Raw genomic sequence first — 288,358 nt, 5'->3', positions numbered from 1 at the left:
AGTATACAGAGAAGTTGCAGCATTAGAAAATTGTAGCGAAATGCAGGAAGATCTGCAGCGGATAGGCACTTGGTGCAGGGAGTGGCAACTGACCCTTAACATAGACAAATGTAATGTATTGCGAATACATAAAAAGAAGGATCCTTTATTGTATGATTATATGATAGCGGAACAACCACTGGTAGCAGTTACTTCTGTAAAATATCTGGGAGTATGCGTGCGGAACGATTTGAAGTGGAATGATCATATAAAATTAATTGTTGGTCAGGCGGGTACCAGGTTGAGATTCATTGGGAGAGTCCTTAGAAAATGTAGTCCATCAACAAAGGAGGTGGCTTACAAAACACTAGTTCGACCTATACTTGAGTATTGCTCATCAGTGTGGGATCCGTACCAGATCGGGTTGACGGAGGAGATAGAGAAGATCCAAAGAAGAGCGGCGCGTTTCGTCACAGGGTTATTTGGTAACCGTGACAGCGTTACGCGATGGATGAGGTATCGAATATATTGCTTCCCCCTACTTGTACCTCCCGAGGAGATCACGAATGTAAAATTAGAGACATTAGAGCGCGCACGGAGGCTTTCAGACAGTCGTTCTTCCCGCGAACCATATGTGACTGGAAGAGGAAAGGGAGGTAATGACAGTGGCACGTAAAGTGCCCTCCGCCACACACCGGTGGGTGGCTTGCGGAGTATAAATGTAGATGTAGATGTAGATCGGACAGCACGATCATTGATACTCCAAGCACCGTGCGTGCGTCTGACCAGCAGACATTCCCCGCCAGGTGACGCTGCTGTCGCCTGGACGGGTTTATATCGATAGTAGGTCGGTGGTCATATTGTTCTGGCTGATCAGTGTATCACTGGAAACGCGTGATATGCAGTGATAAATCACGCTTTTACCCTGTGGCAGTCCGAAGGAAGGGTTTAGGTTTGGCGAATACGTGGAGAACGTTACCTGCCATCATGTGTACGGCGTACAGTGAAGTATGGAGGAGTCCGTGTTTGGGTATCGGCGTGTTTTTTGTGGTCAGTGTGTGGTCTTCCTGTTGCGCTTAAGAAAATGCCAAACGCGGAAGAATATGAAATTTTACAGCATTGTGTACTGCGTGCAGCGGAAGAACAGTTCGGAGATGATGATTGTTTCTATCTGCACCGTGTTATAAAGTAGCATATGTGAGGCAATGGTTTGTGGGAAATAACATTCCCGAGAGAGTGGCCTATCCAGAGTACCGACCTGAACATAGTGGAATACCTTTGCGATGAGTTAAAACGTGACTAGGCTCCAGATGGCAGCGTCCAACGTTGCTACCTTCTCGGGCTGCGGTTCTTGAGGGTGCCAAGATGAAGCTATGATTAACAGCTCATGAGTTTGAACGAGGTTGTGTAATACGGCTACGAGAAGCTGGACTTGGCAGCCACTGTACATGATGACTGGCAGCGGTGGTCTTGGGAAGGTACGGCCGCAAGAAGACCAGGGTCTGGATGGCCATATGGCACTACCGAGGGGGAAGAGTGTCATGTTCCGCTTATGGCTGTGGCGCATTCTACTCCTTCTGCAGCAGCAATTCGAGCAGACTTGGCATCACAGTGACACAACGAACTGTTACAAATCGGTTCAAGAACAGCTCTGAGCCAGAGGCATTCAACTGACCCCAAACAACCGCCGTTTGCGACTTCATTGATGTCAAGTGAGAGCTCGTTGGAGGGCGGAGTGAGGTCTGATGTGTGATAAAAGCCGGTTCTGCGTCGGTGCCAGTGATGGACGTCTGTTGGTTGAGGAGGAGGTTAGTGTTTAACGTCCTGTCGACAACGATGTCATTAGAGATGGAGCACAAGCTCGAGTTAGGGTAGGATGGGGAAGGAAATCGGCCGTACCTTTTCAAAGGAAACATCCCGGCATTGGCTGAAGCGATTTAGGAAAACCACGGAATACCTAAATCACGATGGCCAGACGCGGGTTTGAACAGTCGTCCGCCCGAATGCGAGTCCAGTGTGCTAACCACAGCGCCACCTCGCTCGGCTCTGTTGGTTGGAAGGACACCAAGCGAATGCCTGCAGCCACGGGACCTACACCCTGAGTTGTGGTCTGGGATGCTATTTCTTATGCCGGCAGGAATACTCTCGTCGTTATCCCACGCACCCTGACTGATGATCAGTACCACGCACCCTGACTGATGATCAGTACGTCAGTCTGCTGATTCGACCTGTGAACAGCAAGGCGTGTTTCCCAACAGGATAATGCTCGCTCACATACCGCTGTTGTAGCCCAAAATGCTCTACAGCAGTGTTTCCCAACAGGTGGTCCGCGAGCTATGCCAGAGAGGTCCGCAAGATGCTATTAGAATAAAAAATATATTAAATATATTTCGTATGATAACACTTTTTTGTTTTGTTTTGGCCGCTTTCTGCATGAGCAGAGCTTTAGCGAACGCTAACTTCTGCGTCTAGCTTCCTCCTAGAGCCTACTGACACTAGCACACTCTAGTGCTAAACTAGAATTAGATAGAGGCAAATAGTTAATAACAATGATGGCTAAATTGAAAAACGTTTAAGCTCAATATTTTTTCAATAATGAAAATGTCAATGTTTTTTATAAGTACCAAGAATAGAAAAGGTATAAAAAGACTATTCGTTTTTTTTTTTAGGTAGGCCTACTTGATACTGTGATATGACAAGGTACCAATCATGCTCGATGAGGGGGCCCTCGAGAAAATTTTGCTGGGAACCGCTGCTCTACAGAGTGTCAGCATGTTGCCTTGGCCTGCTCGATCAGCAGAACTGTCTCCAATCGAGCACCAAGGGACATCATCAGATGACAACTCAGCTACCTCCACAACCAGCAGCAACCGTCCCTATATTGACCGATCAAGTGCAACAGGCGTGGAACTCCATCCCACAAACTGACATCCAGCACCTGCACGGCACAATGCACCCACGTTTGCATGCTTGCATTCAACGTTCTGGCGGTTTCATCGGTTATTATTGTACCAGTATTCCACATTTCCAATGACTTTTCTCGCGCTTACCTTCACTTGTGATCTTTCAAAGTTAATCTATATCTACGTGATTACTCTGCTACTCACAATAAAGTGCCTGGCAGAGGGTTCAATGAACCACCTTCATGCTGTCTCTCTACCGTTCCACTCTCGAACGGCACGCGGGAAAAACGAGCACTTAAATTTTTCCGTGCGAGCCCTGATTTCTCTTATTTTATAGTCATGATCATTTCTCCCTATGTAGGTGGGTGCGAACAGAATATTTTCGCAATCGGAGAAGAAAACTCGTGATTGAAATTTCATGAGAAGATCCCGTCGCAACGAAAAACGCCTTTGTTTTAATGATTGCCGCTCCAAATCACGTATCATGTCTGTGACACTATCTCCCCTATTTCGCGATAATACAAAACGAGCTGCCCTTCTTTGTACTTTTTCGATGTCATCCGTCAGTCCCACCTGATGCGGATCCCACACCGCACAGCAGTACTCCAGAATAGGGCGGACAAGCGTAGTGTAAGCAGTCTCTTTGGTAGACCTGTTGCACCTTCTAAGTGTTCTGCCAATGAATCGCAGTCTTTGGTTTGCCCTACTCACAATATTATCTATGTGATCGTTCCAATTTAGGTTATTTGTAATTGTAATCCCTAAGTACTTAGTTGAATTTACAGCCCTCAGATTTGTGTGACATATCGCGTAATCGAAATTTAGCTGATTTCTGTTAGTACGCATGTGAATAACTTCGCACTTTTCTTTATTCAGGGTCAATTGCCACTTTTCGCACCATACAGATATCTTATCTAAATCATTTTGCAAGTCGTTTTGATCGTCTGATGACTTTACAAGACGGTGAACGACAGCATCATCTGCAAACAATCTAAGACGACTACTCAGATTGTCTCCTATGTCGTTAATATAGATCAGGATCACTTAAATATGTAACATACATAAATGTATTTACGAAATTTCATTGCTCTAACATTTATTTCTCCTCGGTGTTAGGAAATTTTTCCCCGTCAGTGTAGATACATTTTGATACAGCTGGTTCCACATGAGCATGGACCGCTTTATTTCAACCTTTTTTTCAGCTCTCCGCGCGTATACAGCTTCTGTTTTGTTCTCTGTTTTGTCTTATTTGCAATGTTTTGTCTGTTTATGTATCGCTTTACCTATTTTATTCTGCAGATGCTTCCAGGACAAATTCAAATCTTAGCTATTTCCGATGTTTCTCTGCTGTTAATCCAATTGATATACGTCCTTATGACTGAGCAGACCACGATCCATTAACGAATATGCTTTCGTAATGGTGCTGTAGCCCGTAAGAAAATCTCTCCTCGTAGTACACGAATGTAATAGTACGCAAATTGCAGTAACAGTGAAAAGTCGAGTCCATCCTGAAGAAATGTATGAAAGGGTACGGTAATTAAGGCAACTGTTCGTGATAATCAGGTCATTATGTCTGTCCTACGAGTGCTAACGTGAGTCAGGCTTCTGTTTTGGTGTGTGTGTGTGTGTGTGTGTGTGTGTGTGTGTGTGTGTGTCACGTGGGCTGCTTTCCAATCGCCGGTGCCGCCCATTATACTCTCTACTGTGGCGCCGGCTGAGCGTGCAGCCGGCCGGAAGTGGCCAGCAAGCGGAAGGGCAACGGTTGTGGGGCTGCGCGGCGAGGAAGTGTGTGTGTGATGGCGGAAGGGGGGGGGGGGGGGGAGGCGAGCTGCCGAAGTGGGTCGCGGCGCGACCTGTCGTGCTGGAGACTCCAAGTGTGGTATGCTGATGAAGGAGGGAGGCACCTCCGGGCATCTGGAAGGGAGGTCCAGGCGCGGGCGACGCAGCATATGCTGTGTGCAACAGTTTGGCGCTCAAGCAGCATTCATTCCCAACAACCAATTAGCCACTGTACGAAATGTGAGGGCGGATCCACAATGGGCGCCAACAGAATGCAAGGCGACGTCATCGTAGAGTAATGGTGTGTGAATTTGTAAACTTTTCCAGTGAAATGGATATTCAAGGAATTTCGGTTGCACTCCGCAATATTTCGCTTGGAGACTTGTAAATCATCTTCAGGTGAGCCATCGAAGATGGACGGACTTCCACCGTCCCGCAATTAATGAGCATGCTGTGTGTATTCACAGCTCATGTACGGAATACACGCATCGCGCTAACGGAGGAAATTTTTGTCAGTCTTCGACGGCTCACCTGAGGTTGAATAGCGGGTACCCATTTGAAATATCGTGCAGTGCTGTATACGACGACCGGCTGCAACCCAGAAACTTTCGTGAATAAATAATGGTGTGTTCGTGCTAGACGGAACGCTAACACAACGTCACATCACTTAGGTCAGCACCGAATACAGAAAGTGAGGTTGTAGGACAACATTGGTGTTCAAAAAGTCGAGGTATAGAACCATAATTATGGAATTAGCAGTTATAAAACTTTATTAATGCCCCAATCAAAATTCATGACGCATGTTCTTGACATAGTTTGTATATTGAGCTGCTGAGGAGTGAAACGGTAAGAAAAGTGTCGTTCTAACATTTCAAAGCATCGAAATTTGTATAATAGAGAGAATATGTGCATGCAATCACATCGATCAATGTTCATAAAGCAATACATAGAGCCCTTTCACCTTATCCATAAAGTTTGGTTCTTTATTTCTAAGTACTGAATTACTTCAAAAAATTCTGTTTTTCTCCTTCAATAAAGCTGGCATTCAGTGTTAAAAATGGTCATTTCAGTGATGGCATCCATACAGTGGAGTGTGTGTACAGTTGAATTAATAAATTTTAAAAAAATATTTCGTCAGTTCATGTTCTTATTGACGCACATTGTAGGCCAGGACCAGCCGCGGGGTGCCAAACCTCACGTCGGGTGTGTGGTCCACGGATGTCAGTCTCGAAACTTTTTATATGGTTGGTATATGTTAGCGGACGATGCCATCGCCGCCCCCCTAAAATCAGCGTCAAAACTTTCTTCCTGGGAAACCTGAAAATTGATGTCCTGTTCTGTTCAGCTGAGACATGAGTCAACTCCTCCACTTCAGATGCATGGTGAATTGTTACGACGGTTCGTTCCGTCGCGTGCCGACCTGTCAAGTGTGAATCACCTTTAAGAATCTTACTGCATTCTAACTACAACTGTTGCCCTACTATTAGTTCGCTACGCACCGTTGGCAGTGTCTGTCTCTGTAGTGCTGTGTTTTGTCACCAGACGGCACGAATATTTGTCTGTAAATTACTGTGAAGAGCGTGGCGGAGGTTACATTCCATTCCGTTCGCGTACGGAGCGGGAAACTTGCTTCAATGGCAAATTAGTCTCCTTTCGTCTTCGCATCCCCTATGGGAGCGATATTTGTGGTATATTCGTAGATTTCTCACTCGAAGCTGGTTCTTGAAATTTTGTGTGGCAGATTTCACGGGATAGTTTTCGTCTATATCTTGAAACCACCGCCAGTTCAGTTCTTTTAGCATGTTTGACAAGGGAACCGTACGTACTTGCCCTCACAGAGTTGATTCATATTGGTAGGATGGCTAGCATTTTATCGTATGTAAAAAGGTAGGCGCAACTCTCAATCGTTTTCGAGAAAATGGACTCTGAAAGTTTTACGCATGCGTATATACTAATGTGTGGTCGCTAGCAGTTAAGGGAGTCCGTAGACGACCGAGTAAGCCCTGGGTTTCATAAGACGGAGGATTATGGATCAAATATCCCTCCCGCTAATGTTCCTTTTTTTTCCTTCAAACGTAATTCTAATAACAGGTTTATTATGATTGTGTAAATTATCTTAGGAATCATTCATTGATCTTGATCTTGAAAATTCGGGGTTTTCATTAACACTTTGGAAGAGGTTTACCATTATAACCCTATTCCTGCATGTACGTTTCAACCCACCATGCGCCCATTTACCCGGTGTAGATAAAGAGATAAAGGTACTTTACGACTCGTATGAACCCATTTTTCCAGTAATCCTGACCCACCAGAAACAGCTGCATGTGCACAAACAACTGTTGGTTGGTGGAGGAAGAAATGGAACAGCGTTTAAACATGAAGAATTGATTCGTATGTTAGTCCCCGAAGAAGTTACATGTCAACACTCCAAGATGTCTGATTTTACGAGTAAATGTATTGGTGTGCCTGCTATTTCGCCAGCAAGAGAATATGAACCTGATTGTGAAGTCGGATCGCTTTATTGTGAAGTTTCAAAAGTACGATTGAAAACGGTACTTGTGTAGAACGAAAAGCTCCTTCTCTAAAACAGTTTCATCACTTCCAAACCTTCTGCAGCAATAACACAAGAACACATGGAAGTGAAATTGAAGAAGAAATATTTCGCAGAATTTTCGAAATGCTAGCGGAGGAACATCTCGTGGTGCAAGACGAACTATTTGCTCACGAAGACAACGATGAAGCTGGTGTGTTTGAAGAAACTGAAGAAGTCGCTTCATCTCGATCAGACGATTACGAGACCGAAGAGAAGCAGTCTAAAATGGACAGCGATTGCGTTCCGTTTTAAACAAGGTCGTCAATCTAGCGAGGGAGCATTCAGGATGGGGTTTGGCCACTCTTCGTAGGAGCTTCCCGCCTGAAAAGCATGGAAGGTTTGAAAAGATTGGGGGAATATATAAAACAAGGTGGAACAAAGAATGAACAACTTAAAAACAATTGATTCGTGGACCTATGATAGTTTCGTAGAGTAATCAGCAGGTGCGGACGAGATGGACTCTTGCTGGTGATTTAAATTTTCAAGCTCCTTACTGGTTGGTCGTGTTCTTCAAACGGAGACATCGAATTCGTCACAGTAAAAATACCAGATTTGTATCCTAGAGGGAAAGTGCTTCACTGCAGCTGGTCCTTGATTCAGCAGCAAATTCTCGTATTCAGGCTCGAGCCCTCGTACCAAGGTGCGACAAGGATTTTCTTATTAACGCCGTCAAACAGGTATTACACATAAGAGTACCTGATTCATTTAAATCACTTGCAATGCTGTTGTTATTGACCGTACGATGCTAATTTGTAAATGTTGTTCTAGGTTGCCAAAGTGTGTTTGGGGGTATCCGGATACTTTTGATCACATAGTGTATGTCCCTGTTAGGAACACCGTATCGCCGTCTCAGTTCCTTGGAATGTAGCAAAACAGATCCAAGATCAACAGTGGGTCAAGATCTAAACAAAATTAAAGCAAAAATAACTAAGAAATTATGAGTTGTTTTATGTTCTTATAATACAGAAAGGGTGTAAGCGGTATGAAAGATTTTTGTGACGTTTCCGATTATCAGTTCTTGGGACCTAATACAAATCACATATTTCGAAGAACTCTGCATCTTCAGTCCAAAGACTAGTTCAGTGTAGCTCTTCACCCTAGTTGATACTGTGCGAGCCTGTTCCTTTGATTACTGCTGCAACCTACATCCACTTGAATCTGTTTTCTGAAGCCAAGCTTTGGTCTCTTTCTACAATTATTGTTGCCCGCTCTTCTGTCCATTGCCAGACTGACGAATCGTCAAGGCGTGTCGTATCAACCAACAGTTGTGCCTTAATACTGTAATTCCCCCCCCCCCTCCCCCCAAGCCTGTTCAGTACTTACTCCTTAGGCATCCTACCTACCCGCTTAATCTTGAGCACTTGGAGAAATGCGTGATAACCACTGTGCTGTCTTGGAATGCAGTTTTTCATTATTGTAGGACAGTACAGCGTGTATCATGCATTTCTTCAGGTATATCGATGCAGTTGACAGTTGCCTGAAAAAAAAAATTAATCTTGAGCAGTCTCCTGTCGTGCCAGATTTCAAAAGCTTCTGTTGTCTTTCTGTCTGAACTGTTTGTCGATGATGGGCCAGTAACACAGCCTGCATTAATGAAACAGCAGGCTGATGGCGGACGGACACGAGCGCCATTGACCTTAGCGAACCGCGGGAGCCTAGCTGCAGGAGGCGGCGCCTCTGGACACTGTGCACAGTGCTGACGCCTGCTACACACTGGAGACCGCGCCGCTGCTAATTAGTCTGCGGCGAGGACCAGGCTGGGCAGAGGAACCCTCTGGGGGCGCGGGCCGTAACGAGCGACCAGCCGCCGCCACAACGCCCCTCTGTCCTTTCCACTCTGACCTGTCCGCTTTATCCTCTAACGTCCCCCTCACTTCTAGATAGTGTCTTCTCGGACTCACAAGAGGACCGCGTCTACTCATCGATTTCACTCAATTTTATGGGATGTGCAGAACTTCGCCACAAATGAAAGTAACATAAGTGGGTGCTCCAGGTGGCCAAGAGTTTAGAAGAAAAACGGACAAGTGTGGGTAGGATTCGATCTCTCAGGGTTCCGTACAAACTTAATTATACGGGGTGAGTCAGGTGGAAAGGTACAAGCTTTGATGGGTGATAGTATTTGTGTTTCTTAACAAAAAACGTCAGTTGGCCATATGCCCTATTCCGAAAGCTTTCTGAGATATAACACATTAATGTACATTGTGGTCTATTTTCTGTATTTTCAGACATAGCCATTGTTTACAACGTAGCGCAGTACTGTAGAGGAGCCGGCCGCTGTGGTCGAGCGGTTCTAGGCGCTTCAGTCTGGAACCGCACTGCTGCTTAAGATCGCAGGTTCGCATGCTGTCTCTGGCATGGATGTGTGTGATGTCCTTAGGTTAGTTAGGTTTACGTAGTGCTAACCCTAGGGGACTGATGACCTCAGATGTTAAGTCCTATAGTGCTTAGAGCCATTTGAACCATTTTACTGTAGAGGAAGTTGAGATGTACAATGTGATACAGGAGTTTTGTGGTCTACCAAATAGGAAAACTACCTCTAATTGGCGTACAAAAGCTACCTAAGTCACAGCGTACGTGCATTGCGCGAGATTTTGAACATTTGCGCGCTCTCTTCTCAAAAACTATTTTTGCCATAGAAAAAATGAAGAGGCCCTTTTTTGTAGGAAATCTGACATAGTTTAATTTTGTGCTGCGACAAATTTTCGCTCGAGAGAATGGTCTTCGAGTTACTCTAGAGGAAATGTACAAAAATGATATTAAATGTGTTTTCTCTCGGAAACCAATCAGAATAAGGCATATGTTCATATAAAGTTTTTTGTTCAGAATCACTAATACTGTCATCCCTCAAAGCATGTACCTTTCCTCCTGACTCACTCTGTATATGTTGGTAATTCATAGATAGGTTTTGATGAGTGAGTTTGCGAGTATCAAAATATGTGACACAAATGGCGGTACCTCTTAACAGCATTGACTAAGGAGCTTAAACAGTTTACACCACCAAGGGGCCGTAGACCTTAGTATTGACATAAATTTCAATAAGCCACCTGTACTCGTGCCTTAGAAGAACGGCGTCGTCGCAGACAGACAACAGAGAGATCCTGTAAGGGCTGCTTTTTCTACCGTTTGAGATACTTTAACTGTAATCGGTCCTGGTCATTGGGAAAACCTCTTCGATGTTTTAAGTAAACTTGTTTGCTTTCTAGAGGATGATATCATTTAGTTCCTTACCAGGAGTAACGTTATTTAACCACTTATTTACTGAATGGAGATGGTTGGGCCAAATGAAATCAGTTTACAAGACATGTTATTTTATTCCAGTTAGAGTTCGCATCTCCACTCCAAGTTGCCGCAACGGAAAAGACGCGAAGCAACCTGCGTCTGGGCCCTCGCCACCCATCCTGCCCCAGGTCGTCCTGAATCATTTTGTGGACGACACAGCCTTACTTATAACCCGCGGATTGCTGCAGCCGTGAGGAGACTACGTCAGCTCACGCAGACGGGCCGGCCGTGGTGGCCGAGCGGTTCTAGGCGCTACAGTCTGGAACCGCGCGACCGCTACAGTCGCAGGTTCGAATCCTGCCTCGGGCATGGATGTGTGTGATGTCCTTAGGTTAGTTAGGTTTAAGTAGTTCTAAGTTCTAGGGGACTGATGACCTCAGAAGTTAAGTCCCATACCGCTCAGAGCCATTTGAACCATCGTGCAGACGGAACAGTGGGCATCGGATAATCACTATCATCTTAACGACGACAGAACAAAGACTGTCCTCTTCACTCGCAAATGCCCCGACTTGAATGACAGGCCTACTCTTCACCATCGAGAACTTGCGTCGATGAATGGAGTAAAATACTTCGAGTCACCCTGGACAGCAAAGTCCTTTTCAAACGTCATATCCACAACAACACGATTCAACTATTATACCTCCTCCACCAATTATACCCATTGTTGAGCATTTGCCAGATGGATGTTCGAACGAAGCTTTAGCTATAGAGCGACAGTTTCACCTGCCCTTCGTTATAGCTGCTCCACGTGGGGAACTACCACCCCATCCAACGGTCACGACATGCCATTCAAAACAGATGCCTCAGCCACATCTTAGGAGCTCCAATATGGGCCCGGTTTGTCGACCTTCACGACGTGCTAGACATCCCACGTATCTCCGATCAAATGGCATGCAACGCAGAAATTCCCTAAGATCAATAAACTCCGGCTGACTACCCGACACATAGAATATACTGGCTCTATTTCTCCACATTGGTGGCACCGAGTGCGGGTGCCTTGTGGAATCATCGAGGCACCCCCCCCCCCATTCCCTCCCCCCCCCCCCCGCTCCCCCAAAAACAGGTAGTAGGGCTACGACCTACCCCCCCCCCCCCCCCTGCTTACGTCTGAGTAAAGCTTGAATAAATTCCTGTACCAGACATCCCAGAAGTCCAGCCTTACTGCAGGATAGTACATCGGCTCATCTCACCAAACCCCCCCCCCCCCAAACACACACACACACACACACACACAAAGGATCCTCGCCACTTGCGCTGCTTCCGCCACATTGCCGTCATACAGAGTAGTCTCTCCAAAATCACAACCATATCCACAACTTTCGCACATTCTGGCATTCTAAGATAATTGTTTGACGCGAAATTTCGCCGTTCTTGAGGAAATATCGTTTTTTTTCTATTTACATGGAAGACTTCTTCAAAACATGTGGCTCAAGAATATAGTATTTAAGAGTACAGATTTCTGGTGGAAACAATCGATATGTCGGAATAATATCTTTGAGTTACTTCCAAAGAGCCTCTAAAATGTCATCTGCGTGCATGTTATTGTAATGTTATTGTCCGAAACTCTGAAAATTGAATTTTTGGCGTGAGTCGTGCCAGGCATGACCCATTTATGTTAGCACGATTGGCGCAATGGAAAGACTACAGAACGGTAATCTGAGGGTTGTAAGGTCGAGTCCGTATTCTAAAACATTTTTATTTTCATTTTTTACGGCACTTAAACTGCAAATAAACCTAATAGTGCTCAATACAGTATGTTCGTTAACATTTTCATGAAAGGCATGACAGGGAAGCAAAGGAAACTTTTACACCGAGGACTGAAAAAAACTGTGGATTAGTATGCGGCAAAATATACGAATGTTGTCATGAGCTTATCAAAATGTGGGAGCTTACAGTCTGATACAAAAAAAAATTTTGAAACGTCCTGGCAGATTAAAACTGTGTGCGGGACCGAGACTCGAACTCGAGGTTTCATATCAGCGCTCACTCCGCTGCAGAGTGAAAATCTCATTCTGGAAAAAAAATTTTGGCTGATGTGATGATGCTCCACGTGCAGGAGAAAAAAATTGTTCTGCTAAATTACTCGTGTCGAGGAGAAAAAAGTCCACAATTATTGGACGAGATTTTTCAAGATGATGAAGGACTGCTATCGCGCACTATTTAAGTGACACCCCGCGCCTCCCCCCTCCAAGTGCTCTCCGCTAGTTTAACCCTGTGATGTCTATTTTATTGCCAGTTAAAGTATTCGATCAAAAAGCTTCAAAATTGCTCTTATCTCATATAGCGAAAAAAAAAAGCCACATCCCGAAAGGACTGCATCAATATACATTCCATTGTACATCACTAGCTATCTTCTCCGATATTTTGGCGAAATGATGCGTTACGCCGCGATTTGCTGCCAAACTGTTCGATGAGGAAGAACCTTTCCTGAATGTAAATGAAGTTTTTCTATAGACACTTTAAAATCCCCATGTGACTGAAAAAACGTGGCGCTTATAACGCGTGCAAGATGCCGAGAAAATTATTGGTTTCTCTGTTTTTTTTTATTTTTTTTAATAAAAAATGGGTATCACCCCAGCATGTGTAAATTATCAATTCTATAATAATAAAAGTATGATTAACTGTATAGTAATAAAAGTCTCCGATTTTATTACGTTCTCTTGTACGCATCACAACGCCTTCCTGGAAATTTATTTGCAGTCCCAGATTTTCATTTATCTTTCCTTTCCATGACTTTTATCAAAATATTAATAAATACGTTACACTGAGCATTTTTTCGATTTATTTGTAACGAAACGTAAAAACTGAAAATTAAAAAAATGTTTCCACATAGGGACTCGACCCAGCGACCTTCAGATTACCTTCCTGTACTTACTCCGATGCGCCAACTGGAAACTCCTGTAACGAACATGGCTCCTGCCTCGGCCCACCGCCGCCAAAAATGCCAGTTTTTCTTAACGCTCGGCCACATGGAGATTTCACTTCTGTCACTTTCATTTTCAAATGTTCAAATGTGTGTGAATTCTTAAGGGACCAAACGGTGGAGGTCATCGGTCCCTAGGCTTACACACTACGTAAACTACGTTAAACTAACTTATGCTAAGAACAACACACGCACCCATGCCCGAGGGAGGACTCAAACCTCCGGCAGAAGGGGCCGCGCAATCCGTGAAATGGCGCCTCAAACCATACGGCCACTCCGCGCGGTTTTCATTTTCGGCAAGCTATGCCTGTACTTAAATTCGGACGGGATCGGTGGTGACGAGTAGGTGCAGTCCCCGGGTCAGTCCAGCAGTCACTGACATCCACATAGTACGTAAGGAGGAACTATCACCTTGTCACTCAGTTTTTTTTGTTTCTTTGGAGGTTGTTAACGGGAGGCTGTCAGGACAATGCTTCGCGGCAAGCTGTCCACGGGGTTATCTTTGCTCCAAGTCTACATCAGCACTGGAAACAGTTACACGTGTTGTTTCTTTCAGCTCAATCCATCATGCTCGTAGCTTGACATTTTCGAAATGATAATTGAGACTTTGTGAGAACACCATGCATACATCGCGAAGATTTTCTTTCCTCAAGGCTGTTGCCCTCTTTGTTCTCAAAGAACGTTATCAGTGAGCGAGTCATTCGTTAGCTGTCCGACTCTTTGCTCGCCTCGCCGCGAGTAATCCTACTGCTTCAGGCCGTCTTTTGTCGCGCACTCACGGTTGTTCAGCTCCTGGTTAGCAGGATTAGAAAATGCGCCGTTGTTGCGTCAGAAGAGCACTTTAATTGCTATGGCTGCAGTGCTGCGTATGTTTTATTTTTGGCGACGACGACGTGTGTGATAGTGGTGGTGGTGCTAGAAAAGGGAGGAGGTAACACTCAAAACTCTATACCTGCGCACAGCCTACTCTCCTCAAATAGCGCTAACGGGACGAAATTGATACACCTTAGCCGATTCCTCTTCGGGAATCCGCGGACAGCCTTGAGACCTTACGGATGATATCGGCGCGCAGTCAAACATCATCAGTCTCTGTGTCAACAAAAAGCTAATCACCACTTTTCGCACAGAACCAGCTGCCTCTATGTGGGACGTTGGAGTACTAGCGACCACGGCTACCGAGACCAGTTGCCGGCCGGTGTGGCCGAGCGGTTCTAGGCACTTCAGTCTGGAACCGCGCGACCGATACGGTCGCAGGTTCGAATCCTGCCTCGGGCATGGATGTGTGTGACGTCCTTAGGTTAGTTAGGTTTAAGTAGTTCTAAGTTCTAGGCGACTGATGACCTCAAATGTTAAGTCCCATAGTTCTCAGAGCCATTTGAACCATTTGAGACCAGTCGTGAAGAACGTGGTTCTGGGTGATACACAGTGCTCGTAACAATCCACAGCAGATAGTACAAGAGTGCCATAGAAGACGGTGCAAAATCACCGGAACACGTTTGTCAAGAAAATCAAAAATACAGTGCCTACTGAGTAGGCAGACCTCGATTCATTTGTTGTGCAGAATAGATATTAACCACACTCCTCTCGTGTATTGGGCGAAGGAAAAATGACAGCCTCACACATTCTGCGATAGGCATCGTAATCCCTCGTATCTTATTCTCATGAACCCTAGATAGACGAGGAACCATTCTTCGAATATGACTTCTATAAACTTACCCAAAGGCTACTGGCAACAAGAAATACATATTTTTCTTGATGATGACGATTATGGGTTTAAATGGACTAAACATCTATGTAAGTCTGCAGGCTTTCGTGGCCGTTGTCACTAAAGTTAAAATCTTATGGGTTATTAGGCCGCGACACGTTTCTTCTAAAATGTTCGGCGTTTCGACCCCTCTGCTGGGATCTTCCTCAGGAACTTTTGGTGTCCAATATTGCTAGAACACTGTCAGAGACGAGTGTCGCGTCCACTTATAAAGGGGGAGTTTTCTGGCGTTCGTGCTGCAGAAGTGATAGTATTGGTTAAAATTCAAATGGCTGCCATTGGTGGGCCATAGTCATAGGCTAATATTCCCGCTCTGATGCAGAAGAAGGGGCGTTGGTAGCTCATCTCCTGTGGATACCATTGGTGGTCCATCGTCATTGGATAGAAAGGCACTATTCCACATTTATGCTGGAGAAGGGTTATTGGTTGAAATGCCTGCTACCGCTATTGGTTGGTCGTCATCAGTGGCTAGATTCGAAACGGACAGAGCAAGAGAGGGGGAATGTTTACCCAAAATATTATTGTCCGCCGAGGTGACATGCAGGGCGTTGTTTATGCCGCTTACACACCGCGGCCGCGTATTTGCTTCCTTGATGGGGGGAGGGGGGGGGGGGAGGCCACGATGCTGGAAGCCTATAGCCGTCCTCTCTATTGAAATTAGATGCATTCTTAGAAATTTCAACCGCTTCTCGGACCTTTCTTCTATAAATGTTTGTTTCTTACTCTAAACATCTGTCTGTGTTTAGAGTAAATCTTATGTGAAAGTGTGAGAGCGTTTTATAAATGTTTGCGCGTATCTGAGGCGGGTCGCGGTTACCAGCGCGGTATTTATTGAGTGCAGTGTGGAACACCGCCTAAAAGCCACACCCAGCCTGGCCGGCTCACCAGCCCTCGTTAATTCACGGGGCGGATTGTATTCGTGTCCGACTCGCCTCCCCGTGTCCCAGAAGCGGCGCGTTAGTGCGCTCCCCCAATCCGGGTGGATCTTTCTTCCTGAAATTTCCCTTTAGTTTCTTAGAGCGGCTGCATTACACTTTCATATGGGCCGCATCGACCTGTCACGATTCAGCAGCCCACACCTGACATTGGTCGATATAAGATGTAAAGCCAGCTTCACAAGAACTCCAAACACTGAAGCAGTACTCTAGATTTAGTCGCGCTGCGATCTTGTTAGCGGCCGTTTCTATGCGTGCACGCTGTTTCTCAGAATCTTCCCAACAAAATTTGGAAAAGTCTTCCTCTCAAGTTCCCTACTGCTGGATTTACGAACTCGTTGCCTTTCGTTTCGCGTTTTAGTGTTAGCTCTTATTACTATCTAAACAATAATTGTTCTCTGTCACTACTGAATTCCTTTACTGTGCAATAGACAAAGTCTTGCACTTATCGACATTTAAAAAGAGCACCAACTACTGCTTAAATTGTTTTTAATTTCCTTAGAACCATCCACTGATCATACTCTCCTCTCGACCTTGTCTGCTAAAGCCCATGTACGTATAAGGGGTAGTCAAATGAAAAAGAGACGGATGGGAAAAAATAGTAAACTGTTCATTACTTCAAAAGTAATCACCATAACCTAATACATTTATCCCACTGCAATAGAAAACGGTCAGTGCCTTCGTGGAAAATGGTTTGCGGTTGCCTATTGAAACATGATTGTACCGAGTCGCGCACCTCTCTGTCCCAAGCAAATAGACGCCCACGAATATCTTTTGTCAGGGCACCAGAAACATGGAAGTCGCATAGGGAGAGATCGCGACTGTGTGGAGGATGCGTAAGGACTTCCCAGAGAAGATTTTGCAGCATAGTCGAAACAAAAGGGTCCCAACATGTTGCGAACGTTGTTTTGAGTACGCTGCAGAATGTCCTTGCGAAATGCAACTTCCATATTTTTAGAGCAATGAATAAAGACATTCGTGGCCGCCGATTTTCTTCGAAGAGTTGCACGCATGGATACAACATGACTGCCTAGGCAATCACAAAAGTTTTCCCGTGTACGCACTGGCCTTCTTGTCTCACAGCGGGATAAATGTATTAACACTCATGCGATTGCTTTTGAAATAACGAACAGTTTACGTACTTTTTTCGATTTGTATCGTTGTCATTTGACTGCCGCTTGTACACACATCTTGTGAAAACGGTTCTGTTGGACTTATTGGGGTACAACCGATAGCAGTTCCTTTTCTGTTGCACATGTGCAATCTAGTATAATTTTATGACTTCTATTAGTAAGACATTCTACGAGGCAATCACATATTTGTAAAGCTACTCAGATTATTTTATGTTGGGTTTCAGTTGAGGGTGTGGTATACTGTCGAAAGAGTTTTGGAAATGCAGGAAGACTAAGTCTATCTGTTCACCTCCATCTATTGTTAGCATGATATTGTTTTTAAAGAATGAAAGAAATAAGCGTGGCTTTCCAGAAACCCGTGCTGATTCTCTGAGGGAAGCTTCTTTTCTTTCCCCTCCCGCCCCCCACCGTCCACGCCTCTCCCAATCCATTATACCCTCTTTTAGACAAATTTTTCCGTAACACTGTTACCTCTCCATATCCATTCAGTGCCTTTTCATTAATTGTGAGCTCTGCGCAGCTAATGTTCAGCATTCTTCTGTAGCTCCACGTTTCCAAAGCTACTGTTGCCTTTTTGTCTAGGCGCTTCAGTCTGGAACCGCGCCACCGCTACGGTCGCAGGTTCGAATCCTGCCTCGGGCATGGATGTGTTGATGTCCTTAGGTTAGTTAGGTTTAAGTAGTTGTAAGACTAGGGGACTGATAACCTCCGATGTTAAGTCCCATAGTGCTCAGAGGCATTTGAACCTTTTTGTCTGTACTACTTAGCTCCCATGTTTCACTTCTTTACAAGACTGCAATCCAGGGGAATACTTAAATTTATATTGGGTGTTAACTAATTTCTCTTTCTCAGAAACGGTTTCTTCTTATTGCCAGTCTGCATTTCGTATCCTCGCTGTTTCGGCCACCGTCACTTATCTTGCATCCCAAATGTCAAATATCTTGCGCAAATTTTGAATGCTTCATTTCCTTATCTAATTCCATCAGAATCATCTGACTTAATTTTACTATATTTCATTGCCCTTGTTTCGCTTTCGTTAATGTTCACTTTGTAACATATTTTCAATACGCTATCCGTTTCGTTCAATTGATCTTTTCTGACTCCTTTGCCGTCTCTGACAGAATTACAGTGTCATCAGCAAACCGGAAAGTTTTTGTTCTCTCTCCCTGAACTTTAAATTCCTTTCCAAATTTCTCCTTGTTTTCCCTTACTGCTTGCACAATGCACAGACTGAATAACATCGGATGTAGGCCACAATCTTTTCCACTCCTCAACCACTGCTTCCCTTTCATGCTGTTTGATTCTTATAATTGCAGTCTGGTTTCTGTATAAGTTCTTCATAAGCTTTAGCTCCGTATATTTGATCTCTGTTACTTTCAGAATTTCAAAGCCAACATTATGGAGGGCTTTCTCTAAATCTACAAATGCTATATTAACGTAGGTTAGTCTTTCTTCAAACTATCTTCTAAGATAAGTCGTAGTGCCAATACTGCCAAGCGTGTTCGTACATTTCTCCGGAACTCAAACTAATCTTACCAGAGGTCGGCTTCTACCAGTAATTCGTGTCAGACTGTTAGTACACAAATGCTAAAAGGAATGATCGATCGCATCTTGTGTAGTAATAGATGACGTGCGCGGCAGAGCTGTTGTGAGGCTGACGTGTTTCGTGTCTGGAAGCCTGGTTTGTTTGCGATGTGCCGGCCGCATGGATACGCCCCGTACCGTATCGACTGCACGCCTCGCCGCTCCGCTCGTATGTGGCGCCAGGCAGGCGGTGGGTGACGGTAGCAGAGGCGGCACCCCGCCTCCACAGCTGATCCCCGCCCACGGCCGCCTGTGAAATGCTACTGGGCTCACCTCACCACGCCTCGCCTCACCTCCCGCTAAAGAAGACCGTCCACTACACTCCAGTGTTACAAGCGGGCCACACCAACAACGTGCTACATAAATATTTCGACTGCGTCCCGTATCATCTTGAGTTTTCTGGGAAAAGTGTTTTTAACACTCAAATCTTCCTATATATTGTATTAGTACCAAAAGTTTCGAGGCTTGATTAAAAAAAAAAACAAATCAAATTTAAGATGGCGGTTTTAATGTGTCAACTGTTCTGTACAGTCTCCCACAAAGAAATGGAAGGCATAGAGAGGCTGTGGCATGTTATGCAGCACTGCCTACACTCAGTCGCAAAAGTATTCGGACAGTGGGGAGTATCACAATGAGTATTCGAGAAACATTGACAATGAAACCCAAACATATTTATTAGCAATATGTATGCGTAACAACATTAATTACAAAAGAATTATTGTATTATTTCGTTTCCAAAACATAAAAAACAGAAAAATTAACAAAAAAATGAAACATCCTGCACACCCTGCTGCTAGAAAAGTATTCAGACACTGTCCAATAAATGTTCATAAGTTGTACGACGAAAATGTCAATACCTTGTGGGTCCACCTTTAATTTTCAATACCTCCTCCACTCTACTAGGCATACTTTCCACGAGTTTTTTCGTGAAATCTGGGCCTATATTTGTCCATTCTTGGCGCAGTTTCTCTTTCAAGGTCTCCTTCGTATAGATGATGTCCGCGCGGAGGGTCCGTTTCAATTTATCCCACAAATGCCGATTGGGTTAAGGTCTGGTGATTGGGTAGGGGGTGCAATAATTTCGGGCAGTTGAAGAGCTACCACATTTGTACGATATGCGCGGTATGCTTGGGATCATTATCCTGATAAAAATGAAAGTTGTTCTCAATACCTAGATGTCGTGCACTCTGCTTCAAATGTCCTCGCAGTATATTCAAATACGCTTCCTTGTTCATCGTATCATCAATGAACACTAAATCACCCACAACCATGGCCGGACATGCATCCCTACACTATGATGCTCCCACCTCCAAACTTAACTGTTGGTTTGACGTTCCTGGGATTCAGCTCTTCATTGATCTTTCGACACACGTTTGCCTTTCCGTCGCTTTGCCGTAATGTAAATTTACATTCGTCGCAAAATATCACCCGATTCCACCAAGCCTGATCGTATTCGGCGTATTCCCCCGCAAACTGCATACGTTTCTTCTGGTTCACTGCACTTATGAATGGCTTTCGCCGTGCCACTCGACCAGGGTACTGCGATCGTCGTAGTACTCTCCGCACGGTTTTGGGATGAACTTTTATACCAAGGTCTCCCTCCACCTCACTTGCAATTCGTGTGACAGATATTTTCGGATTCTGTTGTACCTTTCACACAATCACACGTTCATCTCTCTCTGAAAATATCCGTGGCCGTCCTGTACTGCAACGGAATTCCAATCGGTCTTCTTACTCGAACCGTTTAATAATGTCGTGAACAGTACTTTTCTTCATGTTCACTATTGCAGCAATTTCCGTGCAGGTTTTCCCCTTGGCGTGATAATAAACGTCAAGTTCCCTTTGCTCGAACGTAGAACACTTCCCTCTTCGTCCCATCGTCGACCTGCACAGGCTCGCGATACGTGTTTGCTAATCATCGCTATCGTCTCGCGGAAATGTCGGACACAATGCAGTCGATTCACCCTCTGTGCGTCTCGGAATGAACTACTCTCTCACGTTGTCCGCCTTTGTCTGAATACTTTTGTTGCACCTTCCCATGCTGTTTTCAGGAAATATTACATAACACACACAAGTCCAACAACAATTCTTCGTATTTGACGCGTGTTTCACATTGCGACATCGTACCCAGAGTCCCAAATACATTACAAAGTGCAATTTCTGTATTTGTTCATGCGGCAAACTGCAAAATTATGCGCGTTACGTGCTGTCCGAATACTTTTGCGACTGAGTGGATGTGCTCCACTGTACTAATGGTCGCTATATTTTCGGAAGTCAATTGTATTTGTTCTGAAGATGGTACCGTAATGTTTGAACTTGTAAGGTACCAGTAACCAGTTACCGAATTTCTTTTCATAGTCAAGCCTAACGTTTACGCAGCGTCTAACAGCATGCAACACTGCAATGAAACTACGAATTTTCCTTATTTCAAGTGAATACTATTTTACTGACCGTCTGGGGCTACAGTATTTACACTGAGATGACTAAAAGTCATGGGATAGCGATATGCTCATACACAGACGGCGGTAGATCTCGTACACAAGGAATTAAGGGGCAGTGCATTGGCGGAGCTGCCATTTGTATTCAGGCGATTCATGTAAAAACGTTCCCTACGTGAGTATGACGGAGATTGACAGACCTTGATCAGGGAACAGTAGTTCGACCTAAACGAGTTGGATATTCCATTTTCCAAATCGTTAGGGAATTCAGTATTCGAAAATCCATAGACCCAAAAATGAGCCGAGCATTATCCCTCGCTACAGACAACGCAGTGGCCGACGGCCGACGGCCTTCACCTAACGACCAAGAGTAGCGGCGTCGGGGTAGAATTGTCAGTGATAACAGACAAACTAGAAGGTGTAACATATCCGTAAAAATCAACGTGAGACATACGATGAACCAATCCGTTACGACAGTGCGGCGAAATTTGGCATTAATGGGCTATGTCAGCAGACGACCGACGCGAGTGCCTTTGCTAACGCCTGAAGCGGCTTTCCTGTATTCGTGACCATATCAGTTTAGATGACAGGAAACCGTGGACTGATCGGATGAGACCCGATTCATTTGGTAAGAGCTGATGGTAGGATTTGAGTTTGGCGTAGACCCCACGAAGCCATGGATTCAAGTGGCCAACAAGATACTGAGTAAGCTGGTGGTGGCTCCATAGTTGTGTGGGGTGCGTTTACATGGAACGGGCTGGGTCCAACAACGATTAAATTGTTAGGATTATAGGGCGCCGTGTCACCGGGCCACAATTTTTCGCGACTGGTTTGAAGCATTCGAGCGAATGATTCGGCCACCCAGATCGCTCGACAAGACTCCTTTCGAACGTTTGTGGGACATAATCGAAAGGTCAGTTTGTGAATAAAATCCTGCACCGGCAACACTTTCGCAATTATGGACGGCTAAAGAGGCAATGTGACTGTATATTTATGGAGGGGATTTCCAACGACATGTTGAGTCCATGCCACGTATCCCTTGACTTTTTCCACATCAGTGTACAGTCGCCCCCAAGGAGATAGAATACATGGAGGCTGTCGCACGTTATTCAGCGCTCCCTGCGGTGCCACGCTGTACTAATATCCGCCATATTTTCGGAAGTCAATCTGCGGTTGTTCTGAAAGCTCTTGCTTATAACTGCACGCTCAGAAGCAATAAAACGAACATTTCTTATTTCAAGCGAGTACTGTTTTCCTGAGCGTCTGGAGTTACAGTATTAAATAGAAGCCACTTACTCTGTCAAAAGACATTGTGTATAATGTGTAAGTGTACTACACTCAAAGGTAATGTTGTTCCGGCTATGCATGCTAAGTGGTAACGGTTGTAATTTCGTAATTTCATTACGCATACCATGCACCGCGCTTCTTTCTGGACTTCCGAAAACGAGGCGGAGGATTGTTCAGTTTGCTTCATTCTGGTCGCGGTGTTGTGTCTTTATCTGTTTGGTCTCTGTCCTCCAGAACGTTCATACAACGATGTAAAACTGCCATAAAGATCAATTTTTTTCAGGCTGCTGTCAACAGCATTGATATACTTGGAGAAATGCATGATACACACTGTGCTGTCTTACGACATATTTATTCAGTACCGGTTTTGATCATGGACCATCTTCACGGTGGAAAAACGTCTACTGGAGCAATGGCGTATACTTTCATGGTTAAATAGCGTACATGCCATGCGAAGTTGTCACAATACATATTCACGCCATTGCTCGAATAGATGTTTTTCCACTGTGAATATAATCCATGATCGAAACCGGTAGTGAATAAATGTACTGTAAGACTTAACAGTGTCTATCATGCATTTCTCCAAGTGTCCGGAAGTTCCTTCTTTGTGGCGTTCAACTCGTGCATCACATTCGCACTCTCTTTGGTCTTGGCGAACCGTCAGAGACCCAGTCTGAGCTGTACAACGTAAGGTCCCGTCACCCGTGATGATTTTTTTTTTTTTTTTTTGTCATGAAAGAATTGTCTGCGTTTCGCGTTTCAATCAAGTAATGGCACGCTTCGTTTTTGTTCGGGAGTCAAGGTGTGCAGAACAGACTTTGTGCAAACTTCACTTTTCTTCGAGACTTTCTGGAGAATATCTTCAACATTCCATTTGGAGATAAGCTCGTTGCTCCTTTGTGATTTGTGACACAACAGTGTTGACACGCTACAGTCACGCTTCCACTACTTAACACTCCCTGCTCAGATGTGACTGGTCTAATGCATGTCTGTTGTTTACAGTTGTTAGTTCAAGCTGCCACCGTATTTACTGCGCTGACGTCCCGTATACGCCAGGAATAAAATCCGTCTCGGAACTTTCTGGACGGGGTATATATACAACTGTCGAACCCGGCAATGCTTCGCATGTGCTAGATGTGTATGGGAACTGATTGTGCGTCCTAATCTCTGCCTGCTCTGTCCGTCTCCTCCTCCCTTTGTCCATCTCCTCCCCCCCCCCCCCCCCCGTTTCTCTGACCATCAACGTCTCCTTCCTCTCTCTGTTGTTCTCTTCCTCCCCTTCTCTCTTTCAAATTCCTCATTCCCACTCTCTGTATTCATTCCCCGCCCCCTCTCTGTCCACATCCTCTTGCCCCCTCTCCTTGATTTTGAACATTGTTTATTGGTATTTCAAAGGAAACCATGGCTGGAAATGGAATGGTTAAATCGGTTGCCATCTTTGGTATGCAGGGCATGAGAGACCCCTCTCCATATGCTGGATCCGCAATGATATTAGCTTCAACGACAGTATTTCGCAAGGTTTTAATTTGCGAACCGGTAGGATTATTTAGTTTCGGACGATTGAGATTCCGTAGTGGTATTTTAATCATAAGAAGATTAGTGATAAGTACAACTTTCCTGTTTTCTGTTAAAACCGACTGTGAGTTATAATACGAAAGATCACATTGTTGTGTATATAATTTTTTATATATACACATCAAAAACGTTTTGCATAATCCCGGTTCCCAGAACTCCTGAAGATAGACGTTGACTGTGGATATTGCACCACAGACACAGTCCCTCTGACTGTTCAGAGATGTCACTAAAACCGCCCAAAGGTGTAAACAACCATGCATGAGCAGCTCCTATTAGACGGAGGGGCTCCGACAGCCGATCAGTTCCAGTCATTCCACCAGGAAGGAGGTACACGGCTCGTGTTGTCTGTAGTTCAACCATGCCTAGACGGTCAATATCGCGTCCGCATTGTTACTTTGTGCCACGAAGGGCTCTCAACAAGGGAAGCGACTAGGCGTCTCTAAATGAACCAAAGCGGTGTTCTTCGGACGTGGAGAATATACAGAGAAACAGGAACTGTCGATGACATGCCTCGCTCAGGCTGCCCAAGGGCTACTACTGCAGTGGATGACTGCTACCTACAGATTATGGCTCAGAGGAACCCTGACAGCAACGCCGCCATGTTGAATAATGCTTTTCGCCCAGCCACAGGACGTCGCGTTACGACTCAAACTGTGCGCAATAGACTGCATGATGAGCAACTGCACTCCCGACGTCCACGGGGAGGTCCATCTTTGCAACCACGACACCATGCAGCGCGGTACAGATGGGCCCAACAACATGGCGAATAGACCTCTCACGATTGCCATCACGTTCTCTTAACCGATGAGTGTCGCATATGCCTTCAACCAGACAATCGTCAGAGACGTGTTTGAAGGCAACCCGGTCAGGCTGAATGCCTTAACACAGTGGCCAGCGAGTGCAGTAAGGTGGAGGTTCCCTGCCGTTTTGGGGTGGCATTATGTGGGGACGACGTACGCCGCTTGTGGGTATGGAAGGCGCCGTAACGGCTGTACGATACGTGAATGCCATCCTCCGACCGATAGTGCAACCAAATCGCACCCCCATCGTCCACATCTTGTGAATGGATTCCTTCAGGATAACGACATCGCTCGACTAGATGGCCAGCATGTTCTCCAGACATGAACCGTATCGAACATGGCTGGGATAGATCGAAAAGGCCTGTTTATGGACGACGTGACCCACCAACCACTCTGAGGGATATACACCGAATCACCATTGAGGAGTGAGAGTGTCTGGGCCAACAGTGCCTTGATGAAATTCTGGATTGTACGCCACGACGAATGCACGCATGCATCAATGGAAGGAGAAACAGTTTGTCTCATGGTTTAAATATCTGCTATCTTTGTTGAAATTGACTGCGCCAAAAAAAAACTAAACTACACATTTTCACAGCACAGCACAGCATTTTTTCCTCGCAGTCGATTTTAACGGAAAACGTGTACAGTATTTTTTTTAAAAATGAACAGCCTCTGTCCGTCTTGGGCACATATATCTTAATATAAATTATTATTCCCAGGAAACATTATTTACATTACACCTGAAAAGTAATTTCGGTCATAATAAAATTTACTTGAACCACATTCTGTTTTAGAGGGATCTGGAAGCTTTGTTCATAATACTTATAGAAATTTTAAACGCCAAACGCGACATAATAGTTTCAGTTGATGTTGAGATTGGTCAGTGTAACTATCAATTTCTTTGTGTTGTGTTGTGGTGAAATGCTCCAAAATGCATTTACTTACCAAGTGTAACAAATCGTCTTGTAGAAAGTGTCAAGAATTTATGAATAAATACTGATGATGTCGAAGACGAAAAATATTCCAGCGACTTATACTGACAAACAAGAATCTTTGGACCTATTAATTGGGAAGCGTAAACTGCAACTGACACCTTAGACAACGAGACAGCTGTAGCAAGATACAGGGTGTTTCAAAAATGACCAGTATATTTGAAACGGCAATAAAAACTAAACGAGCAGCGATAGAAATACACCGTTTGTTGCAATATGCTTGGGACAACAGTACATTTTCAGGCAGACAAACTTTCGAAATTACAGTAGTTACAATTTTCAACAACAGATGGCGCTGCAAGTGATGTGAACGATATAGAAGACAACGCAGTCTGTGGGTGCGCCATTCTGTACGTCGTCTTTCTGCTGTAAGCGTGTGCTGTTCACAACGTGCAAGTGTGCTGTAGACAACATGGTTTATTCCTTAGAACAGAGGATTTTTCTGGTGTTGGAATTCCACCGCCTAGAACACAGTGTTGTTGCAACAAGACAAAGTTTTCAACGGAGGTTTAATGTAACCAAAGGATCGAAAAGCGATACAATAAAGGATCTGTTTGAAAAATTTCAACGGACTGGGAACGTGACGGATGAACGTGCTGGAAAGGTAGGGCGACCGCGTACGGCAACCACAGAGGGCAACGCGCAGCTAGTGCAGCAGGTGATCCAACAGCGGCCTCGGGTTTCCGTTCGCCGTGTTGCAGCTGCGGTCCAAATGACGCCAACGTCCACGTATCGTCTCATGCGCCAGAGTTTACACCTCTATCCATACAAAATTCAAACGCGGCAACCCCTCAGCGCCGCTACCATTGCTGCACGAGAGACATTCGCTAACGATATAGTGCACAGGATTGATGACGGCGATATGCATGTGGGCAGCATTTGGTTTACTGACGAAGCTTATTTTTACCTGGACGGCTTCGTCAATAAACAGAACTGGCGCATATGGGGAACCGAAAAGCCCCATGTTGCAGTCCCATCGTCCCTGCATCCTCAAAAAGTACTGGTCTGGGTCGCCATTTCTTCCAAAGGAATCATTGGCCCATTTTTCAGATCCGAAACGATTACTGCATCACGCTATCTGGACATTCTTCGTGAATTTGTGGCGGTACAAACTGCCTTAGACGACACTGCGAACACCTCGTGGTTTATGCAAGATGGTGCCCGGCCACATCGCACGGCCGACGTCTTTAATTTCCTGAATGAATATTTCGATGATCGTGTGATTGCTTTGGGCTATCCGAAACATACAGGAGGCGGCGTGGATTGGCCTCCCTATTCGCCAGACATGAACCCCTGTGACTTCTTTCTGTGGGGACACTTGAAAGACCAGGTGTACCGCCAGAATCCAGAAACAATTGAACAGCTGAAGCAGTACATCTCATCTGCATGTGAAACCATTCCGCCAGACACGTTGTCAAAGGTTTCGGGTAATTTCATTCAGAGACTACGCCATATTATTGCTACGCATGGTGGATATGTGGAAAATATCGTACTATAGAGTTTACCAGACCGCAGCGCCATCTGTTGTTGAAAATTGTAACTACTGTAATTTCGAAAGTTTGTCTGCCTGAAAATGTACTGTTGTCCCAAGCATATTACAACAAACGGTGTGTTTCTATCGCTGCTCGTTTAGTTTTTATTGCCGTTTCAAATATACCGGTCATTTTTGAAACACCCTGTAGTAACATTTATTTACTAATATAATGTTTCTGTCCTTACGATCTTTTATAAACGTTGACAACACTAGAACAGTAAGTTCAACATAGGGTATTTACTTACCGTACATCGACGCACATTTTGATAGTGAGGGATTTGTAGTAACATTATAATATCCATAGAGTTGAATACTTGTGTCCGACTCTGTCTGTCACAGTACAGATAGGTCGCGATCAGGCTGCAGAAATGACGTGTTTATACCGGGTGGTTACAATTAAACCTTCCCTATTTAACACGTTATATCACGGAAACTAATTACTGTACGAGCACGAAACTTGGTAGCGTTAATGTCCAGAGTATGGGGTGCATGATTTCCATGCTTCACAGCGCCAACTACCAGTTACAACTACGTGCCGTGATCAGTCATCGTGATTCACAGTCTCACACACTTGACCAGTCGCAGTTGACATGTCAACATGAGCTTGGACAAAAGGAGCAGGGCATTTTTGGTGAAGCTCTATTATCAAAACACCAGTAGTGTTGCGCTGCACTTCCGAGCATATCGCCGGCTGAAAGGATTATGGAAGGATCCTATTTCTCCACCTGCTGTACGGAGCATGATGAAGAAATTCGAATTAACTGGAGAACTGGGAAATTATAAACACTTTGTACGTCTACTTCCACATGGATTCTCTGCCAATCACACGTAAGTGCCTGGCAGAGGGTTCATCGAACCACGTTCACGATAAATCTCTGTTATTCCACTTTCGAACAGCGCGCGGAAAAAACGAACACCTATATCATTCTCCCTGTGTAGGTCGGCATCAACAAAACAGCAGGGAGTTGATGCTGTTTAGCTCGCCCCGTGGTGAATGTAACGGCTGTCCCCTACAGAGCCGAGGCGACAGTGTGCGAGAGCCACGAATGCCCGAAGCGTGGGCTCGCCCCCCTTCCCTGTTGTCTGGCCTGCTGGGCTGCGCCCCTCATCGCGTGAAGTCGTTGCGCCCCCAGGGGGCGGCCTAACTGCTTTTTAAACCGTCGCGCCAGCACGCGCACATGCTCCGCTTTGTGCAGCCACCTCGACACCGGCCCGGGCAGGTGCAGGTGTAGCTAGCTGCTGGTGTGAGGCAGGCAGCCGCCTTTGTGCTGGCGCCGCTCGCACGTCTGGCCTTGGAGCACGTTTCCGCTCTGGCGGCACGTACCCACACACCACTCCACAGCACACCGCACCAAGCTGATAGAGATACCTGTATCTGCCGCATTACCCAATACGGAGTGCTCGTTACGGCGGCCTTCCGAGTTCCGAGAATGCCGCCGGCACATTCCTTGTTCTGCAAAGTCATTAGCATTGGCCTGTGGCGGATGACCTTTCCCTCTGGCGCCACTTCTCTCGTATCCACTCGGATACAGTTTTCTGTAGGTCTAGATTGCGTAATGTTAAATGCTTTTTATGGTCTGGTATATTATCGCCAAGAAATGTTCCTTTCACTACAGCAAGGTTAAGGCTCCTACGAGACGTGAAAGGTAACCGTGGACGTGGAGCATGACGACTTAAGTGACGTCGAAACTTGGAATTTCACGTTGGGAAGCAATCGCGCTACTAAAATGCGCGTTCAATCCTGCTGGATACTTGTAACATATCAATTCCGGTCCGCACTCGTCGGCTAAGTTAGTCGTTACTGTGAACATCCCAGGCGGTTTCCTGGAGACGAGTCTTGTTATCCAGGCTGCAGTCTTCCATTAATCCAGCTAAACGGTGGTGCTCTGCCCAACGCTGCTGTTTCTAAAGACGAGTCATTTCGACAGGGTGGTCGGTGTACCGTAATACCCTCTGGAAAAGATACTACCCTCAGAGGTTTGGTAGAGTGCTACACCCTACACCAAGTAGTATGAGCTTTAGCAGGAAATGGCCAAATGGTTCAAATGGCTCTGAGCACTATGGGACTTAACATCTGAGGTCATCAGTCTCCTAGAACTTAGAACTACTTAAACCTAACTAACCTAAGGACATCGTAGCGGTCGCGCGGTTCCTGACTGTAGCGCCTAGAACCGCTCGGCCACACCGTCCGGCGGAGATGGCCAATTGAAGTACCTACTTCCTTCTGTGCAGGCTCATTGTCCGAAAGATTTGAAAGGTACAATAATTTCGTGAAGTCGTTCTGTAGCTCACGAAATCGAGAGTCGATGATCAACAAAGTTGTTTTCCGGGTTTTGTGAGAAATGGGGCGACTTAATGAGTGAGCATTTGTTAGGTGACAGAGGTCACGTCTAAACGTGATGAAGAGACGTCAGCTAGCTGGGGGCAGTGTTTGATAACAATGAGGCGAACTTCACGACTTCTTTTAGGGGGCAATAAGTTCCACTTAAGCCAGTGGAAAGTTATGGTGTTTTTTCTGGCGTACGTCTACTTATGTAACTTGAGACAGTTATCCTGTTTTTCATATGGAAGAGGTGCTAGAGATCGGTTGGAGACCGTATAGTGTCTGTTTGCGGTGGTCTTTTTGCAATCTAGTGCTCTTGTATTTGGACTGCTACAGGGCACGGCCACGAAGCGTCTTCGTTAGAGGCTACGGAAGCTCAGAGACTGTAGACTAGAAGAGACATTTCAGACTGAGCACAGGCCATATTGAAATACAGCGTATAGACCTGAAGGAACGTGTTTGTGCGTTTTGTATTAATACTCTCGATCTTTGGAACTGTGCTGTTCTGAGGTACTGGCACAGTAAAGATACGTACAGAATGTTTCATTTTTGATACCATTTGTTATGATAACATGTCGTGACGTGGTAAGCCGGTGGTTAGAAGTCCTACCAATAGCGTACCTTTCACAAGGAAAGTAGTCCACTTCGAGTAGATAAAACTGAACAAATATGGTTTTAATGTACAAATATATGTGTCTTCTTTCATCTATCAAGGTTCTTTGTTTGTGCAACTCTGCATTCGTGTACAATCTGTGTTTTATAGGTTGACGAATCTGATTACTGCAGGAGCACAAATCGCATGACTGTCAGATAACCAAGGGCGATAAATGAGGTATTATTTCGCAAGAAGCTTAACATTTGGTTTCCAAACAACATATTTTAACACACGCAGTACTTAGATACATATTCCCCAAAATAAAAGTTACAGTAGTCTTCCCTTATTCATCATCGAAGTGCAAATATGCAATCTCAGTGAAGTGATTTAGAACGGCGGTATGGAACAGTATGGTCACTTGACAAAGGATACATGTGAAGATGCAACATTTTGGCAATAACGTTCTGTCAAAGAAGGTGCAACCATATTTCGGTTCAGTTCACAGCTTGAAGCCACAATTATTATTATATATTTTTTTTGTTATTACTATTGTTTCCATTTTCAGGGCAGTTGCAGTGACATTGGGTATAATACGTAGTTATACAGCAAAGGAGATGAAATGTATAAACCGCTGTAACAAAAGATATGAAATACACAAATTATACGAAGGAAGATGCCCATACAGCCCAAACTTCTGCTGTCATAAGCTTTGAATATGTCGTCCTCTTCACAATGTTCACGCAGCTTCCTGCAGTCAAGGAATGGTTTTGTGCCTAGGATTGCCTAGATGCGCAGAGTAACGTTCTCTGCTCGGTGTCTTGTGTGTTGTAGTAACGCATGTCGCATCCACCACAGCGACTTTCTTCTTTATACCTCCAAACTGACCTACAAATATATACTGCGCTTCGCCTGCACAGGACTAGCATCATTTTGCTCCTCCGTCGCATCGACCGCTGCCACTGTACTTGCTGATCAGAGTCGGACGCCAGCAAGAAGTGCAAGGACATCAGCTACATCTACACCATACTCCGCAAGCCACCTAATGTGTGTGGTGGAGGGTCTTTTGTACCACTAACTGATCCCTTTTAAGAAACTAACTGATCCCTCCAACCCTGTTCCAATCGCGAACAGCACGTGGGAAGAATGATTGTCGACAAGCCTCCGAATTGGCTCGAATTTTCTCCTCGTGGTCATAACGCGAGATTTATGTGGGCGGAAGTAATATGTTGTCCGACTCTTCCCGGCAAGCGCTCTCTCGAAATTTCTATAGTAAATCTCTCCGCGATGCATGACGCCTCCCTTGTAACGTCTACCAATGGAGTTTGTAGAGCATCTCTGTAACGCTTTCGTGCCGGCTAAACGATCCCGTGACGAAACGCGCCTATCAGTCCCACCTGGTAGCGATCCCAGGCAGGTGAACAATACTCAAGAATCGGTCGAACAAGCGCCTTATAAGCTACTTCCTTCGTGGATGAGTTGCATTTCCGTAGATTCTGCCTATGAATCTGAGTCTGGCATTGGCTTTTCCCGCTATTTATTTTGTGTGATCATTCACTTAAGGTCGCTCTGGAATCTTACTTCTAAATATTTTTACGGCACACATTGTTCCCAGCGGTTTGTCGTCAATAGTATATCTGTAGAGTAGTGGATTTCGTTTCCTGTGAATGCGCAATTTGTTACATTAATTTACATCCAGGGTCAAATGCCGGAGCCTGAACCTGTAATCAACTCTCTGGAGGTCATTTTGCAAATCAATACTATCATCTGGCGTTGCTTCTTTGTTGTAGACAATCGCATCATCTGCGAAGAGCTTTAAAGAGCATCCGACGCTTTCTACTGGATCATTTACATATATTGTAAACAGTAACGTTCCTATCACACTTCCTTGGGGTAGTCCGGAAATTACCTTTACATCTGTTAGATTGGTGGACATTGAGGTGGGGAGGGACTAGACAGATTTGGTATGAACACATGAGCTGGCTGTGTTGAGGAGTACTTCCATAAAGATACGTTTACACGGACCATAAAAATTGCAGTGTTCCCGACAGTATTGCGCGATAGTGTTGTCCGGAAACATTTCGGCCACACGAACTGCCACCACATGTACGACAGAATTGCTGGAGACTTCTTCTTCTTCTTCTTCAGTAGCGCTACAGCCCTTGGTGAGTCTTGGCTTCTTCAACAATCTTCCTCCACACTTCTCGGTTATTTGCTGCTCTTTTCCACTCCTGGACTCCCATACTGGTGATATCCATTATTACCTCGTCGATCCATCTAACTGAATGGATCATACCTTTCATCATTTTCTTTGGAATTCTATCCTCTGCCATTCTCTCCAAGTGTCGTAGCCATCGTATTCGCTGTGATTTTACAAATTGTACTGTGTCCCTGCCTTGTATTAACTCTTGTAATTTGGCATTGTAGCGTATTCTCCAGCCTTCTTCCTCCCTTATTGGCCCATAGACTTTCCGCAGTATTTTCCGTTCAACGGTTCTTAGTGCATTTTTATCGTGTTCTGTCAACGTTCATACCTCTGAGCCGTATGTGATAACTGGGCGGACTAGGGAATTATATATTAGCAGTTTAGTTTTTCTTGTAACAAGGCTAATTTTGAAAAGTTGCGTATTTGCAAAGTAAGCTCTGTTTCCTGCTTGTATTCTTTCCCTTACAGGCTTTCCAATACTGATATCATTTGTTATTAAGGCTCCCAAGTAGTTAAAGAGGACACTCCATTGAAGCATTTCCGCCGGCCAGTGTGGCCGAGCGGTTCTAGGCGCTACAGTCTGGAACCGCACGACCGCTACGGTCGCAGGTTCGAATCCTGCCTCGGGCATGGATGTGTGTGATGTCCTTGGGTTAGTTAGGTTTAAGTAGTTCTAAGTTCCAGGGGACTGATGACCTCAGCAGTTAGCTCCCATAGTGCTCAGAGCCATTTGAACCATTTTGAAGCATTTCCCATTGATGTTTAGGTTTTTAGGGGGTCTACTGGCCTCAGATTGTGACATTACCATATATTTTGTTTTGTTTTCATTTACTGTGAGGCCAATTTTTAAGGCTTCTGTTTCCATTGCCCGGTATGTTTCTAGAAGTGTATTGCTATTTCTTCCTGCTATAGCAATGTCATCAGCGTATGCACATATCTGGCTAGTTTTCATAAATATGGTGCCTCTTTTGTTGATTTTAATTACTACACTATGCAGGGCTATATTGAATAGGACAGTGGAGAGACTATCCCCTTGCTTCACACCTTTATTAAAGTCAAAACTTTCACTTGTTCTGCTAAGGACTGCTGGGGACTGCTGCCTGGCAATCTTTGTAGCAATACCAATCCGGACCGGAAGTATTTACACGAGCCGCACCAATGTCACGAAATGGACGGAAGCGAGATAGTGCAAGTGAGTGCGTCTCTCCTGCTTTTGCATTCCACAAGGGAAAAAAGTTATAAAGAAAAAGAAAAATCGGGCTTTGTGGGTGTGTTCTTTTTCAAGTAAGTGAACTGCTTCCGAAACTCTAACTCGTAAACTTATATTGGATACATACCTTTCCCTTCAGTTTTCTTCTAGTGGTGATTTATATAGAAGTGTGCAGTACGTCTTTAAAATGCGCTTCTTGTCGATATGCCACTTGGTACAAGGTCTTTCCAACGCCTTTTTGAAAGGACTCAAGGAAATAATTGAAGTAGCTAGAGATAAAAATCGAACGTTTATGTTAACATTTTACTGATTTTCACCATAAATCCGGTACAGCTACGACTAGAGTTTCACGACGTGAAAAGTACTGTATACAAAACACCGAACTTAAAAAAAAGGGTGTCAATCTGCTACCCATGAAGCATACGTGGTAAAGCTTCAAAAAAAGGAAAAAATATGTAGAATAAAATTATGGTACACTCCTGCAGGTCTTCTACTAAGACGGTATCGGCGAGAATGTCCTTTTGCAGATTTCAGTCTTTGTAAATTTTGTTTTATGTTTTCCAGAGCTCTGGTCTTAGCTATACATATCACACTCATGGATTTCATGGTTGTCCGTTTTGCCCGCTCCTGCATCGCTGCAGAAAACAAACAAGTCTAGGAGTCTGTACTATTCGCGTAATCCAAGCGACACTCTGCGCAGAGGCTGATGGGAGCGACTTTACAGGTATTTCCCATTTACGATTGCTCCAGTAGCCACTGCGGCGCGTCAGTTTGGATTGCGTGAATGGTGGAGGGACTCGGCACTGCAGCACCGTCGGCATGACGTGAGAGCCGTGGCGACGCGTGGCATTTTTTGTAGGGTAGGCTGAGAATCACGAATTTCAAAAAAGAAAAAAAACTCGAAACAAAAACTTGTAAAATAGAGACACTGCAAAAGTAACTTAATTACATATTTTACTAGGATTGATCTACTGTAGAAATTGTCATAAACAAATGCACAGATATATTAAACAGCTACACATTATTAAAAATATAACACGTAGTAACTCACCGTTACATCTTTTTATAAATTAGTTCCGTCTTCCTGTCCTTTTTCTGGGTGTAAACACCGATAACAGGAGATACGATCTCCTGTCGTTTGGTTGAAGATTTCACAGTTCCTTTCTCCACAGCCAAAATCGCCAAGTTTGACAGTCTGTCATTTGTCATTGTGTTGCGAAGAGAGGTTTAATGCGTTTTAATGCAGTCATGCCTCTTTCGAAAGGCACGGTGGTTGCAAGAACCAATGATAGTAATTTCATACATTCAGGGAACACGTTTTTTAATACATCGTTTATAATGGATTTAAAGATGTCCTGGGGCTATAGACGTTTATCCTCACTGCTGTAAATAAACGTAAGTTCTCCTTTTAGTTTTTCACTGTTAAAGAAAAGATATATTTTAAGCAGTTTTCTGCTTCACGTATCGGGAAATTGTTTAGCTTACTATAGGAAATTGTTTAGCTTACTATAATCTGAAAACGTTTTCTCATTTCCAAGTTCTGTAAAACCTGTTTCACAAAAGTTCTGGAATCTAGTTTCCATGTTTACTACTACTGTGTCAATATTTGGAATGCTAGCCTTCTCAGTTACTGAATACTTCCTTCTGTTTCGTTAAAATTAATTTCAGATACTCCTGCTGAATGTATAAGGCTCTTAGCTTCCACTCTGCATTTCAGAATAATTTCCTCTCGTCTTAGCCTTTCAACAGCCTTAATGCAGTTTTCAGTTTAGAGCTTATAGCGTCTTATGCCCCCAGTTGTGCTTTGCAAGAGGTCAAACAAGATACTGGTATGCCGGAAAATCGAATTGTACAGCTGCAGTAGAAAAAGAAAAGTTTGATTATCCAGAATACTATTTAGCTCAGTTGCTTGCTGTAAAGAATTATCATCCCATGTATCACACCACTAAATGCTGCCCTCAGGTCTGTATAGTGAAGAATAATAGTTTGTACAGCGCGTGAATGAAAATTCCACCATGTTTCCCTCAGAAGTTCAGTTCTTTTACTAGTATGACTAAAAATGCGTGAAATCCTGACAGAGTTGCCACAAAAATTTTTACTTCCGTAATTTTCTTACAAGCACAGAGGATATGATTGTTTCACAATAGAATGGTCATCATAATTCTTCCCTGTCATTTCACTGCAGCCGTCGTGTGTTTGCGATATAAATTTGTTTTTATCGATATTCCAACTGCGTAGTACTTGCAACAAAACAGTAGCTATGCCTTGTGCACTCCGACCTTAGGATACGTCAAAAAAAACCACGAATCTCTCTTGTATTTCTCCTGATTCGTTATTTGCAAAACGAAGAATTACACTTGCATGACTTCTAATCGGCTTTTACTCATATAGATGGACTATTTTTAATTTCGTTTGAAATTTGTTCTTTAACAACATCCGTATACAAGCTATTAATTCGATCTGTGTTTCAGAGGAAGTGCCTTTAAATACTCCATGGAATGCTAAATGATCTTTCATTTATGGTTCTTCTTCTGTCAAGAAATCCAAAGTGCAGATAGTGCAGATACTCGAAATAAGTTTCTTCATAATACTTCTGTTTCGATCACCCTTCTTATTATGTTTCAAAGCATCCAGGTGGTTTGCTTCTGAAAGAGCATGGTAATTTTACTGTACCTAGCTGATTGTTTTCAACAGTTGCCGTGATATGTGAAATGCAGCATTCGTGATTTTTAGTTTTCGAAAGGAAATTTTGAAGACTCTCTTCGCCTGCTACCCACTTACGCCATTCAAAACCGTCATTAACCATTCCAAATAGTACACAGCAACAATAAAAAAGTTTATTTTCTTGTAACGCTGTCATTTAAAACCGCGGTTCTGAACTGTACCACTATGTTTGGAAACGTCTTACAAATTTTTCATAAGATTTTTTATTAGACAAACTTGGCGTCGGCTTTCGTACTTCAACCAGGAGTTTCTCTTCCAAAGAAAGGCTAGAGAAGAAAGCAGAGTTTTCTATTAAAAATTCAGTGGATCTTGTGACGGAATAACGCGTTAATGCAGCTTGCGGAAGTCAGCAGTACTGTGTGTTACAAGATAATAATTTCAATATTAGTCAAATTAAAGTTTTCCTCTCGACAATACATGACAGGACTAATTGATGATGGTACCTCACACGTGACAGGGCACATCGAAATACATTTCACCAAACAGTTAATCACTGCCACTATTTACTACATTTTAACTACGGATTTCATGTTCCAGGCTTCACCCTAAGCACGCCTAGTATTGTTGACACGGAAACCCACAGACACGCGACGAAACTATCACCGTCTGAAATGCGTTAGGCTAGTAGATTTTAATCTGAGGAACAATCAAAATACATAGGCTGTTTCATATCATCTTATAACAACACCCAATGACGCATCACATTTATTTTCTATGAATTATGGATGTCATATTCCTCTTTTTATTTTGAGTAAACATTTAAATTGAGAGTTTCTCATTCTGCCCGGCTTGCTGTTAGCATGCTAGACGATGCGAAGTAGCGCAGTCTGTTAGGAAACTGCTGAATGACTTGTTATTGCACTTAGGCGTGTATCCGCGTGTTGGCGAGAAGTAGAAACAAATCAAACGCCACCTATTAAAAACCACATCCACGCTGTAAAAACCCCATTCCGCCACGTGAATGAAACGGGCTTGCTGCGCATGTCGTAAGAAGAACGGACTTCCGAGCTGCTGTTGGTTACAAAGCGAGAAGAGTGATGCATTATACTGGCGGGTACTTAAACAAAGTTCAAACGTAAAATACACTGAAGCGCCAAAGAAACTGGTATATGCATGCGTATTCAAATACAGAGATATGTAAACAGGCAGAATACGGCGCTGAACGCCTATGTAAGTCAGCAAGTGTTTGGCCAGTCGTAGATCGCTTACTGTTGCTACAATGGCAGCTTTTCAAGATTTAAGTTGGTTTGAACGTCGTGTTATAGTCGGTGCACGAGCGATGGGACACAGCATCTCCGAAGTAGCCATGAAGTGGCGATTTTCCCTTACGACCATTTCACGAGGGTACCGAGAATATCAGGAACCGGTAAAACATCAAACCTCCGACATTGCTGCGGCCGGGAAAAGGTCCTGCAAGAACAGGACCAACGACTGAAGAGAATCGTTCAACATGACGACACAAGTGCAACCCTTCCGCAAATTGCTGCAGATTTCAGTGCTGAACCATCAACAAGTGTCAGTTTGCGAAACATTCAACGAAACATCATCGATATGGGCTTTCGAAGCCGAAGGCCCACTCATGTGTTCTTGATGACTTCATTACATAAAACTTTACGCCCCGCCTCGACCCGTCAACACCGACATTGGACTGTTGATGAACATGTACGGGTATGGAAACAACGTCATGAATTCATGGACCCTGCATGTCAGCAGTGGACTGTTCAAGCTGGTGGAGGCTCTGTAATAGTGTAGGGCGTGTGCAGTTGGAGTGATATAGCTCCCCTGATACGTCTAGATATGACTCTGACAGGTGACTCGTACGTAAGCATCCTGTCTGATCACCTGCATCTATTCATGTCCATTGTGCACTCCGACGGACTTGGGCAATTACAGCAGGTCACTGCGGCACCCCATACCTCCAGAATTGCTACAGTGTGGCTCCAGGAACCCTCTACTGAGTTTAAACACTTTCGCTGGCCACCAAACACCCCAGACATGAACATTATTGAGCATATCTGGGATGCCTTGCAACATACTGTTCAGAAGAGTTCTCCACCGTCTCGGACACTTATGGACAGCCCTGCAGGATTCATGGTGTCAGTTCCCTCCAGCACAACTTCAGACATTGGCCGAGTCCATGCCACGTCGTGTTGCGGCACTTCGGCGTGCTCGCGAGGGCCGTACATGATATTGGGCACGTGTACCACTCTTTTGGACTCTTCGGTGTATAGTTGTGCGGTTTCTTCTATCATGCTAATAAAAAGCGAATGGCATCCAGTTTAAAAAGAAAAACAATTTAATTTTTATGCAGTAACAGCTCCTCGCTAATAGTTTATTACAGCCTCAAGATAAAGGATTCACGACCTGCGTGATTTTTTTCTGCGTTTGGGACAACTACAGAAGACTGCCGGTTGGTGGACATTAGTCGGAATTTATGGATTCCAATCAGGACGGTGGAAGCAACCAGGCACCTCGCGTGTACTGCGGTCTTACAAGGGTAGGCCACGATGTTGAGACCACAGACTTACTTCAGATTTGTTACACATTTAGAAGACCATTAAAAGACCATAGTGTGAAAGTAGTAAGGTGCACTACTCTGGCAACTCCGAGAAAGTCGCAAGAGAAGTTTTACGCGTCCATTATGTACATCATGTATCTGTTCAAAGGTTCCTGTCGAAAGAATTCATTTGGGTCATGCGGCTAGCGCCCACGCATGGTAAGTGGGTCGCGGACGAGGCGGCGGTTCGAGTTCCGCCAACACTTGCTTTTTCGTCTATAGTTTTTTCGTCCCTGGTCTCGTTATTTAATTTATAACTTTTAGAGGTGATATAGTGAAAAAAACCACACGCATTTTCTTGAAGTAGTAGTGAATTTCATATGTTATTTGTCTATTTACTATTTTTAAGGAAAGCCCAAGTCAAACCTCTATAAATAATGATGCGAATAACGTTATTCACAGTCAGTAATATAATAAGTCACAGTGTGCCAGACCAAAAGAGTAATGTAGAATTACTTGTCGGATGCGCTCTCGATTTCACACGTTGCAGGACGCTATTTGTCATACAGACATGGAAAATATAAATTGAAACTTCATGCAAGTACATGTGTATTTTTTCATTATATTACCTCTCAAATGTCATATAAATTAAATAATGAGACCAGTGATGAAAAACAGTATAGATTAAAAAAAGTAAATATTTGCGAGATACGAACCGTCGCCTCGTACGCAACACTCTTGTCTGCGCGTACTCTAACCACATGACCATGATGAATTCTTGTGGCTGCTATCTTTGCACAGTTACATGATTTACGTAATAGACGCGTAAAACTTTTCTTACGATTTTCTCGGAATTGTGAGGGTAGCGCACCTTACACAAATTCCACACTATGTTGTTTTATTGACCTACTAAAGTTATTCCGTGGTCCCAAAGTCATGGCCTGTCCTTGTAAGTACAAATGAGACCAGCGACACAACATCTGTGGTAAAGGAATTTTTTCGAAGGTAGGGATTTATCATACACACATCAATCCCCCCCCCCCCCTCTCTCTCTCTCTCTCTCTCTCACACACACACACACACACACACACACACAGTTTTTCGCCCGTCGCCTTTTCCTCTTGCCTTTCTTTTTGCAGCATGTAGCGACTGCAGTTATAATATATGCGAGTTCCACAACATCGATTGCCGACAAGTTCTCTACGAAGTTAGAATTCTAAGTCACGCGCCTAGCTCTTAAGTGCTGCGCAATAATATTGTGCCGTTCTTGGCCTCGCGCTTCTGCGCAATGTATTGACACAATATTCCTGAGCAATAAGTATCGAGCGCATGAGGACCCCCTTACGGTTTTGCATAATTGGAAATGAAACAGTGAAAAAGGAAACCCATTATTATTCCAAACAATGCGACATTGAACCGAGTATTACCTCACGGTGAGAATGTATAACACAAAAAAAGATTTTTTGAAATGCTTAGGTTTAATTTTATTGTAAAGTTGTGTGAATCCCAAACGAGTAAACAGACTACACAACATAGTATGAAAGCTTTCACGACCGGATGACATATCTTCTTGTAAACGTTCCGGGATGTAAGGTCGTGGTCCATGACACTCTTCAGCTCCTAACGTTCCGTCCAGAGCTGCGCTGGACATCTTCAGAGGGGTGTTTCTCCTCCGGTGAGTCTTACATCCCGGAACGTTTACAAGAAGACTACACAACGATGAGGATTAAACAAAAGATCTGGATATCGTATAGCTTCCCGTGGCTTGCGGCGTCGCACGCCTGCGTTAGGTCAGCCAGTGCCACTCCTGCGACCCAGCTAGACTCTTCAAAGCTACTCGGATGTTGAGTGCAGTTGCGGAGGTGAGGCGGCGAGGTGCGGACTAGGCGGTTCAGCCAACACCGACTCCAAGGAAGGCCTCAGCGCTTGTTGGTGACGTCACGTCAGCTAGGCACGGCGAACGCCAGGTCTGTTGCAGGCATACTCATAATGGTGGTGTCTCCCTCTCTGACACAGGAAAATGTGAAACTATTGGCGGTAGTTGACCAACACACACTGTTCTGAGAGATTTCTGCAATCAATTAATTGTGCAATTCATTACACTTCTTAACAAATAGTGTACTCCTGAACTTAAATTACCACCTGTTTTAAGGACTGACATACAAAAACAACTTCATGGTCCAGCAGCAACAGACTTCGTGCTTCTTTACCTTATTTGTAAACCTGAGGAAGTTACGTTTGTACTGGGTTGCTTTTACAAGAAACTGTGAACATATTGGTGCTCTTCTTTAGGTATCTTGGTTGACTATGGGGTGAGGAGCACTGAATGCTAATGAAATATGTTGTACACGTTGGGGGAGCGGCTGGGGGCAGAAGAAGAGGAAAAAGAGATATACTTGTTTTATCAAATAAAATTTTTTTATCTTGTAAAGTTCCTCCTTTCAGTTGCAAGAGGGGAATAGTTATCTTTTTTAATGTGCATGTTTAAAACAATTTAAGCTCAGCAGTATTTTCGATGTATGAAGATATTTTGTTTCCTGTTTAGTATTCCTTTCGTTGAAAACGACTGTAATCTAATGACTGGCAACAGTTGGACATTTACACGTGTAAATTAGTTCACATTTCCAGTGACAATGTCAAACGAAAATAAATAAATAAATAAATAAATAAATAGCGGACCTTAATTGTAAGGGGGGTTGGGGTAAGTTTCGATAGCAAAATGGATCAAGTAAAGATAGTTACTTGAATGTAAAATTTCCGAAGCTTGCAATGGGGCAAAGCATCTTCTCATATTGATCTACGTTTGTTTCGACAGGATTCAGTAATACAGAACTATGATCTTCATTTGTAGCTTTACGATAGTAAGGAAATCTTTCATCTAAATAAAACTGTAGAATCCAAAACAATACCAAACATTTTGTCCAAAAATAAGAGATTTATAGTGATAAGCACGCGCAGACGTTTCTGCCTGCAACAGACCTGGCGTTCGCCGTGCCTAGCTGACGTGACGTCACCAACAAGCGCCGAGGCCTTCCTTTGAGTCGATGTTGTACGGGGCCGATGCGCCGACCCGAGTCCAGGAAGCAGCGCGTTAGCGCTCTCGGCTATCCTGGCGGGTTGTATCTCAGGTCAACCTGCAATGAAAAACTTATGGAGCTCCCTTCGTGTTGTTTTCTGCGGACGCGGTGGCTCAGCTCGGGACGCGGGGACCTTGGCGCAGCTGCCGACGCCGGAAGCCGCCCTGCGCGGTACACACGCGGCCGTTCCCGCACCCAGCAGGCTAGCTGGCAGCTGCGGCAGGTAACGAGCGCAGGCGAACTCTCCTACTCGTCCCCTATTCGCTGCTGATTACATCGCTTCAGTTGTACGACCTGTACCGCGACCTTTCTATTGTTTGCTGGCCGCCAGACGAAAGTACTAAGAAACGGAGAAAATTAGAGTAAAGATAAACTCGGGATCAAATCTGAGACCTTTGTAACACACAGAGTGAAGCAAGTCATATTGATGTACCGCCAGGACCTGCTGGTAAGATGGTGAGTGTTCATCGGAAGTGAGGGTATCATCTGGAGTGCCCCAGGGAAGTGTGGTAGGTCCGCTGTTGGTTTCTGTCTACATAAATGATCTTTTGGATAGGGTGGATAGCAATGTGCAGCTATTTGCTGATGATGCTGTGGTGTACGGGAAGGTGTCGTCGTTGAGTGACTGTAGGAGGATACAAGATGACTTGGACAGGATTTGTGACTGGTGTAAAGAATGGGAGCTAACTCTAAATATAGATAAATGTAAATTAATGCAGATGAATACGAAAAAGAATCCCGTAATGTTTGAATACTCCATTAATAGTGCAGCGCTTGACACAGTCACGTCGATTAAATATTTGGGCGTAACATTGCAGAGCAATATGAAGTGGGACAAGCATGTAATGACAGTTGTCGGGAAGGCGGATAGTCGTCTTCGATTCATTGGTAGAATTTTTGGAAGATGTGGTTCATCTATAAAGGAGACCGCTTATAAAACACTAATACGACCTGTTCTTCAGTACTGCTCGAGCGTTTGGGATCCCTATCAGGTCGGATTGAGGGAGGACATAGAAGCAATTCAGAGGCGGGCTGCTAGATTTGTTACTGATAGGTTTGATCATCGCGCGAGTGTTACGGAAATGCTTCAGGAACTCGGGTGGGAGTCTCTAGAGGAAAGGAGGCGTTCTTTTCGTGAATCGCTACTGAGGAAATTTAGAGAATCAGCGTTTGAGGCTGACTGCTGTACAATTTTACTGCCGCCAACTTATATTTCGCGGAAAGACTACAAAGATAAGATAGACAGATTAGGGCTCGTACAGAGGCATATAGGCAGTCATTTTCCCCCGTTCTGTTTGGGAGTGGAACAGGGAGAGAAGATGCTAGTTGAGGTACGAGGTACCCTCCGCCACGCACAGTATGGTGGATTGCGGAGTATGTATGAAGATGTAGATAAGAGAGATCCTTGTTTCCTACCACTCCGACCATCAGGCAACTTTAATAATTTTAAGTGCAGACTATGTCGTTAGTGGTTACCAGTTCAAAATGGCTCTGAGCACTATGGGACTCAACTGCTGAGGTCATTAGTCCCCTAGAACTTAGAACTAGTTAAACCTAACTAACCTAAGGACATCACAAACATCCATGCCCGAGGCAGGATTCGAACCTGCGACCGTAGCGGTCTTGCGGTTCCAGACTGCAGCGCCTGTAACCACACGGCCACTTCGGCCGGCGGTTACTAGTAGGTGTCGTTAATGGCACCACTACTGGCTGGCAAAACTGTTTACTTTGGCACTGTCAAACTGCCAGTGTCAGTTTTGGCATTGATTATGTAAGACTATGCGATCAAAACTATCCGTACACCCCCAAAAACATACGTTTTTCATATTCGATGCACTGTACTGCCAGGTACTCCATATCAGCGACCTCAGTAGTCATTAGACATCGTGAGGGAGCAGAATGGGGCACTCCGCGGCACTCTCCGAACATGGTCAGGTGATTGGGTGTCACTTGTGTCATACGTCTGTGAGATTTCCACACTCCTAAACATCACTAGGTCCATTGTTTCCGAAGTGATAGTGAAGTGGAAACGTGAAGGGACACGTACAGCGCAAAAGCGTAGAGGCCGACCTCGTCTGTTGAGTGACAGAGACCGCCGACACTTGAAGAGAGTCTAATGTGTAATAGGCAGACATTTATTCAGACCATCGCACAGGAATTCCAAACTGTGTCAGGATCCACTGCAAGTACTATGATAGTTAGGCGGGAGGTGAGAAAACTTGGATTTCATGGTCGAACGGCTGCTCATAAGCCACACATCACGCCGGTAAATGTCAAACGACGCCTCGATTGGTGTAAGGAGCGTAAACATTGGACGATTGAACAGCGGAAAAACGTTGTGTCGAATGACGAATCACGGTACACAATGTGGCAACCAGATGGCAGGATGTGGGTTCGGCGAATGCCCGGTGAACGTCATCTGCCAGCAGGTGTAGTGCCAGCAGTGAAATTCGGAGGAGGTGGTGTTATGGTATGGTCCTGTTTTTCGTGGAGGGGGGCTTGCACCCCTTGTTGTTTTGCGTGGCACTATCACAGCAGAGGCCTACGTTGATGTTTTAAGCACCTTCTTGCTTCCCACTGTTTAAGAGCCATTCGGGAACGGCGATTGCATCTTTCAACACGATCGAGCACCTGTTCATAATGCACGGCCCTTGGCGGATTGGTTACACGACAATAACATCCCTGTAATGGACTGGCCTGCACAGAGTCGTGACTTGAATCCTACAGAACACCTTTGGGATGTTTTGGAACGCCGACTTTGTGCCAGGCCTCATCGACCGACATTGATACCTCTCCTCAGAGCAGCACTCCATGAAGAATGGGGTGCCATTCCCCAAGGAACCTTCGAGCACCTGATTGAACGTATGCCTGTGAGAGTGAAAGCTCTCATCAGGGCTAAGGGTGGGCCAACACCATATTGAATTCCAGCATTACCGATGGAGGGCGCCACGAACTCGTAAGTAATTTTCAACCAGGTGTCCGGATGCTTTTGATCACATAGTGTAGGTCCTAAGCACCGCTTTACTTCCAATTTCATAACAGAAAAGAAAATTTGAATGGAGTTTAAACACAGAAAATGTACAATAAAAATTCCACAGTGCTTCGCAGAAATCTGGTTGGAAACCTGTCATCCATTTGTGGCTTTAGTATGATGGAATTCAGTGATTGGTCACGCAGTGATATGTGCTATAATGGAAAGTCCATCCGACACTGAACGACTTCCACATGTTCAACTTGTGTCTCATACCAAGTGGTGGATCGCCCATCTCAGCTTCACATTCATATAGAACATCCTTGGAAACAGCTCTTCGTGGCTTGTTTTTACTTTCCTCCTAACTTTTATATGTCCTTGGTGATTCCGCTTCGGATTGTTTTCACATTATACGCTATTCTAAGTATCATCTTATCTCTCCTCAGCAAAACTAGACTTGGCCCCTTGATTGCTGTTAATGTTTGCTGCCCAATCCACTTGTTTGAACTGATTTCACTAGAGACAAACCACCACTTTGGTATGAATAACAATTCGCGGTTGGTTCTGTACATTCATAAGTGTATTTTCGGCATAATTATTGAGATTTAAATACTTAGGCAACAGTTGTAGTCCACAACCTGTTTTGTGCAGTTTTTCGTACCCGTAAATGCAGTATTAGCTAGCAGCTCCTCCACGTCCGCTTTCTCGCTCCCATCCATTTTACGTGTAAACGCTGCCTGTAAATAGCACAGCACATTTCTAAGTTGGCACTAATGCCGTTGTAAGATGTTGTGTGGGCGGATGATCTAGAACCTGCGTGGCTGCGTGTGCTCCGGCTTAGAAACAGCAGCGTTAGCGAGCTATTACGTCAAGCAGCAGAACTGTAAAGGTCAGCCAAGACCGCTGTGCCGTTTCCTCTGGAAAACTACGCTACTAGATAACGGGAAAGGGCATAACCTGTTGACAGGCTGAGCTGACACACGGGCGGAAACCGCTGTGAGCAGTGTGCACCGTCAAGACCTGTTTTGAAAGTGATGTCAATGGTCCTCCTCTGACAAATGCAGTAACTTGCACGAAAAGTACACTCCTGGAAATGGAAAAAAGAACACATTGACACCGGTGTGTCAGACCCACCATACTTGCTCCGGACACTGCGAGAGGGCTGTACAAGCAATGATCACACACACGGCACAGCGGACACACCAGGAACCGCGGTGTTGGCCGTCGAATGGCGCTAGCTGCGCAGCATTTGTGCACCGCCGCCGTCAGTGTCAGCCAGTTTGCCGTGGCATACGGAGCTCCATCGCAGTCTTTAACACTGGTAGCATGCCGCGACAGCGTGGACGTGAACCGTATGTGCAGTTGACGGACTTTGAGCGAGGGCGTATAGTGGGCATGCGGGAGGCCGGGTGGACGTACCGCCGAATTGCTCAACACGTGGGGCGTGAGGTCTCCACAGTACATCGATGTTGTCGCCAGTGGTCGGCGGAAGGTGCACGTGCCCGTCGACCTGGGACCGGAACGCAGCGACGCACGGATGCACGCCAAGACCGTAGGATCCTACGCAGTGCCGTAGGGGACCGCACCGCCACTTCCCAGCAAATTAGGGACACTGTTGCTCCTGGGGTATCGGCGAAGACCATTCGCAACCGTCTCCATGAAGCTGGGCTACGGTCCCGCACACCGTTAGGCCGTCTTCCGCTCACGCCCCAACATCGTGCAGCCCGCCTCCAGTGGTGTCGCGACAGGCGTGAATGGAGGGACGAATGGAGACGTGTCGTCTTCAGCGATGAGAGTCGCTTCTGCCTTGGTGCCAATGATGGTCGTATGCGTGTTTGGCGCCGTGCAGGTGAGCGCCACAATCAGGACTGCATACGACCGAGGCACACAGGGCCAACACCCGGCATCATGGTGTGGGGAGCGATCTCCTACACTGGCCGTACACCACTGGTGATCGTCGAGGGGACACTGAATAGTGCACGGTACATCCAAACCGTCATCGAACCCATCGTTCTACCATTCCTAGACCGGCAAGGGAACTTGCTGTTCCAACAGGACAATGCACGTCCGCATGTATCCCGTGCCACCCAACGTGCTCTAGAAGGTGTAAGTCAACTACCCTGGCCAGCAAGATCTCCGGATCTGTCCCTCATTGAGCATGTTTGGGACTGGATGAAGCGTCGTCTCACGCGGTCTGCACGTCCAGCACGAACGCTGGTCCAACTGAGGCGCCAGGTGGAAATGGCATGGCAAGCCGTTCCACAGGACTACACCCAGCATCTCTACGATCGTCTCCATGGGAGAATAGCAGCCTGCATTGCTGCGAAAGGTGGATATACATTGTACTAGTGCCGACATTGTGCATGCTCTGTTGCCTGTGTCTATGTGCCTGTGGTTCTGTCAGTGTGATCATGTGATGTATCTGACCCCAGGAATGTGTCAATAAAGTTTCCCCTTCCTGGGACAATGAATTCACGGTGTTCTTATTTCAATTTCCAGGAGTGTATTTTGAGTTTATGGCAGAGTCAAAATTTCCCAGTAGTGGGACACCAACGACTGAGATAATGCGCTATATCAAACGCAAACGCAGTGGTACGTTGAAAATGGGGAAGTAAAGGTATTGGGTGCATTTGACAACAATGGTAAGAAGCTGGTTTCCTGAGCGATAAGACAAAGTGGGGAAGACATTGGACTCACAAATTGGAGAACCAGGGTAAATGACCACGTCCAGTCTTTGCTATTTGCTTCCATGATTTCTCTCTATCGCTTCAAGTGAATACTGGAGCGCTTCAAGTGAATACTGGAGGAGTTCCTTCAAGAAAGGCCACTGCGTATATCATTCCCGAATCTAGTCCAATCAAGCTAGAATTCTGCACTGATATCTTCGATGGCAATGAGGCGTTAGCTTTCCTTTCTGCAAAGTGACCAACGATGGTCTAATGCAAGCAACTAAAAACTAAGTAGTGCACTGCAGTACATATATTTGTTTTAATTTATGAGCAAAACACAAGTCGGACTTCTGAGTTCTGTCAGAATATATTCACCGTGTCTGATCGGGTGTATTTATGTATTATTTTAGTAACATCAGTTTACATTAACTAAAACAGTGCGAAGAAGATTATGAACACAAAAACACATGATCTAAGGCGCTGCAGTCATGGACTGTGCGGCTGGTCCCGACGGAGGTTCGAGTCCTCCCTCAGGCATGGGTGTGTGTGTTTGTCCTTGGGATAAATTAGGTGAAGCAGTGTGTAAGCTTAGGGACTGATGACCTTAGCAGTTAAGTCCCATAAGATTTCACACACATTTGAACATTTGAACTAAAACACAATAATGTCCTTTCACGACAGTAGGGCCGTTAAATTCTATGGCTGAATGAACAACACAGCGGTAAGACAGCTTGTCGTTTTTTTCCTGTCCCCATGTGGTCCAAAAAAATGGCTCTTAGCACTATGGGACTTAACATCTGTGGTCAGCAGTCCCCTAGAACTTAGAACTACTTAAACCTAACTAACCTAAGGACATCACACACATCCATGCCCGAGGCAGGATTCGAACCTGCAACCGTATCAGTCGCGCGGTTCCGGACTGAGCGCCTAGAACCACGAGACCACCGCGGCCGGCTGTCCCCTGTGGACAGAGCTGTGAGGACAAGATATAAAGAACATCTGTTAGGAAAGAAAGGAGCAAACATACATAACTCTACGTTTGCTGAACACCTGATGATTGCCAACCACACTCCGAAAATTTTGGGGGACAGCTATTCTTCACAGAGAAGGGCGAACAACTAGAGATCTATAAACATCTAGAGCGCAGAGATGGGAATTTACTAAAGGACCAGCTGCAGCTTGCATGTAGACAATTTTTCGATGGCTTCAAGCCCTTGCTGTTCACTAAAAAATCTTCATACGAGTGCGCGTAGACTTCGCACATGGTTCATTTCCTCAAAATTCTGTTACATAATTTTTTGGTCATACAGCTTCGTTTCTTAGTTTATGTTGCACTAAGATATTGATGCCACCCGCTTTTGTTACAATTATCACTATAAAAGGACCTATGAATTTTTGCTCTTTACTTTCATTATGTTTAATAGCGTGCTTATGCACTGGCACTATTACTTTTCGTATGTTGATGTACTGGAGGCAATATTAATCTGTTTACTGTCATCATGCTTATAATAACGTACCTGTACACAGACGTAATTATTTTCGTACGATAATTTTCTAATGTCCTATAAGGATCTTAATATATACTAGTATATTTTATTTTGTATTTGTCTTTTTCAACATTTTCTATATTTCCATAATTCGTAAGTAATTTCAATGTGCTAACGCTTAATGGCTGTTTATGCCGACAAGCGTACATGTTTCTCGATGCATGCACCTCAGAATCTGTTTCCTAGTATCCACGCTCTCCACTTTCCCCTCAATCGGCATTTACAGTCTTAGACATAAAAATTGAGCGCAGGCCGGGCGCCACAGAGACTAAGTCCGAGTCGTTCACTTACGGTGGCCAATATAACCGCAGGAGGAATTGTCGTAGCCGGCACGGTAGCTCAGCGTGTTTGGTTAGACTGTTAGTTGCCCTCTGTAATAATAATAATAATAATAATAATAATAATAATAATAAAAACTGAGTTAATGGATCAAAGATTAACTTGAACAAGCATCATCTGACGTCCGCCCCGATCAAATTCAACGACTAACAACGAACAAAATGGGTAAAAAAGTGGTAATTGTCGTGCATTCTAAGTTTTTGGTCACGCTTTCGCGTCCACCCATATTTTCTTTTTTTCCCCCATGTCTCGTCCCTCGTCTAAAGTTATGAGTCTGACTGAACATCGAAGATTATTCACTTCACATTCTACCCACCAGTAATGACAAATACGCCTAGAAACAATTCCGAAGGACAGCTCGTGGCTGCGTCGCGATCAGAACAGCTTTCGCTCGAGCGTTTCCTTGCGCTGCAGCGGCTACCGGCCACCGGCCAGGAAGCCACCCGCCGCTTGAAATCGGGCGCCACCCAGATGAATACGGCGCGGTGCTGTCATTGTATGTATCAACTGTCATTTTCGAATTTGAAGTTCTAGTTATCATGTTGCAGTTTAGCATTGGATTATGCATACTTGAAAATCAGGAACTACTGTTAAACATTGCAAACTTAAGTCGCAGTTGGTAAAAGGTGTAACATCTACTACTACTACTACTACTACTACTACTACTGCGTGATCAGGCCCAGTGTACCGCACGCATCTTCAAGTTTCCTCCTCCACTGTATTCTGTCCATTGCTGCTATCCGCCATTTTTCCACATCTATTGACACTTGGTTTAAATCTTCATGGAGTCCATCCCTCCAACGCTGCTTGGGTCTCCCTGGCGGTCTCTTTCCTGTAGGTGTGAAATCCAGGAGCTTCCGAGGCCATCTGTGATCCTCCATCCGGGCCACATGGCCGGCCCACTGCATTCGTTTGGCTTTGACAGTTCCTGCTATGTTGGGCTCAAGCTCTTGGTTGTATCTGATCCTCCATTCCCCTGTATCTGCATCCAGAACCGGACCGAATATCTTCCGAAGCACTTTTCTCTCAAAAACAAGGAGCTTATGGAAGTCCTGTTTCCGGATACTCCATGTCTCACAGCCATATAGAACAACAGGCTGGATCAGGGTTTTGTACAGTCGAATCTTGAACTGTCTGGAGACATATTTGGACCGAAGCAGTTGTGCTAGGCTGTGGTAAGATCGGTTTCCTGCTTGTATTCTGGCATTGATCTCTGCTTCACATGAAGAGTTCTCAGTGAAAAGTGCCCCTAGGTATTTGAATTCTTGCACTCTCTTGTAGGAATGGTCTCCAACCTGCAGTGATTGTAGATGATCAGCAGTCTGAAAATGACCACGCGTCATAACGAAGTACTCTGTCTTGGCTTCGTTTATGTTTAGCCCAAATTTGCTGGCAGCCTCCTTTAGTGCTTTGGTCATTTGTTCCAACTCCTCTTCCGACCTAGAGAGTAAACAGATGTCGTCTGCATAGGCTAAGTATGCCAGCCTCTTTCCTTCGATTTCAATCCCTTCGTTCTCTTGGAAGGCCTCACGTACGATCTTCTCGAAGGCAAAGTTGAACAGGATAGGGGACAACCCATCTCCTTGCCTGAGTCCTGTCACAATTTCAAACTCCTCAGTTACGCGATTTCCCATCTTCACCTTTGCACATGTTTCGTTCAGACAAATCTTTATTAGATTGATGAGTTTCTCTGCTATGCCAGACTCCCTTAAACAGTTGAGCAGGCTCTTGCGATGTATGCAATCGTAGGCCTTCTTAAAATCAACGAATAAAATATGCAAATCTTTACCATATTCACCCAGTTTCTCAGTGAACTGCCGGAGACTGAAGATGTGATCTACTGTTGACCGTCCTGGTCGGAAACCTCCCTGGTACTCCCCAATCACCGATTCTGCCACTGGCTGAATTTATTGTATGAGGCAATTGGACAGGATCTTATAGCCGAAGTTAAGCAGGGCGGTTCCTCGATAGTTGTCACATTTCAGTTTGTCGCCCTTCTTATGTATTGGACAAATCAGAGCTGTTTTCCATTCTCCTGGTAGTTCTTCTTTGGTCCATATTGCCTGCATCAGTCGGTGTATTTTTTCTGCAAGTTTCTCTCGTCCTGCCAGGATCATTTCAGCCTGTATTCCATCTTCACCTGGCCCCTTATTCTGTTTAAGGTGTCTGATTCTGGTTTTTATCTCATCCAGGGTAGGTGGGGGATAGTCTGCATCGGCTGTAATTGGGTACTGGAAGTCAAACTGCAGTTCGGGTTCATCACAATTTAGCAGCTGTCGAAAGTACTCTTTCCACCTCTCAGCTATGTAACATCTGCAACACAATATCTTCTTTTTTTTTGTATAATACCGGGGTGAATGCAGAGGAGGCAGCTCGAAAGATTTGAACTGTGTGTGGAGCGAGTGCTTTTGGGAAAAATACGCCTGTAAAAGATATTCTTGTTTCAACAAAGATCGTTCTGGCATGAATGATTTTCCACATTAAGGAAGTCTCGATTACCGATATAAGTGATGGATTACCATTTAACCATCATGCGACATTTGCATTCAAGAGACAGACAAGGTTCAGAATCTGATAGCTCCAAAAGTGTGTTTTGCACTATGAATTCTTCCCCAAGGGCGTGTCTATCGCGGCTGGAATTTGTTGCCGACAACTGAGGCACCTTTCGGTCGCAGTGTAAGAAAATCGATCGACAAAACTACATCACGTGTGCTACTGCATGATAACACACTCTGTTGATTTGAGAAACAAAACAATCCAGGAGATTGATAGGGAAGTCGTCTCTCAGGCACTTGTATTGATAGGGAAGTCATCCCTCTGATCGTATACTCTTAAACTTTTACCTTTCCCACTCTTGATCGGTCAACCGTCAAGGCAATTCATTTATAGACGAAAATTCTCTTCAAACTATCTGGTTTAATGACATCCTTAGAACCACTAGGTTTCTACAGGCATAGAATTTGTAAGCTACTTTAGCATTGTCAGATTGTTTTAAATATTGTGAAAGAATATACTGTTGCTGATTAACTTTTCTTTGATGATTATACTCGTGCTCAATTAACTAATGAAACAACAATTAAAACATTCACTGTACTAATACAAATAATTAAATTCAGCTTACTACAGAAACATCACTACGGCAGTCTATCTTAATAAAGCATTAAGTGTCTGTAAGACAACTGTTCCTATTTTAACACGGATTAATAGGATATTACCAACTTTTGACTTCGAAAAGGTCTGTATTTACTTCATGTCCTGTATCACCCTCAAGTATTATGAAAATGTGGCAGTTCATACATAAACTTATGTATTCACAAAAACAAAAAAAATATCTCGGCAAAAAACAAAAGTGGCATTAGGAATTTTGCAGTACCATAAGGTTTTCGCTCTGACACTAAGGGATACTGAAAGAAGGAAGGCGAATTTTGCTCGAGCGTTGCCTAACGATTCCCTTATTGAGCTTATATCTGCCTGCTTATAGCTCTGCTACAAAAGAATTAAAAATATGGCGCTCAGCGAGTCTCGAAAGGCGAACGATAACAGGATGCCAAAGCCTTGCAGACAAACAAAAGTTACACGAAGCGGAATGTAGTGTGAGGAGAGTTATGCGAGAAGCGTTCAACGAATTCGAAAGTAAAGTGCTATGTCCTGACTTGGCAGAAAATCCTAAGAAATTTTGGTCTTATGTCAAGCGATAGGTGGATCAAAACAAAATGTCCAGACACTCTGTGATCAAAATGCTAGTGAAACAGAGGATGACAGTCCAAAGGCCGAAATACTAAATGTCTTTTTCCAAAGCTGTTTCACAGAGGAAGACTGCACTGAATTTCCTTCTCTAGATTGTCACACAGATGACAGGGATAGAAAAACAATTAAAATCGCTCAAAAGAGGGAAGGCCGCTGGACCTGATGGGATACGAGTTCGATTTTACACAGAGTACACGAAGGAACTTGCTCCCTTCTTGCAGCGGTGTACCGTAGGTCTGTAGAAGAGCGTAGCGTTCCGAAAGATTGGAAAAGGGCACAGGTCATCCCAGTTTTCAAGAAAGGGACGTCGAACAGATGTGCAGAACTATAGACCTATATCTCTAACGTCGATCAGTTGTAGAATTTTGGAACACGTATTATGTTCGAGTATAATGACTTTTCTGGAGACGAGAAATCTAATCTGTAGGAATCAGAATGGGTTTCGAAAAAGACGATCGTGTGAAACTCAGCTCGCGCTATTCGTTCACGAGACTCAGAGGGCCATAGACACGGGTCCCCAGGTAGATGCCGTGTTTCTTGACTTCTGCAAGGCGTTTGGTACAGTTCCTCACTGTCGTTTAATGAACAAAGTAAGAGCATATGGACTATCAGACTAATTGTGCGACTGGATTGAAGAGTTCCTAGATAACAGAACGCAGCATGTCATTCTCAATGGAGAGAAGTCTTCCGAAGTAAGAGTGATTTCAGGTGTGCCGCAGAGGAGTGTCGTAGGACCGTTGCTATTCACAATATATATAAATGACCTGGTGGATAACATCGGAAGTTCACTGAGGCTTTTTGCGGATGATGCTGTAGTATATCGAGAGGTTGTAACAATGGAAAATTGTACTGAAATGCAGCAGGACCTGCAACGAATTGACGCACGGTGCAGGGAATGGCAATTGAATCTCAATGTAGACAAGTGTAATGCGCTGCGAATACATAGAAAGAAAGGTCCTTCATCATTTAGCTACAATATAGCAGGTCAGCAACTGGAAGCACTTAATTTCGTAAATTATCTGGGGGTAGGCATTAGGAGTGATTTAAAATGGAATGACCATATAAAATTAATCGTCGGTAAAGCAGATGCCAGACTGAGATTCATTGGAAAAATCCTAAGGAAATGCAGTCCTAAAACAAAGGAAGTAGGTTACAGTACACTTTTTAGCCCACTGCTTGCATACTGCTCACCGGTGTGGGATCCGTACCAGATAGGGTTGATAGAAGAGACAGAGAAGATCGAAGAGAGAGCAGTGCGCTTCGTTACAGGATCATTTAGTAATCGCGAAGGCGTTACGGAGATGATAGATAAACTCCAGTGGAAGACTCTGCAAAAGAGACGCTCAGTAGATCGGTACGGGGTCTTGCTGAAGTTTCGAGAACATACCTTCACCGAGGAGTCAAGCAGTATATTGCTCTCTCCTACGTATATCTCGCGAAGAGACCATGAGGATAAAATCACAGAGATTAGAGCCCACACAGAGGCATACCGATAATCTTCCTTTCCACGAAAATCTGACGTTTCTGTTCTTCCAGCTCTTACACTCAAAAAATAGTTAAATAAGCGACAGAAAAGCGCCTGCGAACCAACAATTAATAATTCAGTCATAATTAGTTAAATCTGATAAACTCCATCTGTCATCTGATAATTATGAAAAACTACTTTTTTCATCTGCACAGCACCGCAGGAGGAACTCAAGGGTTTCGTAGGATTCCTGTTCTTTTCGTTGTGATCGTTTTCAGTGACAGTAGAGGAGGAGAAAAACCATCTGACTTGAAATATAATTTTCCAGTGGGATTTGAATCTTTGGCAACAGTTGCAGTTGCACATTCAGTGAGGTATCAAGAATGTGAACATTCTCTCATTGCTGTAGTATAGGCTAGGGTAGAAAGAAGCAGGTTCCCCATGAAGTAAACGATGAGAGACACTATAATTAACGTATAAAGTAGCCATCTCGCAACGTAAATTTTTCAAATCGCTTTCACTTATTAAACATGAATTGTTCAGAAAATTGCAACTATTATCCAGTGCAATGAGTAGGTGAATGCAGCTTCAGTCCGCCTCTATCACTGAGCTGCCAAACATTTTCCGAATAGCACTTAAGATAGAAGTGAGTGTGTGTGTGTGTGTGTGTGTGTGTGTGTGTGTGGTGTCTGTTCTTTCAAGCATGTCCGAAAGAAGAACAGACACCACGAATGGAAACACCCAGCCTTGTTAATCAATTAAATTTCGAAGGACAGATGTCTAGGCTGTCACAGAGCGTTAAAATACAGCTGCGGCGGCAGATGAAAATTTGTGCCTGACCGGGTTCGAACCCAGGTTCGTGGTGCCTTTTCTATTTGTCATGCCCGAAAGAACAGACACCACATATATATGCATATACAGGGTGTTTCAGGAGGAACAATAGACATTTTAGCAGGTGGTAGTATGACGAATTGCATAAAAAATTACATATAAATATGTTCACTTTTTACTGAGTACAAAGATACAGCTGTTAGTACGCAATCCCGACAAACTGAAGCAAAGGCAAATGACTTCCAAAGTTAATTTTAAATTTTCCCTCACGAACTTCCATGCACTTTTGACTTCTCTTGATAACAACACGTATAGCTTTTCTAAGGTCATCTTTAATGAGGGCTGTACTATTCATAATCCGAAACATCAAATCGGCTCGTGGGTTTACTTTTTCTTTGTACGCTTCGCCTTTCAACCATCCCCACAGGCAAAAATCGAAAGGGATAAGGTCCGAGGACCTTGGTGGCCAAGAAAAGTGCCCCCATCTACTGTTGCACCTTCCGGGAAATGAAATGATCGTATGGCATTCATTGGCCGAGATATCCCCTTCGGGGTTCGGCCGCCGTATTGCAAAGTCTTTTTAGTTGACGCCACTTCGGCGACTTGCGTGTCAGTGATGATGATGAAGGACACACAACACCCAGTCCCCTGCCGGGAATCGAACACGGGCCCCCTTGCTTGGTAAGCGGTAACGCTACCGCTGCGCTACGGAGACGGACTCCAGGAAATGTTAGGTTTGGATGATGAGTCACCTGACGACTACAATGTGCAGGAGCCTCGTCATGCTGGAGGAACATACGCATTCTTGTAGCCGAAGGAACCTCTTCAAATAAAGCTCGAAGCTCCTTTTCAAAGAAGTGTAGACAACAGGGTCCTGTAAGGACCAACAAACGAAACGAAAATGCATTGGACCCATCTGTACGTACTCAATAAAAATTGGACGCATGTTATATGGCATTTTTTCTGTATTTGTCTATACTACCACCTTTACTATTCCTCCTGAAACATCCTGTATAATTATTCGGGTCTCGACTGGCCATCGAAAGTTTTCAGTGCAAGACTCAGCGTATCGTCCGAACCCTCGCCGGAATACAGTGTTGCTGCGAACGAGTGGAACAACGGACCGGGAGGGGGGGGGAGGGGGGAGTACCGCGTATGTGGTATGCGGCAAAGATGGGAATTTGCGTCTGACGAGGAGCGTGTGTAGGTAGGTCCTGTTGGCAGTTTGGCCGTTGTGTCCCAATAGTGCAATGGTCAGCGCGTCTGCCTAGTAAGCAGGAGGTCCAAGTTCGAAGCACGGTCCGGCACAAATTTTCATCTGCCGCTGTCGCTGTATTTGAACGCCCTGTGACAGTGTCGACGTCTGTCCTTCGATATTTAAGATGCAACTGTTTTTGAGGCAATGCAGCTGATTTGCGAACATTTGTCTTGCCATCAATGTAACAGGACTTCAACGAGATCCATTCCGTAGTCATTGCTTTGTGAGGCGCTAACCCATGTCATATACATGCAAATCAGATTGTAGTGCGTATTTAGTCAAATAACGAATGGTCAGTATACAAGTAATTACGAACAGTAGAAGCACGATTGCAGTGAGTTGATCACTTAACCAAATGCAACATAGAGTACCAGTGTAGTGACAGTAATATTTGTCGAGCAATTCACTGTAGAATTAATGTAATACCTACACAATGATCTCCGTAGTCATACTGTATCATTAGCAGCTCGTGAATGTAGTACTACGTTCGTTAAATCAGATTACTCAAGCTGATGCCAAATAAAGAGAAGCGACGGCGCCACCACACTATCTTTACTCAGGTAGTCGGTGCTAGATTATGTGCGCCACCATTAACGTTACTGTAAGCAGTTTGACAGCATTACACCACCTTACACGCTGAAAACCTGTACCATTATCATCACAAAGTTGTTACTCGCAGTGATTACAAGTTGCTGATATTTGTCAAGAACAGTGGAAAGCACCTCGTGAATGCGAAATTCTATTTGCATTACACCTAGGACAGAGAAAATCCTAAATAGCAGTAAGAAAATGGTTCAAATGGCTCTGAGCACTATAGGTTGGCTGTATTGGTTGCTGTGATATCACTTCCTGTTTATGATACAATGCATGGTATCATCCACGTTTTTTAAGGCGCATCATACCTTTCATTGTGTGTATTTGGACTTGTTGCTCATTAATATGACTCCACCAAAAGGAATATTTAAGAAGAGAAGTAGTAAGGGAAATAAATTCTACGGAACATGTCCTGTTGGAAGTTTACGTCCAGTGAATGAGATTTGGTCAAGAACACTGAACAAAGTCCTTCACCACCAAGTGCTTCCAAGAAGAAGCTTGTGAACATTATGAAGTATAGTGAAACCAGTGCCGGTGGTATCAGTTTAATAGTAGGTTTAAATGTACTAAAAACGATCTTTAATCAAACTGTACGCAGTAATTTGTGTTGTGGAGATACAACAATTTCTGAAAATGTCTTCAAAAGGAGCGGTTTAGTTCTGTTTGGAAGTATCTTGTTTGCGTTGTGAGAATAAGAAAGGAAAAAGTAAAAACAATAAACTTTCTGAGACGAACGTCAGATATTTCTGTGGACTGAGATGAATCGGTAAGGGCCCTAGGGCTGGAAAAAGTTTTTGTGCGCTTATGAATCTTTGATGCCCCCACCCCCCTGCTAACGTTTCAAGCAACACAGATGCTTTAGGGGGAACAGTAAGAGTAACTGCAAAAGAATCAATGAAATCTGTAACAGTGGAACCAGTTGCAGAAAATGATGGTAAAAACGACGTTTGCAAAGCATTTGACGGATAATGACAGAAAAGGGACCATAAATTCAAAACTTCTTGTGCAGCTGCTATAAGAACTCATACAAGGAAGGTGCTCGATGTTGAAGTATTGTCATAACATTGCCAGGGATGCACAAAAGTGGGTACCAATAACGAAAAGAAATAATTGCATGGACGCAACTGTCAGGAAACATATGAAGAATGCAGTGGAGTAACGGAAAGTGCCTCAGCTGCGAAGATCTTTCAACTCTCTCCAGAACAACGTGGGTACACTATTTATTTTATTTTATTTTTTATTTATTTCATTTCATGTTCCATAGATCGTGGTAGCGAGTAAATCGCAAGGATACGGAACGTGTCAGATTCTACATAGTTCAAATATAACTTGTATAAATACAATAAAAAGATGCAATGTATATATAAATCAACTAAACAACAGCACAATCAATTAACAGAAAATTGTGTTTCGCATGTTAAGGATGAGTAATATATTTATGATATGGAATGTGTCAGCTTGTACACAGTTGAAATATATCTTACATAAATAAAAGATACAATGTAAATAAGATATCAGCTAAACAACAGCATATTCAGTTAACAGAACATTTTTGTTTCACATGTTAAGGATGTGTAATATATACAGGAGTCAAGATAAACTAAATATTCCAGGAATATCAATACATAATTGCCATATGCCTATGAAATTATACTAAATGTACAAAACTTACAAATTTAGTGATTATATACATTTTCTTTCACATATTCATCAACTGTGTAAAAAGATTTCCCTATCAGGTTCTATGCTAAATTCATTTGTGATGGTGATTCTAGTGCATTCAAATCACTAGTTGACTGCAGGCCCTATGAGGACTAACACCGAAAAAAATTAGAATGTGTCTGTCATGTGCAGAAACGAACGGATACCTGATTGCGTAAAATCAGGCACAACTTTTCTAGCAAAAACTTGAAGATGGCAAGACTACTAGCGGAAATTTGACTGACAAATCAGTCAATGAGCTAAGTGGATAGTGTGTCAAAGCCATTAAAAAGAATACATACAGTCTGTAGTGCTGTTCAATTTACTGGTGGAAGTAACGCAAAGCTGAGACAGCAGGAACTGAATACACCCATGGAAACAGCATCCCGGAAGCTGTTAGAGCAGTAATAAAGCCAGTATATAAAGATCTAGCACATCCAGATCTTCTGAAGAAATGCCTCGCAGGAAAAACTCAAATCGTAAATGAATCTTTCAATTATTTCGTATGGACCAGGGTGCTCAAAACGTATTTGTTGGATTAAAAACACTGAAGATTGGGGTCAGCTACACTGTGATCGCCTTCGATGATTGAAATTCATGCAGAATAAAGGTTCTCAAGCAATTTGGAATTAAGTCTGAGCAATCCTACAAGAACTGGATGGACAGCGAATCTCCAAGGCAGAAATTATGGTCAAAAATACAACAGAATCAGCAATATCCCTCAGATGGAGAAAGAAACAGTGTCTGGTTGATCCTCAAGAAGAAAAAAATTTACGAAGCTGGAGAGTTTTAGCCTGTCTCTTCATTCAATAGTGAGTTTTTCTTTACTTCAGCTTTCAAGTGCAATTTCTGGGAAACTGACTTTTATCATCTCAGAAACTACTTAAGTTAAATCTCTGAAATGTTTTCCCTTATTTATAGGGGTATTAAGTTTATGTGGATCTACAGTGTGGAGGTAGCACTCATTGTTTGATCATAAAAAATATATTTTTAAGGCCTTCATTAAAAAATCATACCTTGTTCCTAACAAAGTCAGATAATTGATAGAATAAGAGTGAATTTGTAAGATATGGCTCTATATCCTGGCAAAGTTTAGTTTATTACCTTAAACAGTTCCTGAAAAAACGGGATGTAAATATATTCAACTTAACATTATCAGAACGAGGTATTGTTACTCCCCTTAATGCACTTGTAAAGGACAATGTTGTCTTCTCAGAGTGGTCGCTAGTATAGAGCGAGAGCGAGTATATTGCTGGTGTCCGACATTCTTGAAGCACGGCACGGCTTGTTGAAATGACAGGCTTATAACTGTCTCAAAGTCAAAGCTAGTTAAGTCGTGAAATATATTTGTAATTAAAGGTCTTTCACATTAATAGGGTACTTAGTGACTTAAAGTGTCAAGCTTTGTGAAAAAGAACTTTATTCAAAATCGACAGACAATAAGCTGGTACTTAAGTGCAAGTTTTTCTGTACCATTTACGTATTTACCTAATAGCAAATCGTCATCCAATTCCTTCAGTAATTGTTAATATTGAGAATAACAGCAAGGACGTTGAAGAAATACAAGAACCAGCTACTTTTTATATACATTTACGCGAAGACGCATTCCAAGCTTACACTCATCTTCGATTAGCTTAATACTTCCTTATCTTCATTAGGAAAACGTTTTTGTTGACTGCATTTTGAAGGCCGCAACTGCCGTCTGCAAAATTATTAGCATAGCTGCCACCTTCCCGAGTTGTATATCTACATTTCATTATTTTCTGCGGCTAGATTGAAATCAGTTATTTGGATAGAGGGATTACGACTATATTACAAACAGCTCAGTTCAACTCTTGTCTTTATGTTCTTTTCAGTCATAAAAGAGCAGCTATCTTTTCTTTTGCTTGAATTAATTTTCAGCGTAACGTTACAAAGTAATTGCGACTATAAAGAGCTATTTCACACGACGCCGTAAAATTCTAAGGCATGAAAGATTTTTCCAGATGTGAGAATCCGAGTTGCGGTCGTGATTTCAAATCCATTCCGCTGCTAAACTGCCTTTTGATCTCTTAACATAAAAGAACAAACGCGGCCAGTAAGCATTTATGGGAATTATCGAATACCTTTATTTGCCTATAAGTGTCGGTTCATGAACGTAGCAGTTGAACGCGCATTGTTAAATAGATCGGCTACCGTGGAATTTTATGAGCTCGTTAAAAACAAAAGTGCAACGCTCCTTTATTGACTATTGAGAGCAGATATTACGAGCTTTGAGCTTGATAAGAACTATTTACAATAAATACAGTTCATGTGAGATCTCAGCGAAATAAAAAATACAATACAACGAATACCACATCAGCGTGTCAAGAAATACATATTAATAAATCCGTCCAAGTAATCGGCCTAATCTATAAATAAGTGCAGTAGCTGGTACTTCTGCAGCTACATCAGTGTCTTTTGAAAGAATACGTACCGATATTAAAAGCAGTGTGTTGCACAGTTAAAAGCATTCTGTGAGGTGGTTGCATCTAGATTTGTTGTGGTGACCAGGAGTGTAGCTTGCCACCAGTCCTGCACTGCCCGATAAAAACGGTGTAGTCGCTGATAAACTGCATCTGGTTTCCGGTTCGTTCCTGTAGAACAGAACCAGTAACCCTACTCACGGTTCTTTAAATATTCGAACTGCCACGTATAAAACAGCTTTTAGACACTTGATTACTTTACAAATGATTTGATGTGTTACATGTTTGAAGTTAAGCGGTAAATCCATCATGGTTGAAGACTCAAAACACTAATTATGTTAGATTTATTAATACGTATTAGATTATCCCCTACAGATAAAAGAAAAACTCAAAACCAAAACTTAGACAATTTTTAACGTTTGTAAATGTTTATGACTTTGTGCCGTACCATGAAGTAATTTTTCAGGTACATGCAGTGATACGTATGGATATTCTCCACAAACTGTGTTGCAGATAAATTGGTAGTAAAGAAGTACTAAAATTAAAACACCGTGTCTGATGCTGAAAATTTTACTACATGAACAGGGAAAATGTAGCAAAACATAAACTTCTTTCTTTTCGTGATTTTGTGGGGGTTGTCAGCAAGAAGTAGTTTCGAAAAGGTTTGAAATTGTGCGTAAAGTGTGTTGGAAGCCTCACCGTCAAACACTCGATGAATGTAGTCGGGATGAGTTTCACGGCCTCAAGACACCCACAGTTTCTGACTTTAATACTTATCTGACCGAGCGAGGTGGGGCTGTGGTTGACGCACTGAACTCGCATTCGGGAGGACGACGGTTCAAAACCACGTCCGGCCACCCTGATTTAGGTTTTCCGTGATTTCCCTAAATCGCTTCAGGTAAATGCCGGGATGGTTCCTTTGACAGGAAACGGCCGACTTCCTTCCCTATCCCTCCCAAATCCAATGGGACCGATGACTTCGCTGTTTGGTCCCTTCTCGCAAATCAGCCAACCAATAATACTTGTCGTATTGTGTTAAACCTGTAACTTAATATTATACCTCTTAATGAGCAATTTATGACAGCATTTTAAATTTTTAAATTCGCTCAGTAATTATACGAAAGAATGAAAATCAAATTTTTGTTGACCCTGGAGGCCGTTAATAGCCAAACTGCACCTGGCGTGTGATGATTTTAGCTGTTCATTAGGTAAGTAGGTAGGCATATTGACTATAGTTTAATGTTCCGTCGTCAACGAGGTCATGATGTAGCAAAGCTCGCACTGTGGAAGGAGAAGAAAGCAAACCGGCCTTTCTTTTTGAAAGAAACCATCCCGACATATGCGATTTAGGGGAATCATGGGAGACCTGAATCTGGATGTTCGGCCGGGAACCGTCGTCCCCCCGAATGCGAGTCCAGAGTGATAACCACTGCGCCACCTCGATCGGTTTAGTCGTTTACTAATAGAAATATCTGTGCTTCGCGACCACACTGTCAGTGGGGTACTTGCGATGTTGGTTACTGCGCGGCTGTTGCCTAAGCTGCAGCATGTAACCTCGCATAGAACCAAAGGCGCCTAGGAACTGGAGTAACTTTGGTTTGTTATCCACAGTGGTCCCTTTCCCCCTACTTGAGATGCACGAAGACACTGCCTGTTAGTTCAGTTTGCTATACATATAATTTTTGTTCCCTTTTTTTTTCAACACTTTCACGTGGCTGCAGTTCCAAAGTCCCAAATAGCTACGGGAGTGCAGGTGTCAACACAAACCGTACGAAATAGGTTCCATGAGCAGGGATTGCATGCCGGAACACCTCTCAAAACTTCTCCTCTAAATCGGTTTAGGAGAGGGGCACGTGTCGTGTGGACACGAAAGCACTCTTTGTGTACTAGACAGTAGCGAGACACGACGCTCTTTTCCCATGAGACGCGTATCAGAGTTCACTCTGACAACACTGAAATTCGTTCGGGGACTCAACGAGAAAAACTTTTACTTTACTCCCTCATGTATTAACTGCGGTTCAGACACGTTTTGGTGCGGAATTTTGTTTGTCGACATCCTTGCACGCATTGTTGCTCCATTTGGTGAACATATTGGAACGGGATTTACGCTGATGGACGACAATGCACGCCCCCATCGTCACAGTGTTGTGGACACCTTCCTAGTAGAGCATAGAACCAGTCGGACGGAAGGGCCTCCGCATTGTTCAGATATTAACTGCACTGAGAATGCATGGGCCATTCTAAAACAAGTGGCTTGCAATCGTCCTTTACAAGGCACCGTAGACGCCGCTGTGGAGGAATAGGACAATATATATAAGGAGTATGCTAACCGCATTCAAAAGTGTTGCCAATTAAGAGGAGGGCCAGTTGGTTCCTAAACAATGTATCATGCAACTTGACAGGAAACTGTAGTGTTTTCAGTGGAATCTTTTGTAAGATTTGCTTTTTTTTTCTTATTTCTGTTTATCAAGTGGAAAAGTGTTTACCGTCTGCATTTTCGTATTGTTATGACTGTACCAGACAAAACAAAATCAGTTTTGTTTACTATTATGTCCAGCATTGACCATACAGTAATCTGCAATATTTATTTTTGCTACTGTATAAAATTTAGTTCTCATTGAATTTCATGTCTCGAAACTGACAAACTTTATAACAAATGGCAGTTTCAGAATTTGTCTGCCTGCCCCCCCCCCCCCTCCCCCGCCCCGCCCCTTCACCATGGAAAAAAATTACTGCAGGCACCCTTGCTTGGTATCCCTCTATAATTTTTACGCTTTCTTCCATTACCAAATTGGCAGGCATGAATATTAGAGTTGCAGGTGGCAGTCAGCACTCTGACAGCAGCTCCGGCAGTTTGAGGAACGCTACGTTTTCTTTTGGATACATTGTTTTTCATAATTTCCGGATACTGTCTGTCTAATATTGTTGTTAATAAATATCGCGCTCCTGCAGTTTTCATTCGTGTCCTGTATTCTGTGATTTGAAACTTATGTTCAGTGAATATCTGTGGAATGTTTTACGTTCTGGTGTTAATGTCTGCCCGCTCTCTAGTCGTTACATGTTGTTTGGATACATCACAATTTTCTCATTATTTCTTGACAGTTTCTGTTTAAGATTGTTGTTCAAAATATTGTGCTATTTATTTTTCATTCATTTCGTATTTTGCTTCCTAAAAATTACGTCAAGCGAACATCTGTGTGTTGTTTACATTCTCGTGTTTTTATGTTCACCTGGCAGCTATTCAACACATCAAAAGTTTAAGTTATCACTAATTCTTACTATATTACAGTTGAAGTATATGTTAGTGCTTTATAGTTTTCAGGAAAAATAGTGTCATATGTAACAAATATGGGTGTTGCTGTTGGTTAATTAGTATGAGAGTAGTGATGGCTGGGTGTTGTGTGCTGTCCTTAGGTTAGTTAGGTTTAAGTAGTTCTAAGTTCTAGGGGACTGATGACCATAGATGTTAAGTCCCATAGTGCTCAGAGCCATAGTATGAGAGTAACTTGTCAAGACTGCGAGTTGAAGTTTCATCGGGGTGACTGATAGGGGAAAACCTCAGATGATGCTCTTCTGTGGAGACAGAAAAGAGAATTAGGGAGCAGTTCCGTCAGACGGAACTAGAAATGGCGTATTTTAAATTGACTGGTTGAATGAGGAAAGTGGAATGAAAAAGGTGACAGATAGTAAGTAATAAGTAAATGGAGGAAACCCCAGAAACCTCATATTAAATTACGGTTAGTAATCAGTTTGATTTGTAACGTGAAATAGTAGATGAACCACTATCAGTACTTGAGCAAAGAAGGGTGCAGCAGGATCGTAGAAACAACATTAAGGGAACGTCTGTAGAAAATCCAAGTAAGAAAAAGAAAGTCTTGATGCTAGGTATCAGTCACAGGAGCAGTGTAGGCCAAATACTACTGAAAAAGCTTGCTGTAGAATACCAGGTCACAAGAAGCGTCGTGAAACCCAGTGCTAAGCTTAGCCAGGTGACAGTGAGCAGAGAGGCTTTGTGCAAAGGTTTCGATGAAGAGGATCAGGTACTTACAGCAGGAGTAGCAGGAAATAGCCTGGCAAGCAGCTTAAAAGTATGGCGTTGGAGATGACCTGAAGGAAATAGGTACAGCAACAGCATATATTCGTGTGGGGTTTGTGGAGGTCTTTCACTGCCATGACCAGCCTTGGACTAACACAGCTGTCAGCCGTCTAAATAAAGGGCTGAGAGGATTGCTTTTGACTCGAACAAAGTCTCGTATTTGTGCTGTGTCTATTGCCACAATTTGGAATAGCAGGGGAGAGGTCGGAAAAGCTGAGCATCTTACAGCAAATGTAAGGGGGGCACAAGCTCACAAAGCAAGATCCCTGTGGTTACTGGCGTCACACAGGCTCATTTTTAGATTACAGTTTGCTTATAGACAGACGGTCTTTAAAGAAGTTAGAACAGAATAAGACCATAATTTATTTAACAGTTCCTAGAAAAGTGAAATTATCTTCACCAGGACATTTGGGGGCTTAAAAGCAAAGTAAATGAGTTTCTTTAACGTCTAAAAGGTGTGAAAAATTTTGAAGTGATAGATGTGTTATGTGTCTGTCTCACCACACAACCACAGGGATAGGAAAAAATAATCCATCATAAACACTAGATTTTCTTTTCTACAGATGGGGTAATGATGTCCGATGAAAATTTTGAATTTTGAGAAACTGTGCAGGCTATGTTGTTTTATTTACGTTACTTATTACTTTGATGGTAGTTCCAATAGTATTGAACAACATTCACTATTTTTGTAGAATATTTGAAATCCTAAGATTAAATGTACAACTTCTAAGTTCTGCCATTCCTCTTATGGAACTTTTGTGACACACTGTGCCTTTGCGCCCTTTTCGTGTAGAGTGAACATAGAAATAGCAGGAGTTGCACCATATGTAAAAGTTGGACCCAAAGTCAAAGATATTGATATAAGCAATTTTGTTTAGATCAGAGCATAAAAGCGTGTACCTGTGAGTTATTACTGCAGGATACTTCTCTGGTAACTGTAACAGTCTTCAGATCCCCTCCAGGAAAGTTTCACCTATTTATGATAAATCTAGATTCATTATTGAGCTCCCTGTCAGACAAAAAGAAACAGTTAGTAGTTTGTTGAGATTTCAGTGTAGATTTTCGAAAGATATGGACAGGAAAAATGAACTGGAACCATTATTTGCGCGTTTCAATCGAATTTCAGGGTTGATTTTCAAACTCGTGTGCAGCAAGGTAGTAGGACCATGACTGATAACATTTTTATAGACAGTGCTCACGTTGAAATAATTAATGTGTACCCACTAGTTAATGGACTATCTGACCATGATGCACAAATAATGGAAATAAACAATACACATTACATATCTGTGGTGGGTTCATACAATGCAGTAACACTTATTAATGAGAACAGCATACAATGTTTTAAGACTAACAAGGGGAGGCCGCCAATTGTGAAATTCAGATTCGATTCATACTGCGCATAATAACAGCTCATGGCCAGAGGTGTAATGTCGCAAAGCACCAAGATGCACTTCTCAGCCGTTGTCGAGAAAATAGACAGTTAAAAGAAACCGTTGCGGTGAAATACTCTCTACGATTAATAATATCCTACAACGTCGTGGCGCAGCGGTAAGCGCTCGGGTTCGTAATCCGAAGGTCGCCGGATCGAATCTCGCCCCATCCACCTTTTTTATTATTATTATTTTTGTAATACAAATGTACACACACACACACACACACACACACACACACACACACAAAAAAAGGCTGTCCTGGTAACCCGACACGACATGAACAAGGTGACGCATTCGTATACGGCACAATATTCAATCACGATGTCTGGACGAGTCTTGTCACTTGTTTTCGTATGCCTCCAAGAGTCCACAGGTACGTTTGGACCCAGAGTACAGAAGACAGTCGACGAGTACGCCAAGAAGTATACCATTACATCCTCCAAATCCGGTAAACTAACAACGGGTCTGTTCATGGACTTCTTGCGTAATGCTTTGCAACCATATGTACAAAAGAAAGAATTTCTCCTTCTGATCGACTCTTGGGGTGGGCAAACGAACCCGGCATTATACGATGAGATGTTCCAGGACGATAAGAAGTTACCAACGTGCACTATAAAAGTCATTCCTCCAAAGTGCACTCCTCTCGTCCAACCGTGTGGCGTGTATTTTTACCGGCAGGTAAAAAATTTGATCAAGCGCCTTCAAAATTGTGCTTTTTTAATCGAGCGAAACCGTGACATCAACTCCAGAGACGATTGTATAAAAATCCAATCCATCGTCCACCACCAATTGTCTTCTCCGATTTTTGCCGATATGATATGATACGATACGCGTGGTATGCATCAAACCTGACGAACGATGGAACAATTTTTCAGAATGTCAATCAGGTGTGTTTTCCAACAGATAATTTAAAAAACAATTGTTCTTGTAAAAACGCATCGTTTATCAGATGTGCTCGATGTCGTGCTGTATTCTGCTTTCCATGTTTCTATGAAAACTATCACTTCTGGTCACTAATTGTTAATTATGTGCGAGTGTATACCGAACTTTTCAATAAATTGTATCCACTTGAATATTATTTGTGATATTGTGTTTTATTTCAAGTATTATTTTTCCACGACAAACGACTTTCAACAACTTATTATATGCATAATTGTTGCAACTGATTAACGGGAATTATATATATATATATATATATATATATATATATATATATATGTGTGTGTGTGTGTGTGTGTGTGTGTGTGTGTACACATTTGAATTGCAAAAAAAATAATAAAAAATTTGCATGCCGCGAGATTCGATCCGGCGACCTTCGGATTACGAACCCGACCACTTACCGCTGCGCCACGATGCTGTAGGAAATCATTAATCGTAGAGAGTATTTCACCGCAACGGTTTCTTTTAAATTATAACTGTCTATTTTCTCGACAACGGCTGAGAAGTGCATCTTGGTGCTTTGCCACATTACACCTCTGGCCATGAGCTGTTATTATGCGCAGTATGAATCGAATCTGAATTTCACAATTGGCGGCCTCCCCTTGTAAGTTAAAAGAAGTGACATGGGATGAGGTGTGTACAGAAAGAGATGCTAATATCAGATTCAATTTATTGTGTAGTGAATTTGAGCCAACATTTGAAAGTAGCTTTCCTAAAAAGTTGTCCAGAAAATCTATTAAAAGAGCAGACCGTGGATAACTAAGGGAATTAAATCTCGTGTAACAGCAATTGAGAAATTATATAAAGGCCATAGTAAGTCAATATCCGACATTACTTGCGTACTACGTACTACATGTCCGAAAGGACACCACGCATTCGTATAGCAAAGAATACCGTTATAAGGAAAACCTATTAAAATACCCAGAAGTATGCACGTCCTGACAGAAATTAATAAAGCGGATAATAAGATTAAAACTATATGGGATATTGTCAAACGCGGGACAGGACAGCCGATCAGCGAACATAATAGCTAAACTAAATGACAATGTTGTGATTAGTAATTCATAATTTACAAGCACTTTTAACAGTCACTTTCTAAATCTAGCAGCAACAGTAGAATTAAGTGGCTCAGTTGCAGTAGCGAGGCACTAAATATTCCACAAAACTTTAAGGAGCTAAAAGTAGTACCAACACCCTTCACTGAAAGTAATAGAATTATATGAATTCTTAAAAAACAAAGGCTCATATAGTGTTGATGTGATTCCACACAGAATTCTGAAAAGTTTTTCTAACTTAATATGGAGTGTCTGTCCTTAGTAACACATGTAATGCATCACTGGCACAGGGAATTTTTCCAGGCAGGTTAAAATACGTAATTTTTAAGCCTCTATATAAGAAAGGTGACAAGGAAGACTTAAATAATTACCATCCAATTTCCTTACTGATGTCTTTCTCCAAAATATTCAAAAAACGTAATTTACCCAAGAGGAGTCTCACATTTAAGTATAAACAATTTACTTAGCATGTCACAGTTTGGATTTCGAAGGGTTACTCTACTGAGAATGTTATTTACAGATTCCGCCACCAAATATTAAAAGCCTTAAATAAAATATTGCCAGTTGGTATCTTTTGCGGTCTTTGTGTAGATCATATTACACTCTTAGAAAAACTTAAATTTTGTGGAATTAACAGCTTTATACGCAGCTGATTTGCATCTTATTTAACAAGCAGAATGCAAGAACTTGTGCTGAATAATCCAGACAATGTTGAAAAGGTAGAAAATTTTAGTGACTGGGGAGAAATCGCAAAGCGATTCCCGCAGGGTTCAATTTTGGGCCCAATCCTATTCCTTGTAGATGTGAATGACCTTTCATTTAACATTCAACAAGCAGAACTGGTACTCTTGCAGACATAATTAGTGGTATAATAAATCCCATGAGAGAGAAAGCAACAGAAGAGAATGATAACGATGTTTTTACAGAGAATATTATTAAATGGTTCTCTAAAAATGGACTGTCCCTAAATTTTGAGAAAACACGGTATATTCAGTTCTGTTCAATAAATAGTGATGCCAACAATTGCTGTAGAACATGAACAGAAGTCAGCAAATACGGTAGAACCACTGATAAAAACTTGAAGCAGCATAATGCTGGCCTTCTCAAACAATTAAGCTCATCAAAGTGTGCTCTTCGCATAATCGATAGTCTTTGAAGCAGACGAATCAATCTACTGACATTCTGCATATTTCAACTCAGTAGTGTATCATGGAATAACTTCTGGGGTAACTCACCACTTAGAAATGAAGAATTGATTGCACAGAAGCGAATATCACGACTAATATGTGGTGTTCACATGCGATCATCGTGTAAGTACTTCTTCAAGGAGTAGCGTATTTTAACTACACGTTCACAATATATATACTCACTAATGAATTTCGTCATAAATAATCGACCACAATTTCAGAAGAATATTGATATCCATACCTACAACACTAGAGGGAAAATGTCCTTTCTTACCCACTATTAAGCTTTCAGTGGCTCAGAAAGGATTTCAGTATGCAGCAACATTTTTTTTATCATTTGCCCAATACCATAATATGACTGACAGGTAGCAAAGCAAGTTTTAAATCTAGCCTAAAATCATTTCTCCTGTACAACTCCATCTATTCCAAGAGCGAATTTTTATTTAAAAATTGGTGCCCCGTATAAAGAAATTTATTTTACAGTGTAGCAGCATAAGTAGGACTAAAAAAATTCTTCACCAATTCATATATCATGTATACCTGTAAACTTACTTCTTCCACATCATTTTGATAAACGAATCGTTCAAAAGATCTATGCAACATGTAAGTAACTAACAGAACCCGTAGTTTAATAAGTCGTGGATGGAAAGTATTGGCACGAATTATTTACACAAGAATGGAAAGAATAGTAGAAAGTGATCTCGGAGAAGATCAGTTTGGATTCCAGAGATATAATGAAGACATGCAAAGGAATAATGGCACAATTAAGTGTAGTAGAGGACGAACTTAAGAAAAAACAAACATGCGTTCATGGCAATTATAAATTTAGAGAAAACTCTTGACAGTGTTGATTGGAACACACTTCTCGAAATTCTGATTGAAGCAGGGATAAAATACAGGAGCAAATGTTTATAGACAACTAGTACAGAAACTCGACTGTAATTGTAAGAAACGAGGGCAGTACTTGAAGCGAGCGAGACAACGTTAACAGCTGTACATCGATCAAGCAGTAAAAGGGAGTGAGGAGAAATTTGGAGGAAGACTTGAAGTTTAGAGAAAAGGAAAACTTCGAGGTTTGCAGATGACCTTGTAATTCTGTGAGAGAGGGTAAAGGGCTTGAGAGAGCAGCTGAGCGTAGTAGATAGTCTTGAAAACAGATCATAAGTTGATCACCAACAGAACGAAAACAAAAATAATGAAATAGACCTGTTGTTGAATTAAATCAAACGATGCTAAGGGAATTAGATTCGGAAATGTGATGCTTTAAGCAAAGGACGAGTTTTGTGATTTGAACAGTAAAACAAGTGACAATGGCCGAAGTAGAGAGGATATACACTGAACTGACCAAAGTCTTGGGATAGCGGTATCCACATATACAGATGGCGGTAGTATCGCGTTCACTAGGTATAAAATAGCAGTGGATTGGCGGAGCTGTGATTTGTACTCAGGTGAATCATGTGAAAAGGTTTCCTACGTGATTATGGCCGCGCCGGCCGGAGTAGCCGTGCGGTTCTAGGCGCTACAGTCTGGAGCCGGGCGACCGCTACGGTCGCAGGTTCGAATCCTGCCTCGGGCATGGATGTGTGTGATGTCCTTAGGTTGGTTAGGTTTAAGTAGTTCTGAGTTCTAGGGGACTGATGACCTCAGAAGTTAAGTCCCATAGTGCTCAGAGCCATAGACATGTCTATGTGCAACGTAACAACAACCTCCAGACGGTGGACAGCGATACCAACAGTGACAGCGAAAACAGTGACAATGAGGAGAAACAGAAGGAGGAAGCTGAGATATGACAGTAAATAAGCATAAGGTGCTGGTGATCTAGCCAAGAAATCACCAAATGCTGTACATGGATGAGCACCTAAAGTAGTTAACACATACGATTAGTAATAAATAGGATAAGCAATATTAAATCTCCACTAATAACCGTTTGTGTGTGTGTGTGTGTGTGTGTGTGTGTGTGTGTGTGCGACTGGCGGTCAACGGCTCGAAGAAAGCATTCTGAGGTATTCACCGTCAGTCACATTCGGTGATGATACTAACAAATTTCTCCTCTATCCTATCAACTTTTTATATTTCTTCTTAAAAAACAACAAAATTTTATTTATATTTCAACCTTAAATTATTGTTATTTTGAAAAGTATCATTCTTTGTAAATGTTGTAGATAAAACAAAAGAAAAGAAAACTGTAAAAAAATGAAAAACGAAAATTGTAATATGTACGACCTGTTTTCAGGTAACAGGCCTATAATTTGGCAATAAATAAATAAATAAATATGGTAGCAGACGACTGACGCGACTGCCTTTGTTAACAGCTGGACATGGCCTGCAGGGCCCCTCCTGGGTTCGTAACCATGTCGGTTGGACCCTAGACGTCTGGGAAACCGTGGCCTGGTCAGATGTGTTCCAATTTCGGTTGGTAGGAACTGATGGTAGGGTTCGACTATGTCGCAGACCCCACGAAGCCATGGACCCAAGTTGTCAACAAAGCACTGTGCAAGCTAGGGTGGCTCCATAATTGTGTGGGCTTTGTTTACATGGGAAGGACTGGGTCCTCTGTATATTCTGCTACTTGGAGACCGTTTCCAGCCCTTCATGGAAGTCATGTTACAATTTTTATGGATGACAATTCGCCATGTCACTGGTCCACAATTGTTCGCGATATGTTTGAAGGACGTTCTGGACAATTAGAGCGAATGATTTGGCCATCCAAATCGCCCAACATGAATCCCATCGACACTTTATGGGACGGAACCGAGAGGTCAGTTCGTGCACAAAATTTCGCACGGGCAAGACTTTTGCAATTATGGACCGATTTAGAGGTAGCATGACTCAGTATTTCTGCAGTATTACAACGTCGAGTTGTAGCAATACATCGGTCAGAAGGAAGTGCGACACGGTGTTAGGATGTATCTCATGACTTCTGCCTCCTGAGTGTAAAACGCAGTCCGGCCCTAACAAGAAGAGCATTTCTGAAAGGGAGACGTTTGGTAACATCGAGTATAAATTTAAGTGTTAGTCTTTTTTGGTGCTGTTTTGAAAGGACAATGAGACAGTTAACAGCTGACGTCCCCAGTTCCTCACGCTTCATGAAAGCAATAAAGATCTTAACACAATCAAGTCGGCGCTGAGAATTGTGTTTCGCTCTGGGGGACGGCGCGCATATTCCTGGTTCCCTGCATGTGTCGGCGCTGCTTTTCCTGTTTCTTGCCGTGGGGCGGCGGTGGTATTCAGACTCCCTAGGGTAATATACAGGGTGTCCCATAAAGAATGACCCGATTTTAACTTGTAATAATATTGAGACAAATGGCATTAGGTAACTGAAACAGCGCTAGATGTAATCGGCATGGTGTAGAGTTTCAGATAAAATTCGCTAGATGTCGCTACGAGCACTGACCTGGAGCGTGGACATCGAAGATGACACTTTTGTCACGGTTGATGTTCGGCGATGAGGCAACTTTCCATATTTGCGGTAAGGTTCACTGTCATAATGTGCGTTTATGGGGGCTCGAAAATCCTCATGAAACAATTGAACACGAACGTGATTCACCAAGAGTGGATGTTTTTTGTGCTGTTTCGCAAAGCGATGTTTATGGACCCTACATTTTTCAGGAAGAAACCGTAACAGGACAATCAGATCTTACAATGCTATGGAACTGGTTATTCCCATAACTTGACTCTGGCAATTTCATCTATCAGCAAGATGGAGTACCACCGCACTGGCACAACAACGTGCGCATTTCCTCAATGCCAAGGTGCCTCAATGTTGGATAGGGCGTACAGGACCGCGAGACCAGGCTTTACACTCTTGGCCTCCTAGGTCCCCTGACTTAACTCCTTGTGATTTCTTCCTGTGGGGATATGTTAAACGGTGTGTTTGCGTTCCTCCCTTACCTTGTGACATTGATGAACTAAAAACCAGAATATCAGCTGCTCTAGCTACAGTGACAGAGGACACCTTACGCTCAATTTGGGATGAATTCGGCTATCGACTAGATGTCGTCCGTGCACCCAATGTAGGACATATTGAACATTTATGATCGATTTTTATAAACTTCTGTCTTTTCTGAGTAATTTAGTATGCAATTTGTTGGTGTTAAGCCCTACCTCCCAATAAATAATTCTATTTAAAATCGGCTCATTCTTTTTGGGACACCCTGCATTGTCTTTTGTTGAGAAAGTCCATTATTTTAAAGCAAAGAGAGATCGCATAAAATAATGTTATAATAAATGAATCGCAAATTGTGTATTACCTCATTTGTACAGAAAGCTCTCGTTGAAGGGTCACACACAATTTTATTCACAGTTACTGGTGGGCCTGGCTGATACGTCATACATCATACGTTAATGTATAGCTGGGTGAGTAATGTGGTGTTTGCTGTGTTATTCAGTGGTTTGCTATTTAACTAATTCGTAAATGAAAATAATAGTCTTATTTTATTACATTGAGTAATTACTAAATAATTTTTCTCCCGCCTAAAGATTTGGTCAAGTTGATAAAAAACTCCAAGTTAACGTTGTGTTAAAGTGTTGTCTGTAAGTCGTGCAAGTGTCACTAAATCACAGTTCAAACAACAGATTCTATACAACTATTGATTATGATGGAAACAGTTATCCTCAGCAAAATGATCATTAAAACCACCGAATATCAGCCGCGCACAACACTGACGTATGTTTCCTGAAACAATATTCTTCGCAACTCGTGCGTAATTAATTTCGGCTCCATACATCAGCTAGAAAAGTTTGTTATAAGGATCGTGATCGTGCTATGAACACTGTTTTTAAAGAACCAGCCTGATTCGAATTATTTTCATTAAAATGAGTTCAGGACCACCGGTGCAAATTTATTTTTACACATTTTTATTACCTTCGGCACTTCTGTCTGCAGAGTTGCGTAATTTGAATTTGCCGTTGAGATAATTGTTAAGATGGCGGCAGACAATTGATAGAGACTTTGTATTGTTAGACCAAGTAGGATAAGTATTTGAAATGATTATTAAACTTTACTTTCGTATTGTGCACTATTTAGACTTCATCAAGCGAACATTTGATTTTTTGTAACGAAAACATAGATAAAAACGCGATACAAATCGCTATCATCAATGGCTACGCTCCTTGCAACGGAAAGAAATAATTAACACAGATAAGGCTTACTGAGAAAGGAATTAGGGTTACAAATAATTATTCACTCATATTTATAATAATAATGAACTATATTCTCAAATGGTTCAAATGGCTCTGAGCACTATGGGACTCAACATCTGAGGTCATCAGTCCCCTAGAACTTAGAACTACTTAAACCTATCTAACCCAAGGACACCACACACATCCATGCCCGAGGCAGGATTCGAACCTGCGACCGTAGCAGTCAAGCGGTTACGGACTGAAATGCCTAGAACCGCACGGCCACCGCGGCCGGCGAACTCTATTCTCAAGTAATAATTAACAAATAATTACAATTTCTTAACAGACCTCAATTTGATATGCGTCTTGCGTCCGCAACCTACAAAAGCCAACCAACAAAAGGTAAAAACAAAGGAAGACAAACGCAGATCATAAAAGGAATTTACAATTATCATTGTCTTTGTATGACACACATCGGTATGTCCAATCACATCATAAAATATTATACAGGGTACTACAAAAAGGTACGGCCAAACCTTCAGGAAACATTCCTCACACACAAATAAAGAAAATATGTTATGTGGACATGTGTCCGGAAATGCTTAATTTCCATGTTAGAGCTCATTTTAGTTTCGTCAGTATGTACTGTACTTCCTCGATACACCGCCAGTTGGCCCAATTGAAGGAAGGTAATGTTGACTTCGGTGCTTGTGTTGACATGCGACTCATTGCTCTACAGTACTAGCATCAAGCACATCAGTACGTAGCATGAACACGTCAGTGTTCATCACGAACGTGGTTTTGCAGTCAGTGCAATGTTTACAAATGCGGAGTTGGCAGATGCCCATTTGATGTATGGATTAGCACGGGGCAATAGCCGTGGCGTGGTACGTTTGTATCGAGACAGATTTCCAGAATGAAGGTGTCCCGACAGGAAGACGTTCGAAGCAATTGATCGGCGTCTTAGGGAGCACGGAACATTCCAGCCTATGACTCGCGACTGGGGAAGACCTAGAACGACGAGGACACCTGCAATGGACGAGGCAATTCTTCGTGCAGCTGCCGATAACCCTAATGTCAGCGTCAGGGAAGTTGCTGCTGTACAAGGTAACATTGACCACGTCACTGTATGGAGAGTGCTACGGGAGAACCAGTTGTTTCCGTACCATGTACAGCGTGTGCAGGCACTATCAGCAGCTGATTGGCCTCCACGGGTACACTTCTGCGAATGGTTCATCCAACAATGTGTCAGTCCTCATTTCAGTGCAAATGTTCTCTTTATGGATGAGGCTTCATTCCAACGTGATCGAATTGTAAATTTTCATAATCAACATGTGTGGGCTGACGAGAATCCGCACGCAATTGTGCAATCACGTCATCAACACAGATTTTCTGTGAACGTTTGGGCAGGAATTGTTGGTGATGTCTTGATTGGGCCCCATGTTCTTCCACCTACGCCCAATGGAGCACGTTATCATGATTTCATACGGGATACTCTACCTGTGCTGCTAGAACATGTGCCTTTATAAGTACGACACAACATGTGGTTCATGCACGATGGAGCTCCTGCACTTTTCAGTCGAAGTGTTCGTACGCTTCTCAACAACAGATTCGGTGACCGATGGATTGGTAGAGGCGGACCATTTCCATGGCCTCCACGCTCTCCTGACCTCAACCCTCTTGACTTTCATTTATGGGGGCATTTGAAAGCTCTTGTCTACGCAACCCCGGCACCAAATGTAGATACTCTTCATGCTCGTATTGTGGACAGCTGTGATACAATACGCCATTCTCCAGGGCTGCATCAGCGCATCAAGAATTCCATGCGACGTAGGGTGGATGCATGTATCCTCGCTGACGGAGGACATTTTGAACATTTTTTGTAGCAAAGTGTTTGAAATCACGCTGCTACGTTCTGTTGCTGTGTGTTTCCATTCCATGATTAATGTGATTTGAAGAGAAGTAATAAAATGAGCTCTAACATGGAAAGTAAGCGTTTCCGGACACATGTCCACATAACATATTTTCTTTCTTTGTGTGTGGGGAATGTTTCCTGAAAGTTTGGCCGTACCTTTTTGTAACACCCTGTATAAATAATTAACATTTATTTCACTGTTTTTTCGTATGTCGGATAGATAATGTTTGTAACTGTTAGAGGCATAATTTCCTCTCGTCGCACTGTAGCACTATTTAAAATCAGGTCATTCTTTTTCGGACACCCTGTATTGTCCTTTTGTTGAGAACATTATTTTAAGGCAAAGAGAGCTCGCCTAAAATAATGTTATAATAAATGAATCGCAGATTGTGTATTGCCTCATTTGTACAGAAAGCTCTTGTTGAAGTGTCACACAAAATTTTATTCACAGCTATTGGGTGGGCCTGGCTGATAGGTCATACATCATACGTTAATGTATAGCTGGGAGCGTAACTGGTAGAGCCGGGGGTGAGCCGTCAGTGGTCCACGCCGACGTGAACGTGTTACGCAGGTTTATTCATTTGTCTGTTCCGGATGTATGATAAAGGACAGTCCGGCGGATTTTGGCAGCGCTGCCCCGCTGGGCATGAATGGCGCCGGCGTCACTGGAGGCGACCCGAGCGATACGGCGCCGTGTGGGCGTTGCGGCGAGGCGCGCCCACGCGCGGCCGGCGTCGCGACGCCTCCCCTCCCCCACGGCTCCCGTCCCCCTCCACCGGCCGCTCCCCCCTCCACGCCGGCAGCCGCGCAAAGTGTGCCAGCGGGCAGGGGCCGGCTCGCCAGTCCGCGAGCGACCGCCGCCTGCGCAGCCCGTGCGTGGAAGCCTCGGTACGTGCCCTCCTGCTACCGCTACTGCCTCTGCTGCCCTGCTCTGCTCATTGACTTGCTGGCCGCGCTGCTGCCGTGGACGAGGACGGCTGCTTCCAAATTAGCACAGCGCGGCGCTGCACCGCCTGCCGATACGTGTCGCCTTCGGTGGAGTTTGCGTCACCACCGGTCGTGTGTGTGCTACATGTCGACTTGTCAAGGGCAAATTGGCTCGTCCGTCAGTGTCTGTGATGTGCTGCTAGAACTTCTCTACCGTACTATCTCGCTTAGGAGTCCACACATGCGCACAGTTTCTCTCCTCTGAGTTGTCAAGGTATACCAATTTGAAAGATAAAAGAAGTGAGAAATTGCACCTTGATTCAGGAAACTGTAGACTGTTTCTTTTGGATTCGCTATCACCGTTGGTCAAACGGGAAAAACGTCGCATCGAGAGAGTTGGCACATTTTCCGAGACTCGTGTTCGTTCCGTATGGGATTAAATCCCAGTCCAGCAATCCCTAAATCATCACAGGCCCTCGCATTAATGGTTAAAAGCCTTGTCTTTTTTTGTCTGCCACCAACTGAAGCGGCTCTCCGACTGTAGTGACCTGGACGTCGACGGAACTGGAGGTGCTGTCCAGCCATGCTGGCACCAGTGTTTTCTACGTCCTCCAAACTAATACGAACTGAATGACAAATGAAATTTTGCATTCTACAACGTGTTGGGGTTACTCCTCGTTCTAGTTGCTTATGAAGCGCGGTAAAAATTACTTATTAAGTGCATCTGAGCTGTAATTAGTGTAATGTTGTGCTCACGCTCCCTAACGGAGCGATACGTAGGAAGATGAAGGTTCTTGAAACTTTGTATGTAGGCTTTCTCGTACTGGTTGAAGTCTATCTTCAAGCGCCTGACGGTTCACGTTTTAACATTTCGATGACGCTCTCCCGCGGGTCAAAGTTGCGACCATTCGTGCCGTCATTCTTTGTATACTTTACATACTTCGTTAGTTTTATTTGGTATGGGTCCCACACACTTGAGAAACAGAAAAATGGGACACTCATTATTTGAAGACGACTGCGTATTTACAAAAAATTGTTCAAATGGCTCCGAGCTCTATGCGACTCAACTTCTGAGGTCATTAGTCCCCTAGAACGTAGAACTAGTTAAACCTAACAAACCTAAGGACATCACACACATCCATGTCCGAGGCAGGATTCTAACCTGCGACCGTAGCGGTCACGCGGCTCCAGACTGCAGCGCCTAGAACCGCGCGGTCACTTCGGCCGGCGCATATTTACAGCGTCCTACCAGTGAACCTAAGTCTTATGTATGACTAAGCTGATGTGGTCATTCCAGTTCATATAATTAAACTTTCGCTACTTGACAGGACTCCCGTGAAAAACGAGTGATCATAGGTTAATGAAACTTCGTGGAAACATTTGTAAGGACATCTGGAGGGGAAATAACGACTAAACCATTGAAAGAAATATATTTTAATTTCCACATGAGAGAGTAACATTCGTTAACTGCATACGATTTTACGTTCCAGGTTATAAACGTTGCTTAGTGTGACGAACATCTGCATCTGCTACAGCCTGAAAATGCACTAAAGATTGCCATTTCACAATTGTTCGCAGCACTTTTCGAACGGTGGACCACGGAATGTTGAGTTGTGACAGCTCGTGCACTGTTTGAAGATCGCACACTGCGCTCAGCATTCTCAGCCACGGCAACAATAACTTCCACAGTTTGTGGTGCAACTACCCGTCGGCTTCTCCCAGGAGCAATTCCCAAATTACTGGGTAACTCCAACTTCCGAATCATGTTCTTCAACCCTGGTGCGGAAGTAGGCGCTCTCTGTATTCGTTTAATGCGCCGATACTCTCGAAGAACAGCAGCACTGTTGCTTTTGTTTTGATAAAACAGCTTTGCGAGTAATGCCCTGCTCACCGTGTCCAGACCCATCTTGACTGACTACAACTTTAATGCACACTGATGCTTGTGTTTCAACACTACGTCGCCATACCAGCACCGGCACCTAACGGGAATTCATGACACTAACATTAATAACAAATCAAATCCTGCAGCTGGATACCCAAACGGTAAATGCTTTTCCGTCTACACAGGCTCAAGTAGCGAAAGTTTGATTATAGCTACCCTGTATTTCAGTGGTTCTTCGTGAATCACTGCAAGCGAATGTCGGCTACGTTCCAGGAAAGGGTCGTTCCTGCATTCTGTTCCAACGACCGTTACATTCTACTTCTAACTTCTTTCTCAACATTTGTTATTTCGTGCAACGAAAACTGTTAGACACAAGAAAAGATATGTTAAAGGTAGCTACGGCAGCATTATGCACGTAATGCTAATGTTAATTCGTCATCCCTACAAACAGAAACTTTTCAGCGTGAGGTGGTTGGGAGCTTACTGCCTCTGACCATTGAATACTGTGTGCTACTGCAGGCGTCGCACGGAAAAATGGTTCAAGTGGCTCTGAGCATTATGGGACTTAACATCGGAGGTCATCAGTCTCCTAGAACTTAGAACTACTTAAACCTAACTAGGGACATCACATACATCCATGCCCGAGGCAGGATTCGAACCTACGACCGTAGTGGTCGCGCAGTTACAGACTGAAGCGCCTAGAACCGCTCGGCTACACCGGCCGGCCGTCGCACGAAAGTGCAGTCTGTTTATCACACCCACTTCTCGTCTCCTGCGTAGAAGCCGGCCTCAGTGTGTAGTGCTGAAAGGAACTTCCGCAGTTGTATATTTGTTACTTGCGTTTTAGCGGTGCAACCGGAATTACTTGCGGCTCTGAAGATGGGTTTGTCCAACGCATGCGTCGTAATGACCCAAAGACACCGCCAGGACTGACCTCGAATGCCTGTTCTGTTTTGGTACCAGGCGTAGCTTGAAGAAGATAAAGTGCTCATGCACGGAGAGGGTTTGCTTCATTGTGGGCGAGCTGCCAACTGTGTTGCATTCAGTTGCTACCTCTGTGTCAACTACCATGCTGTAACAGTTGTAATTCCTTGCCAACAACGAACTGAAAATGCACTGGTAGCCTCTGGCAAGCATATATTTCAGTGTCGGTACAGGACAGAGGTTTAAAATAGAAATAACCACGCGTCGGCAATTGGTAAGTAAAACAAATGGCAAAATCCGATTCATTGGCAGTTTTGTGAAAAGCTGCACTTCGTCTACTAAATAATTTCCGTACAAAACACTTAATTGAAGGGTCTAAAGCAGAACGTTACTCCCATTAAAGTTGGACTAATGAATGACTGATTTTGTGCAAAAATGAGCAATGTGTATGTCCAAAGACTCGCGTGACTGACAAAAGAGTGTAGCAAAAAGTCTGTTTAATCTAAACTGGAAAGCCCTTGAACAAATGTGTCTTAAATCATGTTGACTTACCTATCCCTAGTTGCTAGTTATATTATCTTAATGATTTTGAGATTAAATCTTTGTGCAGCTAGACAAATATGCTCGGTCTCAATTTGTTTGTAGCGTCTTCAATGACCCAAAAGATAGAAGCATATTCACTTACGTACAACATTATAAAATTATTAAATCTGACCGTTTACAGCCCAAAAGTATGTCAGAATACGTTGGTTAAAACTACAGCTGCTGATTAACAGCGGGGTTTACTACCATTTGAGATCTTACATTTTCATTTTTAACGGACAGTTCTTATAGAAGATTTTCATGTTACTGAAAATATGTACACGATTCAGGCCCCTGAAGAAGTTTCATATAAATTGAGGCCAAAAGCATGTGGACAAACGTCAATTGCTTTTATTCAATTGCACATAGGTGGAACCTCAATATCCTTAATATAAAATCAGAGAATTACCCAAAATTCCACAGAACGTACATGGAAAATTCTAAGAGCCGGTTATCTGGGCTGACTGCCAACTATTTTTCGTCTCGTTTAGCAGAAACAATTTAGACAAAATTGCAACTAATGAAAACTGAAATGAAGAAATGTAAGTAGTCATTCTTCCACATGCTCCATCCGCTAGTGGAACAGTACGACACCTTAGTACATGGTACAACAAGATATCGCATTCTGGAGGACGACGGTTCAAACCCGCGTCCGGCCATCCTGATTTAGATTTTGCGTGATTTCCCTAAATCGCTCCAGGCAAATGCCAGTATGGTTCCTTTGGAAGGGCACGGCCAACTGTCCACATCCTTACCTAATCTGATGGGACCAATGACCTCGGTGTTTGGTCCCCTCCCCCAAATCAATCAATCAATCAACCAGCCAACAACCAACAAGAAATACTGTCCACCACACACTTTGTCAAGGCTTCCATCTCTGTGTGTACACATTTGCTTAGTGTTGTAATTGAAACATTCGTTCTGTTCGCAGCTCTTCGAATTTTACTGATGAGAACTCTGTGGTTTCCGAAATGTGACGACATGTTTATTCTCCCTGTCATTGCGGAAGAAATGACATTTTCCCACCGTAAGCTCAAGTCGTAAAGAAGCGGCGTGATGAGGTGGAACACACTGTAGAACACTTCGTTAACCTAAGACGTGGCTACTCGGAAGTTTGCTGTCTCCGTCTGCCGTGTTCTCCTCCTAGCCTCCCCGCTACTCTTCCGTGTGACGACGCACTTGTTCCCCGTCCTGGGAATCCTCGCTGTTGCTGACGACATTGGAACAGCCTCACTTTCAGTCCGTAACCTTGTGGTCTTACACCGCAGTTCTAACAGCAGTGCACCTAGTAGTGCTGCATGCTGCTACTGCGTTTATTGGCTTACGACGTCCCACTTTAACTCCGATGTTCACACGTCGAGTCGTGCGTATTTAAGGTAAGAGCGGTACTATAGGTTTTGAGGAAAATAATTAATACAGACCTTTGGCTAATTTTCAGTTTATGGAGTTGTTGACTTTCATTTCTGGCGTAGATGGTTCAAATGGCTCTAAGCACTATGGGAGTTAACATCTGAGATCATCAGTCCCCTAGAACTACTTAAACCTAACTAACCTAAGGACATCCCACACATCCATGCCCGAGGCAGGATTCGAACTTGCGACCGTAGGAGTCGCGAGATTCCAGACTGTAGCGCCTAGAACCGCTCGGCTACTCCGGCCGGCTGGCGGGTGTGTGAGAGCTTGTAACTGTAGATAAAACACATTTCATAATAGATAATCTGCCTGCCACTTTTGTAATCGTTTACTGCCAAAGAAGTTTCGAAGAATCATGACTGCGTCATCGGTGGCGGTAATGAAGTATTTTATAACTGCTGGAATGCGAATTTGCTATGCACTAGGTTTGGTATTTTGCGAATTCCAGTTACATTGAGTAGGTGTAATGGGGTATGTCTGGTTCCGAGAACTTGAAATGTGCAAACTTATTAAATGTAAGCAGCATTCTAAAGTCTTTCATGATCTTTTTTCATAACCTGGGGCTTTCATTGTTTATAATACATATTTTTTGTAAAAGTTGCAGAAGTAAGCCCTGTGATCCAACAGATGTACAACGCCAGATAATCGTCACTGAAGATGTAATAGTTCTTCGAACTCGTCGGGAAGTTAATGCTAGGAAAGTGACTCGAAGCGTTTTCATTCTCAAATAGCAAGTAAGTGCTTGAATGTTAGCCACGAAAGATGTTAAAATAATGTACGCTAGGCAATTGATTTATCCCTAGAACACGAACGAGGGAAAATTGTTACTTTGTTACTAAACCATAGTAAGTTTTACTACTCTATATTTTATTCAAAGGAAGTCGTAATTTATAGTTTATGGACTAGTTAATTACAATTGTAAGTTCTCCAGCGGTATTTCACATACAAACAAATAGAAAATTTCCGGTTTTACACCCTTTGCTGACAATACCAAATTGACCGGAACCGCGAACTGGTGTAAACTGCAATTGAAAATTTTGCGACGGTTCAGTAACCTACGGTTATTCATCTATTTGCTGAATGGGACACAATCTCATAATTTACAGCCAGTTGAAATAGATTTTCGACGATCACTCTTATGGCATTCATTGTTTGTGTCACAGTAGATCACCTCAGGCTGAACGACCAATTTGTTTTCTGCTGTTTACGTTGTGTTTGCTTTTTTCTTTGCGCTGCGAATGTCATCCACTTACATAACTGTATGTTAACTTCTTAGGTCTGTCTGTATTTATGCTGCTTAATCGTCAAATACTTTATTATATCATGTAAAGGAGAGATTATTCGGAAACATTTGACTGGAAAGGAGAGATTATTCGGAAACATTTGACTGCCAGAATTACTTTTTATTGTTGTGTGTGAAAATGAAATATGTTATTGCGGTCTGCGAATAACTGACTAGTAATTGTGGCGCTAGCACTTTTACTTGAAAAGGCGGGTTATTTGGCTCCTAACTAATCAATCACTTTGTGCGTGAAGTCTCGTCACGGAGCTTCTCAGGCTTCATTCAAGTTACCACACGTATTTGATTCACCTGAAGGTTCTCTAATGTGATGTTGGTCATCGCCAACCACAGAGCCCTCCGCAGCTTTTTGAGATCCCTGTGTACCGCCATTTAGCACACTTCTGATCTTTATACCAATGTAAGCTAGATCAGCCGTCACATCATGACAGTGGTACCACTGCGCTTAACCTACCCATTGAGCGCCACTGAGCTGCGGAAGCGCCGTCACAACACGTTGTTTACAGTAGTGCTGCCTGTAGCACGCGGCGGGCATGGCACGGCTGGATGTTTGTTTGCCTGCCGTGACTTGGCGACGTTTCACGATGTGAGGTATTCAGGCTTCGACCTCGCCCAACCAGAGCGGAAGCGCTTTGCCGAACACATTGGCCAGCAGAAGTTTGCCGACATCGAGATTACTTACATAACCTGCACTTGGAGTTTCTTGTACCGGAAGAATTACTGTAATAACTCTGTACTCCAAGGACCACTGCCATATTACGTAGTACAATTTAGTGAGACAGACTCTCAAATCTTGTCAGCTGTTATCGAGCGTCGTTCTTCAAAATTTCTGAATCTCTAGGTTTTGCCCCCTCTGATTAGATATTTTTCTGAAGCACCTTCTTGAGTGCCTCATATACAGGGTGTTACAAAAAGGTACGGCCAAACTTTCAGGAAACATTCCTCACACACAAAGAAAGAAAATATGTTATGTGGACATGTGTCCGGAAACGCTTACTTTCCATGTTAGAGCTCATTTTATTACTTCTCTTCAAATCACATTAATTATGGAATGGAAACACACAGCAACAGAACGTACCAGCGTGACTTCAAACACTTTGTTACAGGAAAAGTTCAAAACGTCCTCCGTTAGCGAGGATACATGCATCCACCCTACGTCGCATGGAATTCCTGATGCGCCAATACAGCCCTGGAGAGTGGCGAATATATCACAGCCGTCCACAATACGAGCACGAAGAATCTCTACATTTGGTACCGGGGTTGCGTAGACAAGAGCTTTCAAATGCCCCCATAAATGAAAGTCAAGAAGGTTGAGGTCAGGAGAGCGTGGAGGCCATGGAATTGGTCCACCTCTACCAATCCATCGGTCACCGAATCTGTTGTTGAGAAGCGTACGAACACTTCGACTGAAATGTGCAGGAGCTCCATCGTGCATGAACCACATGTTGTGTCGTACTTGTAAAGGCACATGTAGCAGCACAGGTAGAGTATCCCGTATGAAATCATGATAACGTGCTCCATTGAGCGTAGGTGGAAGGACATGGGGCCCGATCAAGACATCACCAACAATGCCTGCCCAAACGTTCACAGAAAATCTGAGTTGATGACGTGATTGCACAATTGCGTGCGGATTCTCGTCAGCCCACACATGTTGATTGTGAAAATTTACAATTTGATCACGTTGGAATGAAGCCTCATCCGTAAAGAGAACATTTGCACTGAAATGAGGACTGACACATTGTTGGATGAACCATTCGCAGAAGTGTACCCGTGGAGGCTAATCAGCTGCTGGTAGTGCCTGCACACGCTGTACATGGTACGGAAACAACTGGTTCTCCCGTAGCACTCTCCATGCAGTGACGTGGTCAACGTTACCTTGTACAGCAGCAACTCCTCTGACGCTGACATTAGGGTTATCGTCAGCTGCACGAAGAATTGCCTCGTCCATTGCAGGTGTCCTCGTCGTTCTAGGTCTTCCCCAGTCGCGAGTCATAGGCTGGAATGTTCCGTGCTCCCTAAGACGCCGATCAATTGCTTCGAACGTCTTCCTGTCGGGACACCTTCATTCTGGAAATCTGTCTCGATACAAACGTACCACGCCACGGCTATTGCCCCGTGCTAATCCATACATCAAATGGGCATCTGCCAACTCCGCATTTGTAAACATTCCACTGACTGCAAAAACACGTTCGTGATGAACACTAACCTGTTGATGTTACGTACTGATGTGCTTGATGCTAGTACTGTAGAGCAATGAGTCGCATGTCAACACAAGCACCGAAGTCAACATTACCTTCCTTCAACTGGGCCAACTGGCGGTGATTCGAGGAAGTACAGTACATACTGACGAAACTAAAATGAGCTCTAACATGGAAATTAAGCGTTTCCGGACACATGTCCACATAACATCTTTTCTTTATTTGTGTGAGGAATGTTTCTTGAAAGTTTGGCCGTACCTTTTTGTAGCACCCATTATTGCTCCTGAGTACTAACCCACCAGCGGAACGGAAGCTTTGACGTGGAGCCGATTTGTTACGCGACAACACATCAGAAAAGTTTACTTTTAGATATCGCAGGCTTAGGAAAACGCTGTTAAATATTTTTTCAACCAAACTATTTTAAGTATAAAAGCTACTTAAGCAGTATAACTATAAAGCAGATCGAAAAACGCTATACTTTTTGTAACTGAAAAATTTCCTTCTTTCACTTTGGTTGTCCGCCAGATCGTGACCCCTCGAGTAGAGTGTTATTTCTGCGGCACCCTGTATCCTGCCAGGTCGATACCGGCTACGGGACAGCTTGTATTTGCTGGAGGAGGGCTGCGAGACGCTGTCAGCCCCAAGCGACGACCGGTCGCTTTCTGTCTAGTTTCCCCGTCCTGCTCCAACTGAACTGAAGACTACTTCAGCATTCTCACAGAGGTATACAGTTCAGTTTTTAACTCTTCCCGAAATGTGTTTCGCTCATTAGAAGTGTACGCTGATCCGTGTGAATACCTTAACGCTTCAGGAATTTGTCGCAGCTCTTGCCAGGACCTACAATGACGGGAAAAATCGAACTCACAGATGGAGTTGTGCGAGATAAGCGAAAGTCTCTCTGTCTGAAAGATGACGTCAATCCAGATTTCGCACCAATCGCATAAGAGTGCCGCTAATAGCGTCAGTATGAGGACTCCCATAAGGTTTGCTTTAAATACATTCTGTAACGACCGTAAATGTAAATGTCGTGTGACTGGGGCCTCCCGTCGGGTAGACCGTTGGCCGGATACAAGGCTTTCGATTTGACGCCACTTCCGCGTCGATGGGGATGAAATGGTGATGATTAGGACAACACAACATCCCGTCCCTGAGCGGAGAAAATCTCCGATCCAGCCGGAAATCGAAGTCGGGCCCTAAGGACTGACATTCTTTCGCGCTGACCATTCAGCTATCGGGGGCGGACTTTTAACGACCGTGAGAATTACTTACCTGTGAGATTTTAAGTCGTGAGTTGATATTAGTCAAGAATGCCTTTAAGACGACAAAGACTCCATTATCAACATGACGCATTATCAGCATGATGTTACAAAGAACTCCGCTAACAGGTGGGCCGGTCAGTGTGGCCGAGCGGTTCTAGGCGCTTCAGTCTGGAACCGCGCGACCGCTACGGTCGCAGGTTCGAATCCTGCCTCGGGCATGGATGTGTGTGATGTCCTTAGGTTAGTTAGGTTTAAGTAGTTCTAAGTTCTAGGGGACTGATGACCTCAGATGTTAAGTCCCGTAGTGCTCAGAGCTATAACAGGTGGTAAAATTGTTGTTTACTAAAACACGGCCGGTTTGAATAGTAAATTGCAACTTGGAGCAATGGGTATGTCTATAATCTTTTAACGTTGTTGCACCTGATGATGCGGCTTTAGGCCGCGAAACCGATTGTGTTTTAATAAACAAAAATTTTATCAGCTGAGCAGCGTTCTTCCTAACACCATGCCTTTCAACAGCTGCGGTTGCCCGGAATGTAAAATAGTTTGCCATTATCAGCACCTCACTGTGTTTGAACGAGGTCGTGTAATGAGGCCACGAGAAGCTGGATGTTCCTTCCGTGATATCGCAGGAAGACTTGGCAGGAATGTGGCGACTCTGCACGATTGCTGGCGGCGGTGGTCACGACAATGTAAGGCCGCAAGATACAGGACCCTGGTCGACTACGTGGTACTAGGGATGGACAAACTCGTTCATCCTTGGGAACAAGTTCACTGGTGATCGCTCTTTTTTGGGAACCGCTCATTGTACTTCGTATTTGGTTCTTATTAAAAATTGAAAATTTGTAGCATAGGTGACTGAAGATGGAAGGCGCAAAGAGGGGACACTTGTCTTCCCCATGGAGTAGAGTTTTTATTCGTAACAGAATTCTCACACACTTGTAATTTTCGTGAATCTGTAAAACATCTCGTTTAGCCAACTGTAGCGTTATGTGACCGATCGCAGTGAAGTAATATAACGTGGCGGACGAAAAATCAGCCCCGAGTACAGACTGCTCGCCAATTTAGCACGATTTGTTGACCGCTAAGAGCAGAATAGATAAACATGTAACAATTAGGCAGCGAAGAAATAACATAGAAGCAAATGCAAACAACCTCGAAACAAGAGATGACGATTGGTAAGCGACAATGAGCAGTCTAGTACTCGGGGCCGATTTTTCGTGCGCTGCCCTGTACCACTGAAATAATATTGTAGGAGTTATCAAATTCTCTTTACAAAATGTGACACCATACACTCGATTACGAAGCGTGGGCTTCATTCGGTTGTAAGTCGATCTGCCTTCGATAACAATGAACATGCTCTTTTACCTTGGATCAAAAAAAGACGGAAAATGGCCACTCGTGTGTGCCCTGCCGACGTCCTTTGCATGTGTAATTACAAAAACATCTTGCCTTTTTACAAGTATTTCTTCTGCTGTTTATCGAAATAGTGAAGTAAGCTGATACGTCGTTTTGTTACCTGAAAAGATGTATGTATTACATACCACGTAATTTTTATGTAATTTACGTAATTATAAAATACATTTTAATTACATGTCATGGACGCTGAATAGAATACGAAAAGAACCAGAGGTTCATAGTTCAAAAATGGTTTGAAACAGATCTAGAATGGGCGTGCGAAGCGAACGAAACGAACAACAACTCGATACTGAACTAACTACGAGCAGTCGGCAGTGGAACTGCGACGAGTGGCCACGCGAAGAAGGACGAGTCCGGCCGAGCCAGACCGAGCCCGAGACAGACGGGAACCGGACCGAGGCTGGAACGAGACCGGCCGACATGCCGTTCGGGAACGAGACCGACCCTTTCCCGTTCCCGGGAACTATAAGTAGAAAGCCGCGACCGAAATGAACTATGAAAGACCGTTCCTTAGAATTCGTTGCTCGCTCGTTCAGTCCATCTTGGTGAACCGTTCCTTTGGACCCATTAGTTCCCGAACGACTCATCTCTACATAGTACTACCGAGAGCGTCGTGTTCGGCTTATGGGTCTGGGGCATCGTACTGCATCTGCAGCAGCAATTTGAGCAGCAATTGGACAGCATAGACACAAACGAACTGTTACAAATCCATTACTTCAAGGACAGCTCCGAGGCAGACCCCCTACAGAGTGCATTCCGCTGACCACAAACCACCGCCCTTTGTGACACCAGTGGTGGCAAGCGAAAGCTCATCGGAGGGCAGGGTGAAGATCCGTTGTGTTTTGTGATGATGGAAGCTAGTTCTGCCTCGGTGTCAGTGGTGGTCGTGTGTTGGTTAGGAGGAGGCCAGTTAAAGGCCTGCAACCAACCTGTCTGTGTGCTGACACACTGGAACTGCAGCTGGAGTTACGGACTGGGGTGCAACTTCGTATGCCAGCGGGAGCGCTCTCGTGGTTATCCGACGCAGCCTGGTTGCAAATTTGTACGTCAGTCTCGTGATTCGACCTGTTATGCTGTCGTTCATGAACAACATTTCAGGAGATGTTTTCCAACAGAATAACGCTCGCCACATTCAGCTGTTGTAAGCCGACATGCTCTATAGAGTGTCGACGTGTTTCTTTGGCCTGCTCGATGGCCAGATCTGTCTCCAGTCGAGCACATATGGGACAACATCGGAGGACAACTCAAGCGTCATCCACAAACAGTATTAACCGTCCTTGTATTGACAGACCAAGTGCAACTGACATGTAACTTCATCCCACAAACTGACATCAGACACCTCTACAACATAATGCATGCACGTTTGCATGCTTGCATTCAACATTTTGGCGGTTACATCTATTACTACGGTAGCAGCATTCCACATTTGCAATTGCTTATCTCGCGCTTACGTTATCCTGTGATCTTTCAATGTTAGACACTTAAATATGTAACCTAGACAAACATATGCCCGAAATTTCATTGCTCTACGTTAGTTATTTTTGGTGTTGTGAGTTTTTTCTGTCATTGTACAAGGAATAGTGTCAGATTTTACCTTGGTCCTCTCTCTCGTTATCCCACTTGAAGCATCTGCTAGATTTGCCCTTATCTCCAAAGACGATTTTGTAGGGCAAGGGCTGGGCGCTGTGGCTGAGCGGTTCTAGGCGCTTTAGTCCGGAACAACGTTGCTGCTTACGGTCGCAGATTCGAATCCTGCCTCGGGCATGGATGTGTGTGATTTCCTTAGGTTCGTTAGGTTTATTAAGTAGTTCTAAGTTCTAGGGGACTGATGACCTCAGATGTTAAGTCCCATGGTGCTCAGAGCCATTTGAACCATTTTGTAGGGCAAGGACCGAGCGAGGTGACTAAGGCAGTGTTCATCACACTGGACTCGAATTCAAATCCCCGGCCGACCATCCTCATGTAGGGTTTCTGTGATCTCCCTAAATCACTTAAGAAGAATGATGGGGTGTTTCATTTTAAGGACTCAGTCTGTATAATTTTCCAATGTCAGCTCGTGCTCCGTCTCCAATGACTTCGACGCCGACGGTACTTTAAATCGTCTTTCTTTCCTTCCATTATAGAGCAAGGGAGAGCATAACAGTAGAAAATAAACCAACATTTTTGTTTAAAATCAACACAGAACATTTCGAATTGTATTTCTCGATCAGCTTATGATTCCGTATTTGTTGCGCACCTAGACAATAGCGAATTTTACACGTAATTAAGATCTCATCATTTAACATCTCTTTTTACATGTAGGTAATTTTTAATCGTTGGAAATTGAATACCTGAGGTAGCAAGTCAATCAAAACTTTTTCACAGCATTTTGCAATTCACTGTCCTTCGAAGGAACACGCGATTTGTGTGGCTGTAGTCTCCAGACGAGTAACAGAAGCTGCATCGTAGTTCATTGTTTCTCTCTGTATCACTGTGGTTTCTCTAGCCCCTTTGTTATTCGACAATCTTTCTTTCTCTCCTGTGTAGTTTATACCGTCTAGTACGGTATCCACTTATAAAAATTGTTCAAACGGCTCTGAGCACTATGGGACTTAACATCTGAGGTAATCAGTCCCCTAGAACTTAGTACTACTTAAACATAACTAACCTAAGAACATCACACACATCCATGCCCGAGGCAAGATTCGAACCTGCGACCGTAGCGGTCGCGCGGTTCCACACTGAAGCGCCAAGAAGCGCTCGGCCACACCGGCCGGCTTATCCACTTTTATCGGGATTTGGCAAATTTTTATTTTTATTATTTAGCCTCGTGGCCGTATGCCCTCCCTGACAGCCCAGTCGCTAAGGTAACCTAAGGGAGGGGAGTCGTGTGCGCCACCTGCCTGTGAATCGCATTGCAACTGTCTGTGTATCGTATTCTCTGAAGCAGAATTTGGGGACCAGCCAAGCAGTTGCCTAAACGAGCGTGGAAACCGCCTAAAAACCACGCTCCGGCCAGCCAAGGTACCAGCTAACGGTCGTTAATCCGCCATTTGGATTCGATCGCCTGTCTCGCAAGTTAGAGCGCTGGTTCATTAAAATCTTTACTCAAAATAAGTGCGAAATACGAACAGTCGATTTACAGTCCCCAGGTACATGAACTCACCTTCCTCCATACAGCTAGAAGGAAAGAATTGCTGTCACGTCAAGAGACCGACTGGAGATGAATGTAATGATCTTCACTTGGTACGACGTGGTCTACATGCTGGATGAAAGACAGGTGCATACGTGTATGATGTGATGACGCCCAAACTACAGAACCAGATGGTGCAGCAACGAAGCATAGAATGATCTTGTAATTATGAGGAATCTGGTCTGAATCCTACTCACGACACGGTATTTAGATTTGCCGGAGTTAAGTAAGTTTGCAAAATCCTGTGTGTTACATTCCTGCACATGTCATTGCCCGCCTGAGCTTATACCTCGTGTCTAACGACGTCGTAATGGATTAGTCGTTAATTATGAACGATCAAACAAAGAACACCCAAGCTCTAGATTTCTGCAAAAAGAAGTTATGTGTCTTAGCTGCCTCGAGTGGTTGAGCACACCCTCGAAAAGGACTTCAGAGTAAGGTGGTAGCATTTAAGCTTATTCATTGGCCATTTTGCCTGAAATTGTTTACAGTCTATCTGAAACTGTGCTCAGTATTTCACGTAATGACAGTGCTACTTGATTATGAAATAGATTTGTTAGCAATAATATTTCTTATGACTACTATACGCTACACATTTCTGTTTTCCACAAGATAAAAAGTAAGATGCATAGATGATTGTAGAACTCACTTTCACTAGTGTTTCTTCGGCTTTAAGCTAAAACTGTCCGATGTTTCTGCTAAGGTACACACTAAAATAAATATATATTTCCGTACAGGGTAATTTTTCGATAGATGCACGTGATGATGGCAGCGTGCTGCCGAAATACGTGGCGCTAGTTAAATAGTAGTAACAAGTGACTGAAGCGGTAGAAATTATTCCGTAACTTTACAATACAGTCACAGACTTCAAACATTTTTAAGAAAAAAATTATAAACCGTAGGTTAAACTACGGATATTTTGTTCGGCCCCTGCGAGTGTATGTGATTCGATATAACTTCCCTTTCGCCCCGATATTTTCTCCGTAAACAAATATTAAAACAGCTAGTTCATACAGATTGCACTCCATATAAGTGACACTACTGTGACGTAATTATGTATTCTGATAGATACCTTCTAATCGTGTAAACACATGATGTGTTAAAACACAGTCTTATTTCGAGCTCAGTAGCTGAGTACTTAAACGGTAGAAAGCACCGATCAGTAGACTTGGTTCTACTCAACCTACGTCGCGTGTGGCTGGAGTTCCAGAGAACTGTTTTCTCTCCTAATATTTAACCGAAAAACAGGAAGATTAGAATTAACATCGCGTCGTCGACGAGATCGTTGGAGACTTTGTACGAGCTCGGTTTATACAAATATGGCTGAGGAAACGTCTTGAATGTGAGTCCTACTGGGTCACATCCCCTGCTGTCGGTTGCTATAGGCTGTTACAGTTACTACTTGTCGACGGTAACTGCACACATCAAGAAAAGTGTTGCATATCTCAGATATGTCATGCAGGTGTGCTTCTATTACGACTGTTTGTGTAAGCGATCCGAAGGTCACCCCTGGTATTGTTCGTAAACATATGCACGGTTACCGTTAGCGGCAACTACGGGTAGAAAGCTGCACTTAAATGGATTGGAGCACTTCGGTTGAAAGTAAAGCAACAGTAGAGACGCATTAGATACGTCTGTGGAACAGTAGAGTGAGCATCCATCGTGCCACGATAGGCAATCGCGACCGATGATTGGGTCCACATCATCACGTTACGCGCAGAAGGCTTGTAACCAAGGGTGTTGCTCGAATTGGCTCCAATTGACTGGTGGTGTTGAGGAGTTACACCGCACAGGCTGTGCGTTCGACATGTGCACAGGATGGTCAATAAGTAGGACTTTTGAGTCCTAGGAACGTGGGCCGAGTATTCCAAAATTGACTTTGGCTCGCGAAGAGACTGCAGGACGTCATGTATCGCATAAAACTGTTAGGAGACGATTGCAAGGTGCGAATCTGGTTTCCCGACGACCGTGACGACCACCACGGCGTACACCACACCACCATAGACTCCGTTATAGATGGGCAGGAAATCATGCAGAATGAAGGCCCCCGGAATGACGTCGGGTGTTGTTTACGCACGAAACTCAGATGTGTTTGTGCCGTGATAAGCGCAGACAACGTGTATGGAGACAACGTGTTTGGAGACAACCCGGTAATATCTAATGCCTGTGTCGGACATGGGCAAGAAGCTGGCGGTGGAATGATGTTTTGGGTGACGTTACATTGGACCACCGTAAACTTCCCGTGGTTGTTGAGGGCGATTCCGCTGCTCTACGATGCCAGAACGAGATCTGCAACCAATAGTGGGGACATCATCTCTAGCATTGTGGTGACAATATTATCTTGAACAAAGGTAACTCGGGCGCTCATTGTGCTGTTCTCGTGAACACGCTCCTTCAGTAAACTAAGATCTCGAGAATGCAATGGCCTGCCTGTTCCCCAGACGTGAATCTAATCAAACAGATGTGGCATCTATTGAAAATAGCTGCTTTTGGACGTCGACAGCGGCCACGCACTTTGCGCGACTTCGCCATGGAAGAGTGGGATGATCTGGACTAGGGCTGGCTTGATGGTCTCATCAGTGACTTGATACGACGGATTCACGCCTGCATCCCAGCAAGACGTCGTCCCCAGCACGTATAGGCGTTGTGAAAAACCTCTACGGGTTACAGACTGTTTTGTCGTTACACAAATGTTTGTTTGTTTTGTTTGGTGATGTGTACACTTTGAAAATGAATAGATACGCGTGTCTCAGAGCCAGTTTTTGTTTTCTGTGCCATCAGTTTCGGAAAAAAGGGGTGATGCATAACTCTTGGTGATCTATGTATATGAGTAACCGTTAATCAGGGGAAGGCACAGTATGTGACTTCATCCGTCGTCTGCTGAGGCCTGTCCGCTGCATTTGGCTCCGTACAGTTCTGGTATGAATGGATTCCTTACGCTCCGCTTGAAAATCAGCGGCTGTCTGACAGACAGTAGATCGACGATCACCCCATATAGCTCTGCTCAGGCCGATCGCCAAATGCTTGTGATCGCTGTGTGCTGTGGTTTACGCGGGTGGAAACATTGCCTCTGCGTGACTGAAGATGTACTCTAGTCACTGTTGACCTCAAAACCATAGTTCTTGTATAATCTCCGATGTGCTATGACCCCACGTGTCTTGCTGTGATTCATTGTCGGTTAACTCGTGACGTACTACGCTATTCATTACACGCCTGCCTGTTCAAAATGGCTCTGAACACTATGGGACTTAACTGCTCACGTCATCAGTCCCCTAGAACTTAGAACTACTTAAACCGAACTAATCTAAGGACATCACAAACATCCATGCCCGACGCAGGATTCGAACATGCGACCGTAGCAGTCGCGCGGGTCCAGACTGTAGCGCCTAGAACAGCACGGTCACTTTGGCCGGCGCGCCTGCCTGTAACTGAATGCTAATGTATCGTGTACACACTGGCGCTTTATGCCCGTAACATTCGAGAACATGTTCAAAGAGGAGAACCCTTCCAGTGACTTTTGGTCGCCCAGTTTATTATGGCTTATGAATTTTGACAGATGTGTTTCCGGAACGAGGTCTGAAACTTTTGCACTTATTTAAATTATTTTTTTTAGAATTTATGGAAACATCTAGGATATCCTGGCCAACTATCACAGCTGAAGAGATAACGATTGGTTTTCTTGTACTGCAGTGACGATGTTATTGAAGTCAGTAAACACCTGAAACTATAAGTTAAGCTGTCGCAGTGTTTTTTAACATTTTTTATCATTTGGGTTTCTTAGAAAAACTTCTTCATATCATTGTATAGAAGAAATGATTCTGTGAACTGTACACCAGACACTTCGTTGTTGATTGATTCTAGTTTAGAATATTCAAGGCTATGAAGAAATGGATATACGATAAAGTTATAGTCTTTAAAATTGTAATGTACTTTGTAACAGTGTTATACTGACAAAAATATGTATATGACAGGCTATACAGGATGAACTAGAACTCCACCGACGCACTTTCAGAGGTGGCAGTATGGACCAAAACAAGAAAAAACTGTCTAGTAAACATGGGCTCTAGAATGCGTACCACAAAACCTATGAGCCCTTGTTCAGCAGAAGATATGTGTTTCACAGTAGCGAAAATGAACAAGTGCTCCTAGCTCATAAGGTATGCATGTTCACTAGGCATTTTTTTTTCTTTTGAGCCATACTACCACCTCTAAACGATTTTCGATGGATTTGTGATTCATCTTGTATATGCAGCTACGTAGATCTAAAATTAGTAGACTGATCATAAAAATTTTGCAGCTAATTCGGTGGCAAACAGGTTAATTTAAAAACAAAAATCTCGTACTAACACTCGCTGTTGGACATTGCTGTTTTCCTCTTCTGGTTGCAGTAAACAAATGTAAACATTTTTTTCCTTGACAGTGCGGGCTGAGCTCCGCGGCTGTGGATTAAATTACTTGAAAAAAAAAAGTTACAGCAATCGGCAACTTTTCTTAAATTTATTTATGCCAAGACGCGTTTCAGGGTTTCATCATCTGCTACGGCTACCCTGTTCAAAATAACAATTTCTTTGGCTACCACGCCTTTCTGACTCGTATATATCGTCTAATTTACAATAAGGTGCTCAGGTTGTGTAATATGTAGACAATACTGAAACATGGAGCTGCACGATACAGAAAGAAGGTCAAATGGTTCAAATGGCTCTGAGCACTATGCGGCTTAACTTCTGAGGTCATCAGTCCCCTAGAACTTAGAACTACTTAAATCTAACTAACCTAAGGACATCACACACATCCATGCCCGAGGCAGGATTCGAACCTGCGACCGTAGCGGTCGCGCGGTTCCACACTGTAGCGCCTAGAACCGCTCGGCCACTCCGGCCGGCAATGAAGGTAAGTGCACCTTATTGTAAAATAGATATTAATATACGACTCGGAAAAAAGTGAGAACAAATGAAATTGTTATTTTGCATAGAGCAGCTGCAGCATTCAAAATGCAGCGGTGTAAGCATAATATAAACGTATAACTATATTACGCCAATTGAAGACAGACGAAACACGTCGTGGCGTAATAAATTAAGTATAAATGACTCACTTATTTTTTCAAGTAAAGTATGTGAATATGTGCGCATTGTACAAGATCAAGCTGTTCTCGTTAGCTAGAAATTTTTGCATTCATATTGTGCAGACAATATCTCAGTGTAGTAAAATTTCCTTGTAGTATTTTCCCTTAGGAAAATCTGAACCGTATGCATTTGTACATTTAGTGAGAATGGCTAACTGGGATGGCCAAGTAACCGTTACTGCGCAGGTAAAAATAGATCGCCGCGTTATCCAAATCTCCAACTTCTGGCTCACAGCCTTTACTCACAGCTTTAACCGGCATTTGTAAAGGAACTCCTTTAGTTACTAACATTTTCCATAGATCCTAATTATGATAAATGATGTCCGTGTGCGTTATCCGACTATAACCCGCATTTGTTGTAACATCTGCACGTTACTCATTTATACTCGTATATGGTATAATTGCCCACCGACTTTTTTTAAAGATAATTCATACTCAGCACGCATGTAGCTAGGAAGGAGAAACGAGCTTAATGTTCGGTTAAATATATTCATGTCGTCTGCGAGATATTTTGTTCATCTATATGCCTATCAAGACTTTTCTAACTGGATACTTGTTTCTGAGCCGAACTTAGACACGGCAGGCTGTATATAACGTTATATTTGGAGAGGTACTGTTGTTCTAAAACTAGAAATGAATGTTGGTTACGTTGCTGTAAAGGAACAAATATACCCACGGTAAAAAAAGGTTTAGAGGGAGCTTAGATCAGTAGTAGTATACGGTAAAACTGATGTGAAGCCAGCGTACATCTGTTATACAAACAATATTTGGGATATTCAGCCCAGGCGTCAATCATGTGATTGTTGCCACAACATGTTTCAAGCGCTAAAAACAAGGAAACCAAATAAAACAATCCTCCTTATATCGACAGATCTGTAAGGATTGCAGACGTCCTGAGTTATAAGCCACCTTAAATTTTTTTGTGCCATTAGGCGTCGTCACAACTAAAAAACAAGCTACACACGTGCATTGTCAGCTCAAGCCATAAAACGCAAACATCACAAGCCGGCGTATCCACCGTTCACGAGGTACAGTTGAAGACTGAAAACCGCTGCCATCGCCTATCAAGGATGACATTTACTGAAAGCCTAATGCCCTGCACCAGCGATGCTACTGTCTTTCGGAAATGCCTGTCTGGTCCCAGCTCATTCTAACTTAATACTACCTCTGCGCAGCAATCTGAACAGAAATAACATGCGTAAATCCTATGTCACTGGGTAAAATATGTTGGTAGCTGCTTCTTAAGGAGGACATCGCTGAAATGTACCCAGAAATGCCCTTTAGACACTCCCGTCCTCTCATTTAAAACGCCGACGCACTCCTCTTTCAAGGCCTAATAAATCTGTACCTCCTCTAAAATAGATAGCAACCAACCTCTTTCTTGACCATGAAAGACCCTCATGTTTCCGTTATGTACGCCAACGAATGCTATTCATTCTTGAGATGCTTTGCTACAGCTGACGAGCCGTTCTCTCTATTATGCTCTTTAAATCTAACTTTAAAATTCCAACCCGTCTGCCTCACATTTTGTCTGGTTTCCTGATTTTTAGCACTTGAAAATGGGGTAATGTTGTCCCGAAACTTGTGGCAATATTCGCGGTATGTTCGTCGTTTAGTGTTCAGCTGATCATGTGAACTAGCGGATACTCGAAGAAAGGTCTCTAATATCTCACGTCTACCTAGTTTGTTTGCGTGCTCATCCTCCGCAGCAAGCACAGAAATACTTGTTTTGTAAATAAAACCCCCTTTTCCTGCTGCAATTTCATTTATTTTACCCAGACGCGTTTCGCCATTTTGTTGCTCTAAGGCGTCTTCAGTGGGATCTGTAACGATACAGTTCTGTTGTTTTAAGATTATCAAACAGTTCACGTCGGTTTTTTTTACGTGATTTAGTAATTACTTACAGTTTGCTATGATCTGCGTTTCCTCTCATCTGGTCTGGAGGTCGTACTACCACTTTATTTTTGAAACATAAGTTCAGTTTCGTATTCCGAACTTTTTCACACTGTTCACCATGTTTCGCCATCTTTTTTGTAGTGTCCTATTATTCTTTTGCCACTAGATATAGCTATTTGTTCGGGCATTGTGCTTTTAGCAATATATTGTAACTTCATTATGTGTTTTCTCCTATTTGGTTTGTGTACCTATAAGTTGCCAACCTAACAATGTATTTGTTCAAAACCAACTTCTATTCATGATGTGTATATCTGTATGTGTGTGTGTGTGTGTGTGTGAGAGAGAGAGAGAGAGAGAGAGAGAGAGAGAGAGAGAGAGAGAGAACTGAAGAGTATGTATGTAGTTTTTTTCTTTTTTTCTAGAGAAGAAGGCATTAAAATAATTAGAATCAACAATAAAAAACGCCTTCTAACCCTACAAGAAAATTACCAGGCACAAAAACCAAAGCAGAAACCAAAACGTTGCTGAGCGATCATGTATACAAGCCAAACAATTCATTGTTTACACTAATAGATAAAATAATGGAATAACGCTCCCAAAGAGGATTACTATAATAATAATAATAATAATAATAATAATAATAATAATAATAATTCCTCCACCCAATATAAGAATAATGCCACCAAATATGTTTTCACTCACTTATCCGTGAGCCCCTCGACAGAACATGGAAACCAAAAGTCAAATCAGCTGTCACAAAAGCTTTCAACCACAGGGGGCCGAACCGCACAATATCCCTGGGTTCGATGGGGTGGGTGGACTGCAGTAGCCTGTTGTGGGGTTGTGAACCACTGAGGGCTACGGCGGGGACGAACCCTCTCCGTTGTTTCTAGGTCCCCAGTTCAATACAATACAGTACATTATACACGATAACATACCTGCTTACACTATATTCCAACAAAAGGCACATTGCGCATCGTTACCTGCACACATTTCGCAGGAACATCTTGTAAATAGCTTTGTTTACATTCGTAAAGTAACAATTTCTATAGTGCCATACAATGATAACAAGGGACGCGTAATAATAAATTTGTTGCCAGTTGAAACCCTAAGCAGACAACTGTGACACACTTGCTAAAATATTACGGCGTTTTATGCGGTGGTCGAATGAATTTCTAGGACAAACCCATCGTTTCGTACCCATCTGCGGAAGACGTCTTCACGGTGTGTTGCAGCTTCTATGAAGGTCCGATTCACACCTTTGGACCTTCATAGACGACACAGCTCCCACTGAAGATGTCAGTTTCACGAAGGACTACTGCGTGCATGTCATGATGTACCCGGTATGACGAAACACGACCTGAAGACGACCTATGATCACTAGATGGAGAACCACAGGTTACCCCAAGTTGTATATGCAATACATACATGTCGTAGCAATTCACCTAAATGTAGCTGACGATGAAGGTTTAAACCTCTGAAATGTGAAGTGGAAATTAAGCAAAATAAAATTGTAGCTGGCAGCAGTAAATTTGTTGTTTAGATAGGCATCGTAAATAAAATGATGAAAATCTTGTTTTCTATTCGTAAACCGGTGGCGGTTACTGCACACGTGGACAGTTCTTTTGATGGTATTGTAGAATTATGTTCGGTCCTTGCGCAAAACTGTCGACAACCTACGTGATATTCTTACTTCGTACGCTGACATTATAAGTGACACCAACGTGACGATCTCATATGGTCAAACAGTGAATAGAAATGTAGTTGGCACTACTTTCGATGGTGGAAGTTATATTAATGTAGGAAAGCTAACTGTGTGTGTTAATTGCAGAATTATTTGAACGTCACTACAAAGGCCAAACGGCAATAGTATATCCTTAAGGAAATAAGTCAAATGGCAAAAGCATAATCATATAGAGCACAGAAAGGGCAGAGGAATAGGTTCATCCGAACGACTGGTTTCTTCGTATGATTCAGAGACACGGTTCCAGTGATCATCGGCTGCTTCGGCGTCGCTGCCGGACAGGCGGTAGGCAAGCTGTTGCAACGTGGAGTGTGGCGCGGCACTGTGGAGTGTTTTCACGGAGGCGCGCGTGATTTCCGGAACGTTGGCTGCTGTGTCTGCAGCTGCGACCCTGAGAGCGGCCTCCGGGCTGTGCGGGAAAGCCTCGAGGCCATCCGCCAGTGCACAGCAGGACCGGCGCACATCGGCTCCGGCTGCGGTCTCACTGCTCTCCTCAGCTATAGGCTTCTGCCGACCTGCGCCATCTGGTTGCCAGATTGTACCCTCCTCAACCATTCGTGCTCTGGACAAGTGTGTGTCTAGTAAGCGGATTAAAAATTTGTTGTTGTTGTTGTTGTTGTTGTGGTCTTCAGTCCTGAGGCTGGTTTGATGCAGCTCTCCATGCTACTCTATTCTGTGCAAGCTTCTTCGTCTACCAGTAGCTACTGCAACCTACATCCTTCTGAATCTGCTTAGTGTATTCATCTCTTGGTCTCCCTCTACGATTTTTATCCTCCATGCTGCCCTCCAGTAAATTGGTGATCCCTTGATGCCTCAGAACATGTCCTACCAACCGATCCCTTCTTCTAGTCAAGTTGTCCCACAAACTCCTCTTCTCCCCAATTCTATTCAGTACTTCCTCATTAGTTATGTGATCTACCCATCTAATCAGCATTCTTCTGTAGCACCACATTTCGAAAGCTTCTATTCTCTTCTTGTTTAAACTATTTATCGTCCATGTTTCACTTCCATACATGGCTACACTCCATACAAATACTTTCAGAAACGACTTCCTGACACTTAAATCAATACTCGATGTTAACAAATTTCTCTTCTTCAGAAACGCTTTCCTTGCCATTGCCAGTCTACATTTTATATCCTCTCTACTTCGACCATCATCAGTTATTTTGCTCCCCAAATAGCAAAACTCCTTTACTACTTTAAGTGTCCCATTTCCTAATCTAATTCCCTCAGCATCATCCGACTTAATTCGACTACATTCCATTATCCTCGTTTTGCTTTTGTTGATGTTCATCTTATATCCTCGTTTCCAGACACTGTCCATTTCGTTCAACTGCTCTTCCAAGTCCTTTGCTGTCTTTGACAGAATTACAATGTTATCGGCGAACCTCAAAGTTTTTATTTCTTTTCCATGGATTTTAATACCTACTCCGAACTTTTCTTTCGTTTCCTTTACTGCTTGCTCAATATACAGATTGAATAGCATCGGGGAGAGGCTACAACCCTGTCTCACTCTCTTCCCCACCACTGCTTCCCTTTCATGTCCCTCGACTCTTATAACTGCCATCTGGTTTCTGTACAAATTGTAAATAGCCTTTCGCTCCCTGTATTTTACCCCTGCCACCTTCAGAATTTGAAAGAGAGTATTCCAGTCAACATTGACAAAAACGTTCTCTAAGTCTACAATGCTAGAAACGTAGGTTTCCCTTTCCTTAATCTATTTTCTAAGATAAGTCGTAGGGTCAGTATTGCCTCACGTGTTTCAACATTTCTACGGAATCCAAACGGATCTTCCCCGAGGTCGGCTTCTACCAGTTTTTCCATTCGTCTGTAAAGAATTCGCGTTAGTATTTTGCAGCTGTGACTTATTAAACTGATAGTTCGGTAATTTTCACATCTGTCAACACCTGCTTTCCTTGGGATTGGAATAATTATATTCTTCTTGAAGTCTGAGGGAACTTCGCCTGTTTCATACATCTTGCTCACCAGATGGTAGAGTTTTGTCAAAAATTTAACAAACGAAATTCAGCAAATGCTGAGGAAGCAAAGGCTGTTGCACTCTCTGTTCAAAAGAGAACATGCAAATGCCGATTTGCGAAAGGTTAGTAGAGATTCTTGCGTCTGTAAAAAGATCTGTGCGCAAAGCATACAGCTACCACCACCGTCATACCTTAGTAAAAGATCTGGCCGAAAACCCGAGAAAATTCTGGTCCCGTGTAAGATTGCTAAGCTGGTCTACGACTTCCATCCAATCACTCGTTCACCGTCTGGTGTGGCAGTTGAAGATAGCAGAACGAAAGACGAAGTTTTAAGTTGCAGGATTAAGAAATCGTTCACGCAGGAGAATCGTTCAAACATATCGCCATTTGACACACATCCGTGCCCGAGGCAGGATTCGAACCTGCGACCGTAGCGGTCGCGCGGTTCCAGCCAGAAGCGCCTAGAACCGCTCGGCCACAACGGCCGGCGCTCTGTTTGGTACTCGTCGGCATTGGCCCCTTATTGAGGCGATGCTTTCTAAAACCGTACTGATTCGTAGACACTGGCTTTTCGGTCTCAAGAAAATTTATTATATTCGAAATCAGAATATGTTATAGACGATACTGATCTGTAATTTTGCGGGTTCGTTCTTTTACCCTTCTTGTATACAAGAGTCACGTGCGCTTTTTTCGAGTCGCTTGGGACTTTGGGCTGGGCGAGAGATACGCGATAAATGCGTATCGTGTACATCTCTCAGCAGATCGGCAGATGCGCTCCGTTGGGTCCGCCAGATCCCGTACGACAGCTATCGGCGTCAGACGAAACTTGCGATACCGGTGCCAACACTGATATGCTCGTACAGTGACATCGATATGTGATAACACAAAATCGCTCCGTAAGCGTACTCGTAGATATTGTATGTTAATAACTACTTTCAGTGATTGTTCTGCAATCGTGTGAGCATGCAATAATGAGTGTTTGTGTCTGTCTATTCACCATACGTTACATTTGTTTATGTTGCTTTGGAACTCCTTGTACCAAGCGTCGATCTTCTCCAGGCCCTCCTGCATTTCGCTACAGTTTTACAGCGTTGCATCTTCTCTGTATACAACAGCGGCATCCGCGAAAAACCTCATCGAACTTCCAACGTTATCTACTCGCTTATTTATGGATACTGTGAAAAGTAATGGACCTGTAACACTCCCTTTGGGGACGCCCAAAGCTGCTTATCATACAATTGGTCTGATATTCGATCGCTCTTATTTTCTTTGTCAGGCGGCAGCGCATGTGTCGAAAGCCTTCCCAAATTTAAGGAACACGGAATCTACGTGGATACTTTCGCGGACGAACAGAGCGAGCTGGAGTTCACACGATCTTTGTTTCGGTTCCCGTGTTGATCCCTACAGAGGACAGTTTTCAGTCTCTAAGTGTCGTAATACACGACCATAAAGTGTGTTCCAAAATTCTACAACAGATCGACACCAGGAAAACAGGCCTATAGTTTTGTGCGTCTGTTCGACGACCCCTTTTGCAAACCAGAATGGCGTGTCTTCTACTTTTTCCAATCGTTACGAACGCTTCGCTCCTCTCGACACTTACGATACACAGCTGTTAGAAAAAGGATAGAATCGAATTGGTATCCCGTCAAATCCCGTAGTCATTCCTCTCTTGAGCGATTTTAGTTGATTTTCTATTCTTTGGTCACTTCTCGATCGCTTCATCTGTACTCCACAAGCAACTGGTGCGATGTCTGGGTACTGTGGTACTCTCTCTTTCCTATTCTGTTCACATATCATTCGCGGGGAGAAACACCATAGAAACGTGTCCGTACGAACCAGAAATTTTAGCTTCGTTGTCGTTGCCTAATGCATGTGTCTGAAGAAGTACTTCCTATTTAACAATTTAGATACTGGGGCCACGAAATTTTGTACCTAAAGCTTTCCGCGACGCATTTTAAAATCCCCCACTGAAATTTACTGAGCGTCACTTTGGTGCCTCACTTTGAGTAAACAAACTCGTGGCGGCTTGTTGAACTCTTGAACCTTTCGTCTCCTCAGTTGCTGGGTTAAGGTCCCAGACGGACGATAGGTACTCAGGAACTGGTCAGACGAGGGTTTTTAAAGAGACTTCTTTCGTGTGTCAATTACGGTTTCTTAGGATTATTCCAGTAAATCAGACTGCCCTTTGCTTTCCCCATGGCTTGATCGTTTGTTTATTCCACCTTAAGTCACTCCGGACAGATCTCCTAGCTACTTGATGGTTGTCACTTAGTCCAGTCACTGATGGCCGATAGCGTATTCAAACGATCTTTTCGACTGTTTGCTCGCATGACGTTGTACATTTTCGAAAATCCATAATAGTCTCCCATTGCCACACAGAAGGTTGAAATTCAGCTCAAAGGTGCCTACAACGTCCCTCTGTAATGGCGCAAAAGCGTGGTGCCCTGAGACATCAACTTCTGGCTTGATGGTGCTTCATACAGAAAGGTATCGACGCATGCGAAAAATGGCCGTTGTTCAGAAGTTAATGTGAAGCGGTTTGATGACGTCGCATTGGCGCCAAATGTCACGATAATTTCGCCCCAACTCCACTGTCGGTGTGTCTCTTGTTGAGAAGGTCGCCGCACCCCTCTATTACCCACATCTCACCCCCTTCTCTTGACGCCTCTTCTCGCGCCTTCTCTTGACGGAGGACAGAACCGCGACACCCAGCGTTGGAATCGTGCGGTTTTCTTACGCGTGGCCGAGTAAAACATTTCAGACACTCCACCGCTGAGAATCAATACAAAAAGGCCTCAGGTGACGGCGTAAAGGGCATCAGTGAAATCATCTCTTCCATTGCGGTACCGGCATGACAGGCATACCTTTTGACATCCGCTTAGAATCCGCACGCGGACAGTAGTCGCGATTTAGCGACGTAGTACCACTCGGCTGGTTGCCTGCCATACCGGCGTGTAGGGGGCAGTGAACAGGTGTGTCTGAGCAGGAACGTTTTTAAAGTGCCCAATAAAGGTGAGCGGGTGGCATCGAGGGCGTTGCCGACCTGGAGATCTTAGAGTGACCCTTTGCCGTTTTATCCATGCATGTGCGAATGTCGCAGCCCCCATGATCACGCCACAGGAGGACGCGAAAAAGGAGTAATGAAGAAGCATACACTCTTTGCTACTTCGGGTCATATTCAGAGTTCATCGAGTGATTTTGAACAACCCCTAGGTGTCCATCCAGTACACCAGAGCAAACTTATTGTCGCGCTAAACTCCAATCGGTTGCGATCACATTCAGTGTGGATGCTGGCCCACGAAGGGTTGAATCGTTCAGGGGGAGACGTCGTCCTGTTGCTCATCGCACTACGAACTATCGTTTTCGACCGCGAAATGTGTGGGAATCAACACCCCCTAAAGGAGGGACTGATTTCATTGACACCCTTTATGCCACCCTTGGGGCCTTGTCGTGTCGATTCTGAGTGTCAGTGTGTGTGAAATGTTTTCTTCAATCACCTATAAGAAAACGGTGGACGTCGCGGTCCTGACGTCCATCGCAGAGGCGTCAAGAGAAGGGATGGGACGTGGGTAAGAAGGTTGTATGACGACCTACCAAACGTGTGACACGACCATGGCGGCGTTAGGCAGAATTATGGTGAAAGTTGGAACCAATGGGACGTCATTAACCCACCTTACACCTCATATAAGCTTCTGAACTCTCGCTTTTTTTCCCCCATATGTTGACACCTTGCTGTTTGAAGCGCCGCTGAGTCGAGGGTGATGTCGCAAGGCACCATGCTTTTGTTCGACCACAGAGAAAGGTTATAGGCACCTTTGAGCCAAACTTCAAACTTCGGCGTCGCAATAGGAGAAATTACGAAGTTTCGAAAAAGTAACTGTTCAGTTTGAGGCGTAACGCTGTATAACGATCCTGCCTTGGAGGCGGTTAAGTGGGAGATGTGTCTCAGAGCTGGATAGTGACAGATGGTGACGGGAGACTGGACGCGCACGTAGTTTATGTATCAGCCGATAGAGAACAATATTGGATAGGGGGACTGTGATTTTAGTTTCGATTGTGAAAACAAGAGGGCACTAAAGTAATAGAATGTTTTTTATAAACTATTCTAATATTTTCATAAAGTGTTATTATGTCTTTTTGTGTATGTAAAATGTTATAAATGTGTTTTAGCAGTATGAATAATGGGTGAGTGTGGTTTAAGGTTAATATGAGATAATTGTTTAAAGAGTTATGTAGTTGGATTTAGTGTGGGAACATTTCGAAGAATTATGGGTATGGACAAAGGGGATTTTTGTAGAATAGTTTTGTAAAGTAAGTTTATGGTAAAGGGAAAGTTAATTCAGGTATAAATAACAATAGTAAATAACGTTATGCATAAGCAAAACTTCGCATATTAGATAATTACGTCGGTAAAAAGTGCAGTCGTGAGGTTTACTATTTTGCGATTGGTTATGGATGAAAAGCGCGGACTGACGCGGGAGAATGTTGTTTTGCTATTGGATGTTAAGTAAAATGGCCAATGGTAAAGCAATATTCTTCGCGCGCCTTTCTCTGCTGGTAGAGAAGACTTAAGGGTATTCTAGAGAGGAGTCGAAGGCTAGCCATGAAAGAGATCGGACGTGTGCAGTAGTAGTTCCGATGGAAATGATAAGTTGCCGAATCTAGCAGTGTTTCATACATCAAAAGTGTTGGAAAGTGACGGCATAATTATTCCGATGTCTGTGTAGAAATTTCGGAATTTTTGGGTGAATTTTGTGACGCCAAAAGACATATATTCCGCGTGGCGTATTGAGCAGGTCGGTGGATAAAAACTGTGACTGCATTTGGTACCGACAGACATAATATTTGGCGAGCATTATCAATCAAAAACAGTCAGTATTTTTGTAGTTATTACGTTTTCGGGAAATGCAACACCATAAACTTACTAACGTGAGTGAAAGGGGTTATGAGTGACTGTGTTAAGACTAGCATGGGCTTGCCAGTGATACTTGTTCACCTAAGTTTCAGAATATATCAATTGAGGACAAAATTTCCAACCTGTCATTTCGTGTTTCTCCCGAAACGTAGATTAGTGACTTTAATTGCAGCCTGGTTCACGTCGAAGTACAGTAGGTTTCACTCGGCTTTCCTACTGATGAGCTGCTGGGACAATGTTCACAGGTAGGTGCAGGTCCGTCGTAAAGGGACGGAAAGAAACGCGTCGCCGCGAGTTGTGTTGCTTATTTTATTTATTGTTCAGAATCAGCTGCTAATCATTACACCGGGAACTGAATACGTCCAAATACAGGGTGAACCGTGATGACGTTACAAACTTTCAGGGACGATTGAGAAGGGTAAGTTGTATGAATCTGACATACGGAATTGCGGTCCGGAAACGAGCGAGTCGAAAGTTATAAGCGAAAATCGTTCTGATACGTTTGACAGACGATCTCTTCTGCTGCAAGATCTTTGCTTTGCAAATTCTTGGAGGAGGCAGACTGAACCAAAACATGAAAAAAATTTTACTATAACCACAATCTCTAGAATGCGTACCTAAAGAGCTATGAGGACTTTTTCAGCTTTGCCACATCTCGTCCACTGAACAAGTGCTCATAGCTCTTAAGGTATGCATTTTAGAGCCCATTTTTTCTTGTTTCGGTTCGCACTGTATCTTCCAAAAAATGAAATGCAAAGATCTTGCAGTAGAAGAGTCCCCTGTCGTACGCATCATAACTGTTTTCGCTTATAACTTTCGACTCGCTCGTTCCCGGACCAGGGTCCCTTACCTCAAATTGATATAGTTACCCAACATCCCTGAAAGTTTGTAACATTGTCACGGAATCACCCTGTATATCTGCGTTTCGAAACAAATTTTGGACGATGGCGCCTTTGTGTTCACAACGGCCTTGTCTGCGATGTGTCTCACTGGCATTTGTAAACAGCGGCGTCCTTGTCACATTAACCGAGGTAAAGAACGAGGTGCTTCTCTTTACTAGCAAATCATCGCATATCTGTTCCGTACGCGTGTATTTTGTCTTCTTCGCTCAGTACGCAGTGGATCAGCTGGCAAAGTTTGTATGGTGTACACTTGTACATTTTGTAGCTCGTAGGAAGCCCTTTGTAGGTCTACTGTTTATGATAACATAAGCCATAAGTACAGTAATAAAATGATGGAAAGGCGCATGTGGAATTTGTGCACCGTGCTGAAAAGATTTCTTAGTAGTCTGAGCAAAAGAATAGCATGTTCCGAAGAAAAGGAAGGTCACTTGTGTGACAACCAACGCATACTATCACTGAAGATGCCTCAATAAATTGAGGCGAAACGCGTCTGTAACAACGAAAATCGTATTTATTCAGATACGCATAGATACACAAACCAAAAATTGTCAATAATAATAATAATAAACAGACACGGCGATCGATAGTCCAACTAGATTAAAACACATTTCTGCCTTTTGTTTTGCGTATCTGGTTTTGCAGCCGCATTAAATCTAATCCTGAAATAATGCTGGATTTCTCCTACTGTTTTTCATGATTCTGGTATCACCTAAAAAAATCACATAGGGTACAACTAGGTAGAGAGTTAATGAGACTTTTAGAACAGGCTCTACACATTCATATTGTCGCATGGATGGCATGTTGTCACATAGAGCGCGATCAGTGCGGTGTTTACAGGCAGCCGTCTCTCTCTCTCTCTCTCTCTCTCTCTCTCTCTCTTTCAGACCTCGCATATCGTTCTATTTACGAAAGAAAAACGATAAAAGATGATATTGGGTGCGATGACCTATTCGTCGTAGAGGTAATTTGTGACACTACTCGCAACAACAAAGATAAGAGAACTATTTGTAAACCGCTTTCCAGTAATCACGCCAAATGTGTATTCATCACACATTTACACCGTACAGTCGTAACAATACACAATGAGCAGATCAGAATGTGTTCGAATGCTTGTGTAGTGAACATCTTAAAGGACGGAAGACCATAAGGTACACTTCGGAATACACGTAGCAGGTTGACGACAAACTACTGGTGCCAAGAAATGGATCAAGTCTGAACTCAATGCTGGCAGCAGTGAAATTCGGCACAATCACTTACAGCTGGCTGGAAGTCTTGCAGAGAAAGAAGAGAGAAATGGAATTCAAAGACTGTCGGATGATTTAGTTGCAGCGTTGTATAGAGATGATAATTATTGTAAAGCAGAGGCCGTTTTCGTCGCCTAAAACTTCTGAATACACTTGCAGAATCAGTATTCTACTAGCGCTATCTACTTACATGCAGTCAGTTATGTAACATAGTCCGTTTGCCAGTGTCACAGGACAGTGAGTGGCTAATAATTTTATCGGACTACAGCCTCTGTACATGGCACAATGACATACCGAGTGAGAACCGAAATGACACCCATACGAAACCACCCCAAGAATTGAACCCGAAGATTTTAGGCCTCCGCCAGCTCTGGCCAAATGAATCCCAGCACGGTCATTCCCGCAACAGCCGAATGCTCACGTAAACATAGGCCTAAAAGATGGCTCCGATTTAAGCACTAGCAGTCTTTGCTAGCAAGCAGACAGCAAGCCGCATTTAAAATCGCATCCTGATGTGCCGGCGCGCAGCGGGAAGGCGGAAGGAGTCAAGGCCGTGACTGGGGAGGCAATCCCACAGCTCTGCTGGCTCACGACAAAAGACCTGTGTGCGTGCGCGCGCACAGCCGCGGGCCGCGCTGCACCTCCACGCGGACATCATTTAGAATCTTGCTTCACGTCTCTATCTTCTCCATAACTGCTTACCATTACGACTAAAACTTAGCGCTGGGGAGGGTTTTTGCTGTTCCGTACCAGAAAGGGCTGTCCAGTGACACCTGCTGCCATTATACACTGAAGCGCCAAAGAAACTGGCAATGGCTTGCTTATTTAAATGCAGAGATACGTAAACAGGCGGAATACGACGTTGCGGTCGGCAACGCCTATATACGACAAGCGCCTTATATAAGATGACGCTGTCCCGTGACACCTGCTGCCATTATACACTGAAGCGCCAGAGAAACTGGTAAAGGCTTGCTTATTTAAATGCAGACATATGTAAACAGGCAGAATACGACGCTGCGGTCGGCAACGCCTATATAAGACAAGCGACTGGCACAGTTGTTAGATCGGTTACTGCTACTACAATGGCAGGTTATCAAGATTTAAGTGAGTTTCAACGTGGTGTTACAGTTGGCGCACGAGCGATGGGACACAGCGTCTCCGAGGTAGCGATGAAGTGGGGATTTTCCCGTACGTCCAGTTGACGAATGTACCGTGAATATCATAAATCCGGCAAAACATCAAATCTCCGACATCGCTGCGGCCAGAAAGAGAACCCGCAAGGCCGAGACCAACGACGACTGAAGAGAATCGTTCAGCGTGACAGAAGTGCAACCCTTCCGCAAATTGCTGCAGATTTCAGTGCTGGGCCATCAACAACTGTCAGAGTGCGAACCATTCAACGAAACACCATCGATATGGGCTTTCGGAGCCGAAGACTCACTGTACCCTTGATGACTGCACAACACAAAGCTTTACGCCTAACCTGGGCCCGTCAACACCGATATTGGACTGTTGATGACTGGAAACATGTTGCCTGGTCGGACGAGTCTCGTTTTCAAATTTTATCGAGCGGATGGACGTGTATGGGTATGGAGACAACTCCAAGAATCCGTGGACCCTGCAGGTCAGCAGGGAACTGTTCATGCTGGTGAAGGCTGTAATGGTGTGGGGCGTGTGCAGTTAGAGTGATATGGGACCCATGATACGTCTAGATACGACTCTGACAGGTGACACGTACGTAAGCATCCTGTCTGATCAGCTGCATCCATTCATGTCGATTGTGCATTCCGACGGACTAGGGCAATTCCAGCAGGACAGTACGACACCCCACACGTCCACAGTTGCTAGAGAGTGGCTCCGGGAACTCACTTCTGAGTTTGAATACCTCCGCTGGCCACCAAACTCCCCAGACATGAACATAATTGAGCATATCTGGGATGCCTTGTAACGTGCCGTTCAGAAGAGATCTCCACCCCGTCGTACTCTTACGGATTTATGGACAACCCTGCAGGATTCATGGGGTCAATTCAGACATTAGTCGAGTCCCTGCCACGTCGCGTTGCGGCACTTCTGCGTGCTCGCGGGGACCCTACACGATATTAGGCAGGTGTACCAGTTTCTTTGGCTCTTCAGTGTACAAAACGAAGTACATTCTGTGTCAGATATGTATCAAGCAGATGGAGCGGAAAGAATATGAATGTTAACATTAAATTAAACGTCTCCAACTTACCTGCACTTCAAAATTTGTAGCTAGGCTGGTACAGTGACACCACAATGTATCACCTCATGAGAATACAAATTATTCGTTATCATCATCAGCAGCAGCAGAAGCAGCAGTTTGATATCCATTGCTGGATAAAGGCTCCAGATTCTTCAACCGAATACAGCCTTCACTTAAGCGCATCCATATCGCTCCTGCATGTTTTCTGACGTCACCTATCCTCCATATCCTATGTAAGCGTCTCCTTCTTTTCTGATCTCTTAGAATCCCATAAGAGCTTTCTTGCTCCATCAATAGTCCATCTATCTGGGTAGAAATTACGCGTGCCTCTTAGTCTATTTTATTTCCACTATAGTCAAAGCGACGTCTTCCATCCCATTCTTTTCCCTGACCGTTCGTATCTTTCCCAGTAATTCCCAACATGTATCACCCCATTGCGTGCTAAGAAAATATCGCTCAGTTTTTGATGATTTGCGCATGAAGAGCCCATGTCTCGCGGGCATAGGATCGAATGGTAATACACGCTAATCATAAACTTTCCGTTTCAACGGGCTGGTATCCTGGTTCTGAAAACCCTATTTACTTCGCCAAAAATGCTACAGGCTATTTCTATTTTTCTGTTGATTTCTTTTTCTGGCCTAGTCGTCTTCTTGAAGTGCCCTAAACATAAAAACAATCAACTAGTTCTATGACATCGTTGTTAATTTTTGGTGTTTTCATTTCGGTGTTTTCTTTACACTCTTAATCTTATAATAACTAATTTTCAGGCGCACTTGCAGGATGCCTTTATTAAGTCTACAGCCGTTGTTGAAGTTCATCTGCAGCTGAGCCGAACGATACAATTTCATATGTAGAAAGAATGTTGTTCAGAAACGTTTCATAAACACTTATTCCTTCATTTTAATGGTCTGAAAACTTCCTCTAGGCCAGACGAGAATAGTTTTCGTTTTATGATTCCCCTTTCGGTTTAGATTTTCTCATTATCCTCGTGAAGCCTAATAGAAGATGTAGCATCAATGTATATGGCTCTACATCTGTACTCCACAAGCCAACTTACGGTGCTTGGCAGGGTGTATCTCAAGTAACACTTCACCTCTCTCCATCCGTGTTACGTTCGCAAATGATGCATGGTAAGAACAACTGTCTGTTGACCTCCGTATGAGCTCAAATTTGTCTTATTTCCTCCTAGTGGTTATATCAGGAGTCATATGTGGGAAGGACCGATGACTTGCCCGACTCTTTGAACGTACGCTCTCAAAAAGTGAATAGTAGACTCCTGTCAGGCGTAAAAAATATTTTTCAGTATCCTACTGTATTCTTGTGTACTGAGATAAGATGAAGTAATGCCTGGTTCCCAGATGGCAGTTACTACAGATTCTGTTGAAGCTGAATCAAAAGCCTTCTCTAAATTTAAGAGCATCCGTAGACAGTGATAATTCTAATTCAATGTTCCGTTCCGTGGTTTAGTTAACCACTTGCAAATGGTCGACTGTTGTATCTTCAATGTTTTTTATATGCAGTTGGTGATAGTTTCAGTGTATGTTTTGTACGTTACAGGGAGAAGGCTGAGAGCTGTTTTTCCTTATGTCTTCCCTATCTATTTTTTGTGAAGTAGACAGCATACTCTCAGTATCGGGAATGTTCTTTCTGTGCAACCATTATATGAATAAATTTTCAAGTTCATTTTTTGTTACTTTGCCCTCCCCCCTCTTGCTGTAACAATTTGTACTCTAACGTCTCCAGCCTCATTTGTGTTCTTCTTACCTCAAACGGCTTTACACATCTCGTCTGGCATTACACACCTCCTCTGTCATTACCTTCGAAATGTCATTATTTGAAAAACCAAGTAGAAATAAAATCAAGGAATACGAAATATTAGTCCAATACAGAATTTAGTAATTTGATCGTACCTTTATTGTTTAAATTCTGGTTCAGGTATATAGGTGATGTAGAGTACATGTGGACAGACAATACACGAGAACTCAACACATTCTTTCATAACTTTAACAGTCAACATAAAAACCATCAGTTCACGATGGAGATTGGCATTAAGTCTATAAACTTTCTGGATCGAAAAACTGATGTTAGTATAGAAACATATTCTTTGAAAATGTGTAGAAAAACTACATCTATATACATAATAGTGCAAAAATGTGTAGCTTCCCATTCAATTTTGTGCGCTGTCTGTTACCTGTTCCAGTGTCTAAAGAAGATATTCAAGCAGAGTCAGTCACCATAAAATTTCTTGTCTGAACCGATGACTATAAGCCAGTCCTGACTGGCTGGATTCCACATAAGGAACGAACATTGAAAATTATAAGCCTCTAACCTCCCTCTCCTTTTCCTCTGATCGCTTGCAGAAAGTGGTTTAGTGTCTCAGTCTTAGTACAGGTATCACAAAAAGTAGCCAAAAACCGAAATTCTGCAAATGAAATGTGAAATTTACTCAAACCATAAGTAAACACGAAATTATGTGCTCTAAAAGACGTATTCCGTTCTCTAGGTAGGAGGTGGGCGTTTTAGGATGAGGAGGGGAGAAGGGAGGAGGGGAGAAGGTAGTGGCGGCGTTAAACTGAAAATCTCGTCAAGATTGATATTTTTGTGCAGGGACTTCTGTACCGTCTCATTCTTTGCAGATTTTCAAGACGTCTAAATATATTTTTACGATGTCAGATTTGTGAAATAAAGCTTGTTACTCATCAGTTTTACAGCTCGTGCTACTTTGGTGGGCAACCTTCTGGCTTGAATGAGCCAGTTTCTCCACAGTGGCTATAAATTTGTTCCAGTTAGAACGTTGCCTGTTGCGAAAGTTTTCTTTGTTCATTCGTTAGGTTTTCCAGACACTAAATTCTGCTGCGCCAAGCATCAGATGCACGTTTGCAAGCTGCTGTACCGAGTAACCTTCGCTTTTCTGACAAACAGTCGTGAACTGTGAGCAGCGTTTAAGCATCGTTGACAAACCACGATTGTTTAAACAATTTTAAGATAGTAACAAGAACGCCTATACAGAATTTTTATTATGGAAGAAGAGCAGTTTAGAAATACATGTCTCGCACATATTGCTGATGCGAGACTTTGTAACGCCTGAAGTGTTCATTTCCGGCTATTGATTGCTCCTCCCAAAATACTCAGTTTAGTGTGCTCTACTGCCTGTATGCTTCTGACACACTGCATAAATTTTCTTATATGCATTGCATGTATAAATGACAGATTTGTCCAAATGTGTGACTGTTGATAACACTCTTACTCAGGTGACTGGCATACTTTCATAGTTAACTGTAAGTATAGTTGGAGTAACTAGCATTTTGTACGCCTATGACGCCTGAATATCTACATGTACATGCCTACGGCGCAATTCACACTTATGTGCCTGGCAAAAGATTCATCGGTCCATTTCAGACTACTTTTCTTCTTTGAGCTTTATCGATGTCCTCCGGCAATCCTGTCTGGTACGGGTCACATACCGCGCAGCAAATTTCCAAGAGAGAATGGACAAGTGTAGTGTAGGCTGTCTCTTTGCATCTTGTAAGTGTCCTGTCAACAAAACGCAGTCTTTGGTTTACGTTCTCCTAATTTCTGTGTGATAGTCCCAGTTTAAGTTGTTCGTAACTGTAATGCCTAGATATTTACAGGGTAACAATTGTTGAATTGTGTGAAATAAAATCATCATGACTTCTGAACGGTTTGCTTTAGATCCTTCAGTCCGCCTGCTTAGCTGGGTCGTAACGTGCTCGTCTCCCATGCAAGAGGGCCCGGGGTCGATTCCCGGCCGGGATGGAGATTTTCTCCGCTCGGGGACTGGGTGTTGTGTTGTCCTCATCATCATGTCATTCTTCTCCCCGGCGCGCAAGTCACCCAATGTGGCGTCGAATGAAATAAGACTTGCACTTGGCGGCCGAACTTCCCCGACTAGGGGCCTCCCGACCAACGATGCCATACGCTCATTTCCATCTTTTTTTTTTAGGTCGTTCAAACTGCACGGTTGGCCTGGGGACACGATGGGAATTAGTATGCGCTGTATGGTTTGGTTTAGCGACGAAGCGTACTTTCATTTGGATGGTTCATCAATAAGCAAAATTAGCGCATTTGGGGGACTGAGAATCCACACTCCGCGATCTCTTCACCTTTAACGGGTGACTGCGTGGTGTGAAATGTCCAGTCATGGAATAATCAGTGGTATATTCCTTGATGGCACGGTGACTACGAAGCCGTACGTGAAGGTTTTGGTAGATGATTTCATCCCTGAAGGTTCTGGTAGATGGTTTCATACCCATTATCCGAAGCGATCCTGCTTTCTACAAGATGTGGCTCATGGAAGACGGAGCTCGACCCCATATAAGCAGGAGAATGTTTAATGTCCTGGAGGAGCAATTTGGGGACCGCATTCTGGCTTTGGGATACCCAGAGGCCACTGGCATTGGCCTCGATTGGCCGCCATGTTCTCCTGATCTGTACACATGCGACACGTTTTTGGGGGGCTTTATTAAAGACAAGGTGTGCAGCAACAACGCCAAAACCATTGCTGAGCTGAAAACAGCCATTCAGGAGGTCATCGACAGCATCGATGTTCTGACACTTCAGCGGGTCATGCAGAATTTCGCTATTCGTCTACGCCACATCATCGCCAATGATGGCAGGCATATCGAACATGTCATAACCTAAATCCGAATATCTGCAGTGGCGTTTAGATGTTTAATAAAGTGTGTGCACGCCGTAGTTTGTAAGTAATTTACCATTTTTCCATGTAATTCAATAACTGTCAGCCTGTAGTTAAATTCGCAGCCTTTAAATTTGTGTGGTATATCGTTTAATTGAAATTTAACCGAGTACTTTTAATACGTAAGCGAATGACTTCACACTTTTCATTATTTAGAATCAATTGCCATTATCGTACGATACAGATATTTTGTGTAAATCATTTTACAATCGCTTTTGAGCATCTGATGACTGTACTAGACGGTAAGTGAGAGCATCATCTGCAAATAGTTTAAGAGTACTGCTCAGGTTGTCTTCTAAATCGTTTATGAAGATAAAGAACACCACATGGCCTATGACACTTCGTTAGGGAACACCACAGATCACTTGTATCTTACTCGAACACTTTCCGTCGATTACTACGAACTGTGACCTTTCGGATAGGAAATCACCAATGTAGTCGCACAATTGAGACAATATTGCATAGGCATGCACTTTGATTAGAACTCGCTTGTGAGAAACGGCTTCAAAAGCCTTTTGGAGATCTAGAAATTTAGAGTCAATTTGAGATCCCCTATCGATAGCACTCATTACTTCGTATGAATAAAGAGCTAGGTGTGTTTCACAAGAGCGGTATTTTCTGAATCCATGCTGTGTGTCCATAAATCGTTTTCTTCGAGGTAATTCATAATGTTCGAACATGGTTTAAATTCTAAAATCCTACGTCAGTTATATGAGGTTGTAATTCAGCGGATTTCTTGTATTTCCTTTGTTAATTATTGGTGTGATCTGTGTAACTTTCGAGTCTTTAGGTACGGATTTTTGTCAAGCGTGCGGTCGTATATGGCTGCTAAGTATGGCGCTATTATATCAGCACACTCTGAAAGGAACCTAAATAGTAGACAGTCTGGACTTGAAGATTAACTGATTTAAGCTGCTTCGCTGCTCCTAGAATATCTACTTCTAAGTTACTCAGGAAAACAAACTACCGGGATCATTTCAAGTGCCCTGCACAGTGCGCTTGCGCAACTGTTACGGTGGCGTGGTCAAGTTGAAAGTCATGTCAATTGTGAGCGAGCTTCAGGCGTGACACTCATACAAGCGTTTGCTGCTTTCCGTGACTGTGTCGTGAGTAATTAAGTTTTAAAATGGAAGCTGAAACCTGTTCAGGTCGGATTACACGTAGTGACCAGCGATCCTTCATCAAAATCGAATCCCTTTGTGGGAAGAACCCAACGGAAATTGACAACGCTTTGAGAGAGGGGTGAAGGAATAGTGTAGTGGATCTTTACACAGTATCACGGTGGTCTGCTCGTTTCCGTGAAGGCTGGAAACACAGGAGAACGCAAGAAGTGGAAGGCCATAAACTGCAGCAGACTGCACCACTCAGGTTACCGTTAACGACGTTTTGAAAGAGGGTAGACAAAAACATGCGAGTAATTGCATATGCGGTCAGAATGTCTGTCTCTTCAGTTTACAGACTCTTAATTTAAAAGTTAAAGATGAGAAAAGTTGTTGCCAGTTGGGATCCCCCATGATCTGTGTGAAGGGCAAAAAGCAGGTCGCAAAGGAATCGCAGAAGAATTCCTTCGGCGTTATCAAACAGGAGGAGGATAGTTTCTGAAAATGATTGTTGCCCTTGATGAATTCTGGACACGAGGTTTTGAACCCGAACTGAAGTCTCAGTTATAACAATGGATAAGTTCTAATTCTTCACGCCCGAAAATTTCCACCGCCAACAATCAAACGTGAAACTGTTTACGATCCCTGCGTAGGACATGAATGGAGTCATAGCCGCAAATAGAGTGCCCCGGGCGACATCTGTAAAGGTGCGTACTGCAAGTTGTTTCTGCAAAATTTTTTACGCCCGGAAATTCGTCAAAATAGGCTTGACACGCTTGCACCTGGGGTCCTCATTTTGCACGATAATGAAAGACCGCATATTGCACTGCGCATTGAGAGGAACTGTCGACACGGATGGGAAATATTACTCCGCCTACCACACAGTCGTGATACGAGCCCACCAGATTTTGATTTGTTTCCCAGATTGAAGGAACAACTCCTTGGAAAACGTTTTTGATACAACTGGTGAAGCTTCAAGTGAGGTTACTCGGACAGCTCCACTATGAAGGTGTGCTATCCGGAATACAAGGGTTGCCAAAACGGTGGGTAGCTGTCATAAGCAAGAATGCATATTATGTTGAAAGCCCGTGAAGGTATTTCGTCAAATAAATTATTTCCTGCAATTCTGTCACACAGTGTGCAGAACTTTTGAAATGTAAATTTATCGTATAATTGGGACTAGTTGCAGGATAATACTGACAAATGTCTTATCCAGTAATTTTACTTATACTTTGCCAGCAAGCCACAATTAATTTCTAACGAGTTTTACCGCGCCAGATCTTGTTTGTGACTAAAGGCGTCCTGCTGTAAATTGCGTGGGCACCGGAAGCACTGTTTCCAATTGTTTGCAGAGCAAGTTGCGTGAGAGCGTTGGGGATGGGCCGCGATGAAAACGAAAGCCCTGGCCGGTGCGTGGATGTGGGAACGGGCAGAGCAGGCGAGTGCTTTGTTCCGGTCCAAGTCCAGCCGGCAGCAACAGCCGTCGGCTCCTCTCTGCTTCCTCCTCAGACAGTTCCCACGTCGCCTCGCTGGCCGCGTCGCGTGTGTGAAGCTGAGGGGCCAGGGGCCTGTGTCTGGCACATTGTTACTCTCCAGGGGGGTTCACGGCCGCAGGTGGCTCCTCTCTGCAACGGTTTTGTCTCCGGCAGCCGCATTCGGAAACGTGCGCGTCTGGGAACGTTCGCCCTTTTGCACATTCGGAGAACGTGTGAGCGGCAGAGGCAGGTTCGAGCCGTTCAGATTCACGTTCTCCAGGACTTCCTCACGTCTCTTATGTTGAATATCGGGGTGACCCCTTTCGGAAAGGGTTCGCCCGATCCCCTCCTTTTCGAGGTCGAATTCAAGCCCTGAGATGAATCTGTAATGAAACAGTTTCCGACGGGACACGATCTCCTGGCTCATGGAAAAGCCCAGGTACCCTCAAAAGCTCCAATCACCAACGGACGTACTGTCTAAATTCCGGCATTTGTCTTACATGCAAAGGAAATCTCACTGTCGGCAAAGTGTGTTTCAAGTTCTTAAACCTCTGATTGTACTATAATTATGTTGAGACGAGTTTAATCTCCTACCTTCTTAGCGCTGGCTGGTACAAATTATGATTTTGGTATGTTATGTATCAGTGAAAGGATAACATGCCTAGATCATTATGTTTTTCAGTATGTCGTTAAATGGTTAATTCTGTTTTTAGTTTTGTGAATAATAAATCTCGAATGTCTTGTTAAATATTACCTTTGTTCTTAATTTTGCAAACAATACGTCTTCGATGTATCGTTAAGTCGATAACTTTGTTTTTAATTTTGTACAGAGTAAGTTCAAGAGTCGAACTAAATCAGGAGATGCTGACTGAATTGTATTAGGAAATGAGACACCAAAAATAGTAAATGAGTTTTGCTATTTGGCAGCAAAATTTGAAATTCATTAACGTGTAATACAAATGTAAGTGCTAGGAAGTCTTTTCTAAGATATCTGTCTGGAGTATAGCTTGATGCGGAAGAGAAACGTGGACGATATATAATACGGACAAGAAGAGAATAGAAACGCTTGAACTGTGTTCCTACAGAGAACTTCCGAACATAAGATGGATAGATCGAATAACTAATGAGCAGCTACTCAGTCGAATTGGGGAAAAAATAAATTTATAGCACAATCTGACATACATTTCTGTGGTCGATCAGCATTTCCAGGACTCTGACGGCTTTCTTATGTGCCTCGATCGATTCCTGTGCTGTGCGAGGTTGTTCCAGTAGAGGGCATATGGGCAAGAGGCCCGGAGCTGTGTTGTTCCCCATTCGCAGCATGTGTCTCCGCCAGCTGGAAGGATGCCCCAGTTACGCATGTTAGTCTTTCAACGGTGGACGGGCGCGCTACGACGATTGAGTGGTCTCCAAACAGGGTAGGGCAGATCTTTTCCTGGGGCTAGCTCTTCCTTTGCAGGGATGTTCGACGATAACTTAATCTTCCGTCTGGCAATACTGTTAACGTCGGTATTCCCTCCAGTAGCGATGAAATTCTGTCTAGATTACAGCCTGACTAAAAGAAGGGATCGGTTGCTAGGACACAACCTGAGGGATGAAGGAATCGTCAGTTTAATAAGTGTAGAGCTTGCAACCCCATAACGTCCCTAGAGAAGACCTGACTCGTCCGGGTGATGTCAGCAGTGTAAAAATTTGTTAAGAACTTAGTCCTGTTCCTCATCGAACTCTAAACTGACGTCTTCGACCGCAAAATGTGTGAAAATGAACGCGCCAAGAGAAGGTTGGTTTTATTCACGTCCTTTGACATCTTCTGAGGCCTTTTCGTGTCTATTCTCGACAGCGCTGTGGCCAAAACGTTTTACTCGGTTACCCTTAAGAAAACCGCGTTATTTCAAAGCTGGGCGCCACGGTTCTAATCTTCGTCACAGAGCCGTCAAGAGAACGGGTGAGATGTGAGTAAAGGGAGGTATGACAATTCGCCATGGTGGCACGTCCACAGTAGATTTGGGGAGAATTGTGGTGAAATCTGATGTCATTTTGACATAATAAACCCAACTTACAGCTCACATGAACTTCCGAGTCCTGGGGCCCCTTTGTTTTCGTGTGTCAATACCTTACCTTCCTGTTGAAGCGTCGCAGAGCCAGAGGGCGACGTGGCAAGTGCGTTATCCCTCTCTGTACCGAAATGCGTGTGGATGCCTCTGTCTGTTTATTAGTTAGTTTGTTATTTGCCAGTTCACCTGTATACCTCTGTAACACGGTAGGTGCACTATGTGATCAAAAATATCCGGACTCATTCAAAAAATACGTTTTTCTTATTAGGTGCATTGTGCTGCCATCTACTGCCAGAAACTCCATATTAGCGACCTCAGTAGTCATTAGACATCATGAGAGAGCAGAATGTGGCGCTCCGCAGAACTCACGGACTTTGAAAGTGGTCAAGTGATTGGCTGTCACTTGTGTCATACGCCTGTACGCGAGATTTCCACACTCCTAAACATCCCTAGGCCCACTGTTTCCGATGTGATAGTGAAGTGGAAACGTCAAGGGACACGTACAGCACAAAAGCGTACAGGCCGACTTCGTATGTTGACTGACAGAGACCGCCGACAGTTGAAGAGGGTAGTGATGTGTAATAGGCAGACCTCTATCCAGAACATGACACAGGAATTCCAAACTGCATCAGGATCCACTGCAAGTACTATGACAGTTAGGCGGGATGTGAGAAAACTTGGATTTCATTTCGAGCCGATACCCACAAGCCACACATCACGCCGGTAAATGCAAAACGACGCCTCGCTTGCTGTAAGGAGCGTAAACATTGGACGATTGAACAGTGGAAAAACGTTGTGTGGAGCGCCGAATCACAGTCCACAATGTGGCGATTCGATGGCAGGGTGTGGGTATGGCGAATGACCGGTGAACGTCGTCTGCCAACGTGTGTTGAGTCGACATTAAAATTCGGAGGCGGTGGTGTTATGGTGTGGCCGTGTTTTACATGGAGGGGGCTTGCACCCCTTGTTGTTTTGCGTGGCACTGTCACAGCACAGGCCTACATTGATGTTTTAAGCATCTTCTTGCTTCCCACAATTGAAGAGCAATTCGGGGAAGGCGATTGCATCTTTCAACCCGATCGAGCACCTGTTCATAATGCACGGCCTGCGGCGGAATGGTTATACGACAATAACATCCCTATAATGGACTGGCCTGCACAGAGTCCTGACCTGAATCCTATAGAACACCTTTGGGGTGTTTTGGAACGCCGACTTCGTGCCAGGCCTCACCGACCGACGTCGATACCTCTCCTCAGTGAAGCACTCCGTGAGGAATGGACTGTCATTCCCCAAGAAACCTTCCAGCACCTGATTGTACGTATGCCTGCGAGAGCGGAAGCTGTCATCAAGGCTAAGAGTGGGCCAACACCATATTGAATTCCAGCATTACCGATGGAGGTCGCCACGAACTTGTAAGTAATTTTCAGCCAGGTGTCCGTATACTTTTGATCGCGTAGTGTATAATAGTGGTTTGGATAGCAAGTGGTGTAATCTACACAGCGCACACTCGCGCAGACCTTAACACTTAATGCTGAGAAAATTATTAAGTTCGAAATAGCTCGGTATTTCAACTCTTAAATCAATAGTTCACTAAATGGTACTGCCAGTTGTGAAGGATTTCGCCTTTAAAGTAATTCTTGAGTGTGAAATTGATTTTTTAAGATTTAGCAGTTATTGCCATGAATCACGAATAGTTACATGTAAATATGCAGTATCGAAAAAATTATTCAACTGCATAGTCTGTTGATACAGCTTTAACTCTTGATGAAGTTCAGTCACCTTTTACGTTGATCTCAGGATGCTGCTGCGCCCACTGAAATTCTTTAGTACGACACGCACAGAAATATATTCTACGCCGTGCAGATGGATCACAAGTATACCTGGGTGTAATAGTGAATTGTCATTTATAAATTGGGAGTTCGTGAAGCGGAGTGAATGCAGTTTGCAAGTTAAATTGCCGAAAAGTGACAAGAGGAATATTACGACCAAGTAGAAATTGCAGATTCGTCCACGCAACCGAATTAAATGCAACTCTAGTCTACAGCATAGGAGTCAAGTTAAAAGTTAATTTTGAAGACGCACCTTAATTTCATACATGTATTGAGTAATCTTGCTACAGCATTCTCCATACGTTTGACATAGTATTTTCATTTCCATTTAACTTCAGACATGAAATTTCTCTAATGTGCGTAAAATGGCGAACGACAACTAACAAGAAATACTCCAGCATAGAACACGTCTACTTCATCTACGATTAAAGTCAGAGTCTCTTTGCTCTTAGTAGTTACGTAGAAACTAAGAATAATGAAGTCAGCGACAGTATTGCACCGAGCGGCGTCTGTTTTAAGTATGTCGTCTGTGGCGCTTGCGGTTACACCTTTGACGTTCGTTGCTCAGGCGCGAGTTAGACAAGAACACGAAATTCACTACTTGGCACCGACAGATCGCACCTCAGTACAGCGTTTGTTCACTTCTCATGAGATTACATGCGAAATAAAGGGAGATTTCACAAAGGGTGCCACGCTTTTGCGCTATTAGGGAGGAATGTTGTAGGCACCTTAGGATCATATTTCGGAATTCTGCGTCGCAATGGGACAAAATGACGGGTTTGCAACTCTTTATTAAGAGTTAAGCGTTTCAGTATTTCATCGTGAGACTGAAGAGAATTGTGCAATCAAGATCTTTCTATATTTCAAAGTTGTGCCAAATCCGAATGGCCGCCTGCCTCCACTATGGAAGTATTTCTACGTCAAGTAGCATGTTTATTACGACGGTGGGAAGATGTATAACGAGGTCTCCTCAGCTACTTGAAGCTTGCATAAAGACGTAGCAACAGTCACGCTCAATCTACAGACGTTGGATTGAATCGAAACAGTGGCATGCAGTTTCTAATTTTTGCCGCAGTAATGCCTAAGTTGGTGGTGTTGCAGGTTGAAGCGCCGTGCATATTAGGAAAAATAGGTGCGGTTGATTCGCCGTTGTAGTGGTGTTATTTATTCGATCCGTAGAGACCCCAAATCGCTTCGAACGAGTGCCTGCATAGTTCTTTAAACGAGGCATGTCCGCTTGCGTCTCCTCATTCTTGTCTTCCTAAGAGGTCTTACCATCTGCGAGGCGGTAAACCCTTTTCTTCCTGTTCCGCCATTAACGAGTCGCAGCGAGCCCTTCCCTTTTATGCCTCTCGCTCGTCGTCACGGCACCTGCCTCTCCCCTTGTGGCAGAATTTTTGACCGTTCCAGCGGCGTTATCGTGATGGGTCGAACCTGTGTCTCCAGGCACCTGTTGAGTTTGGCCACCATGCCAACTAGTGCAGAGTAGAACACAACTCGTGAGCTTGTATTAGTAATTAGTCTCTAAGTTCATGATCTCCGCGCCAAAGCACATCCACTTATCCCGTATTCGTGAAGAGAGGTATTGAAATCCAGGTCCGTCAATTCTAGTTTAGGTAATCCACAATGACCACAAGGCTGTTTGGTTTGACGTAGCCATCCCTCTTGTTCTGGCGCAGGTTTTCTATTATGTCCCTTAATCGCTTCGTGCAATGCACGAATATTTCTTTCCAGCGAACTGCTGTCGGTTCTGTCTCTCAACCGTCTCCAGTAAAAGTAAGACACCTATTCTGAAGGCTGTTAGACAACAGTCTCATTTGTTTCCAGTCTTCATTCGAAATTACCGAGCGACATGGCTCCGTGGTTAAGAGACTGCATTAGTTTCGTAGAAAGGGCTCTTAAATTGTTGACGATGACCCCTATTGTTCCACCCTTCCATTTCTCTTTCCTTCGAAACTGGGCTGTCGAATGGCGCCGCTGACTGTACCGCGTTAAAGGCGAAGAAATAAAGAAAGACACTCGGCTTTTAGAAATATGTCAAAAATAAAAAGCGATTCAGACAGTACGATTTCTGTTTACGTTTTAAGTTACCGTAAAAAAAGGTAACTTAGCTGTCAGGGCCAGATAACTATACAGTTCTGACCGCCATCGTCTCCCATATTATGGCGCCATTTAGATGAGGTTGGAGGGGTGTGGGGTCAGCGGACGGTCGTAAGATTCTCAGAACGAGATGCTACTTCTCATTCAAGAAGCTTGTTTCCCGACGCCATCTTCTCACCAACAACTAGGCCACGTCTAGGTCGTTTCTTCCCGTAAGGCACGCAGGTATAACTCACTGGCGATCACGGTCGCCGAGTTGGATGAAGTGAGGACACATTTAATGAGGCACTGTGTTCACAGCAACCTTCTGCTTGAGGACAGCTTTACTTATTAATATAGCAAAGAGTTTCCTCATCGCGTATTCAGTATGCTCGTCAGGCTAATATGCCCATCCAATCTGCATTTCAAAATCACACTGCTCATTGTTCCATTCTCGTTTCCTATCCTTTCTCTTATCAAAATGTCTTTCTTTCAATTTTAGTTTTAAACGAAACTTTTTCAATTCGTTGAGGGTTTAGAAATCTAACATCCACATTGTACTGCTGTGGTATACTCGTACACCAGTCTGCATAAGTCAGTTAAATGGTCAGAGAAAATAAAAGGAAAATATATAATAGAACAATGTCTAATAATGCACTGCTGTGTTCATATAAACCCACAGGTTCAGCATAGTTTCGACTTTATCATACTGGCTCAGTCGTGAGCACGGGGTTCGGTCTTCCCAGATGAGCTTTTAAAGTCATATTTATCGTCCCTTCTTTATATTATCATGCCCATGTATTTCTCAATTTCCTCGAGTTTACGTAATCGTCATCTGGCTCACTAAAATGTTAAATTTCCCAATAGTTTATCATACTAATTAAGATCAAAATAACATGTTGTTATTAATTTTCAGCGTCATTTTCGCACTGGCACTTTTGCGTTACTCCATTGTATGAATTTCTACTACAGTTGAAATCAACAACACTGTGTCATCCATGAATCAACTGAGTCAGATAAGATTCATTGGTGCATATATCAGCACAGTACTAGTGTAATGATTAAAGGAAAAGTCTTCCAAGGCTATGAAGTAGTTTTGATGAAATAGTCACATTGCCTGTGATGGGAATTCAGTGTTTTCTATTCTTGAAGTAATATTATTGACTCTGATGTAGTTGACGACGATTATTACGTTGATAAGATTAGCTCACCATAGTTGATCGTTTATATGTACATTGGATTTTTTGTTTCTCAGGTGCTGACGCCACAGAATTAGACAAACCATAGAGCTTTCTAAAAACCCATAGATCTGGAACAAATGCACTGCGGATTATGGAAAAAACAGTGTTGCTGTCTTCTGCAATTGTGTAAAATCACTTTCCTGACCAAATTTCGCTGAAAATAATAAACTTTTAGCGATATATAACTTTCTTTTGCGAGAATGAAAGCGAAATATGAGTATCTCCCAAAGATGTTGGATAAACGTATCAACGAAGTACTGAGTTTATTGGAAGCAATTTCGCTCTTGGCGTTGTCTGAAGACGTTAAAATGTTCTGCTGTACTCCCTCTTGCGTTCCACTATGTTATATGAAAATTCCGCCTGCTTAGCATATAACTGCGTCACGCGATACGGGGTGATGAAGATGAGTTTAGGCTTTGTCTGCTCCCAGTAGCGTAACATGGAAGGGGGCTTCGCGCTGTGAAGGGAACGTAAAACCTGCCGCGTAGGGAATGAATGTTTCAGCGTTGCTGTAAACAAGCTAAGATCTGCACAGCGTGTCATAAACTTTTATTTAATCACAGATAACATACGATGATCGCACAAGAACGATGTTACGTGTATCTTAGCCTGTAGCTTCCACCCACAAATTATTTAAAAAATTATCGAACGTGTAAACTATAGTAGCTACCTTTTGCCTGTGTGGTAGTGCCTAACCAGTGGTGTGCATGAGGTCCAAGTCGGGCTTTCACCAGTGCGGCCTGGCTGCTTCGTCGATCCCACCAGGTGCTAAGATTTTCCTGACACTTTTCATCACGCGCGTTTCTGACAGGTCTCTACATATTTGCAGAAATGATACCGCAGGATTCCGCACTAAACTGCATGAACCCAGAGATCTTAATTTGTCCCGGTGTATGCAACGCTCAAATAACTTACGGAAATGGAGCCGGGAGACAATCGCCGATATTTCGACTCGAGCGCACCCTGCCGTTTTCCACACACACACACACACACACACACACACACACAAACAGCAAACACTAGACACCATCGCGAACCAAAGACGCCCGACGTCAGAAATTATCAATAGTGAAATTAGTAATCTACGGCTGAGGTAGCATAAACTCTGCCCCTCTGTTTTTGACAAATGTTAGAGCAGGATTCCATGCAGACTTCAGACAAAGAGATGATGATTTGTGTTGGAATTCTGCGTGCAATCCTGCTCTCTCACATTTCAAAAAGAGAGCAACAGAGTTAATGGTACCTCACCCGTAGATTACTAATTTCACTATCGATAATTTCTTACGTTTTTGATTTGTGATGGCGCCAGTGTTTACGATGTGTGTGTGTGTGTGTGTGTGTGTGTGTGTGTGTGTGTGTGTGTGTGTGTGTGTGTGTGTGATCTTTACGGAGTTTCTGTGAAAACTGAGGCTTTAAATTTGCTTGCACAGCGCTTACTTGCTGCAGTTTTGCCTTGATATGGAGTATCCCCTCAGTTGTGCGACTTGGTTCGTCATTTCCTGTCAGAAAGATCACTGACGGGAAGTCAAGTGTTATAGGCCCTCTACTGTTTTTAATCAATATAAATGACTTAGGAGAATGATCAGTCCACTTAGATTGTTTGCAGACGATGGTGTCATTTACCGTCTACTAGAGTCATCAGAAGAACGAAACCAGTTGCAAAATCATTTAGACAAGATGTCTGAATGGTGCGAAAAGTAGCAAATGACGCAAAATAATGAAAAATATGAGGTCATCCACATGAATAGTAAAACGAATCCTTTAAATTTCTGTTGCATGATAAATCAGATAAATCCAAAGACGGTCTGTTCAACTAAATACCTAGGAATTACTATTACGAACGGCTTAAATTGGAACGATCGCATAGATAATGTTGTCGGGAGGGAAAACTAGAGACTGCGTTTTATTGATCTTAGAAGGTGCAACTGGTCTATTAAAGAGATTACCTACACTATGCTTGTCCGCCCTCTGCTAGAATGCTGCTGTGCAGTACGACATCCTTACCAGAAAGGATTTACGGAGGACATCGAAAAGTTCAAAGAAGGACAGTCCGTTTTGTATTATCGCGAAGTAGGGGAGCGAGCGTCGCGGATATGATGGCGAGCTGTGGTGGCAATAATTAAAACAGAGGCGTTTTTCGTCATGGCGAGATATTGTCACGAAATTTGAATCACCAACTTCCTCCTCAGAGCGTGAAAAAATTCTGTTGGCGCCCACCTACATAGGGAGAAATCATCATCATAATAAAATAAGAGAACTCGCTGCTCGTATGGGTAGATTTGTGTTCGCTTTCCCTGAGAGTGGAATGGTTGAGAAATAGCTTGAAGATGGTTCGCCTCTGCCAGGCACTTAAGTATGAATTGCAGAATAGTCATGTAGATGTCTACGTTATCCTCGTGTATTTCGGCCTGCTGAACACGAATCGGGCGGTTTTACATAGCACCCACAGTTTTTGTGTAAATTGTACTAGTCACTGTTTAGTTGTATTCGGGGTCTGTGTTGCTCAAACAATATTATTTGGTTTGTAAATGCTAATTTATAAACACACAAAATATGAAATAATGAAATACGCTTTCATACTCACCTAAATTATTTCTGCGCCTCTTATGTGTGGCACTGCTATCCTGCGGTAGTGTCCAACAGCAGCCAGCCAGCATTGTTCCAGTGTACATGTGGTCCGATGAAATCTTTACCCCACGTTCATCGTAGACTTGTCCAAGAGCACCAGCAGGAAAATAATTCAAGTCTGAGTGAAAAACGTGCAGTATTAACGACATGTTACAACCAAGATTATGGTAAGACTGTACTAGTTTGTTGACTAACACATAACTGTTGTCTGATCTCTTGTTTCCAAACATTAACAGAACACCGTTTTTTTAAAGAATTACAGCAGTCCAGTTCAAGAAAGCTCAAAGCTGTGACAAAATAGGGATCGAGAATAAGCGGGGTAATTTGTGGGCAAACGCACACACCTACTTTCACTTTGGCTTCACTCAGCACGGGGAATATCTGACGCAAGTACATAAAGTCAGGCTTACCTTTGTCCATTGCATCAACGAACGACTTCGTAAGTCCAAGTTTTGTGTGAAGTGGTGGTAACAAAAGTCTTTCAAATTCACCGATGGAACTTTTGCTACGTTCCTCCAACCAGGGAATTTGGAAATTTGTGGTAAGTTCCTATGGGATCAAATTGCTGAGGTCATCGGTCCCTCGGCTTACACGCTACTTAATCTAACTTAACGCTAAGAACGACACGCACACCCATACCTGAGGGAGGACTCGAACCTCCGACGGGGGGAGACGCGCGAACCGTGGCAAGACGCGCGGATATCCCCCGCGCGGCCCTCCAGCTAGGTTTCATTTGAGTAAGGCACGCCAAATCCGACTGACGTAATGACTCTTCCGATCACGGCTATCCCTTCTCAAGGAAAACAGCAATGCTTTGTATATCCAGGTTGTAATGCTGTAAGTATCACAATTTTTTGCCACTTGTGGCTGTTATATTGAATTTTATTCAACAAAAGTTCCATACTGCTGTATGTTTCCTTCAAAATAATGGCATAAGCCACGGGAACAGAAGGATATACATTGCTATTGTGAAGGAATTCCGCTTTGAGGTTAATTTTGGAGCCCTCAACGAATAGTCGCCATTCCGTTGATATTTGTTTCATTCCCATAACATTAAACAGACCACTCACGTCACTGCAGTAACAGAATGAGCCTTTCATGTGAAATAATGGTGCGAAGGCAGCCTGATGATGTAGAAAGAAACAAGCCCTAGCATCTTTGCCTACTAAATTCCATTGCTTCAGACACGAATTCGTTAAGTTCGATTTGCGCCTTAGAAAGATTTCTGTCCCCAACAAGGTCATTGAAATCTTTTGTGTCAGGAAATGTGACGTCTTTTCTTCATAATCGGAAGCAGAGCTTGCATCGTCAGAGTCTGTGCTAGATTCGACCTGGGTTGCGACTTCCTATGTCCACGTGTCTGGAGGAACGGGGACGGGATAGGAAGAGCTGTACAGTACGGGTAGAATAGCTGACTTGATGGAGAGATACTTGATCCTCTTTCCTCTTGTCCTTCATCCCTGCTATTTTAACCATGCAGAAATAGCAATCATCTGCCTGATTGGTCGGTTCCCTCCGTATCATCGGAACAGCAAAAGGCCTAGCAACTTTACCTTTTTTCTTCACTCAACCATTAATACGAGACGAACAGTTCACACAGACGATATGTGGTGCCCATTTTAGACGCTCTTTCTCCAAGCAATAAATTACTTTTCACCCTCACTGTAATAGAACCCAGGGGAAGTGCATCTGGCGACAGGTAAAGAAGTGGTAACGCATGTTTTTGGAAGGGATAGTATCTTAGAGCGTAGTGTGGTGATATAGTAATTAAGTGACAGACCGTAAATCTAAAGGGCTGAATCCTCAATAGACGCAATGATTTGTTAATGTGTAAAATGCTGGTTCGGAGTCCACGTTAAACTGTTGCTCGCCCTTGGGTAGATTAGTTAAAATGGTGTAGGAAGGCATGGCATACCACTTTTAATAGGCTCAAACTTAATCAAACACAGAAATGTTTAAACCAGCCTCAGAGCTGACGACAATTTTCCTTGGTACGTTAGGAGGAGAAACGCAGGTTTCTCTTGCCGACCCAGATAGGTACCTTCGATCCCGTCTTTAACACCATCGACGATGGTTGTATATTATATCTTCCAAATTAAACAAGTTATGCGCATTTTGAATCATGTGTTTCCTCTGCCCCAGTTGCACTGCGTTTGTTGCACGCGTTTGTTGCAAGCACACTTTGTTGCCCAGTTAGCTTGCTAAATCTCCTGCATTATAAAGTGCCGTGCTATCGTCAGGAATTCTACTTGCCTGTGCCCATTTGATGCCTGAGTAAATCTGTTGATTCGTACAAAGAGCACTTACAGATATCAAGAGAAATAATTCTGTCGATCATGTCACGTTTGCTCCAATGTCTCCACGATTGCAAATAGCTCTCCGTCACGGATTGTAACTATGTTAGGGATGAGAATCCTAAAAACAGTGTCAAGGAATACAGTGGCAGTATCTCATGCTTAGTCATAAAAAGGTTAATTTTTTCGATTAATTCAGTGGAGATTGAATTTAACCATTAATTATAGGTGCAAATGGATTTCGCTACTAATAAAGAGTGATTTACATTAAATCGCCTCTATTTGTTACACTGTCACTGTTTGGCAAGGAATTTTGAGAGAAAGACCGTAGAGTGTGACAGAAAAGTTTGACATAAAAGTAGATATCTTAGGTGTTGCGATACAACTCAAATCACTTATGAAAGGCAAGTCTTCCGGTCCAGATGGTATACCAATCAGGTTCCCTTCAGAGTATGCAGACACAATAGCGCCTTTCTTTGCAATCATATACAACCGCTCACTTGACGAAAGGTCTGTTCCTAAAGAATGGAAAGTAGTACAGGTCACACCAATATTCAAGAAAGGAAGTAGGAGTAATCCATTGAATTACAGACCCATATCACTGACCTCAATTTGCAATAGGATTTTGGAGCATATACTGTCCTCGAACATTATGAATCACCTTGAAGAAAATGACTTATTGATACATAGCCAACACAGATTCAGAAAATATCGTTCTTGTGCAACGCAGTTAGCTCTTTATTCCCATGACGTAATGAGTGCTGTTGACAATGGATCTCAGATCGAATCCATATTCCTAGATTTCCAGAACGCTTTTGATACCGTTCCTCACAGGCGACTATTAATCAAATTGCGTGCATATGGAGTATCGTCTCACTTGTGCGACTGGATTCGTGATTTCCTCTCAGAGAGGTCACAGTTCGTAGTGATAGACGGTAAATCATCAAGTAGAACAGAAGTGATAACTGGCGCTCCGCAAGGGAGTGTCATAGGCCCTCTGCTGTTCCTGATTTACATAAATGATCTAGGTGATAATCTGAGCAGCCCCCTTAGATTCTTTGCAGATGACGCTGTAATTTACCGTCTAATAAAATCATTAGACGATCAATTCCAATTACAAAATGATCTAGAAAGAATTTCTATATGGTGCGAAAAGTGGCAATTGGCACTAAACAAAGAAAAAGAGCGAGGTCATCCACACGGGTACTAAAAGAAGTCCGATAAATTGTGGGTATACGATAAATCGCACAAAGCTAAGGGCTGTCAATTCGACTAAATACCTAGGAATTACAATTACAAGCAACTTAAATTGGAAAGGCCACATAGATAATATTGTGGGGAAGGCGAAACAAAGACCGCGCTTTGTTGGCAGAACACTTAGAAGATGCGACAAACCCACTAAAGAGACAGCCTACATTACACTTGTCCGTCCTCTGCTGGAATATTGCTGCGCGGTGTGGGATCCTTACCAGGTAGGATTGACGGAGGACACCGAAAAAGTGCAAAGAAGGGCAGTTCGTTTCGTGTTATCGCGCAATAGGGGTGAGAGTATCGCTGACATGATACGCGAGTCCGGGTGGTAGGCGGTTTTCTTTGCGGCGAGATCTATTTACGAAATTTCAATCATCAACTTTCTGTTCCGAATGCGAAAATATTTTGTTGACACCCACCTACGTAGGGAGAAATGATCATCAAAATAAGAGAAATCAGAGATCGAACGAAAAGATTTTGGTGTTCCTTTTCCCCAAGCGCCATTCGAGAGTGGAATGGTAGAGAAGTAATACGAAAATTGTTCGATGAACCCTCTGCCAGGGACTTAATTGTGCAATTGCAGAGTAACCATGTAGATGAGTTTACAACTTTTTTTTTTTACGAGTGCAGTAAAAGCGGGAACTGCGACGCAACAGGACGTGCAGGCCGCGTCTGTATGTGCTATCTCTGGCACCGCCCACGCAAGCTGATAGCCACGTGCTACCCGCAGGACGACAACTGCACGAGTTGTTGCGCGTGCGTGCTGACACACTTCAGGAGAGCAAGAACAACATTTTCTGTGGCAGAGAAATCTTCCCAAGAGACGTGAGTCGCGCCTGCGTTACCGTCATCGATACCTCGCCGTCATCGTACTCGGCTGGCGTTCTGGAATGGAGCGAGTGAAAGTTACCGGCAAGATGACCGCAGAAGCGACTTGAAAACGATGCGCGGTTTCTCAAATAGAGAACACTGGGGTGACCAGCGTTTCATGCGAGTTACTGATTCTCACAGAAACAGCTCGCTCCGTTTTGGCACTGCAGTCCACCAAGAAGACTGAATTGTGTATTTATGAGTTACTGTACAATTTACATGGCAAAGCTGCATGAGCCATTTACATTTCACGAGATCAACCCATCCTCCATCGAAGGACGAAGTACCTGCGCTAGTACTACATAGCCCGTAGTATTGATTGATCGTTGTTGAAAGACTCTATAAGAGAACAGTACTTGGTGATGCTACAGTCTTTATTACTAGTCGTTTAGTGTCTGTACTTTTCTAGAACGTTCTTGCGAGGGATACGCTTTGTTTGTCAATAGGGAACTGTCGAGGATTTTTTAACGTTAATTCGTATACATACCATGAAGCCAGCTCCACACTACGTTAAAGGAACATTTGATAATTGAAATAAATCAGTGTATGTACCTAGAGAATACGTAGTAACACTTCACTGTATAACAGACAACGAAAACAATGATTTTTATTAGCGACGTAAAAAGCGCAAAGAACAGAAAATGCACTAATTTACTCTAAAGTCATATTTTGGCATCTTCTGGTTACACTGGTCAACACGGGAAAAATTTTGAGGAATGGAAATGGGTGTAACTTATGTATTTTGACTCCTTAGGCACGAATATGTTATTTTTTATAGCACCCTCGGTTTTAAAAATACTTCATTACATAAGAATGGTAGATTTGTTAAGAAAGGCAACCTATTAAGGCCGCCCTCATGACGCGACTACCGGAAAGGTTTCTTATAATTAGTATTTTACAACATGGCAACAGTCCGTGTGGTCCATTATCTGTTGCTGCGAGGAAATGCTTCCTTTGCTTGGCTATGCATTCACGAGTGTGAACAGTGCGTTCTAAATATACCTAGTGTTGAGTGTTTGGTTTTGTTTTAGCGGTGCATTTGTGTTAGTGTTTGTACAATGTCACGGGTATGTTTAAATCACCCACTATTACATACTGTTAAATCATGCAGACCACTATGTGTGACACCCGTAGAAAAGAAACTGTACATCTTTATTTCGGGTGCAAGTTAACTGAACAGGACTGAAAATGGGCACCACATATCGTTAAGGCAACAGGCATTCCTTGATGAAAACTCAACTACTTAAATGAGAAGAACTACCTTTAACATGATTTTTAAAAAAAGGGTTGTTGCCCAATGCCACATGGCCACGTCCTCTCGTGGGAGGAAGTATCCGTTTATGGTATTTGTAGAATTCCTCATTTGACTGGAGACATGAGTTTTATTTTATGCAGCGAAAGGTGTCTCGACATATTTTAATTTTGTGTGCGTCTTGAGGACAGGTTGTATCAGATTATCAGAGGCTGAGAAACGCATTATGTTCATGACACTAATGCATTCAAAAGTTATCCACCTGTAAATGGTGCCATGGCTGAAGTGGATAAATGAGTGGCTGACGTAGAATATGTTTTATTTATTTAGTCTTACCAGATTAGACTCTACTGGCCCTCTCTCGCACCGGATGTTTTATACACAAAAATCTTTTCAAATTACAGTTTATTTGGAAATGAACATTCCATTAGAGATAGAATAATAATAATAATAATAATAATGAAAGTGGGAAAAGCAATGGATAAGGGTAATAACAGAGATGATATGATATCGCGAGTTCTAAGAGAATAATTCAGATAGATTTCCTCAGCTAGGGACTTCCGGAAGTGGGAGAGGTTTGGTGGGAAAGGAGTGATCTTGACTGTAATAGGGTAAAGGGCGCGGAGGTAAATTAGACACAATTCTGAGTGTTAAGGAGTTCATCGCTTGAGCTGCATAATTATTAGAGACTAGAGATTACCGGTAAAATTATAGATACCCAATTAATGAGTAGTGACTATAGACCGTCTCTTCTTCTGGTACCAGCAGATCGAAGTTCACCTGTCAAGTCAATATTATTATACTGCTCTATGAAGTCACGTCTTGAAGTTTACAGAGTCATGCGTGATTCTTGAAAATCTCTTGCAGTGTGACCATGGGTTTTCAGCTGTCGAGTAAAGTTCATGACACTTGTGGGTAGACGAATCCCCACTTCGAGCTGGATCAAACTTGTAGAAACTGAAAGAGTCAAAGCGTGATTTGTATCGTATGGCGAAGTCTTGAACAAACAAATTTATTTATCGCTTGATATATTGCCAAACATGTGGGCTTGCAATGTCATATAGAGTACGGATGTATCTCAGATTTTCGTTTGAGTGGCTCTTTACAACAGCTTCTCAAAGATATTTGTGTGTGTCACCGCACCGCACGTCGGTCGTCGGTACAGTCAAGTTCAGAATGACGCCCTGTTTGCCGCACGAAGCAGTGCCCAAGCGTTCCTACGCTTTCCACTTGCGCTCGCTCTTGAACTCAGTGGGCCTTGAGGATAACGAGCAAACTGGTTTTTTTATCTCTGAAACATTACGAGGCACACACGATTCGCCTGCGGCCGCGGAACTGTGAACGTCACATGTTCTGACGCTTCTATTCTCTTCTTGCCAGCGATCGATGATCGAAAGAAATCAAATGGCTCTGAGCACTATGGGACTTAACATCTGTGGTCTTCAGTCCCCTAAAACTTAGTACTACTTAAACCTAACTAACCTAAGGACATCACACACATCCATGCCCGAGGCAGGATTCGAATCTGCGACCGTAGCCGGCTTCATGTTAGTGAAAATATGTATACGATTCAGGCCCCTGAAGAAGTTTCAAATAAATCGAGGCCAAAAGATGTGGACAAACGTCAATTACTTTTATTCAATTGCACATAGGTGGAACCTCAATATCGTTAATATAAAATCAGAGAATTACGCTCGGCCACCACGGCTGGCTCTAGGCGCTTCAGTCTGGAACCGCGTGACCGCTACGGTCGCAGGTTCGAATCGTGCCTCGGGCATGGATGTGTGTGATGTCCTTAGGTTAGTTAGGTTTAAGTAGTTCTCTGAGTTCTAGGGGACTGATGACCTCAGAAGTTAAGTCCCATAGTGCTCAGAGCCATTCGAACTATTTTGAAACGCCTAGAACCGCACGGCCATACCGGTCGGCGATGATCGACATTTTGGCTTTCCGGTAACCAAAGTTATTCAGCACCGCCTTTGATGTAGCTGTCGCGTGGCATTCCAGTCGTGCACGTTGGCCACGAATTGTAGTAGTCTGTAAAATCCGGTTAATCCTCTGGTTGAAGCAGAAATCCCATAAGGCAGAAAAAAGTTTTGAGATTGGTTTCGATTTTGATCGTATGAAAAAAAAACGCAAGTGTGATTCGATACATCTACATCTATACCTACGTCTACGAGTTGGAAAAAAACAAGTTGATAAAGCCGGAGCTGGGGTAGGGGAAGTCGAATCGAGCAGAATATTTAGGACAACCATGGTTAAACAAGTACCGTTGTGGACATGTAGCAATAAAACGGCAGTCAACTGGTGACGGAAGTCAACGCCTGTGGAGAGCTGGTCGCAAAAAATTTTGAGGCTGCGATAAAACTGGCTAAAAAATGACCTCACCCTAAAATTATTTAGACCCGTACATCAAACAACAAAACCATCATCTTATTACATGATAAGTCGCATATACCATTAAAACAATGTTCATAATGAAAAATGTTAATGTATTACAAAGTTTAATGTCAGTTTATTTGGAGCATTAGGATGAGCATGCTTTTCTTTTGTAGGATGTCTCACTGAGCAAAAATCAACCAGTAATTATTGACCATCACTGAAGGGTTCCTTGTTATCAGTATCCCATGCAAAGAGTATCTTGATGTATATAAGCAGACTAAAGCGACGAATGAAAATTCCTACCAAGCCCGGGATTCGAACACTGGTGTCCTGCTCACATGGCAAAAACGCAGACCATTGCCTCCCTCCTCAATCGAAATTCCTATTCATGCTTCAGCCCGCTTGGTATTCCCCCTAGACTCGAAGAGCATTGCGAAGGCTCTCAAACTGTAATGGAACAGCACCTCAGCACCTAACGAAACGGGGTATCCTGCCTGAATTCCAGCCGTAGTAGCATTGAAATTCCAGGGACCTTTTCAAGTCTCAAACAGCTCTGAGGTATATAAGCAGACTGAAATGTCTAATAAAAATTTGTGCCCAAGCCAGGAATCGAACCCATGTCTCCTACTCACTAAGCAATGCGCTAACCACTACGCCACCCTGGCAAGCGGTTTGCACAACTGCATGGGCTTCCATAGCACGCCTCACTTCTCAATCCAAATTCCCAATACGGGGAGAATCATCTAAAACTTGCACCGCAGATATTTCGATAATGGAAGGCGCCATTGATATGCGGATTTCACGTATTGGAATGGTAGGTACGGACCCCATCCGTGCACCCCAAACACAAATTATTATGAGTTTCAGATGTGTATTTATTTCGAAAAGGTACAACTATTTCAGTGGAACAATGCCTGTTGACAGCATCACAATCAAAGTGATGTTTGTTGCAGGAGTCTAGTGCAAGTGCTTTACGAGATATCGTAGTTTGAACATTGTAAACACTGATAGTCGTTTGTTCCATGTTGTAGCACAAACGAACGTGACTTTTGCGTGAGTGCATAGGTGTAGCCTACGTAGATGTTAATAAGTCTCCGGAAGTTTCGTATTGTTAAATGAGACATTACCTAGGACAAACTAAAGACAAACAAAGGTGAATGAAAGTACCTCTGGGGATCTAGCATGAAAACAACCAATGGGCACTCAAATCCTGTGCTCAAACCAACCACCATCCGCGTCAATACAAGCTTGCAATCCTCCATACAACGGTTGCTGCACACGTTCGAGCATTTCAGCGGAAAGTTCAGCGCGGGTAGCAGTAATTAGCCGTTTCATATCATCCGTAATTGTTTGAAATAGTTAATGTCTATTGGGATATCCTTCAGCGTACACGCTACACGAACGAACGGCATATTTCGTACGTTCACTATAAACCATAAGCATGCCGCGTTTTTCGCATTATGACATACCATCTCCCCAAGCACTTCTTACTACGTCTTCTATCACATAATAAGTGACAGGACCGTCGCAGTGTAATCGCAGTGTACATGCAACAGAATGTAAACAAACGTAACAGCTTCGCCTAGCGTCTACGCAGTAGGATGGAACAAACAGCTGTAGGTGTTTACAATGTTCACAATACGATAACTCGTAAGCTACTTGCACTAGCTTCGTGCAAAAAACGCCATTGACATTTTCATTTACACTACATTTAGAATTTTACTCTCAATGGGCATTGTCGCATTTAAAAATTTGTAACTTTTGTAAAAAACTGCACTTTCGCCAACCTCTCAAAATCTGCGTATCGGCCGCAAATGCGTCCCCTTGCTCACAATTCAGTTCTCTGAAAACCGCGTATCGATAGTGCCTTAGATGTCCGAAATATTTGCGTTGCAAGTGTTTGAGGCTTGAAAAGGTCCTAGAAACATATAGTTTCATTTGATTAAAGAATATCTAGGTGGAAGTAGTCATGTTCATTGCTAACAGCACCCAAATTTTGCGGGGAAAAATGTGGGCGCGATACTAAAAAGCGTACTTTTAGTAACATTCTGCACCTCAGTTTTTATTGTTGTCCTGTAGTTTAGCCACTAATAATTCTCTTCTGTTGCCCAAAAAGTCACGTATAATTACTCGGAACGAAGCCCAAGCACATAATTCTACATTTGTGACTTTAGAAAGAAAGGTTTCATCGATCAATAATTTTCTGAATTGTTATCCGATAAAAACTGCTTCGTTTTACTTGGATTCACTGATATTGGGCAAGACAATTGTTTGAAAGCTTCACCCTCTCTGTCAAGAGCCTTTGCAAAATTTCATCGTCAGGCCTCACTTAATAGAAAGAAAGGGCAACATGACTTTAATTGCCACAACTAATGGTTTGCACTTAACAGTGTTCTTTCCTGCAATATGCATTTGTCACATATTCCATTCCGTCACATTCTTGTGGTTTTTGTTGTCTTGGCTGTTCTACAAACACACATAACAACATTATAACACCCAAAAATATATCTAACTGCTTGCGTCTGACATGACACTGCAAACAGCATAGCGAAGGTAAATAAAATATGTCAAGAAAAACTCAAATGCCACAACAACTGAAACGCACAAAAGATGAAAATTAACTTGTAATCGCTGCAATGAGGGACATGCAGAAACGTACGACCACCTTAATACAAAGAGATAACACCAACTCAAAACATTCTGGCAAATGAAAGTCATCTGCCTCCTACTAACTCTTTTTAAAATAGACTCTTTGTAACACATTATTTAACTTTCATATTATGAATAAATAAAGAAATAAACTAACGAAAATGACTGAAAATGTAAAACAGTACGTCATTTTAAATACCCCGAAAATCTCGAAAACCTTACGTGATACCACATTTCTAAGCGTGCATTGTGAGTCTACGCCCACACCTATGTCGAAATTGATATATCACGCACCAGATGCAAACTGGTTGTGGCCAGTATAATCGTTCGCGACGTGCCCTACATTTTCGAGAAGGTGCGCCAGTCATTTCTTAGGTGCAACTTCGCACCAACGTTGGAGGTAGCAATTTCGAGCATTTGCTATAAAAATGTGTTTTCAGCAAAAAGCGTGTTTCAGATTTAATTTCTGTTTCATTTTTCAGTAATGTGCTAGTTCGCACTTACAGATCTACTGTACTTGTCAGAATAAAAGTTTGTTTATGCTCTCTATACATTAGCAAAAATTAAAACGTATGAGTCTTACTTGTTAGATTTAATTTTTAATAACACTGCACCGTACGGTAGTGCTTTTCGAATAACTTAACTTCAATACAACTTATTATCTTAAATTAATGGCCTGACTGTACTTTTAGCGTAGCTGATTTAAAAGTCTTGCTTTACCCGGTGAAATGAAATGAAATGTCGTGTGACGAGGGCCTCCCGTCGGGTAGACCGTTCGCCTGATGCAAGTCTTTCGATTTGACGCCACTTCGGCGACTTGCGCGTCGATGGGAATGAAATGATGATGATTTGGAGAACACAACACCCTGTCCCTGAGCGGAAAGAAAATCTCCCACCCAGCCGGGAATGGAACCCGGGCCCTTTGGATTGACAGTCTGTCACGCTGACCACTCAGCTACCGGGGGCGGACGTTTTACCCGGCAAACTTCATAGAAAATTCACGTCTAGCGCAACCAATCATGTATAGGAATTTAAAGTTTTCCTACCCTACTCGAACCTTTTATCACGCTGTTTTTCTCTCATCCTGTATACTCCGCAAGCCACTTACAGCATGTAGCGAAGGGTACATCATATCAGTACTATCGATTTTCTTTCCTATTCCATTCGCGTATTGAGCGAGGTGGATGTAGGGCCTTGGGGGCTACAAAGCGGCTGTGACATTTTTGAACCGATCACGTCGAGATTTAACAGATTAGAACGAGAACTACAAAAATCATTGTGATCGTGCTTCTGTAGCAACTTTTGAAATATTTTGTGTCTACCTCTGTGTCCTGCGAACCATTGCAAACTGTATGGTGGGTAATACATTTCAGTGTACCGTACAGTAAGGTTTCTTCCAAACTTATAGATGTACGGTTGTTTACTTGACATTTTCTAATGAACTTATCCAGAACATTGCGGTTTATTACGGAGCAAATTCTCAAAGTCTCTATAACTGTGAAAAGAAAACCAGCCAGTTGTAATGTTCTTGACCAGCTCGGACACATTTTTAGCGTGTGGAAATATATCTCACAGAACCTGCAAGTGCAAGAGTGTTCTTTAGCACAATAATTGAAAATACATTATCTTGAGCTCCACTGCGTAGTCCCGTGTAGAAAGCCCACAAGGGCACTGATTACTAATTACGGGCTTGTTTACTATCAACTCATTGATTTAAAGAAATTGTCAAATTGATGTGTGTTTATTTCGTAAACAAAACGAACTGATTCGTAAGAGCTTAACAAAAAGTCCTCTTGTGTCTGAAGCGGCTGTGTTTAAAAATATCTTCATTTATGGGTGAAGAAGTATTTGTTTAATATTATTTCTGGCCAAACACAAGATCGAAAGAAACAGATTTCAGTTTTAAATGATGTTCCTCGAATAATGTTAGTTTATTGGCTTTGAATCACTATTTCTAATCTATTGACTGAACTGAGTTTTCAGTACAGTGAGAATACGGGTAGCATTTAAAAATAATAATAACTACCGTTCTCCTACAAAAATTGTAAAAAAAATCCTGATTGTTATTCGCTTGTATTTTTTGAATAATACTTGTTTATAATATTGAAATCTTCCTGTGACGCATGTTTATAAAGTAATTCCTGTTTTAACGTGATACTCTTTATGAAATCACTATTAATTATAATGTAGTCGTTTACTTGTATCCGATTGCCTGTGGCGAGATATTTTGACACCAGCCCCGTGCAATAGCACTATCATTCCCATATACAACGCAATCAAAATAACACCCTACAATCCTTGTTAATCACCACTTACCAGGTATGAGTGATCAGAAGGTGTCTGCAACTAAACCTATAATTTCACTACGAACTGTGAGCTTCCTATTTTCAATAACTGTATATACAATTTGGTGTGTGCACAAAACTGAGATTGGGACTGTTCATTGAATTCATTCAGAGATATCCATACGAATAAATCGAATAAATGTAGTATATCTGGTGTCACGAAAGTCAGAAAATAATAAGAAAAGTTTGTGTATTGTTAGAACAAAGTTGTGTGTAAACAAAAATTAGCAGAAATTTTACGTAAATTTAAGTTATTAGCGAAAGACATGATCTACTCAGTCAGTAATCGACCTTGTACATGCAACTGATGTGTTATGCGGAACAGTCAGCAGACGACGAATTATATCACACCGTGAGTCCTCTGAACCTCTTATCAAACTGTATCTTTTTCTGCACTCCAAAATAACTCCATACTGATGAGTTGTCACATAGCGAACAGACCGTTCACGACACCAGAAAGTGCCAGGTAGCTGGAAGGAACATACTTCATTCGAATATATTCACTTTCGCCACAGCCATGTAGGTGGAACTACTTCACTGGAATACATTCACTTTCACCACAGCCGTTACACCTCTGCCTGGCAGACCAACTGACACACTGGACTATTATTTGTATTATTTGGCAAGAGCTGGTGACAAATCTATGTGCTTTTTACTTTATTTTCCCAAATCACTTCAGGCGAATGCCTATTGCCTATGCGCTTTTTCCAACAAGCGCGAGACGAAACTTGTTTACTTGCACGATCTTGTCCGTCCTTATTTGAGGCGACTTGTTTTGTGAATGAGTCACATTTCCGCGATGAGATGGTGGTGACGGCACCAGCCATCGTTAGCAAGCGTAGTGTGTACTTACGGAAGAAAATACTGCAGTGGGGGTTTTCACTTCGCTTACTTCTTGCCAAGGAAGATGAAGGCAATCTTCCATTTGTTGAATGTCAGTTCACAATTTACTCTGTATGTAGCTAAGGGACTTTTATACATTTTTGGTAAAAGTTTGACGATAAAACAGGTGTCGAAAACAGCAGTGAGAGGGTTGGGTTGGGTTGTTTAGGGGAAGGAGACCAGACAGCGAGGTCATCGGTCTCATCAGATTAGGGAAGGACGGGGAAGGAAGTCGGCCGTGCCCTTTGAAAGGAACCATCCCGGCATTTGCCTGGAGCGATTTAGGGAAATCACGGAAAACCTAAATTAGGATGGCCGGACGCGGGATTGAACCGTCGTCCTTCCGAATGCGAGTCCAGTGTCTAACCACTGCGCTACCTCGCTCGGTCGCAGTGAGAGGGAGCTCTTCAGTTCACAATTTAGAGCTACTACAGAAGTTACGTTAAAAGTATAGTGTCTCGATGAGAGATGCGTAAGCATGTAAGGTATGTAATCGGTTGATTATAAGCTACTTGAAGCTACCTATCCCAGGTAGCTACTAAACAAAATTCGGATTTCTGGAATTCTATCGGTTATCTATAAATTTGGGCACGTGCAACATTGGCCCCAACGGGAGAGGCAAAATTCTAGGCGGCAGATACCAATGGGCGCCTGCAGCAAATATACTGAAACAAAAAACTGTAGCTCCCAGAAGACATGGTCGGATGTCAAAGGAACATCGTGCAAGTACACACCATCGGCGGGTACAAAAATGATTAGAGCTGCAATTCTTTGTGACATGTAGAACGGCCACCAGAATGAATTAGTGTTGTTCGTGTTTGGTTTTGTTAACAGATCTTGTAGGGTATACACCGAGGTGACAAAGTTGTGCGATTTGTCCTAACATCGTGTCGAACCTCCTTTTGTACGGCATAGTGCAGCGACTCAACAAGTCGTTGGAAATCCCTTGCAGAAATATTGAACCATGCTGCCTCTATAAACGTCTATAATAACAAAACTGTTGCCAGAACAGGAATTATTGTGCACGAACTGACCTCTCGATTACGTCCCAAAAATATTCGGTGGGATTCATGTCGGGCGATCTGGTTGCCCAAATCATTTGCTCAAATTGTCCAGAATGTTCTTCAACCCAGTGGCGAATAATTGTGGCTCAGTGACATGGCGCAATGTCATCTGTAAAAAACCCATTGTTGAATGGTTTTCAGTGGTCTCCAAGTAGCGGAACATAACCATTTCCAGTCAATTATCGGTTCCGTTGTAGAGGGGACCTAGTACATTCCATGTAAGCACAGCCCAAATCATTATGTAGCCACCCAGCTTGCACAGTACCTTGTTGAAAAGTTGGTTCCTTGGCTTGGTGGGGTCTGCGCCACACTCTAACGCTACCATTAGCTCTTTACCAACCGATATCGGAACTCATCTGAACCGATATGGTCACAAGCCCAGGAGAGGCGCTGCAGGCGATGTCGTGCTGTGAGCAAAGGCACTCGCGTCGGCCGCTGCTGTCATAGCCATTAACGCCAAATTTCACCACACGGACCTAACGGATACTTTTCGTCGTATGTCCCACACTGATTTCTGTGGTTATTTCACTCAGTGTTGCTTGTCTGTCAGCACTGACAACTCTACCCAAACGCCGCTGCTCTCGGTCGTTAAACGAAGGCCGTCGTCCACTGCATTGTCCATCGTGAGAGGTAATGCCCGAATTTCGGTATTCTCGGCATACTTTTGACTCTATGGGTCTCAGATTACTGAATTTCCTAACGATTTCCGAAATGGAATGTCCCATGCGTCTGCTCAAAATACCATTCCGCGTTCAAAGTCTGTTAATTCCCGTCGTGCGACCATAGTCAGGCCGGAAACCTTTTCACATGAATCACCTGAGTGCAAACGACTGCTCCGCCAGTGTACTCCCCTTTTATACTTTGTATACTTGATACTATCACCACTTATACAGGTTGGTCCATTGATAGTGACCGGGCCAAATATCTCACGAAATAAGCATCAAACGAAAAAACTACAAAGAACGAAACTCGTCTAGCTTGAAGGGGGAAACCAGATGGCGCTATGGTCGGTCCGCTAGATGGCGCTGTCATAGGTCAAACGGATATCAACTGCGTCTTTTTAAGTAGGAACCCCCATTTTTATTATATATTCGAGTAGTACGTAAAGAAATATGAATGTTTTTGTTGGACCACTTTTTTCGCTTTGTGATAGATGGCGCTGTAATAGTCACAAACGTGTAAGTACGTGGTATCACGTAACATTCCGCCAGTGCGGACGGTATTTGCTTCGTGATACATTACCCGTGTTAAAATGGACCATTTACCAATTGCGGAAAAGGTCGATATCGTGTTGATGTATGGCTATTGTGATCAAAATGCCCAACGGGCGTGTGCTATGTATGCTGCTCGGTATCCTGGACGACATCATCCAAGTGTCCGGATCGTTCGCCGGATAGTTACGTTATTTAAGGAAACAGGAAGTGTTCAGCCACATGTGAAACGTCAACCACGACCTGCAGCAAATAATGATGCCCAAGTAGATGTTTCAGCTGCTGTCGCGGCTAATCCGCACATCACTAGCAGACAAATTGCGCGAATCGGGAATCTCAACAACATCAACATCGATTACGCCCGTGCCATATTTCTATGCGCCAGGAATTGCATGGCGACGACTTTGAACGCCATGTGCAGTTCTACCACTGGGCAGAAGAGAAATTACGGGAGGATGACAGATTTTTTGCACGCATTCTATTTAGCAACGAAGCTTCATTCAACAACAGCGGCAACGTAAACCGGCATAATATGCACTATTGGGCAACGGAAAATCCACGATGGCTGCGACAAGCGGAACATCAGCGACCTTGGCGGGTTAATTTATGGTGTGGCATTATGGGAGGAAGGATAATTGACCCCCATTTTATCGATGGCAATCTAAATGGTGCAATGTATGCTGATTTCCTACGTAATGTTCTACCGATATTACTTCAAGATGTTTTACTGCATGACAGAATGGCGACGTACTTCCAACATGATAGATGTCCGGCACATAGCTCGCGTGCGGTTGAAGCGGTAATGAATAGCATATTTCATGACAGGTGGTTTGGTCGTCGAAGCACCATACCATGGCCCGCACCTTCACCGGATCTGACATCCCCGGATTTCTTTCTGTGGGGAAAGTTGAAGGATATTTGCTATCGTGATCCACCGACAACGCCTGACAACATGCGTCAGCGCATTGTCAATGCATGTGCGAACATTACGGAAGGCGAACTACTCGCTGTTGAGAGGAATGTTGTTACACGTATTACCAAATGCATTGAGGTTGACGAACATCATTTTGAGCATATATTGCATTAATGGGGTGTTTACATGTAATCACGCTATAACAGCATGTGTTCTCAGAAATGATAATTTCGCAAAGATACATGTATCACATTGGAACAACCTAAATAAAATGTTCAAACGTACCTACGTTCTGTATTTTAATTTAAAAAACCTAGCTGTAACCAACTGTTCGTCTAAAATTGTGAGCCATATGTTTGTGACTATTACAGCGCCATCTATCACAAAGCGAAAAAAAGTGGTCACACTTAAACAATCATATTTCTTAACATACTACACGAATATGTAATAAAAATGGGGGATTCCTATTTAAAAAAACGCAGTTGATATCCGTTTAACCTATGGCAGCGCTATCTAGCGGGCCAACCATAGCGCCATCTGGTTTCCCCCTTCAAGCTAGACAAGTTTCGTTCTTTGTAGTTTTTTCGTTTGACGCTTATTTCGTGAGATATTTGGCCCGGTCACGATCAATGGACCACCCTGTATATGTGCATATACTATGACTTTCTCACCTCAGTGTATAAGGAGCGTGAACAGCGTCAGATGATGTGTGATCGCCGTGAAGGACACGGAGATGCCACGAACTCGTGTGCGACAGCGTTATTAGCACTTGACAGATTTTAATAGCTCCCTCATTGTGGGTCTCCATTTAGCTGGTTAGTGGAATCGTGCGATATCTAGATTTATGAGGCTTTTCATGTGACAGTGGCCGGATGTTGGGCCGGCCGGTGTGGCCGTGCGGTTAAAGGCGCTTCAGTCTGGAACCGCGTGACCGTTACGGTCGCAGGTTCGAATCCTGCCTCGGGCATGGATGTGTGTGATGTCCTTAGGTTAGTTAGGTTTAATTAGTTCTAAGTTCTAGGCGACTGAGCCGGCCGAAGTGGCCGTGCGGTTAAAGGCGCTGCAGTCTGGAACCGCAAGACCGCTACGGTCGCAGGTTCGAATCCTGCCTCGGGCATGGATGTTTGTGATGTCCTTAGGTTAGTTAGGTTTAACTAGTTCTAAGTTATAGGGGACTAATGACCTCAGCAGTTGAGTCCCATAGTGCTCAGAGCCATCTAGGCGACTGATTACCTCAGAAGTTAAGTCGCATAGTGCTCAGAGCCATTGAACCGGATGTTGGACTGCACGGGAACATAAGGCAGACGTACTCGCAGTCAAGATTCCGGTCGCCCACGTGTAAGCACCACAATGAAGAATCGTCGTGCTGTTCACCGAGCCCATAGTAACGAGTTCACATCTGCACCTGCCATTCGAGACCAAGAAATGGACTCGCTGCAACTCTGTGTCATCCCGCACCACTGATCGGAGACTAGCAGCAGCTTAACAAGTGAATTATCGTTCGATGCGTAGGCTGCCCTTATCACCTTGTATTGGAGTGGTGCAGTGAGCGGGAAGCCCGGACGCTGACGAGCGGAGCTGCACTGTGTTCAGTGGTGAATCGCGGTTCTGCGCTACCGCGGATGACCATCTTTGCGATATAAGGTAGTGACTTGTGGAGACATTCCATTCTTCTAGTGTTTTGGAGAGGTACGGCGTGTTACTCTATGCGTCGTGGTGTGGGGAGCCATCGGTTATGACTTCAGGTCGCCGCTGGTAGTGACTGAGGGAACTTTGATGCCACAACAGAGCGTCACGGACTTCTTGCGTCTTCATGTGTTGCCATCTCACGCGTCTGAATCGTGATGCCGTTTTTCAACTAGACAGTGCTCGTCCACACATGGCAAGGGGCTGTATGAGCAGTCTGCGTGATGCTGAGGTACTCCTGTAGCCGGTAAGATCCACAGATCTGTCACCGACAGAACAGTTTGAGACCAGCTCGGACGTTAACTCCAAGGATATCAAGGACCATTTACGACAGTTGTTGGCCGGTTTGTCTCACGAGAGGATGCAACGGCTTCATGATACATTTCCCAAGCAGGTTAGTGCATGGATCCAGGTCAGAGGGAGTACAGCTTCATATTGATAAGTGGATTCATGCGGTCAAGTTGTTCGTAAATATGACTCAATTTTCTAATCCCTGAAATATCATCACATACCACCTTAACCCCCTGAAGTTTCATTTAGTTTCCTCCTCCCCTTCTGAGAGCTTCATTTATTTTGTCACGCACTGTATATAAATACTGGGCGAGTTGTTGCATTGGTTATAACACTGGAATCGCATTCATAAGAGCTGCGGCGCAAATACGAGGTGCGACAATAAAGTAATGAGACTGATGTGAAAAAAAAATGTTGCTTACCGTTTTAGTCAAGTTTAGTGTTGTCTCCTTCAAAGTAGTTCCCTTCTGATTGCACGCACTTTTTACAGCGCTTCTGCCATTGATGGTAACATTTCTGGAACTCATCTTCTGTAATATCCTCCAAGACCCTCGTCACAGCTTTTTGGACATCTTGTGTTGTTTGAAAATGGTCTCCCCTGACCGTCGTTTTGACTCTTGGAAATAGAAAAAAGTCGCACGGAGCGATATCTGGTGAATAAGGTGGCTGTGGTAGTACTGAAATTTGTTTTGAGGTTAAAAATTGCTGTACTGATGGAGCAGTATGGCATGATCGTGATGCAGAATCTTCAGTTATTATTAGACAAACCGTTTCTCGATTTATGTTCAGTTCTTCTGCAATCATTTTCACGGATAATCTTCGATCAGATCGTATGAGTTCACGCACCCTGGCCAAGTTGACATCCGTCCGTGAGGATGATGGTCGTCCACTGCGGTCTTCATCTTCAACATTCGTTCTGTCTTCACTAAACATTTTATGCCAACGAAAAACTTGCGCTCTTGGCATAACCTCCTCTTCAAAAGCCCTGTGAAGCTTACCACAAGTTGTCATCGGTTTCACTCAATTTAACGCAAAAAGAAATGGCCTATCGTTGCGCAATATTATGCGGATCCATTTCCGTGACGAGAGACACAAACATGTGTTAACTTATTACAGCACAACTCACGACTGAGCAGTTGCATCGATGAGCCGCTTGAACTAGAAGCAGATTATAGACCAAGGTCAAAGATATTGTTCCTACACAAACCTGCAGGGTTGCCACATCTTGCAAAGAAAATCAGTCTCATTACTTTATTGTCGCACCTCGTATACCTCAAGCCATCCAGATTTAAATGTTTCGTGGGTGTTCCAATCGCTAAAGGCGAACATTGGGATGGTTCCCTCTGATTCCCATTCTGCTCCTCCACAATCCGAGTTTGTTGTCCACGTCTAGTGGTCGACAGAATGGTCACCGTAATCTTCCTTTCTTTAAATAATTAAAGTTAGTTTTACTTTTGTTATTTTTCTTTTCCATTCTTTTCAGTTGAAATGGGCCAAGTGGGAATGAAGTTAACCTTCGTAGTGAATCAGCGTATTAATGAAATACCTGTCAAAATCCCTACTTTAGTTGTCGTGATAACGAAAGTTTGTGCCAAGCACGACCTAATTCAGTATTTCCTACTTTTGGCGTACAGTCGCCTTAAACACATGCCTCCAGGTTTGAAACTCGCTCGAAGACGTGCTCAAATAGTCTAACGTTAAAGGTGATTGCTCACGAAAAACAAAAATACGAGCTCAATCCCGACTGACACAAATTTCCAGTATTGTTTCGTTAGCCTTTCTTATCAAGCGTCAAAATCCTATCATAAATAGCTGGAAGCGAAAAAAAAAATGTGGCCCAGCACAGTAAATTGGGAGACAAAACCGGCTGTGCTCGATTCTAACGCCACACCACGTCGGATATTGTAAGCAGGTCATTGGACGGTGTCGTGTAGTTTGTGGTGACCTCGCTGGCTGCAGGGTGGTGTCGCGAGTATTTCTCTAGGAGAGCCGGCTATCGGCGGATGTGGCCGCAGTAGCAGCAGGCGCCGCCTATGCAGTACAACGTGAAAGCTGGGAGGGCAGTGTCCCGCTGACAGTGTTCCCCAGTGACCCACAAAGTCTCCGAAAGCGAAAGCGCCGAACCGGAACGGCGCGACCACGGAGGCGCCTACTTCTGCTTCATCTGCGCCCGATTAATGTGGATTATCTTCACAGCGCTGCTTGCCGAGGTCTCGCGACCTCCTGCTAACATAAAAATGACGGTTGCTAAATGCAGGGGGCAAGTCAGAAGTGCGGCGTCGTATTTCATAGCGCCGTGTCCACGACTGCGTTACGGTGTAGGTACTTCCGCGTTCTCGGAATACGAGTGCGCGACAACAGCAAGAAACACTGTATAACACACGCATAGTTAGAGACGCTCCCAGAGATTTACGAGTAATGTATCTAAACGCAGATACCATATTTCTAGATTTACGGAAAGCATTTGACACGTTGCCCCACTGCGGGCTGTTAACGAATTTACAAGTGTGTGGGATAAATTCACAGATATGTGAGTGGCACGAAGACTTCTTGAATAATGGAACCTGGTATGTTCTTCTTGACGGCGAGTGTACATCAGAGACAGGGGTATCGTCAGGTACATCAGAGACAGGGGTATCGTCAGGAGTGCCCCAGCGAAGTGTGATAGGGCCGCTTTTGTTCTCTATATACATAAATCATTTTGCTGACAGGGTTTGCAGCAATCTGCGGTTCTTTGCTGATGATGTCACGGTGTACGGTAAGGTGTCGAAGTTGAGTGACTGTAGAAAGATACAAGACGACTTATACAAAATTTCCAGTTGGTGTGATGAATGGCAAGTCAATGTGGGTAAGTAGGAAGATCAAACCTGTCATTTTCGGATATTACTGATGGTCCTGCATGACACAGTCAAGTCGTTTAAGTATCTGGGCATAACGTTGCAAAGCGATATGAGGTGGAACGGCCGTGTGTGAACTGTGGTAGGGAAGGCGAATGGCCGACTTCGGTTTATTGGGAGAATTTTAGGAAGGGGTGGTTCACATGTGAAGGAGACCACGTATAGGACGCTGGTGTGGCCTGTTCCTGAGTATTGCTCGAGTGTTTGGGATCCGTACCAGGTCGGATTGAAGGGAAAATGGTTCAAATGGCTCTGAGCACTATGGGACTACTGAGGTCATCAGTCCCCTAGAACTCAGAACTACTTGAACCTAACTAACCTAAGGGCATCACACACATCCATCCCCGAGGCAGGATTCGAACCTGCGACCGTAGCGGCCGCGTGGTTCCAGACTGTAGCGCCTAGAACCGCTCGGCCATCCCGGCCGGCGATTGAAGGAAGACATCGAAGCAATTCAGAGGTGGGCTGCTAGATTTTGTACCGATAGGTTCGAACAACACGTAAATTTTACGTAGATGGTTCGGAGGCGCAAATGGGAATACTTGGAGGGAAGGCGACATTCTTTTCGAGAAACACTGTTGGGAAAATTTAGACGACCGGCATTTGAAGCTGACTGCCGAACGATTCTACTGCCTCCAACATACATCGTTCTTAAGGACCACGAAGATAAGATACGAGAAATTAGGGCTCATACGGAGGAATGCAGACAGTCGTTTTTCCCTCGCTCTATTTGCGAGTGGAAGAGGAAAGGAAATGATAAGTAGTGGAAAAGGGTACCCTCTGCCACATACCGCCCGGTGGCTTGCGGAGTATCGATGGAGATATAGATGTAGGCGATTTATGTACCCTCTGTGTGTGAAATTACGAACATCTGCCTTATATTCTGATTCTTCTGTTATGGTCGAAATCAGACTACATTCACCAGCCAACTCCGAAACTGCTCCGAGTCATGTGCCACTGGAATATACACACATGGTCTTTGATGCGTGTTGTAAAGGAAAAAAATAATCACATCGACATAGTGCACGTGACCACAGAGGATATTGAACAGTAGTATTGATTGGTGGAAATCATGCCCAGTCCAATGCAGCAACATTTTTATTATGTGAATTCCTAAGGGACCAAACTGCTGAGGTCATCGGTCCCTAGACTGGCACACTACTTAAACTAACTTAACGCTAAGGACAACACTCACACCCATGCCCGAGGAAGGACTCGAACCTGCGGCGGGAGGGGCCGCACGATTAATGACATGGATCCTCTAATCGCGCAGCCACTCCGCCGGGCGCAGCAAAATTCCTACACTAACATGATCATACATAAAACTGGATGTGTCTATGAATTCTGCCTTCACTCACAAAAATAATTTTATTTTAAATTCTTCACTATGAGTTTCTGGGCACTACGGATCCATTTGCAAGTGCTCTGGCTCTTACAATGTCTAAGCTGTCTTTGTATGTGGCTAACAAAAACAGAGTGCCGATATAAATAAAGAATAGCTGCACAGAAACAGAATAATGTTACCAATGAGACAGCGTAAAAGTTAGAGAAACCAAGGAAATATGACAATAAAGTGACTTCTAAGAAGGACACTACACAAAGTAAGCATTACATGTCAACAAACTAGAGAAAAGACTATGTGCAAAGATGATATAAAGCTACTTGCTACAGTTATAGAACTAGACTGGTTATTTGATATGTTCACACACCTTGTCTTTGAAATTAATTGCAATGTATATACCCTAATATGTGACAGTTTATACCTTTAAATGAAGAAAGCAGTTTTATGATAACATCTTTGTCCACACACTTGTAACTTTGGTTTGTGGCTATGTTTATAACGTGTTTTCATTTGGTGTTGACAGTTTACTGTCTTTCATTGTGCCCTTTTATTTGTTTCTGACAATATTTAACATGGCCTCATTGGTTGCCACATTGGTAATAAATCCTTCCATCTTTAAGATTAATATATTTGTATAGTAAAATAAACCATATAGCAAGAAGAACCAAAGCTCGGTAAGATGGATCCATGGGGTCCAAAAAGTCGTAGTGCAGAATTAGAATTTTTATAACTGAAAGCGAAATCTATACATATATTCATTTGAATTACGTTGTGATCGTTTAAATCGTAATCGTAAACGTTAGTATTATCGCATACAATCGGATATATAAAGCCCGCGAAATTAAAAAATTCCCGTTACTTTTTGATCACACCTCGTATGCTTGAATAAAAATGTCCAACAACATCATGTATAGCTCATACTCGTAAATTGCGCATTTTGTCGCTTTTTCATGAGTCCTGGTTGATATTTTTCTCACACGCTACGTAGTCTGTTGAAGGCTCCAGTCGGCTTTGTTTTTTCGCAGCTGGCTGTATAACCTATCAACTGCTGTGTGTGTTCGAGCTTCTGTCTGGTGTGTGAAACATAATCTCCGTCAGACCACCACAACTAACTCAGATTCAGCTGCTCCACAAATGCAAAACACACAAACACACACTTGGCTCCAGTGTAGCTCTGGTCCTGATAATATTCCTTCCTGCTGGTGCGCTTAAAAACTATGGAACGGCGCTGTTATGTACCAAAGTCTGGCATCACCTTCGTTGTCAATATCATCATACATCATCATCATCGTCTCCTCCTCCTCCTCCTCTCTTCCACCTCACTTTCTCTTGTTCCATAGCTACCTCTAAAACTACCATGACAGTTCCCAAACCCAGGCCTGCCGAAGTGGCCGTGCGGTTGTAGGCGCTGCAGTCTGGAACCGCGAGACCGCTACGGTCGCAGGTTAGAATCCTACCTCGTGCATGGATGTGTGTGATGTCCTTAGGTTAGTTAGGTTTAAGTAGTTCTAAGTTCTAGGGGACTAATGACCTCAGAAGTTCAGTCCCATAGTGCTCAGTGCCATTTGAACCCAAACCCAGCACAAACAGGTGCCTCACAAGACATCGCCACATTCTCTTAAGATTATTCGGACAATAAGAATACTGAATGCAAATCCCACGGCAGGATACCTCTCATCGGCGCAACCGTTATAATATTCCGGGAGAGCTATGTTGGTGTGGAGGTTACACGTCCTCACATCTTCCATCACTTTGTCTTACAAGCCTAGATTACACTCCGTTGTTATTCTGTGTACAGTGTTCATATTCATTTCATTTAAGACTATGCAAACAGTTTGGTCAATAGCATTTGGAGAGAGAATCTATGGGGGAACTTATTATGAAAGGTGTAAAGTCGCCATCACTTCAAATATATTAGCAGATACTGCCTGAGATTAAAGTCTACTTGTAATTTACTGCTTCCAACACTTTTTTTTTGCATTTAATGTTCTTGGCATCAAGGGATCACAAATTTAGCATTGGAGGGCAGCGTGGAGGGTAAAAATCGTAGAGGGAGAACAAGAGATGAATACACTAAGCAGATTCAGAAGGATGTAGGTTGCAGTAGGTACTGGGAGATGAAGAAGCTTGCGCAGGATAGAGTAGCATGGAGAGCTGCATCAAACCAGTCTCAGGACTGAAGACCACAACAACAACAATGTTCTTGGATATTAATTCTTTTTGTAACACTATCATAACACGCCTCTCCATTATGGAACCTTATGTTACACTAAATAGACCATGACTGAATACAATGAATAATAATTATGATAACGTGCCTTCATCAGATTTTAATTCCAAATTACTAATAACTAAGAGAGAATGAGGAAAGTGACGGTCATTTTCTATTAATGAGGTATCATTTGAATGGAACGGTTTGGAAATACCATACGAACCTTAATCGCAATGGCCGGAACAGTTAAAAAAAGGGAAATAATTAGAAAAGTAAAATCTTATGTTTCTTACTACCTTCAAAATGATCTTGCAAGCCGCGCGGGATTCGCCGAGCGGTCTAAGGCGCTGCAGTCATGGACCGTGCGGCTGGTCCCGGTGGAGGTTCGAGTCCTCGCATGGGTATGTGTTTGTCCTTAGGATAATTTAGGTTAAGTAGTGTGTAAGCTTAGGGACTGATGACCTTAGCAGTTAAGTCCCATAAGATTTCACACACATTTTGAACATTTGATCTTGCAAAGTCTGAGATTATAATGTGGAACTTAAAATAAGAACTTAAAATAACACGGTAATGTTTGGTAGATTTTAGATTTAAGTTTAACGTTTCTTTAACCGGCAGTCCTTTGTACGTATGCATCCACCCGTTAATGCTTGAGTGACGCACAGACGATTTAAAAGGCGCTCATAAATTTACTGCGTCAGTTGCGCGCGCGCCCACTGTCGAAGACTGGTCCCCTGTGTAACTAAAGTATGTGCTTTCTGTTCCAGGCGATGAAGAGTCTGTGGCCCGGGGTCGATTCCAGACCCAGGTGTTCCAGCAGTCGGTTACTCTGACAGCGAAGATGTGGCCTGATGTGAGTACGGCTTTTAGAATTCTCGCATAGCAAGATCAAGTAGACTGTAAGCTGCATTCCTTTCATTCTGTTACTTTTCCAGTTCTTGACAAGCTGATTTTTTTGCTATAGTGGTTTCTCTGCCTGTAGGCCGCGCGGTAGAGAGAAAGTGTTCAGTGCAGTGGCAAATACAGCATATTCTCTGTTTTAAGAATACTTAATGCACTCTGCAGTCACTTTACTGTGAATACCTGTTAGTGCCCTGCGTGACACATCTGTTTCTGGCACACAGCCAAAAGCTGACACGTCTTCTCTGTGATCTGCAGCAGTCCTATCTGCAGTGCTCACCACAGCTGTAGAAAAGTGTGCTAAGAAGGAATTCATACAGCCAACACGCCGATCGACATTCCCTCCAAAATTTTAAGCTGGGTCACAGTCCGGGGAATTTGGAGGCCAGGAGAGTACTTTACGTCTTGATCGTGCTGTTTCCGTCACTGGGGTACACTTTAACAGTGTAGGATGGCGTGATATACTGCTTCCTTCGGAGAGAAGACAATCATAACTCATACTCACATCAATCAAGTGGTTAATGGTCCCAGTTAATTCTATAATAACTCTCTCAGGAACAAATCACAGCCTCCTGTCCGTCTACAGTTCCCTCGGCGATGGTTCCAGGGTATTCTCTCTCCGTCTAAAAGTAATTTTGTTTTTCAGAAAGGAAACATTCCGTTTTGACTGATGAAGTCTTCCATTTTAAGGTATGCGACCATCCAAACTTGGCGTGTAGTAATTCCATGGCAACGTCTTGATCGCTAAAAGTTTATTTCGGACGAGTCATCATCGCCAGATAATTGAGGAAAAATTTACACAAAAGACAAACTAGAAGGCCAATGTAACATCAGGAACGGAAGTATATAATAAGTAAAAGTACTTACAAAATGCTTAGGAAATCTCTTACAAGTGAGAAATACAAGAAAAACGTTCAATCTGATGTGCAATTGCTGTCAGGCGTTTTTGCAAAAGATGTTATTTGGAGTCTTCGCATGCCACACTGAAGACAGCAGACACGAGCACCGTATTATATCGACTAGGTATCAGATGACGTACGTGTGAAAGATTGAGGCAAACCAAGGCATAGCTTTTGTAATACACAAAACAACGCAAATTTTCCTACCACATTACATCTGGTTTTTTTTTTTTTACAATAAGCGTTATATCGCCAATGAACAAATAAAACATAGAATATGTTATGAGTCAAGACCTGTCATGGGACGTATACAAAGATCATTCAGCACATTAGGCAAGTAGGCACAATGTCGAAATATTCCATCCAGAGAGAAAGTAATACAATTGCAGTTTTCCAAACAAAGCAAGCAAGCAAGCTTCAACCTATTCAGACCACAGATTGGTCATGTCAGAACAAAACCTGTCACAAAATAACAATTTTCCTAACTGTGTCAGGGAAGACTGGGGATGAGTAGGAGCAAGGGCGAGTGGCTGGGGGGGGGGGGGGGGGCAGCACCAAGGGCAGGTGGGGGTCAGATGAAGACAGATACTGAATTACTTGGAGGGGGGAGGGACAGGGGGAGGTGTATAGGAAAATAGGCAGAGGTTGCGGAAGGGCATCATGAAGGGATGGAGAGAAACAAGGATGGAAGGGGGAGGGGAGGAAATGTTGCTCCAATGGTATATTTTCACTAATTTCATACAACAAATATAATGAAATTACAATTGCATTACAGCAGAAATGACCACGGTTTTTTTCCAGTGTGAATCAGTATATGCAAAAAAGGAAACAGATGGTATTTCAGTATGGGTTCAGACTAGTTGAAGATTATAAGAGGGCTTGCACTAGAATCCCCAGTGCAGAAAAAAAAAACAGGGAGGATTGGCAGAATAAACAGAAGACACGTTGAATCACCACTAATGACCCATATCATAATACTATTGAAGCTAAAACTGAACACTGACAGAAGTACAGGCGATTCTCAAAATATTGCAGTGTCCTGGACGGGCAGCGTAACACGTATTTACCCTCTAGTGCAAATCGAGATTCACCGCGGAACAATGCGTATAACTTGTGGGTTGTTCCTCGAAATTTCCCGGACGATTCATGAGCACTTTATGACTTGCTTCCGAACTAAGAGTATTAGAGCCTATATAGAGGCATAGAAACAGTTCATCCTCCTGCATTTATCCAACCTGTCACTTTTTTTAATTGTGTTCACTTACAAATACATCGATAGTAATTTCATCGGCGAATCACAGCGTGAGAAGACTGTCATATCTGACGGCCACTAATTAAAGTACCTGAGGTAATGCGGGGGATCCTATTAGTTTTACAAAGAACTTTTATTACGTTTGATAGTGTAATTGTTAATGATAATACAAAACATGGTGTCCATCTCTAAAGACAGACGAATTTCACATGACATCAGGTCCTCCAACGAATATTTTAAAGGTATCAGCCGCTTGAGTCATCTTGATGTTTTCTTTATCAGTGATAACAGGGAGTGCATGAATTTGTTTCGTAAGGTATGCGTCCGTATCGTAAGACTGCCGAATGTTTTTATCCGTTATGGAATCTTGTGCACTGGACTGATGCACTCAAGCGCAAGCGCATAGAAATTGAGACATTGGAGGACAACGGTTGAACATACTCTGTACTATTTTAATTGGGTGTTGCGACGCAAATGGATTTTTACTGTGATCGAAATCGGTTATGCTGTAAGTACATAATAATGACCGAGGAATATTTAGCGCCCTTCGGTAACCACTGCATAAATTATGTAGGCATTGATAGTGCCATTTATCACGCTACTTATTTAGACCATTCTAAAGACAAAAAATTGTATAATGTGTAAAAATTTTTTTAAGTACAGCTTGCTTGAGCATAGGCAAAAAAAAAAGATTTGATCTTCATCCAGACTGGCGCTGTTGTCGTTGTTGCTGTTCTAGACTTCGGCTCAAAGAGTGGCTTGATGAAGGTCACCATTCTCTTGACAGCTACTTCAGCCTACATCCATCTGCATCTGCTTACTGTATTCAAACGGCTTCCCTCTGCAGACTCCCTCCAAACTTCTTTCCATTATCATAATGACGGTTCCTTGATACCTCAAGATGTGTCCAGTCAACAGATCTCTTCTTATTATGAAGATGTGCCATAAATTCCTTTCTTCGTGAGTTTTATTCAGATCTCCACATTACTTACGCGATCTACCCATCTAATCTTTAGTATTCTTCTGTAGTATCACATTTAAAAAGCTCATATTCTCATCTTGTCTGAAATGCTTATCGTACACATTTCACATCCTTACAAGGCTAAACATTCGTACAGTTGCATCCAGGAGAAACTTCCTAGCACTTAAGTTTAAGTTAATTACATGTTAGCAAATTTCCCTTTGTGAAAAACTGTTTTGTTGCTATCGCTACATTTCATATCCTCTCTACTTCTGCCGTTGTCACTTATTTTGCTGCCAAAATTGCAAAACTGAACTACTACTTCGTGTCTCATTTCCTAGGCTAAATCTACCAACGTCGCCTGATTTAATTTGTTTACACTCTGTTGTCCATATTTTACTGTTGTCGATGTTTATTTTATAAGCTGTATTCAAGACACTATCCATTCCATACAGCTTTTCAAGTTTCTGCTGCACAACTACTTCATTAACTCGTTATTTGAACACTACGAGTCTCGTTTCGGCTGTTATGCCGTTTTCAAGTAATCATGCAACATTAACCATAGTAAAAATTGTTGCATAAATTTGTAACGGTATATGTTGAATGGCTTTACTTTATGCTGGTAGTTATTAGCTTTATGTTTCAGATGTTAGAATGAAGCGGCCTGGAGTGCTTTCCTAAGATTATTTTTTAGTTTTTGTGCTGTTGGAATTCGTCAGAAATTAACCTATGGTGCTCACTTTGGCATTCGCACCTATATTCGTTTGACAGGAAATCTTACTCCACTGACGAGTACATCTCTACAATCAATTCACATTCGCGGAAAACCAGTGTTAATAGCTGCATTACGAAGACCGTATTATCATATCTTTTCATGTATCGTGCAAAGATGAGCGTGTGTTAAGAATTTCGCTGTTTTTAATTTATTTCCTGGTGTCGTGAGGCGCTGAAATTTATTCTTTTCCTTTTAAGCAATCAACAATTTTTTTCAAATATTTTTTGTGTTTATGTTCCGTATATTCTTACGCTTTTGTGTGGATATAGCGTTCTTCCAAGACATCCGTTGTAGTTCATTTGGGTACACGATGTAGAATTTTGATTGCATTTTCTATTCGTTCTGCTTTTTGTTTTTGGTTGCGTATGTGCATGTAAAATGTAGTTTGAGTAATAAGAATTCCGAATGTGTTCTTTGAACCTGACGGCGAAGTTCCTACCTGTTTGGTGGCTGACGTACAATTGGTTACAATCATCCACACAAAAGCGTATGTACAGACGGAATTAAAACACAAACAGTATTTGGGAAACTTGATTGACTTCGTAAAACAAAAAGAATAAATTTCGACCTTTCGCGACACCAGGAAATAAAAGAAGCGAAATTTTCGACACACACACACACACACACACACACACACACACACACACACACACACACACTTCTGCAGGATACATTTAGTAATACGATATTTGTAATGTAGCTCTTAACATTGATGTAAACTCATTATAAACTTGTACTCGTCAGTGGAGTGAGATTTTCTGTCAAACGAATATAGGTGCAATCCAAAAGCGAGCACAATAGATGAATTTCTGACGAATTCCAACAGCACAAAAACTGAAAAATAATCTCAGCCAAACACTCCAAAACGCTTTATTCCTACGTCTGTAACGTGGCGCTAGTAATTACCAACATAAACGTAAGCCACTCAGTACATACCGATATAAATTTATGCAAAACATTTTGTCATCATTAATACTTCAGGATTACTTGAAAACGACATAACAGCCGCCACGAAACTCGTAGTGTTTAAATAAGAGTTAATGAAGTAGTGGTGCAGCAGAAACTTAGGCTGTGTACAAAGTCTTTCACCGAATTAATGAATGCTGTGGGTACATCAGAAACAAACTATCCATTCCGTTCCACCGCTCTTCCTAGTAGTTTGTTTTACTTCTAGAAAAATTTAATGGTCAAATCTTATCCAATCGCCGTCGGGAAAACATCTCGTTCCCTCAAAACTGAGGAACTGCAGTCACTGGCAACCGGAAGTGGTTACAAACTAATTACTGAAAGGTTTCTGACTGGTAACGTTATGTGCGTTTGGTTGTTTGGGGGAAGGGGAATAAACAGCAAGGTCATCGGTTCCATTATCAAACGCATCAAAAATCAAGGGACGAACAACACAAACAGCACAGTCCAATCAAGGGGAAGAGCAAATGGGCGAGCAAAGAGGTAAACGAAAAGTCAGAGCAGCAGGAAGAAGGACGGTGGGCGGGGGGGGGGGGGGGGGGGGGGGGACAGAGAGAGCAGGGATGCCCCACAAACGCTAACTGCAATGGGGCACCTGCTCTGCCACCAAGCCGTCTCGCTTCTCACACGCTACCGTATTCACAACACAACGGGGACAATGCCAGGGGAAAAAGACACAAGAAAAATGGAAACAAAACTGCACAGAAGACTAGACAAAATCTGTACAAAAGGCGTGGTGAATGTGGCCGGCGTAAAGGCAAGACAAGGGCCTCCATAATCAATGCCAACGCTAACTAAGGGAAGGGCAAAAGTCAAGGACTCAAACCTGAGAGGACAAACCACTTTTGCGAAGAAAACCGAGAACAGACGTAACTATGCAAGGGTTGTCTGCTAACAACTGGGGCAATGCAGGTGGGAGGGCATATTTAGTGCAAAGGGCCAAAAGTTGGGGACAGTCCAGAAAAATTTGGATCACCATGAAGGGAGGGCTCACAACTACAAAGGGGGGTGATTACCTGTGTAAAAGAACGTCATGTGACAGAAGTCTCCTTTATTGCCCAAAGTTTATTAGACAGTGTGGTAGCCACCCAAGTGTCGGCCCATGACAGAGCAAAACGGAATTTGATGTAAACCACAAATACACCCCTGGAGGTGTCCTGGAGATTGAGAGGTAGATGGCTGCCCCGCCAACCAGACGATCAGCAAGTTCATCATGCAAGATACCTACATGGCCAGGAACTCAAAGGAGATCAACCAAATAAGCAGCATCACCAAGATCGACAAGAAGGTCATGGACGGCAGAGACCAAGGGGTGGCAGGAAAAACCATGAGCAATAGCGTGAATGCCACTCATTGAGTCTGTACAAAACAAAACTCAGTTGAGGGAGGACCGTTTAATAAACCAGAGGGTCCGATAGATGGCTATCAGTTCTGCAGTAAACATGCCACATGTCAGCCAAGAGATGGTGTTCCACGCTAGCAGAAGATGTGAAGGCATATCCCACATGATCAGCAGATTTAGGGCCATCAGTATAAAAAACAGTGGCATCCTGAAACTCCCATAAGAACATTTGGAACAAACAATGGGACACCACTTTTGGACCCCAGAAGAGCCATCCGAATGCAGGGCCAAGGAAGTAACCACGTGGTAGTGGTTGGGAGAGAAAATGGGAAAGAGGACAAGAGGGGAGATGGAAATCACGGCAGAGAGAAGTAAGGTGGAGGCCAACTCGTAACTCCACCTCTGAGGGCGGGCAAAAGGCGGGTGACGGCCCAAAGCCATGAAAAGAATAGAATACGAGGGGTGAGCAGGGGAAGAGCAGATAGTGTTGGGACAGGAAACTAGAAACTGCGGCCTCCGAACGAAAAGGGGAGGAATCCCAGCATCAACCAGAAGACTATTATCAGGGCTCTTGTGAAAGGCACCAGTGGCTTAAACGGATACCACAATTGTGAAGAGGAGCAGTGCGGATGCGGAAGTTCATCCATAAACTTGACAACTGTATTTCAGATGAGACAGAACTAATGCTCAGTAAAGGTGGAGAAGGGTTGAATATTCCGTGCCCCAAAATGTGTGGCCCAGGACATGAAGGCCATTGAGTTTACGAAAACAGCCAACCTCCAGATGACGGATTTGGGGCAACCAAGTAAGCTTGTTGTCAAAAAGAAGATCCAAGAAATGGAACCTGGGGACCACAGTCACGTGTTGGGCGTCAAGGTAGAGCTCTAGGTCAGGACAGACAAAAATATACGCCACCCTCGACTTAAGGGAAGAGAATTGGAAACCATGCAAGAGTGTGCTGATGGCACCCTGGAGCTGTCGTTCCGCGGAGGCCACCGAATGGGAGCTAGCCCAAATACAGAAATCATCCACATACATAGCACAGATGACCAACAGTTCGGCATAGGCCACAAGTCCATTAATAGCGATGAGAAAGAGAAAGACACGTTATATGGACCCTGTGGGATCCATTCTCCTGTGTCTGTAGAAAGCCGAGAATGGTACCAAATCAAACTATAAACTACTGGTGGGACAGGAACTGGTCAGTAGAGGTCGGGAGGGGGGCCCAACGACCCCACTCATGGAGTGTAAGGAGAGTGTGACGGCGCCAAGCTGTGTCGTAGATATTATGAAGATTGAAGTAAACTGCAACAAGATGGTGGCGCTGAGAAAAGCGTGCTAAACTGTCCGGAGTGAGCCCACACCTATGATGATGGGACAGAAAAACATAGAGAGAAGACAAAATGTTCTGAACACACCCACTTGCTCTGTTTGATGAAGTAATGGGCTTCGGCACATAGACATTTAAAGGTAATAAGACCAGCGAAAGAAGGGTGCTGCTTAAGATGTTGCAAGGCGTGGCAACGGTCGTGCTCCACCATGGAACTGGCCAATAGCGAACGCAAACGGCAATCCCAGCAGTGTGGATTATCTTATTGGACAGATCATCAATACAACCTGACAGAGAAGGTGTGAACACGACCTGGGAGGTAAATGGAGGCCAATCAGCCCGCTGGAAAGCCTAGTCGGGGGGGGGGGGGGTAACTTGGTCACCTGGAGGTGGAAAGGAAACGAGAGAATCAACGGGAAGTGGTCACTGAGGTCACCAGGTGGCTACCATTGTAATAAGGAAGGAAGAAGAGGAAGGGAAGAAAGATCAATGGGAGAGAAAGTGCCGTGTGTGGCACTAAAATGAATAGGAGAACCATCATTAAGAAGGCACAGATGAGGGTCCACAAGAAATTGATAAATCAGGAGCCCATGACTAGATGAAAAAGTACTATCCCACAAAGGGTGATAGGAATTAAATTCCCCAAGAAGGAGAAAGGGAGGGGAGAGGGGGATTTCTGAATGAGGGCAGTTAGGGCAGCAGGTGTAGATGATGTGTCAGGAGGGTGATAGAGATTGCAAATTGTGAGTGTATATTCCAAGTGTACTCAGAAGGCAACTGCTTCCAATGTGGTACAAAATGGGATCCATGTTCTAAAATTGTATATATGGACCCATGTGCAAACACCTCCAGAAGCTCTCAATGGGCCAGCGCAGTTCCGACAGAAACCATGGAACCCACAAGGGGTCGGTGAGCAAGTATCTGTAAAATGTGATTCCTGGAGAAGAGCATAAGCTGCCGTGTAAAAGGCAATAAGGGATTGCAACTCTGGGAGGTGATGTTAGTATCCATTACATTCCCACTGAATGGCCGAGCGCTTCTAGGCTCTCAGTCTGGAACCGCGCGACTGCTACAGTCGCAAGTTCGAATCCTGCCTCGGGCATGGATGTGTGTGATGTCCTTAGGTTAGTTAGGTTTAAGTAGTTCTAAGTTCTAGGGGACTGATGACCACAGATGTTAAGTCTCATAGTGCTCAGAGCCATTTGAGCCATTTTGAACCCACTGAATAAGTATGGAGTGGGTGTCCAAATGGGAGGTGAATGGGCTGGAGCCAATCATTCGGCCAAGTCACGATTTACCACATACAAGGATGGGGTGACATCCATTAATAAAGAGGTCAGACACAGTTTATGAGGGAGGTAGATGACATCTGTAGGGGCACCAGGTGGGAAAGGGGGGGGGGGGGGCTTGTCCTGTGACTTACGTTTCCTTCCTTCTCTTTTGTAGGTCGAGGAGGGCAGGGCACAGAGGGAGAACAGGCTTCTGCAAGATCTGGAATTGAAAGAGAGCAGGCGAACTTGGGGCACACAGACTGTGAGTCCAATGACCGAGTTGTGGTAGCAGACCTCTGGCCTGAGAGACGCCAGGGGGGGTGGGGTGTCCTGGGATGGAGCTCCATCACTGTTGGACGCTGAAGAAGGGGAACGGAACCTGGAGGGGAGGGCGTGGAAACCTCAGAGAGAGGGAGGAGGAGAGTATAGGGAGATGGGACTGGGGAAAGGAAGAGGGAGGAGGATGAAAGGCTGTGACATAGGCAAAGGTAGAAGCCATCGACACTGGGGTAGTCAGTTATATTTCTGATGAGCCTCAGTGTAAGATAAACGATTAAGGGACGTATACTCATATCTCTTCTTTTCCTTCTTACAAGCTGGGAAGTCTGGTGAGCATGTTGAGTGATGGTCTTGCCAATTAACACGCTTAGGCGACAAAACACAGGGGCTCCCCTCATGGCGTGGGTGTCCACATTCACCTCAAAGGTTCTGCCGTACAGTGGGAAGACATCTACTTGAACCACAAGCTCCAAAAACACCTCATGGTAATGGGTGGTAGGACACATGCTTCACATCGCATTGATAGCATGTAACCTTGACCTTCTCCAGGAGAGTATCGCCCTAAAATGCCAGAATAAAGACGACATTGCCATTATCCTTATGACCTTTCCGAACATGCTGAGCAAAAGGAATGACCGGTTGTTCCAAATTGGCCTGGAGATCATCAGTTTGAAGGATGAGGTCCTTGTGAAAAAGGATGCACTGATCCATATCCATAGACTGGTGAGGATTGATGGACACTGGAACATCGCGAAAATGATCTCATGCATGAAGGGCTACACATTGGCCAGCAGAAGTAGTTTTGATAAACAGTAGGACTGACTGTATCGTACTGAGAGACTAAACTTCGTCAAACTTGTCTCTGATATTTTCCACAAAAAAATAACGCTTCATGGCGGCGAACGTGTTCCTGTCCGTCCCAGTACAGACCAGGCAGTGGGGAAAGTATTTCACCCCAAGCTGGCGAGCCTGGCCTTTCTTCCAGAGTGTAGACATGGAAGGGGAGTCCACAGAGTCCTAAGGAGCAGCAGTGAGTGATCCATTACCGACTGAAGAGACAGTTGTAGGAGAACGGCCAGTTTTTTTTGGACCTTGATACATTTCATACGCAAAGCATCCGCCCTGGTACCACCCATTTCGATCAGGGGCCCTCTCCATGGGTGCCACCCAGCCACAGCATGGACTGTCTGGCACGGCAGCCATTGCCGAGAGTCCCGATGCTCCAGAATGAGAAGCTCCCTCTCCTAGGCATACATGGGGAGGCAACAGCTCAGGTGATCTTTGTGTTGGTAGGGGCTCAGCCACATGGGTACATAACAGCCCCGCCACACAGACTGGCTACATGTACTGGTGACCTAGTGGGCTGGAGGGGGCACATGGGGAGGGGAAAGAATGGCAGAGAGGGACCCACGCTGTAGATACTAGGGAGAGTTCTTCCTAAAATGGCTCAAACTACGAGAGAAAATGTAGAAGTAGAGGCCAGAGTCCAAAGGGGGGGGGGGACAAAAACGCCAAAAAGAAGGATAAAAGAAAAGGCAAGGGGAACAGAACCGCAAGGAATACAAGAAACCCAGGTGGATAACCAGGTCGCCATAAATAAGAACACCGAGGGAGGGGAGGAGGGGGAAGGGAGGGGCACGGGGGAGGAAATACGGCTCAGGAAGGAAAATGGGCTGCAATAGCCCGGGGGGCTGTGGGCGCCATGCACGAACTCACGAAAAGATCGTGGGCTCCTGGTGGCAGGGAAGGGGGAGGGGAGTGTGTATCATTCCATTGAGTCACACAGGACGTGACACAAGCGACCCGATGACAACTCGCGTCATAAGTGATTTCGTTTTAAGTAGCTCTGTGTGTGGACGACCTTACTCATCACACAGAAAGTGTTTTAAGTTTTTGCATGCAGGGTGTTTTTGTATTAATACAGGCAAACAGATTTCTCTGCCTTTCCATGTTTAACTGCGACCTCGCAGATCTAGACAGGTGACACCCTCTATGCTTATGTTCGTTTGTATGGCGGGTGCAGTGGGTTACGCACGCTACGAGACTGCACACTGAGAGAATCTTTCAGGTACCGGTAGAGTGACACTCACCCACCTTGCGTACTGCACTGCTGCTCGGGGTGAGCAACCAGTGTCCAGCCAAAGAATTTAGAGACCGCCTTGCGCGACCAAATGGTTCAAATGGCTCTAAGCACTATGGGACTTAACATCTGAGGTCATCAGCCCCCTAGACTTGGAACTACTTAAACCCATCTAACCTAAGGACATCACATACATACATGACCGAGGCAGGATTCGAACCTGCGACCGTAGCAGCAGCGTAGTTCCGGACTGAAGCGCCTAGAACCGTTCGGCCACAACGGCCGGCCGTTGTGGGACCTCTGGAGTGCTTTGTGTATCCATGTTGGGTATCCAAGTTAAATTGTTAAGTGACTGGGTAGGTTCAAATGGCTCTGAGCACTATGGGACTTAACATCTGAGGTCATCAGTCCACTAGAACTTAGAACTACTTAAACCTAACTAACCTAAGGACATCACACACATCCATGCCCGAGGCAGGATTCGAACCTGCGACCGTAGCGATCGCGCGGTTCCAGACTGAAGCGCCTAGAACCGGTGGGCCACTGCGGCCGGCCTGTTTTTATTTGAATGGCGACCGGTTTTGGACCTTTGTCCAATATCAAGCCACTCTGTAGAACAGAGTGCACCGTGTTACAAATAACATATACAGTGCAGTCGAAGTACAAGTACGTTTGAGAAAATGATTACTAGTACCTTGTACTTACACAAGAAATGCGGCCAACACACATATTATGGTAGCACTTATGTGTATGCAAACCTCCTGTCAAGCGTACTTCTACATCGATTGACCTTATGTATTGTACATAATGGGCTAAGGTCCGACACCGGTCGCCATTTAAATAAAAACAAACTTCTGCGCAACTTTGACTGTTTCGTAATTTCATTGCAGATTAAAATTTTCGAATTTAACTTAAATTATAGATCAAATGATTAGTATTGTCATTTAGTATTAAGAACGTTACACAACGTAGTTATTAGCGCCCACTACAAAGAAGTAAAAGACGAAAGTGGTTCACATTTTCAAAGAAGTTGCAATATTGCAGCAAATATTTCATGAAAAATCTCAGTCTCCCACCTTTCGTCACACACCGGAACTAAACTTTTACTTTTAAAACAGTTGATGGTTCTTCAGTTAGTGACTGTGAGTTACAGTGCAGCAGACGACATTTTGATACCATCCGCACACTGGGCTGGCCGGGCTGTGGCGGATAGATTACGTCCTCCGGCGCCGGGCAGGCAGATTGGACGTCGCATCACTCACTCTGCACGTCTGACGTTCAAAGCCTTGCACGCTGCCTTGTCATCAGCTCTCTCTCCCTCCCTCCCTCCCTCCGTGTGTGTGCATGTCATCTTCTCGCCGAACTCTCGCATCCCTAGCATAGGAACTAGCCAATTTAAAGTGTGCTTTGTGGGCAAAACGACACAGAAACTGGCCATAGCTGACTGGACGCGTGAGTGTAGTTCGTCGAGCTGTGATTTTTGCCTCTTTTTTTTGCGACATGTCGAGTGCACCTGAGGCGTTTAACGCGCAGTACGTGGAAGGTGTTGTTCAGGTCGTATATCGTTACAGCGCGGAAGTGCTGTTGACAGATGTGTTCGAGAAAGGCGCGTGCAGATTCACTGTTTGGGGGGGGGGGGGGTCTTGGTCCTCGGTTTCTATTTGAACTAGGAACATGGGGTAAAAAGTTTTTGGTTTAGCCCGGACCAGCGGTCATTTGTATAGTCATTCAAACATCTGATTTTCTGTAATCATGTTACTGTACATTGAGCAATGTTCGAACGACGAACTGGAGCTGGCGTCCGGCAAATTGTGAGAATCGATTAATTCCTCCTGCAAAAGATGTTAATTGGGCTGAAATTAATGCTCAGCTAATGGCACCATTTGAATGTACACTGATCGGATTTTATGTGCAGATACATCCAAAAAAAAAAGCACTTTCGTTCTCGGAGGTTTTTGAAGCGCGCCACGTCTATACTTTAAACTTGGACTAATCGGTTCAAACTTTGCGCTAGGGTAAATACACGGATTAAGTCAAAACGAAAGCTTTTATCCAGCAAACTTTATCCAATGTCTAGATATGATGGTTTAAAGTCGAGCTAAATGTATCACGTATAATTTATTCTTACGTGAATTGAATGCGCGGAAACTGTTTAAAGTGATTGAGATAAAAAAAAAATATTCTTACGATAAAATTGGAGACTTGCTTTCAAACATCTAGCTTCATTCAGATTTTACATGCAAAAAAAAGCACGTTTTTGTGATTTCTTTATGCGCGCCCCTTTATATGTTTCAGACTTGTGCAAATGGTTTCAAATTTCGTAACAAGGTAGACAATTACATATAATTAATTGCCGTCCTGTTGTTTCGTGAAAGCTTTATTCGTTGCCACTATATAAGCAACATGATTAGACCTATACACGCTCAGTCGTCGCCCGAGTCAACAAAACTCTGCATCGGTTGTCAAGCTATGGCAGTCTAATGTCAAAGTTACGGTACAGTAAAATTTGGGAACCAGAATGAAAAATGCTCCTATCATAGCACAAAAAGGCTAATATATCCTGGGCTGAGTTAGGGTTGTAAAAGAAGGGAAATAGCCTTTCGACTTATCTGGCAGCTGCGCAGACATTTACATCAAAACGTCTTGATGTATTCGCGCTTTTTTTACGAGTTTACCCTGCTTCCCCAACACAGTGAGCTCTTTTACATCAGTCCCCCGTTACATAAATGGTGAGGTGTGTAACAGCAAATAGACACAAATTTTTGTGCTTCTAGAGCGTGGGATGTATCTACAATTGGAAGTATCCGAGAGTGGGGGCGCATCTACATTAGGAAGTATGCCAGCATGGGGATGCATGCATCCTAAACTTCAATTACACGTTGTGTCATATCGCACATGACAAATTCCATTTTGTTTGACATTACGTAATGTGTCATACAGCATGACATCACGTATCTTGTTACTTTACTTGACACGATGCATTATATTACAGCACATGGCTACTAACAAGTAAAAAAGCGCGACTATGTCAGTATGTTTTGGATTTAAATGCCTTTGAAGCTGCCAGATAAATCAAAAGCTAGTTCCCTTCTGTTACATCCATAACTATGGCCAGGACATATTCACCTATTTTTGAACCATGATAGGAGCATTTTTCATTCTGGTTGTTCTATGAAGATTTGGGGGACGTGCCTGCTCAGTGACATTACCGTTGTCATGAACCAGGACTTTTATTTCAACATGTTTGGTAACCAAATTTTACCCTTTCTTTAACGTCTTCATGATGATAGTGCTTTGGAAACTCCTGCCTTCCATGATGACAATAGCCATCTGTCACAGGGCTGCACGCGTTCGTACCTGGTTTGACGGACATCGAGGCATCATATCGCACCACGAACAGCCCGCTAAATCACCCAACCTTATCCTTGTAGAATTTTGCAGAGACTGCGTGGAACGATGAATGAGATGTAGCAATCAAAATCCTCGCATTAATGGTGTGCTTCCGAATGTTGTGCCGACTTGCTGTTTCCATTTCATGCATAAACAACAAGTCAGCAGAGCACTCGGAAACACGCCATTAATCAGTCGTGCGGAGATAACCTGAGAGATCACATCATCCTCGTAATTTGGTGCCTCTACGAGGCCTTATCATTAACGAGTGGCTTCATCTGGATATAGCTTATGTGAAGGAACTTTTGAACAGCCTTCCTCGTCGAATTTCTGCCATTATAACGGACAGACGAGGCGTTACGCACGATGTCCCCAGGGACTGACTAAATCTTCTCTTCGTGTGCTTATGCGTTCTTTGGCGACGGGTCTCCCGCGTGTCACCAGTCGAAGTGGCGCAGTGGTGAGACACTGGAGAGGGTCTCTTCGCAGGTCACCGGGGTTCAGTTCAATTCCAGGCCGAAGATGTCTCTGGAGACGCCCCAAACAGAGGTGGGATACCAACCTGACTAACGCTCGGCATACGGACCGACAACCAGGAGTGATGGTCTGGGGCGCCATTTCATCTCATAACACTTCCCTGGGGCACTCTTGACGATGCCCTTGCATCTGATAAACGCTCGCCGTCGAGAACAACCTGCAATGATCTGTTATTTAAGAAGTCTTCGAGCCACTCACATATCTGTGAACCAGTCACGTATGCTCGTACCTTCGCTAACAGTCTGCAGTGGGGTCTGTTGTAGCGTCTGTCACATTAGTTTGTTGAGCTTCTCCGTAACGCACTCGCGTAGACTAAACGATACCATGGCGAATCGCGCCGCTCTTCGTTGAATCTTCCCAAGTCTCGTAATAACCCAGACTTGTAAGGATCTCAGAGTGATGAGCAACACTCAAAAATCGGTTTTACAAGTGTTCTCCAAGCCACCTCTTTCGTGGATCATAGATTCTCCCAGTGTTTAACCTGGTCATCTCATTTTAGGTTGCTCCGGAGGGCTTTTCTTAGTTACTTTCCTGTAGTTACTATTTAGAGGGATTTGCCGCCAATTGTAAAATCAAACAGTAGATGTTTTCTTTGTCTTTTTATGCACAATGTGTCGTATTTATTGCCGGCCGGAGTGGCCGAGCGGTTCTAGGCGCTACAGTCTGGAACCGCGCGACCGCTACGGTCGCAGGTTCGAATCCTGCCTCGGACATGGATGTGTGTGATGTCCTTAGGTTAGTTAGGTTTAAGTAGTACTAAGTTCTAGGGGACTGGTGACCACAGCAGTTAGGTCCCATAGTGCTCAGAGCCATTTGAACCATTTCTTATTTATTGACATTCAGGTTCAACTGTTAGCCTCTGTTCTACTGTCGATTCACTGCAGGTCTTCCTGCATTTAGGTATAGGCTGGCGTTGCAACCGTCCTGTAATAATAATAATAATAATAATAATGATGATGATGATGATGATGATGATGATGTCGGGCGCTCAACTGCGCGTCATCAACGCCCGTACAAAGTCCCAATTTTAACACAGTCCAAATTTTTCGCGTTCCAGTCTAACCACTGCACGAATGGTGATAATGAAATGATGAGGACAACACAAACACCCAGTCCCGGGGCAGAGAAAGTCCCCAACCCCGCCGGGAATCTAAGCCGGGACCCCGTGATCCAGAGGCAGCAACGCTAGCCACTGGACCACGAGCTGCGACAGTCAACCGTACTTTAGGCAACACCATCGTACGCGATTTCGCTCGCGGAGATTACGAAGTTATCCAGCATTATATAAATCTCACGAAATAAGCCTCAAACGAGAAAACTACAAAGAACGACACTTGTCTAGATTGAAGGAGGAAACCAGATGGTGCTATGGTTGGCCCGCTAGATGGCGCTGCCGTAGGTCAAACGGATATCAACTGCGCTTTTTAAGTAGGAATCCCCATTTTTATTACATATTCGTGCAGTACGTAAAGAAATATGAATGTTTCAGTTGGACCACCTTTTTCGCTTTGTGATAGATGGCGCTGTAATAGTCGCAAACATATGGCTCACAATTTTAGACGAACAGTTGGTAACAGTTAGGTTCTTTAAATTAAAATAAAGACCGTAGGTACGTTTGAACATTTTATTTCGGTGTTCCAATGTGATACATGTACCTTTGTGAACTTATCATTTCTGAGAACGCATGCTGTTACAGCGTCATTACGTGTAAACACCACATTAATGCAATAAATGCTCAAAATGATGTCCGTCGACCTCAATGCGTTTGGCAATACGTGTAACGACATTCCTCTCAACAGCTAGTAGTTCGCCTTCCGTAATGTTCGCACATGCATTGACAATGCGCTGACGCATGTTGTCAGGCGTTGTCGGTGGATCACGATATCAAATATCCTTCAACTTTCCCCACAGAAAGCAATCCGGGGACGTCAGATTCGGTGAACGTGCGGGCCATGATATGGTGCATCGACGACCAATCCACCTGTCGTGAAATGTGCTATTCAATACCGCTTCAACCGCACGCGAGTTATGTGCCGGACATCCATCATGTTGGAAGTACATCGCCATTCTGTCATGCAGTGAAACATCTTGTAGTAACATCGGTAGAACATTACGTAGGAAATCAGCATACATTGCACCATTTAGATTGCCATCGATAAAATGGTGGCAATTATCCTTCCTCCCATAATGCCGCACCATACATTAACCCGCCAAGGTCACTGATGTTCCACTTGTCGCAGCGATCGTGGATTTTCCGTTGCCCACCAATGTATATTATGTCGGTTTACGTTACCGCTGTTGGTGAATGACGCTTCGTCGCTAAATAGAATGCGTGCAAAAAATCTGTCATCGTCCCGTAATTTCTTTTGTGCCCAATGGCAGAACTGTACACGACGTTCAAAGTCGTCGGCATGCAATTCCTGGTGCATAGAAATATGGTACGGGTGCAATTGATGTTGATGTAGCATTCTCAACACCGACGTTTTTGAGATTCCCGATTTTCGCGCAGTTTCTCTGCTACTGATGTGCGAATTACCCGCGACAACAGCTAAACCTACTTGGCCATCATCATTTGTTGCAGGTCGTGGTTGACGTTTCACATGTGGCTGAACACTTTCTGTTTCCTTAAATAACGTAACAATCCGGCGAATGGTGCGGACACTAGGGTGATGTCTCACAGGATACCGAGCAGCATACATAGCACACGCCCGTGGGCATTTTGATCACAATAGCCATACACAACACGATATCGACCTTTTCCGCAATTGGTAAATGGTCCATTTTAACACGGGTAATGTATCAAGAAGCAAATACCGTCCGCACTGGCGGAATGTTACGTGATACCACGTACTTATACGTTTGTGACTATTACAGCGCCATCTGTCACAAAGCGAAAAAAGTGGTCCAACTAAAACATTCACATTTCTTAACGTACTACACGTATAAGTGATAAAAATCGGTGTTCCTCTTTAAAAAACGCAGTTGATATATGTTTGCCCTATGGCAGCGCCAACTAGCGGGCCAACCATGGCGCCATCTGGTTTCCCCCTTCAAGCTAGACGAGTTTCGTTCTTTGTAGTTTTTTCGTTTGATGCTTACTTCGTGAGATATCTGGCCCGGTCACTATCAATGGACCACCCTGTATATACAATAACGGTCCTGTGACGTTCCTTTGTATACTCCAGAAACTGCCATCACATCTGTCGATTTCGTTTTATTAACAACGACATGTTGCGCTCTATGTGTAAGGAAGTCTTGAATCCAGTTACAATCACAGTTCTGAACAGTATCGAATGCATTGCTGAAGTCAATGCCCCCCCCAATTCTATCAGTCCCTCCAGATCCTTGAGCGTCATGCACTCCGCCTCGCCTTCCGTATCCGCCTCCCGTCCCCCACGCGGCTCCTCTATGATCTCATTCCTTTCCCCCATCTGCTCCTCTTCCTCGAACATATCCGCATCCTCTACACCTCCCGCCGTCTTGAACCCCCTCACCCCCTGGTTGCTCCTCTCCTCTCCTCTCCCATCCTCGCCCCCTGCCCCGTCTTCACCGTTGTGTCCCCCCTACCCTCCATCTCTACACCCTCCATCTCCTTTCCCAAGGTGGCTTCCGTCAACTCCCCCTCCCGGATGATGCCCTCTCTCCCTCCATTTATCCTTCCTATCAACTCTGATCCTCCCTCCCCCTCCTTTCCTCTGTCCTTTCCCTGGGCTCCCTCTTCCCCCCCCCCTTCCGTCCTGTTTCCTCCCCACTACACCTCTCCCTACCACCCTTCTCCCCCCCAGTCCTTTTGTATTCCCCTCCTCTGCCTACCCCCCCTCCCTGTCGCGTCTGCCCCCCACCCCTCTTATGGGTCCTCATCCTCCATCAGCTCCTTTCCCGGTTCCCCCCCCCCCCCCTTCGCTTTTACTCTCCTTTCCCCCCCTTTTTGTTTTCCCATCTCCTGTTCAGTTTCCCCCCACCTGCTCTCGACTGTGGTGTCACCTTTGCCGCCCTTTTCGTGCTGTGTTCTAGTGACTATTCAGTGTTGTGTTGCGTACAGAAACCATGCTGTCGCTGGGTGTGCGTTTTATATACTTTGCGAACAGAATCCAGACTGTCGCCGTGTTTTTTTAATTGTCTATTGTTTCCCCTGTCTGCTCCGTATGTATTTTTATTCGCTTCATCATCCCTCTGTTGTTTGTTTTCATTTCCCCATTTTCTTTTCACCTTGTTACTCAATGAGTCCCCGATTTTATCGCCTGTTTTTTATTATTATTTATTCTCCTGCTCTTTGTCAGAAAACCTGTAGGCTGCAGAGCGGCGTCCTAAGCTGCTGCCAGCCCGCCCCCTTCGGGGGGAATTGAAATTCAATAAAGAAAAAAAAAAAAAAAAAAACTGAAGTCAAGGAATACTGCGTCAACCAGTTGTGTACAGCGCTCCGTGTCTCATTGATGAACAGAGCGGCTTGAATCTCGCAAGATCTCTGTCTGCGGAATCTATTTTGCCTTTTATCGGAGATTTTCTTTCCCCCAAGACTTCATAATACGTGAGCATAAAACACATTTGATAATCCTAAAACAAACCGAAGTCAGTTATGAGGCTGTCTTTTTGTGAAAGTACGATCGGTCGCTAAATTAAAACCACAGTGACAATACCAGTGAATCTTTGTGCAGACGTGTAGCAGCAAGGTGCGGCAGTGGTGCAGGAACGTTGAAACAGGACGTACAGATGTTGACGATGCAGGCGGTCAGGAAAGGAAGCGAGTGACAATCGATGATTTTGTAAGTGAGTGAATCGGGCGATTCGAAACAATCGTCTACAAAGAGCGAAAATGAATGTTGCCTTCAGATACTGTCCTCCTTCGTGACAATGCTCGACCGCATACTGCAGCCGCAACGAAGACGCTCCTACAGCGTTTTCGGTGCGAATACAATGCGAATTTGGCTTCATCTGATTTTTATCTGTTTGCTCATATAAACTGCTGGCTATGAGGACAGCATTTTGGCAAAGACAACTAGCTGCAGACCAGCGTAGAGAACAGGCGGAGAGCACGGGCGTCTGCTTTCTATGACGAGGGTGTTGGAAAGTTAGTACCACGCTAAGACAAATGTCTTAGTTCGGAGCGGCGACTATGTAGAGAAGTGGTTGGACAACGGTTCGCGCGACTCCCTCTGTCAGAGGTTCTCCCTCGGGCATGGGTGTGTGTTGTCCTTAGCGTAAGTTAGTTTAACTTTGATTAAGTAGAATGTAAACCTAGGGACCGATGACCTCAGCAGCTTGATCCCATAGGAACTTACCACCACCACCACCAGTGCCACATAGCCGGTATGTCCACCTTTGGCACGGATAACAGCGGCGACGCGTCGAGGCATGGAAGCAATGAGGCCTTGGTAGGTCGCTGGAGGAAGTTGGCACCACATCTGCATACCCAAGTCATCTAATTCTCGTAAATCCCTTGGAGGGGGCGATGATCTCTGGTGTCACGTTCAATACATCCCAGATGTGTTCGATCAGGTTCAGATCTGGCGAGTTGGGGGGCCAGCACATAAACTGAAAGTTACTCGAACCATTCCATCACACTCGTGACCTTGTGACACGGCGCATTATCTTACTGAAAAATGCCACCGCCGTCGGGAAACATGAACGGCTATACGTGGTCTGCAACCAGTGTACGATACTCCTTGACCGTCTTGGTACCTTGCAGGAGCTCCACTGTACCCAAGGATTTCCACATGAATGTTCCCCAGAGCATAATGGAGCCGACGCCAGCGTGTCTCTGTCTCGCAGTAAAGGTGTCAAGGAGCTGTTTCCCTGGAAGACGACGCATTCACGCCCTCCTATCGTCATGATGAAGAGGGTAGGGATTCATCAAACCACGCAACGCTCTGCCACTGCGTCGAAGTCCAGAGCCGATGGTCACATGTCCATTTCAGTCATAGTTGCCCATGTTGTGATTTTAACATTGCCACATGCATGAGTCGCCGGCTGCCGAGGCCCATCATCAGGAGTGTCCGGTGCAATGTATGTTCAGACACACTTGTACTCTGCCCGGAATTAAGGTCTGATATTAGTTCCGCCACGATTCGCCGCCTGTCCTCCTTTACCAGTCTGCCCAGCCTACGACGTCTGACATCTGTAATGAGGTTCAAAAATGGTTCAAATGGCTCTGAGCACTATGGGACTTAACTTCTGAGATCATCAGTCCCCTAGAACTTAGAACTACTTAAACCTAACTAACCTAAGGACATCACACACATCCATGCCCGAGGCAGGATTCGAACCTGCGACCGTAGCGGTCGCGCAGTTCCAGACTGTAGCGCCTAGAACCGCTCGGTCACTGTAATGAGTGGTCGCCGCCCAACACCACGACGTCTGGACGTGGTTTCACCTTGGTTTCGCCAAATGTTGAAGACACTCATCACAGCACTCCTGGACACACCCGACTGGTCATGCAGTTTCCGAAATGCTCGTGCCGAGTCTCCGGGCCATCACAATCTGTCGTCAGTCAAACTCAGATAGATCGCGCGACTCCCCCATTCTACACAAGGACAGCACGCTCACTGATTACTACATGCATTGTGCGTGTCATTCCTCCCCAGGTGACGCTGCTATCGCCTGGATGGGTTTATATCGATAGCAAATTGGTGGTCATACTGTTCTGGCTGATCAGTGTATGTTATAAACAAACATTTTTGATATTCACTGTGGTTTCCATTTCGTGACCGATTGCAGCTTCAAAAGTGTGAGAGAGAAAGAAAGAAAACTCTCGTATATAGACCTATAATTATGTGCAAGTCTCCGACGACGCATTCTGAAAATGGGTATGACTTACGTGTTTTTTTTTTTGTTTTTTTTTTCCCAGTCACTAGTTACTCTTCAACGATCTAATGACCAACAATAAAGTGTAGATAAAAGGGGAGTAACTCATCTGGTCCAAAAGTCTTTCCACAGCTGAGCTACTTTAGCCAATTTCCTATTCCACGATCACTTGTGTCAACATCTGCCATTTCAGCTTTCGTCCGATATTGAGGAGGAGGAACCGTATTTCTATCTTCCACGGCGAATATTTCGGAATACCGAATTCAGTGTTCCGGCGCATGATACGGTAGAACGTTAATACCACTTGTAGTTATTCAGAAATTAGAGCCTCATTATGACCACCGACAAAGCGAGCGCGGTAATAACGTCGACTTATGGCTTAGGGACGGAAACCGAGCCACATCGCCGCGGTGGAGCTTCGTAAGCTCCCGCCCTGATATCGGCGAAGCAATATTCCGTGACCCACATCACCGCAGCCGCCGTCTGCCTAGTGGGCACATTTCTAAGAATAGCAGAGTCAATTGCCACGCTTTATCGAGCGCTTCTCGAAAGCTCGTAAGCGCCTGCCGTGGGGTAGGCACAGCACGTGTGCCGTAATGGACAGGTGGAACGATTATGACCGTTATTGGGGCTGTGCGCTACAGTCTACGTGTTAAGCGCATAAAATGTAATGCGTTTGCCGGGTGTGCACTACTAGGCAACACTTCTTTGCCATGTGCACACAGTGCTTCGATAAAAGTCCAGAGTTATAGTTATCGATTCGAATGATGCCAAAAGGCTAAATTTGGAGCAGCATCCAAGAGAAATTCGTGATCTTACAACTATTATACGGGGGGAAATTTGAACTTGTTTCGCTAATTTTTGATGTAACACATTCTAACAACCCTACCATAACAAAGATCAAAAATTAATTATGATTGTAGTGTTGCTCACGTTGCTAAATATTACATTTTCGGGCAACAACAAAGTTATATTATGTGGCAGGTGTCATTAGAGCACAGTTAATAAAGTCATTTCTTGAAATAATGGATAAACTCATCTTTTCGTGTTTCCCACGCTGGTCTCGTTGTGAACTCATGGCTCAATCGTCGAAAATCTAGGTAGTGATGATTCCAAGCTCGGATGCAAAGAGGCCTAGGTGTTATTCTGCGATATTCAAAAGTTTTATAGACGTGTTTCATAAACCATTCTTGAAGATTAAACTTTTGCAAGTTAGGACAATGGTGATGTAAAAAATGTAATCAGCACTCCGAATTTAAGTCACACTTCTTTTTTATCACTTTTGTTGCAATAACACGTAACTCGTTCCAAAACATCACTTCACAATATAAAACATACTTGAAAATATCTTCCTCACTGTTAAAGTTCGCATTTCATAAACTGACTACAATTTGCGTCTTTTTAACATGACGACCAAAGCTTGACTCACTAATAACCGCTTACGCGCCCAAAAATCAGAGTTACAAGTACGTCAAAGATCATAGTGACAAAAGAAAGAATACACATAAGAATAATATCATTGCAATATGTACATATTGAAGTACCTCTACATTAATGAAATCAAATCTGAATGTTGTCACAGAAATATGTTAACTATTTTGCAGAAACACAGTAGAATATTGCTGGCATCGAGAGGTTGAGGTGAGGTGCCGTAATGGTTACGTAAATCAAGTACCATTACAACGTGTTATGTTTAACATTATGGATATCCATTTGTGATAATGTGCTTTATTTTGGTCAACGTCGGTTAGATGATTTTAGAGTGAAGATTTTTCCCACCGACAGAAGTTCCAGTGTTGTATTTTTCAACTTCTGCTTACGGAACTCGTTTGACTTCGTAGCATGTCATCATCACATGATCTGCGATGGGGGATTGTACAATACTACGAAACTAAATTATAAGTCAGATCTACTTCCACACTCGACTTTACGCACTTGAACACATTAGATAGTAACACTTCGACTGAACAGCCCAGTAGAGGCCTACACGTGTCTACTGTCTAATTGCTGGAACGTTTCCGAGTGTGCTAGTAATAAACTGAGCCATATTTAAAATCTACACCGCCTGTCCAAAAAATTCCGAGACTGATTTTATTTCTGGCGTTATGAGTGATGTCAGTGCAGTAGCTACAACGGCAGCTTGAAAGAACAACTGTAAACAACAGGTGTGCATTCAACTAGTGTTGTGAGCAGGCAGTCCTAAGTAGTGAACGTGCGTCCGTAGTGTGCCACGCGCGTTGTGTCACAAATCGCAGTGGAGCAACATCTCTAAATCGAGTGTTCAACACATTCTCCTGAATATTTTGAAGCAGAGAGACGTGTGCACAAAAAGTTTTTCCCGCACACCTTAAATCCCGAACAAGAATAATGACGTTTCAGTGCCTGCAGCGACGGACAGTTTTGTTGTTGAATAAATCATCACGGGCGACGACAATTGGTGTTATCAATACGAATCTACCGCAAAACGACAAAGCGCAAAAATCCATACAAAGGGTCAACGTTTTGAGTACATAACCGACATTGAAGCCAGTCTGACGCGTGAGTTGAACAACTTCCCAAACAAGGAATTTTATGACGGTTTCGCGTGGTTTTATGAACGCCCTTTGCGTTACCCTCAAGTGGACGGAGCTACGTAGAACATCTGAAGCATTAAAACCCCCATCGTAACTTTTCTTCATTTTTTTTTATTGGTCCAGCCTCGTAATTTTTTGGACTTACTATTGTAAACCGTCGGTGCGGACCCTGCTAGAGGTAATTTTTTGATTTAACCAATCAGCCTACAGTACAGCACAGCACGTAAATGGGGAATATTGAACTGAATTATACAGTTTTATGACTTAATGAACTGATGGGGTTAAAAGAACATATAGAATTGGTGATTACGATATTCAGTACGATTTATTAACATGGCTGCGAATAACTCTATTTTTAAAGGAGAACAAATAGTTGAGGTTCATATCCACGTAAAAAAAAACAAAATTACAGTTTTAATAATTGAAACTGCACGATTTTCAGTTTTTCATAATTGGAGTCAAACTTTAGAAAACTGATCCTTACGTGTTAATGATGAAAAAAGATCAGATTGACTTATGGCCTGAAATGCGCTTGAAAGTGGAGAACGCTGTGTTGAACGCTGTAGAAGATGACCCTGGTACGCGAGAGTACCCGGCAGGTGGGTCGCCACCATGAAGTTGTTGTTGTGGTCTTCAGTCCTGAGACTGGTTTGATGCAGCTCTCCATGCTACTCTATCCTGTGCAAGCTGCTTCATCTCCCAGTACGTACTGCAGCCTACATCCTTCTGAATCTGCTTAGTGTATTCATCTCTTGGTCTCCCTCTACGATTTTTACCCTCCACGCTGCCCTCCAATACTAAATTGGTGATCCCTTGATGCCTCAGAACATGCCCTACCAACCGATCCCTTCTTCTAGTCACGTTGTGCCAAAACTCCTCTTCTCCCCAATTCTATTCAATACCTCCTCATTAGTTATGTGATCTACCCATCGAATCTTCAGAATTCTTCTGTAGCACCACGTTTCGAAAGCTTGTATTCTCTTCTTGTCCGAACTAGTTATCGTCCATGTTTCACTTCCATACATGGCTACACTCCATACAAATACTCTCAGAAACGACTTCCTGACACTTAAATTTATACTCGATGTTAACAAATTTCTCTTCTTCAGAAACGCTTTCCTTGCCATTACCAGTCGACACTTTATATCCTCTCTACTTCGACCATCATCAGTTATTTTGCTCCCCAAATAGCAAAACTCCTTTACTACTTTAAGTGTCTCATTCCCTAATCGAATTCCCTCAGCATCACCCGACTTAATTCGACGACATTCCATTATCCTCGTTTTGCTTTTGTTGATGTACCATGCAGTAAGCCAGACGATAGTGCGGAACATTCTCCGAAAGGTGCGTTTACACCTGTGCGCCTTGATCCTAGTCGCCACGCTACTGTGTTTGCCCCACACGCAAGTAGAGGCATGCGTCTAGTTTCATGCCTCTTTCTCAACAATGCGCGTGCGAGTGACTCCATTCACGCCTCTGTTCACATTGGGCGCCTCTGCTTCTGTGTGAGGCAGACTGGAGCCGCAATGCGTACAGGTGTAAAAGCACCTTAAGCAATACGGATAGGGACACCGACAACGTAGGCCAGAAGTTGTGCCAGAGGTCGCCCGGTAACATCGGCCGGCAGCTATGGTCACAGTGCGTCCGATTTCCTTCGTGAGCTTTTACCAGGATCAAGGAGGAATCTTACTATACATTACTGGCCGTTAAAATTGCTACACCAAGAAGAAATCCAGATGATAAACCGGTATTCATTGGACAAACATATTATACTAGAACTGACATGTGATTACATTTTCACGCAATTTGGGTGCATAGATCCTCAGAAATCAGTACTCAGAACAACCACTTCTGGCCGTAATAACGGCCTTGATACGCCTGGGCATTGAGTCAAACAGAGCTTGGATGGCGTCTACAGGTACAGCTGCCCATGCAGCTTCAACACGATACCACAGTTCATCAAGAGTAGTGACTGGCGTATTATGACGAGCCAGTTGCTCGGCCACCATTGACCAGACGTTTTCAACTGGTGAGAGATCTGGAGAAGTGCTGGCCATGGCAGCAGTCGAACATTTTCTGTATCCAGAAAGGCCCGTACAGGACCTGCAACATGCGGTCGTGCATTATCCTGCTGAAATATAGGGTTTCGCAGGGATCGAATGAAGGGTAGAGCCACGGGTCTTAACACATCTGAAATATAACGTCCACTGTTCAAAGTACCGTCAATGCGAACAAGAAGTGACCGAGACGTGTAACCAATGGCACCCCATACCATCACTCCGGGTGATACGTCAGTATGGCGATGACGAATGCACGCTTCTAATGTGCGTTCATCGCGATGTCGCCAAACACGGATGCGACCATCATGATGCTGTAAACAGAACCTGGATTCATCCGAAAAAATGACGTTTTGTCATTCGTGCACCAAGGTTCGTCGTTGAGTACACCATCGTAGGGGCTCCTGTCTGTGATGCTGCGTCAAGGGTAACTGCAGCCATGGTATCAGAGCTGATAGTCCATGCTGCTGCAAACGTCGTCGAACTGTTCGTGCAGATGGTTGTTCTCTTGCAAACTTCCCCGTCTGTTGACTCAGGGATCGAGACGTGGCAGCACGATCCGTTACAGCCGTGCGGATACGATGCCTGTCATCTCGACTGCTAGTGAAACGAGGCCGTTGGGCTCCAGCACAGCGTTCCGTATTACCCTCCTGAACCCACGGATTCCATATTCTGCTGACAGTCATTGGATCTCGACCAACGCGAGCAGCAATGTCGCGATACGATAATCCGCAATAGTGATAGACTACAATCCGACCTTTATCAAAGTCAGAAACGTGATGGTACGCATTTCTTCTCCTTACACGAGGCATCACAACAACGTTTCACCAGGCAACACCGGTCAACTGCTGTTCGTGTATGAGAAATCGGTTGGAAACTTGCTTCATGTCAGCACGTTGTAGGTGTCGCTACCGGCGCCAACCTTGTGTGAATGCTCTGAAAAGCTAATCATTTGCATATCATAGGATCTTCTTCCTGTTGGTTAAATTTCGCGTCTGTTGCACGTCATCTTCGTGGTGTAGCAATGTTAATGGCCAGTAGTGTGCATATACGAGGTGATTCGTGGTGCCACTAAAGGCAAAATTACAAACGTTCTGCACAGCTTCAAATAAATTCAGCAAAACAGATATACAGGGTGTATCAAAAAGGATCATCCGATTTTTAAAAAATCATAACTGTTATGTTATCTGAGAGATGTGCGTGAACAGTGTACTGTTGGAAAGAGCACACCCTCGAATTTTACATTGTTCCCGCTAGGTAGCAGCAGTGTGCGTCCACTTTAGTTCTAGTAAAAATGGTGTTGGGACTATATAAAGCGTTTTGTGTTCTGCGTTTTGCGCAGTGCGGGCCAGTGATAACTGTTCAGCGTGACTTTCGCACTAGGTATGATGTGGATACTAGGCACTTGTACCAGTTTCTTTGGCTCTCCAGGGTAAATGTAAGTACAGTCTCTCTTAATCATCGGCTCACGGAGACAACACAACAGCACTGCGATGTGTAGTTACAGTGACACAGCTTTGGGGTCGCTGAGAGTTACCGTAGTCTGAAACAGAACAACCGGCACGAAGTGTTCCGAATGGTGGCGACTATTAATGACCAGTACTCAGAGGGCCACACCCTTACTATAGCCAGTCTGCTGGAGGCTTACAACATTCTAATTATGTATGTTACCAATCAATAATATGATCGGTACATATGCGGCCCGAAGTGGCGCCCCACATTGTCAGTATTGACTCCGGAGCAAAAAGTTTACTACCACTACACTAGTACAAAGACAACAGGACTACTTGTTTGGTGTGTTCTCGTATGCTCGTATGTGCTTTCAATCACTGAAATCTACGCAATCAAAGATCTTTTATCTCCGCCTGTAAGTGGCTGTACCTCCCCTGTAACTCATTTCCGGCCACGTATGTCCATGTAACCTCCTTTGCTCCATATACTCTCAGGGACCGTTCTGCAATTTGTCCTCGTTTAGCAAAATCCCCCTGTATACAATTAGTAGTTGAGTAGTTATTACGACAGAAAATTATGTTTGCGTATTTTAATAAAGAATACGCGTTTATTTATTTATGTTCTAAACTTCCGTCTGAAACGCTCGCGGGGTTCGCGGTGTGACTTCACGAGTCAACCATCTGTCTTTAGAAATATTGTACGTTTCCCACAATACCTCGTTAACGAATACCATTACCTGAAAATGATTTCCCTAACTTCAGGAGCTTATGAATCTGCGTGTGGTGACCGAAAGAAAAAAAAAATTAGGTCCTGATTTGGCTGAAATATATGCAGCCATTAGGGATTTGTCGGGAGGGAGCGCGAGGTTTGAGTACTTACTACTGAACTACTGTGGTTCATGTCACCTGTCACCTGAAAAATTCAGCCGAATAAGCCCAACCACAATAGTTATGTCGACGATTTTGCGATTATAAGAAGGCTCACAACGTAGTATTGAAACAGAGTTGTCTTTTTTCTGTTATTTTAAACTTTTCTAGTGCAGCCCCTAGACTGCAGCAAATATAGTCATGTACAGAAGTTTGATTTGTAAGTCGATTTCGTGGTGTTGTAAAATCCCCCTTTTTCTTTCTTTTCAAACAGACCGTCTGGCGATGGCTTACTAAGAAGTCGAAACAGGTAACGACTCCGCATATGTGACCCGCGGCTGAAAAATATAATAAAAGAATTTCGTTAGAAAACAGTGACAGTGTTCCACTTACACAGTACCAGTAAGTCCCCGATTCTTAAAATAACGGAATTTCCAGGTATAAAACAGCTTCAAACGTGTGATTACTTTACAAATGAGTTAATGTGTTAAATACTTCACTTTAAGCATGTAAACAAGAAAAAGTTCAGGAACGGTTTGAAATTAGGCTTAAAGTTTATTGGAAGTGTTAAGTGCTCTCATTATGAACCACTACCTGAACGTAGTGTGGGTAATCGGCACTCCATTTTAAGAGAAATCTAGTACTTGACGCATCTCAATGTTTGCAAGTTCATACCTCCCGAACTATGTGTCGTACAATTATGTAATCTTGCGCATACATTCAGTGGTAAATGTTGATACTGTCTGCGAACTGTATTGCGAATAGGGTTACTAGTAAAGAAGAACTAAATTAAAACTTCACGCCTGATGGTGCCGTTTTACGAAATGAACTGCGAAAATGTAGTAAGCGATAAACTTTTTTCATTATGCCATTTTGTGGGCTGTGTCAGCGAGAAAACGTTTCGTAAGGATTACAGATTATGTGTAAAATTTGTTGGAAGTCGTTAAGTGCGCTTATCCTCAAATACTGGGTGAATATAGTCAGAGTATTTGCGCGTCGTCAGTTACTCTGTCTCAGGATAAACACACAGCTTCTAACAATAAGTGTAATACTTGTCTTATTGTGTTAAACTTCTAGGAGAAGGTTATACCTCTTAGTGAGGAGATTACGAAAACATTTTAATTTTTTAAAAATGCGATCAATCATTACGCGAAAAATCAAATTTTTGTTGCCCCTGGAAGCTGTTAGATAGGCAATGCGCAATGATATTCGGTTCCGAGATAGCGGTTTAGCAGCACAGATGCCCTGTCTGTGTGAGGGAATCGTAGTGATTAACTAATGTCCCATCTCCTCCACTTTGAGTTCTGACGCGATTCCATGATCGCAGAATTCTCACAAGAAGTGAGCTTTACGCTGTGGTTTTGACGAACCCACTGTAATTACTTCTGTAAAAAAAATTCTCTTGCAATTGGCCCTAGTAACTGTAACTCTTGCTTGTCACTGCGCACTGATTTCAAAGGGCTCGTAAGGAAACCTGCACGCACTTCGTCAGCTGTATCTCACTTATGGGTGACAGGCCTTAGCGTCACACTTAAGTTCCTGTAATAAGTGAAATTCAAAGAGAGATTCCGTTACGTGAAGCCTCGGAAGTATCGTACTCAGTCCTACTTACAGGCGAGAGACAATCAGGCACTCATTTGGTGAAGTAATCTGTCATAAGGATGTAGGTGAACAGAAACCGAAGGGCACAAATTATTTTATTTGTGATGTCTCAGATCCAGTCTCAGTACTATCTACATAGCTTTAGATATTTTAGCATAATATTCGTGGAACAACACGATCCTTCAAGAACCTTAGCATCTTGAAGCATCATTGTTTTGGTTCATATATTTCAAGCGAACCGCTTCTTACTTTTTGTTATTCCTTCGTATTTTCAGTTGCTACTGATAATTATTATTTTTGGATCTACAGCGTTTGTTCGCAGCAGGTTCTATATCCTTCCGTTTTCTCTGTTAATTTTTAATACGCCACTTGTATCGTCTCGCGATCGCGATTTGTTTGCATTTAACTTGTCACAGATGAGGACCAGTAAACTCGCGGTGCACCCTTTATAACTTCGCTACGCCGTCCCGTTGCTTATCGACAGTGCGTACGTACTGTGATTTATCAGAACAGTTCAGCCCTATAAATGCGCACCGGTTTGCCTCTACAGTAAAGACCTCCGCAAGTATATAGAAAGACTCCATGTATCTGCTGTGATTACCTGCGCATATGTACACACCTGAGCAGATTTATTATCCACGCGTTGGCACTTGACTGCACAGTCGCGCCTGTGTAGAGAAACCGTCAAGACTACCTAAACGTTTGTCCGCCGCTTGTGTACAGCATCTCAATAGCTCTTCTATGTACAGTACTATTTGAAACTGTGTGCGCTCTTCAGCTGTGTGATGCTTTCCCGGCTGACTGTTACGTAAGCCGCGCTAGTCAGGTGAGGCAGTACTCGCCGCGAAAAAGCAGATCACAGTTCCGTAGCGAGTCTGCGGTGACACGGGGTCAGTGACCGCGGACGTGGACGCGTCTGCCCAGTGCCCAGAGCCGTCGCTGGCGTTAGCCTCGTTATAACTGAAGAGCACTTTCCTCAATTTGTCTCGTTAATACAGGCCTCGTGCCTCAACCTAATTAAAGTAATTTTTGTTCCCGGTGATCAGCCACCATATTTTCGAGTACATACGCAGGGTGTATCAAAAAGAATCATCCGATTTTAAAGAATCGTAACTATTATGTTATTTGAGATACGTGCGTGAACAACGTACAATCGGAAAGCGCAAACCCTCGAGTTTCACGTGTTCCCGCTAGGTAGCAGCAGCGCGCGTCTTTCTCTAGTAAAAATGGTGTCGGGGACAACAGAAAGCGTTTTGTGTTCTGTGTTTTGCGCAGTGCGGGTCAGTAATAACTGTTCAGCGTGACTTTGGAACTAGATATGGTGTGGATTATCCGACGGCACAGAACATTAAACGATGGCATGAACAATTCCGAGAAACAGGTTGTTTGTGTAAAGGCAAATCGCCGGGCCGTCCCAGGGTGTCTGACACAGACGTCAAACGCGTCCGCCATAGTTTCACAAGCACTCCGAAGAAATCCGTTCGCCGTGCAGCTCGACAGCGCATCATGCCCCCGATGTCCGTCTGGAGTGTGTTGCGTCGACGTTGACACATGAAAACATAAAAAATCCAGCTGCTGCAAGCAGGTGACTAACAGCAGCGTGTAGAGTTATGTAATTTCGTTCTTGGCAAGATGGAGGATGACCCTTTTCTTCCAAGCTTAGTGTTTAGTAGCGAGGCAACATTCTGTTTAAATGGAAAGGTGAACCGTTATAATGTAAGAATATGGGGTACGGAACAGCCACATGAAGTTGTACAACTTGAAAGGGACTCTCCAAAATTTTAATGTGTTTTGTGCAGTTTCACGGAAAAAGGTGTAAGGTCCATTTTTCTTTGCCGAGAACACTGTTACGGGAATCATATATCTCGATATGCTCGAGGACTTCCTTTTCCCACAGTTGGAGACTGGCATCTCGAAGTGCGGGAATTTTTAAATCAAAAGATTACTGAACGATGGATCGGTCGCACTGGACCAAATGATTCAGCCTTACATTACTGGACTCTAAGGTCACCGTGCCTGACTGTATGTGATTATTTCTTGTGGGGGTTTATAGAAGACTCTGTTTATGTGCCTCTGTCCCAACAACAATGAATGAACTGAGACATCGCATAACAGCAGCTGTGGAAGCTGTAACTCAAGACATGCTCGCTGCAGTGTGGGAACAATCTGAATACCGTATTGTCGTAAGCCATGCATTTCAAGGGGGGCATATTGAACAATGAAAAAGTATGAAAAAAAAAACTGTTTGGGTTTTCCGGTTCATCAGAAAACAAAATTCATTGTATATGTTTATTAGTATCAGAAAAATAGACGTGCCAAACCGGATGATTCTTTTTGATACACCCTGTATTTCCCTGTCATCCTGGGAAGTACAGTAATTTTCGTCCATCTGCGACACTACTATATTCTGAAACCTGTTGAGAGAATCAAGGTAAGGAAATAAGTTCGTGTGTGTTTCAGGGAAGTGCGATAAGACCGTTACTGCCACTGTTACATACAACAACAGTTTTTTTTGCGTCACCCTTTTGATTTCGAAATTCACGGGACACAAAACCATAAACGGCTCTATGGTATGCATATATATTGATTTGCAATTTGCCCAGATCAGCGAATGGAAAAAAAATGTGTAACGACAGAATCGTCTATTACTCGTGGCGGGTTTTTCACAGCACTCCTGAGCAAAATCGGTACATGGTGGAACGTCTTCTTGGTTGGATGCAGCTTGAATACATCGTGGCATACCATCGATGAGCTCATCAAGCCAGCGCTGCTCCAAAGTGTCGCACTTTTCAATGGCGATTTTGCTAAGTTGCGTAGAGTATGTGGTCTTTCGCGACGTCCAAAAACAGCTCATTTTAATCAATCACAAACATGTTCAGTTGGGTTTATGTCCCGGGAACGGTCAGACAGCTCCATTTTCGCTGCTGAAGGAACATACACTCCTGGAAATTGAAATAAGAACACCGTGAATTCATTGTCCCAGGAAGGGGAAACTTTATTGACACATTCCTGGGGTCAGATACATCACATGATCACACTGACAGAACCACAGGCACATAGACACAGGCAACAGAGCATGCACAATGTCGGCACTAGTACAGTGTATATCCACCTTTCGCAGCAATGCAGGCTGCTATTCTCCCATGGAAACGATCGTAGAGATGCTGGATGTAGTCCTGTGGAACGGCTTGCCATGCCATTTCCACCTGGCGCCTCAGTTGGACCAGCGTTCGTGCTGGACATGCAGACCGCGTGAGACGACGCTTCATCCAGACCCAAACATGCTCAATGGGGGACAGATCCGGAGATCTTGCTGGCCAGGGTAGTTGACTTACACCTTCTAGAGCACGTTGGGTGGCACGGGATACATGCGGACGTGCATTGTCCTGTTGGAACAGCAAGTTCCCTTGCCGGTCTAGGAATGGTAGAACGATGGGTTCGATGACGGTTTGGATGTACCGTGCACTATTCAGTGTCCCCTCGACGATCACCAGTGGTGTACGGCCAGTGTAGGAGATCGCTCCCCACACCATGATGCCGGGTGTTGGCCCTGTGTGCCTCGGTCGTATGCAGTCCTGATTGTGGCGCTCACCTGCACGGCGCCAAACACGCATACGACCATCATTGGCACCAAGGCAGAAGCGACTCTCATCGCTGAAGTCGACACGTCTCCATTCGTCCCTCCATTCACGCCTGTCGCGACACCACTGGAGGCGGGCTGCACGATGTTGGGGCGTGAGCGGAAGACGGCCTAACGGTGTGCGGGACCGTAGCCCAGCTTCATGGAGACGGTTGCGAATGGTCCTCGCCGATACCCCAGGAGCAACAGTGTCCCTAATTTGCTGGGAAGTGGCGGTGCGGTCCCCTACGGCACTGCGTAGGATCCTACGGTCTTGGCGAGCATCCGTGCGTCGCTGCGGTCCGGTCCCAGGTCGACGGGCACGTGCACCTTCCGCCGACTACTGGCGACAACATCGATGTACTGTGGAGACCTCACACCCCACGTGTTGAGCAATTCGGCGGTACGTCCACCCGGCCTCCCGCATGCCCACTATACGCCCTCGCTCAAAGTCCGTCAACTGCACATACGGTTCACGTAAACGCTGTCGCGGCATGCTACCAGTGTTAAAGACTGCGATGGAGCTCCGTATTCCACGGCAAACTGGCTGACACTGACGGCGGCGGTGCACAAATGCTGCGCAGATAGCGCCATTCGACGGCCAACACCGCGGTTCCTGGTGTGTCCGCTGTGCCGTGCGTGTGATCATTGCTTGTACAGCCCTCTCGCAGTGTCCGGAGCAAGTATGGTGGGTCTGACACACCGGTGTCAATGTGTTCTTTTTTCCATTTCCAGGAGTGTATTTACGAGAACAAGACAATGAGAAGCGCGTTATTATCCATCAAGATGAAATTATTACCAAAATGTTGGTGACATGGTCACACTGTTGGCTGAAGAATATTGTCACTGTACCATAGAATAGTGAGATTGTTCTAAACAGCCACAAGAGAAGTCCCCCATATAATGCCGCCCCAAAACACCCCTCCACCACCACCTTGTTGCATATGTGACACACAGTGTTGGAGGCGTTCGATATTACCAGGTTGTCTCCTAACACGTTGTCTGCAATTATCAGAATTCAAACAGTTCCGAGATTCATCCATAAACAACACCCGACACCAAACCTGGGGCATCCATTCCGCGTGATTTCTTGCCCATCTGTAACAGAGTTCTTGTGTTGTGCTGTAAGGCGTGGTTCTCGCCATTCTGGGTGGGAATGGACGTTTGCATCAAGCAATCGTCTCCTAACAGAGTGATGCAATATGTGACGTCTTGTAGCTTCTACTAACATCAAATTCAGTTCAGGAGCACTCAACCCAGGGTTTCTTTAACTCAAAAGTCGTAGATATCGATTTTCTTTGCACCTGTGGACAGGCAACAAGATATAATTAGGTGTGGTCGCTTCCTGGACTGGCGTTCCTATCCTTTGTAAAGCTTTTTTTGGAGTCAACCAATGTTTTGGAAACCTTTCATTATGTCGGAAATATCTTATTTTGGAATTTCCGGTACTTCATCTGTAAAATTCGGCGCTTCCTAAGGGAAAGCATATCTTCCCGCATCGTTAGCGTAAGCGTGTTCGTTCCTTCAGGAGTCCTGGAACTGTAATTTGGCCAACCGTGTAATATAGCGTCCATAATTGCCTGTTTGTCCTCCGCACTTTTTATCATTAATCATTTATGAAAAACTGTTTCTTAAGCAAATTAGGTCGTAGCGATAGCTGTATTCGAGTACACCACTTTGTTATAAGACAAAAGCTAATAATGCTTGGAGTTGGTGGTAGTTTATCATCGGGAGAAGGTCCCTATGAGTATGATTCCTGTTGCTGCTCTGGTGTAGCTGCTACAACTTCTGGATCGTTTTGACATGCGCATTGAAGGGTTTGAGAAGGAAAGAATCTTAGATTTAATGTCCCGTCGACGACATTGTCATTAAAGATTGGAAGGATGGGAATCGGCCGCGTCACCTTCCAAGGCAACGACCCCCGGCATTCACTTAAAGCGCATTAGAGAAACAACATAAAACCTAAATCTAGATGCCCTCACTGTGTTTTGAACGCCGCCCCATCCGCATGGAAGCCCAGCGTGCTGACCACTGTGCTGCCTCGCTAGATCAGTGGTGAACACAATGGAGTGGGGTTAAAATACCGTCCAGCAATCCCCGCTTGTGTGTTCCGTAACTTCCCTAAATCGAATGATGTGAATGCCCGGATGGTTCCTTTGAGCACAACATGGGCTATTTCTTTCCTTCCTAGCTTGTGTACCATCCCAAATTATCATGATATCGACGATGTGTTAAACTCTAATCTCTCTTTCAAGTTAATATCGACCCCCTCCCCCCCCCCCCCCCATTTATGAATGTGTTATGTGCTCCACATTGAACCCTATACTCATTCCTGCCGTGTGTGGTTTTTGCCTACTGTTTCTTTCTCGTACTTTGCAGGATGATGTTTATTGAATAGCAAACAGTTAGACCATAGACGATGTAGACCGCACATGACGTTGTTATATTGAACCCATCTCGATCAGCAGACTAGTGTCGGCGTCCAGTTGCAGGCGACTTCAGAAATACTTCAAATTGCTCTGAGCACTACGGGACTTAACTTCTGAGGTCATCAGTCCCCAGACTTAGAACTACTTAAACCTAACTAACCTAAGGACATCATACACATGCATACCCGAGGCAGGATTCGAACCTTCGACCGTAGCGGTCTCGCTGTTCCAGACTGTAGCGCCTAGAACCGCTCGGCCACCCCGGCCGGCTCAGAAATACTGTTCAGTTAATCTTATTTGTAGTATTTTCGGTAAAATTTTCTTGATTATGGTGGTTAAATAATGTGCAGTGCTTGGATGCACCGAAACATATGTGAAAGGGAGTAATATGTCATTGTTTTAAAAAACACAGAAATTTTGCGATCATTTATATACGAGATTAACTCAGTCAATTTAAATACCGAAGCAGAGGAGCGATATGGTTACCAAAAGGATGCGAACAATCTTCTGTTTGAGGGTATTTATTTGTATCTAAATATTACGAACTGAATCATAGAAGTCGTAGTACGAGATGTACCACCCAAGAGTCGTCGGGCGCATTTTCTCTAATGTTTCAGCAGATATTTGCAATTTCGTTTTTGCAATGTGTAGCAGGAGCCAGCCCAACCAAATACTGTTCATCACGTCTTTGATGCGACTCCTATTGCCGACGAGAAGCGTCTTGTTTTTTGCCACTACAAACATAGTGATTTTAAAGTGGAATTTCACCTGCCCATTCGATAGAGCGATCCCATATTAGTGTAGTTTTGGTACGATATTCGTTTTATCAGTATGTATTATCAGGGACAGTAAAAGGCGAAGAACAACAAGTGCTCCAGTAGTGAAACGCCCTGGCGTTGTTGCAATAATGGTTATTCCTCCTGTTTTACTGTCCCTTTTAATATATAACGATAAAACAGATACCCCACTAGACTAATTTGGGACCGCTCTATCAAGTGGACAGGTAAAATTCCAATTTAAAATCTTTTTTAGTTTTATTTATTTATTTATTTATTTATTTTTTGTAACGAGAAAAAACCGCTTTCCGTCGTGGCGCCTCGTGGAAGAAGACGTGAAGACGTGATGAACAGCATTTGTTTGAAATGACTCCAGCTACAAGCGCCTGGCGGCTCCTAAGAGAGACACCCTATATATGTATATCGTAAAAATTCGTTGGCCCGCTCACATAAAACTCAATGAATGACGATTTTGAGACGACAGAATGTAAATATGTAACTCACAACAAGAACCAATCTATATAGAGTGTCGATTCGTTTGTAATTCGTACAAATCTACAGAATCTACAGTTGTATTCCGATCTTGGTGAAATTTTGCACACTTTACCTTCAAGACAAGATTTCGTAATCTGACTTGAAACATATATGTATGTAATATATAAAGAGGAAAGTTTGTTACCAAAAATCTCTAAAAGTTCCTGGCCGATTTACTTATATGTTTTCGTGAAAGGAAAGTTCCACAAGTTGCAAAGTAGAAACTGCTAAAACAGTATTTCTTTTTAAGTAATTAGTGTGTTTCCATCCCTGATAACTGTAAATACGTATTTAAATTGTACAAGATATTAATAAATATTTGAAATATTTGTTCGTTCAGTATATGGCGCGTATTTTTTGAGTCAAAATATTGCTTGCAGAAAATAAAGTGTACTGACATGACGAAAGTATGTATTTTACAGTTAGATTTCAGGAACATTATGCATTAGACATATAATACTTTAATTTGTAATTTAAGAAGGAATCAAGCATAGTTTATTATGTAAGTGTTATTACTGAATTTTGATTTGAAATTATATGTTTACAAAAGTCAGAACGGGAAGCCCAGAACCTAATTTTTATGAAAACCGCCGGCGAAGACGTATTCATTCGTCGTATTCCGTTGACACCAAGTGGTTCAAATATGCCCTTCGATTTAAAGCGATTGCAGTTTCTTATCTGGCTTGAATTCGGCACGAGTATCAACAAGGTCCAGTCACTTTTTGTGGCAGATATTAAACGCCCTGGGAAACGCCGGGCACTGCAGCCAGTTTTCTCTACAGGCAGCGTTTTCTAATACATGATTGTTTTTATCTGGATATTGTTTCGGTATCTGTGCTGGAATAAGCAAGACATAACATTTTAGGTTTTATTTTAGATAAAAACTGGACATTATGGATGAAAGAGGATGTCATTTCTTGTAAAAGCACAATACATATGTATGGTTGAGGAATCGCCAGAAAATTAAATCCTTCCTGCCAAAATGATATCTTCCATTCTGGTGAACTAAATCACTCACCGTGCAACAAATGCAGGGGATTCAATGAAGAACTGCAATTGTATCGCTTGTAAAAAGAAAGAACTTTCAGTAAAGTATTCTTACCCTTTCATCTGGCCGAATGTAAAGACGTTGACCACCGCATGAACATTGGGAAATTCGGAGAAATCCGGTTAAATGTGTCATACTAACGCAACAAGTCGTTCAATTGTTAAAATCGATGCTTGATTTAGCTATTAATTAGAAAGACTGTAACTGTGGGCTCCACTTCCCACAGTACGCAAAGACAGAAACTCGGGTTTTGACTCGATGTTGGTTTCAAACCTTACACGGCAGATGTAGGGCCGTGCGCTGTCTGTATATCTATACATGAAATGTATTCGTAGTTGCGAATATGAACAACCATCAGCGTATAATGGAATGACAACTAAAATTTGTACTGGGCCCAAGGCCGGAGGAAGAGAGGGGGCTCTGGAGACCCCCCCCCCCCCCCAAATCACTTAAATGAAATTACATATTACCCAGGTGCCGTGTAGTGAAACTGAAAGATTTTTGATTTTCAATCGCACGTCGAAAAAGGAAGACGTACTATCAGTAGTCAGCAAGTTCGCCGACAGTTTTAAGCTATCTATACATTCTAGTACTATTGGCTATCGCCCATCCCTATTTTGGCCAATAGTAATTGTTTGTCTTGTTCGAGCTAAGTTGAATTTATTTTTTTTGTGCTATTGTGATAGTTTCGTTTGTAACAAGAAAGAAGAGGAAAATCGATTTTGATTCATTCGCTAGCGTTATGGTAAGTTAAAAATGTATGTGTGCACTACAATAATAGTGTGGCATGTACCGTGTCGTGGCGTGCAGAATGTCGATCTATATGAATCGTGTTAGTAAATTAATGTATTGGAAAGACATGCACACGCTGTGAAATGTATCTTACGAATCTGATAAAGCTTGTTTGTACACAGCAAATCTGTATGTGGACCTAGTTTAATATTGCTTGCATAACAAGTTACGTTAAACTTTCAAAATATACACTGAAAATAATCTGCGAGGATCTTGAATGTATTAAAATGCAGGTAGCTAGCCTTATCTCTGACGCTTCCTTAACATTGAAGCAGCATGCACATACGTAATAGCAATTCTCTTCAGTAGTGAGATTCTATTAACTGTTCATCTACTTTATCATAAAACACATCTCGCGTACACGCACAAACTATAACCTCACGGTATTAAACTGTCTTTGGTGGATAGAGCTATACGTTCCGGCTGGTAAGCTCTCAGGGCTATCTTTTTTTTAAATACCAAATATACACTCCTGGAAATTGAAATAAGAACACCGTGAATTCATTGTCCCAGAAAGGGGAAACTTTATTGACACATTCCTGGGGTCAGATACATCACATGATCACACTGACAGAACCACAGGCACATAGACACAGGCAACAGAGCATGCACAATGTCGGCACTAGTACAGTGTATATCCACCTTTCGCAGCAATGCAGGCTGCTATTCTCCCATGGAGACGATCGTAGAGATGCTGGATGTAGTCCTGTGGAACGGCTTGCCATGCCATTTCCTCCTGGCGCCTCAGTTGGATCAGCGTTCGTACTGGACGTGCAGACCGCGTGAGACGACGCTTCATCCAGTCCCAAACATGCTCAATGGGGGACAGATCCGGAGATCTTGCTGGCCAGGGTAGTTGACTTACACCTTCTAGAGCACGTTGGGTGGCACGGGATACATGCGGACGAGCATTGTCCTGTTGGAACAGCAAGTTCCCTTGCCGGTCTAGGAATGGTAGAACGATGGGTTCGATGACGGTTTGGATGTACCGTGCACTATTCAGTGTCCCCTCGACGATCACCAGTGGTGTACGGCCAGTGTAGGAGATCGCTCCCCACACCATGATGCCGGGTGTTGGCCCTGTGTGCCTCGGTCGTATGCAGTCCTGATTGTGGCGCTCACCTGCACGGCGCCAAACACGCATACGACCATCATTGGCACCAAGGCAGAAGCGACTCTCATCGCTGAAGACGACACGTCTCCATTCGTCCCTCCATTCACGCCTGTCGCGACACCACTGGAGGCGGGCTGCACGATGTTGGGGCGTGAGCGGAAGACGGCCTAACGGTGTGCGGGACCGTAGCCCAGCTTCATGGAGACGGTTGCGAATGGTCCTCGCCGATACCCCAGGAGCAACAGTGTCCCTAATTTGCTGGGAAGTGGCGGTGCGGTCCCCTACGGCACTGCGTAGGATCCTACGGTCTTGGCGTGCATCCGTGCGTCGCTGCGGTCCGGTCCCAGGTCGACGGGCACGTGCACCTTCCGCCGACCACTGGCGACAACATCGATGTACTGTGGAGACCTCACGCCCCACGTGTTGAGCAATTCGGCGGTACGTCCACCCGGCCTCCCGCATGCCCACTATACGCCCTCGCTCAAAGTGCGTCAACTGCACATACGGTTCACGTCCACGCTGTCGCGGCATGCTACCAGTGTTAAAGACTGCGATGGAGCTCCGTATGCCACGGCAAACTGGCTGACACTGACGGCGGCGGTGCACAAATGCTGCGCAGCTAGCGCCATTCGACAGCCAACACCGGGGTTCCTGGTGTGTCCGCTGTGCCGTGCGTGTGATCATTGCTTGTACAGCCCTCTCGCAGTGTCCGGAGCAAGTATGGTGGGTCTGACACACCGGTGTCAATGTGTTCTTTTTTCCATTTCCAGGAGTGTAGTTCTTACCATGGGTTACGTCCTAGCATGTACCAACTAGTAATATTTGAAACTTCTCTCGATAAATACTTGCTTTCTCTAAGTATTGATAAAACTTCGTCTTTGCTACAGATTCTAACAGCACACACAAGCATGATGTTTTTAAGTAAAATTCCTTGAAATTAAGCAAAATACCTATCCACTTGAAGGAGTATTATTGGTATTATTTTTTAAACAAGCCTGAGTTGACACTTCTTAAAGTGTAGGCTAGTGGTATTAGCAAATACTACAATAAGAGAGTACAAAATTAGGTAAAATTTCATCTGTTGCTTGAAATTACCAACTTACACTTCAGCAATCACGTCTGGCCTCCAGCACGCTCAAGATACATCAGAAATCGAAGAAGAAGAAGAAGAAGTGAGAACAATAAGATCATCAGAGCATTTGTTCTAAGAATGGCAATGAGCGTAGATATTAGTTTCCCGTATAACAATTTTTTGTAGGTCATGACACATTTAATTAATATTTTTCGTAATTTCCTTACAAAAAATTTTCGTCATTATCACTTTTTGACACTATATATAATTCGTAACAAAGTTTTTAGTGGTAAATAAAGTTCACTTTCACAAAAGTTCATCGCACATGAGCCTGCTCCAGGAGGCAAGCAGTACAATAGCCTAATTCCGTCTGTACTGCAGTTTAACGTTAGCCCTGTATTCGTTATTTGGGAGGCTGGTAGAAGTTTGGGGCTGCAATATTTAATTATTTCACAAGGCAGCGGAGCGGTAAATATCATTACAAATTACATTAAAGTAAAATCACTGCACGAAAATACTCTTGGATTTGTCCGTGTCGCCCCAAAAAACGTGTTGATCAACGAAACTATTAATAATACGGCGATGGTTGCATTTCTTTAAAACGTTTGCTCAGTATTCTGCCATTCGAAGTCCAAATAACAAAATATCGCCCAATCTGGTCACATGGGAGGTACCCAGTTGTGAAAATTAGTTCCGATACGGAACGATGGGGGAGGGTTTGTAGAGAGCGGAAGGGGTATGTAATGACAGCACATTCTGTAGTTCGTTTCTAAAAGAATTTTTTCAGGGGCTGCTTGAATTCGTCCGAGCCGATTGCGCTCTGAACCAGTCCTCCCCTTTCCGCCAAAATCTATTTACACTCTTGTAATTCTGTAATACCTGAAGCCAGGAATTCCATGCAAAATAAAACCTTAAAATATGCATACATTCGTGCACTATCAAATAACTGAACATGCACGATAAATGGAAAAACATGTAGAATTCCATCTTTTGTTGTGATGCATTTTATTCTATTTAAAACAATGTAGAACAACCAGTTCTTCCAAATTCTCCACCGACTTCGGTAGCTCTGTGTTGGGCCGCTGAGCTACCAATCCCTGGATTCGGTATGCGAGGTCGTCTGAAAAAGGTTTCCCACTTTCAATTTAGGCAAGTACCAGGGTTGGTCCCGTACTATAGGCGACAGCCTATTCCTTCCGAATAGCTTTCTTTCCTGACAGATTCCAATTTCCTTAAAGATGCAGCTTAAACGAAAAGAACTACATTGAAGGCAAGCGGAGCATCTCTTTGGAGACTCCCGGGACTAAAAGTCATATGATAAATAAATAATAATCCGAAGTCTGGTCATTTAGATTCAGTACATTTGCCTACCTGGACATTCTTTAATGCAGAAAATGATCTTCCTTACTTTGCAAGAAGTCAGAGATTCATAGTTAAACGAGGGAATGTGAGAAAGTGCAAGGTTGAATAATTACAGATACTTTGAATTTTCACCACCACAAAATTGTTCTAACTTCTCTGTCGAACAGAGATCTCTTTATTCCGAAAGCCCTGCCGGTGATAGCCACTGTGTCCTAAGAAATTAGCGCACGTCCGTTCCTGATCACTCCTTCAGCTCATTTCGAGACTGAAAGAATAAGAGTGTAAAATTACCTTGGAGAGTGAAGGAGGATTGGAGTGTGACTGCTTGTTAGTGTTATGTCAAGATACAGCACTCATAAGAAACGAGATTATATCTCCATTTGGTGAAAACTCCGACATCATTGTCGAATAAAACGGTGTATCGTTATATATGTAAATAAATGAAAAACAGGAGTCTTTTTAGGGTGTCTCTAAGAAATCGGACCCTCCCCCCTCCCCCTGCCAAATCCTGGCTACGTCCTTCCCGGATCGGACTCGAATCTTTGATTTCCCGCTTATCGCGAGCGGTCACATTGCCATTAGACTATCCTAGCAAGCTCTACGGCCAGATCCAAACTCGCACATGTCGTCAACCGTGTGTCTACGACCTGCACTCGTACATCCATTATATATTTTCTCGTACAGGGGACACATGCATGAATGTCCGAAGGAACAGTGCATCGTATTTCTGAACAACACAGGCACTGCAATATCGTGAATATCGTTTCATATTATTTCTATCTAAGGTGTTAAGACTCTTAAGCGCAGCGCCCTTGTGACATAGCAGTCCCCAGTGTTTGAACGCGGTGATGTTTAGATCAACAACTGTGAACGTGCCGTGCCGCGAGCCTTTGCCAAGTGGGCTATGCCTTAGCCGTCAGCGCTGCGAGTCCGCATTAGGCTGCTTTGTTAAGCTGACCGCTGCTAATGAGCTCCCCGGAGACACGTAAGCCGATGGCCTCTGACAGAAGGCAGCGCCAGTGCACGGAAGAGTGTGGAGGTTGTGTTTTGTGGCAGTGCTTGGCGCGCATCGCTCGCCACTGCTGTCAACCGCAGTGACATACGCACGTATTAGGAAGGAATGGAGCTCTATATCCGCGTCATGCCAATCTGACTCTTATTTATTCGTTTCTTTTCTGTTTTTAGCCAGCCAGGTCAGCACCTTCACGCTCTCTGTTACCTAGGATCCTGTACCAGTGACGTAATCCGTAGCAGAGATGTGATGTGTACACTGAGGTGACAAAAGTCAGGGGATACCTCCAAATATCTTGTCAGACCTCCTTTTGCCCAGCGTAGTGACATGGATTCAACAAGTCGTTGAAAGTCACCAGCAGAAATATTGAGCCATGCTGCCTCTATAGCCGTCCATAACCGCGAAGGTGTTGCCAGTGCGGGATTTTGTGCATGAACTGACCTCTCTATTATGTCCCATAAATATTCAATGGGATTCATGCCGGACGACCTGGGTAGCCAAACCATTTGCTCGAGTTGTCCACAAAATTCTTAAAGCCACTTGCGAACGATTGTGGTCCAGTGACATGGCACATTGTCATCCATAACAATTACATCCTTGTTTGCGAACATGAAGTTCATGAATGGCAGCAAATGGTCTCCAAGTTGCCGAACGTAACCATTTCCAGTCAATGATCGGTTCAGTTGAACCAGAGGACCCTGCCGCGCGGCGTGGCCGCTCGGTTTAAGGCGTCATGTCACGGACTGCGCGGCCCCTCTCGCCGGAGGTTCGAGTCCTCCCTCGGGCATGGGTGTGTGTGTTGTTCTTAGCATAAGTTAGTTTAAGGTAGTTTAAGTAGTGTGTAAGTCTAGGGGGGACCGATGACCTAAGCAGTTTGGTCCCTTAGGAATTCACACACACACACACACAACACACACACACACACACACAGGACTAGTCCATTCCATCTACACACAGCGTGCACTATTCTGAAGCCACCACAAGTTTGCTCAATGCCTTGTTGACAAACTGGGCCCATGGATTCGTGGGGTCTGCGCCACACTCGAACCAACTGACCAACTGAAATCGGGACTTGTCTGATCAGGCCACAGCTTTCCAGTCATCTGTGGTCTAACCGATATGGTCACAAGCCCAGTAACATCTCTGCAGATGATGTCGTGCTGTTAGCAAAGGCATTCGCATCAGTCATCTGCTGCCGTAGCTCATTATGCCAAATTGCGCTGGATTGTCCTATCGGATACATTTGTAGTACATCCCACATTGGTTCCTGTGGTGATTTCATACAGTGTTGTTTGTTTGTTAGCACTGACAACTCTGCAGAAACGCCACTGCTCTGGGTCGTTAAGTGAAGGCTGTTGACCACTGCGTTTTCCTTGGTGAGATGGAATGTCTGAATTTTGGTATTCTCAGCATTGTCATGTCACTGTGGATCTGTGAATATTGAATTCCCTAACGAGTTCCGAAATGAAATATACTATGGTCTAGCGCCAACTACCATTCCACATTCAAAGTCTGTCAGTTCCTGTCGTGCAACCGTATCATGTCAGAAACATTTTAACATGAATTATCTGACTGCAAAAGACAGCTCCACCAATGCACTACCCATCTATACCTCGTGTTCATGATACACACACACATCAGTTGCGTGAAATCAGCGCCATAAAATGGGTCAACGTAGAGAAGTGACAGAATGGCAGAAATGAGCTATCATGTTTGGTCGTGTCCATGCCCACACCGTGAATGAAGGCATCTCATTTGTTGGTGTGTTAGCCGGCCGCGGTGGTCTAGTGGTTCTAGGCGCTCAGTCCGGAACCACGCGACTGCTACGGTCGCAGGTTCGAATCCTGCCTCGGGCATGGATGTGTGTGATGTCCTTAGGTTAGTTAGGTTTAAGTAGTTCTAAGTTCTAGGGGACTGATGACCACAGATATTAAGTCCCATAGTGCTCAGAGCCATTTGAACCTTTTTTTTTTTTTTTTTTTTTGTTGGTGTGTTAACACGGGCTGTCGAATGTGTCTACAAGGAATAATGCATCCCTCACAACCATGTAGCCTTGCTTATGAACAGTGGTTAGAAAAAAAATCCTAACCGACAGGGTCTGGAATCAAGTTTCACATCTTGCCAGTGACAATCTGTTTCAAGGTCGATACAAATTGCTCAACCAGTTTTTAAACAAACCCGTTGTTCACAGTAGGGCTTAAAGCTGCATGTCCTCTGTGGGCTAAAAAACACAGAAATGGAACAGTAGCTGATTGGAGGCATGTAGCATGATCCTACGAGTCGTGACTTTCTCTGTTTTCAAATGACACAAGGTGTTGAGTGCTTTGACAGCTCAATGCGGTGGTTTACATGCACTGTGTCATAGGCATACTTCAACTAGGAAGTGATTCTGTGATGATTTAGTGTCGTTATTCATACAATGAGTAGGGTCCAATAATCCATTTTAGTGTGAGCTTGAACCAGGATGTTCATTTCAGCACTCTTGGTGACCAACTGTTGCCATCTCATCTACTTCTTTGTGATAACCATGCTAGGGATACCCCGACTTCCAAGATGACAGTGACGACAGCTGGTTCACAGGAATGGTATGCATACATTCCTGGCATGGCTGTCCTGAAATTTCTTCAGAGAGGTGGGGGCCAGACTCTAAAATTGCAATTTGTGACATAAATGAGTTGGTCAGTTTCAAGATATGTCATTACACAAGAGCTAAATTTTATAGCCAACACAAAAAACTTATTATATCCCGTAGAATTTCATGGTTGTCTGTAGTGCATGAGAATTCTGTATTGGCTCTGTACCCCATATTCCAGGAAGGGCAAGTTCCCCCTGTCACCTCCGTCACTAGCCGGCCGATGTGGCCGAACGGTTCTAGACGCTACAGTCTGGAACCACGCGACCGCTTCGGTCGCAGGTTCTACTCCTGCCTCGGGAATGGATGTGTGTGGTGTTCTTAGGTTAGTTAGGTTTAAGTAGATCTAAGTTATAGGGGACTGATGACCTCAGCAGTTAAGTCCCATAGTGCTCAGAGCCATTTTTTGAACCTCCCTCACTCTTGTTGATGCCTATGTTTCCTGGTTTGATAAACACTCAGGCCCACATTGTGCATTGATTGGCCCACTTAAACATGATATCTTAATCCCATACAAAATATCTGAGGTTGTTTGGGACAGCTAGTGAAATTTAACAATCAGCATCTATATTATCAGAATAATAAAAAAGGAAAAAAATTAGAACTGGAAGGAAAAGACATGAAAAAGTTAAATGTAATTCTTCTGATGTTGTGGAGCGGATTATTTTGTCTTGCCTGAAGCTGGCCACCACAATGTAATGTCTAATTTCATAAAATGGACTATGAGGCTTGAATTTAAAGGTCAACTAATTAGTATGGGATCACTTTATGATACAGTCTGCCTCCATAGCAGAGTGATAAGTGTGGCTGATGCCACACAGAAGATCTGGAATTGATTGCTGGTACTGCCAGCAATTTTCCCTCCATGAGAGGACTGGTCTGGGGTGCACTCAGCCTAGCAAAGCCAACTTTGGAGCTATTCAACCAACTAGTAGCAGTTCCAAAGTCAAGAAACGATGGGGAGTGTGGTGTACTGACCACATGCACCTACATACTGCATCGCAGTGATGCCATTGTCAGAGGATGCCATGGTGGTCTATCAGGCTCAGTTGGCCTGTCTAGGGCCAGAACACCGAACTTAACTATTTTATGGCACAGCCTTCATTAAATCATTGATCTTAGTGGCAGGCTGGCTGTACCATGCCAATTAAATTGTTCCACAGTGCGTATTCAAATGTGAAAGAGAAAATGTGAGGAGGTGAAATGGAAGTATCAGGCAGTTGACACATTAATATTGCAAAGGAAGTGTACTGAACTATTGAAAATGAGCATGAGCAAAGCGGGAAAATCTTTACATTGAAATAACTGACTGAGACAAACAAATATTTACCAATTGCTCAGAGGGCAAGATTATAGATTAGATTAGATTAGATTAGATTAATACTAGTTCCATGGATCATGAATACGATATTTCATAATGATGTGGAACAAGTCGAATTTTCCAATACATGACATAATTAGGTTAATTTAACAACATACTTAAGTTAATATAACAACTTTATTTTTTTGTGTTTTTTGTTTTTCTTTATTTTTTATTTTTATTTTTTTATTTTTTTAATATTTTTGTTTTGTTTTTTTCTTAATTTATATCTAAAAATTCCTCTATGGAGTAGAAGGAGTTGTCATTCAGAAATTGTTTTAATTTCTTCTTAAATACTTGTTGGTTATCTGTCAGACTTTTGATACTATTTGGTAAGTGACCAAAGACTTTAGTGCCAGTATAATTCACCCCTTTCTGTGCCAAAGTTAGATTTAATCTTGAATAGTGAAGATCGTCCTTTCTCCTAGTATTGTAGTTATGCACACTGCTATTACTTTTGAATTGGGTTTGGTTGTTAATAACAAATTTCATAAGAGAGTATATATACTGAGAAGCTACTGTGAATATCCCTAGATCCTTAAATAAATGTCTGCAGTATGATCTTGGGTGGACTCCAGCTATTATTCTGATTACACGCTTTTGTGCAATAAATACTTTATTCCTCAGTGATGAATTACCCCAAAATATGATGCCATATGAAAGCAATGAGTGAAAATAGGCGTAGTAAGCTAATTTACTAAGATGTTTATCACCAAAATTTGCAATGACCCTTATTGCATAAGTAGCTGAACTCAAACGTTTCAGCAGATCATCAATGTGTTTCTTCCAATTTAATCTCTCATCAATGGACATACCTAAAAATTTGGAATATTCTATCTTAGCTATATGCTTCTGATTAAGGTCTATATTTATTAATGGCGTCATACTATTCACTGTACGGAACTGTATGTACTGTGTCTTATCAAAATTCAGTGAGAGTCCGTTTACAAGGAACCACTTAGTAATTTTCTGAAAGACAGTATTGACAATTTCATCAGTTAATTCTTGTTTCTCAGGTGTGATTACTATACTTGTATCATCAGCAAAGAGAACTAACTTTGCTTCTTCATGAATATAGAATGGCAAGTCATTAATATATAATAAGAACAACAAAGGACCCAAGACTGACCCTTGTGGAACCCCATTCTTGATAGTTCCCCAGTTCGAGGAATGTGCTGATCTTTGCATGTTACGAGAACTACTTATTTCAACTTTCTGCACTCTTCCAGTTAGGTACGAATTAAACCATGTGCACTGTCCCACTCATGCCACAATACTTAAGCTTGTCTAGCAGAATTTCATGATTTACACAATCAAAAGCCTTTGAGAGATCACAAAAAATCCCAATGGGTGGTGTTCGGTTATCCAGATCATTCAAAATTTGACTGGTGAAAGCATATATGGCATTTTCTGTTGAGAAACCTTTCTGGAAACCAAACTGACATTTTGTTAGTACTTCATTTTTACAGATATGCGAAGCTACTCTTGAATACATTACTTTCTCAAAAATTTTGGATAAAGCTGTTAGAAGGGAGATTGGACGGTAATTGTTGACATCAGATCTATCCCCCTTTTTATGCAAAGGTATAACAATAGCATATTTCAGTCTATCAGGGAAAATGCCCTGTTCCAGAGAGCTATTACACAGGTGGCTGAGAATCTTACTTATCTGTTGAGAACAAGCTTTTAGTATTTTGCTGGAAATGCCATCAATTCCATGTGAGTTTTTGCTTTTAAGCAAGTTTATTATTTTCCTAATTTCAGAGGGAGAAGTGGGTGAGATTTCAATTGTATCAAATTGCATAGGTATGGCCTCTTCCATTAACAGCCTAGCATCTTCTAATGAACACCTGGATCCTACTATATCCACAACATTTAGAAAATGATTATTAAAAATATTTTCAACTTCTGACTTTTTGTTCGTAAAGTTTTCATTCAATTTGATGGTAATACTGTCTTCCTCTGCTCTTGGTTGACCTGTTTCTCTTTTAATAATATTCCAAATTGTTTTAATTTTATTATCAGAGTTGCTGATTTCAGACATGATACACATACTCCTGGATTTTTTAATAACTTTTCTTAATATAACACAGTAGTTTTTATAATTTTTGATAGTTTCTGGGTCACTACTCTTTCTTGCTGTCAGATACATTTCCCTTTTCCGGTTACAAGATATTTTTATACCCTTAGTAAGCCATGGTTTGTTACAAGGTTTCTTGTGAGTATATTTAACTATTTTCTTGGGGAAGCAGTTTTCAAATGCATTTACAAAAATGTCATGAAATAAATTATATTTTAAATTGGCATCAGGTTCACGGTACACCTCATCCCAGTCTAACTGCTGTAGGCTTTCCCTGAAATTTGCAATTGTTAAATCATTGACTGAACGTACTACTTTGGAGGACTGTTTAGTATTGCTGAATGGAGCTATGTCATATATTGTAACGAGCTGTGCACCATGATCAGAAAGACCATTCTCAACAGGCTGAGCATTTATCTGGTTAAACTTATCTTGGTCTATAAAGAAGTTATCTATCAGTGAGCTGCTATCCTTTACCACCCGAGTAGGAAAATCAATAACGGGTGTCAAATTGAAAGAACCGAGTAATACTTCAAGGTCATTTTTCCTATTACCCTCTTTCAGAGAATCTACATTGAAGTCCCCACAAATAATAATTTGCTTCCCCCTGTCTGACAGATAGCACAACAAGGAGTCCAAATTTTTCAGAAATAGATGAAAATTTCCTGATGGGGACCTATATACAGTTACAATTATAAATGTGCCTTTATTTAATTTAAGCTCACAGGCACATGCTTCTATATGTTTCTCTACTATGACACTTTGCCTGGTTGTCACTTGAAGCACATTATGTAGGGTTACAAGTTCTTTTCTGTAGTGGGACTGGGCTTAAAAAAAAAAAAAAAAAAAAAAAAAAAAAAAAACAGAGACAGGTAATGGCTGCCTGAAGATGGCTAGCACTCAGCACTGGGCATGTGATTGCGTACCAGTGTCCCCATACTATCGGGATGGGAAGACTCTTAGTGCTGTCAGTGACAGTGGGTGGAACAGCTGGCTGAGGTCTACACTGGCAGAGCAACCATCTCAAAAGAGTAGCGTTTGCAGATAGTGAGGTACAGTGACTTTTAAAAGACTCCAGCATAACAAAACCTTGTCCCCGAGTGTTCTCAAAGACTCCAGCCAAACACCTATCCAAATAGCTCCCTCACAACTTCAGACTCTTATCTTTTTCTCATGGGTTGATATCTTTGAAACCATTGTATGTTCTCTAGCCAATGGGGTTCTCTTTACAAACAAGGGGCATGCATTAAGTCATCTCGGTGACACTTTGTTCATACACCAAACAAATTTCCGTACAAACATGTTGCGATTGGAACTTCTATGATTGATTGTCACATGATTCTGAACAAATAAGGGTAAAATCAAACAGAAGTGAGGATAAGGGAAGGATAATTCCAGAGAATAAGGTATCTTGTGCTAGGAAGAGAGAGTGTTATCTAATTCAGGCAACAAACTATGGTGGAGAGTTCAATCTTCCTTACCAAAAGTATTGTAAAGTCCTCCAATCTGTTGTTAAAAAAGCGAAACTTGGGCACTGTAACTGAGAAATAATGCACGCCAGTGTTGTAATTAGGCATAAGTAAAAGACGACCATTATATTGGACACAACTTTATTCCATGGAGGATTAACAACTTGAATACAGTATGGTTCAAATGGCTCTGAGCACTATGGAACTTGACATCTGAGGTCATGAGTCCCCTAGAACCTAGAACTACTTAAACCTAACTAACCTAAGAACATCACACACGTCCATGCCCGAGGCAGGATTCGAACCTGCGACCGTAGCAGTCGCACGGTTCCGGTCTGAAGCGCCTAGAACCGCTGGGCCACCGCGGCTGGCGAACACAGTATATAAGTAACATTTAGCTAGAACGATTTACATGCACAAAGAGCTGTAGCAATACACACAGAGAACCGAGGCCAAGTGTAGCTCGGCTAGCCTTAAATTGACTGGGCCCATGATGACATTTTATGTATATTGTCACGTAGAAGAAGGTGTAATTAGATGAATGACGAACACTAACTTCACTTAACGAAGGTTTATTCAGCACCTGCACATACAAGAGCGCGGAGAGAGCTGCCTCCGGCCAGAACACATACAGTGTATATACTGCTATAGAACATAAGAGTACAATGATTCTTGTCAGTTGTGGATACTTCTAGAATGTACTCGAACCATATCTCTGATCTCTTAAAATTGTACAGTCCAGGTGAGTTTTGAACTTACGACCCTCCATGCAGCAGTGTAGTATCATAACCACAACACCACGGTGCTACTCAGCTTCTTTGCGACATTACTCCCTCCTTAAGAGAACAGCGTCTCGATGTTACGTCGTCCTAATCTGGAAATGAATCATCCGTCCTGCATACTCCGACTCCCGATGGCTGATGTTCGCCCTGTCGGTGATCTTCTTAGAACTTCTTTTGCCGCTACGCTCTTCGTCACCTTTCCGCTTGTTGCCTGTTGCTGGAGCTTCGAATTTACCCTGGGTGGCAGGATCCTTGTAGGGCTTCATTCGAAGGACGTGGACCGTATCTCTGATCTTTCGTCGTCTTGCGTCGGGGCCGAAATCTTCAACTTCATAAGTAACATCAGACAACTGTCTTACAACCTTATAAGGTCCAAAGTAGCGCCTGAGGAGCTACTCAGAGAGACCAATCTTTCCGAACAGGAGTGAAGATCCAGACGAGATCACCAGGCCGGTAGACAACAGGGCGGTGGCTCGCGTCATATCTTCGGCGATCTTTTTCTTGAGCCTGCAGCGTGCGGAGTTGAGCTAACTGCCGAGCTTCCTCAGCTCTGATTAACACCTGGCCGATGTAGTCGTCGTCCACGTCATCAGGATGTAACGGAAACACATTGTCCATGGTCGTAGTCGCCTCACGCCCATGCACCAGGAAAAATGGCGTAAATCCTGTGGTGTCTTGTTTGGTGTTGTTGTGGGAAAACGTCACGAAAGGTAGCACCTCATCCCAGTCGCACTGCTCAACATTGACGAAAATTGATAGCATGTCGGCCAAGGTCTTATTAAGGCGTTCAGTAAGCCCGTTAGTTTTCGGATGGTAGGCAGTCGTCGTGTGATGAGTAATGTTGCACCGACGGCTTATCTCTGTCACAAGATTCGATTGAAAAGCTTTCCCTCGATCCGTAATTAACGACCTTGGGGCACCGCGTTTTAATACGATGTCTTCCCCGATGAATTTGGCAACTTCGGATCGTTCGGCTGTGTTTTCACGGCTTTTGTAATGGCATAGCGTGTCTGATAATCAGTGCAAACAATAATCCATCTATTGCCACTAGCAGACGTTGGAAATCGTCCGAGGAGGTCAATCCCAACACGCTGGAAAGGCGTTTTGGCTAGTGGAATTGGTATGAGTCGGCCAGGTGGTTTCTGAGCAACTGCCTTTCTCCTCTGGCACTCTCTACAGTGTGACACATAGTGACGGACACTCCTGAATAAATCTGGCCAGAAAAATCTCTTGCGGATTCTATCGTATGTCTTAATAAATCCTAAATGTCCGGCCTCAGGTGTGTCATGGAATTTCTGTAGAACATCTAAGCACATGTGTTTAGGAATCACTGGTAGCCACCTCTTTCCAAACGGATCAAAATTTTTCTTGCAAAGTAATCGATTGACTACCATAAATTGTCCTTTCACATCCTCTGACCGATTTAAGGCAAGAATAATTTGAGATATCTTGGCGTCCTTCTTCTGCTCAGTAGAGAGAACTTGGAGTGCTGTGAAACAGTCACTATCTTTATCAAAGTCTTGATGGTCTTGCACAGGGTTTCTTGAGAGACAGTCGGCATCTTGGTGTTTTCTTTCACTTTTGTACACTATGGTAATGTCATACTCTTGAAGACGTAGTACCCACATGGCGAGTCGTCCTATTGAATCCCTAAGACCTCTCAACCAACAAAGTGAATGATGGTCTGTAACAACTGTGAATGGCCTTCCATAGAGATACTGTCGAAATTTGCACAAGGCCCAGATCACAGAAAGACATTCTCTTTCTGTAGTTGAGTAGCTTCTCTCGGCTTTTGTAAGTGTCCTAGAAGCATAGGCTGTAACCTTCTCTTTTCCATCCGAAATTTGCACCAGAACAGCACCAATCCCATACCCACTGGCATCTGTGTGTAGTTCTGTAGGTGCTCTCTCATCATACAGACCAAGTACATAGTCAGTCGTCAGAGCTTTTCGCAGCACATCGAAGGAATCTTGTTGAGCACCACCCCAGATAAATTTAACATCACCTTTTAACAACTCTTGGAGTGGCCTGGCTTTGATACAGAACTCTTTGATAAAACGACGGTAATAAGGACATAATCCGAGGAAGCTTCTCACATCGCTAATACTTTTAGGAATAGGGAATTCAGTTACAGATATCACATTTCTGGGTCTGGCCGCACACCTTCGTTTGACACAAGGTGTCCAAGTATTTTGATTTCTTTTGCTCCAAAGAGACACTTTCTTGGATTAAGTTTCAGTCCGCTTTGTTGGAGACACTTAAGAACGGCCCTCAGTCTTTTTATATATTCTTCACATGTCTCTGAGAACACTATAATGACACCTAAATAACAAAGACACATCGCCCACTTCAGGTGACGTAGAAGATTATCCGTCATCCGTTCAAAAGTTGCTGGTGCATTACACAAACAAAAGGCATTACCTTAAACTCATACAGGCCCTCAGGGGTGATGAATGCAGTTTTCTCACGATCAGCCTCATCTACTTCGATTTTCCAGTATCCCGAGTACATGTTCATGGCTGAGAAAATCTTAGCCCCCTTCAGACAATCTAGTGTATCGTCAATTTGTGGAAGAGGGTAAACATTCTTTTTAATTATCTTATTAAGCTTGCTGTAATCAACACAAAAGCGCCAACTGCCATCCTTCTTCCTGACGAGAACCACTGGTGACGGCCATGGGCTCTGCGAAGGCTGAATGACGTCATTCTTCATCATTTTCTCTACCTCGTCGCGAATTATTCGACGTTACGTTGCTGACACACGGTATGCTCTCTGGTTTAGTTGTTGATGGTCTCCAGTGCTAATCCGATGCTTCACCGTCGATTTGTCTAATCTGCTCTTCAGCTGTGGATTGAAGCATTCTTGAAGAATGGCAAGTAGCTTCTTCTGTTGTTCCGTAGTGAGATCTGGTGATGGCGAGCTAGAAGATCTTGTCTCGAAGTGGTAGCGCTAATTTCGCCCACAGACTTGGCATGGGAGGTTTCTATGACGCTCAGCTGTTCTGCAATTAACGGCTCAGCATTTCCTACGCATATGCGTCTTGGAAGGATCTGCGGTTCTCGGCGACAGTTAACTATCCACAGTTCACCGAATTCTTAAACGAGACGACCTTGATCGTCGTGTTGGGGAGCGTCCTCTCCAGCGGCTAGCTTGCATCGATGGTGACTTACGTCGTCCTGTACCCACATCTTCTTGTTCATCTTCGTCGTCCCGGATTTGGCGTCGGCTAAGATCAGTCTACTGTCTTCTGGCGCGGGCGTCATCAAATATCCGCCGCCTTTCTCGACAATAGTGCACCACATGGCCCGGTCGTCCGCAGTGGAAACATACTAGTTGGTTATTTGGGTCCTCCAGACGTCAGTCTTCCTTGGTGCCCAAACAGGTTCTTCATGCGGCATTGTAGGAACGTAACTCCGCCTTGGTCTCGACTTTTTCACCATTTTAAAGGGAAATGAAGGACGAGAGATTGGGTTCAATGTCTGTTCCACTTCCTCCCTAATGATCTCTTGAAGCGTCTCCGTTTTTTGCTCACCGTGAAATCCAAGTGCCTTCTGAACTTCGTCTCTCACTATCTGACGAAGAACACTTGTGAAATCAGTTGCTTCCCCCATCACAGACATCGATACGACGTTTGGAAGCTGTTCAAACTTCTTGTGTGTAATTATTTTTTGATGCATTGTCTCCATATACTGGCACTATTTTATGAAGTCGTCTGCTGTCGAAACCTCCTTCAGGAGTAGGGCTTGATACAAGTCCTCAGCAACACCCTTCATGAGATGTGCAACCTTATCTTCCTCCTTCATTCTAGGATCCACTATTTTACACAGCTCCAAGACGTTTGAATGTAGGATGCTGCAGTATCTCCTGGACACTGTGCCCTGCACTTTATTTTATCTTCAGCCTTGACTTCTGTCGTTGTGTGTCGCCTAGAATACTTCCCAGCTTGTGGACTTCTCCTCGTTGTTCTCATACCACTGCTTGGCAGTGCCCTACAAGTAGAAAAATACGTTAGCCAAACACACGGTGTTATACCATTTGTTAAATTTGGCTATACGCACGAACCTTCAGCCACTTGTTTGGATCTTGGCCATCATCACGAGAGAACCCGGAAGGATGTCTCATGTGGTGGCACACAGTTTCTGCCATCGTAACGTCCTCTTCTTCTTCTGTCTCCGGTAGATTGCGAACTGCTGAATATGGCTCGAACTAGGGTTTCTCGCCACGTAAACGGCGGCTCTGTCGTGGCCTGATGGGAACCACTGTGTCGTCGATAATGTACGCTATCACAAGTTCCAATACCCGGCGCCTCTACCAGAATAATGTCACGTAGAAGAAAGTGTAATTAGATGAATGACGAACACTAACTTCACTTAACGAAGGTTTATTCAGCACTTGCACATACAAGAGCACAGAGTGAACTGCCTGCTGGGCTCTGGTTAAGGTGGTGTGCTGCAATGGGAATGTATGGTTGCAGGGCTTCAGGCATGGACACCTTCTACACCCATCTTTCCGTGTCAGACCATATACCCACACCAGTGACAGCAGGACTGTTTCCAAGTCGGCGTCGGACATCAGCTCTGGTGACGGTGCTCCTGGTTCTGATGATACTGGTATCAGCAGTCGCTTAGGAATGGGTGATGCGGAATCCCTGACAGTGGTGTTGGAAGCAATAGAGGAACTGCTGATTCGGCCACCGAGGACAGATGCCCTGGCCCGCGCGGGAGTGGAGAACCAGCAGTAGCAGATGATGCGACACCTAATGTGGACAGGCTCAGAGGCGATTGTGTGACATGTGGGGGTGCCCGGCCATCCATGTGAAGGCAAAGCTTATCATGGTGCACTGAGCAGAGGCCGTCCTCCATGTAGATGTCACAGATACGATGTCCCCAGTGTCTTGCAATGACAGCTGGAATCCATTTAAGATGACGTCCAAAACCACATGCCCAGACAGAAGGCAAAGTTGGATGAAGAGCTGACTACATACTTTTTCATCTGAGTTTTGAACATTCGCACTAGGCATTCTGCTTCACCATGGAACAGCGGAGCAAGAATGTGATGGATTCCAAGAAAACGCCACAAACTCTTGTGATGAAAATTGTGGGCCATCATCAGAGACTAACATCGTGGACAAGCCTTTGAGTGAAAAAAAAATTTGGACAAAGCTGTGACTGTGGCAGTTGTGGATGTGGAATCACAACAAGTGACGTACAAAAAATGAGAATATACATAAACGAACAACAGTCAGTAAGCGTTGAGAAAGGGGTCAGCAAAAGCCACATGCATATGGTTCCATCAATACAATGGTGTTGTCCAAGGAAACAGTGACAGCCGTGGAGGTACTTGGTGTGGTGCACAATGTGAACAGGAGTCAACCAGGCAGGCCTCAGAGGCATAACCGGACTGACAGTTTCTTTGCTATAACTAAGGGACTAGACCATTCATTTGATGCAATAGGCTGAACAATGCTGAATTCCATGAGGTGATCTAATTCGTCTTTGACTCATTCCCTGAGTGCTGCTGGAAGCAGATGGGCTCAGAAAAAATGAGGCCAAGCAGCAGGTTTCATGGTAGTGTGTACCCTAAAATTTTTGGCACATATCAATCCAGGAGAGGACAAAGAGGAAAACTCAGAACATAATGCACATAACTGTGTATGTGACACCTGGTCAGACACTAAATTCACTTTATCTGAAATGGTAAAACCAAACAATTTAAAAGCATCCAGTCCAAGAAACATTCTCTGTACATGCATTATCTATAACAAGAAATGTAAGTGACCGGACAGCTGATTTGTAGAGGTCACTGGGGGAGAGAATTGGTCAAGAATAGGAATACTCTGTTTATTGTAAACTAACTTTCGTGACACAGAGAGAAGTCCATATAAGTTTGTGAGTTTAACAAGGCTACTGCAGCTCCTGTATCCACTTGCATGTGCAGAACCTTACAAAAATGCACAACATCAATGAAAAGCTTGTTTGGCAAAACAGAAATAGCTGATACATGGAATTTTTGTATTGCAGACATAAGCAATGTGACCTTTTTTGTTGCAATTATGACAAGTAGCTCAGAATTTTGGACAGTCTGGGTGCTCATGGTTAATGAAACAATAATGGCAGGATGGGAGTGTGGAATGTGTACACTGCTGTTTACTGGACTGTTTATTTTGTTAGTGCGGCTGCTGCTGGGAGCCTTGACACTGTGATCCTATGGAGACTGTCCCAATCATGTCTTGCCCCTGAAAACTATCTGAAGCTTGGTGTGGAGGAGTGGGTTGGATTGATGATACCTCACAACATGACTCAGTTTGGTTACCCACAGCTCACACCACCTTTAACGATTATGCAATAGCCAAATCCTCAGAGAGGGATGGATTTTCACCCTGAAGGGCATGCTCTCGCACCTAACAATGTGGGACTAAATGAATGTTAGCATCTCTCACCATCTGATCAGCATACGGCTCTTTATGTGCGTCAGATGTAACATTACAACAATGTTTTAACCCATGCAGTTCAGCTCCCCATGCTCAATAGGAGTGATGTGGTTACTTCCTGCAGTGGTAAAACTCAATGCAAGATGCAGTAACATGGGTGCACTTACAGTAGTATTTTGAAAGAAGTTCACATATTGGTCAAATATTAAAGAAGACAGATTCCGCAAAGGGGTGAATTGTCATAAGACTTGATACATTCTTGGCCATATCCAAGAAAGGAAAAAGGTACAGTGTAAAATAGCACCAATAATCCCAAAACTTGGAAGTGTTGTTTCAGACGTTTCTTATATGCATCCCATTCCTCAATGGACTCATTGTACGTAGAAAAGGGGGTCAGATAAACCATGAGAGCCACGGTGGAAAGACAGCAGGTAACACAGACTGAGGAGGATGCCAACTAGACAAAACCAAAGCCAATGATTGAAGTACCTGAGTTTGATTGTCCAGTGCCTGTGATTGATGGTGCAATCCCATGGTGAATGACTCTTGCTGTTAGACCAATCAACATAAAATGTCCTCTGTAACACCATCAGCCATCATGAGAATAAACAGAGGACCAACCAAAGTTGAAATTTGCATGGAGGACAAGACCACAGTTGTCACCAGTAGTGTTGTAGGTAGGTACAATGTGACCAGCAGACTGAACACAACTTTATCCCGCAGAAGTATTAACAACTTGAACACAGTATTTAAGTAACATCTAGCAGGAATGAATTAAATACAGAGCATAATCGTGCAGCCGCCAGTTTGTCTGCGTTCTGCAGTACGGGTGTCAAGGAGCTCTAGCAATACACATAGAGAACTGAAGCTGAGCATAGCTCAGCTAACCTTAAATAGACTGGGGCCCGTGGCGAACTCTGATGGTGACCTCTCTCTCTCTCTCTCTCTCTCTCTCTCTCTCTCTCTCTCTGTCTCTCTCTCTCACACACACACACACACACACACACACACACACACACACACACACACACACAAGTCTGAGGCACCCGTGCAGCCTTTTGAAGCATGTGCATGCAGTCACTGTGTGCAGGAATAAGGCAAAAACAGTTTGGAATATTATTAAAAAAAGATGCAAACAAAAATGGTGACCATAATGAAATTTGGTCCTTAGGAAAAAAACGTCTTGCAAAGGTGGCAACACTTGCAAATTATTGGCCTTCAGATTCAATGATTACTTCCTCCCAGTGGCAGAAAATGCTGCACTCCAAAGTAAACAATCACATAAAAGATGCAAGATTTACTTGTGCGAACACAGCATGCATCAACAACACACATTAGTGTATCAAATACAACCCCAAAGGATTCATCAGTGTGCTAAAAGTAATAATTCTACTCACTGTGAGGGTGTTTTTAGCAAAATATTAAAGTTTTGTGCAGAATTGATAGGACTGTCCTTAAGCTGCCATTGTAATCAATTGATGTCTTATGTTACATTTCCTGACATATTCAAATATGCTGTTGTAAAACGTGTCCGTAGACCTGAAGATAAGCAAATCACCTCTAATTATGGATGTAATTCTCTCACCATAATCTTTTCAAAAGTGTTTGAGAAAGTGGCCTACAATACAGCACTAATTCATATAATAGAGGTGAACTTGTCAAATGACCTCTCAGTTTGGTTTTTGTAAAGGATTCTCCAGAGAAAAAACAATGCAAGAAATCACAAATGGTGTGCTGCCAGAGCTAAACAAGAGGTATTATCATGACGGTATGTTTTGTGATGTTACCAAAGTCTTTGTGTTGTGTTTTTTCTTCAGTTGGAAGACTGGTTTGATGCAGCTCTCCATGCTACTCTGTCATGTGCAAGCCTCTTCATCTCTGCAACTTACATCCTTTTGAAACTGCTTACTGTATTCATCTCTCTGTCTCCCTCTATGATTTTTACCCCTCACACTTAACCCCAATACTACATTGGTGATCCCTTGATGACTCAGAATGTATCCTATCATTCAAATCCCTTCTTTTAGTCAAGTCGTGCCACAAATTTCTTTCCTCTCCAGTTCTATTCAGTACCTCCTCATTAGTTACATGATTTGTATGGATCACAAAATTCTGCTTGGCAAGCTTAAGTATTATGGCATTAATGGCATGGAAGGGGTGTTAATTTCAAAAGAGAAAGCAGACGGTCTCATTTACAGACAGTGTCACAAATGTGAAAGTGACCTCAAATCTGTGGAAATGTAACATGTGGGGTCTCAAAAGGATTGATTCTGTGCTCGCTCTTGTTTTTAACAGACATAATGAACATCCAATGACTTTAAATGCCATTTCAAAAACTGTAATATTTGCTCATGACACAAGCTTACTAACAGAGGGTCCAAACACAACGTTTGGAGACACAGTACAGATGTTAGCCAAATGGGCCTACAAGTTGTTCACAGATTACACTTTAAGACTTAATCTCTCAAATACTGAGATAATTTGATCTCAAAGAAGCAATAGTTACATGTTAGCACCAGAAACAGATTTCAACAGTTGTGCACTAAATGAAACACACTGTGTGAAATTCCTTGTGGTCCATGTGGAAAAACAAGTTCTAATTAGATCAACAAATAGATAAACAACTCAATAAGAGCACTGGAGTATGTTTTGCTCTTAGAAGTATCTTTTGCTGTACTGACCTGAAGACAAAATTGCAGACTTGTTTTTCTATTTTCACTACAGTTCCTGTTATCTTACGGAATTACCTTATGGGGCAGGTTACCTACAATAAATAATGTGTTTATTCAATAGATGTGACTAGTAAGAATACTGTGTAAAAAAATATGATATCATTCATTTTTCTGTCTCAGTTGCCCATTTTTTAAATTGATGACTAGTTTTGGTCACACATGATCATCTTCAGACCTATGTAATTGTGTAAGTAATCCATAGAGGTTACATTACAGAGCTACATAAACTACAAAAATTTTTAATAGCAACACAATTGCTGAATTATCTCATGACAGATGTGTCAGCTATAATGAATATTGTATGAGGTAGATAGCTGCAAATATTGCAGAGATCTCTTTAATGATTTTGGAATTCTTTCACTCACTTCCCAGTACATTTCCCATCACTGATTTTTGTTACTGACCATAAAAATCAGTTTCAATAACATTGCAAGACTGAAAAATTATTTTGATATGGACTTTGCCTCATTGTCAAGTATTCAGGGTGGAGTTATATACTGTAGCATTGTGAATTCCTACCATTTCAAAAGAAAATTACAAGCATACCTCTCCTGCCACACCCTCTCTGTGCAGTATCCTTTCTTTTGTGACTGCAAGTTACAGAGGAGAATTTTTTGAAGTTTTGAAGATAGGAGATGAGGTACTGGTGGAAATAAAGCTATGAGGATGAGTTTTGAGGCATGCTCACATAGCTGAATTGTTAGAGCACTTACCTGTGAAAGGCAAAGGTTCTGAGTTTGAGTCCTGGTCCAGCACACAATTTTCAGCTGCCAGGAAGTTTCATATCACCACACATTCCACTACTGTAGAGTAAAAATTCACTATGGAAACAATTCCCCCAACTGTGGCTAAGTCATGTCCCCACAGTATACAGGGTGTCCATAAAGTCCCTTTACAACTTCAAAATTTTATTACAACGGCAGTTGTTCAAGTATTTTAACAAAATTTCTTTTATTGTAATCACTGTTTACTAAAGTTTTTATATATACTAAAATTTCGTGTTTCAGATACTTGATGGATGGATGGAACTGAACCTCTATAAAATGGCAACTCCTCAATAGAAGGCACAATGTGTGTCCTGGTTTATTGAGACAAAATTGGATGTTCAGACTCAATGAAACTTCAGAATGAAGTATGGGAGAGATCCACCATCACACCCTTCAATCTGTGCATGGCACAAAAAATTTATGGAGACAGGGACTGTGTTGGATAAAGGGAGGGGCAGGCAACCAAGAACATCCGAGGAAAACATCGTAATGCCATTGCCACCATTGATGATGCTATGCTATAGCAAACATGGCAAGTAATCGAGTACCATCTTGATGTGCTTGATGCAACTAAAGGCGCCCATACAGAAGTCTACTAAACACTGTCAAAAAAACTTTTATAAACACTGATTACAACAAAAGAAATGTTGTTAAAATATTTCAACAACTGCTGTTGTAATAAAATTTGGAAGTTGTAAAGGGACTTTATGGGCACCTTGTACTTTCTCCCAGGAGTGCTACTCCCATGAGTTACACAAGAGAACTCCTTTGAAATTTGGAAGGTAGAAGATGAGGTACTGGTGGAAAGTAAAGCTGTGAGGATGGATCGTGAGTCATGCTTGGGTAGCTCAGTTGCACTAGCCTGCGAAAGGCAAGGGTCATGGGTTGGGAGTCCCATTCAGGTACAAAGATTTAGTAGATTTAATCTGCTAGAAAGTTTCATACTTCATCGATCACTCTTTCTACAAAGTATTTGAATAGCTAGATTCAAGAATTGAAAAGTTCTTTTAGCTACATGGCAAGAAGCTGTGTTAATCGTAAAGCTTCATAGCCTGTAAAAATATATTATAAACAGGAATCCTATGTTTACTGATGTGCATACCTATTTCCTTTGAAAAATGCCATTGAAATTAAGTATTAAACTTAGCATTAAGCAATATAGTGATAATTTATTGTCCACAAAATATACAGATTAAGTTCCTGTCATTTGCTTGTTTTTTTTTTTTTTTATTATTATTTTATTATTATTATTTTTTTTTTTTATGCATACCTTGAATCAATCCACATCTCTTTGGTTGTCCTTCTTGGTGTCAATGAAGGTTAATGAAAGAATAATTTAAGTCTTATTTGTTTCTGTTTATGACCGGATCAAAATTATTCACAAAGTGAGGTAAAAAGGGGAGAAAGAACTTCATTCCACTAATTTTCTGTAAAATTGCCATGGCAGGCAATACATTTCTATACTGTCACAGTGTTTGTCCAAACATTAGTTCTATTACCGGGGCAGTATGTTGATGTTTAAGTGGAAGAAGCTTCATAAAGCTTGGTGCTCTGCTAAGAATCGTTATTGGTGGTGAAAACCTTATGATTTTCTAGTGCCTTTATGACACAGATCTAATGTCCCAACAGGACAGCGGCACAGTGCCTCCGAGTTCTGCGGGTGGCTGGAAGTGGGGCAGCTGGCGCATTCCGAGTGAGTACCTGCCCCTGCTGGTGGGGGCGGTGTGCGGCGGTGCGCTCCTCCTGCTCGTCCTCATCGCCCTCATTGTCTGGCGCTGCTGTGTTATGCCACGACGAGACAAGGCCTATTGTGAGTACCAATATCTGCTTCCTGCATTACACTGGTTTACTCACTATGATGGTTACCACAGCACTGAGAGAGGTCAATTCAGGTTTGTATAAAGTACACACAGTGTTGTTGTGCACAATCGAGTACTCACCTGTATTGGTTGGCACGAAGCTCACTACAGGCTTCTCACTTGAACTACAGTTGCTTCTGATGCCCTGGTAGTCAGCAGAAAGGTGTATCTTCAGATCAGAGATGCCAGTGGCACATAATTAAAAGAAATTGTTTGGAAGGTCCTCTAAAATAACTACTTGCATGGAAAGTATGCAGTTCCAGAAGGACACTGTAATAAAACACATTATGTTAGCCAATCAGGTCCTTTGACTTTTCAGATTAGATTAGATACACTGTCCAGTCCAAAGACCTGCAATGAGGAAATCCTCAAGACATTGAATATATCAGAAAATATTGGCTATGTAATACACATTTGCAAAAGAATGGGTTTGGCAGTGCTCCTTCCACAGATCGTAAATGATAACGCCCTTAAGTATGTGAAAAAAGTTTTATACTTCCTTTAATTTCTAAAGTGCATAAGATTATTCCATGGCTATTTTAGCAAAGAAAGAGGGGCGGGGGAGGGAGAGAGAGAGATAGAGATAGATTTGTAAGTTTTACATACACAGATCACATTACTGCTGTAAAACTTTGCCAGAGTCATATATTAGAGAACATTCTAGCAATTTTGTGCCCTCAGAAGACAACAGACACTATTTCCCCACTGTCATCTGAGAACTGGTTCATAATTTACTATGAAAGAAGAAAAGGTGTAAAAATACACAACTTCCATATGATGGCCAGCAGAAACCAGTCATTAGTTACAAAAACTGATGCATTGTCCTATATAGTAGCAGACAAAAAAGTTAGTGACACAACTACATTCAAACAGTAAATCAAAAATTTCAGTTCATAATAAAGATAAACTGCACTTTTCACACAGAGTGATGTGCTTAGAATCACATGCAAGCACTGCAGAAAAGTATATATTAGTCAGTAATGCAGAGTTGTCAGTTCAAGTTATCTGAATGTGAGAGAATCTGGAGACTGAAAAAGAATGATTCAACCTCTGCTGACCATCTTTCAACAGAAAACAACTCTTGTGATGTAGAATGTGGATTTTTATATTATGTTAAGAAAAGCGGAAAGATCATCCTGCTGATGGTAGTTAGTGACCAAACTTAATTTCCTTTTTCCCCTCTGTTTAAAAGTTTTAATTAGAAATGCTAGATTAAAATTGTAAATTCAACTTTATTTTTCATCATTTGTGAAATGTACATAAAAACATAGTTTCCCTTTTCAGTTAACGTAACTAATTCTGTGTTAAAAAAAAAAAAAAAAAAAAAAAAAAAAAAATGTAATACTTTCATATGGAAACACTCTACATGGGGCAGATGTGGACTCTGACCACAATGTATTGGTTATGAACTGTAGATTAAAACTGAAGAAACTGCATAAAGGTGGGAATTTAAGGAGATGGGACCTGGATAAAATGACTAAACCAGAGGTTGCACAGAGTTTCAGGGAGAGCATAAGGGAATAATTGACAGGAATGGGGGGAAAGAAGTACAGTAGAAGAAGAATGCGTAGCTCTGAAGGGTGAAGTACTGAAGGCAGCAGAGGATCAAGTAGGTAAAAAGACGAAGGCTAGTCGAAATCCTTAGGTAACAGAAGAAATATTGAATTTGATTGATGAAAGGAGAAAATATAAAAATGCAGTAAATGAAGCAGGCAAAAAGGAATACAAATGTCTCAAAAATGAGATCGACAGGAAGTGCAAAATGGCTAAGCAGGGATGGCTAGAGGACAAATGTAAGGATGTAGAGGCTTATCTCACAAGGGGGGTAAGATAGATACTGCCTACAGGAAAATTAAAGAGACCTTTGGAGAGAAGAGAACCACTTGTATGAATATCAAGAGCTCAGCTGGAAACCCAGTTCTAAGCAAAGAAGGGAAAGCAGAAAGGTGGAAGGAGTATATAGAGGGTCTATACAAGGGCGATGTTCTTGAGGACAATGTTATTATTTATGCAGAAGATACAAAAATTTCCATACCTGTGTCAGACACACATCATTTATCTATTTTTTTGATAATCAGTTGTCGCTGATTAGTGGTCTAAGAAATCAGAAGCTGGTTTGTGACTAAATAAATATAATTTTGCAGATCAGTAGGAAGTGTTTTCTAATTGTTATTGTTGACGCATTCTGCCAAGAACCAGTGAAAAATTCAGTTAATATTCTAAAGCATTTTTATTATACAGAAATTTATTTACAGTCACTACACCTGCAATCGTATGCAAATGGAATGGAAGAGGGAGCTGATACTGGTGCACTAATCCCTCCGCAGCATACTGGGCTGTGTACAAGTGTCAATGGATTTGTCAACATGTGTCTACTAGTCACTGAATAATGCTCTGTGCCCATAAGTCTTCTGACACACACACACACACACACACACACACACACACACACACACACACACACACACAGAGAGAGAGAGAGAGAGAGAGAGAGAGAGAGAGAGAGAGAGAGAGAGAGAGAAAATAATCTTTACAACTACATTGTGCACAAAGCTAGAACTGCAGCAGTACTGCAAGCTGATTCAGAATTGTAGTACCAGCATTGCTTACTCAGTTGGCACAATCCAGCTGTAAAGGTAGGTATGTGTGTGTGTGTGTGTGTGTGTGTGTGTGTGTGTGTGTGTGTGTGTGTGTGTGTGTGTGCGCGCGCGCGCATGCCCCACCCATTGTAGCTTGTAAAAGGATTCTTCCAAAAGAGAGTGAAGGTTTCAGTCTTATTTATGTGCCTGTTGAGGAGTCAACTATTTGGTGAGCTGTTATCTTTACTTCTAAATTATCGTGTTTTTAAATTATGAAAAGTATAGTAGCTTTTCACCATATAGTGGAGATGATGAGTTGCAGATAGGCACAATCAAAAAGACTGTGGAAAGTGGTCTCTCGGCCAACAAGGCTTTTGTTGAAAATATGCAACATAAACACATACACTCGCACAAATGCAACTCGCACACACATGGCCAGCTGAAGCCAGAGGACTTTCCATTGTTTGTCTTTCAGTATAACCAAAAATCTGTTTTCTCAAATACAAAATATTATCGTGTACTCATAAGTTCAGTGTTCTGTACCACTACCACTGTTGATTTCCTTCTAGGTGAGTTCTGTAGCAGAGAGAGAGAAGATTATTTCCCATGTATTTCTGTGTATTCCAACTTTAATGTAGCATGGTGCTTCAATTCTTTTTTGCTTTATAAATAACTGTTTAGATAATATCTGAAAATTTTATCTTAACCTCTGTGAGTATAATTAGAAATTACTGATTGGTTTTTTTATTATTATTTTCTAATTTGTATTCTTGATTTCTCTTTATGGTGCTTAATGATACAGACATAATGATGAATTAAATATTTTGACACATTCTACATCCATGTGTTATGACACAAAAATTGATCTATGAAATATGTATCCCAGTGAACAAATATAATAAACAAATTTCTTTTGTTATTAGGTGCAAGAGAAGAGATGGCAGCAAGACAAAGAAGTGGTGTACCTGTTATGCCAAGGTAATATACACATCCATTGCATGGTGGTTCTCTCTCTCTCTCTCTCTCTCTCTCTCTCTCTCTGTTTATCTTTTCAGTGATTTTGTCTGTATTATCTGACAGTATAGTTTTTAATTTGAGATTTTGATTTTTCCCACAACCATTTTATAAATATTTTGTCTTGCAGATATTCTCATGGACATTAATCCTAGTCATTAACATGATTACACATCATTTTGCAGTTCATAAAATACTCTAATTTTACAAAGTAGGAAAAAATACATCTAGCTTAAGTAAGTCTTGCTATCCCCATGGCACCATATAACCACTTCATTTTAAAAAGTGTCCAGACTCATAAGTGCAGCAGAACATAATTACTCATTTGCTGATGATGCAAGTTTTATTGTAAAGTTAGTACATCAGCTGAGATAATTTAAAATGATAATTAGTGAAAATTGTTAATAGTCTTCCAGGTTAACATTGACCAACAGAAAGGGTCAATTTGCTCAGTTGTTTGTTTAAGAAATCATGTAGCGTGCCAGCACAGCATATAGGCTAGTATGTTTTGGATGGTAGATATTTATTACAACATGAATTGGAGAAATTATTTTGTGGACTTGTAGAATGAATAGGTTTTGCTATAGAATGATTTGTGGTTTGGGTATGGAAACTGGTTAGCTTATATATTATTTCACCCACTGATGGTTTGTAGCAAAAAAGGAAATTTGATAATGGCAAAAATTATAAGAAATTATTTATGGGATTCAGAGATATGCATTTCAGGTATCTGTTTAAACAGTTATGTGCAGTAGTCTCACACTTCTTATGTTCTGTGATGAAATTTATCAGTAGTGCCTACTATTCAGAGAATGATGGTGATGTTGTGAAATAGATTCAGTGATAATAATTCACAAATAGATACAACAAAGAATAGTGTATGCAATTTTTAATACTATGATTACGTATTATGCTTAGAAAGGAGTGTAGTTCATTGCTAAAGCCCATTAATAATCACTCCAGGGAAATAAAAAAGAGTCTGTCAGACAATTTAAACATGTTTAAACATAGATACAAATAGTATTTTTTGTAATAACTCCTTCTGCATCCACAGATGAGTTATCAAACAGAAATATTTAGTAGTAACCAGCAAATAATTATGTACAGGAGTTGGGCAAAGTTATAGGGACACTTTGGTACAAACACCTTATTTCTAAGGTGTGTTTTCTGATTTGTCTTTTGTACAGTTACATCTTACCCTTCTTTGGTAGTGTCCTGAACTGCCATTATATGTATGATCACAGTTGCACTGTTTCACTCTAAGCTCATTTTATATGAGGACTTCCAATGAGGGCAACTTGTATTGACACTTACTGTTACATCTGTCACACATCTAGTATGACAATATCAGCTCCCCCCAGACTACAACGTGGCTATAGTTCCATGGTGATACAGCTTTATTCATTGTCCTCCATGGCAATATTTCATAGTGCTTGGCAGTGTGGAAGGTTTCTGCCCCCTCCCTGCTGCAATTCATAGCCATTAAAGCCATTCTTGTCTCTTATATAAAGACTACTGGCACAAAAGTGACTGCTGAAATTACTGTATGTGTCTGCAGAACACAGGTTTATGTCTGCTGAACAAAGAAAATAATAATCATAGAGTGGCTTTGAGAAGAAAGAAGAAGAGCAGCAGCTACCTCCCTCATTTTTTAAACCAAGTGAATGCAAAAGGAGGCTTCAGTGCTGCAAGAGAACAGAACATGGACAACCAACTGGTGTAAACATGTAACATCATCTGACAAATTTTCTTTCATATTGTTGCCTATCACAAAAGGTGAAAAGTACCAGGGAAGTGTAAGATAAAAATCTCTTCTTTACACTACAAAACACACTTGATATCCTCTAATAGGTTGTGCATATAGTGGTTTTCAGTGAGTTTCATGGTCTCACTGAAAGCAAAATTAAGTGAAACAGTTCAATGCCATAAAGTTTACTCAGTAGCTTGGACATTGTTCTCAGAAGGGGGTTACACCATCTAAGATTACAGTACCCCACTTGTGTAGCTACAGTTACCCAAGATTGTTTTGATATGGATGGAATAACACACTGTCTCTCATCTTCTGAGAGGCTGGAATTTAATATTGTGAAGCGACTGTGATCTGAATTGGAAATACACTCAAATTATGGAAACAGTTTCTTTAAGGAAAATAATATAAAACTCCACTGACTGCCGTATTCAATGCTTATAAGTCTGTCATCACAAGGATCCTGCCAAATGTGCCCTACACAATGTTATGTCGGTGTTTGCATCATCCTCGTCTGCTCTGACACTGTTTGAATTACTTTTCTACAAATGAAGTTAATAACTAATAAACTAGTCCTTATATTGCATTCTCTGCTTTCAAACACATGTTTCAGTTGTTATGTTTTCTGATTGCAGCCACTCTGCTGTGTACGCAGCCCCAAAAAGTGGGCAGTGGGCATACAGCAGCCGTCTGGTAGTACCTGCAAACCCTGCTGCAGCAGCAGCAGTGGCTCCTATTGTCACTGGCTCCCACTGGTTCTACAACAGCAGGGTGCTCAGTCCTAACAACCTTGAACGACTAGACCCCTGTCCCTTGCCAAGATCTGTCAGCTGTATGCAGGACCAAAACCAAGTCGTAAGTATGGTTCTCTCAACAAAGTTACTCTCCACATTTTAAATAGGAATTAGGAATATCTGTTCATATGTCTGTTGTAACTTTCAGAAAGGGAAGTTGCTTTGTGATGTAGAAAGCTTGTTTATTCCTAACAGCTGCAGGTCATAAATTTTGGAAGTTCATTATATTGTTACGTACTGTTTAACTGTATTTAATATTATGGGCTGTATGAGAGACAACGCCAATGCGACATCACAAAAACTGCCCAGTAAAATAACTAAAATAGTAAATGTAGGAGGGGTGGGATGTACATCAGTCAGAATCTAAGTTAAGACATTTCATTCATCTCAAAATTTGGTTATGGATGACCTAGTCCACTCCCCTCCCCCCCCCCCCCCCACCTCCCCCACTTCCATGACATTCCCTCCTGTCTCCCACAATGAAGAATCAACCTGTGGCTTCAGAACATTAGGTTTTATTTATGCGTTATGTTGTATACTTCTGTTGGCTGCACAAGATGTGCCTCCCAAAGATAAGAATTGGCAAAAAAATTTTCCTTTGTATGGATTCATCAAAGATAACCCTTGATAGAGCAGTGTACAGATTAGGATAATAAAATAATAAGTGATAGATGAAATATTGAGGAAAAAGCTGTGTGACTGTTTTTATATATCAAAAAATGAATATTCTGCTTTCAGGTTTAGTGCAAAATAAATTACTGGAAGATATATTAAAGCAAGAAGTGGAACTCCAAGTTTTTGGCTTTGAATGTAACACAGATGTTTCATTGCAGAAGGATTCACATTAAAATAGATATTTTTTGTAATTTTTTAAATAATGTTTCACTTGTTATCATATGCTATAAGAAGTCTGGTCAATGTTTCAGCCTCAGAGTTGTGCAGACAAGAGGCGCAGACCAATAAGCCAACCAATCAGGTTTGGTCCTTGTGATGTTGCAACTGGTGGAGAACCAAGGGGAAACCATTTGCCAGAAATTTCAGAGTTCAATGCACACAGTAGCCAATATGCCTCGAGCAGCAGTGAGTATCATTATGACAAACAAGTAATTTTGTATTAGTAAACTATTTGCATATTACTAACATAATGTTATTCTCTAATTTCCTTGAGCTTTTCTGAACAGAAAAAAAGCTTCTTATCACTAATTCATAAAATAATTACACATGTGAGGGTAGACTCTGTCTGACAGACCATTACTTACCAGATATAAGAGGCTTGGTGTTGTTCTCTCTCTCTCTCTCTCTCTCTCTCTCTCTCTCTCTCTCTCATGTGTATACATGTGTGGGTGTCAGAAGAACTTTTTCCATCAACTTAGTTATGTATGTTTTGTATGTATTTTTCTCACTAGACTTAATACTGTACTAAGCTTAGTTCATAAGAAATATGTTAATTTTTGATAAGAACTGTATTATTAACTTTTTAATAAGTTATCAAGGGAAAAGAATGTTTGGACTTAATTTTATTCATAATTAATGATAGATCTATCACTGAAAGTTTGCTCCTATGTGTGGAAGGAAATGCAAGTGTTTCAGCATTCAAAATGGAAATAAATTCTGGAAACTCAGGCTTTTTCAAATGAACTTTTACGGATTAAGCAGTTTCCTTATTTTTAATTTACATGGAAGAAGGCCTATAGGTCTGCTCAATTCCTACAACTTAGTACAGACAGTGCACTTTCTAACAAGAAAACAGGGAAGGGTAACATTCCTACACTGTTGATATTCCTACCTGGAGTTTTCATTGCTTTAAACAGTAACAATTAACTTAGGTGTTCACTGCCATATACTGATACAATAAAACCAACACTGATGGAAACTTGGCAGAGTGGTGTTCCAAGATGGCAAATGAAAGATTTAATGTACAACACACCTCCAAATATCACTGAAGAAAAAAAAAAGTATTTTGTTCAACCAAATGTAATACTTTTCTACAAACCTGCTTCACTTTCTTTCATAGCTCTTTCCCACAAAAAAAAAAGGTCACGTGCAATACCAAGGACCTACCTCTTTAAGCAACCCGTGGTATCAGGATATCAAATAGAAGAAAATGGTTTATGACACTCACAGAAAAGTTGCAGTAGTTCATAACAAAATGATGAAGAACATCATCATAAAGCCAAAATTATACAAGAAAAAAATTTCAACTTTATAATCATTTGTGAAACACTGTCAAGGCAGAAAAAGGGTGCTCAAGATATTACGTCCCTAGTGTGGAAAACTCGATGTATTACTGGTTCACTAGGCATATGCAAAATATTTAATAATCATTTTCTTTTAATAGGTGGCAAGTTGCATAAAAGTCTTTGTGATACAAGCAAGCATACATAGCTTTTAAAAGCAGGTTTTTCAAGACATTTACAATGAATTCAACTACAGAAAACAAGACTGACTCAGTTATCAAATTAATAAAGAGTTAAGCACATGAAATATCACATACACTTAAGATGATAAGTGAATACCTATCTAGTCTGTACCTTGCCACCTGTGCAGTGTATCGTTCAAGTGCTGCTAGTTTCCACTGAAGTTAAGTAAAAATTGGTCAAACATTTTGGAAGATATAATATAAAATCACTCATAGTATGAATTGAGGAAAACTTCATCATCAGAAAATGCATATTATGGTTCTGTGTCTGAGGCACTTTCTATGTTAAATCTGCGCACCTACTCCATATGGCAGAGGGTACTTTGTATGACTACTAGTCATTCTCTTTCCTGTTCCAATCACGATTTCTCTTATCTTGTCTTCACAGTCCTTATTCAAAATGTTCATTTGTGGCAGTAGAATAGTTTTGCAGTCAGGTGCAAATGACAGTTCGCTGAATTTTTTCAGTGGTGTTTCATGAAAACAAATTGTCTTCTGTCCATGGATTCCCAAATGAGATCCCAAGCAGCTCCAAAATTTTCTCATGCTGATCAGACTTACTGTTAACAAATCTGGCAGCACACACCTGAATTGTTTCAGTATATTCCTGTAGTTTGACACTGTGGGATCCAAAACACTCAAGCAGTACTCGAGAATGGGCTGCACTAGTGTTTTATATATGGTGTCCTTTGTAGATGAGCTACACTTTCTTAAAATTCTACCAATAAAGTACAGCTGACCATTTGTCTTCCCTAGTGCTGAATTAATGTGTTCATTGGATTTCATATAACTTTGCAACATTACGGCTAGATATTTAATTGACGTGACTATGTCAAGCAGCAAATGTCTAATACTATATTTGAACATCACAGGACTGTGTTTCCTACTTGTATGCATTAACCCACATTTTTTTTAACAGCAAACTGCCATTCATCACACCAAATAGAAATTCTGTCCAACTACAACTACTCAGTAAAGACACTTTCCTGTATACTACAACATCATCAGGCAACAGTCAGAGATTGTTGCTCACCCTATCTATCAGATCATTCATGTATTTAGAGAACAAGAGTGGTCCTATCACACTTGCTTGTGGCACTCCTGATCATATTGTTGTTTCTGATGAACACTTGCCTTCCAGGACAATGCTCTGGGTGCCACTGCTTAAGAAGTTTTTTTGCCACTCATATATCTAGGAACCTGTTCCACATGCTTGGACCTTCCTTAGCTGTCTGCAGTGTGGCACTGTGTCAAATGCTTTCTGGAAATCTAGAAATATGGAATTTACCTGTTGCCATTCATCCGTGGTTCACAGGATATTGAAGGACAAACTGAGTTTCACACAAGCAATGCTTTCTAAATCTGTGCTGATTTGTGAACAGAAACTTTTCTGTCTCAAGGAAATTTATTCTATTTAAACAGAAAATGTGCTCAAGACTTCTGCAGCAAACAAATGTTAAGGATAAAGGTCTGTAACAATATTGTGAAAAGGAAAGTTGCTACTCACCATATAGTGGAGATGCTGAGTCACAGATAGGCACAACAAAAAGACTGTCACAAATAATAGCTTTCTGCCAGTAAGGCCTTTTTCAAAATTAGACAGCAAACACACACATACACACTCATGCAAATACAACAACTCACTCACACAACTGCAGTCTCAGGCAACTGAGGCCACATTGCGACAGTTGCCTGAGACTGCAGTCGTGTGTGTGAGTTGTGTTTGCGTGAATATGTATGTATGTGTTTGCTGTCTAATTCTGACAAAGGCCTTACTAGCCGAAAGCTATTATTTGCGACAGTCTTTTTGTTGTGCCTATCTGCGACTCAGAATCTCCACTATATGGTGTGTAGCAAAATTTCCTTTTCACAAAATTGTTACATGCCATTCTGTGTTTTCCAAGGATAGAGGTCTGTAAGTTTGGAGGTCCATTCTTTCATTCATTTACCCTTTTTATTTGCGACAGTCTTTTTGTTGTGCCTATCTGCGACTCAGAATCTCCACTATATGGTGTGTAGCAAAATTTCCTTTTCACAAAATTGTTACATGCCATTCTGTGTTTTCCAAGGATAGAGGTCTGTAAGTTTGGAGGTCCATTCTTTCATTCATTTACCCTTTTTCCCAGATGCTTGGGACATTGCATTGGTGAGAGATTCACAATAAATACATGCTAAGTAAGGGGCCAGTGCCAAAGAGTACTCTCTGTAAAACTGAAATGGGATTCCATCCATACCTGACAACTTATTTGTTTTCATCTCTTTTAGTTGCTTCTCAACTTTTGGGATTTCTGTTTCTATGTCCTTCATGTGAGAGTATGTGCTATGGTGAAAAAATGGTATACTTGTACAATTCATCTGTGTGAGTGAGTTTTTGAACACAAAATTTGAAAATCTTCTTTCCTCTCACTGCCTTCTATTGCCACACAAGATTGGTTTGATGAATGACTGGACAGAAGCCTTCAAACTGCTTATAGATTTTACGTCGAACCAGAATTTTCTCATATTCTTGGCAAGGTCTTCCACTAAAGTCTGACAATCTCTGCTTTCTCAGCATTTTCCAAATTTTGTTTTGTCTTTTTCATCATTAATCCATTTACACAGCTCATAGTTCTCCAGATCATGAATTACAATCAATGTAAACTTTGCCCATAACTCCCCCATGTCCATAATATTGGAAATGATGTCCATTAATTGTTTAAATAGGATGATAACAATTACATATCTGCTCTTTCTAGCATAAATACTCTACTCCTCTTGTTGGTGGATTTCTTAACTTCAGTAATTGTGGTGCCTATGATGACATCTTGTTTGCTAAACCCTATACTGACACTGCCAGAAAGGTCACAATTTTTGGTAACTATGAGATCTAAAATATTTACATTGCGTGTGGACTATTGAATTGGCTGCTCAGCTTTTGGGAAACATATTCAGAACTAATTCACCAGATTTTCTGTCCCTACCACCTGCAGTGAATCCATAGACATCCCAGTCTATTCTATGCAGTTTAAAGTGGCCTCTGATTGCTAGTATCAAGATACTTCAACACTACTGAGCGTTAACTTTTTTTGAATGGCTCCACAAATGGAACTGTGGAATCAGATGGCTGGTAAAAACATCCATTCATTAACTTGAGTTCACCTAGTTTGGTTACTAACATCCAGATAATTTCACAGTTACACTGAATTTCAACATCTATAGACACAATATTTTTGTCAACAGCAATGAACACTCCCCCTCCATGGCAAGTACTCTGTCTTTTTGATATACATTCCATGCATGGTTAAATATTTACAACTTTCCTGATTGCAGTAAAATGAGGAACTTTGTTAAGAATGTTGTGGCAGTTTACTGTAAAAAATTTGACAGTCAGTGTGTCTTTATTTTGTATGTGATCTTATTTCACTCTTTGTGTATTGATTGCCAAGTTTTCACCAGAGGGCTCAAACGATTGCTCAGCCTAAAAAAAACACCATATGCACCCATTGTACTCTGCTACCGAAGTAGTTGCTGCATCTGTGCAGTGCACCTCAAACCTGTGAAGGTGGGTCCTACAGTTCTGCAGCCCACTATGCAGCCAAGAAGCCAAGGGCGAATGATATCTTACTTATTTTAACAAAGCATTTTATACTGTTCACACTATCTTAACACAAAACAAATGAAACTGTTTACGTTACTAAGGAACTTTTGTGGATGGCATGTTGGTGAATGACTGTTTGCCGTTTACTCCCCCCCCCCCCCCCCCCCCCCCCCCTGTTAAATTATGTTTTTAATCTGTGACCAGTTTGATTAAAATTGATCAGTTCAGTGCCACTGTACAAGCAGCTTGTAACACAAGACCCTTTTAAAATTTTAATTTTGAACAAGATTTCAAGTATTAATTTTTATGTTTCTCCAGGAAGGCAAGTGTAACACATGCTTTTTGTGGTTCTGAACAAGAATTTAACTTCCCTGTGCCTTGTCATCCCTTTACACATGCATGAGCTGCTTGCATTTATGTAATGCTACATGCTTATTAGCATGAGTCTTTTTCATAATCACTTTTAGAATATGCAAGAGTTGATTGAAAAGATCTCGGCCCACCCAATAAAGGTTGTCTGTAGTCGAAATTTTTATGGTTGTTTTTCAGCATAGTCCCATTTTAGGGCCACACACTTTTGTCACCAGTGATGCAGGCCCATTGTACCCTCCTTGTCTTACCACAACCATGACATTATCATCTGATCAAAAATGGGTTCCAGCTAGATATTTATTGAGCTCAGAGATGAGATGAAAGTCATGTGGAACCAAGTCACATGAATACGGTGGGTGCTGAAGCAGTTTGAAGCCAGAGGAGTCGATGGCAGACATTACAGTAATAGTTATGTGCATGGGTGCACTGTCCTGATTGAAGAGCACATGTTTTGTTAACATCCTGATGCATTTCACTTTGATGGACTCCCTCAGATGTGTTAGCTGCGCAGTTTAATATGCTCCACTCACTTTTTCACCTTTTTTGAGGTATTCGACCAGGATAACACCCCTAAAATCCCAAAGAACAAGAGACCACAACTTTGAAACTTCCTGGCAGATTAAAACTGTGTGCCCGACCGAGACTCGAACTTGGGACCTTTGCCTTTCGCGGGCAAGTGCTCTACCAACTGAGCTACCGAAGCACGACTCACGCCCGGTACTCACAGCTTTACATCTGCCAGTACCTCGTCTCCTACCTTCCAAACTTTACAGAAGCTCTCCTGCGAACCTTGCAGAACTAGCACTTTCCAGAATGAGAAACATCCCCCAGGCTGTGGCTAAGCCATGTCTCCGCTATATCCTTTCTTTCAGGAGTGCTAGTTCTGCAAGGTTCGCAGGAGAGCTTCTGTAAAGTTTGGAAGGTAGGAGACGAGGTACTGGCAGATGTAAAGCTGTGAGTACCGGGCGTGAGTCGTGCTTCGGTAGCTCAGTTGGTAGAGCACTTGCCCGCGAAAGGCAAAGGTCCCGAGTTCGAGTCTCGGTCGGGCACACAGTTTTAATCTGCCAGGAAGTTTCATATCAGCGTACACTCCGCTGCAGAGTGGAAATCTCATTCTGGACCACAACTTTGCCATGTGGTGTGACTGACTTGAACTTCTTGGGGGCCTATGAAGAGGGTTGTTTCCACTGTTCCAGTTGAACCTTGGATTTGGATTGAAAATAGTGAACCCATGAAATCCTTTTTCCCAAAACATTTGAGAAAAGTCACAAAGTCTGCCTCAGAATAGGTCAGGTTTTCAATGGACATGATATATCTCTGGCCTTTGCTTTCTGCTGTCAACATGAGACCTTGTGCGTGTCAAGCAAAACTCTTACGAAGTGTCCAATGGTTTCCTGAGATTTGCCCACACTCTGTGCAATGTAGTGTTCTGTCACACAGTGGTCTGCCATGTTGATATCCTGGATCGCAGTGACCCTCTCCTTCCTACTGGCATTACCGGTCTTCCACTGTAGAAAGGGGAATCTTCCTCTAATGTTTCCATCATACCATTATGGACCTGCTGTGCGCTTGTGTCCTTTTTCAGCAGGTACTGGATGATGGCACACTTGCTCTCTCTATCCATTTTTCAAAATGTGTACACCTGTGGCACTTCAAACTCCAATAACTGGGGAAAAGAACACCCTTAACAAAAAAGTTTAGGTGCTAAGCCGACATTCGGGAATGAGACGTATTTCACAGGTGGGATGAGAACTATTTAGTCACCCCTTGTACCACACTTATTACTGTAATCATTACCTTAACAACTTAGGGGCATCCAATAAACCACAGTGCTTGTGTTCAGTACTGGGATGAGACACAGTATAGGTCAACCATCTTACCCTCCAGATTTTTCTGTGAAAAAACACTCTATTTGCTAAACACTACGGTCCCCAGTCCTCAAAGGACAATATTTAAGACTAGTTTCTGTATATTCATTCAAAATCATTAACAGATTTTTTTCTTGAAATGTAACTAATGGCTTCAATGAAAAAATGAAGCAGGCAAGCACAATTTTGTTTCTGTACTTCTGCAACAAACATTACTGAATTGTTTTTAAGAAGAAGAAGAAGAAGAAGAAGAAGAAGAAGAAGAGGGAATAACTGTTAACTTTGATGTTTTTCATAAACCTTGCAGAGTTTTAAAAGTCAAATTAACAGTGAACTATGACAAAGTGACCATTCCAATAAATGAGGAACCCTTTTGTTTATCTTTGAATTGTGACTATTTGCTATTATTTTTATTGTGAGAAAATAATTAAATTAACAATAAAAAATGATATAATCACTTTTCTCTCAATGCTGAAGGCATGACATTTATACTTTGTTACATCACATTCACATTATCTCCTCATAAACATTTATACTGCATATAATTACTCTTTGATTAGCAATATGACTTTGGAAAAGGTCATGGGAGGACGGAAATAATAAGCTTTCAGCTAATACTAACAAACGATATTGTAAATCATGTCAATATATTATCCAGAACTAACATCAACTTTTCCATTCATAATTATTGACAGTTGATCAGCAGTTTTAGTGAAAAAGTATACAGTATATAACTGATTTTAAATTATAATTGCAAAAATTAATTTTATTAAGTTACAAGCCATCTGCAAACGCAATCTTGCAGTATATCAGAAAATATTGTGTATGGTGTCTTAAACAAAAGACATAACACTGATGTTATAAACTGTATCAAAAGAAAATCAAAACAAGGAAACTAACAAATTATGAGACAGAATTGCTGGCTGGAACTCAACCCTCAGGAGGTGAAATGTTAGTAATGCCAATAGACACATAAAAGTAAAAGCGACACAGTAGCTACATTTTGGAACTAATAGTTGTTTCATCAGTGGCAAAATGGATAGATTGGGGAGGTTAGAAAGGAATGGTGAGTCACTCAGTCTTCAGGATGAGGAATCAACCAGTTGTGAAAATGAGAGGAAACAGAGATGAAGGGGGAGATAACAGACAGTGTGGGATGGTTTACCAGTAAGGACTGTGTAAGATTCAGTTGTGAGGTGAGAACAAAGTGAGAAACGAAGGATGGATAGAAGAAGAGACATGAGAAGTCAGATGACTGATGCAGTTAAAAACTGAAAATGAGACAGTGGAAAAACAGAGAGAGAGAGAGAGAGAGAGAGAGAGAGAGAGAGAGAGAGAGAGAGAGAGAGAGAGAGGGGCGGTGGGAGGGAGGGAGGGAGGGGAGGATGGAAACAACAAAGAGGGGGAGGGGGGGGTTGTTCACACAGTTTCTGTCATTAAGAGCAATGTTTTGCTGTCACTAGACGAGTAAATTATCAGTGAAGTCAGACAATGATTTGATAAGTAAATGAAGAGTTTTATGGGAGAAAAAAAATTATAAACTGCTCATACAGGGCAAATGAAAACAGTGTGTGTGCAAGGGAAATAAGCAGGTAGGTAAAGCCAATGGCAGATTTTGGTTCATTGGTAGGATACTGGGGAAAATGCAGAATTTAGTCTACAAAAGAGACTTCTTACAAAACATATGTGTGTCCCATCTTAGAATATTGCTCAAGTGTGTGGGACCCATACCATATAGGGCTAACAGGGGATATTGAGTTATTAATATTGAATGTGTACAGTTAAGGAGTACTAACTGTCAGTAATTTGGTTGTTTTATGTGAGAATGGCACAGAAATGCTGGAAAAACTTAAAATGGTAGATGTCTGAAGGTAGATGTACAAAGTATCCCATGAAAGCCTACTTACAAAGTTTCAAAATTGAGTATTAAGTAAAGTATCTAGAAATATACTTCCACCGCCTACGTGTTTGCCCTCCTATGAACCACAAAGTCAAGATGAAACTAATTATAGTGCACTCAGAAGCATTTGGGCAGTCATTTTCCAGTGTTCATTTGCTAATGGAACAGGAAGAAAACCTAGCATCTGATACAGTCCTAAGTATCTTCTGCTATGCACTTCATAGTTGTTGACAAAGTATACATGATTAACATAGTCATTGAGATTAGCAGTTAAATGTTTATTGTATATAGAGAGATGTGCAGGTTTAATTTTCAATAAGCTTCTACCAGAACCTTGAAATTTAAAACTAAATTGAAAGGCTCCATTCCAGAACACATTTTTAAAAAATTATTTGCAAGATATCCTCATAGTAAGTTCTCCTTTTATTATGTAGTACACATATTGCTACAAATATTTTCTCTCTCTCTCTCTCCCCCCCCCCCCCCCCCCTCCATCGCCCCCTTCCTCCCTTTGATGTCTATCCCCCCACCAGCTACTCTTTCGATTTTTTCTTTTCTTTTGTTTACTGACTTGTTGCATGAGCAAGCAGCTTTGACTCAGTTGTCCCTATGGGACCTGAGAAAATAAATATATAAAATAGGTAGATAGTATTGGGTTCTCCAAGAGCAACTGTAAAATGGATAATTTTATAAGAAGTTCATTTTGAGTGCATTATAATTTTAAATAATTGTTTATATTCAAAGTAGAAAGTACTCCTTCCAAGACTGCAAACATTCCAGCTGCCACATAACTATTTCAAAGATTTCTCTGTGTTAGCCAATGTGAAACTGTGATTAATAAGAAAATTAAATAGCTCAGTGTGTTATTCTTTTACACATTTGACCTAATGTGACATAGTCTCATATTTGTTTACAGTTCTGGATGAGGTTGGCACACGTGGGGGTGATCCACCCCCTGGCCCTACTGTGCTCAAGACGAGGAGCCTCCCCGCCTGGGTCAGGTCGAGATCTCGGCCTCTCTCCACAGAAGATAATCTTGCTGAGCTTTACGCTAAGGTTTGCCTTGATTCTCTTCACAGGTGGTGGGCTTTGCATTTATTGCTATGTTGTCTTTTATCATTATAATACAGAGGGATAGTGATTTTGAAATTACTCTCTGTGTACTGTTGTGATGGAACAATCTTATCATAAAAATTTGCCATAAAATGATTTATTTGTGCCTTTCACTTGTGTGAAATAGTACTGTTATTGGCTAAATACATGAAAAAAAGTACAATGCAAAATGATACTGCTGGTTTTATTCTGTATTTGATAGATCCTTCAGGTATTGTCATTAGTAAGATGTGATGCTTGTGCATTTTAACAAGGGTATAAGTATAATCAATATAGAGAACTAAGTCTGTGGTTTGTTGCTGTTAGAATGAGAGGAATTTTGTGAAGATAGCAGAATGAAAGGATTATACTGGACAACCTGCAAAGGAGAAGCTAAAACTATGTTTCTCTCCATATAATGTGTAAAAAATGTGCAGATACTTAAGTCTGCAGTTAATACTGTTTAGAATTTTATATAATTTTCTGTGCTACTCCTTTCCTGCGAGAGAAGTGGAATATGCACTAATACTGTAATTAAAATACATTCAATTTATTCATTTGTTGAGCTTCCCCTTTTAACTTAATTATTCAGACTGAAATTTTATATTGTGTGGTGCAACAGTATAGAGTTCTTAGCCAATTTAGAGACAGTTAAACTCTGCTGAATGTAGCAGAGAGACAGAAGAAGATGCAGGTTTTAGTGACCATCTTGCTCAAATAGTAAGCTTAAAAATGAAAGGCAGTACTATAAACAACATGTCTGTAAGAGGAGGTATAATCAGGATATTGTAGGTATTGGAGGTATAATCAGGATATTATAAACTACTTCAACAGCTTATCTCAGAAAGAAAAATGATCACACATGTATAAAATTAATGGTATCGATGAAAAATTCAACACTTTCATCGATACATTAACGGTTAACCCATTTCTTTCAGATTGCCTTCCCACTGAGACCTGTAACCATAAGAGGGAGTTCTAGAACAAACAGCTGGGTCACAAGGGGGAATAAGGCTTTCATACCATAATAAAAGACTACTTCATGAAATGAGTAAATTAAAAAATTCCTCGCTTGAAATACACGTATACTATAAAAAATACTCCAGAATACTAAGAAAAGTAATAAGAGCAGCAAAAATAATCCATAATGACAAATACATTTATAATTTTGCTAATAAACTCAAGGCTATTTGGAGTGCTTTAAAAAAGAATTTAGTGAACACAGACTATCCTACAAAAATATAACACTATCATAAAAAATAAAAAGGTGACAAACCCATTAAAAGTAGCCAACTCTTCTAACAATTTTATCACATGTGTTGCTGATAATATGACACAGTCAAACTTACATAAGAGCACCCAAGCCAGTGAATACAAAATAAGTGCTTGTAGAGGATCAACATATGTCAGTTCTGTCTCACATAATGAAGTAGCTAATGGAATAAAAGAACCAAAAAATTCCAACTCTGCAGATACTGATGGTGTCCGTGCAACAATCTTACGGAAGAGTGCATCAGACCTAACTGAAATACTTACACTCTTACATGACTGCACACTGCATGCAGGCACTTTCCTTCGAAAACACCTTAAGTCACTCTATTACATAAAAAAAGGTGAGAAAGATAATGTAAGTAACTACAGACACATCAGAACTTCCTCTTGCATTTCAAAAATATTAGAAAAAGTTATGTATGACAAACTTATGAAATTTGTAAATAAAAACAATATCCTACACTATGAACAACATTGGTTCAGAAATAAGATGTCAACAACAAGTGCTATTTATGAGTTCATCAATTCCATATTAAGCATAATGGACAAGAAACAGGACTCAATGGGAATACTTATTGACCTGTTATAAGATTTTGACATGGTGAACCATTAGACTCTGCTGTCAAAGCTTGAAAAATGTGTAATTCAAGATCTGTTCAACAACTGGATCAGTTCCTTCCTGAGCTATCATAAGCAGGCACTGTGCATTAAGCACACAAATATCCATCTAAAAACTGTATCTGAACATTTATCAGACTATAAACAAATTAAATATGGTGTACCTCAAAGATCAGTAATGGGACCCCTTCTGTTCATTCTGTATACAAATGATCTCAGGTTAAATGTGGATGTGTATAAAACAATAATATTTGCAGATGACACCACAGTTCTACTAAAAGGAGACAGCAAAGAAAAATTACAGCAGTCAGTAAACACTGTCACAAAACAACTTAGCAGAAGGCCATGTAATACTCAATTTGTAATAAAGAGTAAAAAAACCCATTGCACTAAAATTTCACAATGCTCCAAACAAGGATACATTTATCCCATTGGTCTCTATCAATGATGAACTAGTTAGTAACAGTACTGAAACCAAATTCCTAGGACTCTGGTAGCAGAACCATGTAAAATGGAATAAGCATACTGAATACCCTAATACAGAACTTAGCATGACATGTTACCTTCTTTGCTCACTAAAATCATGCTGTAGTGAGAAAACAGCAATGAATGTATTTCCACTCTTGCCTTAAATATGGAGTCACTTTCTGAAGAAACTCTAAAATAGCTAATATCACTGTCAAACTACAAAAAAAGGGCCATTAGAATCATGTTTGGATTCAAATCTAGAGACTCTTGCAAACCTCTGTTAAAGATTTCTATTATTCCTCCATTGCCTTGTGTATACATCATGGAAACCCTTAAATTCTTTAAAATAAGTGTAATAGGCAAGGACTGGAGACTACAAAAATACTGTGATATACATGATCACTTTACCAGACGAAACAAAAATTCACGTATAAACGAAATCAGCATATCTTTGTGCCAAAAAGGTACTTTCCACATGGAAGTTAAACTTGATAACAAATTTCCTGAAAATATTAAAGCAATTATTGAGGTCAAAACCTTTGGAAAATCTGTAAAGTCAAATTTACAGCATCACTGCTTTTACTCCATTGAAGAATATTTAAATTTATTAAGTGTTTTTATAAATTCTTAATGTCTAAAGTGTTTTATTGTAACCTTAAATAAGTACATTTATAATCACGTTCAGAAGTGTACTTATAACTTGACCTGTCGAATGTCTTATGCACAAGGTGCTTTTGTAGACAACAGGACCAATACAATACAATACAATACTTTTTTACTTGCTCAGAGACTTTTGTGGTAACTGAGCTTCTCAGAGCAGAATTACGCTCAATTTGCAACCTTCATATATATCACTGTCATGCATATCTTAGAGTCACAAGTGCTCTAAGATCACAGGTGTGTTTAAGTAACGCTTAATCATTTCCCATTCCAAGAAAAGTTGTGGAAATAATTTCTTTGGTTGTAATGGGGAGATTAATGCAAGGTTCTCTGCAGGGACTATGTGTAAAAAGTATCTTTGCAGTATGGAATCAGTATAATGTGAAACCAATCCGACTAGAATGGTGTCAGGGGTGATTTTCATAACCCACACATTTCACATCTCTATAGAATCTCCTCTTTGGGGGCACCTGTTGAACATATTGTAAGGTCACCCATTTATCATAAAAATTGTTTTGGGATATATAGGGCACTGCAAATTTTGCACAAAGATAATATTAACTTTTAAATATTTGAACCATGTTTTTCTCATCTGATCATTCTCAATTATAATGCAGAAAAATGTGACAAATGCCATCCTACTGTGGAACACCTACTGGAGTTTTAGTTTATATACAGTACGTGATCATTGGTAATGCTAGAATTCAATATGGTATTGGGCCACCCTTAGCCTTGATGACAGATTCCACTCTTGCAGACATACATTCAGTCAAGTGCTGGAAGGTTTCTTAGGGAATGGCAGCCCATTCGTCATGGAGTGCTGCACTGAGGAGAGGTATCGATGTTGGTCGGTGAGGCCTGATACGCTCCTTACACCAAGGGAGGCGTCATTTGGCATTTACTGGCATCATGTGTGGCTTTTGAGCAGCTGCTTGATCATGAAATCCAAGTTTTCTCATCTCCCACCTAACTGTCATAGTACTTGCAGTGGATCCTGATGCAGTTTGTAATTCCTGTGTGATGGCCTGGATAGATGTCTGCCTATTACACATTACGACCCTCTTCAACTGTCGGCAGTCACTGTCAGTCAACAGATGAGGTTGGCCTGTACACCTTTGTGTTGTAAATGTCCATTCACATTGCCACTTCACTATCAAGTGGGAAACAGTGGATCTTGGGATGTTTAGGAGTGTGGAAATCTCGCGCGCAAACGTATGACACAAGTGACACCCAGGCACCTGACCATGTTCGAAGTCCATCAGTTCTGCGGATCACCCCATTCTGCTCTCTCATGATGTCTAATAACTACTGAGGTCGCTGATATGGAGTACCTGGCAGTCGGTGGCAGCACAATGCATCTAATATGAAAAATGTATGTTTTAGGGGGTGTCCAGATACTTTTGATCACATAGTGTATATTACTGAAACATCTTGGCAGATCAAAACTGTGTGTTGGATTGGGACTCAAACCTGAGACCTTTCTCTTTCATAAGCAAATGAGTTTTCAACTGAGATATCCAAGCATGACTCATGACCCACCCTCACAGCTTCACTTCTGACAGCGCCTCTCTCCTACCTTCCAAACTTCACCAAAGTTCTCTTAACACATTCTGTAGGCCTAGCACATGTGGAAGAAAGGATAATGCATTTCCAGAATGAATTTTAACTGTGCAACAAAATATGCTCTGATCTGAAACTTCATGGCAAATTAAACTGTGTGCTGGGCTGTGACTCAAACCTGGCCCTGTCTGGCACACAGCTCTAGTATGCCCGGAGGTTTCAGATAAATGCACACTCCACAGCATAGTGTGCACACACCACTGAATAGTGAAAAATTACTCTGAAAATATATATTACTAATGTACTTAAAGGACCTGTGAATGTTTTATACCATTAGCTGTTCAGTTTGAACTTTCTTCACAGCTTTAATTAAGGGAAATAAAGAAAAACTGGAATTATATATATATTTGTTTTACTTGAAATGAAAGAATTTTAAATCTGTATAAACATGTGGATTTAGCGTAAACACTACTATCTGTACATGTCTCATACCAGTGTAAACCTGTATCCTGACTCAGATGAGACAATTAATAGGAAACCATACATTGGCTTTGGAAAAGCAACACACTGAACATTGTCAATGCCCTCATGTACTGTACAGCACACGAGAAATAACATATAAAATGATGTTTAACAATGGAGGCCATATAACATTAAGCATATGTTTGATCTTAAATTTTTCACATATGCCCCTACTATATGTGGGATAATGAGTTATCACATTTAACTTAAATTATTATGAGCTTAATTAATTATATTACTAATTTTCATTTGTTTTTGTCTTTCAGGTGAACTTCAGCAAGAAGAGAAAAAACAGAATGAGAAATGATGAGGCTGCCATCATTGCTCTCAGTAAATCAAGGAGTCAGTATTTACACAAAGACACAGATTCTTTGGTTGATAATGAAGCAGTAATAGTGTATGATGAACGGACTGCTCTGTGAGAAGATAATATTTTCCTTCATTCTCTTATCCTTCACTCTCCAGCTGAAGCAGTGGAACTTTTGTGCAAAAAGTCTCAGTGACAAATGATTGTACACAAAATGTCTGAGAATGTTTGCATTGTCATGCCAGTGATGATAAAACTTAATTTTTGTTCTGGAAGTTTGATAACAGCTCTGATGAAAGCAGAGACAGGAACATAAGAAAGGCTTTTGGAAGTTCTTTTGAGAGAACATGCAAAAGTCTCAGAGGCCATTTTCTGAATGTTTGAAAAGAGTGAGGAGATACGTTATTTTCTGAGTATAAATTTCATTAAAACTATCTTTGTTAGACAGTTCCACCGATAGTGTAGAGTTTTTCTCTAATGATGTGACTTTTGAGCTATTACTACAAAGATGATAACAAAATACCATATAAAAGCCATCTGTATTTCAGGTAATTTCTGTTGCTTTCACTATTTGACAGAAGACCACAGCAACAAACTATGAAATAAATATGCTGGAACTAAGCTTTTACAAAAGTTCTGAGATGATTGTGTAATCATCAGCATACTTAGTTATTGTAATGTAAGTTTCCCTCTACTAAGCTGTGGCAGTTCAGAGAAATAACATTCAAAACTCAAGTGACTGCTTTGTTTCAAAACTTCCCTTGTGTAGCTCCCCATAAATAAAGTTTACATTCTGAGGAGTGAGTATCCAGTGTTAATAGTCAAGGCAGCATAAGATGATCCCTGACAGCTAAGAGTGCTTTCAACTGCTAGGTGCAGATGGCTGCAGGTGAAAACAATAGCCACCAATAGAGCTGGGACAACAGTGAGGCATTGCCACAGAGACATTTACAAAACCGTGTTGTGTGATTGGTTGAAGTGGATGTGCAAAGCAGTTGTGCCCAGCCTCCTGTAACTATCATGGATCACCTTACCCTGACTCTATTATACTAATATTGAAAATATGAAGTATTTTTCATTCTCGACAAATTATGTCGTAGAAATATGAAAAAAAGTCATCTGCTTTAAGTGGCATAATTGTTTTGTGGAATAAACTATTATGTTGTAAATCACAGTCAACAATATTTTTAATGAACAGTATGAGTTAGCAAGACAATCAAAGCTAGTGCTATGATGTACTCTGTAAATAATAGAAAACATCTTTGCAATACATATCACCATATTTTTCAAAATTATCATCTTGTTCATCTTGGATAGCAGCTAAAAACAGTCACTCATAGAGGGCAACCCCACATATCAATGGACTGTCAATAATAACACCCAGACTGTGATATCATAAGTTTGCTAAAGTAACCATTTGTGTCAATTCTTGGTAAATATGTAAAAGAAAAAAGATTAAAAAGTGTGAATTGTGAGTATGCAACTGAATGATGAGCTTGAATCAACAATAGTAATGTATTTATCATCCTAATTTCTAGTCATGCTCAATAGAAGCAGATTGTGTAAATAAAGTTAGAATGGAATAGCACAAATTCTTATCCTTTGTCTGAATTATAATGCTTTACATAAAGCATTTGTCTGAACTTTATATTTGATCAATTACAAAGTGAGATTTTTTTCTATCTTCGGTCCAAAGTGATGATAGTGATTACTGGACAATTTTGAACAGTGTAAACATTTGTAAATATGCTGTCTTTGCACATTCTTTCACTGGAAAGCAATATGACTGATAACTGGCAGGAACATTGTATCTGCTATCTGCACTTACTGACATTTGGTTTCTGAATGATTTTTCTCAGAGTAATAAAGGAGATTTTTAATTAGATACAAATGTTTCTCTTTTTGGAATTTTTATCTCTTGATGACAGAATACATGCAAGAATTGTGTTTACCAGATGTCTTTAAGTATAAAAGTATTTGATAGTAGGACAATAAGACTATGATGTGTATTTTAAGTAGATCAATAAGCAGGATATAATATATAGCTAATAGTTGAAATTACAATGTAATGGGCCTATTAACTGTGATTGAGACACAGAAAGTACAAGATCCTGTATCAATTCTGAGGTAAAAGTCACTTTTTTGTACTAATTCTAGTTGCAGAACTTTGATAATATAAATAAAATTGTCTGGCTTCCAAAACAGACACATTCAGGTATTCCTGTCAGGACTGATGATGGAACATAAAATATTTGCAATAAAAGTTATATATATATTTCAATATGTAATTGCTGTAATTGGTCATTGGAGCAAATAATGATCTCACAAAACTATTTACAATGTTGATTTATTTTGATTTTGAAAAATATTGCTGCCACGCCTTTAAAAAGTATTAGATTAGATTAGATTTACTTTCATTCCAATTGATCCGTAGTGAGGAGGTCCTCCAGGATGTAGAACATGTCAGAAAAACAATAATACATGACAAATATTTACAACTGAAACAAATAAGCTAATGTACCTTCCACAGGTCCCAAGTGGAATGATCATCTTTTTTTTAATGAACACTATATGAAAGAATCATTTTACAAACACTAATGCACTGAATTTAAAATAAAAAAGTTTTTTATTTATAAGGTAATAAACATGTAATAGAACTACTATCATACTTATTTACAATGAACATATTACTGCACTGAAATGGTGCGGAATTTAGATTGTACTCTCTCTCTCTCTCTCTCTCTCTCTCTCTCTCTCTCTCTCTCTCACTCACTCACACACACACACACACACACACACACACAAGACACACACACACTTATTTACAATGAACACATTACTGCACTGTAATTGTGCAGATGGTTCCACTGAGAAATTCATCAATGGAGTAGAAGGAGTTGGCCACCAATAAATCCTTAGGCTTCTCTTAAACTGAATTTCATTGGTTGTTAATCTTTTTATGACTGCTGGCAAGTTACTGAAAATTTGTGTTCCTGAATAATGCAGACCTTTATGTAAAAGAGTAAGTGCCTTGAAATCCTTGTGAAGATTATTCTTATTACCAGTGTTGATTCCATGAATTGAGCTGTTGGTTTGAAAAAGTGATATATTTTTAATGACAAATTTCATTAAGGAATAAATATATTGGGAAGCAATAGTTAGTATCCCTAGTTCCCTAAACAGGCTTCTGCAGGATGTTCTTGAGTTCACACCACATATAACTCTTACTGCACATTTTTGTGCCCAGAAAACTTCAGCTTGGCTTGATGAATTATCCCAAAAAATGATCCCATATGACATTATGGAATGGAAGTAAGCATAGTATGCCAGCTTTTTAATTTATATATCCCCTATGTCTGACACAATTTGCATTGCAAATAGAGATTTGTTAAGACGCTTCAGCAGTTCTCTGTGGTGTGCACCTCCCAGTTGAATTTATTATCAAGCTGTAATCCCAAGAATTTAACACTGTCCACTTCTTCTGTCTGCTTGTATTGTATGTTAGGCATGTACTCATGGGACATGCCTTACAAGTTCTGAACTGCATGTAGTGTGTTTTTTCAAAGTTTACTGACAAAGAATTGGCTAGGAACCAGATCATAAAGCTTTACAGTTATAAATGTTCAAAAAAGGTACATTTCATATTAAATGCTTCTTCTTGCATCAACTGGCACAGACGTTTTGCATTTAATTATAGAAAATACATTGAATGCCCTGCTGCATTTCTTTTTCCTGTTAACTGCTTATCAGCTTAGAGGCCATCCAGAGACAACTGATAATGATCTTTGAATACAATAGTCACTTTTAATGTGATAGTGACTTTGTAAGCCAAGAATAAATTAACAAGAAAAATAAATGCAGGAAAACACAAATAGATCAGATCAGATCAGATCATTCTTTTGTTCTTAAACAGTGTATTTCTTTAAGCACATTACTTTCAATATCACCTTATGGAACCTGAATAAATTAAATTAGATTTTTATTGCTCCCAAAAATTGTGCTGTGTGTTGATACACATAGAAGTAGGAGAAGTGATATGGTAGTTATAAAATGTGTATATATATTTAAATTTAATTCAAAGAGACATACTGTTTAAATATTTTTTTCACATGTATCAATACACACTGCAGATGAAAATTGCATTTTGATACAGTAAACATATATACATATAATTACACTAAGCCACAAAGTTTTTAAAATAACTCATACTAAGAAACTAGTAATAGCAAACAAATGAAATGAATATAATGTAAATGGATTGATAAAAAATGTACTCACCAAGTGGTGGCAGGGGAACACACACACACAAAATAATTTAACTTTTACAAGCCTTCGGGGCCAGTTGCTCCTTCTTCTGGCAAAAGAGTTGATGGGGAAGCAAGAGGGGTGAAGGAAAAGGACTGGAGAGGTTTGGGGAAAGGGATATAGTTCAGAAAAGTCACCGGAAAACCCTGGGTCAGGGGAGACTTACCATATGGGATGAGCAGGAAAGACAGTCAGTCCCCAACAATCAGTCTTTACTCCTCATCCCGTCCAGTGAGTCTCCCCTGACCCAGGGTTTTGGGTGATTTTTCTGAACTGTACCCCTTTTCCTAAACTTCTCCAGTCCTTTTCCTCCACACCTCTTCCTTTCCCTTCAACTCTTCTGTCAGAAGGAGGAGCCACTGGCTCCAAAATCTTGTGAAAGGTAAATCCTTTTTTGCGTGTGTGTGTGTTCCCCTGCTGCCGCTTGGTGAGTAGATATTTTATCTACCCATTTACATTATCAATAATTGATTATTTTCATTGTTATAAATGAAATAAATACATATACATACTGCTTGATTTGTAAAAACAATAGAAAAAACAAAACAAAAAAAGACAATCCAGTACTGTGACCTTCCAGGTTTTTTTTTTTTTTTTTGAAATTTAGATTTCTTAAGGAATTATTTTAATGCTTTTCTGGGTATTTTAAAAGAGTAATTACCGCATTTGTAGCAGTAAGAAATGAAACTCCCATGTGCACCAACAATCTTTTATTAGATATTTTACTAATTAAGTTCAATATATTTCTCAGTATATGATTTTATATAAAAACAAAGATGAGGTGACTTACCGAACGAAAGCGCTGGCAGGTCGATAGACACACAAGCAAACACAAACATAGTGGGAAAAAAGGACAGGTATACACTCGCACACACACACATATCCATCCACACATACAGACACACAAAATTCCGGCTTTCGCAACGAACGGTTGCCTCATCAGGAAAGAGGGAAGGAGAGGGAAAGATGAAAGGATGTGGGGTTTAAGGGAGAGGGTAAGGTGCCAAAAACAGAAAGAGGAAAATAAGACGACAGAAAAGATTTCGAAATGCAACAGTGACAATAACAAACGTAATTGTTGGATTCAAATTAATGATGTCAATATAATAGAGGGAAACATTCCACGTGGGAAAAATTATATATAAAAACAAAGATGAGGTGACTTACCGAACGAAAGCGCTGGCAGGTCGATAGACACACAAGCAAACACAAACATAGTGGGAAAAAAGGACAGGTATACACTCGCGCACACACACACACACACATATCCATCCACACATACAGACACACAAAATTCTGCTTTCGCAACCAACGGTTACCTCATCAGGAAAGAGGGAAGGAGAGGGAAAGATGAAAGGATGTGGGTTTTAAGGGAGAGGGTAAGGTGGCAAAAACAGAAAGAGGAAAATAAGACGACAGAAAAGATTTTGAAATGCAACAGTGACAATAACAAACGTAATTGTTGCTTGCGAAAGCTAGAATTTTGTGTGTCTGTATGTGTGGATGGATATGTGTGTGTGTGCGAGTGTATACCTGTCCTTTTTTCCCACTATGTTTGTGTTTGCTTGTGTGTCTATCGACCTGCCAGCGCTTTCGTTCGGTAAGTCACCTTATCTTTGTTTTTATATATAATTTTTCCCACGTGGAATGTTTCCCTCTATTATATTGACATCATTAATTTGAATCCAACAATTACGTTTGTTATTGTCACTGTTGCATTTCGAAATCTTTTCTGTCGTCTTATTTTCCTCTTTCAGTTTTTGCCACCTTACCCTCTCCCTTAAAACCCACATCCTTTCATCTTTCCCTCTCCTTCCCTCTTTCCTGATGAGGCAACCGTTGGTTGCGAAAGCCTGAATTTTGTGTGTCTGTATGTGTGGATGGATATGTGTGTGTGTGCGAGTGTATACCTGTCCTTTTTTCCCACTATGTTTGTGTTTGCTTGTGTGTCTATCGACCTGCCAGCGCTTTCGTTCGGTAAGTCACCTCATCTTTGTTTTTATATATAATTTTTCCCACGTGGAATGTTTCCCTCTATTATATTGACATCATTAATTTGAATCCAACAATTACGTTTGTTATTGTCACTGTTGCATTTCAAAATCTTTTCTGTCGTCTTATTTTCCTCTTTCTGTTTTTGCCACCTTACCCTCTCCCTTAAAACCCACATCCTTTCATCTTTCCCTCGCCTTCCCTCTTTCCTGATGAGGCAACCATTGGTTGTGAAAGCTAGAATTTTGTGTGTCTGTATGTGTGGATGGATATGTGTGTGTGTGCGAGTGTATACCTGTCCTTTTTTCCCACTATGTTTGTGTTTGCTTGTGTGTCTATCAACCTGCCAGCGCTTTCATTCGGTAAGTCACCTTATCTTTGTTTTTATATATAATTTTTCCCACGTGGAATGTTTCCCTCTATTATATTGACATCATTAATTTGAATCCAACAATTACGTTTGTTATTGTCACTGTTGCATTTCAAAATCTTTTCTGTCGTCTTATTTTCCTCTTTCTGTTTTTGCCACCTTACCCTCTCCCTTAAAACCCACATCCTTTCATCTTTCCCTCTCCTTCCCTCTTTCCTGATGAGGTAACTGTTGGTTGCGAAAGCTAGAATTTTGTGTGTCTGTTTGTGTGGATGGATATATATGTGTGTGCGAGTGTATACCTGTCCTTTTTTCCCACTATGTTTGTGTTTGCTTGTGTGTCTATCGACCTGCCAGCGCTTTCGTTCAGTCACCTCATCTTTGTTTTTATATATAATTTTTCCCACGTGGAATGTTTCCCTCTATTATATTGACATCATTAATTTGAATCCAACAATTACGTTTGTTATTGTCACTGTTGCATTTCAAAATCTTTTCTGTCGTCTTATTTTCCTGTTTCTGTTTTTGCCACCTTACCCTCTCCCTTAAAACCCACATCCTTTCATCTTTCCCTCTCCTTCCCTCTTTCCTGATGAGGCAACCGTTTGTTGCGAAAGCTAGAACTTTGTGTGTCTGTTTGTGTGGATGGATATGTGTGTGTGTGTGCGAGTGTATACCTGTCCTTTTTTCTCACTATGTTTGTGTTTGCTTGTGTGTCTATCGACCTGCCAGCGCTTTCGTTCGGTAAGTCACCTCATCTTTGTTTTTATATATAATTTTTCCCACGTGGAATGTTTCCCTCTATTATATTGACATCAGTATATGATTTGTTACAAAAAAGAAATATCAATAAGGTGGTCACACTTAAATTTGGACTGTAATATACTGAAAAAGAGGAAAAACTTAAATCGTTTAGCTTACAGCTTATAAAACTGTTTAAAGCTCTGAAATGTTTTCATTGTATGTCCCTCCTCATATTATTTTCTTGCTCTCGGTGTCCATAGCGGAGAGCTGTCCACGAAGCAGCCTAGAGTCCATATACTTTGAAGGGTCAAAATGAGTCAGTGGTGGGCCATTCAACTTTAGAAAAGGTAGTGAAGAAACAGTTTTTGTTAACAGAGAGGCTATGTTATTGGTATTGATCTGAGCCATTTGGGAAAACTTTCTTTCACATTCAGTGGATGACATAAATTGCCTTGATGGTAGTTATTGATGGACGCAACTTTGTGGGGAACTTTTTTTTTTTTTTTTTTTTTTTTTTTTTTTTTTTTTTTTCAAAATTTCCACCAAAGTTCTCACAATTATCAGAAACACACTCATGAAATTTTTTAATTGCATCTCATTTGCTCAACTGAAAGTGAACTGCAAGTGACTCGACATCTCTTTCCACAAAAGGATTGTCTTTAAAGTCTTTGAGCCAGGTGCATGTGTCAACATTAGGAATTGAATTGGCCAAAGCTGCATCTTTCCTATTCAGCATTCTCTTTCCAGTGCTTGTGAAAGGTTGTCATAAAAACTTAACTTGATTAATGGGCAGTTTGATTCCCATAAGTCTTTTATTGTTGACAGGTGTCACAGCCTTCTCCCGACTACCTTCCCAACCTTTAAACATCATCTGAAGTTTTTTATTAGCCCAAAATAAGTCTACATCTTGGTGTTACAGTTCCTCACTAACTTCTGAAAGTTCCTGAAGTGCATCACACATTAACGCCAAATATAAAACAAAGCATTTGGATGTTAGTTTCCTGAGTGGGCATTCATACTTGCATCTGCCCAAAGCATCTCATGTTGGGTCTTCTTTAGCTGCTACAAAATTATTTGTAAGAACCTCATAGTTATCATAAACTACTGAAACAGTATGAAAACTGACACTGCCCATCTTGTGCTTTACACCCTTCCAGTTTTCAACAGTTGAACACCAAGTTGGTGAGGCATGGCATAGAACATAAAGTTTTTCAATGAGTACTTTAAATCAGTTGATATTGGTCACGTTCTTTACTGTGTCACTTACACAAAATTCAGGCCTATGATTACAGCAGTCCCAAACAGAAATAGACTGAAACTTGTCTTTCTAAAGAGCTCCAACTCCTGATTTTTGTCCAGCTGTCACTGAAGCTCTGTCACATGCCACAGAAATTAGTCTACTTTGTAAAATTTTTCATCTAATTTGTAGCTGTCAAGACATTGAATCACAGCATGAAAAATACAGAGAGACAACACACTTTTGAGTTCATCTAGGTCCTAAAATAAATTTACAAGGGGTCCCATAATCAGTTTTGTAAGACAAACTCTAATGTACAAAATTAGAGTTGATTGCTTCGTTAAAGTAGCTGATTTGTTGATGATGATTGCAAACTTATTGTCCACTTTTACAAAGGGCATTCAGTGAGAACAACAAAACATTTTTTTCTGACAGCAGATTGGTTTTATTCAGGATCCCAATACACCATATTATTCCCCACTCTTTTGTTACAATACACAATTTTTCAACACAATCTCCATTCAACATGATGGTCTTACACCACCTTACTGGGAGGGCCTGTAGGCCCACCTGGTACCACTCTACTGGCCGATGTCAGAGTCAACATCCTGCTGAATCGTAAATAATCTCCCCATTATTCATGTAGTGCTTCCCGCAGGGTGCATCCTTCATTGAGCCAGACAGCTGGAAATCGGACGGTACGAGACCTGGGCCATAGGGTGGATGAGGAGTAGCACTATACACTTCAGAGTTGATCATTGCACTATGAGGGAGAACATCAGAGTAACCCCTTCAGTATCAGACCATCACCATAACTTTACTGGCATAGGGTGTGGCTTTGAACTTTTTGTTCGAATGAGAGGTAGTGTGGCGCCACTCTACGGATTGCTGTTTCATTTCCAGTTTGACATGATGAACCCATGTTGACCTGTGACAAAGTTAAACAAAAAGTCATGATCTGCATCATAACATGCAAGCAATTCTGGACAGATGGTCCTTGCTCTTTACGGTCTTCTGTTAGGTGGCAAGGAACGCAATAGGCAAACACCTCTGAGTACCCCAACTGGTGGATGAGTGTGTCAGCACTACTAACAGAGACATCCAGTTGTGCTGTGAGGTGTTTGTGATCTGCCAATCACCTCAAATGAAAGTCTCTGCACATTCTAACACTGCAGGAGTTACGGCTGTGTGTAGCCGACTGGCACGTGGGAAACCAGGCGGGTTTGTGCAACCTCGTCGTGATGATGATAGGTGCTCCGCGAAACAACTCACCACGCTTTTGTTTGCTGCCAGCTCTCCGTAGGCTTCTGCAGGCATATCTGCAATGCTCTGGTTTTCTGCCAAAAAAAAAACAAAACACGGCTCTCGGCTCTCTGGAATGTACCTCCATTACAGATGCCTTTTGTTGACCACATATAGTCCGCCACGTTTCAGAACTTCGTGAATCTGTATGGGCTGAAATGAGAATGTTCCACAATGTCCCACAACAAATTCTGCATTTTTTCAACCAAAATTCACTGAGAAAAAAAATGTTTTGCATTAGTTATTGGATGTCCCTCTTACTATTTCCTGCACAATATATTTTCTTATTTCTGCACTGATGTGGTTAATGATATTAACAAATGCCTTGGTGGAATGAAGCACTCAATCCATATTTAATCCATTGAGCTCTTGAACACTGGCTTCTTATTCAGAGTTGTTGAAAGATTGGTTCCCTTTTTAAGACTTATAGGTGGTGTGAAAGATTCTCACTGTAACTCCTTTCTCTGTAGATATGGTTTTCAAACAAAGGTTTTCCAGTGTTTCTCTTTGGAACTCTGGTAAAATTTTTACAGCTGCTCCATCCACAGCACTGTCCTTGTGATAAAATATCTTTTTTTCTCAATGCTTTTTGTTGCTGGGCTCGAGTTTCCCTGAAACTAATGATATCACATACAGTCCATTACTACCTTATGCATTTCATATTAGTTTTTGTTTTTCAGTGCCCAGAGATCCAACTTTTTTGCAAATCTCGCTGCCAAATTTTTTGTTGTGTACAATAAGCCAATTGTATACAAAAACAAAGATGAGGTGACTTACCGAACAAAAGCGCTGGCAGGTCGATAGACACACAAACATACACACAAAATTCAAGCTTTCGCAACAAACTGTTGCCTCATCAGGAAAGAGGGAAGGAGAGGGGAAGACGAAAGGAAGTGGGTTTTAAGGGAGAGGGTAAGGAGTCATTCCAATCCCGGGAGCGGAAAGACTTACCTTAGGGGGAAAAAAGGACAGGTATACACTCGCACACACGCACATATCCATCCACACATACAGACATATTTCTGCTTGTGTCTGTATGTGTGGATGGATATGTGCGTGTGTGCGAGTGTATACCTGTCCTTTTTTCCCCCTAAGGTAAGTCTTTCCGCTCCCGGGATTGGAATGACTCCTTACCCTCTCCCTTAAAACATATTTCTGCTTGTGTCTGTATGTGTGGATGGATATGTGCGTGTGTGCGAGTGTATACCTGTCCTTTTTTCCCCCTAAGGTAAGTCTTTCCGCTCCCGGGATTGGAATGACTCCTTACCCTCTCCCTTAAAACCCACTTCCTTTCGTCTTCCTCTCTCCTTCCCTCTTTCCTGATGAGGCAACAGTTTGTTGCGAAAGCTTGAATTTTGTGTGTATGTTTGTGTTTGTTTGTGTGTCTATCGACCTGCCAGCACTTTTGTTCGGTAAGTCACCTCATCTTTGTTTTTATATATAATTTTTCCCACGTGGAATGTTTCCTTCCATTATATCAATAAGCCAATTGTATATTTTACAAAACTTGATCTTTTGTTAATAAATCAAACAATCTGGCCACTGTTTATCACCTTCTTTGACGTCATCAGTAGAAGAAGATGAAGTGGTGCTGATGAAGCAGGCAATGGTGACTCCATTTAAACTGTTTCCATTGGCAGCAGTAGGCATTTTTCAGCTTCTTGTCTAGTTTTTGTTTACAGGTGGTCGTCATAATCATCATCATGATCATGATCATTATCATCATCATCATCATCATCATCATCATCACCATCTTCCTTTCAGGGATTAGGCTGCTGCCTGTTCCACACTCACAAACAAAACTATTCCCTTCTTTTTCGATGTCTTCCAGTATCTCTTTTCCCATTCATCTTGTAGTTCACTATCTGACCTGGCATTCCTATTAGGTGTTGACTCCAGTTTCTTCATTTATAATCATGTCTCTTCTTGTGCAGCCCTTTGTCTTCCTTAGGAACCTGATTTCTTCTGTTTAATTTTTTTAGGTCTCCTTTAGTACTTTGTTGCTTAATATTCTGCTAATGATACCACAGACGGATTGGAATTTGTGTATTTTATTTTCAATATCAAGATCAAAATCAAAACGTATAGCACAGCCTACCTAAGAGATTTGAGAGACGTGTTCTAAAATTGAATTATGCAAAACAATGTTTGATATGACTGGATAGTTTCCTCAGAATGCCATTATTTTCATTTTATTACTAGAAATTTTAAAGTTGTATTTATTGTGTATTTCGTTCTGCTGGTTGGATGTCATCTTCATTCTTTTGTACAGAAATGATATCATCTGCGAACAAAAGCACATTCAGATACTCGTCATTCATTATCTTAATTCTTTTGTTTACTTTACATGTCGAATTATGCAGAATGAAGTTAATGTAAATATCAAAAAAGTGTATGTGATAGTCCATGCCCTTGTCTTACATTTTGGTTAGTAGTTATTTCATCTTATTGATTCCTACATGTGTTTATTACATTTTTGTGAGGACTTTTCACTACCTGTAATTGGTGATAAGGATATCCACATTCAGACATAATCTTCAATTGACTATCATGATTGAAACTGTCAAAAGCCTTCTCAAGGTTGACAAAGGCCATATGCGTTTCCATATTAAATTCTCCATGTTTTTCTGTAATGTTTTTTATTACAAACATGTTGTCTCTGTATGAATGACCTAATCTAAATCCATTTTGTTCTCTAGAAATAATAGTGTCTGTGATATTTCTCAAGCAGTTATTGGTTATCTTCAAGTGTAGATGGTAGCCAGTGTTTAGAAGACTGATGCCACGGTAATTTTTACAAGTACTTCTGCTGTATACCAAGTATCTGGGATCTTGAAGTTCATCCAACATTCATTTATTAATAGTAAAAGTCTTTTTTATCTGTTGGTAATCCTCCATATTTCATTAGTTCTGCATTTATTCCATCTACTCCAGTAGCTTTCAAAGCCTCTAGTAGCTCTGCCATAGTAAATGGATCTACTGCTTCATTGTACATACTTTCCCTAGTGTCATCTGTGGTCTTCTGTGTATATTGCAAGTCTGTATAATGATTTATCCATCATTCACTGGGTATAATATTCAGTGAGGCAGTATCTTTTTCTTCCTATTTCAGGGCTTTCATGACTTTGTAGGCACATTGATGTCTATTGTGTGGCATAGTCCTTATCAATTCAGGCAGGCTAGGAAAAAACCTTAACTTCATAATCTCAGATGTTATTGAATTTAGCATATGATAAAGTGAAGAACTAAGTAAGGAACATGCATTTTTTTGTTTTCTCCAAAAAAATTTCTGCTCCGAGATACATCCCTCCAAAAATGACACTGTACATTCCATTCTGAAGATGAGAATTTTGAAAAAAAATTTTAAATGCTGTTTCTCTGGAACAGTTCTAGATATTTTGTTGTTTTTTTTTTATTTTAAAGATAATTGCTATATGATTTCAAAGAAATCCTCCATTTGGACTAATCTGCCAAAGTTCTTTTACTAGAGCGTTCTGAACTTTTTTTTATAATTATGGATTTTTTTTTTTTTTTCAAAAACGCCAATCCATAAAATTTTGATTTTTTTCTGTTGATTAGAACCACATAGTTCTACAATCCTCTGAAAAGGAGGACTTCCACTTTTTGGTTGAACAGCTTTTATAAACAATTGAAATTTTTGTCATACATAAAACCTGTTTTATTACCACATTATCACATAACAGGCTCCTAAAAATCAAAACCTAGCCTTATTTAACATAATTTTAGTTTTGAAAGATGAGTAAGAGACTCATTTTTCAAGCATTTTAAGTGGGTCCAAAATGTAGGTGAAAGGTCCAAAGACTTAAAGGTTTCGATTTATACAACTTCTGTGCACTCTGTTTTGTACTGAAATTAGCCAGTCAATGAACTAAAAATGTGTTCCACTGCTTCAGTATCTTCCTTTGATATAGAGTGATGCCTTCCTGTTGAACCAATAGGAACTGGAGCACTTACAATCTTCAAATCATTGCGAACAGGAAATGAGCACTGATGGCATTGTTGCTGTCATTCAGCTGGAAACCTATATCCAGCAGCTGGTCTATGTGCAGCATAAAGTTCATCACAATTTTGTTTAACTCTTAACTGGTGTCTATAACCTCTGCACTCCACCAGTCACAGTCATACAGACATGCTACAAATATCCCCCTTCTCAGGTTGTGAATCTGAATATTATCCTGCTGCTTCTGAGATGTTGGCCAAACAAACTGAATTTCTTCTGTCTTGCTCTATAAAGTGCATGCAATATGAGTTTGCCAATCACTCTGAGTTCAAAAATGTGTCCTTTGAATTCCTTTCACAGTAGTTTGTTTGGACCCTCCTTCTTTTTCCTGCTCACGGAATTCTTTGATTTCCTCTTTGGACAAAAGAATGAAGGCTGTGGATGTGTAAGATTTCACAACTCTTGTAAAATCCTCAGCATTCTGAATTGCAGCTGTATTTGGTCTGGAAAGATTATGTTTTGTAGCATGGTGCCTCAGCAGGCCTCCTACACCATCACAAGGCCCCTTCCTGTGACCCAGTCAGTTGGTACAAGTGACTTACTCAATCCAAGCAGCTGGCAATGATTTTTAAAATGACTAGGAGCACCACCAGAAATAATGGTGATCTTATCTGCCCCTATTTGCTGTTGAAGAATTTTGTGCATTGCTAGCAAAGCATGTGCTGAGTCATGTCCGGTGTCATACTTATAACTGCAACACTTGTGTTCTTGTTTTCAAAATACATCACTCCTGTAAACATTGAAACCTGGTTATTACTCCAATGATTCCCTTGTACTTCATGTGGGAGAATTACAGACCAGTACTCAGCAAAATCAAAGTGAAGTACTAATCATAGTTCTTCAGCCTGTACACACCCTTACACATCCACAATGTGTTGTTGTTGCAATTTCTTCAGATGCTGGTGTGTTACTGCTTTCACTGACTATTTACCAAGTTCATCAATGAAACTGTCAAAGGCAACAGTTTTCTTATTTAGTTTTTATTCCTCCCATGTCACACTTGTAATTTCTGGCAGAGTTATCTACTACATCTTCCAGGTCAAGTGTCTGTAAAGACAGTCATCCCTTTCCAGAGCAGTCACCACATTCTTGATACAAACAAGTCTCTTGCTTTATGTCACAGACTACTAATGACTTCACACGCCTAACCAAGGTGTCATATGTCACATGCTCCAGTAAGTTCTTCAAAGTTACCACACAAAGTTCAAAATTTGCACAGTACACACACAAACAGACATCTCTAGGTGGGTGTGGAACTATCCACTTAGGTTGTAGTACATAAAATTTTGATCTTCCAATATGTGAAGTTGTATAGTTGTTCTTATAAAATGTTTTAAGGCTTTTGTGGCCACTTGTTGACAAACCGCCTATTGGCTTCTGTCTCAGGTTCTTCGGCCGACATTCATCTAATGATTTTACTGATGTTTCATCAGCACAAGTGGCTGGCATTGTCAAAGCTTCACCCTCCATTGCCGGTGGTGAACTGGAGCTGAGCTCGTGGTCGCAGACTATATGTACCTGGTGCGCCAATGTCCGAGGGCTTCTCCGCGGTCATTTCCGGTGCGGTTCTCCTCTTGCTACCTGCAACAGTCGTTCGTTGCAGTACAGGAAGCCAGGATCCATTTACCTTAAGGCTTTCCTCTTTCTTGTTGAAGCTGTTCACATGTTTTTGTATTTCTTCAGCTTCTCTGAACAAACATGTGTGATAGTGCTTCTCTACAGCCAGAACTTCCATGTCGTTGAATTTTATTACGTGGTTGGTCTCACTCAGTGCATGTTCTGCCATGGCCAATTTCTCCACCTGCCCCACCCTGCAATGTCGCATATGTTTTTTGATCCTGGTGGTGATTGATCGTCCAGTCATTCCAACATAAACTTTTCCACATGTGCATGGTATACGGTATATTCCTGACATTGCAAGTGGGTCCCTTTTCTCTTTTGGTGATCTAAGACACTCTTTGATCTTCCTTGTCGGTTTGAAAATCATCTTTATGCCATGTTTGCAGAAAAAGAAATGTTGAGTACCATCTTTCTGCCATACATTCCCAGAGTGATGGAGAGAATCAGCTGTATATTGCGCAAACATGGCTTATAAATGATTTTCAAACTGACAAGGAAGATCAAAGAGTGTCTTAGATTGGCAAAGGAGAAAAGGGACCCACTTGCAATGTCAGGAATATACTGTATACCATGCACATGTGGAAAAGTTAATGTCGGAATGACTGGACGGTCAATCAAAAGTTTCTTTAATATTGCGAGTCATGTACCTCTTCACTTTCACAACTTTTTGTCGTTCAACTGTTACAGTTATAGTGTCTTTTTTGCTAGCACTCTGGTGAGAACAGTTCCATTTATCTTCCAGGTAAATTGACTGCACGATTTGAACTTAAGCTGCTTTCAAAGGATGACTATAATAGGGATCTGGTCTTCTAAAGACTCCTTTTACAGACCTCACATTTCTTGATTTGTCTACCATGTACTTTGATACTGATAGACTATGGTTCAAAATCGTTTTCTTTGAAAATGTCTCTGGAATCATAGTTAAAACTTGCACATTTTCACTGTAGGATGCACAATATTCAACAGCTGACTTGATATTTGTGAAAAATCCCAGGTGCAAGAGTGCTTTGGTTCATTTTCTTCTGAAGATGGAATTTCTACTTTGAAGAGTGTGCTCAGTTTTGCAGTAGTGCATTCATCCATCGCTTTAGTAATTTCTATGCACTTTCTCGGTGCATAGAGCTTATGACTTGACTTCACTGACCACAGTTTCTTAACAGGACTAACACCTCCCTCTGTAGCTGACTGATTCAAAGTATTTAATTCTTCCTCTATTGATGCAAAATCTGCATCATCTGCACCGTGGGAGGATTCACCTTGTTCAGATACTATCATGGTTGTTGTTCTGTCAAAACATTTAGAACACAAAAAGTCATCACTGGAAGCATCTTCCCTTTGAAACAGAGTCTTCAAAGGAGAACACTTATTCCCAACCTGAACAAAGTCTGCTTTTTTGTTTGTCTTATATATCACTCTTTTATGGATAAGCAAATAGTCAGCACACATCACTCTCCTGTGGCCCCAGTCAGAAGACATTTCAAACAGTCCTTCACAGAAAAGTGGCAAATTCCTCATGAAAACTCAGAACTCACTGGATGGTCTCAGATTTCTTAGAAGCGTCTTCAGTAAACAAATTAGCAATGAACAAGAACAATACAGAAACCTGCAGTGAGCAACCACGACAAAGAAACTGACAAGAAACTATAGCAAAGTGTAAGAAATATCTGCAACAATGAAAGTGAAAAGAAATAACTGCAACAAAGAAAGTAACAAGAAATAACTGCAACAAAGACAATAGAAATAAACATTGTAACAAAGAAATTAGTTGGAAACAATTTCAGTGAAGACATATATTACCCTCAAAAGTTAAAAACAATTATTGTTTTAAAATAAAATGTGCCCAGCTTAAAAGTGGAAGCTCTCCTTTACAGAGAGTACAGTACTAATCAACAGAAAAAAATATAACTTTTCTGGATTGACGTTTTTTTTTTTTTTTTAATTTCTGTAAATTATTAAAAAAAATTCAAAAGGCAACAGTAACAGAATTTTGACACACATGTCCAAATGGAGGATACCTTTGTAATTATAAAGCAATTATCTTTCAAATAAAAAAATTCTAACAAAGTATCTAGAGCTGTTACAGAGATACAGCATTTTAAAATTTTTTCTGAAATTCACATCTTCCGAATGGTGTTTGCAGTGTCGTCATTGGAAGCCCGTATCTCAGCGTAGGAATTTTTTTGGAGAGAACAAATAAATACATGTTTCTTACTTACTCCTGAATTGTAACATACGCTAAATTTGATAACATCTTAGGCTGTGAAGGTAACCCCACTGCCTGAAATTATACGAATTATGCTGCTCTACAACATGCTCTAAGATGTTTACTTCAATGATGCAGGTCTTAATTTTTAAGTCTTTTACTGAAATATCTAGTTACTTTATCCACTGTACATGACAAGTGAAAACTTTATGCACTTTGATTTTAGAATGTTACTGGAGTGACTGAGTAAGCACAACAGAGCAAGTTAAATACACTGACTAAGTGATATATAGCAGTTGGCAATATTGGAGCACATGCAGAGCGGTCAACCAAGGGGGGGGGGGGGGGGGGGGGGGGCGGTGAGTCAGCTGGCCACAGCAATATCCCACTGCCAGCAACTGCATATGTCTAGATAAAGTACAGTCTAATGAGGGGGAAAAATTGTGGTTGGATTAATTAATTTAAGAGTATAGGTGGGATCTCATCAAATAGTGCAGGCATTGAGTAGTTGACAGACACATGAGACAAGACTGTAAACTTTCTTATTTTTTCTGTTGTCTCCTGATAAGAATGCATAATCCATAAACAAAGCCAAGTTTGTTTAGACCAGAACAGAGAGTGCAAGTCAACAATGAGAACAAGAATGTCCAGTTGCAATGCAGGGTCAATATCCAATTAGCAGAATGGCACAATTGATTGCTTATGCAACAAACTCTACTAGACTAAATCATGGCTGCCTGCCTTGTCTCCATTGCTGAGAGAGTTTTGGCCACATGATATGCCAGTCACACGCTTGGTGGTAATCATCAATCACATTCTGTGGCACCTATGAGCAGCAAGACACTGCTGAGATTCAGTTCTGCAGGTAGACTGAAGTGAGGCTTTTGTGTCGGGTGGAGTGGGAAAAAGGAGGTGGGGAGTGGGAGGGAGGGTTGGGAAAGGATGGCTGATGGCTTGGGGGGAGGCAGAAGGTATACAGGGGAGAAATGTAGAAGGGAGAGGTAGCAGCTGCGTGGGATAGCAATGTAACACACTTGAGCCAGCACCGGTGAATTCGTGCAGTGCATAGTGCCGATGACTTGACACTTGTCTGGAGGGGTGTGAAAGTATAGAGGAAGGGGAAACTGTGGTGAAGAGAGTTTGGGAGTGAGATCAGTGAAGTTAGGGTCCTGGGGCAAGGTGGAGATGGGCATGTGGCAGGGAGCTAGTAGAGATTGAGGCCAGGGGGATTGTGGGTGTGAAGGATTTGATATTAGGACAAATCCATTTATGTAATCTAGAAAGGCTGATGACTGGAGGAAGGATCCAAATGGCCCAGATTCTGAAGCAGCAGTTGAAATAGAGCATGTTTTGTTCAGAGCATGCTACTGACCACAACAAGCTCAATTTTAATCGCTGTTGCACAACCCATATCATCTGGATCCTTTCTCCCAACAACAGTTTCTTTGAACTGTTTAGATGTGAGTTGTCCTTGCAACAAATCCTTCATTCCTGTAATCCATCTGCCTCAATCTCTGGTAGCCCCCTGCCACACATCCTTCTCCACCTTACCCCAGGAACCTAAATTTACTGAATCTGTACCTACACCCTCTTCCCCACAGTCTCCCCATCCTCTATTCCGTCACACATCTTGAATCCTACTTCTGCTCACCATCATCATCACTGTGCACTGCATGAAATCACCGATGCCTGTGTTTTGCATTCCTATCCCATGCAGCTGCTCCACCTTCCTAGCCCACACACCTGATGCCTCCCTCTGAGCCATCAGCCACCCTTCCTCAACCCTCACTTCTACTGCCTGCTTCCTTTTCCCCTCGCCTACTCCACCTGACTCAACCACCCTTTCCAGCCAGTCTGCAAAACTGCAGTCCCAGGATTGTGTATTCAGCGAGGATGATGTAGGTGAACAGATTGTGCTTTTATGAGCATGAGCATAATTGGGTGTGTGTGTACACACACACACACACACACACACACACACGCACACGCACACACACACAAAACCTTGTGTACTACTGTTCAGAAAAGGATTCATCTGAAAGCTATAAGAGTTTTCAGTCTTGAACATAAATGTTAATTATTTTAGACTGGCATATTCTATTACAGTCAAGACGTGTTTCTAAAGCAGCATTTTAGCTTTTCTCTGAATTCTTTTTGAACAACCTTTAAACTTACAGTTATCTTCTTGAATGTAAGTCAACCCCTTTGCCATATACTACTGTGTCCTTTGCAAATTTATCAATCAACTTGTATATTATAGGAATTACATGTTTGAATGATTCATTTTACTGCATGTTCATAAATGTCCAACAAACAAGGCGACAAGGATGCACTGCACTGTTATCTGTTCTACCCTTCCATGTTCCATAGGCACCGAATTCCATTTGCAGGAAAAATGACCACATGTAAACCTCCACATCCATCCTAGCATCTTTAATCTTCTGCTCACGGTTCTTCTGTGGACAGTTTCAAGCATTGGTTTTTCAAATTTTCATAAGAACCTTTTGTGAAAAGAATGTATTCTTTTCTTCAAAGATGCCTTCACATCTTTGTAACATTGTTGTACTTGCTGAACTGCCTCATTATAAATCAAGCACATGCTGAAATCTTTGTCTCCATATTTAATCAGACCTCTGAAAAAAAAAAAAAAAAAAAAAAAAAAATTTAAAAAAATTAAGTTGTCCATATTATGAAAAGGATTGTTGTTACTAACCATATAGTGGAGATGCTGAGCTGCAGATAGGCATAACAAAAAGACTGTCGGAAAGTGAGAAGTGAGTTTTTGCCCAACAAAGCCTTCTTTGAAATTATACAAAAAACACACACAAACACAACTCACACACAAAACCACACTCTCTGGTGGCTGAAGCCAGACTGAAAGCAGTAGCACATGATAGGAGAGGCAACCGGGTGGTGGAGGTAAGGAGGAGAGTGTGGCAGAGAGGGGGGGGATAGCAGGGTAGGGATAGGGATGAAAGGTGCTTCTTGTGGGAGCACACAGAGAGAAGTGGAGTGATGGTAGGGCAGCCGGGTGCAGTCTGAAAGTTAGACGGAGTGTGGGGCAGAGTTGGGTTGCAGAAAAGGGAAGAAGTAAAAAAGACTGAAGGTGCATTAGTGAAATGGAGGGCTATGTAGTACTGGAATGGGAGCAGAGAAGGGGCTAGATGGGTAAGGACTATGACTAATGAAGTCCAAGGCCAGGAGGGTTATGGGAATGTAGGATATATTGCAGGGAGCATTCCCACCTGTGCAGTTCAGAAAAACTGATTTTGGTGGGAAGGATCCAGGTGGCACAGGCTCTGAAGCTGTCATTGAAATGAAGAATTTTGTGTTGGGCAGTATGCTTAGTAACGAGGTGGTCAACTGTTTCCTCGGCCACTGTTTGTTGGTGGCCATTCATGTGAACGGACTTGTTGATTGTCATGCTCACCTAGAATGCAGCAGAGTGGTTATGGCTGGTTTCACAGACAGCCCTGCCTTTGATGGGATAGCTGACATTTGTGCCTGGATTGGAGTGGGTGGTGATAAGAGGATGTATGGGACAGATCTTGCATCTAGATCTACTACAGGGATATGAGCCATGAGTCAAGGGATTGGGAGTAGGAGTTATGTAGGAATGGACGAGGACATTACGTAGGTTCGGTAGGCAGCAGAATAACATGGTGGGATGCATGGGGAGGATAGTGGGTAGGACATTTCCCATTTCACGGCAAGATGAGAGGTAGTCAAAACCCTGGTTGGGAATCTAATTCAGTTGCTCCAGTGGCTGGACAGTGTGAATTTGAAAGGTGGTGAGTGTCTGGAAAGATAAAGCATGGGAGATCCAGTTTTGTGCAAGGTTGGGAGGGTAATTACGGTCTTTAGGGCCTCAGCAAGACCCTCAGTATATTTAAAGAGGGACTGCTTGTTACAACAGATGTGACGGTCATGGGTGGCTGGACTATATGGAATGGACTTCCTTGTATGGAAGCGGTGACAGCTGTCAAAGTGGTGGTTGGTAGATTTGATATGGACAGAGGGAATGATGAAGTCATCTTTGAAGTGGAGTTAAACATCAAGGAAGGTGGCTTGTTGGGTTGAGTAGGACCAAGTGAAGTGAATGGGGGAGACGGTGTTGAGGTTCTGGAGGAATGTGGACAGGGTGTCCTCAGCCTTGATCCAGATCACAAACATGTCATCAGTGAATCTAAACCAAGTGAGAGATTTTGGATGTGTAGGAAGGATTTCTCTACATAGCCTTGGTTGGCCCATAGCTGTACCCCAAATTTATTTGTAGATAATGCCTTCAAAGGAGAAGTAGCTGTGTGTGAGGATATAGTTGGTGATGACGACAAGGAAGGGGGTTGTTGGTTTGGAATCTGTTGGGATGGGTGGTGTTCAATAGTGATAAGGCCATAGACATTAGGGACATTATCGTAAAGGAAGGTGACATCAATAGTGACTAGCAGGGCACCACGTGGTAAAGGAACAGGAAGTGCGGAGAGTCAGAGGAGGAAATGGTTGGTATCTGTAATATAGGAGTGTAGGTTTCAGGTAATAGGCTGATAGTGTTTGTCTACGATAGCAGATATTCTCTCAGTGGGGGCACAGTAACCATCCACAATGGGGCAACCTAGGTGGTTGGGTTTATGGAGTTCAGGAAGCATGTAAAAGATAGGAATGCAGGGAGTGGTAGGTGTGGGGAGAGAGTGGACTCCAGGGAGATGTTCTGGGATGGGCCTAAGGATTTGAGGAGACTGGAGATCCTGCTGGATTTCTGGGATGGGGTCACTGGCTGGGTTTGTAGGTGGCTGAATCTGACAGCTGGTGGAGTCCTTCTGCCAGTTAAGCTTCGCGTTTTTAAACAACAGTGGTGGAGCCTTTGTCAGCAGGAAGGATTGTAAGATTGGGATCAGTTTTCAGGTGGTCACCATTGCCAACTTTATCCTCACACAGTTGTTTCTCCTTTCAAGGTGTTACCTGCAAAATACTAACACAAATTCTTTACAGACGAATGGAAAAACTGGAAGAAGCCGACCTTGGGGAAGGCACTTTGGATTCCGTAGAAATGTTGAAACACATGAGGCAATACTGACCCTATGACTTATCTTAGAAAATAGATTAAGGAAAGGCAAGCCTACGTTTCTAGCATTTGTAGATTTAGAGAAGCTTTTCACAGTGTTGATTGGAATACTCTCTTTCATATTCTGAAGGTGGCAGGGGTAAAATACAGGGAGTGAAAGGCTGTTTACAATATGTACAGAAACCAGATGGCAGTTATAAGAGTCAAGGGGCATGAAAGGGAAGCAGTGCTCGGGAAGGGAGTGAGACAGGGTTGTAGCCTATCCCCGATGTTATTCAATCTGTATATTGAGCAAGCAGTAAAGGAAACAAAAGAAAAATTCGGAGTAGGAATTAAAATCGATGGAGAAGAAATAAAAACTTTGAGGTTTGCCAATGACATTGTAATTCTTTCAGAGACAGCAAAGGACCTGGAAGAGCAGTTGAACGGAGTGGACAGTCTCTTGAAAGGAGGATATAAGATGAACATGAACAAAAGCAAAACAAGGATAATGGAATGTAGTAGAATTAAATCAGGTGATGCTGCGGGAATTAGATTAGGAAATGAGATGCGTAAAGTAGTAGATGAGTTTTGCTATTTGGGGAGCAAAATAACTCATGATGGTTGAAGTAGAGAGGATATATAATATGTAGACTGGAAATGGCAAGGAAATCGTTTCTGAAGAAGAGAAATTTATTAACATCAAGTATAGATTTAAGTGTCAGGAAGTCTTTTCTGAAAGTATTTGTATGGAGTGTAGCCATATATGGAAGTGAAACGTGAACGATAAATAGTGTAGACAAGAAGAGAACAGAAGCTTTTGAAATGTGGTGCTACAGAAGAATACTGAAGATTAGATGGGTAGATCACATAACTAATGAGTAGGTATTAAACAGAATTGGGGAGAAGAGAAATTTGTGGCACAACTTGACTAGAAGAAGGGATCGGTTGGTAGGGCATATTCTGAGGCATCAAGGGATCACCAATTTAGTAATGGTGGGCAGCATGGAGGGTAAAAATCATAGAGGGAGACCAAGAGATGAATACACTAAACAGATTCAGAAGGATGTACGTTGCAGTAGGTACTGGGAGATGAAGAAGCTTGCACAAGATAGAGTAGCATGGAGAGCTGCATCAAATCAGACTCTGGACTGAAGACCACAACAACAACAACCTACAAACAAATCTGAGGTATGGCTATGGGCACCAGATGGCACAATCCTATACCAACATATTCATGGGCCATCTAGAGGAATCCTTCCTAAATGCCCAGAATCCCAAACTCCTCATCTGGTTTAGATTCATTGATAACATCTTCGTGATCTGGTTTGAAGGTGAGGACATTCTGTCCAAATTCCTCCAGAACCTCAACACCTTCTCCCCCATTCACTTCACCTGGTCCTACTCAACACTACAAACCTTCTTCCTCAATGTTGACCTCTACCTCTAAGATGGCTTCATCAGTACCTCTGTCCATATCAAACCTAACAACTGAGAACTGCGACCCATTCTGTACCAAGAAGTCCCTTCCATACCGTCCAGCCACCCATGGGCATTGCATCTGTAGTGACAAACTGTCCTCCTCAAAAAATACCGAGGGTCTCACTGAGACCTTCACAGATTGCAGTTATCCTCCAAATCTCTTACAAAAACAGATCTCCTGTGCCTTATCTTTCCAGTCACTCACCATCTTCCAAATTCCCACTGTCCAGCCACAGAGGAGCATACCCCTCATGACTCAGTATCATCCAGCACTGGAGCAACTGAATTACATTCTCTGACAGGGTTTCGACTATCTCTTGTCATGCTCCGAAATGAGAAATGTCCTACCCACTACCCTCCCCACACCTCCCACAGTAGTATTCCACCACCCGATGAACCTACAAAATATCCTTGTCCATCCCTACACAACCCCTGCTCCCAATCCCTTGCCTCATGGCTCATATCCCTGTAGTAGACTTAGATGCAAGACCTGTTCCATACATCCTCCCATCACCACTACCCACTCCAGTCTGGTCACAAGCATCACCTATCCCATCAAAGACAGGGCTACCTGTGAAACCAGCCATGTGATTTACAAGCTAAGCTGCAACCACTGTGCTGCATTCTACATGGGCAAACAAGCTGTCTGTCTGCATGAATGGTGACAAACAAACTGTGGCCAAGAAAGAGTTGGACTACCCCATTGTTGAGCACACAGCCCAACACAACATTCTTAATTTCAATGACAGCTTCACAGTCTGTGTCATCTGGATCCTTTCCACCAACACCAGCTTTCCTGAATTGCACAGGTGGGAATGCTTCCTGCAATATATCCTACATTCCCATAACCCTCCTGGCCTCAAGCTTCATTAGTCATTGTCCTTACCCATCTAGTCCCTTCCCTTTCCAAATTCCAGCAATAATCAGCCCTCCATTCCATCAATGCATCCTCCGACTTTTTACTTTTCTCTTTTCCACAACGGTGCCCCCCCTCCCCCCCCCCCATACCCCACCATCTGTCTAACCTCCCGACTGCACCTGGCTGCCCTACCCTCTCTCCACTTTGTCCCTGTATGCTCCGACAAGCAGCATCTTCTGTCCCCTACCCATACCCGGTTACCCCTCCCTCCCTCTCCCAAGCCTGGCCTCCTTCTTACCCTCACCACCCGGTTGCCTCTATATGCGCTGCTGCTGTCAGTCTCGCTTCAGCCGTCAGAGACTGTGGTCATGTATGTGTGTGTCATGTTTGTGCATGCATGCATGTGGTGTGTGTGTGTGTGTGTGTGTGTGTGTGTGTGTGTGTGTGTGTGTGGCTAAAAGCTGACTTTTTGATAGTCTCTTTGTTTTGCCAACTTGTGACTCACCATCTCCACTATATGATGGGTGACAACTATCCTTTTCATAATATTGTTACATTCCATCCTGGATTTTCCATTGTTAAGTAGTCCATTTCCTTTTCTTAAAACTGATCCACCGGACCTCATAGGAAATGACATTACCCATAGGAATTAAAACAATGTGACTAAGTCAAGTGGCAAGCACCTAATTGTGTACTCAGGAATTGTTAGATATTTCTTCCTTCTTGTATACATTCTCTTACACATAAGCATTTTCAAAGCAAGCTGCTATTCACTACACCAAAGAGTTATTCTGACTTTGTTATTCTGAGCTACTTGGGAAGTTTTTAAGCAGCTTAAATTAAAGCTTTCAACAATGTTGACTGGAATACTCCCTTTCGAATTCTGAATGTGGCAGGGATAAAATACAAGGAGCGAAAGGCTTTTTACAATTTGTACAGAAACCAGATAGCAGTTATAAGAGTTGAGGGGCATGAAAGGGAAGCAGTGGTTGGGAAGGGAGTGAGACAGGGTTGTAGCCTATCCCTGATATTATTCAATCTGTATATTGAGCAAGCAGTAAAGGAAACAAAAGAAAAATTTGGAGTAGGAATTAAAATCCATGGAGAAGAAATAAAAACTTTGAGGTTCACCTATGACATTGTAATTCTGTCAGAGACAGCAAAGGACCTGGAAGAGCAGTTGAACGGAATGGATAGTGTCTTGAAAGGAGGATATAAGATGAACATCAACAGAAGCAAAATGAGGATAATGGAATGTAGTCAAATTCAATCGGGTTAGAAAATGAGATGCTTAAAGTAGTAAAGGAGTTTTGCTATTTGGGGAGTAAAATAACTGACGATGGTCAAAGTAGAGAAGATATAAAATGTAGACTAGCAATGGCAAGGAAAGTGTTTCTGAAGAAGAGAAATTTGTTAACATCGAGTATAGATTTAAGTGTCAGGAAGTCGTTTCTGAAATTATTTGTATGGAGTATAGCCATGTATGTAAGTGAAACATGAACGATAAACAGGTTAGACAAGAAGAGAATAGAAGCTTTCGAAATGTGGTGATACAGAAGAATGCTGAAGATTAGCTGGGTAGATCACATAACTAATGAGGAGGTATTGAACAGAATTGGAGTGATGAGAAATTTGTGTCACAACTTGACAAGAAGAAAGGATCAGTTGGTAGGGCATATTCTGAGGCATCAAGGGATCACCAATTTAGTATTGGAGGGCAGCGAGGAGGGTAAAAATCATAGAGGGAGACCAAGAGATGAATACACTAAACAGATTCAGAAGGCTGTACGTTGCAGTAGATACTAGGAGATGAAGAAGCTTGCACAAGATAGAGTAGCATGGAGAGCTGCATCAAACCAGTCTCTGGACTGAAGACCACAACAACAACAAATTAAAGGTGCTTTTTATACCACACACTAGTAGAGACACGTGTTTAGATGCATGCCTCTTTTTTTTTAACAAGTGCATATGAGTGATTACTTTCACACCTAGAGAGAAGCAAACACACTACTCCAGTAATTATATCAAGTTGCAGCTTCAAGGTTAAATTCTCCTGTGTGGATGGCCAGTGGGCAATGGGTTTGTTTATCAGAGCCAGCCAAGTGTGTCGGCAATGTGCACCTGTGAGACTGCAGCATAACCATGTCTTATTAAAGGCAGGCTGACTGCCATGCAACATTACTTATAAGGCTTCCTGTGAGGAACAAAACACTTGCTGGATAATATTTATAATGAACAGATCAAGAATATGATTTTAGGAAGAACCCTGCTAGCAGCTGACAATATTGTTGTTTATTAAAACACAACCAGTTTCAGGGTCTAAAACTGCATCATCAGGTGCAACAACATTAAAAGATCATAGACATATCCATTATTCCTAGTCAAAACTTACTTTTCAATGAATAGTGACTATTCGGTGAATAGTAATATTCACTGAATATTAAATTTTGACCAGGAGCAATGGGTATGTCTATGGTCTTTTAACATTGTCGCACCTGATGATGCAGCTTTAGACTCTATTTACTGAATAGTACTATTCACTGAATAGTAATTTTGACTAGGAGCAACGGGTATGCCTATGATGCAGCTTAAGATCCCAAAACCCGTTTTGTTTTAATAAACAACAATGTTACCAGTGGTTAGCGGAGTTCTTCCTAACATTGTGGCTTTCAACAGCTGCGGTTGCCCAGTATATAAAATAGTCTATGTGATCAAGAATTTGCAAGTACATGTACTTTATTTATCTTGCAGAATGTGTTGTCATAATGATGAATTCTAAATATGAGAAAACTTAATAATATCAAAAAAGGTAAAACTATCAAATCAAACTGCTTGTACAGCCCTTCAGTTGATATTATGAAAGTATATTTTTGGTTCATGTGGAGACCTCATAGACTGAAGTATTAGAAATAATCTGAAATGTCTGGACATTTCATTGATGCTCTGATGAATTCAGTTTGCTGGCTAATGGCCAGATAGGCTGGGGGTTGAAATTTGTGAAGTACAGAGGGCAGCAGTTTCTGTGCTATATGGATCTGCAACATAAAAGGTCTGGCTGGCAGCTAATGAAGAAATAATGTTGGGTTTCTGATTCGATTTACAAAACAGAAAGTACTTTATGGATACACAGTTCTGGTAGTAACTGGAGACATGTGCTGCTAAGGTAGCTACTCCCCCTCCTCCCTTCAGCAGAACCACAGACAGGCACATAACTGTTGCACGTGTCTCTATGTCTGGGATGGGGAGACTCCTGTGCTTATGCATAGTGGCCTCTGCACACAAATCAGAGGTGTGCATGACTTTGCACCAATCTATGCACCTCCTTGCGTCTTCGTGCAGTTACATTCAAATCATAATGACTCATCATAAATGAAATCACACATAGTACCAGCTGACATTACAGATAATGAATAGCTAAAAGTGGTACATGTGCAATTTCATTCACAATGAGTCATCATGATTTGAATATAACTGCACCAAAGATAGCTGCACACTAGCTGAAATCGACATGCAATAAAGGGATTAAAAATTTAGGATTGATGCTGCTCTTACTCCTCTTGATTTATATGTGTGTTAACTGTTATAATGGGTATTAGTCCAAGAAGATCATTAGCCCCATGCTAAAGTCTCCAGGTATGATGAGATTTACACTATACAACCTGATATCAATTTACTCAAAACTCTATCAAGTGATTTCACGAAAGTACCAGTATCAGAATTTCCAGAGGGGGATCTATATATGCCTGCAGCAAGGAAAGGAACAGTATGAAATACAAACTTGACAATTGCAACACAAAACTAGTCAACACAAAACTTGTTCACCCACAGCACTTTTTCCATGGTGGTTGTAAGTTTAAATTTCCTCAAGAATGTGGCAACCCCACCACCTTTATTATGCACTCTAAGATAATAGGTTGCTAGGCTACAATCTCCCTTTTTGAAATAGTGAATGTTATTGATTGATTTCTGGTGTTCTGTGACAGCTGCTACATGTGGAGTGAATTGTGTGATGAAAGTTTAAAACTTGTCTATTTTTTTCTTAAGCCCTGTACATTATAACACAAAAATAATAGATTACTCTCATGTGAATTTAAGTCTGTGTGAACCATATACGAATTATGTGAATAGGACTCGGGCACACCTGAGCTACATCCATGAACACTAGTGTGAAGCTTCTTTATCCTAAAATATACTCATGGTTGTAATCTAGATCAACTGTCTCCTCTTCCTCACAAGCATTGTTGCACACTTCACTTACCTGGGAAATTAGCTAGACCTTTCTCTTTCTGTTTATGTGCAATTCATGGCTTGTGTGTTCTTTATAGATCATTTTACTTTGAGCTAGCAAATTTAGCTACTTAAATTTATCACATGGTTTTTATAGTTTGGAATTGTAGAACTGTACTTTTTTATTTGCTCAAGACCACTGTGTCAGAACATGTAGCACTGGGAACATGTAGCACTGGCACATTTGCAATGACAATGTTTGTGTTAAATACTTACGGCAATAAGTTTTGGAAACATTGCAGAGCTTCTTGCTTTTGTTTTGATATATATTGTTTCCCTGCCTGTAATCACCACAAGATCATTTTTTTACTTGTCTTATCTCTGTTATAATGTTATCCACCACTGCACTTAACATAGCACCAGGCTTAAGCTTCATGAAATTGGAATGTTTTGAATGGATAATTTTTTAAATGTGTATGGAGAGATCTTTTCCACAACTGTTGGCATATGATGGAGCCCTTTGATGCATCTTTGAATTTTTTCCACAATTTTTGTCATTGATTTTCTGTTCACTTATGTTGGTTATGTTACCACAATCAGTATATAGTGCTGGAAATTTATACAATAGTGATATCTCTGGAGCTGTATATAAGTGTTATGCATGCTTGCACATTTTGTCAGTAACAAGAAAATTTAGTGAAGCAGTGACATTATAGGTGGTAAGGAATGCCTACAACATTTCTGTAACTGGTTTCAGGGAAAATGTGTACCACAAATGAAACAATTTGTGAATACTAACATAATCTCCAGCATATGTGGATTTACATCTGATCTACATTGAGAATAAAATCTTGCAGTTACTGTGTGTAATATTGACAATTTTAAAACAATGAAAGAAAACTGCATGGCTTCATTTCAAAATTTTATTCATTTTGAGTCCAACTATGGGTGCCATCATGTACACTGATCTTCATAATGTTTTAATTCACCTCATGGACTAGATGGTGACTTAGTTGAAATAACCTTTCCACTAGGATTCATGCTAAAAGATTTATACCCATTCACTTGTCATGCACAGTCTACCATGATGGAGCACATCAGATTCTGAAGAAATAATTTGTAGGCACATTTGGCGTATCAATGTACACAGGAAATTTGATGGTGGGTTATCTTTCATGATCATGAGTATCTAGAATTATTACAGAGAGAGAAATTCTTAGAAAGGCAGCCACTCACCTGCATCTGAGTAATGGTTGACTCATAGACAGATGTAACAACCATAAAACTGCATGAATATAGGGATTGTTGGATGTTCTGGAATGACAGTCCCCACATGGATATCTTAGAAGTGCTGGTTGGGAGGAATAAGTGTGTGTGTGGGGGGGGGGGGGGGGGGAGGTGAGTGAGGATGAAAGATACAAATGATGTGGATATTAAAACATCCACCATCCATTCAAAAAGCTCTGAGACTGATTTCATTCCTGGTGCACAAGCGAAATCGGTGCGGTAACTAAAGTGGCAATTTGAACTATGAATCACAAACAACAGATGTGCTTTTGACCAGTAAGTTGTGAGCACACAGTGTTAAGTAGTGGAAATGTGGATGTAGTGTGTCAACATCATAGTGTCACAAATCACAGTGGAGGAACATTTCTAAATCAAAGTGTTAAAGTATGCCACAGCTCTAAGCCTAGTGAACACTGTTTTCCGTTACATACATCTATGCACAGTTCTCATAAGGTGAAAGGGAACTGTTGAAATATTCTGAGATTGTTTGCATCAAACATATTCAGACACATAATTATCAAAGAAAGTCTCACATTGCTGGAACATTTGTGAGACAAACATCTGTACAATATGAAACAACTGAGAATGATTACAGTGTTTGGTGAAACATTCTCCTCAGTACAGGGTGAGCAAAATAAAACTGATCTACAAAATATTGACACAATGGATGCATGTCAAAACATTATAAAAAAGGACCTGGATCTGTATCATTACAAATGCCTGATTTACAGCATCAAGGTGAACTTTCACATGCTGAATTGTGCCAGCAGATTCTTAGTGAAATGGAATCCTAACTTTTGGGGCCTCGTCTTTCATTTCTTCAGAGAGGACCTGGTTCAGCCGGTCAGGGTGTGTGAACTCACAGAACATGCACCTATGCATCGGAAAATCCCAATCAGTACTCTGAACAGCAAATGCATATTCTCAATACTGGCATTTGGTGCGCAGTGTCTGGTATCCACATCATGACACAAGTCTTTCACTAAACTGTTAATGCTAACTGGTATGTCCAGAAACTATTTAATCCATATGTGGATCAACTGATGGAGGATGAAAGACTATATGGATATTTTCAGCAAGATGGAGCAACGGCACACACCACCTTGACAACCTTGTCACAAGTGGGTGAGGTATTTGGGGAGGAGAGGACAGTCAGCAGAGGCAATACAATCTCCTGGCCACCACAGCTGGCTAATGTCTCTCCCTGTGATTTTTAACTATGGGACAAATTTAATGGTTAGGTGAACTTAAATAATCCTCACATGTAGGAAGAGCTACAGCAGAGGCTGCTATCTCTCAGGCACAACTGCCATGTGCATTTCACAGTTCAATAAATTGAGCATAGTGCTATATCAATACCATTGGTGGCCATTTCCAGTATTTTCTGAGATGTTTGTTGTCAAGATGAATTTCACATAAGTGTTATTGCAAATATTTTCTGAGGCAGCTTTATTTTGCTCACCCTGAACTAGTTAGTGGGATAGCTTTTGATGTGTAAAGCACAGCATGGAAGAAGCATCTGTAGGATTCCCTAAAGCCACAGAAAACTCCTACCACCCAGTCACTTAGTTGCCTCTGCTAAATTTTCTCTTACCAAATTCAGATTTATCATTGTCAACGACTTTTTGCTCATCTCATTTCTTATTATTCATCAAGAATATCTTTGACACTTCTCTTCAAAATTATCTTAACAGTAATTGATTTTGATATGCCCAACTTACGAAACCAGAATTCATTGTAGCAGTTATAAACCTACCAATAAATAAACTGCATAACTATCCCCATTTTTAACCTAGTATGAATGAATCATGACCCCTTTCATACAGGAGATCTTCACACATTCCTGCTTTTACAACACCTGCACTAAACTCTATCAGTCACAGTCTTACTGTCCTTCAGAGATATCAGCCCATGGCTTCTCCAAAACTTTCTCCCTTTCATACTAAATCTTGAATCCTCAACTGCCTCAAAACCTAGCTGTTCTGTTCCATATAAGCTCTGTTTAATAGAACTGTCACCAAATAAACTATGACTAACACGCTACTGAAAACTCCAAACTAGACAGAAAGATTATAATTTCAACTATAAAAATATGTTACCTGTTTTCTTCTCTCTTACAGGTTACTAAGATGTAATGAACTAACTCACTGCTAACACAAGAGTGTTAGTAACAAGGCATCCCAGATGGCATTTAGTCTACTCTTAACATCAACCAGAACTATTTGTGTATTATTTCCATGTTCTGAAAGTTAGGTTCACAGTATAGAAACTTTCCTTTGAATCTTTTTTCTCCTAGGTTAAGAACCACTGGGAAAGTCATATGGGATGACTTCAGAAGAGGTAATCTGAACAGTTTTACATATATTGGAAGATTTTATCCAATCTGCAGAAGCTTCAACCATTTCTTCAATAAAGGATAGGCTGGAGATGGTGAACTGGCAGTCTGAGGAAAGATTTGTTGTCTCTGAGCTTCACATGAAAAACCATACAGGGTAAATCAACAGTGTTATTGGAGCATGCAGACTTTGTACGTTGGCAGTCTCATTTCATTGTACAAATGAATAACATTAGGGTAGCAGATACTGATATGTTCTATCTTCATAGTCCTTGACAGACAGTGATCAACCCTTAGGTAAATGCTAGTGGGTAGATGATGATATGGATGGCACAGCATGTAGAGAGGCCTCCAAAAGACTGATAACAATAGGAAGTGAGCCTCAAAGAAGGCTCAGCTCCAGTCCTGGGTAGCAACTACTATGGGCAGATGAATTCTGGCAATTTTAAGAAATGGTTTGACGAAATAGTTCTTCCACATTTTCCACCCCAGACTATTACAGTCATAAACAAGACTCCATATCAAAATAGGTAGAGTGATGGAATATCTTATCATTATTTTACTAAGGTAAGGGTGGTTGAATGGCTGCTATGGAGACAGGTCCCCTGTGATGGAAGCATGAGGATGAAGCCCTGTGGGCTTTAATCCAAGATAATGAACCCAACAAGAAATTTTACATAGTTGGCAGATGGCTAAAACAAAAGGCCATACTGCATCTAGCTTACAACTGTGACATGAATGCTATGGAACAGTCATGGGCCAGAGTTAAGAGTTAATTTAATGTGTGCAGTGCCTCAGGCAGCATGTTGAGTTGAAATCTGTTGAAACTTGCAAGTGATTCCCTTCTGTCAGTTACCATAAAAGACTGGGAAGGATATTGCAGAAAGGCCAAACAGCTCAAATATGAATTGTCAAGAAATTACAATTTATTGAAATATCATTAACAAAACAGATTCTGTGAGTAGTGATGAGGAATCACAGAAGATGATGATGATGGTGGAGGTGATTAACTGGTATGATTTATTAGTGATACATCAATAAGTGTTACAAAGATGTAGCTCCTCTTCTGTCATCATGATGTAATTTTAAGAAGAAACTAATCGTAATGTTCTTTAATTTCATTTTGTGTTTGATAAATGATACAAAATTTAGCAGTAAGCTCCATTATTGAAAATGGACATGTCAATAAAACAATTTTATGAACTGTATTACATCTGGCTGTCACTTCTACTTATGCAGACATCTGCCTGATATGAAACACATAGTAAACCCATAATGTACCATCACTATGTGATGAGGACAGAACTTCTCATTTACTCCCTTCCCTCTGTAGCAGTGTGAGTGATGGGTGGAGCTTGCTTCGTGTGCTTCAAGTGCTTCCACCTCCTTCTCTGAGTGATCATTAACAGTTCGGAAGGACGAAGGTTCAAACCTGGGGCCAGCCATCCTGATTTAAGTTTTCTGCGATTTCCCTAAATCGGTTCAGGCAAATGTCAGGATGGTTCCTTCGAAAGGTCATGACTGACTTCCTTCCCCATCCTTCTCTAATCAGATGGGACCAATGACCTCGCTGTTTGGTCCCCTCCTCCAAATCAACCAACCAGACAACTTGAAGCAAGCTCCAGTCTGCACGTCAGCTGTTGTGGAGGAAGGTGGTCTTGCTGGTACTACTTACGTGCTTTGTGTTTCACTATGAGAATTAGTACTACAATATAGATGGCACACAGGGGCAATGAGCAGTTAAATGTTTTATAAGATTGCCGTATTAACTTGTTAAAAGTGCATTAAGCACACTCCTAGTGCGATAGGTGATGAACACTTGATGATTGTAAATACAAATCAGTGTAACTGGGCTTCCAATGAAGTGAATACCCCAGAGCGCCATCATTCTCCCACCTGACCAAAACATCCAGTATTCCAAAATGAACAGGATGTTCTTGCGAATGGAGCTGAGGTGATATGACAATTCATTAACTGGTGTTCTCCATATGGCCACAGCATGAAAGTATCAGCCACGTACCTCCAGAATACAGATGGTTAGATTCAAATGTTCTGTTCTTAAAGTCCTCCATAAAAATGATGACCACTAGGAAATGATAACACAATCACCAGTCTACTCACAATATTTGTGGTTTAACTTCTGAATTGTTTATTGTTTCCGCAACAGACCATCAAGGTGTCAGGACCGCATGGTTGTGTATCATCAGGAGAGTGTGGTCTTCCTAAAATTCATTAAGACAGTTCTTTACTACCAATAGTAAGCAACACTGATGTCCTCCATGTGTGATTCAGCCAAACATCTTGCTTCCTTGCTGAGACCTTTGGTGGGCATATGTTCACACCATGTACAAAACTCAGCCAATGTTATCAACGGACTGGGAGTTCTCAGTTTAAGTAGTTGTATTCTATTCTTTTCAGTTGTTGCAGGGGCAACAGTCTGGATGATTGACCGATCTGGCCTTGTAACACTAACCAAAATGGCCTTGCTGTGCTGGTACTGCGAACGGCTGAAAGCAAGGGGAAACTACAGCCGTAATTTTTCCTGAGGGTATGCAGCTTTACTGTATTGTTAAATGATGATGGCATCCTCTTGGGTAAAACATTCTGGAGGTCAAATAGTCCCCTATTCAGATCTCTGGGCAGGGACTACTCAGGAGGACGTTGTTATCAAGAGAAAGAAAACTGGCGTTCTACGGGTTGGAGCCTGGAATGTCAGATCCTTTAATTGGGCAGGTAGGTTAGAAATTAAAAAAGGGAAATGGATAGGTTAAAGTTAGATATAGTGGGAATTAGTGAAGTTAGGTGGCAGGAGAAACAAGACTTCTGGTCAGGTGAATACAGGGTTATAAATACAAAATCAAATAGGGGTAATGCAGGAGTAGGTTTAATAATGAATTAAAAAAATAGGAATGTGGGTAAGCTGCTACAAACAGCATAGTGAATGCATTATTGTGGATAAGATAGATATGAAGCCCACACCTACCACAGTAGTACAAGTTTATATGCCAACTAGCTCCACAGATGACGAAGAAATTGATGAAATGTATGATGAGATAAAAGAAATTATTCAGATAGTGAAGGGAGGTGGAAACTTAATAGTCATGGGTGACTGGAATTCAATAGTAGGAAAAGGAAGAGAAGGAAATGTAGTAGGTGAATATGGAATGGGGGTAAGGAATGAAAGAGGAAGCCATATGGTAGAATTTTGCACAAAGCATAACTTAATCATAGTTAACACTTGGTTTAAGAATCATGAAAGAAGGTTGTATACATGGAGGAAGCCTGGAGATACTGGAAGGTTTCAAATAGATTATATAATGGTAAGACAGAGATTTAGGAACCAAGTTTTAAATTGTAAGACATTTCCAGGGGAAGATGTGGACTCTGGCCACAATCTATTGGTTATGAACAGTAAATTAAAACTGAAGAAACTGCAAAAAGGTTGGAATTTAAGGAGATGGGACCTGGATAAACTGACAGAACCAGAGGTTGTAGAGAGTTTCAGGGAGAGCATTAGGGAACGATTGACAAGAACGGGGGAAAGAAATACAGTAGAAGAAGAATGGGTAGCTTTGAGAGATGAAATATTGAAGGCAGCAGAGGACCAAGTAGGTAAAAAGATGAGGGCCAACAGAAATCCTTTGGTAACAGAAGAGATATTGAATTTATTTGATGAAAGGAGAAAATACAAAAATGCAGTAAATGAAGCAGGCAAAAAGGAATACAAACATCTCAAAAATGAGATCGACGGCTAAGCAGGGATGGCTAGAGAACAAATGTAAGGATGTAGAGGTGTATATTACTAGGGGTAAGATAGATACTACCTACAGGAAAATTAAAGAGACCTTTGGAGAAAAGAGAACCACTTGCATGAATATCAAGCGCTCAGATGGAAACGCAGTTCTAGGCAAAGAAGGGAAATCAGAAAGGTGGAAAGAGTATATAGAGGGCGATGTTCTTGAGGACAATATTATGGAAATGGAAGAGAATGTAGATGAAGATGAAATGGGAGATACAATACTGTGTGAAGAGTTTGACAGAGCACTGAAAGACCTAAGTCAAAACAAGGCCCCGGGAGTAGGCAATATTCCATTAGAACTACTGATAGCCTTGGGAGAGCCAGCCCTGACAAAACTATACCATCTGGTGAGCAAGATATGCAAGGCAGGCGACGTACCCTCAGACTTCAAGAAGAATATAATAATTCCAATCCCAAAGAAAGCAGGTGTTGAGATATGTGAAAATTACAGAACTATCAGTTTAATAAGCCATGGCTGCAAAATACTAAAACGAATTCTTTACAGACAAATGGAAAAACTGGAAGAAGCCGACCTCGGGGAAGATCAGTTTGGACTCCGTAGAAATATTGGAACACGTGAGACAATACTGACCCTATGACTTATCTTAGAAAATAGATTAAGGAAAGGCAAACCTATGTTTCTAACATTTGTAGACTTAGAAAAAAAAATTGACAATGTTGACTGGAATGCTCTCTTTCAAGTTCTGAAGGTGGCAGGGGTAAAATACAGGGTGCGAAAGGCTATTTACAATTTGTACAGAAACCACATGGTAGTTATAAGAGTCGAGGGGCTTGAAAGGGAAGCAGTGGTTGGGAAGGGAGTGAGACAGGTTGTAACCTATCCCCGATGTTATTCAATCTGTATATTGAGCAAGCAGTAAAGCAAACAAAAGAAAAATTCAGAGTAGGAATTAAAATCCATGGAGATGAAATAAAAACTTTGAGGTTCGCCGATCACTTTGTAATTTTGTCAGAGACAGCAAAGGATCTGGAAGAGCAGCTGAATGGGATGGACAGTGTCTTGAAAATGAAAATGAACGTACTGTGTCTGTAGCTACCGATAATTTTTTAGGCAAAAGTTTAGATCTGTCTCTAATTCCAAAGAAATGACGATTTGTCACCAAAATGTGGGAGGACTTGGTAATAAAGTAAATGACATTACTGTTCTGTTAGAGGAACCACAAGGAATAAAAGATGCTGATGTATTATGTTTTAGTGGACATCATGTGAAAGATATTGAAAGGTTACAGCTAAGTGGTTACTGTCAGGCAGCGCATTACTCTAGAACCATAATGGAAAAAGGTGGAGTGGTGATTTATGTAAAAAACAACATATCTTGCAATGCATTAGATTTAAAGAGCCATTGTATAGAGCAACAAATTGAAGTATGTGGTGTTGAGATTACTGTAAATGACTTCACGGCTGTAGTGTTAGCACTGTATAGATCTCCCTCAGGGAATTTGAATGTATTTCTTAAGCACTTAGATTCTTTATTATCCATACTGTACTCAAAGTCCAAGAACTTGATAATTACTGGTGACTTTAATGTTGATTTCCTAAATGAGAGCAATAGTAAAGCTGATTTAGTACATTTAATGGAGTCTTATAATCTGATGGCAATAGTAGATTTCCCAACTAGGATTACTGTTAACAGTAAAAGTCTGATAGATAATATATTTATAGATAAGTCTAAATGCAATGAGATCACTGTACATCCAATCCTTGGCCTTTCTGATCATGGTGGTCAATTGCTTAGGCTCAATTACATCAGTGTGTGCAACAGTTCCGAGCATTCTTGGAAATCTTTTAGGATAATAAATGAACAGGGCCTTAAAAAATTCAATGATAGCCTAAAAGAGATAGACTGGAGCCGAGTTTATAGGGAAACAGATGTAAACAAAAAGTACAATTCATTTTTAAATGAATTCATGTCTGTATTTGAGTCCATCTTTCCCAAAAAAGTAGTTAGAAATAGGCATATAGGCAATGCCAAGAAGTCTTGGATCACTACAGGGATAATAATATCTTGTAGAACAAAGAGGATGCTATACAGTTCTCTCAGGACTTGTAATGATCCAAAAAAACGACAACACTACAAACTTTACTGTAGCATTCTCAAGAAGGTTATAAATAAATCTAAAAGTATGTGCATAAAATCAGAAATTGAAAGCTCAGAAAATAAAATTAAAACTATATGGAATGTAATAAAGAGGGAAACTGGCAGGACAACAGGGATCATGTCTCAGGTAGAGATTAATACAGGGGACAGTATCATAAAGAAACCTGAGTTGGTTGCAGAAATATTTAATAACCACTTTTTGAGAGCAGCAGAGAAGACAGGCTGTAATGGTTCTATGGAAGAATCATTGTCCCTCCTACAGAAAGCTATTAGTAACAGAATCCCACAGATATCCTTACCTCCAGTTACTGTAAGCGAAGTCATAAGAGTAATTAGATCCTTAAAAAATAAAAATTCTGCTGGAGTGGACACTCTTATAAATTTGTTAGTCCCGTCTTATGCAACATATACAATGCATCCCTACAAGATGGGATTGTCCCTGACAGACTTAAGTTGGCTGTAGTGATTCCTCTCTTTAAAAAAGGGGATAAAAGCATTGTTACAAACTATCGCCCAATATCCCTATTAACTACCTTCTCGAAAATTCTAGAAAAACTCATGCACAAGAGGATTGTAGACCATCTCAACTTCCACAGTATCTTAAGCAAAAATCAGTTTGGTTTTCGTGCCGGTCTTTGTACTGAACAGGCAATATTCTCTTTCAGCAACCAAGTTTTGGAAGCCATTAACAAAAAAATGTCTCCAGTGGGTATTTTTTGTGATCTTACGAAAGCCTTCGACTGTGTAAACCACCAAATTCTTTGGAAAAAGGCAGAATACTATGGTTTAGGTGGTACTGTTGGCTTGTGGCTGCAATCATGTCTACAGGATCGGAAGCAGACTGTAATGCTAAATGGCTCTTCTGGAGAACCTGCCTCGTCTGAATGGGGCACGATAACGTGTGGTGTGCCTCAAGGCTCCGTTTTGGGCCCACTGCTTTTCCTCATCTTTATTAATGATCTTCCTCTTTGTTCTGAGACAAACAGCAAATTTACCCTGTTTGCCGATGATACCACAATTCTAATTGACGATTTGATTGATCATGATCTTGAAAAAACTACAAATACTGTTTTTAATGACATCTTAAATTGGTTCTCCTCAAATGGTCTCTCGCTCAATGCAGATAAAACTCATTATATGAGGTTCCATACATCACAAAGTAATCCTGATGAAATTAACATAAAATGTAGAGATCAACCAATACAGAAAGTTGAAGACACAAAATTCCTGGGTGCTTACATAGACAGTAAGTGTAATTGGTCAGTTCATATTCTTCATCTATGTAAAGAACTTAGCTCTGCAACATTTGCATTACGGGTAATTTCTTCAGTGGCTGAAGTTGACACTATTAAGGTTGCCTACTTTGGCTACTTCCACTCATTGATGTCATATGCTATCATATTCTGGGGGAACCAACCACTTGCAAAAAAAGTTTTCACCATCCAAAAAAAAGCAATCAGAATAATGTGTGGGGTCCATCAAAGACACTCTTGCAGGCACTTGTTTCGGAAGATAGGTATCCTAACAACTGCCTCACAGTATATTTTTTCCTTGCTCACCTTTGTGTGCAAGAATTATTCCATCTACCAAGACAACAGTAAATTCCATGGTTATAACACCAGAAACAAAAACAATCTACATTTAGAAATGAAACGTCTCACTCTGGTACAAAAAGGAGTTTACTACTCCAGCATTAAGCTGTTCAATGCTCTACCACTACATATCAAATGTGTTCATACAGAACTGCCAAAATTTAAACAAGTTCTCAAAGATTACCTGACAGAGAAATATTATTATACTGTGGATGAATACCTGAAAGAAAATGTATACCATCACTAAACATATTATGTCTAGAAGTAGTTCAATTGATTTTATTGTGCATTTGGGCATTAGCACACTTTTTGTAACAACAGATTGGCTGTACATGTATTTACTCTTGTAGGCTTAATATCTGATTTAACTTTGTGCTCTTATCTTTAACCTTTATTTGAAACTCCTTTTTCTGTCAAATGGTAGTTATGTTATCTAGCTGACATTGTATCTGTTACTGTATTTATAGTATGTCTTACTTAAACTATGTACAATTTGCCATTGAAATGCCCTTGTATTTATTGTAAGTTTAAATTGAAACCTGTACAATTTGACACGTTCCATATCCTTGTGATTGCCTCACTAACTGGATCTACGGAACAAGAAATAAATAAATAAATAAATAAATAAATGAAAGGAGGATATAAGATGAACATGAACAAAAGCAAAATGAGGATAATGGAATGTAGTCGAATTAAATCAGGTGATGCTGAGGGAATTAGATTAAGAAATGAGATGCTTAAAGTAGTAAATGAGTTTTGCTATTTGGGGGGCAAAATAACTGATGACGGTCGAAGTAGAGAGGATATAAAATGTAGACTGGCAATGACAAGGAAAGTGTTACCGAAGAATAGAAATTTGTTAACATTGAGTATAGATTTAAGTGTCAGGAAGTCACTTCTGTAAGTATTTGTATGGAGTGTAGCCATGTATGGAAGTGAAACATGGATGATAAATAGTTTAGACAAGAAGAGAATAGAAGCTTTCGAAATGTGGTGCTACAGAAGAATGCTGAAGATTAGCTGGGTAGATCACATTACTAATGAGGAGGTATTGAATAGAATTGGGGAGAAGAGAAATTTGTGGCACAACTTGACTAGGAGAAGGGATCCCTCAGTAGGACATATTCTGAGGCATCAAGGGATCACCAATTTAATACTGGAGGGCAGTGTGGAGGGTAAAAATTGTAGAGGGAGACCAAGAGATGAATATACTAAACAGATTCAGAAGGATGTAGGTTGCAGTAGGTACTGGGAGATGAAGAAGCTTGCACGGGATAGAATAGCATGCAGAGCTGTATCAAACCAGTCTCTGGACTGAAGACCACAACAACAACAACATTCTATCAACAAATATTTAACCAATCACTGGTAGCATGTGTACTACAGTACACAAATTTGTTTGATTTGTTATTAAATTTATATTTCATCTGTATCACAGATTAGTGACAAAGACTAAGGTGTTCACTTTTATTGAAGTTACAGCAATGAGTAATCTGTCAATAGCCAGGATGCCACCATACACAATCAACTCATGTTTACATTGCCAGTAATGTGACTCATTTCAACAGAAATGATGCAGTTCATTTACAGAACATACAATTAACAAATTAATAATGGAATAAGCATGATACTGTTTAATTAGCTTTGATGCAGTATCTCATTTTACAAAGGTCCCTTTGACAGGTTCTTTGGCACAAATTGGTAATGAGTTTCATGTGTACATCACAGCTTTGTTTCAGCTTGTTCTTTCCTCAACTTATTTTATGTTCAATCACGAATATATTGAGCAGACTGACAGCATCACCATGTGCACCCCTCTATCTCCCTGGTGACCAGCATTTAATGGATTACTTTGAGGAGAGAGCACTTGAATCAATGGCCCATAAGCCAACTGTATTTTGGAGGTATGTGTGAAAATCTATGTAGTATGTTAAAACAACAATTCTGGCTACAGTACATCTTTTTGGGGCTACATTATAAAAGAATCCATGGAAATACACTTGGAAGGAAATCTAATGAACCATAACAGCTGCTACTGGCTGGATGATTCTTTGAATCCTATCATCTCTACAGTTTTCTCTAATCAGTGATGACAGAGTATGCCAGTAGTTGCAGTGAGCAGCAACTTTGATGACAGCTGAGTTCCATCAGCGAGGGAGCTGGTGCCAGGTAGTGTGGTCCATCTGTCACCATGATCTTGCAGAATGGGGGATGTCTATGACAGTCATTGCTGGCTCAATACTGTGGAGTGTAGTTCACGATGACTGGCTGCAAGCTCAAAATTTTTGTTATACATTCAAGTCACCAGAAAAATTTTAAATCCCAAAATAATGTAACTTTCATCAACACACATGAGGAAGCTGTAGTTGTACAGCTATTGTTTCCTCATGATGAACAGTTCGCCAAGTCTCCTGTGGAAAACACTGATAGCATCAACAAAACTAGCAAACTGACACGTCAAAATTACAAAAAACAACCATGAAAAATCAAACCTGCAAAATTTAATTTATCAAATCTTATAACTGCCAAATCAAAAATAAGTGAAGCAACTGGTGGCCCAACAGACTAGAAACAATCTCTTCAAATGTAAGGCTGTCTCTTGTGGCTGTGCACAAGATGCAGTAATCTTTCAGTGATACTGAATAACTCCTCCACAAAAATGCTCTGTACCAGTCATACATGGTCTACATGGTCAAACATGGTCATAAAAACATAGGCTGAGTAGCACTACACAATTCTTTTAATGGCCCACATGTTTTTTGTTTTATTTACTGCTCACCGTTTTGTAACAACATATTTTGTAATGACTTCTTCTTGATTATTTGCTGTTTCAGACAATAATTTTACTTACATTTTTTGTGTCATAACAGTGACCATTTAACATATTGCTTTTCATGTTGCAGGCATTATTTCAGAAAAGTGAATTCTCACTGTTTATTTTTATTTCTTTTCCCTCACCTCAATTGAGAGGAGTCATTTGTAGAAACTTAAGTATTAAGCCAAAATATGATTTATTATTTTCTGTATGTTTATCTATTCAAATGATTATTTTATTTCTGTCCCCACAACATGGTCTAGTTCTGCTTGCTGTATATTAAACTGGAAGGCCATTCTCATATACAAAGGAACATAAGTACAGACAATAATGAATCTTGTAGAATGTCCTCAATGATTGCAGCCTTGTTAGAAACTTCTCTGCCATGATTAATAGAATTATTTGGCACAGATTTATTAAATGTGTTAATAATCTAGCCTTTGTTCCACTATTAATCATTATTTTTGCTAGCAGAATGCAGCAATTTACAGAGTAAAATTGCTTGGACAGGTCTTGAAAACTACCAAAGTTGGTATTTTATTATCTAAACCATATACTGTTTTACACAGCGAATTTGTAAACTGCATTTTCAGTTTCCTTGAGAAACTGAAGCTCAAGTTACTAGTTATATCATTATTATCATCATTCAATACTATTCTGGGGTACATACCAAGAAATATTACTAAAGCCTTCTCTGAAAAACTACCTAGAACACATGTTTCAGGACCCCCCTCATGACCAATGTCCACAAAAAAATGACAAATGTGACCATGAGGAAATTGTAGCAACAATGATTACCAAAGTACAAAGGGCAACTAAAACAGGCAGAAAAATTTATATGTTCAGTAGAACACATAAAGAAGCAGTAGCGTCATATCTCAATGAGGAACTTGAAACTTCTAGTTCAAGACAAGAGCATGTGGAGAACCTCAAATTTAAAAGAATGGCTGACCATGCATTGGACATGTACCCAGTAGAACAGTTCATGATGGGTGGGACCCTCCTTAGTATACAGTCACTGCAAACAAACTTAAAAAGAAACAGAGACCTATGCATAATAAGTGTGAAGCAAAGCGTAGGGCTATGGACAGAGAGATGCTGAATAAAATATAGAGAGAAAAGGTTTGTGAATGAACGCAGCATAAGGGTTTTTAACCACATGTTAAAAAATATAACTTGGGACATAGAAGCAACCTGTGATGTAGATAAAAAGTTTGAGTCTTTCCTAGCAAGTTGTTGGCATTGTTATGATATTACATTTTCTATTAAATGAGTCAAAATTAAAACCAAAACAAAGGCATGGGTAACACAGGGAATAAAAAAATCTGCAGACACTCCGTGAAACTTAAACAAATCTGCAAAAAATACTGCTGCATTAAAACCATATGTGAAAATTTACAGGAAAATATATAAAAAGGTTATAATAGTGGCTAAGAAACTAAATAATGACTCATATATCAGGAAAGGTACTAACAAAACAAAATCAACCTGGGAGGTAATAAATAGGAGCTTAGGTAAACAAAAAAGTAGAAACAGCATTCTTGTATTTAAAAGTGAAGGGAAAACAGTGGAGGACCCACTACAGATAGCCAACATATTCAACACACATTACACAAATATCGCAACAAAACTAATTCAAGGAAGATGTGATTTCAGCTCCAGAGTGCAACTACCGATGAATGATAATACCATGTTTCTAAACCCTGTTACTGCATTAGCGGTACAAAATGCCTTAAATAACTTAAAAAATAAAATGACATGTGGGTGTGATAGGATTCCAGACAAAGTAATAAAGAACAGTGCAAGATACATAGATTCCCTATTTGCTGACATG

At 42.2% G+C, this 288,358-nt stretch overlaps 1 protein-coding gene across 1 annotated transcript; it reads left to right on the top strand.

Moving 5' to 3' along the window:
• The first annotated feature begins 78,093 nt into the window (after window positions 1-78,093).
• LOC124799084 lies at window positions 78,094-245,507 on the top strand. Its single transcript, XM_047262622.1, has 8 exons — window positions 78,094-78,331; window positions 155,971-156,056; window positions 220,176-220,356; window positions 223,908-223,962; window positions 226,381-226,600; window positions 227,466-227,619; window positions 237,592-237,731; window positions 243,134-245,507. Exons 1-8 carry the CDS (start codon window positions 78,094-78,096, stop codon window positions 243,287-243,289), a joined length of 1,230 nt encoding a protein of 409 aa, XP_047118578.1. The 3' UTR covers window positions 243,290-245,507.
• The last annotated feature ends 42,851 nt before the right edge of the window (window positions 245,508-288,358 follow it).

This window comes from Schistocerca piceifrons, chromosome 5, assembly GCF_021461385.2.
Source record: "Schistocerca piceifrons isolate TAMUIC-IGC-003096 chromosome 5, iqSchPice1.1, whole genome shotgun sequence".
In the NCBI taxonomy this organism is placed as follows: Eukaryota; Metazoa; Arthropoda; class Insecta; order Orthoptera; family Acrididae; genus Schistocerca; species Schistocerca piceifrons.
The sequence above is the reverse complement of the archived record's forward strand: the minus strand, read 5'-3'. Positions and strand labels throughout refer to the sequence as shown.

Excerpts from the sequence above, each read along its gene's own strand:
- LOC124799084 (XM_047262622.1), top strand. The coding sequence starts at position 78,094 with ATGGCGCCGGCGTCACTGGAGGCGACCCGAGCGATACGGCGCCGTGTG. Across the intron at positions 220,357-223,907 it reads ACGACGAGACAAGGCCTATT|GTGCAAGAGAAGAGATGGCA; the intron begins GTGAGTACCAAT and ends TTTTGTTATTAG. Across the intron at positions 226,601-227,465 it reads TGCAGGACCAAAACCAAGTC|CCTCAGAGTTGTGCAGACAA; the intron begins GTAAGTATGGTT and ends TCAATGTTTCAG.